This window comes from Lathamus discolor, chromosome 19, assembly GCF_037157495.1.
Source record: "Lathamus discolor isolate bLatDis1 chromosome 19, bLatDis1.hap1, whole genome shotgun sequence".
Taxonomy (NCBI): domain Eukaryota; kingdom Metazoa; phylum Chordata; class Aves; order Psittaciformes; family Psittacidae; genus Lathamus; species Lathamus discolor.
The window spans coordinates 2031837-2283258 of NC_088902.1; the positions used below are offsets into that span (position 1 = coordinate 2031837).

Genomic DNA, 251422 nt, shown 5'->3' on the forward strand with positions numbered 1-251422 from the left:
GGATTTTGGTACATCTCAAACATCCCAGATGAGGAGAGCACTTACTTGTGTGCAGTGTCAGCCCTTCTGTGCTGGGAAGTGATTTCTGTAGTAATCTTTAAGCAGACTAGGGTGTGCTTGCAGTACCACTTACATGGATTGGTCCTGCAGTGGGGAAGTGCTTGTTTTTAGTGGAGTTAGTAAAATAGGAGGTTTTTTTACACTTTTCAGTGCAACGTTTCAGCAAAAAAGGTATTCTTGAGAGGTAAGAATCTAACTTAAAATGAAGCTGACTTTTTTTTGATGGGCACTTCCTCAGAATGCAAATGTTTTTCAGTTTCCTGAGGTTCTTAAATGCAAAAAACCAAGGTGAAGTTGCTCCACTTCCACATTTGTGTAACCCCAGCTGTGAATGGCACTTGGGCTTTCCTTAGTTGGACTGATTCTTCTCACAAAGCAAGTGGTTTATCTGCAGTGGCAACGCCTTGTGACTCTACAACCTGCAGGTTGGCAGCCACTCCATGGTGCGAGGTAAGATGGAGTTGTGTTACCTCATGGCCTTCCTTTTATTAGTGGGACACAACATGCTTTTGGACTCGGGGTAGGAAACTGAGGGGTCGTAATGGTTTGACTCTTAGGCAAGGAGGGCAGCAAGGGGCATTCAGTAGAAAAAGGTGACAGCAACAGAGAATAGAATGTCTGCTTTTACGCTGTTGTCAGTGATACAGTGTACTTTGCAAGGCTTGTAGTGACTAGTACTAGAGGAGGAACTTTGTAGTAGACTCGTACTTCCCTATCTTTACATTTCCACCCCCAAGTTTCAGAAGAAAGTTACTGTTCATTCCTTCTTGGAGAAAGTCTGTGTGGTTTTTTGAAAGTTGCTGCTCATTCTGAAAGTTCACTCACTTCTAACTGCTGCAGAAATAATAATGTGAGTGCTCTAGTTATTAAATATACTCCAATCTTTGAAAGAAAGCAGCCTGTTTATTGGAGTATAACGAACATGCACATGTGCTTGGGAACAAGGTGTTGGGAAGGAGGATTCACACTGAGGTTGCTGGGTTTGTGCCAGTTGAAGATGAAAAATTGATTTAAAACTATTAAAGTGTGAGTTAGAAGAGGGTCACAGGCTTGTTTTCCTCTAGTATATGTGTATAAATATAACTTTTCTCCCTTCCTTTTAGCTTCCCTTACTGTTCATTAGTGTTTGGAGAGAATGGGAGCGAGATCCTCAAAAGTAAATGCAGGTACTTCCTTCTTTGAGGAGTTTTCTTATATGCAGTATCCTTGCCTAAGATGATACCGTCCTGACTCAAAAGAGCTGCTGGGGGGGTGGCTTAGCAGGAGGTGTATGTGTTTGCGGAAGAATCACATTGATGCCAAAGGCCTCTGTGAGACAGTAAGAGTCTAAATAACTCATTTTTTCTGTCTGCTGTTTCCACTTTCAGCCCTCTCTTAGATAAATGTTACAGAAATTATGAGTACTCTGCAGTTCTTGTTGCTTGTAGTGTCACTGGAGAAATTAACACGCTTTAAAGCCAGGTTTTCATTATTGTTCTTTTCACTTCCAGTTACACCAGAACCCATTTCCACCACTGTTACTGTACGTACCACTGTATACACCTCTGCAGCTGACTTCAAAGGTTCGGAAGTCAAATGCAGGCTTGATAAGTAAATGTTCCACCTTTTATTTCCTGTCTTCAAACACAGAGACTGCAGACTCCCTCTGTAAAGGAGGAGTTACATGCAATGTGTCTCATGTCTTGGGGTTTTAAACGGTTGCACAGAATTTCCTAGTCTGTGCAGTGGATATTTAATTCATAGTGATGCTTAATGCAGATATGAATCTTTTAATCTCACGGGGCTGGGATAAATGATATATTACATTCCAGTCTGATGAACTGGGAATTCTGACACTATTTTCTCTGTATCAACAGCCATGAAACACTCTACATATCACTAGCCTTTATCTCTGGCGTCCTGGTGACTGTTCTGGTTTTTGCAGTCATCCACCTCTTCAGAAGAAGTAAGTGGCACAGCAGAGGAAATAACAGCAGCGCGATGATCCAGACCTGATGGCAGAGGAGCGCTTAATATCTTGTGCTGCACATCTCAACACAGATGGTGTGAAGTTTCCACACTCTTTGGGCTGCATCTTGTAGCATCATGGTTTCAAAGTAACTTCTAGGAAAGTTACTTTGGAAGAGGCTCAAATTATGTCTCCCTTGAATAAGTAATGTAGTAGTGAACTGGTCATTCCTGGCTGTAACCTCCCATGAATCATCCCAAGGGCTTTTTACATGGAAGAATTAACTTTTGCACTGATGAGCTGTGGATTTTTGGTGGTGGTAGGTAGTTTTAGGGCGGGGGGGGTTTAGATTGGGTTTTATGGTCGTAACACTGGCTGCACGGAGTGTGTTGTCACCACATCCATCAGTCACTTTTATACCACTTGCAGCAGGCAGGCAGGGGCTCAGGCTGCCAAACTTCACTTTGCAGTGAGTCTGTGATGGGTTTCACAGGCTATGTCTTAAACCACACACTCTGGAGCTGCTCTGTCACCCCACTCTTAAGCCTGTCTTGAACTCTGCAACCAGTGCAGACAGCTGAGACTGGTGTGCTTCTTCTCCTCCCTAGAGTATAAGAGATCCCACCAAACCTTACAAGATCAAGTTTCCCTCCCAGCAGTGACTGAGGAATCTGCTAAAAATGTCCAGGTAAAGATCACAACTATTTCTAATGTTACGTGTGAAGACTTCAGATTCTTGATATATTAACTGGGGGAAGAGAAAAGAGGTTTGCTTTTGCAAGACTTGACTGTTAGTTGACAGTTCTTTTGACAAAGGAAAAGTGTTTTCTGTTGTGCATCCTGTTCAGCCGGTTTATAGTAGTCCAGGGAGTTACCTGAGGAGGTGCCTGGACAGTAAGAGGAAAGATACTCCTCTGTTATCACAGGGCTCAAATGCCATTCTCCCTACATATTTCAAGTATCTGGGGCTTAACTAAATCACTACCTGGGCAGGTCATAGAGTCATAGAATAGCTTTAGTTGGAAAGGACTTTGAGATCATCCAGTTCCAACCCCCCTGCCATGGGCAGGGATGCATCACACTAGACCACGTCACCCAAGGCCATGTCCAACCAACCAGGTCAGGGGGAAATCTTTTCAAAGGCAAGTACTTCTGCAGTTTTCCTCCATGATAATGATTTTTTGGGAGTCCGTAATGCAGAGCTGACCCAGGATGCTGAGCTAGATTAACTGGTCTGATCCAGCATTTTCCCATATGTAGGGACAGACTGACTGCTAGTGGTGTGTAGCATTGAGGACAACTTAAAAGCAGGAAATCCATACTGAGATGCTTGCACACTCTCTAATGTCTGTGGCTTCTTTCACATCCCCAGAGTGAGGTTGCCTACGCCTCTCTGGTCTTCCAGCAGAGTGGGGCACCAACAGCTGTGTGATGATGGAGCTTCTAGTGAAACGAAGACACCTGCACTTTCTGAACATCAGATGCTGCCAGAACATTATATCAAGACCTATAGTGCTCTGGGAAATACCACCACTGCCATATGTCTAACATCAGCTCATTTTATAGTTACGAGGGGAAACTAATGTCTCCTTCTTTTTTGGTTGTGGACAAATTGCTTTTTATACCCTACTTCCCAATCTCTAGAAGTCTCACTGCACTTGTAAAGTTCTCATTTATGTTTTTGCTACTGCTTTGAATGACCAAAAAGGTTTGAAAATGGAAATGTTATTCTGTGTTCATTCATGTCTGTGCCCTTGTGTTTCCCGTTTCTGTCACTGACTACATTTTCCTTGGCTTTTAATTGCCAAGTGAGTTATTTTCTGCTTCCTGAAGTTATGATAACAAAATGTTTGTATGTAAATATCTGCTTCCCAGTTAGGTCATGTAAACAGAAATGCACAATCGCAGTGTGACAGTCTATTTCTGGCAATGTTAATTCATGTGTTATTACCCAGTCTTCTAAATATACTGTAGAAAGTTAAAATTCCCCTTTCATAAACTGGGGAACAAGTTGACACTAGTGACTCAGTTGTAGCAGGGGCACAGAGAAGCTTCTCTGCATGTTCCTGTCCCTGCAGGTGGGAGTTTGTTGTCTAACTACAGTGATCTCCATCAGTTGTTCAATGCTTCTCCTGCAAGGCTGAATCAGAGCGAAGCTTCCTGCTGCCTCAGCCCTGTGAGCTTCAGAAGCTGCCTTGTTTCTGGTCATCAGAGTGTCAGATTCTTGCAGTTATTCCTCTTTTCTGGAAGGGCTATTATGAACCCCTCTCAAGGGGAATTTTTTGGCCAGGACAAGTGCTTTGGGTCCTACTGCCTCCTGTGAAGCAGCAAGCCCGACATATGAGACGCTTCAACCGAGTGAGGCCACCTGATGGCAGCACGAAGCCACGATGGGCAGATGGATTTCTCTCATCGCTTCTTTGGTGTCTTTCCAACAAGCAGTTAAGAGCAACTGCTCCACCTCTGCCCTGCCGGCCTTTGGGGCTGCAGAAGCTGGTGGAAGTGCAGGGGCCCATTGAAACGCAGGTTCACAAGCACCATCACATTCTGAACGCTGGCTTGAGAGGCGTGCTGACCATTCTACAGGACCAGGAGCAGGACTCTGAGCAATTGAGAAGTAAGATGGTCTGAAAATTTACCAGGCTTGCACTAATGTGTCTTCACCACACCAAGAGAAATGCTGCTTTCCTGTTTTAGATGCTGTTAGATCTTGTTAGAAGTGCAAGAAAAGGTGACTTCCTGTTGAGACCAGTTAGCATGTTGGGTTTTTCATGTAGATGTTTCCTCACCATGAACCATACTGACACTTACCACAACCATGTCATGTACTTTGTGACATGGCACCAACCACGGTGCAGCAATTTTGTGTGCCTACCTAGAGCCATTGGAGATGGAGGGTGACAGAGACCTCAGTTTGTTGGGTAGCTGCTAGTGAGTCCCAGATTCACTTCAGAGCATCCTGCTGTCTCTTTCCCATGCCAAGAGCTTTGTCCAGTCTTACACAGCTTTTACCAGTAGCCATCAGCCAACTCTGTTTTATGGGCGGATAGAGGAATTTGGGACATTGGCATCTGCTAATCAGAATAGAGGAGGGTTTATGTGTCCTTTGTTTTGCTATTCAGGCTCAGATTTAGTCTAAATTAACAGAGAAGACAAAGGGTGTAAGAATAGTCAGTGAGGACGTGCCTGGGTTGTGAGTTGCCGCATTACCAACAACAAAGAACATATTTATCCTATTTTTCAGTAGACCAAACTAATCCTTGTGTAACAAAAATCAAAACAACACTGGCAAAACTTCAGTATCTTTTCTGTATTTTGAAACTATTTACTACAAAGACATATATAGACACATCTTTACGTTCATCATTAGTCATCAGATCTGTAACAGGCTGCTACAAAGAGTAACTGCTCTTCAGGTTTACAGAGGAGTCTTGCAGCAAATCACATCAGGTGTCAGCAAACCAGGATTGATTGTAGGAAACATGAGGATATGCTGTGCAGGAAGAATCCCCCAAATAGATGGGGTTTAGTAACCAGTTCTGACAATGTACATGTGATGGGTTTGGAACAGTTGATTCTATCTCTGGTCAGGCAGCTGAGGGAGGAGTGAAGAACTTAAAGATATTATTAGTTTATTTTCTGGCAGTCATCTCCTTCTGGTATGTCCCCAGCACTAAGGAGCAGCTCAGTGTGTTCAGCACTTTGGCTCTTGCCTGGTGCTCTGTGTCTGAGTTAGTTTTGCAGGAGGCTGGGGTGAGCACTGTCTTGCTTTGGAAGCCATGCAAGTGTCCCACTGTTGGGATGTCCTGCAAAGCAGAGGTCCCCAGAATCAGTGCAGCATCTGGCCTTCCTGAGATGCTCAGCAGCGTGACTCACAGCAGCAGGGTTTTACCAGCTGGTGATGGATCCAAGCTGGGGCACTCAGAGCAAAACATCTTCCTTGTTACCAGTTCTTTTGGTCATGGATCTACCAAATCATGGTCAAGTCAATACATAAAACCTGGAGCGTCCTGTTACATGAAGATGCTTGCCTGGAAGCTCAGCAAACACCAAGCAGAATTCTCTGGAGTACACAATGCAGAAGATCATAAATGGTTGCTTTGGGCTTAATGTCAAATGTGCATCAGATTGGGTAAGAGGAGTTTGCCCTTATCATAAAGCAGTTTGTGCAAGAGCGGGAGTGGACAAAACACATCCCCCATTTCCCATCAGTTCCTTCACAAAGTGGTTGTCAATGGTCTGGTATATACTGGCAGGTCAACATTTCTTGATTTATGACTGCTGTTCTGGTGTTTGCTCTGTGTTTTTTTGCACAGAACTGGCTCTGGGTTTTTTGCACAGGATATAGGTCCTTAAAATTAAAAGGTATGTGTTCTTGAACTTCTTTATCTTGCAAGCATAGACAATGGGGTTCATGGCAGAATTGGCATGGGATAACAGGATTCCCAAGTACATCAAAACCTCGGGGATCTCAGACTTGGGGCAAAAATAGGAAACACAGTTCATAATGCACAGGGGCAACCAGGATATTGCAAACAGGAAGAGAACAAGTGCTAGAGATTCGGCTGTCTTGAACTCCCGTCCATAAAACCCTCCTGTCCCTCTCGTGTTGGTTGAACCTTGACTCAGCTTCGTCCGGATGATGTAGAAGATTTCAATGTACAGAGCACACATGATGAGCAGAGGGACAAGGGTCCATGTGAAGAAGATAAGATACACCATGTAATCCATCCTCATCACAGAGATAAACTGACACCTGAGAAACTCCGAGGTTCTTGCTGCTGCCTTGTTCCACCCAAACATGGGGACTAATCCTATGAGCAGGGACAGAAACCAGCACAAACCCAGTGCCCACCAAACTCTTCTCTCTGTAGTGATTATTTTATATCTGTGGAGGAAGAAAACCCAGGTTTGCATTAAACAGAAGTAGTTAAGGTTTTGAGAACTTACATGTTCAAATATTACAGGTTCATGGTCACAAAATGTAGCACTAACCCAAATCTTATTCTGAGACAAGCTTGACTCTCCACTTGTACCAGTTGCTTTGCAGCACCCTTAAGAAGAACTAGGCTCAACTTCTCCTCTTTATAATTGGATGATTTCAGCTATTTCTGGTTTCATTCTGATCCTAATGCCCCTTTTGCCTCAACGTTGCCATTATTAGCAGTTCTGTCTTATTTCTCAGCTTCCTTGGGTGTCCATTACTCTTTACATTTGGTTTATCCCATTTGTAGGACCAAACTGTTCTTTCATCTTTCAGTTTTATAGGTCCTTTCCCCATTGCTGCTACTTTCATGCTTGATGTTACGCTTTGCATTTTTAGCTCGCATGCTTTTCCATTCAAACATGCAAAGTGGATGGCTTCTTGAATCAGCTCTTAAGTCTGTTACTTCTTTTGTATTTTCAGCAAACAGTGAAAGGGATTTTATTTAGGAGACTCAGAAACCCAGTGAAATCTCCAGTGCTCTCAGCATTAACAAAAGAGTTGAAGAATTCAACTGCTCAACCACAGACTCATCCTGTGTGGCCAAATTCAGACCAGCACTAACAGCGAGTTCTCAGCCCTGTACAAGCATCCCCAGGGTCTGTCTGTCCTGTGTTATTAACTGCAGGGAGTGGTTCCTGCTCTAGAAAGTTCATCTCAGGTTGAGCTTTTAGGAACATGGCTTTTCTTCATGCCCAAGCACGCATTTCTAGGGCAAATATTTGGCATTTTGGGGTAAATATTTGGCATTTAGGGTAAATAGTTGTTAGAAAAGTGACAAGTTAAGGAGGAGAGGGGCAGTGGCAGCACTGGGGCAGAGGCTGGGTGTGGGAAAACTTGCAGGAGCATCAGTGGAGGGGCCCATGGTGGTCCAGCACTCACCTGGTTGGTAGCTTCACCCGCAGGTACCTGTCGATGGCAATGGCCAGGAGGGAGAGGATGGATGCGTTACTGAAAGCCACCATCAGGCAGCACATGGCCAGGCAGGTGTAGAAGTGGGCACTGATGCCCAGGCTCACCACAATGGCCAGGGGCATGACGAGGATCCCCATCGCGATATCAGCCAGTGCCAGGGAAACGATGAAGTGCAGAGTTGTGTTCTGAGATGTCGAGTTCCTCCTCACCACCCAGATGACCAGAATGTTTCCCAAAGTGGACAAGACAGCAACCAAGCACTCTGTACCGATGTAAATCCCATGCAGGCTGTTCAGCTGCTGGCTGGTGTGCAGCTCCTGGCTGGTGTTGAGCATGGTGAGTTGTTGGAGATGCTCCCGCCTGGGCTGAGCTACAGAATCATGGATTGGTTTGGGTTGGAAGGAGCCTTAGAGATTATCTTGTTCCATCTAGGAATACCTTCCACTAGAGCAGGTTGCTTCAAGCCCTGTCCAGCCTGGCCTTGAACAATGCCAGGGATGGGGCAACAATGACTATGTGTAGGATTCGTCCTTGGTTTCTGGTGCTCAGTTGTTCCAGTGACTCACCAGTGTGCAAACCCCTTCCAGTATTTCACATCCATGGTACTTGGGCAGCAAATCAGCCATTGCCTTTCTTCGCAGCTGCAAATACCTTAGCATCTAGGGAATGGTCCCTTCTCTGGACCCATCTGAAGCTCAGAGCATCCCTCCAGCAGCCTGGAGTCCAGTACTTTGGAAAGTTAAAAAACCCCCAGACAATAAAGGAAGAGCTTCCACAAGCCTGCTTGCCAGTTGCCTATAACCAAATACTTTGCTTCCTCTTCCAAGTTGCAGTTTTAGAAATGGGAGAACTGTAACCGGAATTGTCTGTGCAAAGCTGGCACTTATCAATGTAGATAATCGCCCTGTGGTCACTATAGGAAATGAGGCAATTCAGGGGACGTTGGGAGGGTGGTTTGTTATATTCCAATACTTGATATAATTCAGGGTTTACCATTCCAGTGAAGGCCCTGAGGTGGCTGAAAAATGCTTTCTCCTTGGAGCTTTCTCAATCTGACAAGAACACTTGCAATGTAGGTGACTTTTTCAGCCCTCGTTTCTGCCTGAAACCAGTATGACAACCCACCGAGTCATGTTCAGAGCGGCACACTTTGCTATGCTCTGTTTATGGAAGATGGAGAAACTGAGGAAAGGTGTGGGAAGTAGCAGGGAGAGGCTGTGAAAGCTGTGATCCGCTTGCTGCGGGTGAGCAAATGCTCATTGATGTGGGTCTGCAGTGAAAGAGCTGCTCCCATTTCAGATGAAACTGAGAAGAGATGCAAACATGAGCTCGGGTCAGCCTGCGAGTCGCAGGAGATCCTGGCTCTTGGGCAAATAGAAACACACACGCTCCAAGAAGGAGTGAATAATGAGTAAAGGATTAGGTGGATGGTGCTGTATCAGTGTAATGAAGCCTTAAGCAAATGTGGGTGGTATTTGGTTTCCTGGACACTGAGTTCTCCACCTCTTCCACCCAGTTTTCTGGCAAAACTGAGGATGGGGAAGTGATATCATCCCGAGGAGGAGATGGAGCCAGAAATACATGAAACTTCTTTATTCTCTGCTGTCAAAGGAGTTGGACAAATCCTGCTTTCCTGGAATCAATGCAAGTGCTTCTTGCTCCCGGCCTGGAGGGTGTTTGGTACATGGTGAGCTCTCCATACAGTCCCAGTCTGTGCTGGTTTTCTAATCAGAGCTGATGCAGCATATCTGTGGGTGCAGGAGACAAATCCCAGGTCACGGCTGGGATGTAGGCAAGGCTTCTGCAAGCTGAAGGAGCTGCTCCTCGGGGAAGGACCTGGGCAAGGGTGGGCAGCCTGCACCGCGCAGCTATGGGCATCCATAGGAAATGACCTGGGTAAGGTGCTCCCCACTTCCTGCCCTCACTGTGCGGCTCCTCTCAGGGCTTTTGGTTTCCGTTCTCTGTCTTCTGTGGCTGCTGCAAGATGCCTCTTGTAGAGACCACTATGTAGGGGCTTGGCTAGGGCCTCTGCTGCCCTGTGCCTGCTGCACGCAGAGCTCCTGGGCACCACAGCTGTGTGGGACCTTAGGGGAGCAGCTTGTGCAACAGTCAGAATGTTCCTCCTTCCATTTGCCCTTTGCTCACCCAAAACCCAGCTGAATGCCTTTGTATTTGCCTTCCCTACCCCTTCCTTGTGGCAAGGGAACAGACAGGGTCACTCCAGGTCCTTTGCCCTGTTTTCTTTGACCTTCACTGCACACCATATAGATGGAGCAGGCTTCAAAGCAGCACAGGGGCAGAGCAATCTAGCCACAATGGAGCTGTGCATTGGCTAATTCATCCTGCGAGGCTGCACAGGGAGGAGATTGTACTTTTCACGGCTAAAATTTAGCAGAATTACCACAAGCCCCTGTGGTTTGTTCAAGGTGCCACGAGACAAGGTTGACTCTTCTACAGAAGCACACATAAACCTCAAGGAGACAGAAAGATGTTGCAGGGTTTTTTACAGGTCTGATAGATGGATGCTCATGGACAAATTTGCTCATCTTTGGAGAGTTGTGTGCAGAGTTCTGAATGAGGAACTTCATGCAGAGCACATCAGGGAGGAGCTGGCTTCTGACCTGGCTGCTGAGGCCGAAAATGAGAGTTCAGCACAGCATTGCTTCACTTTGGATGTAAACAGTCCAAAATGGCAGTGGGCAGCCTGGATGTGATCTATATCACCATGGAGTCTGTCATTGGGACAGCCGCGGTGGTGGGCAATGCCTTGGTGATCTGGGCAGTGAAGTTGAACCCGGCTCTGCAGAAGACCACCTTCTTCTACATCGTTTCCCTGGCCCTCAGTGACATTGCCATGGGGATCCTCGTCATGCCGCTGGCTGTCATAGTGAGCCTGGGAGTTGTCACCCATTTCTACTCCTGCCTCTTCATGTGCTGCCTCATGATGATCTTCTCTCATGCCTCCATCCTGTCTCTCCTGGCCATTGCAGTCGACAGGTACCTGCGAGTGAAGCTGCCGACCAGGTGAGTCTGGGCCAAGGGCCCATCTCATCATCTCTTCCCCATTTCTCTTCTCCCTTATGTTTTCCTTCTCCCTGCACCGCAGAGATTCCCTGGGCATCACTGGTTCTCTGAGGGAAACTCACACAAAGGCTCCCAAATGAGGGCAATGGATTCCCATCAGTGCCTAAGAATCCTCAGCTTCTGAGAGTCAGGGAAGGGATGCTCATACATGGGGGTGTGCTTGAAGCCTGACGAAGGTGGTCTTTAGGTTTTCCCCTCGAGACAGCCGGATGCAGGTCAAAATGAACCAATCTTCCTGAGGGAAGGGTTTGACCCCTTTCTGTGGGTTCTCTTTAAAGGGGGTTGGTCACTGGAGGTTCCCCTGTAGTTCCAAAGCACACTTTAAATGTCAGCAGCTGCGAAGGACCAACTGCACAGAGCTGTGCTTAACTGGGATGAGGCCAACCAGAAACAAGTGCTTAAAAGCCCCTGTTCCTGCAGATGTAGTTCCCCTTTCTGAAGAACCACATCTAACGTGGCTGATGCTTCCTGCCCACCCAGGTACAGGGCAGCCGTCACCAAGAAAAGGATCTGTGTGACCCTGGCACTCTGCTGGCTTGTGTCTGTGCTGGTGGGGCTGGTCCCCATGCTGGGATGGAACCGGCACACGGGCAGTTCCAGCCACATCGAGTGTCACTACCTGGCTGTGATGAGGATGGATTATGTGGTGTATTTCAGCTTCCTCGCCTGGATCCTCCTTCCCTTGCTCGTCATGTGTGCGCTCTATGCCAAGATTTTCTATATCATGTGGGTAAAGCTAAGCCCCGGCTCAAAAAGCGGGGAAACAGTTTGTGGGAAGGAATACGAAATGGCCAAGTATCTGGCCCTCATCCTCTTCTTGTTTGCAGCATCTTGGCTGCCTTTGGGCATCCTGAACTGCGTTTCCTACTTCTGCCCCTCCTGCAGCACCCCGCAGGCTCTGACGTACCTGAGCATCCTGCTGTCCCACTCCAACTCAGCCATGAACCCCATCGTCTATGCCTTCAAAATCCAGAAGTTCAAGGAAACGTACGCTTTCATTCTGAGGAATTACATCCTGCCCCAGAAGGCAGAGTCCGCTCTTTCTAGTGTACAGCAAACAGAGCAGGGAGCGAGCAGCATCTGAGCTCTCCAGGCTGGGTCAACTGATGGGAGCAACCAGAGAGGGGTGGACACGGCCCAGACACCGAGATGCTGCTCAGATCACGCGCTCTGGAGCAATGGTTGTGCGCGTGTTTGTGTTCAGCTATTCGAGCTCCGGGCAGTGCGATGCCAGGTCCAGGTTCCCAGCAAACTCCATAGATAAAGAAGCTTCTTTGTGTTCCCGAGGCAAAAGATGGGAGAGGTTTGGCTTGGAGCTACAGGGGGAAGTGTGGGATGTGGGGGGAGATTGGCACTGCTCGTGCTCACGGGGGTTTTGCTTAGTTAATAAAACGCATCTCTGTGCGCTGCCGCCTGTGCTGGTGAGGTTGCTTTCCTATGGGGGCCCTGTCTCTGTGTAAAAGATGCCCACAAAGCTGCTGGTCCTACCAGGGCACAGGCTGTTGGGTCTCTTTTTGTCCGTCCTGTTTAGCAGTTGTGGAGAGGGCAGATTTCGATCAGGTCTTAGGAAGTTCTTCACCGTGAAGATGCTGAGGCCCTTTGGGTCCTCATCCCCACTGACGCAGCCAAGGGCGATGCCATCAGACCCAGCCGAGCTGCTCCTGCCCTGCCTGGGGCCGAATTGGGGTGTTTCCGTCCAGCACCCCCTGTTCCCACTGTGTTCCTGCAGGGAAGGCACAAGGTGCACTTGTTTTCCCCACTTGCTTCCTCCGCCAGGCAGCATCTGTTTCCTGTCCTAAATACAACAGAACCTGGTTGTGGGGCTGCTGTGACTCCTCTGTCACCAGAGCCTGGGCCTGCCGCTGACAGCCCTGCACCGGGGACACCCCAGGGTGCTGCATCCTCCTCCTGTGGGCTCCCAGCCCTTCTCCCACTGCCACCTTCAGCCCCAGTGTCAGGAAACACTGGGCTCGGGGGGGTTACGGCTTGCAAAGTGATGGAACACTCCCTGCACGCAGGAGCCAAATGGGAGCAGGGAGCGTTTCGCTGTGGAAATCAGCTCTGCCCTCCCCTTCCCACTATTTATCCACGGGCATCCAACCCCACATCCCGACTGAAGGGCTCCCTCCTTTACTTCTCTACCACGCTGCTCTCCCCTAAGCTTGCCCAGTGCTCCTGCTGAGCGGCTTAGTGAAACACATGGCTGAGCTCTGCCCGTCGGTGCTAACAACCCTCCACTTAGTGCTGCTGCTGGCTGTACTCTGCATGTGTATACACAGAAATACTTGCCGCTGTAACAGAGGATCCTCCTGCTAGTTGTGTTGGAGTATTTGGATGCTTGTGCTGCCACACACAGTAATTTGTTTTCTTAACAACAGTTGCGATTTGAAGCCTTGTTCAGGCTGATGGAGCTGGCAGCAAGAGGGGCCGTGAGTAAGAAGGATCAGGCTCAGCTGCATGCGGGTCCAGGATTCGTTTTGCCATCCCTCCATGGCATCAGGTGGGTACCAGCAAAGGCAGAGTCCCTTGGGGAGCCCAGAAGGCTTTGGTTTAGATGGGTTTAGATCACGTTATTCAGCTGATGCGGCAGTGCCTCCAGAGCTGTGTGCAGAAGGAGGCTCGAGGAGGAGCTCCCACGCGGCAGAGCCCAGGGATGTGGTACTTCGATGGGGTTAAACAGTGTTTCGGATCCTGGTCCCCAAGCACTTGATGGATTTGCCATTTAAAGGCTATAGTCAGCTTGTTTCTTGGATGGCTCCAGCGAAAGGCTTCCAGCCATTCCCCCAGGATCCTCCTACATCCTGGTGAGATAAGGATCGGGAAGGGAATGGGCTATCTGCAATCTCAGCTGCGCCTTTGAGCACCGATTCCCTTTTCACATTGGGGGCAGAGGGGAGGAGAAAGGATTTTCCAGAAAAGAAGTATTCAAGTGACACACGGATAAAGGGAAGAAAACCACGCAACAAAGACCTTCTGTGAGGCACAACAGCAGCAGCAGCTTTTGTTCTGCCTGAGCTGGACAATGCTTGCGGGCGGGCACACGCATGGTGCCCGTGTGCCACAGCTGGGCCTCGGCGCTTTGAGGCATCCATGTACTGCACTCTTATTCCTCTTCCCTTCCTCTCCAGCAGCCTCTGCTCTTGTGCCAGCTCTGGAGAAGGGTTCGGTTCGGTTTGGGTTTTATTCTGGGACTTTGAGCCGTGACGTTTGCCCTAAAGGAAAGGGAAAGCAGCAGCTCATGAACCAAGAGGTGGTGAGCGGCGAGTGCTGTCCTGGCGCTTCCCTGCCTTGAAAGGAAGTGAAAGCAAAGCAGAGAGAGGATGTGAATGTGAAGCAGGGTCCCATCTGGTTAAACAGAGAGTGACTGTGGTCTGGTGAATAATGAGCCCGAAGGCAAGGCTGGAGCCTGGTGCTGGTGACCAATGGCATGTCCCTGCTCTGTGCCTCAGTTTCCCCATCCATGGGAAGAGCAGGGTCTTGTCAGAGCACACTGCGAGCCGGGAAGGGCTGGGCAGGAGCAGCGTCCTTTTGGATTCCCTCTGAAACTTCCCATTCGGGCATTGTGTCAGTTGCCCCCTCGGGTATGGAGGCACAGTGATGTTAAAGAGCCACGGTCAGTGTCCAGCCACGGATTGGGAATGCAGCATTGTGAGAGCTCCAGGCTCAGCTCCCATTGACCCAATCCCCGGGAATGGTGCTTTCCAAAGCAGTTCCTGGACCCTGATGTCTTGTGCCTGGGCAGGGAGATGCTGCTCCAGAAGTGAAACCCGTCCTCAGCAAACAGCCACAACCCTTTGGGATGTTTTATGCTCCCTCCATGGACTTGCTCAGCTGGATGACGTGGCTTTGGATGCGAAACCTCCTGAAACCTGGGATGAGGCTTTGTGTTTGCTCTTCTTGCTCAGCTCGTTGGGGAGCCTGTGTAGGAGGCAGATGAGGCTGTCAAACCAGTGCGGCTCAGTGGGCTCGGCTGCAGCCTTGAAACAGCTCCCGGTTGTCAGCCCCTGGAACTCCAAGTACAACCAGAGCAGGAACGCAGGGACAAGGCTTGGATGAATGTGTTCATGTGCTGCAAAGTTAATACCATTTATAACTGGAGGTTTTATGGTTCCCTTTGAGCGTGGCTGTGGAACGGGTGAAGCTGCAGGCAGGGCAGAGAAGGCGCAGGACCCCATTTGATGCTAAACCATGGGCACAGCACTGACCTTTCCCAGCCCAGGAGCAGTGATTCCCCCCTGGTTATCCAGCCCATCCTGCCTGAGGCTGTTCCTTTCTCTCAAAGTCCCTGGGGCCAGCACTGACCTGTATCATGCTGTGCTTTCCTGCTGACCCATTAAGTACAGGCCTAAAGGATTTGGGGACTGCTGCAAAGAGATGAGCCCCATTTGCGCAGTAGAATCACAGAATCCCAGCCTGGTTTGGGTTGGAAGGGACCTTAAAGCTCACCCAGTTCCAACCTCCTGGATAATGCTACCACAGCGCTGCCTTTCCCCGCATCCCAGCCAAGGGCTGCCCCTGCCCAGGCTCCTGTAAATCAGAACATCTCCATATCCCTCTGCACATCCCTGGCATGGGGGCATCCCGCTTATCCCGCAGAACAAACACTTTGAGCTCCTTCTGCTCTTCCAAGCGGCTTTGCAGCACTCGGGAAAACTGGAATGCTTTGTTCCCGGAGGTGCTGCTCTGCCTTGCTGCACAGCGGTAGAGACATCAGCCCTGGAGCTCTGAGCACTCCCCTCCCGTGGAACACGGGAGGAAATCACCTCTCTGTCTGACGATTCAGGTGGCAGCAGGCGCAGGATCCTGCCGCAGGGCAGCACAGCACAGGGCTTCCCATCCTCACTCTCCCTTAGAGATGGTTCCAAAACCCTGTTCAAAATAGCACAGGGAGATGAAAAGGGAGTTTGAGCTGGCAGAAGGCTCTTTAAAGAGGCGCTGTTCATTCAGCTGACATGAGAGAAGCTGTTCTGACACTTCATAAACTCTTCTGTGATGGTTTTACATTAAGTAGGAGAAGGCTGGCAGGGGCGGAATGGGGTGAAACACCACAGACAAGGGCCTGAGCTCTCTCCAAGGTGCAGAATAATAGAACCCCAGCCTGGTTTGGATTGAAGGGACCTTAAAGCTCACCCAGTTCCAGCCCCCTGCCATGGTCAGGGGCACCTTCCACTAGAGCAGCTTGCTCCAGGGCCATTCCAGCCTTGCCAAGCGCTGCACCGTGGCCAGTGTTTGATCTCTTTATCTCATGGAAGTTTAATTTACAGAGGAAATCCTGTCCATGGCATCGCCACGGCCTCGTGCTTTGCTCCGCAGCCATTAAAGCAGGAAGGATCTCCAGGGCAGCCCTGTTACCACCGCCCTGATGAGCACATGGCCGAGGGTCCATGGCAGATAACACCATGGTTGTCTGGTTATGGGTTATGGTTATAGGTTATATAGGTTATAGGTCATATAGGGTTATAGGTTATATGGTTATAGGTTATATAGGTTATAGGTTATATAGGGTTATAGGTTATATGGTTATAGGTTATATAGGTTATAGGTTATATAGGGTTATAGGTTATATGGTTATAGGTTATATAGGTTTATAGGTTGTATGGTTATAGGTTATAGGTTATGGTTGTACGTTATAGGTTATATAGGTTATAGGTTATATAGGGTTATAGGTTATAGGACAAACCGGTGTGTTTGGGCTCCTTGGTTACCCAAGGCAAACACTGTAATCGGCTCTCCAAACAGCGTGGCCATTGACAATCAGGCTGTTTATGGCCCAGCCGGGAGCTGCAGCTGAAAGGCTCTGCCAGTGGAAGGAGCAGAGGCTCAGAGATGTCGCGCAGGGGTCTTTGCTGGACCCAGCTTTGTAGGGATGGGGAGCTCGCTGCCCTGCCTGCCCCCCATGGGTCCAGCCCGGCCGTGCTGTGGAGCATCTCTGAGGGAGTCTTTGTGTTTTAAAGGATGGAGAAGGACCTGCTCTCATGAGCATCCCCAAGGAGCTGCTGGTCCACCCTGTCAAAGGGCTGCATCTGCTATTGTGTGAGTCCTTCTGGATCCAGCTCCGTGCGTATGATGTTCTGCCACCCAAAACCCTCTTGTCCGCGTGGTGCCACTTTCACCTTCGACTCTGAAGCTGCAGTCAGCTCATTTTTAATACCCCTCAGAGCAGCTCCAGTCTTTTCAAGTCTCAACCCACGAGAAGGGTTTCAGGGCAGTCTGCTGGCTCTCCTCTCCCTTGTTTTCACACCCAGTTTGAAGTGTGGACCAGGACCCAGTGCCATCGTCAGTGCTGGGCTCCAGCAGCCGATCCACAGCCAGCTCCTGGTTCTTGCTCACTGGGAAGGAAAGAGCAGCATCATCCCCGTGCATCACTGCACCAGGTCAGGATCAGTTGGCACCAGGCAAGCAGCCATGGGCATTGCTAGGAAGGTTCCTGCAGGCAGTCATCAAACGCCCTCAGTTTGCTCAGAGTCTGGGGGTGCTCCAGACGGGAAGGGTTTGGGAGCTCAGCTGGGAGCAGGCGAGGACGGTGCTGGAGCAGCTGCTGCTGTGTGAGACATGGGAGAGATGAGTCTGAGGGAGCGGCACTCGCCTTGCTCCGGGGTCATGGAGTTCGCTGCTGGTACCGCTCGCTTGCTCACAGCCCAAGCACAACATCCCTGGCCCTGCTGGCACAGCACGGATCCACCGGCACACAGGCAAAGCATCACCACTGCTGCCTTTGGGAAGGACCCGCTCCATCCCTGTGTGCCGGCTCTGCCATGGACCAGGTAAGCGGGAAGCTGCTCTCCTCCTCCTCCTCCTTGTTGGCCAGAAGCAGCACGGCGTCAGGACCAGGAGCTGTGCCACCAGTGCTGAGGAAGCATTGGCTGGGTTTGGAGGAGAAGCAGCTCCGCACCAGAGGCTCCAGGCTGCTTTTCCTCCTAAAAGTCCATCTGTGCACGGCCTCTGTGGCTGGAGTCCAGTGCAGGGAGCATGAGCATCCGGCCCCTGCTCGCACAGCAGAAGAGCCAGGACAGAAAGTTGGTGCTGGGCATCTTCTACACACACAGAGCTCCGCAACGGTGCCACCAGCATTGCTCTCGGTCCAAAAGCATCAGATCTGACTCCGTGACAGGCAGCGCAGAGGCTTGCTCTGCAGGGATCACGGCACAGGTCACTGTGTACAAAGGAGATGTGGTGACACCGGGGGAACCACACCGAGGCTGCTCCTTAGCAATCGCTGGTATCAGTCATTCCCGTTCTGCACCAAACCCCAATGGGAAAACCCCGTGTGCTGGCTGCCAGGTGAAGAAGACTCCTGGTGAAGCATCAGAAGCCACCAAGTCCCAGCAGGGCCAGCACTGAGGAGCTGCTGGTTCCCCGCTCACGTCAAAGCAGCAGCGTGCCCAGAAGATCCCAGCTGGGGACCCTCCGTGGTTCCTGGCCATCCCAGCAGGAAGGCTCCAAGCGCAGGGTCAGTGTGGAGGGGCTGGAGCTTTGAGCTGCCCCTTCGCTCGCTGCTGAGGGATGCGGGGCACCGAGCTGAGCACATCCACTGCTGGCTGGATGGGGATGGGGAGCCCTGGCTCCTCCCTGGGGACATGCCCTGGCAGCAGCACCGGGTGGTGACAGGAGCCATCAGCCAGAACCCGTCAGGCTGGTACGTGGGACCTGGCCACAACACCCAGTGCAGTCAGCGAGACAAGAGATGCCATGGGCTGATAGCGCTGCGGTTTCTGTAACGCTGCGAAGACAAGAGGGGGTTTCTGTTCCAAAGGTAACTCTAAGAACTGGCTCCCGTCACCCCACAAGCTCCAGGCACGTTCTGCTGGATGAAACAGGGCAGCAGCTCCTGGCTGTTGTGAGCTCTCCTGGCTGATAAATACCCTCATCCCCAGTGCTTGTTCCTTGAGGAACTGTGAGTGTTCCCTGCGAGGGTGGTGAGGCGCTGGCACAGGGCGCCCAGAGAATGGATGCTCTGCATCCATCCACCCCCCAGCTCGCTGCATGGAGCCAGCACCTCACACACAGACACTCTCATCCATGCTGAAACAAGCAATTGTGCAGCACTAAGAGCCTGCTTCTGGTGGTGCTGAGTCCCAAGAGGGAGCTGCTGCAGCCCCGGGTGCTGCAATCTGTGCAGGCAGATCACGACAGTGTCCACTCGCTGACACAGGCAGCACAGGCTGGCCTGCTCCTGCCTGCCAGCCCATCTGCTGTGCTTCTCGCATCATATGCAACTGTTTTATCTTTGCTCATTTCTATGGCTAAACACTGGCTGGGGGATGAGCTATTTTCAAACGCATCTGCTGTTATTTATACAAACACTTGCGTTCCAAAGGGCAACAGAGGGAAGCGCTGAAAAGCAAAGCACCCCCAAATGCTTCTAGGATGTAATTGGGCTGCTTCTCTGCTGGCGATGCAGCCGTGCGCGCTGCTCACTAGGGACAGACACAACCATTTTGAAGACTTCACCACTTGCCATCATCTTTAGCTGCAGGTGGGTGCAGCCCAGCCCTGCCCATGGGGGAACACCTCAGTAGGGTTGGAGGATGGCAGACAAGACCTCCAGCCCTTCCTCAGGCACAGTTTCCATCCTCTGAGTCATAAGTGGGGTGGAAATGACTCACGACCTGGTGAGGAGGCAACAGCTCATTGCAGAGGTGGATTCAGGGTCGGATGTGCCCAAAAGGACCGAGGGCTGCTGTACTTGGGAGGGGAACATCCTCTTTACGAGCAGACACGTTTGTGCTCCCTCTTATCCAGTGCTTGCTTTACTGTTAGCATAAAGTAACAGCCTTGCTGTAGGAAAATATCCACTCTCTGCTGAGCAAGAAGCATAGAGCCAGTGTTATTAGCTTGTGTTCAGGAAGCAATCAGACAGCGAAGAATGCTATCACAAGCAAAGTGTTATTGTAATCATAATTACAGTGGAGCAGCTACTATAAAGAGCTGAGAAACAGCTTCTCCTGAAGCAGCTGTTTTAAGGCAAGGTCCCGCTGCCACCTGAAAGCAGGAGTCAGAGATTGCTGGAGCAGCTTTGGGATGAGTAAATGTGCTTTGGAGAGCACTGATTGGAAACACAGAGCTCTTCTCCAGGTACAGGTGAGCTCCCTGTTAACTCACTGGTGTCCTTATAAACCCTGCCCTGCAGCCCTAGGGCCTACCCTGCCTGGCTGCTTGGGAGTGCTGCTGGTGTGGGGCTGGCCAGGGGTGGAAGAAGGGCTGCCATGGCGTGGTACCTGCTATGTGCAATGCTGGTGGTTACCAGGAGTGCCCCTGGAAGGGATCAGGTAAAGAAGAAATCTCATAGATCTTGGGGGTTTCCAGTAGCTTGTAGACAAGTGGCTGGCTTGCTCCTCTTACCTGCTAATTGCACATCACCCCTGGCTGTAACACAGTCATTGTGTGACCACGTTTAAACAAAGCAAGTGCTTAAACCCCATGAAACGCAGGAGCAAGAACCCGCTGAATTCAAGGTTTTCTGTTTCAATGGGTAGGCCCTTTAATCTTGAGGCAATGTTTGCCTCACCTGCCTCCACGGAGCTTGTCAGATGCTGGTGTGCGTTAAGTGATCCCTGGCAAGGACGTGGCAGCCTCTGGAGCGCCGTGCCAGGGAGCTGCAGGGCTGGTGATGGGAGATGAGGTGCCTGCTCAGTGACCCCTGAATCTGGGCTACTGGCTGCGGGAGTTGCTGTCAGCGCAGTGCCAGTGATGTGGGTATGAACTCTTAGCGTAATTAACTCATTATTCCTAATGACACACTCCGATCTCATCTGCGAAGGAAAATATTGTTGTTGGCACTCGAAAAGCTCGCATTGAGCTCTTTGAAATGAGCTTTTTTCCCCCTGATTCTTCCACAACTATGGTTTAAAAGCCTACTGTAAATGTAGAGAGGAGCAGTTCCTTCCTTGTGCAGTTTAACCAGGACTCAATCCTAGAATCACAGAACAGTTAGGGTTGGAAAGGACCTTAAGACCACCTAGTGCCCACCCCGCTGCCACGGGCAGGGACACCTCGCACTAAACCATGTCATTATGCAGTCAGCACCTTTACTTTTGACAGCTAGAGCAATACTAACATGGCATTAGCCTGTACAGCGTCAAATACACTTCCATGTAAACGCGCTGCTGATGTGTGTTACTGAGCTGACTTCTGCTCTCCAGTCCTGTGATTCTATCAGCCAGGAATCCAAGCCCATTATGTGAATGCAGATTGTTTCTGGATATCATCAAATCAGCAATAGGCACTTGATGGATATTTACATCAGCTGCACTTGTGATAACTTACCCAGTTGGGCAGGTTTCCTTCTGGAGTCAGAGAAGGTCCTGAGGGATTCTGATTCACTTCCATTTGTCCGCATAAGTCTCAGTGCAACCCCTGCATCTCAGCTGCAAAACCAGGCAGAGAATTGCAGTCCTACTGCAGATGCCGGGGGTGAGTGTCCTCCCTTCAGTTTCCACAGCTGCAATTACCAGGAAAAGCTGGAATGTTGGTATAATTTAATACCAATGGAATTTAGATTGGAGACTTCAGAAAAGACATTCTTGTGGCAACTTATGATTTATACAAAGGGAAGGGTTGTGATAAATGGCCGTATTTTGTATAAACCTGCAGTGCTAAGGGCCATTGGATATCTTGGGCTGTGTCCAGCACATACAGGTTGTGTCCTGTATGTGGCAGGATGTAGAGACTTCATTCTCTTTGCCTTATAACCTTGTGTTGCTGAGACGGTGTGGAGCAGACATCCATGGTTTGGGGAGGACAGCAGGTTTTACCCACTTCAAGCAGGTGTACGTGGTGACATCAGTAACACTGTAGATGTCCCTGGAATAATGGGATTTGATAGGAACTGGGAAAAGCACAGGGAGAGACAAGGTGTGGATGCAGGACTCAGCGTCCTGTTGACAGATTGAGCAATCCCCCACGGCACAAGAGAGAAGGTGCAGCAGCACAGCAATGACACGGGCTCCAGCACTGTCCATCTGTCTGCAGGGCTGCATCCCTCCTGCTGAAGGGAAGCACCTGGAGCTGGGAGAAAGGAAGATCCAGATTTATTCCCTATTAAACTCGGTAGGAAAAGTCCCTCTGATTGCAGCTGAACTTGGACCCCTTTCTCCTCCTCATTTCACAACTGGGTTCACATTCGTCCAGATCTCATTTCATGCAAAGTCTGACTCAGCAATGAAGTTATCAGCTTCCACTCAAACCTGCAGAAAACTGGGGGGGGGGGGGGGGGGGGAAGTCAATCTTGCCCGAGCTGACACCAAAGAGGTGCTTCGTTTTGCTGAATCAGGCCCTGAGTGTGTCTGGACCCTCATTGTTTTGAGACTCGGATGGTCCACAAGCCATGAAATAGAGAAGGGTTTGATTCACTGGTGCAAGAAGATTCTCCAGTCAGTAGCTGGGTGGGAAAAGCTGCAGATGCGTTGATATTTGGGGCAAAGGTTATAAACCCTTTAATTCTAAAGCAAGCCTTGGGTAAAGCCTTGCGGAGCACTCATATCTTCCCATGTACACTGAGCTGTAAGTCTCTTTGTACTGCTTCTGTTCATAGGAATGAGTTTCATTTTAGTGACTTTGTAGCTTTTAAATCAGAAGTTACAGCTGATTGTTGCCTCTGCGTGTTTCCCACATACAGCCTCATGTTCTTAACACAGAGCTAGGAGCTTCCTACGGCCACAGATGTCACGATGATGCTTGTACTCAAGGGAAACAAGCTACCGCTGCTGTCAAGCATCCTTAAAGGCAGATGATCTTGCCCCGCTGCAGGAGGAGAGACCGAGCTGCGCTGCTGGGGCTGGCAAGGAAAAAGAGAAGGTGGAAATCCCTCTGCCGAGCTTACCTGCCTCCAGCTATACAAATTGAGAAGCAGTGATTCACCCATCGGCTCCCAGCACAGTGGTCCCCAGGGGACGAGATGCCTTCTTGAGCTGTAAAGAACAGGGATTTATGGATCAGCATCAGCAGCCACAAGCTGTGTGTGGGAGCAGAACTCTCGGTGCTGTGTATTTCTACTGCACGCACAGGCTGTGAGCGGAACTAAAGCAGGGTTTTCTCTCGATTAGAGTGAGGGGGGTGAGAGGGGGGACTCTGAGCTGTGTGAGTCTTATGGCCAATGCCTCTTGGTTTGGGATAAGTCATTTAACCTTTGTCTTAGTTTCCTCCTCTGAAGCCAGATGAGTAATGCTTAGCATCCCTGGGGATGGTGGCTGTGGTCCTCGCCCTGTCGCTGGTTATTTAAGGAGGTGATGCTGTGCTTGCAAATACAAGCAGTCCCTTTGCATTTTAAGTGCCATTCATGGAGAGTTAGGCATTCAAATCATAGAAGCCATTACTGCTCCTCACGGGGTGCTTATGCATCTTTAACCAGGGGGAAAAAAGAAAGGCATTGAAATCTATGAACTGTCGACATCAGCTCTTCTTGAGGAGGTGTTTTATAGCTGAGTTACAGTTTCTTAGGGCTAAGGAAGCAACCTAACAGATCAGGAGACCCTGCGCAGTGACTATGGTGAGCTGACCCGATCCTTCACGCGTGGCTGCTGTTACCTGCGAACCCTAAAGGGACGTAACCCCAGTACCGGGACCTGTGCGGGGTGTTTCAGTGCTCCGCCGCTTTCCCATTGATCGCGGGCACGCTCTACCCGGCTGTCACGGCTCTTCACTCTCCACACCCTGTGCCCAGCGGCCTCGCCGAGCCCCATGCACCCGGAGCAGCATCCCCCCGGTCCTGCACCGCCACCGGCACCTTCCCGTCGGTGAGGAGCCGCTCTCGGCCTCCTTGTCCGCACGGCCCCGGCTCCCTTCGCTGTCACCCGGCGCTTGGCCCCTTGCCACGCGGCCTCCGCGGCCTTGGGCGCTGCGTGGCCAAGGGGAGGCCGAGGCCCGGCCGGGTGCCCCTCACCCTGGGGCCCGGCACCTGCTCGGCCCCGCTCCGGCCCCGGCCCCGGCCCCGGCCCCGCGCCCGCCCCGCTGGCTCCTCCCAGGCCGCGGCCGGTGAGGGCGGAGCGGACGCGGCGCCGCCGCCGCGCACAGGAGCCGAGCCCGGAGCCGAGCGGCGGCGGCCGGAGGGGGCCGGAAGGCGGCGGTGAGCGGGGCCGCGGCGTGCGGGGAGCGGGCGCGGTGCGGCCGGGCCGGCGCCGGGCGCTCCCGCTGGGGCCTGGCCGCGGTGAGGCCGCGGGGCCGGGGCGGGAGCGAGCGGGGCGGCCCGGGGCGGGCGGCGGGGGCCCGGGGCGAGGCGGTGCCAGCGGGGCCGGGCCGGGCGCTCCCTCCCCAGGGGCGCGGCGAAGCCCGGTCGGGAGCGAGGGGGAGGCGGCTTCGTCCCCGGCCCTGGCCGCGGCGGGGCGGGCGCTGGGCCCTGGGCGGGGCGGTGCGGGGCTCCCCGCTGCGGGCCGCCCGTCCCGTCCCGTCCCGTCCCGTCCCGTGGCTGCGGGCGGCGGGCGCAGGCTGGACATCCATCTTGTGCGGGCGGCCGGGGCCCAGGCGGGGCGGCTGGCGCTGGGTGGGAGGGAGGCGGCGAGGCTCGGGAAATAACCGGCGTTCTTTCGGTGTTCCGCGCAGTCAGGTGCGCGCCGTGCCCCGAGATGTAACGGGGCGCAGGAGGCTCCCGTGCCGTCCCCGAAGACCGCTTGGAGGTAAACGGCGAGCGGGGGTGGGGGGTACGGGCGGGGGTTTGGGCAGGGGGGATGAGCCGGGCCGAGGGCACGGCTGCGCGCTCCCGAGCAGCCTCCTGAGCCGTGCGGGCAGCGCTGCGCTGTGCCCAGCCTCCGAGCCCAGGGAGCCGTTGTCCCGCAGCCCTTCGGCTCTGGAATGGTCCTTGAGCTTCCTTCAGTCCCTTTAAAGGGACAGACGGTTCTCTGTGCAGGGGAGGCTTGTGTCTGGGTACTTGTGACTTAGGGGCTTTGCTTGCGATGTTGGAGCTGCGGTGGTTGGGGGCTGGACTCACCGAGTCAATCCCAGCTGGAATCGGCTCTTGAGTTTTGCTTTGCTCACAGCTTGGAAAAGGCTGCAAACAGGAAGGGCAACCCTTGAAAACTTTGTTCTCTTTCCTTTCAGTAGCTTAAGAAGGGAGATAATACACTTAAAATAGCTGCTTGACTTGAAAACGCCTCTCTGCCGTCAGGGCATTGGATCAGCGCTCTGTGATTCCCGTTGCCTTTGTGCTTCTCTGTGAGTAGTAGTAGTGCTCCACGCAAAGGGAGACGCAGCGTGTCTGCAGTTAAATGGAGGAAGCCGGCTGTTGCGTGGAGAGCAGCTGTCTGCCGTGGTGGTGGGCTTTATCCTTGTGATCCCGACTGCAAGGGGAGGCTGCAGACTGCCGCTGGTGCCGGCAGGTCCCTCTGGTTCTGAACGGGTTTTAACGTGGGGATTCGGGAGGCAGTGAGGGCTGGAGCTGTGGAGGAACAAAGCAGTGCGTCAGCAGCGGAAGGTCTGTGCCTTTAATGAGAAGTTATCTGAAATGAGGCGACTTAAAGGGAAGTTTTAGATGGAGCCTCTGTGCTGTCTGTGACTTCTCGTAACTGATGGAGGCGGCGCAGTTCACCATGTCCCAAGGATGAACTGCTGGCCGATTAAACTGACATCATTATCATGTTGCTATAGTGACTTCATTGCTCCGGGAATGCCATGTTCACATCCTGTTGCTATGGAAAAGACCAGTGTGATAAATAAAAACATTTAATGTTCTGTTCGTCATTATGGCAGCAAAAAACACCATCGATTTATTGATGCGATTGGCTGAAGGGTGGCAAACAAACTCCAAGAGAAGTTCTTAATGCTGAGTTAGACAATGGGAGGTTGTAGTTCTCTGCACGTTGTCCCTTCGTTCTCTCTGTTGTGGCAGGCAGCAGAAGTTGTGAAATCCTAGTTTTGGGAATGAGGATGCGCACACGCGCATGGTGCAAGGTGGAGTCGACAGGAAGTGCTGTGCTCACATACACGGCTTCTAAAAATAATCTGGTTTAGCACACAGTGTTTTCTATGCACCAGGAGAGGAGCGCTTGGGTTGTGTCAGGCTAAGATCACCCATGGAAAACTGAGTTATGCTTAAAAGCAGGTATTTCTATGGCCTTTGTAGGTGTAGGGTAGGGTGTCCCCAAGGGTGTCAGTGATCAAGGGACCACGTGTGGTGTGAAGGAAACCTTGATGACATTTAGAAGGCCCAGCTGGTGCTGGCAGAGCTGTAACTCTGGGGAGTGGAAGGGAGCTGAGCGGTGTCTGTCATCACGTGTCCTGGCTCTGGTGCGGCCGTTTTTAGGGTAAGTAGCTTTGCTGCAGATTCTGAGAGGACTCCGTGCCAACTGGACTCAATTACTAGCGCAGTGTAATTCCAGCGACACGGTCATGCTTTTCCTTGCAGGCTGATGTTTGCGCAGTTGATCAGAGTGGTTTATGTTTGAAGCCGTAAGCCGCACACACACGGACTGTTTGTGATGCGATTCGTGGCTGTTCATCCAGTCTGAAGACTGTTCTTAAACTGAAATGGAACTGGATAGCAGGAGCATAGGAGACGTACTCTGACATAAAAGTCTTAATTGTGTACTGAATCATAGTCTTGGGCATGAACAACTGTAAACGGTTGTTCGTACTATATACTGCAGGGGTTTTTCGTGTACCACGCGGATGCACAGTGCACTTGGTGGCACTTTGAACTTGTGCTTAGTGTTTGGAGAACACATTGCTTCTGTGCAACTTTACAGAGACTTATAAAAAGTCATCTTAAAGAGGGATCCTAATGTTCTGAGGGCAGGAACGTGTTACCTGTTCATACTAGAGAAAAGGAAGTGAATTTTCCGCGTACACACAAAGTTTGAGTCTTTACTCTTTGTATTTGAACTGGTTTTTACTTGTAGCTGTTTGAAACGGAGAATTCCCCTCGGTTTGGTGTTACTTTCAGCCTTGCTGATGTGAGGTCAGCAGAGCTCTGCGGGGCTCAGGCAGCTGGGTCTGCCTCTGCATCCTCATCAAGACCTTCTATTTTTAGGATAATATGGGAGACTGCCCATTTTGTCGCTTTCTGATGAGCCAGGTTAATGTTAAACATCAAGCACTCCTGATAGCTTTGTGTGTTTAATTCTGCAGAAGCAGACTGAAGAGAGACTGACTTTTAAAGCTCGTTCCGGTGTGTCTGAGTTTGGTTTCAGCCTTGATCTGAGGTGGGTGGTTGTTGGGTTTTCTTAAGAGGGGATGGTGGTTAGAGCCCGGCCTGAATTCACTGTATGCCGAGCTCTGAACTAGTGATTGATTTGCTTTTACTCTTTCGTATTTAAGGAGCGATAGGAAATGAAACAGAATTTTAATGAAAGCATCTTCTTGGAGGAGTGCTCATAAATCCAGGGTCACATTTTCACTGGGGCATTTGTGCTCACACTTTGCAGTAGTTTCTGCTGCTGGAAACGTGACGCCTAATGGCAGAGATAAGTAAGGATGTTAGGAAGTTTGGAAGAGAAGTTTGTCTTGCTGAGCTGTCTCGTTCCATCCAGTCTGCCTCACAGAATCACAGAATCACAGAATCCCAAGGGTTGGAAGGGACCTAAAAAGATCATCTAGTCCAACCCCCCTGCAAGAGCAGGGTAACCTACAGTACATCACACAGGAACTTGTCCAGGCGGGCCTTGAATATCTCCAGTGTAGGAGACTCCACAACCCCCCTGGGCAGCCTGTTCCAGTGCTCTGTCACTCTTACAGTAAAGAAGTTCTTCCTGATGTTAACGTGGAACTTCCTATGCTCCAGTTTACACCCATTGCCCCTTGTCCTATCACTGGATATCACTGAAAAAAGCCTAGCTCCATCATCCTGACACCTACCCTTCACATATTTGTAAACATTGATGAGGTCACCCCTCAGTCTCCTCTTTTGCAAGCTAAAGAGACCCAGCTCCCTCAGCCTCTCCTCATAAGGGAGATGTTCCACTCCCTTAATCATCTTTGTGGCTCTGCGCTGGACTCCTTCAAGCAATTCCCTGTCCTTCTTGAACAGAGGGGCCCAGAACTGGACGCAATATTCCAGATGCGGCCTCACCAAGGCTGAGTAGAGGGGGAGGAGAACCTCTCTTGACCTACTAACCACTCCCTTTCTAATGCACCCTAAGATGCCATTTGCCTTCTTGGCCACAAGAGCACATTGCTGGCTCATGGTCATCCTCCTATCCACCAGGACCCCCAGGTCCCTTTCCCCTTCACTACTTTCCAGCAGGTCACCCCCCAACCTGTACTGGTACATGGGGTTGTTCTTCCCCAGATGCAACTGCCTCATTGAGATGGTCACACTTGCATGAGGTGTTTTATTTGCTGCAGTACTGAAGTGTGGGGGCAGCCAGGATTGGAGATTATTGGGGTTCTCAGGCTGCTCCCTGGGTATAAATGAATGTCCTGAAAAGTCCACCTCTCAAACAGGCTTCTCCTTGGATTACATCCTAGCATCACAAGGACAGAGAGGATAAAGGAGGACCTAGTTTTAATTCATAAAGCCCAGGTTGGAACAAGACTACAGCTGTATTAGCTTATGGCTGCTATTCTGCAGACTGAAAATACAATATACTTCCTGCTATGAGGGTTGCAAATATAATCAAGTTCAATATAGTTCAGTTAATGGCAATGCTCAAATAAAGCCTGAAGTTTTGAAGGTGAATCTATTTCAATTGTACATCTGCAAGTAGGTTGCATTGGTCAGTCTAAGAAGAGAGGCACGATATTTATGGGTAAAACACTTCCCAGAATGGTTAACTATGTTCTTTTTTAGGCAGTACACTTAGTAGTGGGTTATTCATCCTCTGTGCTTGCATTAGAGCTCTTGGGCAAGTGAAAAACTGAGCTCCTTTGCTTTCCCATTGTTGAGCATTCAGGAACACTTGGAAGCAAGAACCAAGTAGGAGTCAAACTGATCCAGTTTAGTGTCTCCAACACCAATATCTGAATGAAAAAACAATTGTTGGTTAAATGAAGAACTGTTGAAATAATGCACTAGAAGGTAAAGGATTAAAAGAAGTATGAAGAAAATACACTTTCATTACTAGCTTCTCGATAAGAAGGATGTAAAGAAAGTTACCTAATGTGAGGTATCGGAGAGTACACTTTCTATATGAATGTGTTGAAATAGAAATAACCTTGGAATTGTCTGTATGTGCACTTGCAAATTACATGTTGATAAAATAATACCTAATGTCATATGACATGAATTCTGTATTTCAGTGTTGCTTTTAGCTTTCTTCCCTAAAAGTCCTAAAGCCCCTAGGAAAGTTACTGCAGGAATGGTATCTTATCTAAATATTATTTGATAGTTGAAACCCAGTGTAGTTGAGATTTGCGTTTGAGACAGGTCTAAGTGTTCTGAGTGACCTGGCGTGAGGTTGGCATGCTGTAGTCTTAGCTTTATGACTGGTTCTGCTCCAAAGCATCCCCTGCTCTGTTGTTTTACTGCCTGTATTTGTGTCTCTGCCTCTGGGCTTTCAGGGAGGACCCCACTGCCAGAGCATGGACCTGTCTCTGTAAGGGGTATCTTCCATGTGTAAAGAAACCCAAGGTTTTTCAGGCTATAGCTGGTATAAAGTGGATGTTTCATGCCTGTTAAGATCAGTTTACTTTGTAGTGTTAGAAGCAGACACAATCGAGAATGTTTGACAGAAGCTGGATGAGCAAGGTAGGTTCTGAAACCTCATGGTGTGGGTTTGGTTTTATCTCAGCATCCACAGGCATATCACCAAGTGGCTGACCCTGCCTGCCTCTTTGAGCCTGCCATGGCAGGGGAAAGGGCAGTGCTGCATGCTGAAAGGGTGAGAGGCCATGGTGACAAGTGGCAGCAAGGGAAATACCAGCTAAAGCATGGACAGGCTGTTCCTGTGGGAGTGGTTAAGCACTGGAGCAGGCTGCCCAGGATCTTTTGGCATCTCTGCCATTGCAGAAATGCAGAACTTGAATGGGCAAGGTCTTGAGTGGCCTGATCTGACTTCGAAAGTAGCCCCACGGGGTTTGTAGCAGAGAAGTTTGGGGACACGTTGCAACCTGAATTACCCTCTGTTTCAGTGAGTTTACGTGGCATGGCTGTGTTACCTGGTAGGGTGGGCAAGACGCGTTGAGTGGCCGGAGCTTCAGGCTGTGGTTTCATGGTCATTAAACACAGTCACACCCCCCAGTGTCTCCCTTGCTGATGCGTGCACTCTCAGATGTTGAGGTAGCTCAGGGAGAAGAAGAAACTGCAGTTCCTACGTCTGACTTAGGGCAGTGTCGTGTCTGTCTTGTGCTTGGACTGTAGCAGGGGTAACGTGGTGGCTATCTGCTTTGCCTGCTGCGTGTGGGAAGAACATGACCTGCAGCTTCTTCTGGGTGGTGGATAAATAGGTGAATATTTGCGCTCTTGTCTTCGGTGGTAACAGCTTATTTGTGAAGAGCAGCCTGCCAGGGTCTTCTGTGCTTGTTCTTCAGTTGGCTTTGCTTGTGGTGTTGGTGACTGTTAAGTTCACTCAACTGTGAGTTGGGTTTATGTATCTGCAGGCTGACTGAAGCCATTTGGAGCTAAATGGCTCATTATTAGGAGCTTCCTGTGCTTTCCTGTCATAGTAATAATGTTATTAATGCCTATTCTCTGAGCTCTCTTCTGAAGGAAGGGTTGTGCAGGGGGAAGCTGTATAGACCTTAGTGACATCAGTGCATTGACCAGGCACAGCATGTACCTGGTATTTACACTGAAATACACTGAAAGCTGTTCTGGTGGTAGACCTACTGATGCCATTTGACTTCCAGGTTTGGTAGGAGACAAGGTTTGATCTCCAAAGCTCTGGGACAGAAGGCAGTTACTGAGAGATTGCTTCTCCCCTTGCAAATACTGCAATAATTAGGGTTGTCTAAAGCAGTCCATTTAATGCTATTAAAATGAAGAGGCTGTGGGAAGATGGGCGGTGTTCAAGGAGGAGGCACTGAGTGTTACATTCCTAATCAGAAATGGTGTGTTTAAAGTCAAATTGCATTCATCTGCTGTGGGAAGATCCTTTAAGGTATGTGTGGGAAGAAGTGGGACACTGGAAACCTTCCCTAATTTTGATCACCAGTCTTTTTGGGGCTTATAACTTCTGTATGCAGATTGCTTTCACAACACTGTAGTAGCCAGTGCATCCAGTTAAAGGTGAGATTTAAGCTGTGTCGTTTCTGTTTCTCCTGTGATAGAAGTCCACAGGGCATGACAAAGGGCTCTTTTCTCCTCATGTCAGCTGGCTGAAGCAGGTAGGGTAACTCTGCAGGAATCTGAATGCGGCCACATGAAGATGATGTTTTGATGTGTGTGTTGCTGATGTTTTGATGTGTGTTACTGCTCCGTGCTGCGAGTGGTCCAGCAGGTATTGGGTGCTGGCTGTTGGGAAATACCTGCTATACCTGAACTGGCACTTCCTCAGTGCAGCTGTACTGGCTTGATGTGAACCCAGGGGAAAGCACGTATTTAGTTCTTGGGACTGAGAAATCCAGATGCTGGCAAAGACAGACCTGGGTATGTTTTGAAAGCTGCTGTTTTCTTTTGATGAACAAAGCCCTTTATCTGGGGGGATAGTCTGACCTTCTACAGGGCTTTTACAGCAGGGAAGGAGCAGGTAACATAGGACAGACAGCAAAAAAGGAAGCTCCAGGGCTGCTTATAGCCCACACCTTACAGGTGGTTGTCTTGGCTTTCTTACCCTTCTCACTTTGTTTCCTGGCTCCCCATATTTTCAGTCAATGGCAGCCCCGTTGAGCAGGTGGCCTGAGTCATTCGGGTTTGTTCTTTCTTTTGAATATTGATAAGATGGAAAGTATTTAAATCCAGCTGAAGCCAGAGGTCTGGGGATGTCCACAGCAGTGGCTGTGTTACGGCTGAGACATCTTTATTAATCGCTTGAAGGAGGCGGTCAAAACTGTGTGCTGCCTTGGTGCTTCACACGCTCATGGAAGGAGCAGGATGAGCATTTCTGTCGTAGGTAATTGTTGCCCTGTCGAAAGTTAACTGCAAAAACCTGCTTTTTGGAAGTGCGCTGCAACTGGTAGCACACTGTCAATCGGTTGCATTGTGTGACTGCTGGTTGCTGGAGCATTACAGAAGAACGCAGTTGCGTTTCACTCGTATGCAGCTAGAACTGCACATTCTGGAACGTCTCGGGGGTTTGTTGAAATATTTTGTCATGTTCTAATACAGACAAAAATGTGACTTTGTCATATTTAAATTAGGGCATTGCGTGTGAGCCCAGAGCTGTGAAGTCTGCTCTTTAGAAGATCTGAGCATCTCTGACTGTAGCTGGCTGCAGTTTGCACTCGCTCGTGGGTGCTGCATGCTTCTAGAAGACTGCTGTTTTGTCCCAGTGAATAATCTGTGTGGAATTGGGCATCTCGCATTTTTAACACGTTAATTGGAAATAGCCCCTTCCTCTGGAAAGCACCGGGTATGTGGGAGGAGCAGTTTGGCTGGATGTATCGGTTGCAGCGCCTTTTATGTTGCTTTTTATGTAATAGTCTTTTCTCTAATGCAAATAAACTTGGAAGTTGTAGGGAGGGGCTGCTGAGAAGAGGGAAACTTTCATTACAGACAGCTGACACGCAGAATAATATCTTTTTATATGCCACCTACCACGTGATGGCTTGAAGTAAATCATAGTTCACTGGGGAAGGTTATTTCTGGCGCAGCTCTGCTTTTTGCGCAAGTACTCTCATTCCAGCACATCTTGCTTTACCCTGAGGTTTGATGTGTTAGTACTGTGCTGGGTAACTCACTGCGTATCAGGCCTGGAGGACAGAGATCGTGATGGATTTATGAAATAAGTACAGCTGAAGAGAAAATAAATTCAGCCAATTGTTGCTTTCTGCTTTGGATTACAACACTAACTGGAGTTGAAAATAACATGAAGATTAAAGATACAGACTGAAATGGTTCCAGACAGCCTATCTCATGAAATATTTATGCACTTAGGGCTTTTTAACTCATCAGAGAGATGAAATAGTCATAGGGATTACAATAGTCTTATGGCTTTGTCTTATTTCATTAATACACTGCATTGGCATATTGACCATTAGAATGCACTCAGGTTTAGAATAAAGCTTTTTTAGGAATCTTATTGGAAATGATCAGACGGATGTTTTAATGCTCCAGGACACTTTCCTCAATGGTGGGATTCTGAAAAAGTGAGTCCTTTCCTTTAATCTCTAACTCCAGTACTTGTAGCCTCTCTGTTAAATGAACTGCTTGCTCTAAGCCCTCATCGCAAATGCAGTATCAGGTCTAAGTCCAGAGAGCACCAACACTTGAGCTGGGCGGTGGAGTAGCTGAGTCTGCCATTAGCAGCTGTCAGAAAAGCTACGTCATGTCTATGAAGCTGAGAGACTGAAACTTCTTTTATTGTCCTTTTCATGCCAAATTCCTGTTAACCGCATCTGTATGGGCAGCAGATTAAATAAACTCCTAAATACAGTGCCTGTAGTGCCCATGGGTTTGTATAGCTGATGGTGTATTTATAGGTTTACTGTAGACAAATACGGCTGAATGGGAGTTTTAACTGTGATGGAAAGGTGTCCTGACCAAAATGGCAAGCACAGACATCGTGGATAGTGGCAGTTAACATTCAAATTCAGTGTAATATATTCTCAGGTCTTGCTCAGAGTGCAGAACTGACTGTCTCCGGGCCGTGTGTTAAACAAATTTGCATACTGATACTTTATTCTTTTACTATTGCCTTACATCTTCTCATTTCCAAGGCAAAAGAAGAGTTTATTTCTGTTCCCGATTGAATACTGTTGGTGAGGTGGAGGGGAAGCCAGTGGTACTCATCTTGTTAGGCTGTGTCCTCCCTTCCTTGTGTGTTAAACATAGTGTCTCCTCTCCTGGGAGCAGGAGTCCAACTGCCCCTGGGGTTGTTTTATTGCTGGTGTTTAAAGACAGCTGTAGAATAATCTATTTTGGTTGTAATCAACCTTGACCTATAAATACTGAAGTGGCTCGTAGAAAACTGATTTAAAGTGTCAGAGCTGTTTCCTTTAGGGGTTAGTTAGAAAATAAAAATACCTTTTTATTTGCCACAAAGGAAATGCCAGGGTAAGTTGTCAAAGGAGTTTGGCCTCTTTTAAGCCTGGTAGGTTCAGGAGGATTTGAAAACTACAGAGAACCCCCAGTGCAGAGATTGGATCTGCCAGTGGTTTGGTCCTCAAACTTCCTGGCTTGAAAATCCCCATCAGGCTTCAGCACTAAAGTGTTAATAACAGTTCTAAATATTCCTTCAGTTAAATCTTCATGTGGAAGGAAATCTGAGTTTTGTTGTAAAAGACAGCTCAGTTTCCCTTTGCCCCCAAATTCCAGGAAGCGGCATTAAGGGACTGAGCTAAATACTGATGGATTAAGTACCACATTAAATAACTTCATTTACTTATGAAAACTAATAAAACCGTTACTTTTTCTTCTATTTACAGTTAATTCTGTACATTAACTTCCTGTTATTCAGACTATTATTAAGCCTTAAAATGAAGACATTTCAAAAGGCACAGTTTTACTTTACAGTACTTAAATACATCCATCGTGAGCTGTGTTTAAGTACTCATTACGTGGATACTCATTACTGGAGGGGTTTTATTTAAACTGATAAACAACGTAGTATTAATAAGTGGCCATATGGTAAGTAGGGCTTTTCATTCAAGAAACTCAGTGTTAAAACAGGCGGTTAATTAGCCACATTGCATGGGACCAGTAGGTGTTTTGGTTGCTTCTGGCTGACACACACGAAACGGCAAAGTGTTTTTGAAGCAGGGAAGATTAGACTGCATATGCAAACCTGACCTTTAGCTGGGTCTGCATGGTCAAATGCAGTGTATACACACAAACTGTTTGTGGCAGTTTTGCCTGTAAGATTTAAAGAATCGTAGTGTTTTCTGGCGCTTGTAAGTCAGCCCAGGCTGCTGAAAAGCCGGGCAGGGGTCCATGCTAACAGGCAGTGTGGTGTTTAGAGGCTTAGAATTTATCGTTGATGGGTAGGAATACACTTGTTTAAACCTGTGCAGTCTTTTACTTTGAGAAGTTTCCAAGAAGATCAGGTTGAAGATGTCCTTGCTCATTGCAGGGGGGTTGGACTAAATGACCTTTGCAGGTCCCTTCCAACCCAAAATACTCTATGATTCTGACCTTAATCACGAGGAAGCTCTGTTGATCTCTCCATCAAAAATTAGATGCTGGAGGCCAAGTAAGGACAAACTGGGTTCCAGCCCCCAGCAGTGCCCAGGGCTTTGGGACCAGTGTCTATTGTGTCTCTTACTGCAGAAATAAAGTGCAAGCTGCAGTTGCAGTGACAATCTGGCTACCTCCTGTCACTTATTTACTGCAATTACATAAACCAGGAAGAACATAGTTAAGAACGTTGCCAAGCTACTATCAGCACAACAAATTATTCTTGCTAAGTCTAATGTAGTTGGTGTTTTGCTGTGGTTGAGCCTTCTAGAGTCTGTCTGGTATTTAATCTGTGTTAAGGAAGGTCACAACATTTTTTCCAGTAAAGAGAATGGATAAAACCACTCTGTAGGTCTTAAAAATCAGTGGTGAGTTGTGACTTTGGTGGACCACAGATGGGGGAACTCCCATGAACAGCTTCTGTGTCTAATGTTCATGCCCTTTAACGTTTACATGTTTTGCCAATGAGGAAGGGCGAAAGGAAGTATTTTTCTTCTCTTAAGAAAAAGCTGTTGAGAGCTCCTCTGAATTGTGTAAAGCCCTTTGCTTTACTCAAGGAGCTCTAGATGAGGAGAAATGGCTGAGTGGATGCTATTGCTTGGGAGGACCTTGGTTCTGCTGGCTCTCTGCTATGCAAGTGTTGGCTGTGTGGTTCATCGGCCGTTTCCATAATGTGGTTGCATAATACTTCCCATTATACTGTTTTATATATATAATTGAGAAAAGTCTATTTTCCTCTAAATCCACCCAGTTCAGGTGGATGTCAGCCTTCCAGTATCTGAAGGGGGCCTAAAAGGATGCCAGAGAGAGACTCTTATCAGGGACTATAGCTTAGGGTTCAAACTTAAGCAGCGGAGATTTAGGTTGGATATAAGGCAGAAGCTCTTCCCTGTGAGGGTGCTGAGGCACTGGCCCAGGGTGCCCAGAGGAGCTGTGGCTGCCCCATCCCTGGCAGTGCTCAAGGCCAGGTTGGACACAGGGGCTTGGAGCAAGCTGCTCTATGGAAGGTGTCCCTGCCCGTGGCAGGGGTTGGGACTGTATGAGCTTTAAGGTCCCTTCCAACCCAAACCATTCTGCAATTCGATGATGCTGTGTCCTTCCTCCTGCTTGCAGAGCAGTGTGCATTAGTAGTAGATCTGCAACAGTGCTGCAGTCTGGTTGGAGTTGCTGCCAGTGACGGTGAGTGATGCAGTGGTTTGTTCTAATCTGGGGACACGGAGTTTGTTGGTCTTTGGGTTTTGCTTCTGGCTTCCTTTCCCCTGCCTTAGCCTAGCACATGTCCCTAGCAACTTTCTGCAAGTGCAGACCAATAGGACAAGAAAGAAATTAGCCATTTCGGCACGGCGAGCTTTGGCTGCCCAAAGTACTTGTTCCTTGCCTGGAGTGCCTCTATAGCAAAGCAATTCGAAATGAGTAAGTAGGCAGTTGCTTCCATAGAAGTTAACATTCTAATACTCAAAATTGCAAGTTCAGCATGAAGCTGGTTGCAGAAGAGATCACAGACTGCAGAAGATCAATCTCTGTTTGGGTATAAAATCACTTTTCCACATTGCGGAATTACCGCTGTTTCCAAGGCAGGTTCTTTCCCTGCCTCTTTTGTGTGTGCTGTAGTTAATTTGCCCAGCGCTCCGGCTCAGCACAACACTGAAGGCAGAAAAGACGACTCTGTTGCTAGAGGACTTTACTCTTAGCCCAGGCTTTTATGGCCTTGGCCCTGCGTCAGTAACCTCCTCAATGCACTGCGGAGGATGTGAAATTGTGCAGAAACGGGCGATTTGGATGCGGTTCAGAGGAGCACACGGCCGGGACTTCAGCTGTGGAGAATGGATGCGTGCAGGATTTGCAGGCTGCTCTCTTGCCTTTTTCCGGTTGAGCACTTCAAATAACATCTCCGAACAGTATCAGGTTTCTCAGATACCTGTTTGCTCGTTTGGCTTATCACTGGCTTGGCTTTTTGCACGTGCTTTTGGCTGTGGTTTTTGGTTTCTAGCTAGTACTTCAAACCAAAAAGAAGTATTTAGCTATCATGATTGATAGAATCATGATAGCCTCTCACTTGGACAAGGTGTGTCATTAAAACGCTGCTGCCTTCTTGTCTGTAAATTGACAAAGAGTTGGTGAAAATTTTCTTTTAGAAATATGAAATGTTACAGTAGTGAAATATTGCCATGCTTTTCACTAATCCCAGTGAATTCAGTTTATTCTTCCTTTATTACAATGCTTTTTAGCACAGATGTGGTTCAGGACTAGATCCAGTTCCCAAGTTTTATTGTAGGGATTTGGAATTCACTTACGAGTTGTTTCAGGTTGCCAGGTTGGATGGGACTCGGAGCAAGCTGCTCTAGTGGAAGGTGTCCCTGCCCGTGGCAGGGGCTTGGAAGTTGATGAACTTTAAGGTCCCTTCCACCCCAAACCATTCTGTGGTTCTGTGGTTCAGTTCTTTGGTGTTCTTAGCCCCCCCTGAGGAGCACGTGTGTTTCTAAATGTCCAAAATACCTGTTTTCTAACACTGAAGTTACAAAATAGGTGGACTAAGACCTAATAATAACTCAGTGTTTCCCCTGCACTGAATTATGGAGAGCAAAAGCTTATAAACCTGGGAGGACTGTATGGATGCTGCAGTCAGTAATGCTCTGCAGTTGGGTAGAGACGTATCCTAGGACATGGTGGTGCTTCTAGTTAGCTACACGCTTGTTGCCTTGAGTTGTAGTTGGTTTGATGCTGAAAGCAGTCAGTGGAAATTCTAAAGTTGTTGCTGTTAAAATTGTATAATTGAGGGTGAGATTCCTGCCATAATGTAGAAGAGATGTATGCTGCTATAATGAAATGTTGATATATAAAGGGCATTTACTTGGGTGTCATATACCACGGTGATAATGAGTAATAAAAGAGGCAGACTCTGAAGATGATGTGAATGGAAGTTTGTCGAATTTACTTTAAAGTCACATTGAAGTCCTGCTTCTTGTCTCTTTTTTGGTCTTTCTTCTTCCCTCTGATTTTTATGATGTTAATGGCATCAGGAGGGGTTATTAAGGAGGTTTTCTGTGTGCCCTAAAGACAGGGACATCACTGCCTTGGAGAAGGGACTTGGCAAGTGAGTCCATGGCCATGATTTTTATTACATAAGTGAATTCTGTGCTAGCTTACAGGGTAAGTCTATGGTGGTGTATGCCTCGCTGCTTTTTATGGGAGGTGTCTGTTAAGTAATTGTGTGATTTGCAGACAAACACCCTTTCATTTGTGATCCACCATCCCTCCTCCCAGCACGTTTCCATAGCTCATGTGTAACAATTGCATAATCGTTGACAGCTTTGATTAATTTTAGGGAAGTATTTAATGTGCTTTTGACTTCATTGAGTAATTTAATATCCAAGAACATCATGTATAACAAATACGTGAGCAGTCAGTGAGTGGAGCTGTCATCTGGCAGTGCCAGAACAGGGCACTTCGTGCCTACAACTTGGCAAGTGCAGGTCCTTGGTGAAGCCAAGGGTAGGGCCCCAGGTCTCGTGTTTCCAGCCTTCATTGCTGCATCGTTCTTTCTGTTTGGTTGGGTTTTCTTATTGTGGAGGGAATCTGTCAGGTTTAATGTGATTTTGATCATCATAAATCTTGCCTTTGCTGAAGTGCCGGCTTTGAGTTTGCTTTGCAAGCATGGCTCTCGGTAATGAAGGGATTTTGGTAGGGTATTGAGCAATGTTTAGTAGACTCTTCAGAAAACCCTACCCCTTTTCATGGCCAAGTTCACAGTAACATAAAATAACTGGCATGAGGAACACTTAGAGCTCAAAATCAGTCTTGTTTAGAGTAGCCACGATTCCGGATGGAAGTGCCAGGGTAAAAAGAACCGCGACACGTGGCTGTAACGTCCCTGGAATCTGCCCCTCTCTCAAGGAACGGGAAAGTGATGGCCACAAGGGTCCAGCCAGCCCCAGACACCTGCATGTTTCTCTCACAGGTCTGTAAAGTGCTGATAGCACGTTTCCCCTTGGAAATGTCAAGTAATTTGGTTTATGCATGTGAAAATGAGCAAGGGAGGTGTGGGTGACAAGCAGGGCAGTGCTCAGGAGGTTCTTCTCTTTTCTTCCTTCCCTAAAGCCGGGTGAATGGTGTTAGCTCCCTCTTCTCTCCCCTCTGTCCCAGGGATATCTTTCCCTATCTTTCTCCATCCAAGTGCATCTCTCCAGAGAACAAGAAGAGAGGAGAATACATGTCAGGTTAACAGCGCACGTGGCTGTAGAAGCTGCGCCTTGAGAGGCCCTTTCACGTTGTCTCTAGGAACTGATGCTTGTGGTTTGGTGTGTGCTCGATTGGTGCCTCGCTCTTTTCTGTTCCCTTTCTCTCACCCTTTTTTAAACTAGGGCTGTGCATCGTGCTTTTTGAGTGAAAATAAGGTCTGCGTTGCTGAGTTGTCATCTCTCTTCAGCCCTGTAGCTGAGACTGGGTCAGCGCTTTCACTAAAAATCCCCGTTTTCAGGTGTGTACAGATCGGAGCCGAGCAGATGCTTGCAGCAGGAACTGCCTGGATGAGCTCTGCTTTGCTGTAGACTCACTTCTTACTATGGTTGGAAAAATATTTGACAAGGATTCCAACAGCTTTGTTACCTGTTTCTAAACCATTTTGATTTCTGCAGCTCTAAGGTGGCATGTGCCCTTGGCTCTGGAGTGCTGGATGCTGAGCTGCTGAAGAGAAATACCTTGGACCCACACTTCCCCCCCCCCCCCAAACCCCAGATTATCTGGTTTTCATTTAAACTTCCTATGAGGCTACCATTAAAAGGGGAACAATTCCTTCTTTTATCCCTTGGAAGCATTTAGAAATGCTCTTGGAAGAGCAGGTAGCCAAGTAAAGCCAGGCTGTCTCATCTGGGGCTTGAGAGGACCACAGCAGCTTTCCAAGCCTTGACCTGCCCTTCTTCTTTACTCAGGCAGCTGAAGCCTGTGAGCCTGGGCTGTTAATGAAAGGCAGCTGCTGCCCCTGTAGATGCTTTTCAAGTAGTGTCACACGTGTGATGTCTGTGCTGGCAGGGCTGGGATGATGGCCTGTCCCTCTCCATCCCACAGTGATGTGTGTCTGAAGGAGGAAACAGGGTCCAGGACATGGCAGAGCTCATGCATGGGCTGGAGAGGCACAGCACAGGATGCTGGATTTATTTCAGAGATGCTCTGATAGCACCAGTGCCTGATGCTTCTGTTTCCTGTGTGCAGTGATATTGTGCCTGGTACTGTTGTGTGGCACAGCCTCCCTGCACACAGAGGTGTGCTGGGACATCATGTCTCTTGGCTGCAGAGGTGCAGCACAGATGCTGTATGCTTCTTATAAGAAAGAAACCTGATGGATTCCATAAAATAGCTTAATTTGTAGGTGTTGCAGCAGTCATGGGGTTTTACCCCAGCGATGCCAATTCTGAGCAGTTAAGTGGTGCTTCCTCCCCTTTAAAATCACTCGCAGTGATTTGAAGCTGAATTACTTTAAATATGAAGCTGGCTTTCTCCTGCATTCTTGATAGTAGAAAGTACTGAGTTTCCATCTCCTAAAACGCATTGCAAACTTGGTGCAACCTCAAACCAGGTTATGCAGCTCTTGGTTTGTCTTTTCGATGTGTTGTCTTCCTTAGAGTGTATTAGGGAGAAAAAGTCTGCAGGAACAAGGTGATTTGACTTAAGCAGCTCCCATCTTTACTGCAGAAGAAAATTGTCTTTTTATTGTGGGAAAAGCAAAATGCAGGAGGGGAGGAAAGAACCTGGAGAGTATGGGAAGCTCCCAAGGGATTGGAGATCCCGTAGCAGCCGGCTTTCAGATGAGGGTTAATGAAATCCAGTTTGTCCGAATGGATGGAGCCTGTTAATCTGTTAAAATGTGGCTCTGTCTGTTTAAACCTACCCGTTGAACATGTGCTCAGTGTGCAGTGGAAGCTCAGCCAGTGCCCTCGGTGGTGTTGCCAGCCCTGCTTCAGCTGCCGTGGCACACTAGTGACTGTCCCAGATGCCCAAGCAGCTTCACCACAGTGAGTGGGAGCTGCAGAGGTGCAGGTTCCTCTCCCTCTGCTCTGCCTCCCCTTGCCTCTCAGTCCAGCCGTGGCTTTCTGACTCATTTGGTACTGAGTCAGGCTTTAAATATCTTTGCTGAGCTGTTTTCTGTAGCCTGTTCTTCACAAACACATTGCCCCGAGTTTCAGGGGTGATGCTTTCCCACAGCGCGCTGCAGGTGCAGAGGCAACGGGGAGGGAGTTCCAAGTAAGTCGAAAGAAGGGATTTGGGAGCCCAGATCCTGCTGACTTTCAGTAGGAGTTGCTCATTGAACTGTTCTTTAAAATTCCCACCCCTGGGTTAGCTGCACAGTGGATGGTCAGAAATGGAGGGAGGCGGTCATCAATATATTTTGGGGGGTTAAATCCATGGTGTTGAGGTGGAAGTGGTGACAGAGGAAAGGGAAAAAGACTTTGGAAATGTGTGTGAACTATTTGCAAGGGCAGTCGTCAGATAACGGGATTGTGGGCAGAAGTGGCAACTTCACATAAAAATCCAGTCAACATTGCTGTCAAGGAATAACAAGCAAGCTATTTAGATGATTAGAGAGGACTTCCCCCTGTGATGGCAATCTTTTCCTACCATGTCTGCAGACTGTATTTTATTGCTATTAAATCTGGTAGATAACGATAAGAAACTTGGAATTTTCATTAAAAACCAAGACAAAATGGCAAGTAACCTGTGCTCCTAAATGGAATCTCAAGCCAGTGAGGTGGCAGAATGAGCCTGAGCTGATGGGAGGTGAGAGGGGATGGAGCAGAGCTGCAAAGGACAGGGATGGGTTTTACTTCTCACTCCCAAAAGCTAGTGCAGTCCTGCACGAAACAGAAATGTGACCTTTACAGTTGTGAGCTTGAGGTTTTAACCTAATGAAGTTCAACTTTGTGTCTCCTTCCTATGGTTTTCCTTAACGGCATCTCCAATTTGTAAAGCAATTTTAATGACCTAATCAAGTGGAAATTGTGTTCTGCCATTGGCTTCTCCCCCCAGTCTTTCCTTGTCCTAGAGGCAAGGTTAAACTGTGCTGGGGTTCTTGTTTCTAAGGCAATTCAATTTGAGTGTTCAGCCATTGCGTAGAGCTCCATTGATAAGGCAAAGGGCAGATTTTGTAACAGGCCTGTTTTGGTCTGAAAGCATCAAGAGATTTGCTGCTTGCATACACTGTCATTTGAAAACTGATTAATTCTTCGTTTCTTTTTCTTTCAGTCCCTTGTCAGGGAGCCTGGAAAAACCTTCAGTAAGGCTGCTAACACTGATGAGAGATCTTTTATGCCAAGGTAGGAGGGGTTTAATATGCTCTGTATATTTCAAATGAAATTTCTAGCTGTGATAACACAGGCTGGGGAACTTTTTGAATGGATAAATAAGGTATAAGGGTTACTTGAATCTGGTTTCCTGTAGTAGGGAAAAGAAACCCTTTGGATGCTTTGTGTTCTGTCTTTCCTGGTGTCCTCTGCTAGAGCTCAAAATACAGATCTGTGATTACAGTCCAGGCTTTTTAAGGCTGAGTCAAGAATGTGCTCTGATTTTTAAGTCTTTTGTTGTCTTCGTGATGGAGATTGTGTCATCAGTTATGGCCAGAGTTTCAAGTTATACAAAACCATCAGCCCATGTGCTCTTACCACTGTCTTCCTCGCACTGAGCAGCATATGTGCACCTCCGGCTACTCATAGCTCTATCAGTGTTTTGGAGAAGGGGAAACTAATACATCCAAACTGCCTCCTTCAGGTGTATTACATTGTTCTTGGGTGTTTGCAGTTCACAGCGTGCACAGTGTGAAGTCCTTGCACCCACTCTCTTCCAGTGCTGTGTTCAGTTATCTTCTTTATGCTTCTCTCGCCCCACCACCCAAATTACAAACTTCTTGATGAGCTGGTGAAACTTCTCTTAACAAGAGAGGCTGATGTTTGCATCAGCTTTATCTCCTGAAAGGCCTCGGCTCCTCTCCCCACACCACCCTCCCCACAACCTCTGCCTGGCTGCTTCCGCTGGTTGGGAAATACCCTGAGAGTTTTGCTTCTTCATCCCCTGATTCAGCCGCTCGGCTGCGACAGGGTGAAAGACGATTTGTGCTGTTAGGAGAGTGTGAGAGTGCTGCCTGGATGAAGATGCAGGTGAGCGGGTGCTCGGAGCTGTGTTTCAGCTTCATCTGTGCTTGCATCCTTCTGCCATCCTGCCTGCATTTCCTTTCCCTTTTGTATATTAAACAAAATATACTGTGTCTTGTCTTCACCTTTCCATCTGTTCGCAGGGTAGGGCCCTTCTTTCTTTCCTCAGGAAGGAGCTGAGCATCTTGGTGCTGATGCTGTGAACAACTGACTGTCTGTTTCTGTTGCTTCCCAGGCAGTGTTGGTGACAGTAGCATCAAAGCGATGCTGCTGGTGCAGAATAAGGAAACGAAGAGATTAATCCTGGCTTTAAGCTGAAATAGGGTTGATTTAGATGAGATATTATAAGAAATTCTTTACTATGAGGGTGAGGAGGCACTGGCAGAAAAACTGTGGCTGCCCCATCCCTGGGGCCAGGTTGGACAGGGCTTGGAGCAACCTGCTCTAGTGGAAGGTGTCCCTGCTCATAGCAGGGGTTGGAAGTAATGAGACCGGTTTCACAACATTTACAACAACACTGAAAGTTGAGGGGTTTTTACACTCCTTAGCGATCATATTTTTTTGACTCTAAAGAAACACTTAACACCCGTAATGCTATTCCCTTTTGAAACGTAGCTGTTGCTTCCCAGCGTGCGACTCCACTACACAGAGCTCTGGATAGAAATGAATGCTACTGTGTCTAACTGTATTTAGGTGGGCATAAGCAGTTGCCAAATGAAAAGTTGGCTAGGATGCAGCATAGTAATTTCTTGAGCACTCTATTCATGTTGTATAAACAGATAACGTACTTGTGAAAGAGCTACAAGATAATTAAGGCGCGCGGGGTTCGCAGTAAGAAGGCTCAGTAATAGGGTTCAGTAATAGGGTTTCAGGATCTTGGCTTCCTGTTGCACCTGAAAAAAAGAAATCAGCAAATACGTTAGAGGAGAAATGAGAAGTTGGTCTTGTACAACTCCCAGCTGAAACTTTCCCACAAGTAGTTTTACTATAAATAAGAAGTGAAAGAGTTCACAGCTAAATTTAACCCTTAGCTTGATCGCTTTCTGGGTTTTCTTAGGTGGACCAGGCTGTGGAAGTGTAGGAAGATGAAGGGGATCAATAACTTGGATTTATACTCTGTAAAAAATGCACTGCCTTTTAATTCCTAAGGCTCATCATAGGGAAAATCATCGCTGATTGGAATTCCCCTCTCCTTCCCATGCAAAATCGTGATTTTTGGAAGGAAGGAAGTGAATGTCACTTCTTGGGGAACTTTTCGAGCAGAAGAGCTTACAGCTGCCAGAATTCTAACCGAATACGTTGCCGGTGTACTAGAGTGCATAGACATCGCTTGCTCTGCTTTCAGATACTCAAAGTTACCATTCCGGAAAATCCCTTTCAGTTTGACTTCATTTCACAGTTTCTATGAAGTTAAGCAGCTGCAGCTTATGTAGGCTACAAGAGTTGAAGAAAAACCACCCCAAGGTGCTTAAAGCTAAGGGCTGCTGCTGATAGCTTTGGCTTTATTCCCCCTCTAAGGCTTGGGTGAGGGAAAGGCAGCTTGGTTACGTGACTGAAGAAAGCCTCAGTGCAGGCAGGTGAGCCCTGTATTTCTGTTCTCCTGACTTAAAAATGAGCTTCACGTTGTGCTGAACGAGCTGCAGAATTTGTATGCCCCTCTCCAGCTACACGGGGATCTTTTTACTTCTCTTTATACGTTTAGACCATAAAACATGCTGTGGTTGAGGAGTGAGAGTTAAAAGGAGGATGTTTGGGCAGGGTCTCCAGTAACGTGTTCAGCAGCTGTGGGTGCGCACGTGGGTTTCCTCTTGACTCTACAGCTTTCCTTTGGGAATTGAAATGATGGGGGGGGGGAAACCAGCCCTGATTTAATGATTATATAAACTTGAGACACAGATCATTAGGGAGTTGTCCAGAAAATACAATCCCTGTTCTTCGCAGGCTGTTGTTAACGATAGTCGACAATTTCTCCATCAAACTACCTCTAGTATGTATTTATTGCTAGAGCAATCCTCACACTGGAGCCAGGGAACCCATAAATCCTGTGGCAACGTTGGTTTGAAATGCCTTTGAGACATGCAGCTTGCCCAGCCTCATAGCACTCATGTTTCTGAAGCCTTACTTGGGAAGAAAGCGCTATCTCGCTGGGGGAAGAGGGGGGAAGATAATTAGCTGCTGAGGTCATTGTTTGCTTGAGCTGGGTTGATAGGGACAGCCCGGCTTGGCTTATACTATAAACATAGTGTAAAATGTTTATCACCGGCTTTGTCATTTGCCTTATTTGTCAGGGAATCTCGAGGAGAATGAGAAGGTTTCTGGTGCTGCGTTGTGAGTTGAGGGAGTTGTGAGATTGCCATAAAAAGGCAGAGTCCCTGCTTGGGCAAGCAGAGAGGTTCTGCCTTGGCAGGCGTGTGTTAGGCCTGACCTTTTCCAGAGAAAAAGTACTGACCTACATCCTTTCCTGCTGGGGGTGGGTGGGAGAACGAAACCTCTCTGCTTGCATCTTTGTGATGTAATTTTCTGGTCTGATACTCTTTGTTTTCTGCTGTAAAATGTGGAGAATGCAGAGGACAGGCAGCTGGGAGCGTGTGTGTGTGTGTGGCTGGGGCTGTGTTTGTGCCATGCTGTATTCATCCTCTTCCTCTCCAAGCCCCAGCAGGCTAACAGGTTCAGCTTTGGGCATCTCATATATGCTTAGGCTGTAAGAGCAGCTATCTAAACTTGTAAAACCCATGTGTAGCTGTTACTAAGGAGCTTTTTGCTCTCAGGAGTACTTGGAGAAGGGGAGCGTGTTGCTACTTTCAGAAGACAATGTCGTAAATTTGTACCCTTTACAAATTTAGGGTAAGCTTTTAACTGTTGGCTCTTTTCCTGCTTTCCAGGTCGTGGCTATTTGAACAGACCACACCATGCGTGAGTACAAGCTAGTGGTCCTTGGTTCAGGAGGTGTGGGCAAGTCCGCTTTGGTGAGTTGTGGGAAGTGGTACACAAACTTCAAGCATTGTCTGCAATGAGATAAGCCCATTGTATTAAATTCATTGGGGTATTTGTGTCCTGACTTCCAGGCAGCTGCTGTTGCACTGCTGTGAATGTGTGTCATGGTTTTGGAGAAGCAGCAGGCAATCACTGTTACAAGAGTTAGCATTTACTTTCTGCTTCCTGCATGGGTATAACACTGTAAATGACTGGATGGTTATGTCTAAGTACTAAAAGCCTAACCCACACTAAAACGGCAAGTGACATGTGGCCATGCATGGCAGTGAGTTAGGGGATAGTTGCAGCCTTGCATACCTTGAAGGCTGTGTGTTTGCCATCCTGGATAGAACCTGAGTGAACAGCCTGGGCTGAAAACAAGAAGTCACCTCCAGTGTGTGCAGTGCAGAGGGCTAAGAACAGGGTGATGCCACTTTGCACTCCTTAAGTACTTGTGTTGTTTCTAGTAAGAGGTTTACATAGCAGAGTTGATAGTAAAGCATTGTAAGAGAGATTTCTGCCACCTATTTATCACCGATCAGTCAAGCAGCTCACTCCAACAAGAAAGCCAAAGAACTGGTCAAGTGTAAAGTTATCTAAAACAAGGAACTGCACTGTGTTCCTTTTCACAGCAGATGATAAGAGCTGACCAGCCCTTTATGTTGTAGACACTGCTTCTTGCACTGTTTGTTCTACTGAAATGAGCTCCTAGTAATCTTGGTATCCAGATTGGTATGCAGAATCCAGATGAACATGAGGAAAGATTATGCAGTTAGCTGTCAAATTTGATGCGCTCTCTCAGAGACCCCTTCCTAATCTTCACAAGATATAGGTGTAAAATTGTTCTTCTAAGCAATCTGTATTGCTTTTTGCACCAGCGTCCCCTTGATTATTGTGCTTTTGTTATGTGATGTTTTACTCACTAGGTAAAATAAGGCGCTTATGCTGTACATAAAAATTACTCAGCATCTGACATACTTGAATTTCGTTACTTGTGATGTGCAGTCTGAGTCAGCATTCATCACTGGCCTTTTCAATAGCTGAAATGCAAATACTCAGTCTGGTAAACAAAAGTTACATTCTTCTTGACAACCTAGGTGCTAAGTAAGCATATATTGTAATTCATATGCAGCATGGATCAATTATGTTTGTAACAGCACACGGTAAGTGCCAATTAGTAGCTAAGAGTGGGTAATATTTAGCTTTCAAGGTGACTGCCTGCTTATTCAAAAGCATTAGCAAGGAGAGGTTGCAAGGTGGGATTTAAAATCTTAGAGAGGTCACTTTAAAATGTCTTTCTTCGAGCTATAGAAGCTAAACTGTCTAACAAAGAGGCTGGTGTTCAGCTCTGTGTTTTCATTGAGAGCGTAGATTACAATATGGTGTTGTTTCACTGCAAATCCTCCTTACTGCTTTAACTCTTCTGTGCCAATATGATGCTGATTGTGCCTTTGGGTAATGATGGCAGGACAGCAGAAAATCCTTCACAGGCATTAAGGCACAGTTGTTTTGCAGTTTGTTTCCTGTATGGTAATTTTCTCTCCATTTCTAATAAGGGTAAATATCTTCTGGAGTGTCAGTGGCTAAACGGTATTGCTGAGAGTATCCAGGTGTCTTACATACAGTTAATAGCGGTATCTTACAGTGATTTTGCTGAGATTTGTTATCTAAAGGGCAGCCTGGGACAACCATTCAGTGTGACAAGTAAATATTGGAGAAGCAAAGGCTTGAATCATTAGAGTGTAAGGTAGGTTTATTTAGTGATGGAGGATGATTTTTAAATGAGGTAGTACTAGAAATCTTTTCTTCTTATGTTAAAAGAAAGCAAACTGTGAGGAACTGCTCAGTTGCCAGCACACAGCGAGATGTTCTGCATGTGTCTGGCATATGCCCCTCTGAAAGCTTGCAAGCACTTGGGTGATAAATGTGAACCCTCTTGCAGAAAAATCTTAGCCTTCTGTCCAAAAACACAGCTCAAACCAGGTAGTGACTTTGCAGGATTTGTACTAAACCCCTTGTTTGTGGTTTTAAAGAGATAGAGTTAAGTGCTGGGATCCTAGCACTTAGTTTTACAGACCACCACCACCTTGTTTTACAACCACCAACCATACCTGGGACACCCATGTGCTGTATTGCCACCTTATTGTAGGTTATTGTAGGTAAGAGGGTGGAGACACGGGGTGAGAAGGAGCAAAAAGCTTTGCCTTGCAGAGGATGAGTAAAGCTGCAGAGTGACAGGAGACAAAGCAGGTCACGTACAGAGCTTGGACATCCAGAGATGGGCCTTGTCCAAATGACAACTTGATGGGGAGTGTTTAGAGTAAATTGGCTTTGAATAATTACAAAGGGGAAGAAAGGCTTCCTCTTAGAAACGAGTGATGTCTCCTCCTTTAATGGGTTAATACAAATTGAGTAGCTGGAGACACTCCAGATTTAACTTGCTGCTCTGAAATATGTCTGTGCTCTGGGCATGTAATCCAGAGTAGCTCCACGGAACTCTACTGTGATTTGCATTGAAACGTGGATTTTCCACAGTGTACAGCTTGCCTGTTCTTCTGATTGAATTGCAAGCCTTCCAAATTTGGTGATTTTTATTCTTCTGAAGTCACAGGCACTAAAAGAAAGGCGTTTTTGAGGGTAGCATCCTTTGTGAACAAGCAAGCAGGCAATTTTTCAGACAACACTATGAAAATGTGCTTGAATAAAGTGATTCTTGAAACAGGAAGTACACGAATCTTATATAAAAGAAATGAAAACTTAGGTCTTTTTCTCTCCTTCTCTCTATTGAATTTTCACAGTGTGGAGTAGTTGTTGTGATGTTACTTTCTTATAAAGCGCTTCTCGGTCAATGTTACTGATTGTGCTCAGTTCACTTAATTCTTTCCTTCTTTCCTTTCTCCCCAGACTGTACAGTTTGTTCAGGGAATATTTGTTGAAAAATATGATCCAACAATAGAAGATTCATACAGAAAGGTAAAATAACAGCATTTGTATTTCTTTCAACTCTCATAGAGCTTGCTCCTTTTTAACAATGCAGCAAAAGCTCATTGGAATGAGGAAGGCTCTTTTCTGAGCACATCTTACGGCTGCACAACATTGCAGCAGGAAAGCGATGTGTAGAAAAGCATCAGCCTTGGAAACGGTTTCATGCAGATAGTTTCCTGCGGCTTTATGGCGTACTTCACTAGCTTAGTTCTATTTATCAGGAGGATTAAATCTCTGTTACTGCATATAACCAAGAGCTTTCACTCTGTCTTTGATGCCTCAAGTTGAGGCAGTTGGAGACTGCAACTCTCCACTCTTTGCTTGTGTCTTCACTTGTACTGGGATGCAAGCTGTATGGGCTGGCAGACAAGTGTACTGGCAATCTCCTGCCAGTGCTGGTTGATGCCTGGGGATAGGAACAGCTCAACCAAACAAGGGGCAGACTGCCACTTGGATCTATTTGCTGTGATTTGACATAGAATTATTAGTTCAAAACATAAAGATACCAATATTTGCGATCTGTAGAAGTTGCTGTAGGAGATCTATACACCATGGCTGCTTTGCCATTTAGTTCAAATGCATTCTGCTTGCTTTGGAGCCGTATAAAATTCTTCGTGGCTGTTTTGGATGCAGGCTTGTAATTGCTGAGCAGAAGTCCTCGTCAGCGTCCCTGACACTGTCACGTTATGCATTTCTATCAACAGAGCTGCTTTCTTCACTCCACTGATGTCAAGTAACCCATTGTTTTACACATTAGCATTAGTGCTACCATAATTAAAGGCACCAAAACATAAAACAAAAACTGGTGACATTTGTGCCTGTGATAATTAAATGTAAATTGTGGTCTGAGTTCAGCTGTTAAATTTATCTGACTTCCCTGGCATTAACCTTGTTGCATCTGAGACGTTGCTCAGTGAGTGGAAGATTTGCTAAGCCAAAACAGTGAGGATCACTAAACTTTCTGCTTTGTCTTTTCTTCCTTACTCCCTTCATCCCAGCAGCAAAGAAAAATGAAAGTTTGAGGTCCTTTGAGTTTTAGGGTGGATTGAGTTGAGATGTTTATGACCTCACTTAAGTTGAGATGTTTACAATGAGTGGCTCTTCTAAGCCTTTATAATCACCAGAGTACTGGAGCATAAGTGAGCTGACCCAAATGCCTGGCTTGGGGTATAACTAATCCTCTAATAGCAGCTCCTCTCTTAGCACTTAGGGGAAGTGCAGGAGGCTGGCTTTGTGGTACAAGTATAAATAAAGCAGAGATTCCTCTTGCCTGTCCTGTTTCAGTTTTAACTGTCTCTTCCCTTTTTTCCCCAGCAAGTGGAAGTAGACTGTCAACAGTGTATGCTTGAAATCCTCGATACAGCAGGGACAGTAAGTACAATTCCTTTTTCTAATTGGTACGGAGTGTTCAAGGCCAGGTTGGACAGGGCTTGGAGCAAGCTGCTCTAGTGGAAGGTGTCCCTGTCTGTGACAGGGGGTTGGAATTGGATAAGCTTTAAGGTCCTTTCCAACCCAAACCAGGCTGGGATTCTATGCAGTAATTTAAATTGAATGATTTTGTTAAATGACCCAAACCCCAGTGTGGTGAGAGCTGCCTGCAGCCCTGCCAGCAGCACAGTGAACCCATTCCCCAGCCGGTGCCTTAGTGCTGGGATATAAGGGTGGTTCCCCTGCCCTTCACCTCTTCACTGCCATCCACCATCATCTCACTATCAGCATACTGACACAGAATCATTTTACATGTTAATTTTGCAAGTGTCCAAAATACAGAGACACATTGAAGCCATTTCCAGGCAATGCATAGGGATTGCCTCCTCAGCCTACATGGAGAGGATTTCAGAATACTCCTTACCATGGTGGCATCTCCCTGTTCTTGTTTTATGCTGCTTGAGGAGGCCAATGGCCTCCCAGCCTGCAGCCAGGGCTGTGCTGCAGCTCCTTTTGCCATACCAGTGTTGTCACCGTGCTAAACAAACAGCCCTGTAATGGTTGAGTGCACATCACAGGGGAGGACATGCTTCCTAAAAGATTTTATTTAGAAAGCTTTGAAAATTACGAACAGCAATGCAAAGGCGTGGAAGCAGAAATCATTGTTACGTGGTTCTGGTAAAGCTTCCTTTGACAAGCTTGAACAAAGGCAGCTCTCAGCTGGTACAGATTTTCCAGCCTGCTCTTCCTTTTCATTGCATTGAACCTTTAAGCCATTTTCATGCTAGGGATGAGTAGCATATAGTTGTGTATGTTCAGAGGTGAGCAGGCAGTGCCTTCCCACCCTGTTGTGCTCACAATTCAATAGTGAGGCTGTGACACCAAGGCCTGTTCCAGTATCGTGCTAGAGCAGGAATTGAATTTCTACTCCATGTCTGTTGCCTGGGGAAATTGGTCTGACGGCAGACTTGTGTTTAACACCATAGCAGAAAATAAATGGAAGAGCACTACAAAATATGTCAGCCAAATCTTAACACCTTGTGTTATGGCTTGGGGCATACAGCAGTCTGTAGAGATGTAGTTTTATTGCCGCTTTTGTTCTTTTTTCCCATTTTTTCAAGGAGCCTGTATCTCTGTTGGGAAGAAGAAAACCAAAGGGAAAGGGATGTGTTAATGCTTTTATTAAATTTGCATGCTGTGGTGGATTTCTGTAAGGGGTAAAATGGAAATGCATACTGTACAGTACTATATTCTTGCCTCCATTACCGTAAAAATATTCCTTTGTAAATGTTCACTGCATTCAGTAGCTAATTGCTTTTAAAACTGTTTGATTACAGGAGCAATTCACAGCAATGAGGGATCTCTATATGAAGAACGGCCAAGGGTTTGCACTAGTATATTCTATAACAGCACAGTCCACGTTTAACGACTTACAGGACCTGCGGGAGCAGATTTTACGGGTTAAGGACACTGAAGATGTAAGTAGAATGTTTTTTCTTCTGTAAATGGTTTAAGTGTGTTTGTAGGAAAACATGCAGGGATTTGTGAGCAGCATTTCCTTCCCAGAATATTCTTTGCTGTACAGTAAAGTTTTATACTGAAGTAAGTTTTCTTAGTGGTGTTGGTTCTTTCCAGTGTTGTTATCTGAGGTCCAGCACCTGCTAAAGGGTATAATGAACCCATATTTTTCTCATTTCCAGACTTTCTGGAAGTCTAAGAGTCTTTGGGAATGGTGGGAGTTGATGGAGAGCAACTTCTCAGCTGTTGACCAAACTCTGCTTTTATGGGATTTTGGATTATTGTATGAAAACACGCGTGTCCCTTTTCTGAAGGAAAGGAGGATGCTGAAGGATTAGTGGCTGTGGTCTGTTGCTCCCATGACAGGCATGTGTGAGCAGGGAGGGTTCAGCTTTGCACTATGGACCCGTATGTCCCTGTGAATGGTGCTGGTGCTCTGCAAACCACCCTCATGGTCCAAGGCTTTTAAACTCTCGGTGTTTTCTTTGTTCCTTCTGCCTCTTGACAGGATCTGTAACCCAAAGAATGAATGAATTAAATCATTAAGAGACTCTGAAAGAGTCTTAGCTACTCATGCAAGGTTGTAGTTTTCATGGAATCTCAGCCTGATTTGGGTTGGAAGGGACCTTAAAGCTCATCCAGCTCCAGCCCCCTGCCATGGGCAGGGACACCTCCCACTGGAGCAGCTTGCTCCAAGCCCCATCTAACCTGGCCTTGAACATTGCCAGGGATGGGGCAGCCATAGCTTCTCTGGGCAACTTTTAAGTAATGGAGAGCAACATTAAGATGGTTTGCATTCAGTCCTGTTTGGCAGAAGAAAACCATTGACTGTATTTCCAGTTTGGGCCCCAGCTCTTGTAACTGGAACTCTTTGGCTTTTAATTTCTGAAGCGTGTGATGTAGCGAGGCTGGAGGGAGCCCTGTGGCTGGTGGAGATGTGTGGGAACTCTCTATATGTAGACTTCCTCCAAAAGAAGTTGAAATTATTTTTGCCTACCAGTTGGTAATGTATTCAAAGGTTTGCCCTGAGGACTGTGGAAAAGAATGCTTGGTTTTTTACACCGAGAGCTTCAAGGTAGCTCTTGCCTTTGACACTGATTGCTTTGGGTTGTGTTGGTGCTCGCCAGAGGGGTTGTAGAAGCCGCAGCATCCTCTTGCTCACAGCCCTTGCCTCTGTGCAGCCCTCCTGCACTGTGAAATAGGCAAACAGGGCAGGGACATGAATTTAGGCCAAATCCTCACTAAGCCATGTGTATTGTATTTAAATAGGCATTCAGGAAAATGCAGTTTGAGCAATGAGCTGAGCGCACCAGGGTGGGATGAACCCAGCCCGCAGCTCCGCTCCTCTGGGGCTGAAGCACCCTCCCCACGCTGCTGCTTTCCCTTGGATCTTCTTTGTCCCGTATCCTGATTACCTTGTTTTGAATGGCTTTGGTTCCCTCCTTCGTTTAACAAGCTGAACCTCTATTTATGCAAAACTGATTTCCATTTAGGTAAGGATTATGCTTGCATAAATCCCTGGTAACACGAGTCCTTTATTAGCCTCCGGTCAGAGCCCAGCACTTGGCTCGGCTGCACTCACCGGAGGGGAATTTGCACCGTAAGCTGGTCAAGTTCATCGGGCAGCAGGGACTTGCTTTCGTTTTTACTGCAGTGATTTAATTATTACAAGGCATTTCTGGTTTGTGTTAGGGGGGATGTTACTTGTTGAATCCAAGCCTGAGAACGCTTCGAACGTTTCAGCTGTGTTCTGCTGAGTTAGGCAAATGCACTCTTTCCTGTAGTTTCAGACCGTGTCTCTTAAAACCTTAGTACTTAAGCCATTAAGTTATGTACATCTAACAAAGTTTAAGTTACAGTCTTCTGCATGAAATGGTAGAGGATCAAAAGCTAGTTGTTCATCAGACTCCGGTTTTGGCTCTCTAATAAACAGTTACTACCTTTTGAGATAACCTTACGCAGTATTTCAGGTCTTTCAAACCTGTCCTGTTTAACCATCTAAATATCACTTTTTTTCTCTTACTATTTCGCGTGTTAACATGTGAAAATAATGTTAACATGTCTATGTTTTGGTGTCAGAGAATTTCTCTTATCTAGGCAACTGTAGAGAATGGGATTAAGTTATAAATATCCCGTTGTTTTCTGATGTGAAATAAGCTGCTTTTGGCTGTGCCTCATCTGTATTGTGACTTCAGGTTTCTGATGTAATAACTAAACCTTATTTTCCCCAAAATAAAAGTGTGGTCATTTTCTAATCAGTACGGCTGTGAGTTTTAAACACAAAAATGGATCTGGAGTGTAGTTGAATCTGGAAGAGACTACAGATATGAACATAGAAGTCGATTAAAAACATACAGCATGTTGTAAATTGCCAGAGGAAGTGGATGATGATTTATTTTCCAGCTGGAAAGTACTCATTTTCTGTTCAAAGAATTAAATGCTTCAGGAAATGGAGCGGGGTGCACACCCATTATCAGCAGTTCTTTTCTACTTCTACATAACATAAGGGAAACAGGATGCTGTTGTGTGCACACAGAGCACCGCAGTGCGTCCTGCTCATCATCTGTGGTCTCCTGCTTCAGAATCCACCTTTGCTCTGCCTGTATCATCCCCTGAGATCTGTGAGATGCAGGTCGTCAAAGCAAGCTCCAAAATCCATACGTAAGCCCCCAGTTGTCAGGCACAGGAAGTGAGAAGGGCAGGTGTTCCTGTGCACAGGGCTATGGGGTTTCTTGGCTGCACAAGAATACTCCTTTTCATTCCCTGTCTAGGGCAGAGCTTTTCAAAGGTGTTTCCATTTATTGTTGTGTGGTTTGACAGCAGGTTGACAAGACAAGTGGAAGGGCTGAAACATCCAATGTGTGTCTTCAGACACGTGCTGTATGTGCTATTGACTGAAATGGGCTAAGCTGGCAGGCAGTTTAGTGTCCTGTGGCATGAAAGTCATGGAACCATAGAATCAAATAGTTTGGAAAAGACTTTTAAGATCATGAAGTCCAACCTTCCTACATGTCAGTACTGTGTTGTTTTTTACTAGAATGATGTTGGATGTAGAGACCTGAAGATAAAACTTTACTGGTTGAAGATTGTGCTGAAATATGCCTGTTGGGTTTTATAGTGTCCCCTATGTGTTTAATTCTTAGTGAACCAGCATGTCAATAGTATGGACTTAGTTCAGCCTTTTCCCAGCAGACATCTAAATTCCACTCTAGGCTGTCAGCTCTCCTGAACCTCTCATTTGTATTGGCATTCATAGTGTCTATATTGCCCTCCTCACATGCCTTTGGAAGCCACAATGTTGTACATGAAATTGCTGATGTATCTCTTGTTCTTGCTTGTCTCCTCTCCAGGTTCCAATGATTCTGGTTGGCAATAAATGTGACCTGGAGGAAGAGCGTGTAGTCGGGAAAGAACAGGGTCAGAACTTAGCAAGACAGTGGTGTAACTGTGCCTTCCTAGAATCATCTGCAAAGTCTAAAATCAACGTTAATGAGGTAACTATAGGCTGTTCCTTTGTCTTTCCTACTTCAGCATGAACGCTGCATTAAATCAGCATGGGATCCTTCATATATTTCTTAATTGGGAAGATTCAGGATGGTTCTGAAGTCTCAGCTTAAGAAAGGCTTGTGATGCAGTGTATTTAGCTACTGCTTTCTGTTTGTTCTAAGGAGATCTGCTCCTTTTTCTCTGTAAAGAGTGAGTGGCTTCTCCAGGTGAGTGATTTTTATGGCTTGCGTCAGGGGACATGAATAGCAGAGGGTCCTGAGCAAGCCCAGTTAACTGGATGACTCTTATCTTAGATGAACTTTGTCTGGAAAGTATACTTTTTCAAGATAGCTGCTGCTGCTATTCAGAACATGGGTTATGCCCCATTGTACTTGTCATGTTGCATGGTGTTGGCTGTTGTTTTTGAAGTATTTGCTTTTCACATTCCTGCTACGTCTGGCTGCTCAGGCAGGCATCCCATCAGAGACCTCCTGTTGCATGCCACTGACTTACTGAGGGTGCGTGCAAGCATCTATCTGTCTAAGCATTTCCCTGTGTCTAAATGAGAAACACCTTTGCAGCTGGTGTGCCTTCAGCTGCTGCTTGGGGTAGCTCAGCTCTGCTAAAGGAGCTCTGCTTGACATCAGGCACCAAGTTTTTATGCTCTGCTCTGAATTATCTGACTGTGACAGAGGCCAGGTTTCCAGCCACAAAAGCTAAGGTGACCCCACTGAGCATAGGAGGTTTGGTGCCAGGAGATAACTGGGACCGTTGAGGAGGCTGTGTGATAAGCAGGAGCAGTAGGATCTTGGACTGGACCCAGCGTTAACTTGGCAGCCGGTGGGACTTGCGCGGCTCTGTATCTGCTCTGTTGAACGGGAAGCGAGCTCCAGGCTGCCTGAATTGCAGCTTCTGTGGCTGGGATTAGCCTTGCTCTAGTGTGCATTAATCTAACCTGGTAAATATAGCTCGCTGAGCTAGACTCCTGCCAGGAGGGATTTCTGTGTCTGAGCTGTAGTAAAACTGAGTGCTAATGAAGAAACTAGCGGCTCAGTCCCCAAACACATTGCTGTGGAGCAGAACAAGCTGATTTATTTGTATTTCCACAGTTTGTGGCAGAGGCTGACCTCCCATTAGCCAAAAGTGCCTTAAAGCCCCTGAGAGCTGTGTGGGAGAAGGGGTTCTCCAGGAGGCAGAACACGGAGCTGTCCTGAGGCAATGCATGCCTGTAGCTTACAGCCATCCCTAATGTGTGAATCCTGTGTCTGTCTGTTTCCCTGTCAGGTCTCTGCCTCCAGTGAGGCTCGGATCAGAAAGAAGGAAATTATTATCTGGAAGATTGGGTTTTGGTTTTATTGTGATCTTAATTTTTTGGTTTTATACCAATTTATATTGTCTAATTATGGAAAAGCATAAAAGCCGAGGAAATCAAAGAGGAGAAACGCCATGAATCAAGCAACTGACTCTGCTGGTTATTCATTTGTTCTGCTGGTTCCTGGGCTGGGGCAGTGTTTTCTATTGTTTCCCTACTTTTGCACTTCTATCTTTGTTAAAATCTAGGTGAAAGGGAGATTTCTGCGTGCATTTGCTGGAAGTGAAGCAAGCCTTTCATCCAGATGCTAAGCTTTTACTACAGAGTTGATCTCAGTAGCAGCACCTCAAATGTCTTTTTGGTGACATATGTGATGCTCTTGCACCACACTGACTCTTCTTAGGGACAGTGGCATTCCTGAAACCTTGTTACAGACTTCTGCACTCCTAGTGCTCGCACTTAAATGATCTAACTTATGTTTTCAGAGGGATTTTTCCACTACTTTAGCCCTTGGAAAGTGAGGAGATTCTACCTCAAAACATTCAAAGGTCTCATCTGCCGGAGCATAGACGGTTGGTGCCTCCAGATAGTGACTCTTCCTGCACATCGTGATCGCATTCAAATCATCTTGGCTCTTGTTTATAAAGGCTTAAATACTGAAAGCTGGTTTATACCAGCAGAGATGCTGCCACTTATTAATAGTTTCTGGAGAAGAAACCTATCTCTTTGTACCTCATCTTTACTGTGTCCGTTGGAGAATACAAACGGCTGTTTTTGCTGATAGAAGAAAGCAGCAGCAGTAAGCTTAGGCAAGGAGCTGTATTTTACATAAGAGCTTGATTAAAGCCACCATCGTTTTCATTTCCTTTGAAACTCTAACTCCGCACCAGTTAAAGTGTGTCAGAAAACCTTGGGTTTCCAGTTGTTGCCATTTCTTCTAAACTATTTCTTTGTCTTCTGAATTTCCTTGGAATCAACAAGTATTTGTGAGCTGTCAGCCACTCCAGGAAGGAAAAAAGTAAACAAGGACAAGGGTGGAGCCTTCTGAAGGTTTAAATGTTTCTCCTCAATACCATGACCTGGCTGCAAGCCTTTTTGCAAAGCTCATTTTGCTATAAATGGGTCGAGTATTGCTGGGAAAACAACTCGCAGCAGAAGGGCTCACAAGAAACTCGTCCCTGCAGCTGAAAGAGGCCCTTGTAAGCATCCCCTTCTGGAAACACCGGAGTTCAGAGCACATGTTTTGCTTCTCCTTGGTAATTTTATTAATAAACCCAAAAGAGCAGGCAAAGAAGTGAGGTGGTTACAGCTCCGATGTGTTTGGCAAAGAGGAAAATGAGCAGTGCATCCTATGCAGCGGGTGAATGAAGACCGTTTTTGAAGGTGGAAGCCAAGGAAGAGGGATGCCTTTCCCTACAGAGAGAACACGCTGCTGGCCTAGCAGCACTCTGCGGAGATGATGATCCTTGAGGATGTTATTCCTGTCTTTTAAAAGACATTTTGTCCTTCCCCAGTTTTTTTCCACTTTTCCAAAGCAAGGGATTTGTTGCCATTCCATTGCTGTCCTCTTCTGAAGCATTTGGTCCTGCACAGCCTGAAGGAGAAAGCTGTGTGCTGCAGGATGTGAGTTTACAGCTCCCTTGCATTCTGCACACTGATGTGAGCTCTGTGCTCTCCTGTTCCATAAAAAAACATGGAAAACCGTGTTTTAGGAAATGTAAGCAGTTTAATGGAATTTCTCCAGCTGCAGCCACCAGGAAGGAGTATCAGCTTCCAGATTTGGACACTTGCATCGTGTTTTATCACTTTGATTTTTCAGTTTGTGTTTTTCATTTTCAGATCTTTTATGACCTGGTCAGACAGATAAATAGGAAAACACCAGTGGAAAAGAAGAAGCCTAAAAAGAAATCATGTCTGCTGCTCTAGACTCCCATCGTGCAGCAGCTCTGAGCCAGGTAAGAGCTGTCTGAGTTCTACCTACAGCTCGGGCAATCAGATGCCAACAGAGAGCGGACTCGCTCCTCTTCCTTCCCTCTGCTGACAGTTGCAAGTTGAAAGGGTGGGACATGGATTTCAACGCACAGAAATAAAAAGCTGCCCACCCAAAAAAATCCAGCCCAAAACGAAACCAAAAAAACCATCCCCAGGTTGGACATGGCTATAAATAATCTTCCTGTGTATCTTGGCAGGGTACTTGGTGTGCTTGCAACTGCTGTTCTGTTGCACTCCTTAAAGAAAACAGCATTTCTGTAGCTTCAGGTCTGGGGGGAAATAACACCTAGGCCTCCCCCATGAGCTGTTAGTGTGTTAGAGCTGAAGTTCATGCTGGACATGGCCATTTCTGTAGCCTAGCTGTGATTGAGTAGGGTAAGTGGAGCTATGCAGTTAACCTGGCTTCTAACGACTTGTGCTTTATTGATTGAGAAGTCTCTCACCCTTGAGCTTTGAATGCCAGAAAATAATAGCTTAGGGTTGTGGGGAATCAATGGCTTTAGGAAAAGAAATTGAAGAGCAGGTCTTAAGAGGCTTTTCCTGTTCTGTAGGTGATAAATCTGAATTTAGTGTTCAGGGCCAGGTTGGACAGGGCTTGGAGCAACCTGCTGTAGTAGAAGGTGTCCCTGCCCGTGGTAGGCATTGGGACTGGATGGGCTTTAAGGTCCCTTCCAACCCAAACCAGTCTGGGATTCTTTGATCTGCTCCACATGGTCAGAATATTTCAGGGTCTCCCTCATCTTTTGTAAATCTCTGCCCCATTCATTGCCTGCTTGTTACAGGCGGAGCAGGGCCCGGGGAGATCTCCAGTTCATTAGATGTTAAGAGCATCTCCTCCATCTAAAAGATGAAAACCCTCTCCCACCAGTTGTGCATCCTTTGCTGAATTCAGACTGCACTTGAAGGCTGTGCCTGATGGATGGGAAGGGCACTTTCATTATCACAGCAGAAAGCCAGGGTGGGGGCTGGCACAGCTCTGCTGCAGCCATGATAAAACAAGAGCTTGTTTTGGGGAGTTAATAGTTTCCAAAGTCTTTTCTAGCTGTACTTGTGAACTCAGAAGGTGGCAGGAGCAAACCCCAGCACTGGGGGAAGATAAGCTCTTCCTGCTGAAATGCTGTGTGGTTTTACTAGCTTGGCTAAAGGCTTCAGGCTTGTATTTGAGCTCATTCATCTCATCCATAGGCTGAGAAACATCCCTCCTCCATCTATGTTTCATACTAGTTTTTCGCTTTCTCTAGATTGCAGGAATGAAGAACTGTTGCCTACATGGAAAGTGCCAGCATTCCCGACTTCAAAACCTTATGGAAATGAATCACATATCTGAAGAAGCTTCTCCTGTTTTTTATATACTATGAGAAGAATTGAGATCTTAACCTGGTTTGCACACAGTCCCTTGGGAAAAGAAATTGCTCTGTGTATATCTCTTGGAAATTTAAGACAATAGTACTCCTCCTTTGCAATAGCAGTTAACAGAAGTGAACATAAATATCATTGACTCTAGTGTCTGATTATACAAAGGAGCATGGATGCATTTCAAATGGTAGATATTGCTTCTATAATTAAAACTTCATATTGACCATTTTCTCGTCATTTCTCCCCATCAAGCACTAAAAATGTCCCACCATTATATTTTATATCTGTAACTATAGATCTCTATTCCCTGAAATTTCCCTTTGCACTCACTGCAACAAATAACTTTTTGAGTCATTGACTTCATTTTATATTTAAAAGTTTCCAGAATATCATTATTTTCATTCTGCCATTATATTCTAATTAAAAATGTTTGTGCATAATGCTTTGGAAAAATGGGTCTTTTATAGGAAAAAAAAGAAAACCCTGGGATAACTGATTTCTATGGCTTTAAAAGCAAAAATATATAATATACTAAACCAACTCTAATATTGCTTCTTGTGTTTTACTGTCACAGATTAAATTACAGCTTTTATGAATGATTAAATTTTAGTACATTTTCATTTGGTTTCTGTGTTTTTGTTGCGGTTTCCAGGCTTTGGGGTTTATCCGTGTGCTGTGAGTTCCTCTTCCCTTCTGGTAGATCCTTTGTCACGACAGGTACCCCCAGTGTGTTGTTAGGCTGATGCCATGTCTTCACGCACCCTCCTTGTTGGATGCATTTCATCCCATCACACGCTCCAGAGGGCTGCTTTTAATGACTTTTGTGTCTTCTTTTGAATGGTTAAAGATGGTATTCAGCTGCAGATGTTCCCTCTGTACTTTTATATGGACAAACTTGGTTTAATCCTGTGTCAAGGTCTGGCTTTGATGATCTTTGGGCTCGCAGGATGCTGGCTTTAGGGATGGAATCCCTGTGTTGACAGTGCCACCTGCCGGGCAGAAGCCCACAATGAACCCTCATGGTGATGCTCTCCTGGTCAGTATCTCCTCATAAAGCTGTGCAGTTGAAAGTTGGTTCTGTCTAAATACGGCTTCATAAAGCAGGTATTTGCTGTGTGGGTTTTAGGCCAAATGGGACCAACGTCCCCTGAGCTGCACGTTCAGCTGAAGGCGCTTTTAGTTTCATTTTGGGTTTGCTTCTTTTCACTACCTGTTGGTTTCATAAAGTTTAAAAGAGCAGGATCTGAAGACACCCATGGGTGCTCAGCCTCCATCCTCCTGTCTATATGCAAGTAAAAGAACTGCCTCTGGGAGCTGTGGGGTCCAAATCCTATCCTCGGTGTGATGAGTTCCTGCAGTGTTGGTGGACTTGCTCCTGCTTCACTTTTGTGTGAGAAGAGAAATGTATCTTCACGGTGGAGAAAACAGGCCGGACTTTGTCCTGGTTGTTGGAATGGGGAATCTAAATGCAAGAGATGGTGAATGGTTGTTGCTGGGTGCGTTGTGTAGCTTTTTACTGGAAACCAGGGGGGAGAAATGTCTATAAATGGGTTTTCCTAAAGCTGTTTGTTCCTGATGCAGCTGAATTACGGAGATTCCAGGCTCGAAGTGCAGCCCAAGCAAGATGGGATGGAAACATTTGAACGACAGTAATGAAAACATCTTCCTACTTACAGGCTACTAGGACAAATGTAGTTACTTATCTGGTTGTCTTCAACCTTCCTAGGCACTTCCTTTTTCAGGAGGAGCGGAACCATGGTATTTACAGGTTGGTTATCTTTACCAAATGTAAGACTATTGTAGTAATAAAGTGATTTTAATGTACATGCGGATTGCTAGAGGTCTCTTTTCCAGCACCAGCTTTCATTCCTGGCACCATAGGCTTAGGAGAAGGGGCTTGATGTTTGCACTTTGGAAGCTGGTTTCTGGGATGCCTGAGAGCACTCCAGTAGACAGATGGAGTTTTAGGGGGTAAAGCAATGGTTGGTTGCTATGTTGGTGGCACCGTTGCGGAGCTCACCATGTGTAGGTGATGTGTAAGTCACTTCTTGTTGCCCTAATTGGAGCAGAGTGTTGAGGTTTGGGGTTCCTTTGCTCCTTAGTTTGTGTAACTTGAAGTATGATGAGCACTGCACAGGTTTGAAGGTATTTTGAGGGGTTGGAAGCATTTTCAGGCTTTGCACTGAGACAGATCTGAGGTGCCACTGTTGAGTCCCTGGTTTCACTATCGCTGCTCCACGTGGGACAGTCATGGTGCAGGAATGTCTGGAATGAGATCAAGGGCCGCTGGTTGGTCACACCTCTTCTGGAGTCATGCTTTGCAGGGCGAGCTTTCAAGTTAGAGAGTTCCAGCCTGTTTTCGGTTGGAAGGGACCTTAAAGCTGGCTTTGCCACAGGTACAAAGGGAAAGTTGCTGCCACGGTGAATAACCGATACCTGCAGAGCAAAGAGAGGTCCTGCTTGGGAAACAGGGCTTTGGTGCTGATGGGTCTGTGGTTTGTGTAATGGATGCAGCTGCACCGGAGCAGCTTTTCCTACCCCGCTGTTGTGTGACACCCAGTGGGAGCTGCTCGCTGCCTGTGGGAGCCGCTGCCCCATTTCCTTCCCCATCACCCGGAGCGGAGGCACTCCAGGAACCAGGAACAGAAAATAGCTGCAGACTGCAGCCCTTTTGCATGCAAAGAGCAGCCTTGGGCTGCGAGTGGTTGGGACACGGGCCCAGCTCTCTCGCAGGGACTTTGTGTTGAGAAGAGACAAAGACCCAGCACCAGGGCCATTTGGATTCAGCACCTTGCCCCCTTCTCATGCAGCCTCCTTGTTCTAGGCTCGCTGTTTGAGGTTCCGGACCTGGTTCAGATGTGAAGTGAAGCCAGGCTTTCGGCACAGGGGAAGCAGGGTGTAAAGATTTCCCGTCTAGAGCCGGAGGGAAGTTCTGCTGGCACCTCTCCATGCTGGAGCTATGGTAACGCGGGTTGGGAGTGCTGGGGATGGATGTGGGAGCGCTGGGCTGCTGTGCTGGTGGGAAACGTGTTATTCTGGTGATAAAAGGCTGTTAAACGTCTGCCTGCAATCTGGGTGTCTGCGTTGTGCTATGGAGCAGCAACCCCAGCAGCAGCATTCTCTGGCACCATCTATCAAATTACAAGCAGTTTACAACCAGACATAAAAAGGATAGGAAGCAATTAGCCTTTTTCTGCTTAGCAGCTCTTTCGCTTGAGGTGCTGACTGGGCTCGGTGCTTGCGCTGGGAAAGATGGGAAGGAGCAAATCCTGCTTGTCCAGCATCACAAAGCACAGGGGTGCGATGGCCGTGGTGTCCCCGTATGGGCAGTCTGTGGGGTAAAGAGCGAGGAGATGACAGCTTACAGGGGACAGTGTCGTCTATTGACAGCCGGGCAGGAGGCACAACGCACGGGTTGCATCTATGGGAGCACAGGGCTCGCCCTGCAGCTGCATTTCGGGCCTGGTTGATGGAGAAGGCTTTTGTCCAGGAGATGGTGCCAGAACCGCACCGCAGCGCAGGGATGCGCAGCCACAACCACCGCGGCCACCAGCCCAGGGCCGCTGCAGAGCCCACGGCCACCCAGCCCCCTGTGGAGGGATGGGCAGAGGTGGGGTGAGCGCAACCACAGCCCCGTTCTGTGACATTCCTGATGCGTGACCCGCGCAGGGATGCTGCTCGGCCGCTGCTGGCTCCCTTGGCAGGGCGGGTGACCCGCAATGGGCTGGGTGTGAGGAGCAGCCGGGGACAGGCGTCCTCCTGACCGCAGCTCGGAGCGTGGCAGGGCCCTGCACTCGCTGTGCCTTTGAGAGCACTGGGGCTGCTCAGCCTGGAGGAGAGAACCTGCGTGGAGACCTCAGAGCAGCTTCCAGTGTCTGAAGGGGGCCTATAGGGATGCTGGAGAGGGGCTCTTAGTCAGCGACTGTAGCGATAGGACAAGGGGTGATGGTTTAATGCACAATAGAAGCAGTTCCATCCCCAGCGCCTGTTTTTGAGTTGCTCTGAGGTGCAGCATCACTGCATGGAGCTGCTTTAAGCACTGAGCATTATTCTTTGCTATGGTTTGGGTGTTGAGCTCCATGGAGGCAGAGCGTTGACAGGAGAAGCACAGCAGGGCCCCTAATCTTGGGGTGCATCACAGCAGCATCGCCCCGGGGCTCCTGTGGTCATTAATCCGGAGGTGATTGATGCTCTATGGATGGGTTCACTGATGGTAACTGATAGCAGTGGTGTGACTGGGGTCAAACCGGGGCAGGTTCTGTGTCAGGCTGTTCCCACCAGGCAAAAAGCCCCGTATTGCAAACCCCAACGCACAATGTCGTTCCGGTGAGCCACGGGAGCCTGTGACCTCCTCAAGTCCGACCCATGGCACGCGTGGGACACAGGATGGAGTGTCTGGAATGCCCAGCCCTGTGGCATCGCTCCCTGCGACACCAGGGTCCCTTCCGATGCTCTGTGATGGGCTCGCTGGGACTCACCGGACGTGTTTTTCTCACCCGGTGTTCAAAGAACCACAGGAAGAGCTTTCCTGAGGCTGCAGGGGAACTGGTTTCCCCGAACCCTGGCAGGGAACTGCTCTGATGTGAGGAATGAGCTCCAGCCGAGCAGAACCAGCCCCTTCCTCCCCACTGTGGGGACCAGCTCCTTCCCTGCCACCTCTGAGGCCTGACCCAGCATCTTCTTGTGCCATGAGAAGCTTTGCCAAGGCGCCGCTGAGGCAGGAGGGCAATTGCCTCCTTCGCAGCCACCCGGACCCCACCTTTCCCCTTAAAAGCCGTTTAATTGAGGGCTAAAGAAGAAGCAGAGAGAAAATACCCACCGGGCAGCTCCGAAAGCGCTGCAGATAATCATCAGGGTGCCCTACATACAGCCTGGGCTTGGCTGCGACATCAGACGGGGCAGCAGAACCTGCCATTGTTTGAAAGGAACAGGAGAGGGAAGTAACAACTCCGTAATTACTCACCCCGAGTTAATGGGTGGTAATTACACCGAGTAGGCAGCGGCGGGAGGAAGCCGTGACGGGCTGAGCCCTGCAGAGTCATGGGGAGAGCTGTGCCCCAGCAGCCCGGCTCGCAGGCAGGGTGTCAGCCCGGCTCCGAGGGGGTTAACTTGATGGGTTTGGTTGGGAATTCTTTCCTTTTCCCTCCCTCCTTGGTTATCCGCAGCGAACAGAGCCCGGGTGGAAGCTCGGAGCGGAGGGGACCCGGAGTGCTTGGGCACATCCCAAGCCGGGTGCTGGCCCCGCTCTGTGCCTGAGCCCCCCCCGTTGCTGTCCCCATGGGGGATGACATCGACTGGCTGGACCTGCCGGGCAGGTGGACCTACGGCGTCTGCGGGGATGGACGCGTCTTCTTCATCAAGTACAGTCCCGGCTGTGGGATGGGGATTGAACTGGGGTGTAAGGGGGGTGCTGGGGGGGATGCAGGGGGTAGGAGGGCTTAGTAGGGATGGGAACAAGGGGTACCCCTTGCTGCAAACCTTTGCACTTGGCTGCTTTCCTATCTCACACTCATCTCTCTTCCACCCCTCTTCTCCTTGGGTCACTGCTGCCCCAGCCTGGTGGATGCTAAAACCTGATCCTTCCATTCCTTTGTCTGGAAAAGTCACCCTTGGTGATGGGAATGGGCTCCCTGGGTGCTGACATCCCCGATCCTTGTCTTCCGCAGCGATGAGACCAAGTCCACAAGCTGGGTGCACCCCAGCACAGGCTACTCCATCCAGAGCGGGCACTTCTCCTGTGCTGGTAAGGGACGGCTCTTGGGTCTTGGTGGGTGCCCTTTGCCTTCCCCAGGCATCAGAAGCTGGAGATGTGGAGTGAAAGCCCCCAGCAATGCAATGGAGACCCCAAAAAGCTGAGCCTTGAACGTGGGGAGGGTTGAGAAGAGTTGAATGATGCGCACGGCCGTGCCCCATCTCCTGGACATGGGGTATCCAGCATGAGAGGGGGTTTTGGGAGGCGCTTTTAAGAGTCTCCTTCAGCAGAGAGACTCTTTTGTGGTCTCAGACCTGTCACTGATGGAGAGGGGACCCAAACTGCTTTAAAAATGCAGTTTGAGCATGTAGGAACCCACCACGGCAGGATGGAGCATCCCCAAAGGGTCGGGAGCATCCCCAAAGGGTCGGGAGCATCCCCAAAGGGTCAGGAGCATCCTGGAGGTCCCTGCCCGTGTTCCTCTGCCCTTCCCTGTGGCTGCTCCCGGTGAAGCAGGACCTTGGTGTGACAGTGGGGAGGGCGATGACTTCATGGGGCGATGAGGGTGACCCTGCTTCTGCCTTCTCCTTCCAGGGCTGCCCCGAGGCTGGGAGGTGGACACCACAGTGCACGGGGGCTTCTACTTCATCAAGTAAGTGAGAAGGGGTCTGGGGGAGAAGCTTCTGCCTCTTGCTCGCACCCTCGGCTGCTCCAAGCCCCTGTGTCCAGCCTGGCCTTGAGCACTGCCAGGGATGGGGCAGCCACAGCTTCTCTGGGCACCCTGTGCCAGCGCCTCAGCACCCTCACAGGGAAGAGCTTCTGCCTAAGAGCTCATCTCAGTCTCCCCTCGGGCAGGTTCAAGCCATTCCCCTTGGCCTGTCCCTGCAGGCCCTTGTCCCAAGCCCCTCTCCAGGTTTCCTGCAGCCCCTTTAGGCACTGGAGCTGCTCTCAGGTCTCCCCTTCAGGAGCCTTCTCTTCTCCAGGCTGCCCCAGCCCAGCTCTCTCAGCCTGGCCCCATGTGCTCTGAGGCCAGGCTGGTGTTACCTGTCCCTGCATGGCCATAGTGGTCCCTGTACATGGTTAAGCAGGGACCAGGCCCTGCTTTGGGCTACATCCTGCACTCAGCTCCTGCCTCTGGCACTGCCGGGACAGGCACAGGAGGCAGCTCCGGTGCCAAGTCACCATTCCAGATGCAAACGTGTGCTCTGAGGGCAATGGGAGCTGCAGGGTGGCGTGGGGCAAGCCAGGCAGCCCCCACCCTGCATCAGCCTGCAGGGAACGGTCCCCTGGAGCCCAGTGAGGGCTTTCTGCATGGCCCTGCAGTCCTGATGCTCTCGGGATGGAGCTCGGGCTCCCCAGGGCAGGCGGTGCAGAGCTGGCTGTGCTGGCTGTGCTGAGCGTAACTCAGTGAGGCTCTGGCCCGAGGTGCTGCTCCAGGAGCACCGGTTCATCCCAGCAGGTTGTTCCCCATTGCCTCTCGCCCCATCCCTGCCTCCAGTGCAGGAGCTGGGACCCTGGCGGGGTGATGCTGGTGTCTAGACACAGAGCTGCAGGGCTGCGAGGCTCCGGGTGCTGCTGGGTGCGGGTGTTCCAGACGGGATCTTTGAGCCCGTTCCTATGTGCAGGTCCCTGTGTGTGCTCAGACAGCCGTAAACCCGGCGAGAGCAAAGATCCCAAGGGCTGCAGAAAGCACCGGGATTATCCGGTCTAATCTGTCGAGCAGAGCCAAGGTGTCCTTGGATCAGCCCCGTGTCGACTCGTGCAGCCAAAACCATCACCACGGTGGGGATCCTCCCCGGGCAGGTTGGAGTTGGTGTCTGCAGCACGTCTGGGATGCTTCTCCATAGCAGGGGATGTCTGTGATTCCCTGTGCCCCATGGTGGCAGGGAATGCTGCCATGGAGCAGGTCTGGGCTGGAGATGGCAGGCTCCTGTCGTGGCCTGAGCTGGTTGCTGTACCCCCAAGGTGGCATTGTGGCTGGTGCATGCCCTGCACCTCGCTGCACACATAGAAACAGACTGGTCTGGGTTGGAAAGGACCTTAAGGTCATGTAGTTCCAACCGCGTGCCACGGCCAGGGATGCCTTACATTGGACAGGACCCAGCTGAGGAGAAGGGAACCTCTGGCTCCATGTGATGCTGGTACCCACCTGGGCCAGCTCAGGATGCAGGAGAGCAGGGAGGGGCTTAGAGCCACCCCCTCAGGTCCCTGCTGCCTGTGGAGCAGGGGACAGTGGCCTTGGAGAGGGGACAATGTGGAGCTTTAGCGATGCTGGGGTCCTTCTGCCAGGGAGGGATGATCCCAGCCAGCGCTGGGGGGGGGGGATCGAGGGGGAGATACAGGATGCAGAGCATCCGGTGAAAGCCAACCCTCTCCCCAGCCCCTGATGCCGGGTGGGTAATGGGGGGATTATAGGATCACTGGGTTTTCCTTCCTGGAGAGCACACATCTCCAGGCTGGTGAAGAGTCCTCCCAGCCCTGCCTGGGCCATTACTGACCCTTTGGCATGGCCCAGGGTGGCCTTCGAGCTCCAGAGAGCGAGCTGTGGTTGTTGGGTGTTTTGCTGCCTGTGCTCTGCCTGCTGTATCCTTTCCCTGGAGAGCAGATACCAGCGATACTGCGTGATCCACTGCAGCGCATCACACAGACCTGCCTGGGGACAAGCGGGCTCCCCTGCCCCGAGAGGTGTAGGATGTGGAGGGAAGTGTGATCATGGTTGATCCCCTGATGCTGGGATGCAAGGGAAAGTATGGCTCTGGCTGTCCCCTGACGCTGGGATGGGTGCAGGGGGAGCAGGGTCCCGGCTGTCCCCTGATGCTGGGATGGATGCAGGGGGAGCAGGGTCCCGGCTGTCCCCTGATGCTGGGATGGATGCAGGGGGAGCAGGGTCCCGGCTGTCCCCTGATGCTGGGATGGTCCCGGGGGGGGGGGGGGACGGACGGGACACGCCATCTCGTCCATTCCGCCTTCCCCGCTGCCGCCGGGGGGGTGCCGGTCCCGTTGTCCGCGCTGCCGGGGGACGGCGCGGGCCCCCCCCCGCGGTGCTCGGTGCCAGCCCGGCGTCACGTGCCGCTCGGTGGCCCCCGAGCATGCCCAGCTCCCGCTCGAGCTGCGGCTCCGGCTCGGGCTCGGGCTCGGGCTGGCCGGGAGGATGCTGCGATCGTAGGCAACGGGGGGGCCCCGGCTGCCGCCCGCCCCGGACGGTGAGTGCCCGCAGCGCGGCTCCCTGCGTCCTCCTCCTCCTCCTCTTCCTCCTCCTCCTCGGCGGAGCGCGGCGCAGAGCATCCCCTCTTCGGGAGCCGGGAGAAGGGGCTGCGAGCGGGTGCTGTCTATGGGGGGGGATCACAGCCCGCCGGGGGTGCTCTGAGCGCACCCCAGGGCCAGGGCAGGGTGTGCGGTGGGGACCAGGCTCCCCCTCACCCCTCCTGCCGCGCTATCGGTGACAAGTGAGGCCCCCCCCCCCCCCCCCCGAGCTGTCCCCGCGGTGTGTTCTTGTGCTGTGTGCTGCTTTGTGCCCCCGAGCCCCCACCACCGGATGGGGTCTCCCAGGCTTGGACTCAAGCTTTGGGAGAAACCCGGCTTTTGGAGCTCAGCACCCCGAAACCCCTATGATCATAACGGGGGGGGGGGGGGGTGGGGAGGAGGGGGGTGCTCGTATGGGTCAGAGCCCCACCAACCGCGCTGTGCCTGGCTGCTTTGCTGAGGTCGCAGCCAGGATGGGATGTGATGGATGGAGCCGGAGATGTGATGGATGGAGCCGGAGATGTCGTCTGGCGCTTCCCGGGGACACAAGTGCCTCCGTGGCCTTCGCGCCTCCCGTCTCGCTGCTGCTGTGAGCAGGGCGCCAGCCTCCTCCTCCTCCTCCTCCTCCTCAGCACAGAGCAAGGGCGAGCCTTGCCTCAGGGATGCGGTTGCCTGTGAGATGCCTCCGTGGCCCCCCCTGCACGGAGGTGTCTGGCGGTGCTGGAGCCGCTGCCCCGCGCCGTCAATCGCAGCTTTGTTGCGCCACGGTTGGATCTGAAGGAGCAGCGTCTGGTTCATCACATGATGGGGCATGTTCCATACGCCGCGAGTCTGTGGAACCCCAGCCGGATGGGTCCCCAGGGACCGTTCTCCCCTATGGCTCTGTGGGGACCCCTGCTCTGGTCCCCCTCCATCACCTCATTGAGGGGTCTGTGATGTGGGGCCATGGTGTGGGAGGGCTGAATGCCGGGTTCGGTCCGTGCTGCCTGGCCCTGCCATCCCACCGTCACGTGTGCCGCGGTCCCTTGGGTGCAGGGGCCCAGCTCCCCCGTCCAGATGGCTGCTGAGCGGCCGCGTAATCCCTCTGTGCAGGGAGGAGAGAGGGAAGCAGCAGCAGGGAAGGGATGCGAGGCCATCCCGGCATGGGGAGAGGTGCCAGAGACCGGGCACGGAAGGAACCCGGGTAGCATTTGCTGGGGGAGAAGACATCTTCCAGGCAGGAGAGGCTGTTTGTGGCGCTGCTCTGCAGCCGGGAATCAGCAGCACCCGTTGGTTTCTCCCACATCTCCACGTCAAGAGCATCTGCATCCCGCTGCTCATCCCACCGTGCATCCCCGGCTGGGAGCTGGGGCTGCTGCACTGTTGCTCCCAGTATGGCTCATCCTGTGGCACACGTGTGTGCATGCACCCGGCTGTGTATGTGTGTGTGGCTGCTTTGGTATCCCTGTATCCCTCCTGAAGGAGAGCTCCTGTCCTGTTCTGATCCGCATCATCCCGCTTGTCCCCTTCACTCAGCTGGGATAGGACGAGGCTTCCCAGCGTGGCCCTAGTGGAGCTGGAGCCTCCTTGCCCAGCTGGGGGACACCAATCCCTGTTGCCGATCCCGATCCAGCTCCCTGGGGAGCCAGAGCTGGGATTAGGAATCCCATGGAGGGGCTGGCCAAGGCGTTGAAAATCACATGAGCAGCAAAGCCTTGGCCAGAGCCTGCTCTGGGGGGAGCAGCCCCGGCACCCCCAGCCCATGCTGGGAGCCCCATGGGCACCCATCCCACTGCAGCATCCTGGCCCTGAGCGCCCCATCACTGTGCCCACATCCCTGCCTGTCCCCTGCCGTGTTTTCCTGCCGAGTTCCCATAGAAACCAGCGGGAGCAGCCGCTGGGCTGGCGGGAACGAGGGAGAGGAGGCAGAAACGGGCAGGAGCAGGCAGGAGCAGGCAGGAGGGTGAGCTCCATGCCTGGATGAGCCGACTGCATTGGGTGCTGATGGCTGCGAGGGTACCGGTGTCCATGCTGCTTCGTGCCGTGGGGATGGTGCATCAGCATCACCCTGTCTGCTGTCCTGGGAAGACTGCATGTGTGTGCATGTGTGTGCACGTGTATGTGCATGCGTGTGCACACCAGGCCTGGCATTGGGCACAAGCACCAACCCAGGTGGGCAGCGTGGGGCTTAACCCCCTCCCAAAGCCACCTGAACCCTCAGCAGCCAGGCAGGGTCTTGGGTTGTTCCTGCTCCATCTTTGCCCCTGGGAATCGGCTGGGATGGGGATTTCTCCCGCCTGCCTTTGCTCGCTGGAGGGGGAAGCAGCTCCATCGCTGCTCCTCTCTCTCATACATTTGTAGTAGCATCCCCCTCTTCTGTTTGCCTTAGCTTGAAACATGATAATCTGCAGCAGGCAGAAATAGTACAGCGAGGGATGTGAGGGATGTGCCATCTCCCCATTATCCTTGTTTCTCTCTGGGATCTGGCAGCTCCATGCAGCCCCTTCCCACTATAGTGTGGTATTGGGCTTCACACATTGCCAGTCTCCAAAACCACCTGGGTTTCCCTGGCATCCTGTGGATGGGACGATGGGCAGGCAGGACTCCTGTTTCCCCCCAGCTCTTCCCACTCCTTTCAGCATCCGAAGGTGGAAAACATGCTGGGAATGGCTTGTTTCTGTGGGGGCAGGTCGGGGCTCTCCTGGTTTCCGGCATTGCTCTGGTTTGGTTGCAGGTTTTATTGCAACGTGGGAGCTGCGGGGTGAGGCTGCTCCGGCCGCGGTATGCAGGGAATCAGGTTGTGCCCTTAATCCATGCATCCACCAAAGCTCTTTAATAAAGATTCAAAGTCACCAAGTTCTCAATTAAGGGATGAGGCAGCTCCTGATCCACGTTTCTGGGTCAGTTGGAGAAAGGCCATTTAGGACCTGGTGGTTGCTTTCCTTTGATGTTTCTAAAGGAGATGTTCCTCTCCTTGGGAACACGGCTGCTCCTGGCCACAGTGCTGGGTGATGCCCCATTCCCTAAGGATGCTCCAGGCACTGCCACCAGCACCACCAGGTCCTGCCACTGCTGTGCTGCTTGGTGGAAGCATCCAGCCCAGCCCAGGGGCTCAGGAGGCAGCACCAGGGTCCCCTGCTCCTTAGTGCATGCCCATGGGTGGTCTGCACCCTGCCAGGCCCCCCCTGCTCTCGAGGGTGCTCCTAACCCTCTGTTTACCTCAACAGCAGCCACTTGCATGGGTGTTAATTGCAGGAGCTGGCAAGGCACTAATTAGGGAATAATGAGATGGCTTTTGTGTGTGGCTGGCACTCCTCACAGCCACCCTAACACAGACACCCTGCTCCATATCCCTGCTCCCGCTGTGCCGTGTCCATGATGTCCCTGTGCCGTGTCCTGCTGCTGTCGTCTCCCTTTGCCAGGTACCACCCTCCTCATCCTCTTTCCCTTGAGAACTGGGGTTGGGGACTGCAGCTGGGATTGTGGCTTGTCCTGAGAGCATCTTCCTGCATCCTCCCGCGTCTCCAACACCCATCTTCCTCCTGTGGCTGCCACCACAGAGCCACTGGTACTTGGTGGGCACTGAGAGGCTGTGGAGCCTCCAAGACCTGGAGCCTCTCACTGTTGCTGGCAGCCAGGTAATGGCCATCCAGTGCCACGTTAGGAGCAGGCGTGTGGCTGCTGCTGGCCTCTGCCACATGGTGGGGACACAGGGGGTGGATGATGCGCTGCGGCTGAACAGCCAGGACCAGTCTGGCAGCCCCGGCACCCGCCAGCCCTGCTCGGCCGGTTCCACACTGCTGGGTGATGCTGCGCAGGGACCCGCACCGCAGGGCCCTGCAGCACAGAGGGGCTTGGCTCTGTCATCATCCCACCCCCCTTGCAGGGTGTTCATCTGCTTGATGAGCTTCCTGCACTGGAACTCCTTTTCTAGCCTTTATTCTTGCAGAGAATTTGACCATGAGGCTGCACCCTCAGGGCCCAGAAAGAGGAAACACATCAGGAGGTAGAAACCTGCTGCTTTCGCCTGTGTTTGATGATTTTAAAGCCAATTGCGTGGTTCCAACCTGCTAAATCTGGGGTGCTGGGGGCACCCTGGGCTGATGCTCCCATCTCCTTTGCCATCCCAGTTTCACCGGCGCCACTGTGTGAGCATGGGGTGTGTTTTCCTTCCCTGTTCCCTTATAAATGCCTGTTTTGTGGATGTGCAAACGCAGTGACCTTTCACAGAGCTCCGGCTCTGGCTGCCGGCTGCTCTCCCTCTTGTCAGGGAGATGAGGATTCCGAGAGCAAACTCCAGGGCCGCTGGGCTCCAACCCTCAGTTGCAATTGCCGTGATGAGTTCCCGGAGGGAAGGAAGAGCTCATTTCCCATCTCTTCCCCTTGTGCCCAGAGATGCCAGGCCCTTCACCAGCCATCAGTGCTGCTGCTTCGCATCCCATCCCATCCTCATCCTCCCCACATCTCCTCCCTGCTAGCTGTGATCTGTTCTTGCTGTGACCTTGTCCTTGCTGCTGTCACAGGAGGCTCCGTATCCCTGCAGTGCCTCAGGGTGATGGGGCAGAGGGTCCAGCTCCTACCTGTCCCCTTCCCCAGTGTCCTTGGGCACAGTGGAGGGGCTGGAGGCCTCTCTGGGATACCCTGTGCTAACCGCCCATGGATAAGGTGGGAGCCAGCAGGGATGTTATTGGCGCAGTTAAAGTTCACCTGATGTTAGGAGCTGGAGTGGGCACATGCTGCAGGGGTTTGGGGTGGCTCAGAGCTCTTGGGGCTCCTCCAGCTTCCAGCAGGATGCTTGTGGACAGCCAAGCAGCACAGACCCCAGCTCCCAATCCCATGGGAATGGGGCTCAGTGGTAACATCCCACTACTGGGGTGAGGAGGGGACGGGGATGTTGGGATGCGGCTGATGGGACGGGGATGGAGGGATGAGGATAGTGGGATGGAGCTGGTGGGACAGGGATGCTCCTCACCAAGACAGAGCCAATGCTGCTGCTTTTGGGGTGCTAAGGGGGCTGCAGGGGAGGGCAGCCAAGCATGGGCTGTATCAATGCCTCTGGGGAGAGGCAGGGAGCTCCCAACAAGTGGGGAAACTGAGGCACGGAGCCAGCACAGTGGGGATTTGCCCCGGTCATCTCTCGCAGGGCAGGTTCCTCCCTCTGATGTGTCCCGTCTCCAGTGTGTGGGGTGCGCCGGAGCACGCGTGCTCTATCTGGCACCCACAGTCCCATTTCCTGATGGGGTTTGGGTGTTACCATCCCGTAATGAGTCTCTAATTGCTCTCTAATGAGGCAGCAATCCCGCGGTAGGGATTGCACTTGGAAGGGCTTCCCCTGATCCCGGCTGCTCCCTGCAGCCCCCCCCCCCCAGCATCACACCCCGACCCCCATCCTCCCCTGCAGGGTGCTGGGGGGGCTCAATGCTGGATCCATGGAGCGGGATGGAGAGATCCAGGGCTGGATGTCCGGACAGAGGGGGCTGCTCTGCACTTGCCCCTCTCCCAGTGCTCCCAGTGGGTGGCACTGGGGGCACTGGGAGGTGGCACGTGCCTGGCAGCCTGCCCCAGCTCCTACCAGTGCTGCCTTTCATTCCCTCCTGGCATCCACCCCGCTGCCTCCAGGGCTCATTGGGGATCTCTTCTCCCTGTCCCACTGGAATGGCCACCACTGACAGGGTCCAGCTTGCCCAACCTCTTGCCCATCATCATTCCCTGCTCCCACGTTGCCCCAGGGGAAGAGCCACCCCATCCTTGCGCAGCATCCCTCAAACCCTGCAGCGCTGTTTCCCTCCGATCCCATTTAAATCCCGCCACCCCGCAGCCGGAACGGAGAGTGCTGGGTATTTATAGCCTGGCACGGATGCTGGGAAGCAAACATGCGTGGAGAGGAGGGGGAGGTTGTTTTGGTCTTTTATTTTTCCCTAATCCTCCTCTTTTAAAGGCCAGGCCGGCTCTGCTGGAGCTGGGGGGTGCCCACACACTGGCAGATCCCGTGTGTAGGATTGGGAATGGGACCACACATTCCAAGCACCCCATCCCCTCCCCTCGCCTTGCCCAGGCGTGGTTGAGTTGGGTGGGAAGGAGGGAGACGGGGCTGAGCCCCCATTGTTTGGGGTGTCCCCAGGAGCTGCTTTTCCCTCCTCGGCGTTGGTTTGCCTTCTCCTGCCTGGGGATGTGGGATGCTGAGCCCAAGGGGGATGCTCAGCCCCTGCTTCCTGGCACCGCAAGCAGGGAGATGAAAGAGGGGCAGCGAGGAGGAGGAGGAGAAGTGCTGCGAGGAAGGCTCAGGTGGGTGCCAGCGCCGGGTGAAGCCCTGTGCCCTGTGCTCAGGGCCTGTGGGGCTGTTTTCCTCGGCAGCAGCAGCTCTCCTTTCAGCTCGGTTGAGCAGCGATCATCAGCAATTCCAGCTTCTATTGCCAGCCTCATGCACTGCGTGCGCCTCTTCCCTCCCCTGCCAGGCTTCCACTGACAAACGATGCTCTGCTGCGAGGTTTGGGGGGGGGGGGGGGGGGATCATGATTATTTCCCTCTCCCACCCCTCCATATCCAGCGGGTTGAGTGATTCATAAACAAGAGGCGATGCTCGGAGTGTGAATGTGATGAATCTTAAAGCCCATCGAGGTGAGAGGCTGCTTGCAGGCTGCTAAGGGGGTGTTTGGGGGTTCAGCACCCCTCAGCCTTGGGGTACAGCGCCGGAGGAAGAGCTTGTGATAGCAGCAAGGCTGCAGGGGGCCTTATCTTATCCCTGGGCTTATCACCAGACATGCTTGTGCTGCTGATAAGCAGGACCTTGGGTTCAGGCGCGGGTTGTTGTTGCTGGGGAGCGATGCTCTGTGTCCTGACGCTGTGGCAGCAGGGATGCAGTGCAGGGCCCAATGCCTTGCTCATGGGGGTGCCACGGGTGTGGGGTCCTCCCCTGTGGCTGCTCTGCTCCATGGGTGGATGGAGGAGGCACCTTTTGGTGCATGGATGGTGCAGAAATCAGGGCTGGGAACAACTTTCGCTCCTCTTTAAGCCAAAGAATGTACAAAACTGCCTGTTTTTTGGCCAAGATGACTGTGGGCTCATCTGGCTGGTTAACTAGAAGTGGTATATTCAAAATACCTGAGTCTATGCCAGCAGGAGCCCTGGGCCTTGCTGCTGGTCTCAGCTTCATTCCCAAGGGATTTATGGTCTCCTGGAAGAAGACTATTTTGGGTGCTGCTAGGCCACATTGGTGTGCACCAGAGGAGCCAGAGAGGGGAGATGTTGGTGCTGCCCAGAGCCAGGGCTGCTTGTAGGGCACAATGGGTGCTGTCCCAGTGGGGCAGGAGGACCTGCTGTGGGACCAAAGTCCCTTGGGATGACCCTGGGGTGGAAATCCCTGCCCGAGGCCATCTCGACCCCATCGCAGCCAGTCAATCCAGGCACTCCAAAGGCAAATTTGCTCTTCCAAAGTACCTTTACAGGATGTTGCATGGGGGATGGACCCCCAGTGCTGGTGCCTGGGAAGGGTCCAGTGCGGCAGCGTTTCGATGGGGTCTATGGGGATGGACTCGTCTCCCACTGTTCCTGCCTGGGATCAGGCAGCGAGCGCTCTGGATGCAGGTGAATGGGGCGCTGCCTGCTCATAAACAGGCTGTTATTGTTTGTGCGCAGCCCGGCAGCGCCCTGGGGCCGCTTGTGCAACCGGGGCGGGGAGCTGGCTCCCAGCGCTGCCACCGCGGCACCCCGGGTGGATGGATGGATGGAAGGGTGGATGGGTGGATGGACGGATGGATGGATGGACGGAAGGATGGACGGATGGGCGGAAGGATGGATGGATAGATGGATGGGTGGATGGATGGATGGATGGGTGGGTGGATGGACGGATGGGTGGGTGGATGGATGGATGCTGGAGCCAGCATGGAGCACCCCAGGCTGCGCTCATGAAGAGCCCCCAGCCATGAGCTGCTGCATGGAGATGCAGCCGCACGATGGAGAGGTCCCCATAGATGTGCCCACCCTCTCCATGCCATGGAGTGGTTTCACCCCTACCCAGCCAAGCAGTTTTGGGGCTCCCTCCGCTTTCCCATGGGCAATGCCTGGGAGCATCCCCGCTCGCCCTGCAGGCTGGAGCAGGGGTGAAGCAAGCACAGCCCAGCCTCACCGATGGTATGTGGCCGCCCCGGTTCTGGGCTGCCGGCGAGCCTGGAGAATGGAGGAAAACAAGGCAGGGTTTTGTGTTCCTGGGTTGTTTCATCCCGCACAAGGAAGTCCCGCTGTGCCACGGTGCAGCCACGCTCTGGCTATCGGCCACCGTGGTGGCCATGGTGAGGCTCAGCAGGGCTGGTGAGCAGCACCCATCACCCTGGGTCACACACCAAGTGCCAGCAGCCATCCCATCGGCCGATCCAGCACGGGGCTGAGTCCCTTTGGGCTGTTTTATGAGGTTAAACATGCACTATTTGCCTTTCCATATTGCTGGGTTAAGCACCAGTGCTGCTCACTGGTGGGTCCCAGCCCCATTCCCAAAGCAGACCCGTCCACAGCATGAAAATCCCATCTGGATCACAGCATCACCCAGTGTCCATTGAGCACACTGGGGGCCAGGACTGGCGTCGGGGGCTCTCGGGCAGTGGTGGCCGGTACCGTGGCTATCACAGCGCAGGGCTGGAAGGTGCCTGGTGTGGCCGGGAGCAGTGGGAATGACGTGAGAGCGGGGTGTGGATGTGTGTGTGTGTGCTCAGCGCCTGTTTATATAGGAAGGAGCCAACCTCCAGCTTCAGGTTTCAGACCTCGCTTATCGGACGTGGCGGCTCTCGGAGGCCACCGGCGCTTCTTCCCCTTCCTCAGCAGCTCCCACCTCGGCACCGAGCCCACTGCCCTCGAGCACCCGGTGAGCAGGGAGGGTGAGCCAGCAGCGGGTGCTGTGGTGGGGGTAAGGAAGGAACGGGGGAGGATGGAGGAAGAGCCCCCAGCGCTGGAGCCAAAGGGATGGAGATGGAGGGGTCTGCACCGTGCCGGGGCACCCAGAGGGCTGGGCTGTGCTGGAGGGCGGCTGCAGAGCCATGGATGGGTAAAGGGTTGTGGGAAGGGTGGTTTTGGTTGTGGATACAGCCCTGGCCATCAGCACGGGGGGGGGGTGATGTTTGCACCGTGGGCAGGGATGGGCAGCGCATCCCACCGGGCACAGGCACGGGAAAGCCCGGCTGCGTTCTCCCAGGGGTTAAACTCCTCTCATGGAGCTCAATGGAAGGTGTGGCAGCGAGATAAGGCTGGCAGAGCCGGGAGTGGGGCAGAGGCACCCGGGGCGTACACACAGCGCCCTGCTGCTTCCAGTGCTGCCAGGGAAGTGGGGATGTGCGCCGGGATCCTGCCCACCCGCTTCAGAGCTGGGATGCTTGGTGCGATCCTGCCCGCCCGCTCCATGGCTGGCAGGGGCTGTGCCTGTGCCCTGTGCTCCGGACTGGCTCTAAAGCCTGGGGGAGCTGCTGTCCCTGCCCTTGGCTGGGAGTAACGCTGCAATCTGCTGCTTAAAGTTGCCTCTCCTCCCAGGGGAGAGACCCAGCTGCTCGCCCGTTTTGTGCTGTTTAAAGGGATGTTTTAGGAAAGGCTTTTTTAAAGCAACCCTCTGCTTACCCTGCTGCGCCTCCTTGGGCTTTCCTGAAGCCTGGAAAAGCCCCTTCCTTCCTAGACCCTCCCACCCGCACTGCTGGGATGGTGGTACCAGTGTCCTGCCAGTGCTGGAGGATGCCCCAGCATCCCTGTCTGGCAGCAGCGTGTGGCTGTTGTAGATCTCCTCTGGTCTGCAGCGTGGGTTCGCTGTGGTTTCCATCCCGCTGCTCCCAGGGATGCGGGGGGAATGGGGTGATCTCCCCGCTGGCAGGGCAGTGGGTTCATGGCTGAGCCTGATCCTGGCACCATCCTGCCTCTTCCTCCCCTCTCCCTCCAGTGACAGTGGGGGAAGCACCAGGCTCTGAGCTGGTCCCCTGCTCCCAGGGGCCTCTCCTTTATGTCCTGCAGGGCCACTCATTAACCCTGTGACAAGGAGGGACCTTCAGCAGCTTCTGGTGATGCCCAGCATGGCACAGAGCAGGGACGTCCCCTCTGCGGGCCCCATGTGGTGCCTGCTCCATCCTGCTGGGGCAGGGAGACGCGTGGAGTGGGAGAGCACACCAGGGCAAGTCAAGGGCATGGCTGGCTTCTTTCCACTCACTGGTTCCCTAAGGAGTTGAGGTTTGTGACCACGTTCCCTTGGCTGTTCCTTTGATTCCCTGTGTCCTCTGGGCTAGACTGAACTGGAGACACCGGTGGATGTGGAACATCCTCCCCTGACCCAAACCCACAGGAAAGCCAGAGCCACTGTGCTGCAGGCGCCTGGCGAAGGGATCTCCCACCTCCCCAGCACCCAACTGCTCTTCCCACACGTATTGCCCCATCTCTGCCTTCTGGAAACTCAGCACAAGCCTCTGGCTCTTTGCAGAGCAGAGCAAACCAGTTTCTGATGAAGGGCAGGCACTGCGCTTGCTCCCCTCAATGAGCATCCTTGAGGGCACACTGCAGGCAGCTGCAAAGGGCTGTGCCACCACCCCAAAGCCATCACCAAGGGACCTTACCAGGCTAGGAACGACCCTACTCCAGCACTGTCAGGCTCAGGAATCCCATTCTCAGCTTCCCTCCGTGGGCAGCACTGTGGATGCAGGGCCAGAGGCAGCGGGGATGGGCTGCGCTGCAGCCGGAGCCTGACGGCTGCATCTCCCCATCGGGATGATGGGATGATACTTGTTTACGTGATGCTGGGGAGAAGGGGGAACTGGCAACAGGCTCATTTGCAAATGGGATTTCTGGGAAGTGGAAGGCTGGCGTGCATTCAGCCTGGGACTGTCCTGGTTTCCAATTGGAAACATCCCATGGTGACTAAACTCCATTCAGGGGAAGGTCTCGTTCTGCTGAGCCGACGGCGCGCTACTGAGCCCTGCTTTTCCCCCAGCAAATTCCTTGCTTTCCCCTTGCAGCTGCCCCTCGGGGCTGTTGTTGGCTTCGTGCACTAATTGGGACGCAGTTGGGAAGCTGGGAACAACCAGTGATTCACTGGGAAGCTGTCCCCGGCTGCCCCGGCCCTGCCACACTAGGGTGTGGTGGGTTGGGGATAGCAATAACAGCGGGGTTGTCCCATCCAAGGGCAGCAAGGGCATCGCTGCACCCATCCTGGCACTGGTGCTTATGGCTGGGTTGAACCTTTAATGGTTGTTGGAGGAGGCGAATGGTGTGATATGGGGAACATGAGCTGCTGGGGGGTACTGGATGTGTCCCTTGGGGGCTGTGTCTCAGGTGGTTGTGCTGGAGACCAGAGCTTCCAGGTCCCCTGGGTTGTGTCCTCCCCAGGTCTGGGGAGGTTCCCACTGTGCTGGTGGCTCTGGGACTGTTGGAGGCACCCATGGGTGCCAAGCTCAGCTCCTGCCCATGGCAGATGCCCACCATTGGCTCTTCACAGGCACTTGGGAGCACTTTTGGGAGCACTTGGGTGCCCCATTGCACCCACACCGTGATCATGGGCTGCTCCTGGGGCTGCGGACCCGAGGGTGGGAGAACCTTAGCCAGCCCCGTGCTCGGCAGCGAATCAGTGCAAGGCACTTGCACAACCGGGGTGCGTGCGCTGTTGCATCACAGCTCGGTTACAAGCTGTTCCGAGGCCTGCGGAGGTACAGGAACAGATCTAAAAATGGGAGAGTTACCCCATATACCTCCATCACACCCGTGCCAACGTAAGGGACGTGTGGCACAGCCCGGGGAAGGCAACTGGGACGAGAGCTGGGGTGCTGGGCAGGATGATGGACTGCCTCCAATGGCAACCCGCTGCCTGGACCAGCTCCACCACGGCACAGGAGGCAGAACCAAGCTGCTCCTGCCCAGGGATAAATCCTCATGGGCACATCAGACCATGAGGGAGCCCTGGGGTGCAGGAGCCATGAGCCATGAGCACGCTGCTGGCACCCTCCCAGCCTCGGCGCTCCGACAGGCGTGGGGCTCCATGCCGGCACCGCGCGGCACAGCCGGCTATGCCAGGAATGTGCCGAATGAGTCGGGACTTGACTGCGGGAGGTCAGGGCGCTGAGCAGCCCAGGAGTTCACCATGAGCTGGGGCAGAGCCAGAGCTGCTGCAAGCCCCTACCCCAGCGCCCCGCTGAACCCCGATGCGGTGGCATTGGTGCTGTGCTGGTGTTGGCCATGTGCCGTGTTGTGCCCCCTGCACCCCAGGGTGCTGCTGTTGCCACTTTTCGGCCCTACGAGCGCATCTGTTTGCTAAAGCACCCCAGTGAGAGCGGAAAATGGGTGATTTGGATAAAAACAGTCAAAAGCCTCCATAGGAGCAGCACAACGGGTGATGGAGCCCAGGCTGAGGCTTGCCCCAAACCCTATCCCGGTGGGCTCAGTGGATGGGAATAGGAGCACCCAGCTCTGCAGAACCCCAAGAGCAGGGGGAAGCTTAACAACAGCACCCAGCATCGCTGCTCCCTGCTCTGGGCCCTGTGCCCTCCACGTGCTCCCAACTCGGGCTGTTTGCTTGTGGCTTCATGTCCTGCATGGATGTGGGGAACGGGAAATCCAGAAGCCGTGGCTGTATCCAAAGGGATCCCTCGCGGGCACGGGGAGCCGAGCCCTCCTGCTGGCAGCGGGTCTGATCAGCCGCCGTGCCTGCAGTTATCCACAGCTCATTCCCATCTGTGGGATTCTTTAGCCATTTGATGGTCTCGTATCATGATTGAAACCATCCCACAGCAGCTCCCTGCTCCCGGCCGCGCGGGGTGGTGCCGTGCAGATGTTTGTCCGAGGTTATTTAGGAGCACTCGCAGCCCGGCCGCTCCCGGGGCCGCAGCTGGGGCTGGAGAAGGCGAAATTCCCTGCGGATCGGTGTCTGAATGCTGCCGTGACAGCGGGGTGTCGTGGGCTGTGAGTACCTCCAGAGCCGGGGAGCCCATGGGAGCTGGGCTGGGGAGGGGGAATGAGCCCCTTCCATGTCCCTCTGCGTTTGCAGGGAGATGCGGGCTGGAATGGGATGTTCCTGGGGCAGTGGGGATGCTGACACCGACTGGGCTTGGGGGGGGGGGGGCGGGATAGGGATTTGCTCCCATTGTACGGGGCTGTGCAGAGGCAGAGCAGGGCTCTGCTGGCTCCAGGCAATGGCACAGCCGGAGGTTAATCATTCAACCCCTCTGTGGGTTGGGTAACACAGCAAAAGGCAGGGGGGTGACGGGGACATCTGTCCCTCCACGTCCCGGACCTCAGGAGTAGGAACAGCCTCTGCTCCTGCTCCATCCCCCTCTCCGTGGGGATGCGCACAGTCCCAGGGGTACCGCAGCATGCAGGGGACCCGGGCATCAGGGTGCTGGCAGCATCGAGTGCCAGCTGAGCAGCAGCCTCGGGAGCCAAGAGCCGCTACTGGGTTGTAAACACGCTTGGATAACGTTACAGCCATTGATATTCCTTGGAAAAGCTGTGTGAGGGAGAGCTCCGAGACCCCTGAGCTGAGGGATCCCAGCTCCAGCACTGAGGCAGGGATGGAGGTGCCTCCTGCCCCACTCCTCAGGGGGCAGAGGGCTGTGGGGCTCAACCCTTGGCATGGATGCTGCTGCTGCCCCGAGGATGGGGAGAGCAGGGTCTCCTGCAGCTCCCACCAGGCTGAGCTCTAGTAGCTTGGCTGGGTGCAGAGGCAGGATACAGTGCATGGGGTATCCCTCCTGGGGTCCATGCTGCCGAGGGAGCAGGTTGGGGTGCATAGAGACCTGATGTGCTGCGGGAATGGGGTCCATGGCGGGGTGTGCGTGGATCCCCGCAGACAGCCCTTGGCATCCCTGCAGTGTCCTGCTGTGCTGCGGTGCTGATACAGGGGCTTTGGGCACAAGCAGAAGATGCTTCCCCGTGCTGGTCCCGCTCGGTGCCGAGGGGGTTAAAGCTGCCGGCAGCCGCCGTGGCTGTTAATGATTGATACCAATGACGGTGTCCATGGGCTCGGAAGGAAGCCATCCACCCCGGCTGCAGCTGCGGGAGAGCCGCGGGCTTGGCCAGCGCCGCGGACCGAGGGGACGCGCGGTGGCACCGGTGAGTGGTTGTGAGCGGCGGCACCGGCCACGGCACGCGTGGGCCATTGTCTGCAGCCACCGGTGGCCCAGAGCAGCCGGGTGCTGGGCACAGCCGCTGGATGCGGAGCACGGGGAAGGCGTCGGGATGCCGCGGGGATTATCGTGGGTGATGGGTTAAGCAGGTGCTGAGGATTTGTTCCAGTAGGATTTCGCCAGCGCCGCTGCCATAATCCCGGCTCCTGACCTGACCTGGCTGGGGCCGGGTTTGTTTTGATGCCAAGCTCCACTGATTGCTTGGGACAGGTATTTCTGCCCGCTGGAAGTGGTTTCTTAAAGAGCTTAGTGGAGGTTTAAAGCAGCCAGGTCTGGGGCCGGCTTGTGGCATGGGGGCTGCGTTAGTGGATCCCCTTTAGTGGGGTATCACAGCTCTCCAGGCACCCCCATACCCTCAGGCTGGGTTTCAGCAGCAGCACTAGCTGGGCCAAGGGAAGGGAGAAGCTCTGCAGCCCCATAGTGGTTCCAGATCAGTGGGAGGCTGTGGAGTGCAGGGGGAGAGGCTGAAGGATCACATCCGGATCTGATAAATGCCCTTGATGTCTTGTGCCAGCTGATGTGGGTCTGTCCCATCCCATGTGGGGCCCGGTGATCCGGTGCACATGGGATTTGGGCTCTGTCCCTCGGGAAAGATGACGGAGCGACACGGTTAAAGCAGGGCCACGGTGCTGCCAGGGCTGTCACCGGCTCTGCCGTGGGTCCTGGGCCACCCCATCGCACGGCTGTGACGCTCCCCAGATGTCACCCCACGCATATGGGATGCTGCTGCGCCTGCCCCAAGCTCTCCACCAACGCGTTTTGGCCGGGGCCTGTGACGGAGCCGGGGTTGCCGGGGAGATAAAACACAAACTCCCGGTGCTTTTTGTGCCTATTCCCAACCCCAGCTGGAGCGGGAGCCGGGAACTCGCCTCCCACCTCCAGCCATGCCGGCTGCCAGCAGCCGCTTTGTTCTCTGGAAATCCCCGGACTTCCCCCTGCTCCCGGCCATCCCGCTCTGGCTGCGTCTCCCATTCTCCCTTGCTATGGACCCCGGCTGGTTGGGATGTCCCTGCTTGGGACACGGTTCCTGGTTGTGTGACGCTGGTGACGTTGCCCATGGGCTGTGGGCGCGCAGGAGCAGCCATCCGCCCTTGCCAAGGACTTTGCCCGGCTGCTTCCCGGCTGGATCCAGCTCAGGGTTTTCTGCCTTCCCTCCTGGCAAGGATCCCATGGGACTCATAGGGTTGATGGAGAGCATTGATGGCAAGTGTTGATGGAGAGCGTGTGCTTGTAGGAGCAGGGGTAAAGCCTGGCCATGGTGCTCACCGCCTGCAGCAGGCAGGCACCGTGGTTTGGGGTGCAGGTGCTGCTTGGCTGTGCTGGGTGCTGGAGCCTGGGTTTGTTAGCACAGAGGGATACACTGGCTCCTGGCCCCATTCCTTATGGCCATGGTGCCGGAAACGCTTGCTCAGCTGGATGGCGGGGCCTGGATTAGGGCAGGGATGAGCTTATGGAGGAGAACCGGCTGCTGGTCCCTGAATGGGGATGGGCTGGAGGAAAAGGGAGCTCTGGTTTTAAAGTGCCCACTTTATTCCCAGAGTGCTGCAGATCTGGCAGGCACTGGGATTCCCAAGGCTGCCGTTGGCTCCAATGAGCCCATGGCAGTGCCCAGCCAGGCACAGGGGGTTCCTTGCCCCTCTTCATCCTGTATTTGCCTCTGGGGATGGAGAGCCGGAGCCGGAGGAGCAGCCTTGCTGCTGGCACATGTCCCCCGGCTGCAGCGGCTCCGCCAGACCCGCTCGTGCTGCGCCTGCAGAATTGAGGCTTTATTCCTTATTTTCTTCCCTATTGCATCTCGAGCACATCCTGCACCAGTCCCATGGGGCTGAGCCGAGCCCCCTGTGCTGCACGGGGCAGCCTCAGGAGTGCAGGGATCTGATTTATTAGTGTATTATAATGCTTTTGTTCCTCGCCGGGCTCCCTTTGCAAGGACTCAGCATTTGCGCTTGCTCACCTGACTGTGAATGCTCCCCTTGCAGGGTGCTGGGGTGACCCCACAGCCCTTCCCATGGGTGCTGAGCGCTGCAGTTAACTGGGAGAAAAGGGGTTTCCAAGGGCTCCGCTCCGAGGAAAGGGATGTGGCTCGGGAGGAGAGGGAGAGGTGAAGAAAGGGATAGAAAAACAGAGGAAGGAGGCCAAGCACAGGGCGTGTTTGGCCGGTGGCCACCAGAGCCCCTTGCTTGGGAGCTGCCTGGATGCTGGCCCTGAGAACAGGGGTAACACCTCCAGATGAGGGGTTTCACTGTTGTTTGGGGGGGGGTTACATAGCTCCTGCTATGGTCCTGGGCTGGCAGAGCCCAACATCCCGGGGTTGGCTTCCCTGTATCCCCCTGTCCGGCTGCTCTGCTCTGGATTTAGGTCTTGGCAGGCCCTGAGCTGCACCTCCCCTCCTCCTGCTCGCAGCCGCCAGATAACAGCCCCGACGCCTCGGGGATGGCCGCGGCGCAGGGATGGTTCCCATTAGCTGATGTCTGTTACACGCCGGCTGGGGGGCTTTGAGGGCTGCTTGGCTGCATCCATCTTACAAGATGGGATCTTGGCTGTCAGCTCCTGGAGAGGAGCCCCCTGAGCTCAGTGGGCTTTTTCCAGCATCCCACTTTCCTCATGAGGATGGGTCAGGATGCAGCCAGCATCCTGCCCAGCAGCAGCACCACTGGCATCACCCACAGGTGCTTTGCTCCACAGCATCCAGGGTGCACCAAGCATCCCTGGTGTTGGGAAATAGCTCCCTGCTTGTCCCCATTTCACCTTCTTCCCAGCTGGGTGGTGTTAATGCTCTCACACCCTCAGCTGCAGGGAGAGCAGATACAAAGCAGCTCAACCTCCTGCACCCAGTGCAGCTCCTGCTCACACTGCAGGGTGATGTGGGTGCATTTATTCCCTTTTCTTGCTCTTTACCTTCATGAAAAAGCAAGAGGAGGTTTAGAGGGTTTGTCTTTGATGTTTTCCCTTTGGAAAAGCACTGTTTTCTCCTCCACAGCCCTCCCGGGAGGTCCAGATGAGCCCCTTCATCCCTGAGCTCAGAGCCCTGCAGCGTGTCTGCTCCATGGGCCGTGGAGGATCCATGTCCCTGCCCTCCCTCTCATACTAATGAGTGTGAAATAGCCCAGCTGGTGCATGGAGAAAGGAGCCTGCTCCAGGCTTTATCCAAGCTGGGATAAAGGCTCCTGGTGCACCCTCCTGTGCCAGTGGAGTGACTGTGCCATTAGAGGTGATGCAGAGGATGCTGCAGCTCCAGAACATCCAGGAGCAGCTTTTCCTGCTCCTGCCACACTGTCCCCAAGGCTGCCATCCCCAAAAGGGGCCACAGCTCTTCGGTTGGCAGCTCCTCTTCCTCCGCGGCGGGTGAGCATCAGCTTTGTCACGGAGCAGAAGGCTGCCACGTGCCTGCGGCCGTTGGGGGACCTTGATCCCCGTCTGCTTCACTGAAGAGGGTGGCGGTGGCTGAGTGAGGAGCGGGTGAGTTGCTGCTGCTGGGACATGGGGACAAGCCAGTGCTGGTGGGTTTGATGGGGTAAACCGAGGCTGGTGCTACCCGGTGTTGTGGTGGGTCCGTGCGTGGCTGGTGGCTAACAGTGTACCTGCAACAAGAGCAGGAATGGCACCGCTCGGCTCCTGTGTGCGTGGAGAGCAGCTCTGGCCCAGGGTGCCCTGAAGGGGTGGATTTAGCTGGTTTGGGAGCAGTGATGCTGTTGGTTGGCACATCCCCCTTTTAGGCACTGGAGCTGCTCTAAGGTGTCCCCGGAGCCTTCTTTTCTTCAGGCTGAACAAGCCCAGCTCTCTCAGCCTGGCTCCATAGGAGAGACCTTAAAGCAGCTCCAGCGCCTAAAGGGGCTGTAGGAAACCTGGAGAGGGGCTTTGGGCAACGGCCTGTAGGGACAGGCCAAGGGGAATGGCTTGAACCTGCCAGAGGGGGAGACTGAGCTGAGCTCTTAGGCAGAAGCTCTTCCCTGTGAGGGTGCTGAGGCGCTGGCACAGGGTGCCCAGAGAAGCTGTGGCTGCCCCATCCCTGGCAGTGCTCAAGGCCAGGTTGGACACAGGGGCTTGGAGCAAGCTGCTCCAGTGGAAGGGGTCCCTGCCCGGGGCAGGGGTTGGAGCTGGAGGAGCTTTACCCTTCAACGCAAACCAGTCTGTGACTCTATGATCCTCTGCCCACGCTGGGGCTGTGATTCCCATCCCTGGCTGCTTTTCACCACCCTCCTGTCAGGGACCATTTGTGCCAGCCGAGGAGCAGTGGGAGCATCCCTGAGCTGGCCACTGGCGCTGGCCCAGCTGACAGACAGGGCCGGTTTCCATGATGCAGTGGCTGGGAGAGGCTGGGCAGCACCGCGGTTGAGCCGTGTCCCAAGGTGGTCCGGGGGTGCTGGTGGAGCAGGGATGTGCTGTGATGGAGCCCAGCTGGCTCTGCGTGCTCCGCTTCCTTCTTTGGAGGTTTCTTTGAATTGTCAGCGCTGCCTTTCCCCCTCCCTCCCTCCTTCCATCCCTCCCTCCTTCCCTCGGCATTATCCTAACAGCCCTGATGTATTTGCATTCGCTTTCCCAAGTGCCGTGCCCATTCGGAGGGTGGGTCACCCCCATCCTGCTCCTCCCCACTCTCATCCTGCCGGGGTGTGAAGGGCTCCCCGGACTTTTGGGGGTGCTGGAGGGGTTGTTGGTGAATACCCTGTGTGGTGCCACCCCCCCTTCTTGTCCGGTGCTTGCTCCCATCCCGCTTCCCGGGATTTTCTCTTGGCGTGACCTGTGGAAGAGGCAGCAACGCGGAAGGGGAGGGGGGGGGGATGAGGATGGTTTGGGGACAGCAGCAGGGGGAAGGGATGCAGGCGGTGAATCCAGGGCAGCGACAGAGCTCATCTCAGCGCGGCTGCCTCAGCGCCGTGACATCCCCCCTCCTGCCGCCCTACGGGGTGGGGGGCCCGGCAGCCCCCCGGTCCTGCCCCATCCATCCCTCCCTCCATCGCTGGCTGCTGCTCCCTGGCTCCGCACCTGAGCTGGGGGAGGCGGCGAGCGCCGCGCTGCCCTTCGCTTCTCCTCTGCGCGGGGACGCGAGCGGGAGCTGCTTGTCCCCATCGCTGCCGCACACCGGGGGCTCCCAGCCCCGGCCGCCCCGGAGCTCCCAGCACCGATGGCACCGGCGCAGGGCTCGAGGGGGGGCACCGGGACAACCGGGAGAGGACAGTGAGACCCTTCGCTCGCTGACAGCATCCCCGTGTGGGGCTGGTGTCCCCATGGCGTGAGCCATCACCTCGGAGCGTGCTGGTGGCACAGTGTGCCCACCGCGGCCATGCCGGGGGCCGGGAGCCGGCGCTGAGCTGGGAGGGCCCTTGGCATCATGCTGAAGTTCCGGGCAGACCGGAGGGTGAGGTAGGAGCGTGGGGGTGCTGTGGGCAGGCGGTGGTGGGGGACCCTCAGCCCCGGGCAGTGGCTGCTGCATTGCAGTGCTTGGGAGGTGATGGGATCTCGGGAGTTTCTGGAGCGGGGTCAGCCCCGGGAGATGTGTTAAGGATGCTTCCCGGCTTGTTCCTGGGGTCTTGCCGTATGTGGGGCTGGAGGGAGGCTTGGGGTGGGTGGCAGGAGCAGCAGCGGGGGGTATGGAGCAGGGGGGGTGTCCAGGGAAAGAGTGGGATTGGAAACCTGCTGCGGTGCAGGGTGATGGAGGGGATATCCCTGGCTGGGGGTCAGGCACGCTGGGGGGTCCTGGCAGCCCCCACTTTCCAGGGCTGGTGTGGTCGGGGTGCTGCTCGCTTGGCATTTGCATGGTCCCTGTGTATAAGCACCGTGCGGGGTGCCGGATCCTGCCCTATACCACTGTGGTGCATCTGTCCAAAGTCACTTGCTGGGGGGAAACGGCTCCAGCCCTGGGTGGCAGAACCCCCCCTTTCTGCTGTGGAGGCATGGATTGGGCAGGCTGTTCCCATAGATAACTCGTGTCCATTGTGGCACTGACTGGTGCTGGGGAGGGGGGGGGGGTTCGGGGTGCGAGTGCTGCCCCTCTTTTCAGGGTGCACACACATTGCCCAGGTTCTTACGGTGACCCCAAGTGACGGGGAGGAGAGCAGCTCCATGCCAGGGTGCAGGATGTGACCTGCGAGGGGGAGCAGCTACCAGCAGGGCTCTTTTGGGTACAAAGCAGTTAACGTCTCCAGAGCCTGGCTGGAGCCCAGGTCGGGGTGAAGCGTGAGTGGATGGGATGGTCTTGGCAGCGGCATTTCCTTGCTCAAACTTCCCTTGTGGTGCTGACAGGGAGCGGATCAGCAGCGTGCCGGGCCGATGGCGCATTGGCTTCATGGGTGGTCAGGAGCACCCATGTCCTGGCATCCTTTGGAATGTCACTGGGTGCAATGCAAACATCCCTGGATGGAGCCGTGAACCCTTTGCTCCTGACACGGCTCCAGCAGCGAGGCCTCAGGAGGGTTTCTTATGCTGGTGCCGGAGTGCCTGGCAATACCGGCTCTGCGGGATGGGGCAGGGACATGGCAAGCGCTGCCAGCCAAGCCCGGAGCCGTGTCGTGCTCCTCCCTGTGATGCTGGAACCACTGGGGAGCCCAGCACCACCGGATACAGCCTCCTTTGGGTGCACCCCAAGTCACCAAAGCAGCACAGGGGCAGAGCTGGGGCTTATCCATCTCGTGGTGGTGGGTCCTAGGCTGATGTGTGGGGTCTGTGGTGCACGGTCTGAAGGAGTTTGGCAAATAGTTCCAAAAGCAGAGAGCCAAAGGGGAGGATGTGGCGATGGGGATGTCGCTGCAGGTACAGCCCAGGGTGGACCATTGCTGCTGCTGCAGTGGCTTCTGAGTGGGGTTTATGGTGATGTGCATGGTGCCCAGAGGGCTTTGCCACCAGAGACCTTGTTTTGGCTTGCTGGGAAGTGCTGATGGGGTGCACTGAGCAGATCTGAAGTGAGGGGTTAGCGGGGGCATGGGAGGGTGATGCTCGGAGCAGAGCGCAGGCAGCCAGCCCTGGTGCTGGTGTGAAGCATTGCTCCCAGTGCAGCCAACGTGGTGCTAAAGGCAAAGCGGGGCACACAGGAACAATAACCACGGCCCCCCCCCCCCCCCCCCCCCGCTGTCTCCGCAGCCACAATGAAAGGCGGAACACGTTCCTGCACCCCGTGACGGGACAGGTCCCCGAGGACACCTCAAGACTTGACCCGCAAAAGTAGGTTGGCTCCAGCTCCTCTGGGTTTAGGGCCTGCGAGTGGGCAGTGATGGGGAACCAAGGTGGGGTGGGCTCTGCTGACTCAGCTCTCCTGTGCCACAGCCCCACCTCGGACATGTCCAGCAAAGCGGGGAGCAAGCGAGCGGCGCCCGTCACCAGCGAGCCCCAAAACCACACCATGGTGGCCGAGGGGCCCCCGGAGCGCCCCGGAGGCCGGGTGGGTGCCCGGGGCCGTGCAGCACGTCAGGGAGCAACAGAGACGGGGAGCAGGGCCCCCCCCCCAGGACTGAGCAGCTCCTCTGCCCCTCTGCAGGCATCGCGCTCCTCCCGCAAGGGCATCGCCTTCGGGAAGCGCTCCAATTCCATGAAGAGGAACCCCAATGCTGCTGTCACCAAAAGCGGGTGGCTCTACAAGCAGGTACCTGAGCCCCGATCCTGCTGGGTGCCCCCCACCCTGCCAAAGCCGTGCCGCCGCTTTCCTGGGCACCCACACTCATTGTGCATCTCTCGCAGGCCAGCTCGGGGGTGAAGCAGTGGAACAAGCGCTGGTTCGTGCTGGTGGATCGCTGCCTCTTCTACTACAAAGGTGCAGCAACGCAGAGCTGGGTGCTTCAGGGCAAAGCTGGGCTGCTGCAGTCTTCCAGTGCCTAAAGGGGCTGCAGGAAACCTGGAGAGGGGCTTGGGACAAGGGCCTGTAGGGACAGGCCAAGGGGAATGGCTTGAACCTGCCCGAGGGGAGACTGAGCTGAGCTCTTAGGCAGAAGCTCTTCCCTGTGAGGGTGCTGAGGCGCTGGCACAGGGTGCCCAGAGAGGCTGTGGCTGCCCCATCCCTGGCAGTGCTCAAGGCCAGGTTGGACACAGGGGCTTGGAGCAAGCTGCTCCAGTGGAAGGGGTCCCTGCCCGTGGCAGGGGTTGGAGCTGGATGGGCTTTAAGGTCCCTTCAACCCAAACCATTCCATGATTCTGTTACTGATACAGGGTTAATGAAGTGTACAATGTATATCAAAATCACTTTGTAAATCGAAAGAACATGGATAGCTCTGTCATAAATAATATAGTAAAAGAATTTACTTACTTTATAGAAAAGGGGGATTGATACAGGGTTAATGAAATGTACAAAGGAAAATACAGGGGGTTGTATAAGAGAGTTAGAAGAATCCCTTGCTTAAACAAAAGTATTGTCTGCTGTACTCCACATATCATTACCAGCCCCAGAGCAGGATGTGCCAGCGTGGGCAAAGGGGTCTGGAAGGCTCAGCAGTGCCCATGCCCAGCACCAATTTGTGCTGGCGTTTGCCACACTGGGGACCAGAGGGGTTAAAGCAGGCGCCTTCCCTGGCTCCCTGTCAGCTCAGCCCTGGCAGCGAAGTGAAGAGGAGGGCGAGCATGAATAATTGAGCAGCCCGTTGTGCGAGAGCCACGGGAGCAACAGGCAGGCAGCGCTTTCCCACAGGTTTTCCCTGCCTGTGTGAAGCAGCGATGGGTCCGTGCCCTCGCAGCAGCTCGTGGGGCTCTGCCGTGGGGTGGACGGGGCCCCCGTCCCCTCCGTGTGTGTAACCCCTGCCTTTGCCCAGCAGACGAGAAGGAGGAGAGCATCCTGGGCAGCATCCCCCTCCTCAGCTTCCGCGTGGCAGCCGTGCAGCCCTCGGACAACATCAGCAGGAAGCACACGTTCAAGGTCAGCGCTGGGTTGTGCTGGGGCTTGCAGGGGATGGGGGTGATGCTCACACGGTCCCCATTGCTCCTTTTCTTGCTTGGTGGTGGGGCATGGGGCAAGCTGGGGAGAGGGTGACTGCAGTAAGCCCAGCGGTACCCTGGGTGCTGTGTGGATGTGCCTTGTGCTGGGGAAACTGAGGCACGCGTGGGGCAAGAGCATCACCTCCCGGGCCTGAGCTGTACCTGGAAGCTGGGTGCTCACCAGCAATGCTCTCACCTCTCTTCCTGCCCCACTTCCCCTTCCGCATCCTGCTGCCAGCCAGCCCGGCACCGCTCCAGAGCCAGACACAGGGAGGTGGCCCCAGCTCTTTTAGCCTGCTTTGAGTGGCATGAGAAGGAAAAGGGAAGATTAATTGCAAAGGAATAGCCCCTAATGAGTCTCTTCCCATCTTCCTGTGCTGTTGGGGGTGTTGGAGAGGAAGCGGAGAGCAGCTGCTGCAGTACCCATCACTCAGAGCAGGGTCTGAGCTTCCCTGGCTCTTGTTGCACCTTCAGCATCACTGTGCACCTTCCCCAGCACAGCTGGTGCCCATGGTCATGGGTGATGCTGGCACTCGCTTGTTGACGGGTCAGTGCTTGGGCTGGCTTGTGCTCATGTACAGTAGTGCAAAAACCTTCCTGCCCACATAGGGGGGTGCAGAGAGAGGGCCCTGGAGGTGCCAAAATGTGTCTCCTTGCCTGAAAGCCAGGTTGGACGGGGCTTGGAGCAGCCAGGTCTAGTGGAAGGTGTCCCTGGTTGGGACTGGATGAGCTTTAAGGTCCTTCCCAACCCAAATCATTCTCTGATCCTATGACATCGGTGGGGAAAGAGCCTTGCGAAGCTGCTGCCCACGAGGCGCTTTCCTGTCTCTCCATCTGCACATGAGGGGTTTGGGATGGTTGTGCCCAGAGGAGGGTCCCGATGGCCGGGGGAGGTCGGTGCCGCAGCACCCACCACGCTGCAGCCTGACCCCGTGTCTGTGTTTCCTCCTCCTCCTCTCTCCGCGGGTGAGGATCCCCGGACAGGAGGTCCCTCTTCGTGCCCGTCCACCACGCCAGCACCCAGCCATCACCTAGGTAGTACCGCGTTGTGTTTCTGATGCATGCGGAGGGCGAGGGACCACAGGCTGCTGCATGCTCCGCTCGCACTAATCCAGGGGGGAATCGCTTCGGATTGGGGCTCTGCTCCGGCTGCAGGGGAGGCTGCATGCTCTGGGGAAGGTGGAACCCGAGGGCTGTGTTTAATCACACCCCCATTTTTGAGTTTTCTTGCATTCTTCTAAGGGATTGAGCTCCTGAAAGGTGTTCAGGGGCAAAACCTCCTGCTGCCTCCTTTTCCTTCCTCCCTTCCCTTTCCAAAAGGGGGAAGGTGGAAGGTTTGATCAGGCCTTAAATAGTCAGACCTGCCTTCCAGCACCTCCCAGGTGCAGGGTGGGCACTGACATCTTGGACCAAAACCAAACCTTTTTCCCCCAAAACTGTTGTCTGGGGGCCAAGAATCCACCTTCCCCCTAACCCTGCATGTCTGACAATGGGACACAGACCCTTCACCTACCCTGAAGGGACCCGCTCAGTGCTGGGGTGCAGCAACCTCTTGGCTATTCCCAAGGGGATCCCCCTGGAAGAGATAAGGGCTGATGCTGGCTCTTCCTCCCATTTGGTGCCACCGAGGATGCACGTGGCTTGGGCAGGGGGGTAGGACCATGGCTTCTCCTGCAAAGCAGGACAGTGCAGGGGTGGAAACGGGGCTCTCACCCTCCTGTGTCTCTCCCCACTTCTCTGCCTCCCTGCAGGTGACGGTGTGCTGGGTGGAGGAGATGCCGGCGAGTAACGGGCAGTCCCTGTCTCCCCAGGCCGAGCACGCTGGCATCCGGACCTACTTCTTCAGCGCCGAGAACACGGAGGAGCAGGAATCCTGGATCCAAGCCATGGGCGAAGCCGCCCGGGTGCAGATCCCCCCGACACAGAGGTCAGCACCTTCCATCTCCCCCTTGTCCCTGTTCCCTGGTACCCCAGTGATGGAGCACCATGGCCGAGGAGCGTGAGGGTCCCTCTGTAGAATGGAGCTGGGGTGGGGACAGGATGCCACTGTGTGGCATGGCAAAGGGGAGGTAACGCTCTCTCCTGCCTTGGCACCCCCAGGCACGAGAAGCCAGACTCTGAGAACATCCCCCCCAGTAAACACCACCACCACCACAACACCTCCCACCGCGAGCACCCCAAAGCCGACCCCGACACCAAGACCCGGGGCGAAGGCGATGGCCGTGGCTCGGAGAAGATGGAGAGGAAGCCGGAAAGGATGGAGAGCAAGAAGGAGCCTTTGGCCAAAGCCAACGGCATCGCGGGGCCGGAGATGCCCTCGGAGCCGGGCAGCCCTTACCCCGAAGGGCCGCGGGTGCCGGCGGAGCGGCCGCCGCAGCCCAATGGCTGGTTGTACCCGTCCCCCAGCCGCCCCGGCAGCACCGCCTTCCCCCCCGGCGATGGGGACAGCGCGGCCCCGCGCCGCAGCATCGCCCCCCGCACCAACCATGAGAAGCTGGCGCAGCGCAAGAGCTCCATGACGCAGCTGCAGCAATGGGTGAACTCGCGCCGTGGGGCTGTGCCCCCCGAGGAGCTGAGGAGGTGAGGGCAGATCCTGGTCCTTTTGTCCCCGGGGATGCTCTGAGGATGGGTTTCCATTTCCCATCTGTTTTCTGAGCCCTCCTTGGGTCAGAAAATCTCCTTTCTGGGCTGGCCCCATGGACAGGTTTGAACTGGGGGGGACACCCCAAAAAGACAAGTAAAGTAGATTTTGGAGGGGTTGTCATCGTGGGGTCCCTGGGAACAGGGATGCCACAGAGTCTCTGTGGAGGGATGCCAGGAGTGGAGGCCACCATGGGGTCCCTTGGAGAAGGGATGCTACCATAGGGTCCCTTGGAGAAGGGATGCTACCATAGGGTCCCTTGGAGAAGGGATGCTGCCACAGGGTCCATGGGAAGAGGTATGATAGGAGGGATGCTACCAAAGGGTTCCTGTGAGGAGGGATGCCAGCCAGCCAGCTCTACAAGTGCTGGCATCACAGCTGCCTGCTCTAAGGCTCTCCTTGCCCACTGGGACCCCCACCTTCAGAGCGAGGAGCCTGACACCAGCCTGTCTCTCACCTCTCTCTTCCCTCCTCCAGCCCCACCAGGTTTTACCCCATGTCTCGCCGGGTACCCGACTACTATTCCCCCTACTCACCCCAGTACCCTGAGGACTACCAGTATTATCCCCCTGGAGTGCGCCCTGACAGCATCTGCTCCATGCCAGCCTATGAGCGGGTGAGCCCGCCCTGGGCACTGGAGGACAAGCGCCATTCCTTCCGCAACGGGGGCACCTACCAGCTCCGCGACTGGAAGGAGCATCCCGGCTTCGGCCGCCAGGATGTCCCGCTCTGGCTGCCCGGGCCTGGGAGGCAGCCGACCTACCTGGATGAGGTGGATGCAGCCTCGGGCTCGCTGCGGCGCATGTCCCTGCAGCCCCGGTCCCACTCCGTGCCCCGCTCGCCCAGCCAGGGCTCCTACGCCCGGGCACGGGTTTACTCCCCGGTGCGCTCACCCAGTGCCCGCTTTGAGCGGCTGCCACCCCGAGGAGAGGAGATTTACGCTGACCCCACCACCTTCATGATGAGGAGATCCATCAGTTCTCCAAAGGTAAATGCCCGTCGGTGCTCGGGATGCATGGGGACCCTGGCTGGCGATGTGAGGGCAGGGATGCTGCAGTACTGCTTGTCCTCTCTGCATGCAGAACAGAGGAAACGGGAAGTTCAGGTTGGATATAAGGAAGAAGCTCTTTACTGTTAGGGTGGTGAGGCACTGGAATGGGTTGCCCAAGGAAGCTGGGAATGCTCCATCCCTGGCGATGTTCAAGGCCAGGTTGGATGGAGTCTTGGGTGACATGGCTCAGAGCAAGGTGTCCCTGCCCATAGCAGGGGGTTGGAACTGGATGATGTTAAGGTCCTTTCCGACCCAAACCATTCCATGATTCTATGCACTGCCTTCCTCAAAATGCCACTAAGTCATAGAATCATGGAATGGTTTGGGAAGGACCTTACGATCATTTGGTTCCAACACCTCTGCCATGGGCAGAGATAAGTCCATGGCTTGAAGCATGGCTTTAGGTGTCCCCTTGGCATCCTGCATCCAGGCTGTGGTTGCTCCCTCCTGGCTGCCCCTGTGAGCCTGCTGGGATGCCCAAGGCCACCACGAGTGACGTGCTCCCAAGGAGGGAGCTCTGGTGTCCCTGTCTCACTGCTCTGTGCCCCAAAGCCAGGCCTGATCCTGCTGCAGGGCTGGGATCTGCCTTTGATTTGCTTTGTGGCCCCTCACACACCTCTCTCACATCTCTGGTTTGGGGGGGGGTCTCCTCTCTCTTCAGTATGACTATCTGGGGGACAGACGGCCCGTCCCAGCGGGAATGTACCCATACCACTACCCAGCATCACCCACCATCCACGACAAGATGGTACGTACGGTGCTGGGGCTGAGCGGCTGGGACCGGGGGGCTCAGGGTCCCTTGGGGATGTGGGGCTGGCTTGGGGGGGTCCTGGCTCAGGTGGCTGAGGAGGAACCGCTCTGCTCCAGGTTGTGGGCAGGTGGGGACCACAGGTCCTTCTGCTGTTGTCTCTGCTCCCTCCCAGCCATACCCAAAGGAAATCCTTACGGAAAGGCCCCGGTTCCTACCCTGCATCCCCCAGGCCATGGGGCATCCCTATATCCCCTGGGCTGCTGGGCCAGGATGGTCCCTGGCTGATGCTGGCGCTCACCCTGCACCTTTCCCCCTCTTCATTCCTCAATTCCGGATACAGCTGCTGCTTTGCGTTGTGTTTTCCCATTGGAGCTGGTGGGGTGAGACCAGGATGTCCCCCCCGCACAGAGCACAGTCCCAAAGCCATGGGGCAGGACAGATTGTTGGAGGAGGGAGAAGCACGAGTTACCATGAGCCACCCATGCTGCCATCCATCCTCACGAGCCAGAGACACAGGGAAAGGGCCGTGCGGGAGGAGAGCGGGTCTCCTGCAGGGCCCATCCACAGGGACACTTCTCTCTTCCCTGGCCAAGAGATCTCCGCATCTCCGTAGCCTTCACCTAACCGCTTTGCTTCTTCTTTTATATGTTTTGTGTGTTGTTTCTTGCCGCATGCCTGCTGGCTCCTGGTAGGATGAACTTTTAGACCTTCAGTTGCAAAGAAACCTAGAGTATTTGGACCAGCAGGTAGGCAGAGCTGGCTGCGAGCCTCACGCTGCTTACGTCCCCGTGTGCCCTGTCCCCAGCGGCATCCCCCTCCCTCCCAGCGCAGCATCTCTTCCCCTAACATCCATCCTCACCCTTCTTGGCATTAAAGCAGCACAAGTTGTCTTTGGTTTGCTTCTTCCATCCCTCCCGTCTGTAGGGTTTGCTCATGGCTTGGTGGAAAACCCCCTTGATGGTGTCTCCTGTGTGGGGTGCTGGAGGCCAGGAGGGGTTTGGGGGGAGCGGTGGCAGGTTCCGACATGGATCTGGGGAGTACAGGGAGAGGCAGCTGCCTCTGAAGCCCCTCCCCTGCACCATGCAGGGCTTGCGGTGGTGCAGGACACCAGTGCACGGTGCTGGATGCTGTGCTCTGGGGCCATGCTGGCCTTGTTCCCCAAGGCCAGGTTGGACACAGGGGCTTGGAGCAAGCTGCTCCAGTGGAAGGGGTCCCTGCCCATGGCAGGGGGCTGGGACTGGATGAGCTTTAAGGTCCCTTCCAACCCAAACTATTCCATGGTTCTGTGATTCCTCCTCAAAGGTGAGAGGTTTGATGCAGGGTGGGTGTGAGACACTCGCTGGGACCGACACCAGAGCAGCAGCTCTCTGGTTTGTGCATGCCAGGGGGTGTTTGGATGAAAGCTGTGAACTGACTTCATCCCAGGAAGCAGGGATGGGAGCGAATCCAGCTGGGGACTGCTGGGGTGGGAGCTGCAGGCACCGGATGAAGTCTAAAGCTGCGGATAGGAGCCATCAGCAGTGCTGCCTGCAAAAGCCAGGCTGTCACTAAGGGAGCCGCTCCAGAGACAATCCCATTAGTCTGCAAATCCCCATCGGTGTGGTAATCGCTGGGATCTGTGTCTGCCGTGGAGCAGAGCCAGGGACAGGCAGGAGCACTCGCCGCAATGAAAGCGCTCTGGTTGTGTCACAGCAGCAAGGCTGGCTCTCCAAGGCTCTTTAAACCACTCCTGATACAGGCTTTGCATCTCCTCCTCCTCCTCCTCTCCTGCTGACCTCTGGGGACACTGATTTGGAGTGACGCTGTCAAGCAGCTCTTTTCAAACAGCTCGCTGCTTTGGTTTCTCTCTCCTTGCTTGTCAAGTCATGGGGATGCTGCTCAGCAGCAGCCACCTTGCTGACCAGTCGAGGTTTTGGTCCCTGAGCTTAAACACCCATCACCAGGACCTCAAGGGGTCCTGGGGTGCGAGGGGCTTCAATCACTGCAGGCAAAGGCAGTGATGCAGCTCCATTGTGCAGCACCGAGGGATGCTGCGGCCGCAGCTCACCTGTGCTTCAAGTGGGATCCTCACAGCCCTGAGCACAGGTCACGGAGCTGTTTGTCAGTGCAGGAGCAGGGCCTGTCTGTTTGTCTGTGTGTTGGGACCACGCTGCACTGCAGGTCTGGTGTCTCTGTGCAAGCTTGTGTCTGTGTGTGCAGATTGCTGCTGCCCAGCTCGGGGCTGGCGTGGCTTTATCTGTGTTTTCCCTTCAACAACGCTTTCAGGGCGTGCAACCAAGCCCAGGCTGTTCTGCAGTGCCCAGAACGGAGCAGCAGCAACCCCGGGGCAGCCACCATCATGTGGCTGAGGCTCTGGGGCATCTCTTGGAGGTGGCATCTTGCCCTGAGGGCTCCCAAACTGAGCCACCTCGCTGCTCCGACAGCACCAGGCGCATCTCTGCTGACCTCTGCTCTTTCCTTCCCTGTCTGCCGCAGATGAGCGAGAGCGAAACCCTCATCAGTATGGTGAACAGGATGGTGGAGACCTCCTCCCCTAGGGCTCAGCTCTACATGCAAGTAAGCCTCCGGCCGCCGGGCCGTGCATGGCAGCCACACGGCCACGCTCCATCCCCGAGGTCACCTCCTGCCATTCCCACTCATGCAGGCTCCAGCATCCATGCGGCTGCGGTACATCACGCTCTTGGGGTACCTGCTGGTCCATCACAGGCTTTGCTAATCCATCCATGAGCCATTAAAAGCTGGTAAATCCTTGTGCTAAGGGCACAAGGTGGGGATGCAGCAGTCCTGAGCTCTCATCCTCGTTTGGACTTGGGTGCTGCGCTCGCCCTCAGTTTGTTGTCGCGTGTGGATAGGGCAGGAAGAGGTGGGATGACTTAAAGACAGGAATCCAAAGCTCTTAAACCAAAGCTGTGTAACTCCTGTAGCAGGAAGAGGAAACAACCTTTTACTTGCTGAGGCTCTGGCTCATTGTATTCCCCAGCCCGGTGAGGGCTGCAGGGATCTTCCTGCTGATGTTGGGCCACAGCTCCAAGGTTGGGAGCACTTGGGAACGTGTTTCTGGGTTGCTGCAATCTGCAGCTCGTGATGCTGCCAGCCCCATGGGGGCAGCCCCACTGTGCTGCCCAGGGCATCTCCTAGATGGGTGACTGCTGGGGTTTTCAGCGTGGGGAAATTGCCTGTTTCCATCTGCTGTGCACAGGGATGCGCTGGAGGGTGAAGCTGGAGATGCTCAGATGCTCTGGCTGGCCCAGCTCCCTGCCTGGAGGCAGCAGATCCCAATCCACCAGGCTCTGCCTCCAGCCCCACTCGGCATTTCCCAGGTTCAGGTCTATTTTCATCATCCTGTAGCTTGGCTCTAAAGCAGTGTCTTGCTTTCTAGCAATAATAACCCCCTTCTTCTACCTTAATGCCTTTCATCTCGAGATCTTGGAGGCATTTCATTGTTGAGGTCCCATTAGTAATTTAGATTTCCAGGAAAGGCAAATGACTCACAGGGAAGCTGGATGGTAAACAGGCCCTGGTGCAGCTGCTGCTTTATTGGTGTTTGCACCCTGCGAGGTGGGATTACAGCTTCACCTCTCTGCCTTTGTTTCCCTGCCTCTGGAATGGTGACGTGTACACACAGGCAGTTAATGGGTCATGAGGCATCTCTAGCTCGACTCTTGGCATCCCATGGGTAGGTTGTCTCTGGCTAATTCCCATTGCTCACTCAGCTGAAGGGTTGGGAAGTGGGAGGGAGGTTGTGTCTTCATCCGAGCATCCCGGCTGGCTCCAGCACCGGCATCCTGCACCGCCTACAGCACCCGCTGCCTCCCGACGGATGCCTCCAGTGGCTTGGCTCCCTATTCTCTCCCTGCCCACAGGGATGGGGAAGCAGGGCTGGGAGCTGCCTCACCCCACTCTCTTCTTGCAGGTGACCCCCTTCCCAGAGGCCTACAGGGAGACAGTGCACACCTACAAGATCAGCGAGCAAGACACCGATGTAAGAGCAAACATCCATCTTCTGCAGCCCCTTCTTCACTCCGTGCTTTTGCCCCTGTCTGCTCTCCCCATAGAGATGCATCCTGGCTGAGCACATCCATTCCCATGGATGCATCCAACAACCGGGCTCTCATCCTCTCCTTCCTTTCTCTATCCCTCCTGGCAGAAGCTGCTGGGGAAGCTCTGTGAGCAGAACAAGGTGCTGCGGGAGCAGGAGAGGCTGGTGCAGCAGCTCCGAGCGGAGAAGGTACGTGATGGGCAAGCTCAAGGGGCCACCTGGGTATGGACCTGGCTGCACGGTGATGGATGTGCCCTGCTGGCACCTTCATGGTGAGGAAGCAACGTGTCCTGGTCACCTGGGGACAGATCAGCTGGGATGTTTCTGAGCTGGGGGAGGTCACAGAACCCCAGCCTGGTTTGGGTTGAAGGGAGCTTAAAGCTCCTCCAGCTCCAACCCCGGCCACGGGCAGGGACCCCTTCCACTGGAGCAGCTTGCTCCAAGCCCCTGTGTCCAACCTGGCCTTGAGCACTGCCAGGGATGGGGCAGCCACAGCTTCTCTGGGCACCCTGTGCCAGCGCCTCAGCACCCTCACAGGGAAGAGCTTCTGCCTAAGAGCTCAGCTCAGTCTCCCCTCGGGCAGGTTCAAGCCATTCCCCCTTGTTCTGTCCCTATAGGCCCTTGCCCAAAGCCCCTCTCCAGGTTTCCTGCAGCCCCTTTAGGCACTGGAGCTGCTCTAAGGTCTCTCCTATGGAGCCAGGCTGAGAGCTGGGCTTGATCAGCCTGGGTCCAATGCCCCAGCCATGCCACAGTCCTGGACTCCCTGTGTGTTAATGCCCTGTTGAGGACAGGACCCGTAGCTCCTGCACCAGCCAGGCTCTGATTGCTGCATCTCCTGTCTATTCCCTGAAGGAGAGCCTGGAGAGTGCCCTGATGGGGACGCACCAGGAGCTGGAGATGTTCGGGAGCCAACCTGCCTACCCGGAGAAGCTGCTGCACAAGAAGGAATCACTCCAGAACCAGCTCATCAATATCCGTGTGGAGCTGTCTCAGGCCAGCACGGTAACAGGCTCCTCCTCTGCTCCATCTCTGGATGTCCCCTACCCGCTACCATCCCTTTTCTCCTCCTTCCCTGCTTGAGGGGTTCCATTGGGTGCAGCATCCTCCTGCTTTCCCCAGTGCTCCCACTCTCAGGGCTGCTGCCAGCCATGGGATAATCCAGCCAAAACCCCTCCCACCAACCCATCTTCCCCCTTCCAGGCCCTGGCAAACAGCACTGCTGAGTACGAGAGCCTGGAGAGCGAGGTGTCCACCCTGCACGATGACCTCTGGGAGCAGCTCAACCTGGACATCCAGGTGAGCGAGTGGTCCCCACACCATCCCCATGGAAGCCCCCTGCTTCCTTCCACTCTCTGCTCCCCATAAGGAGGCAATGTGCAAGCGGCTGCTCCATGCTCAGCCCTTGGGGCCCTGCTTTGGCCAGGGGGGCTGAGGAACCTCTGGGTGCCATCGAGGGGCTGGGGTTAGTGCTCCCCATGCTGCTGGGGAGCAGAACTATGGCTGTGCCTGCACCCATGGGTCCCATGGCCTGGGGCTGGGGGTCTGACAGCATCAGGACCCTCTCTGCCCACTGCCTTTTCACCCCTGCAGAATGAGATGCTGAACCGGCAGATCCAGAAGGAGATCTGGCGGATCCAGGATGTGATGGAGGGGCTGAGGAAGAACAACCCATCCCGCGGCACGGACACGGCCAAGCACAGAGGTGAGCAGGCTCCAGCCCTTGCACAGCCCAAACCCCTCGTGCCGTGATGCAGACGGCAGCATCCGCTTGGCTACATGGAGGCCCTGATGGGATGCCTGTATTCTCCTCCGCAGTGGCCGTGGGCCCCTCAGGAACGTACAGCTCCAACAGCCCCGCCAGCCCCCTGAGCTCCGCCAGTCTCACCAGCCCCCTCAGCCCCTTCTCCCTCGTCTCCGGCTCCCAGGGATCGCCCACGAAGCCAGGACCTGGTGAGGTGAGTGAGAGCGGGTGGCCCGAGGGAGCCCTCGGGTCCTGAGCCCTTGGGTCCTGAGCCCTTGCTCCCGAGGGATGCTCAGGCTCCAGGCAGAGACTGTGTCTGTGTTTCCTTATGGCTCTGCCTGGGGACACCGTTTTGGCCACATGCATGGGCTGTGGTGTCCCCCCAGTGACATCTGGACCCGTGCTCCTTGCAGGGGCTGCGGCTGGGCTTTGCAGCCTTTGGCTTCAGGACCAGCTCCTGCTGCCATCACAGTCCCCTTTCACTGCCCTTGCTCGGGGTTTGGCACCTTCTCACCTTCCTCCATGTGGCGTTTAAGGTGGAATTTGGGGAATTTGGAACATGTGGGGGCTGCCAGCCCCGTGCTCAGGAGCAGGAGATGGGAAGCACGGACCTCCCTGCATGGGGACAGGGAGCACGGAGCCGCCGGAGCTGCTCTCCCTCCTCAGCTCATTGCTTTGCTGTGTGTTGTCTGGATCTTTAACTCTCTCTTCCTCCCCGGCTCTCTCTTCTCTGCTCTCACGCCTCACGCTCCGCTCCACCCCAGGAACCAGGCCCGCCTCGACCTCCCCTCCCCAAGTCCTACGTGCCCCTGGAGTCTCCTCCGAGCATCCCTCCGCTCCCCAGCGAGAGCCGGCTCTGGCCCTACCCCACCTCCCCGTCCTGGCAGCAAGGCGGCGAGGCCAAGAGGGGACAGGTACCGAAACCTCTCCAGAGCAGCGGCCGCATCCTCTTCCTCCCCGAGACATCGGGGCTGGGATGAGGCAGGCGATGGGGATGTCCCCCTCCTGCCCTGGCAGCGGGAAAGGGACAGTGAGGAGGTGACAGTTGGCATGGGGATTGCAGCATGTGGCTGGTACCTGCCCTCTCCAAGGGGAGCGATGGGCAATGGCCCTCCTGCCCCTGCCAGGTCCCCTGCACTCACTGTGCTTGCTCAGGACAGGGATTGGCTCCTCTTGGGTAGCCCCTGGCATCATCCCCTCTGCTTTCCTCACCTCTTTCACTGTCCTTCCGTGGCTCCCCATCAAGCTCTGCCAATGGGGGTGACCCCCCCCCCCAACTCCTGCCCACCCAGGACAAACATCGATCTAGGAATTCCTAACATCAGGATGCATGCACACAGGGACTGGCACCACAAAGCAGTGGCTGTACAGTGTTGGAAATGATTCTGGACCCAACTATGGGTGCAAGGAGCACCTCCAGCAGCCGTGGGGTATCCCGGTCCTGGCTGCACGCTGATCTGTGGGGTGCAAGGGGATGCATCATGCCCACGCAGAGCATGGGGTGGTTGAGGGGGGCACACTGTGCTCCTTGGCCTGGTGCTGGACCCCTCCATCACATTGGTGTTGATGCCTGGGCTCTGGGCAGGACCTTCCCATGGGATGCAAGTAGGGAAGGACCCCAAAACTGGCCTTTTGCTCGCTCTCTTCTGCTGTATGGTGCCAAATCCTGCCCCTGTGAGACCGCATCCCCTCCTGAGGCCATGGATCGTGCTCATGTCTGTGTGTCCATCCACTCCTCGGGGCTGCATGTCACCCCACCGCTGTGGAGAGCAGCGGCTCTGTCCCCAGGCAGGACAGGGGCTCACAGGGCACCCGTTTCCCTCCTGCAGCCCAAGCCAAGCTTCGAGCAGAGCAAGAAGGATGCTCAGCGACCAGCACCCCCCGGTCCCCAGGCCGAGGGGCTCCGGCAGGAGCAGGAGGCGGAGAAGCAGGCAGCTCTCAACAAGGGTACGGCATTGGGAATGGCGCATCCCCACTCCCACCCCGTGTCCTGCTGGGCCCCTGCCCGTGGTCCCGGGGGGGTTCAGCCTGGTGTTTGCTCTGCAGTGGGCATCGTGCCCCCCAGGACCAAGTCTCCAGCAGAGGAGGAGGTGGTGCCAGCGGCTGGAGTGCCACGGAGGAGCAGTGGTGGCATGGCCAACGGGCTCGGCTCCAAGGTAGGGCTCGTGCCCAGGGGCTGGGGCTGGGTGGTGGGGGTGGGACAGCAAAGGGGGGCTCTATTGCAGTCATGGAGCCTGTTACTATGGTTTAGATTGGGCCGAGGAACAATTCCTGCCGCAGAGGGTGCTCAGGCATTGGAACAGGCTGCCCAGGGCAGGGCTGCAGGCACCGGCCCTGCAAGCGTTCACACAGCGTGGAGATGAAGCCTCAGTGCCATGGGTCAGTGGTGGCCTCAGCAGTGCTGGGCAGTGGTTGGACTGGATGAGCTTAAAGGGCTTTTCCAGCCTGGTTGATTCCATGGCTCCACATCTCCCCATCCACCTCCTGGAGACCCTCACACTCTATTTCAGCACCTTCCCCTCTTCTGGGCGCAGCAGCCGGTTGCAGGGGGGGTCGTGGATGGGGATGCGTGACCATGGGGCTGGGCTCCCCGACAGGAGAGACCCAAGAGCGCTGTGTTCGCCACCGAGACGAAGGTGAAGATGAGCGTGGAGGAGCAGATCGACCGCATGAAGCGGCACCAGAGCGGCTCCATGAAGGAGAAGCGGCGCAGCCTGCAGCTCCCTGGCACCCAGCAGCCTGAGCCCCCCAGCACGAAGGCACCCGCTTCATATAAAGTGGTGAGTCCCTGCACCGACCACCTTTGCTCTGCAGCGGTCCGTCATGGAGCAGAGTGGACCCTGGGGATGGGGACGGGGTGATGGTGGCATCCCGGGGTGCTCAGTGGGGCTGGGGTCCCTCGCAGGTGCGCCGGCACCGCAGCATCCATGAAGTGGACATCTCCGACCTGGAGGCAGCGCTGCGCTCCGATGACCCCAGCAAGGTCTATGAGACCCCCCAGGAGGAGATCGCCCGCCTGCGCAAGATGGAGCTGGAGCCACAGCACTACGATGTGGACATCAACAAGGAGGTGAGGAGGGGCTGTCCTGGGGAGCTGCAGCCTGGGCATGGGCATCCCTTGCTGCAGGGTTTGGAATGGTTTGGGTTGGAAGGGAGCTTAAAGCTTCTCCAGCTTCAACCCCTGCCACGGGCAGGGACCCCTTCCACTGGAGCAGCTTGCTCCAAGCCCCTGTGTCCAACCTGCCCTTGAGCACTGCCAGGGATGGGGCAGCCACAGCTTCCCTGGGCACCCTGTGCCAGCGCCTCAGCACCCTCACAGGGAAGAGCTTCTGCCTAAGAGCTCAGCTCAGTCTCCCCTCGGGCAGGTTAAAGCCATTCCCCCTTGTTCTGTCCCTACAGGCCCTTGCCCAAAGCCCCTCTCCAGGTTTCCTGCAGCCCCTTCAGGCACTGGAATACTGTTTAATGCCTCCCATAGATCAGCCCTGTAGTGTCAATCCATCCCGTGTTGGTCAGGGTCCTGGAGACTCTGCTGGTGCCTGGCCAGGGGCTGCCCTTGCCTGTTGGGTGCTGGGAGCTGGGGTCAGTGTGGACACAGGTCCCCAGTGTCCAGCACCCAGCTCATCCCTGCCACTGCCCCCAGCTCTCCACACCGGACAAAGTGCTCATCCCCGAGCGGTACGTGGAGCTGGAGCCGGATATGCCCCTCAGCCCCGAGGAGATGAAGGAGAAGCAGAAGAAGGTGGAAAGGATCAAGACCCTCATTGCCAAATCCAGGTGAGGTTGCTGTGCCCGTGCCCACATCACCCTGGGGCACCCACCACCCACCTGCACCCCCTTCCCTCACCATCCCCATGAGGTCTGTCCCATTGGGTGCATACATGGGTGCTGATGCCGGTGCTGTGTGCAGCCTGCAGAACGTCATCCCCCTGGGCGAGGGGGAGCTGGATGCTCCCCAGGACCCCGAGACCCAGCTGCAGGAGCAGGAGAAGAGGATCGAGATCTCCTGTGCTCTGGCTGCCGAGGCCTCGCGCCGGGGCCGCATGCTCTCGGGTAAGGACCAGGCAGGGGATGGGGGCTGGAGCTGCCAGCCCCATGGCAGGGCAGACCATGGGCAGTGTCGTGGATGCAGGACTGGGGTATGGGCCGCACAAGGCAGCGGGAGAAAGGGGCAATATGGGCAGGAGACCAGGCTGCATCCATCCTGGAGCAGGGGGAGGACCAGCCTGGGGGTGCTGGCAGTGCCTTCCCTGCAGCAGTGCTGAGCACAGGAGGATGGAGCAGCCACTTTGGCTGGGCACAGGTTTCAGCACCAGGTTTCAACCCTGGCAAGGTTGCAGGATGGAGCTCCTGGCCATGCAGCGTGTGGTGGCCACCATATCCAATCCAATGTGGTGGCACCATATCTAATCCAGTGTGGTGATGCCATGTCCAATCCAATGTGGTGGCCACCATGTCCAATCCAATGTGGTGGCCACCATGTCCAATCCAATGTGGGGGCCACCATGTCCAACCCAGTGTGGTGACACCATGTCCAACCCAGTGTGGTGATGCCATATCCAATCCAATGTGGTGGCCACCATACCCAATCCAGTGTGGTGACACCATATCCAGTCCAGGGTGGTGACACCATATCCAGTCCAGGGTGATGACACCATACCCAATCCAGTGCGGTGACACCATACCCAATCCAGTGCGGTGACACCATACCCAATCCAGCGTGGTGACACCATACCCAATCCAGTGCGGTGACACCATACCCAATCCAATGTGGTGACACCATATCCAATCCAGTGCGGTGATGCCATACCCAATCCAGTGCCATGATGCCATATCCAGTCCAGGGTGGTGCGCCCCGTGCCTTGTCCATGAGGAGCCCTGCAGGGAGCTCACGTGTGCGCGCTGCGGCCGGGGGCTGCTCTGGCTGTGTCCCCCATCCCCGCTTGCTTCCCCCCTGCCTTCCTCTCCATTCCCCCCCCCCACCAGCCTCTCCCTGGTCGCCTCCTTCCCCTGGCTGCCACCGGCACCTCGTGCTCTTCAGCCCCTTCTCCCGTTTCTCGTTTCCAGCTCAATGCGCTACCCCCAGCCCTCCCACCTCCCCAGCCTCCCCGACTCCACCGACCAACCCCCTCTCGTCCGAAACATCCCGCGGCGCCGACAACAGCCATTTTATGCGTGTCTGAGCCACGAAGTAAGCACCAATTCTCTCCTATTTCATCCCATCCTCTCTCCATCCCTGGGCGGGGGAAGGTCAGGGGGTGCCTCTTCTGCTCCCGGTGTCCATCCATCGCTGCTTGCTCCAGCTAACGTCTCCCAAGCCACGTCAGCCCCATCTCCTCTCATGGACCAAGTGCAAGTGTCCTCTAAGGTGAAGCCCCTGGGCTGGGTCAGAGACCCCAGCGTGGGCAAGGGGGAGCTCAGCCTGTCCATGCACGGTGCCAAAGGGGGGTGTCACATCCAGGCTCTGGGGTACACCCACCCTGGTACGTCCATGGTGCTGGCTGCAAACTGGGGGTCACAGCATCCCCCTGCTTTCTTGGAGGCTCCCCCCATGGAGCTGGCGGCAGAGACCCAAATCTGCACTAGGTTCTCCTCTGAGCAGGGGAGGAGATGGGTCTATGGGGTGGGCACAGGGGCTGCCCCATCACCGGCCACCCCACACATAGCTGAACCCCACTCTTCTCTCCCTGCAGCTCAAGCCCTGGCTGCTGCCGGCGCCATCAAGTTCCATGGGGCCACGTTTTAGCCCCCGACACGACACCAAATCTCTCGCCATCGTCTTCGGTTCTCCTGGACCCCCCTTTCCCTCCCATGGATGGCGAGTGGGAAGATGCATCACCGACAGCACCGGCTGCTCTGCCCTGTCCTGGAGGAGACGTGTGGGGTTTTGGGGGTGTCCACTGCAGAGCGTGGTCCCCAAGGAGCCCCTGGGCTGCCATCCACAGTGTCCTGGGGGTCAGGCTTGTGTGGATGCCCAAGCAGGAGCATCTGCTGTGCCGCTGAGCCGCCAGCTCCCCGTACTGATGTGTTGGTCTCCCAAAGGTTTATGAAGGGGTTCTCCTGCATGGAGACCGGCCTGCAGCCACCATGGATGGTGCTTCCACCATACACTGGACATGGATGCTCCATCTCTGCTCCTCGGGCACATCTTCCCTTCCCTGTGCCCTGAACTTGCTTTGAGCATCCTTCCGGCTGGCAGAGCCTGGCCTGTCCCACCGCGCTGGTGGCTCAGCAGGAGGATAAGGAGCTGTATCAGGAACAGGATGGAGGGAGGTGGGACTGGGGATGACACGGAGGTGCCTGGGGGAGCGCTGTGCTTGGGCTCAGGGGGGTAAGGGGCTGCCTGGGGCACTGGTGCACCGCTGGCACGGAGCAGAAGGTCTGGGCAGGGATGGGGATGTTGCATGGGATTGGGAGGTGTGAGATGGGACAGTGATGCCACAGGCTCAGCAGGGATCCCTCTGTGGTGAATGGGATGGTGAGGGAAGGGGAAGGGGCTTGGGGCCAGGCAGTACCTCTGTCCCAACCCACCAGGTCTTACCCCAAGACGTGGCCATTGTGCTCCAGAGCCTTCGACTTGTCTGGGTTCCCTGTAGCAAGTTTCCCCTTTTCCTTAGCTTTCTGGAGGGAGGTAAAAAAGGCTGGTTCTGCCTGGAAAAATGGAATTCCACACCAGGTCGTGTGTATGGCAGGGCTGGCACGGGCAAGGCGGATGGTGTGAGGAGCTGGAAACCCTCCATCCTGCAGCTCTTTCCTTTCTGGCCTGATTCTGACCCCATCCCCCTGCTGCATCCCCATCACCCCCATCTCAGCAATACCGGTAGGATCCCAGGCGCCCCAAATCCCGCTCCGCTCCCGAGCTTCCCGCAGCCCTCTTAGCTCATAAAGCTGGCCCTTTATTTTGCTATTACATGCCTTAATATATGTTTTATGGAAATTATACATTTATAATATATATCTATATTTGGGTTTCTCTTCTTTTCGGGAGGTACTGTGTTGTGCTGAGCTCTGTCTCTGCAGGGTGGTTGGCACCAGCCCTGCCCATGAGTTCCAAAAGCAGTTTCTTTGCCAATTTATCGGGGGGGGGGGGGGAGGGCAAAAAACCCCACAACTATTTAAAAATATCTATTTTTTCTGCTTTTATTAAAAGCAAATTTATTTAAAAATAAAGTATAAAGAGACTGTAAGTTTTAAGAGATGATGCATTTATTGCCCTGGCCGGGGTGGGCTCCCCAGTTTGTGTAACTGGGGGAGCCCCCTGCCTTACACAGGCTGTGGGGACACCATTGGGGACCACGCATGGTGCATGGCTGCATCCCAGCTCCATCAGGGAGCCGAGAGGGCTCACAGCCCCATAGGCATCAATTCTCACCTCCGAGGACCAGAGAGGAAGGATGCATCCGAGCCTTCCCCAAGGCCCTGCCCTGGTGTGGAACCCCCGTGGTTGTCATTTTGGGTTTGTTTTGTTGGTTTGTTTGTCAGAGAACTCGATTCTTCGTTTTATTTTGGTTATTATTTTTCATAACACTTCATATACCAGTGACTTGTAACCGAGAAAGGATTTGCATCGGGAGGAAATCTATTTATGCACTGGGGAGGGTGGGAGGGAGGCATTTGTTTTCGGGGGGTTTTGCTAGTGTTAGAGAAATAAAAGTATCTAAGAAACAGGAAGGTGTCGGAGTCTTTTGTCTGGAGGTGACCTCAGGTAACAATATTAGCATGGAGGCATGGAATGGTTTGGGTTGGAAGGGACCTCAAAGCTCCTCCAGCTCCAGCCCCTGCCACGGGCAGGGACCCCTTCCACTGGAGCAGCTTGCTCCAAGCCCCTGTGTCCAACCTGGCCTTGAGCACTGCCAGGGATGGGGCAGCCACAGCTTCTCTGGGCACCCTGTGCCAGCGCCTCAGCACCCTCACAGGGAAGAGCTTCTGCCTAAGAGCTCAGCTCAGTCTCCCCTCGGGCAGGTTAAAGCCATTCCCCCTTGTTCTGTCCCTACAGGCCCTTGCCCAAAGCCCCTCTCCAGGTTTCCTGTAGGCACTGGGAGCTGCTCATCCCCGTTTCAGGGGTTGCTCCAAGTACACCCAAGGAGGATGCTCAGGGAGGACAGGACCAGGCAGGGGACCAGCACCGGTGCTCACCCCGCAGCGATGCCCAACCACCACATCCCGCTCCGGAGGTGCCACAGGCAGTTCCAGGCTGTTAATGATTTCCAGGATGACGTGGGGATTAAAGGCCTTTCCAAGGGTCACTGCTGGGGGAGGGCAGGTGGAAGCCGTGGCCCAGCCCCGTTGCCAAGATGGTGTCTCTGACCGACTTCCAGCGTAAGCAGATGTGGGGTGGCTGTGTCCTGGAGGTGATGCCCATTCCCGTGGGACCAGGGCACAGTTTTGGGATGGTGGTTGGGGCAGGGAGAAGGGACAATGGCAAGTCAGGTTGGGGGGATGCAGTGGGAGCATGGCCGGGATGTGGGGACCAGTGTGTAAGGACCAGCACTGGGGTCCTGCAGGATGGGGTTTGTCTCCATCATCTGCCCAAGGTCTGCATCGGGAGCAGCCACCCTGGCTCATCCAGAGAGCATTCCCAGCCTCTCCCACCAGCTGCCAGCACTGACACCCTCATGCCACTGTTCAGAAAGATGCTGGAAACTGCCTTCCCATGGGCAGGCAGAAAGGCTGTTTCTAAGCTTCGGAGACAAATTCAAAGCACATTCCTGGAGGGAATGGGCCAAGAGATGCTGAAGAGCACCCGTAAGGTGGGACCTGAGCTGTGAGCTCCAGCCTCAGCCCTCCATCGCACACAGGGATCGGCGTGGGACTGGTGGGCTTTGGGATCTTCTTCGTCCTTTTTGGGGTGCTCTTGTACTTCGACTCAGTGCTCCTGGCCTTTGGGAACGTGAGTACAATGGGACTGGGGCTCCCAATCCCACCCCGCAGCAGGCACCGATGCCCAGGATGGAGCAAAGGGTTGGGCTGGGTTTTCCTGACCTGCATCACTCCCCTGCATCCTCCTAGATCCTCTTCCTCTCCGGCTTGGTCTTCATCATCGGCTTCAGGAGGACCTTCACCTTCTTCTTCCAGCGGCCAAAGCTGAAGGGCACCAGCTTCTTCCTCGGGGGGGTCATCATTGTCCTCATGCGGTGGCCAATTCTGGGCATGCTGCTGGAGGCTTACGGCTTCATCACCCTCTTCAGGTCCGCGCCATGCACCCAGCCACGGTGGGCTGCGGAGCGGGAGCTCCTCATGCCCTGCAGTGGCTCTTAACAGAGCCTTTTGGTTTGATACAGGAGCTTCTTCCCTGTGGCTTTTGGGTTTTTTGGCTCGCTGGTGAACATCCCGGTGCTGAGCAAGGTGAGCGGGGCGCTGGGCATGGTTCACTCGGGCTGATGTGGCTCCATGGCTGGAGGTGGCACAGGGACCAACATGGCCATCATTGGAGGTGGCTGATCAGACTCTGCCCCTGTTGCAGCTCCTGCAGAAGGTGGGGGAAAGCAGCTCCATGGTGTGACCTGCAAGAAGGACCCAATCACTGGAAACGGGATGGAGCAAGCCCTGGATCCAGCTCTCCCATCGGGAGCTGTTGCCTCTCTCAGCCCCAGGACCCTTGGCACTGGCCGGAGCCACCCTGTGATGGGGATGGTGCCTTCAGGAGCAGCTCCTGAGGAGGCTCCAGCACCAGACGCTGTTCCAGACGGGCTCTGGGAATATTTTGTGTTATTTTATGCCTTTTTGTCTTCCCTTGTTGAAAGACTCCATTAAAACGTGTGTCTGAGACCAATGACTGGAGGTGGCACAGGGATCTTCCCGTTGGCATGGCTGGAAAAGGCACAGGGATCTTCCCATCAGCATGGTTGGAGATGGCACAGGAGCCTCCCCATGGCCACCAATGGAGGCGGCACATGGACATTCGCATTCATGTGACTGGAGATGGCACAGGGACCTTTCATGAGCCCCATTCAGCTTGGGCAGCCCTGCTTGCACTGGCACTGCCTTCCCATGGATCCCATGGGAATGTGGGCTACGGAGGGGGGCGAGGGGGGGTTAGGAAAACACCCATTAAACCACATTAACCTGCCATGACCTGATCCAAGGAGGATAAATCACCCCGGTCCCATTCAGTGACCAAGAAAAAGCAAATGACGTGGGGTTATGAATTCATTGAGGTGCTGGGCTGGGAGAGTTACAGTGCTGGGATCTCTGAGTGTTACAGGCCAGGACTTACGTTTCCCATAGACCCCTTTCCTGTGGGATGAGGCCAAGATGGAGCGGAGCCGGGATGAGCATCCCTTGGTGCACGGGGCCGGCTGCTCACAGGCAGAGCATCACAGCAGGCAGGGACCTGAGCACAGTGCGGAGCTCTCCCAGCTCCACATCAGATGATTCCAAAGGAGCTGTTTTGTTCCTCCTCTCCCCAGGAGCGCTCCTGGAGAACTGGTTGGCGAGCTCAGCGGGTCTGTGCCATCAGACACAAGCGGAGTGGATGCGAGCCAGGTTCCTATGAGCACTTGGGAAGCTGGGTGCAAACAGGAGTTTAATTAAACCAAGGCAATCACATCAAAGCTGGTCCCTGTGTGGATGCCCCTCTTAACTGGCAGGGATTAATTAAGGAGTTGGAGTTAAACCTGTTTCCTCTCGATGGAACTGGTGGCTCTGCCTGTGGCACTTCACAGCTCCTGCAGCAGGTTTGGACCAGGTCAAAGCAGAGCTGGGATCTGCTCTGGCTGCTCAGCTGCGGTGGGAGAACTCATTTGGGCTCCTAAACCCAGCCCCAGCAATCAGGATGAGCCCTGGGATCCAATGGATGAGCAGGTATAAATCAGGGCAACTCTTTGAGCTCGGTATGGCTGTGCTGTATCCGTAGGAGGTCTGGCTTAGGGGAAGCTGTACCTGGTTTTGGGGTCTCTGCCTTTACTTTGAGTGCAGATTGCAGCAGAAGGTGCTTGAGAAGGGTTAAAGGGAGCTTCCTGGCATCAGCCTGGCTGTGAGCAGGAGGAAGGTAGAGTTGGGTTCAGCTTCCCTGGTGTCAGGGAAAGCTCTGATGACAAAGCAGAAGGATTTGGAGCACAGCGAGAGCTGCTTGTTGAGGAGGGATGGGAGAGGAAGCTTGTGCCTGGATATCAGAGGTAAGAGAGGGCTTCAGCATCCCTAAAGCCCCTCTGTCATTCCTGCCTTGGTTTCACCCCAGCTGATAGCTTGTACTTGGGCTGCAGAGCAACTGCATGCTCTTGGTTCACCCTGCTGGGAAAACCAAGCCAGGCTGGAACATTATGGAATGGTTTGGGTTGGAAGGGAGCTTAAAACCCATCCAGCTCCAACCCCTGCCACGGGCAGGGACCCCTTCCACTGGAGCAGCTTGCTCCAAGCCCCTGTGTCCAACCTGGCCTTGAGCGCTGCCAGGGATGGGGCAGCCACAGCTTCTCTGGGCACCCTGTGCCAGCGCCTCAGCACCCTCACAGGGAAGAGCTTCTGCCTAAGAGCTCAGCTCAGTCTCCCCTCGGGCAGGTTCAAGCCATTCCCCTTGGCCTGTCCCTACAGGCCCTTGTCCCAAGCCCCTCTCCAGGTTCCCTGCAGCCCCTTCAGGCACTGGAGCTGCTCTCAGGTCTCCCCTTCAGGAGCCTTCTCTTCTCCAGGCTGCCCCAGCCCAGCTCCCTCATCCTGGCTCCAGAGCAGAGCTGCTCCAGCCCTCGCAGCATCTCCATGGCCTCCTCTGGCCTCGCTCCAGCAGCTCCACGTCCCTCTTGTGCTGCTGCCCCAGCGCCGGTTCAGGGCTGCAGGAGCGGTCCCATGGGAGCAGAGGAGCAGAATCCCCATCCTGGCTGGCAGTGGGGGACGCTCCAGGCCCAGGGCATGGTTTATTGCAGGGGAACCTTTCCCTCTGGTTCAGTGAACTGCCCTTTCTATGAGCCTTGCCAGAGCAGTTCTGGTTTGCTTGACGTCAGTGGCCCAATCCCCCTGGTGCTGGTGCCAGCCGGAGCCTCCTCTAAGTCCTCCCCAAAAGCTGCTTCTATGCTTGAGCTTTTCAGTCATCTGGAACCGAGGCCCTTTGGAAGCCTCCTGTGTTTTTACTAGCAACAAACTCATGGACTGGAGATGAGTGTGGGGAGCCCAGAACCGTGCCTACCTTCTCGTGCTGCTTTACAAGCTCCCTTAAGGACCAGGTTGCTCAGCAAAGCTGCCTGATGAGCCCCATTTAGAGAGGGAACGACTGAATATTTCAGGTTTCATTTTAAGAAATGTGCTTGTTCAGCCCGGCACGGACAGAACCCATTTATCCTGCAGGAAAGCATTCCTCTCCCTCTGGAAAGCATTATCCCTGGGTTCACTCCTGCCTTGATCATTTGGCTCCTTGAAAGCAGGCAAGGAAATAAGTGAAGAGCTTTCCCCCTGCTATTTCCAGATGAGCTGCTCCTTATAGGGCATGTAAGAATAGGAGCCCCCAGCCCTTTGCAGCAGGTTCCCCATAGCAGTGCACAGATTGAGGTTGCAGCCTTGCCTGGTGGCCTGTTACCTTCAGTAATCGCCAGCTCGGGTTTAAGTGATGCTTTGAGGCTGTCTGGGAAGAGTTGAGCTTCTTCCCTGTGCTCTGGGTCTCCTGAAGGGCTGGGGATCAAATTGATGTGGTCCAGAGCTTGTTAAGTCCCAGTGCTCCTTCCCCTGGGCACTGCCTGGCCCTCGGGCTCCTTCCTTCCTCTAACCCTGTGCACAAAACCACCCTTTGCAGGTTATTCAAGCCCCATATCAAGTCTTCCCCATGCACCAGCTGCTCATCCCTGCTGCAAAGGCGACTGGAAAATGCCTTGAGGTACCCTGTGCTGAGGAGCATCCTCAGCCCTGGTGCTGCCACAAGGCAGGTCAACATCAGGGCTTCCGGCCACTATAAAGCAACAATGGGCTTGGGTAAGGTGTTTTTGCCTGTTTATGCCTTGTTTTCCCTTCCAAGAGAAGGGCTTGTGGTGCTATTCCTGTGTCAGGGAAGAGTTGTTTTCCTGCTGGACTGGAGCAGGCTGGTGCTGCCTTTGCCCTGGTACCCACTGCATCCTGCTCTGGCTGCCCCATGGAGAGGAGTGCATATGTCCATCCTAGGAGAAAGCCATGTCCAGAGAACTGAATGCTCCCCAGGGCACCTGCAGATGTGTCTCTTTTGGCCCTGTGTCCACCTTCACTTGGCTGATGTGGCCCCTTTCCTTTGCAGTCACACTCAGGCCTGGCCTCTCCCTTGGGGAATGATGCTCGGCGCAGCAGGCAGAGCCCCATGGGATGCCCGGGAAGTGGATTTATGTCTGTGGCTCCCCACCATGTTTTAGCTGCTGACCCCTGCACCTCGCTGCAACCTGTGCCAGGGCATGAGGGTCCCCTGAGTGACGCAGCACCGGGACCCAGCGTGGGAAAGGACGTCAAGGCCGGGGGGAGCGGGGCTGCAATCCATGGGGCAGCGCCTGCCGAGGTCAGCCTTGCCCTGGCTCCAAGTGCCCCAGCCAGAATCCCATGGGGAAAGGAGATGCTAAAGCCCTGGTTTGGGGGAGAAGTTGTCTGTAGCTTGTGGGGTGTCCCCTTCAACCCCAGCACCATCATAAGGGTGACAGCAGCGCCTTAAACCCCGTCCTCACCAGGAGCACCCCTCTGTGATTGTGTAACTGGGGTTTGAGGCAGGGGCAAGTCATCAGGTTCCTTCCAGGAACATTTTTATTGCCTTCGCAGTCATTTCCCACTGAGGATCCCTGAGGTCAAGCACTGGGCTGGGAGCCACAGGGCCTGATCCAGCGCCCATCACCCTGCGCTGCCGCATGCGAACAGGGGACCAGCGATGTGCCTGGTACAAGGAGTTCCTGCAGCCCACGCTGAGGTTTTTGGGCAGCGTCTCCCTTCCAAATCACAGCGCAGGGCTGGGCACAGCAGCTCAGGCACCCAGAGCCACACTGGGCTCCTCTGCACCCTGCTTGTGCAGGATGGAGAGTGGGGAAAGGGCTGTTCCCCCTGGCTGTGATGTGGCCTGGCCAGGCTGTGGACACTTGGACCGATGTGGCTTGGAGCAAGCTGCTCTAGTGGAAGGTGTCCCTGCCTGTGGCAGGGGGTTGGAACTGGGTGAGTTTTAAGCTCCCTTCCAAACCACTCCATGATGATTCTATGAGCTGTGATGAGTTTAGCTGCATTAAAGCAACCTCAGGGGGCAGGTTCCCACCCACCGTGCTCAGAGCAGCCCCATGAGGGCAGTGGGGTCTGGTAGGCCTGCCACTGGTGTCCGCATGGCCAAGGTGGGGTGGGGGGGGGGCTGTGCTGAGTGCTCTTGGCTGTTTCCATCCCAGAGCTTTGGGGAAAGCCTCATTCTTCTGGAGCATGGCGCTCGGGGATATCTCCTTGGCCACTATCAGCACCTGCATCAGCATCGCCCACCAGCTCCCCTAATTGATACTAGAGCCATTAGTGCCCTGATGCACCAGGGGCTGCTGGGCGCTGGTGTGTACCAGTGCTATTAACTACTGGGTTTGCAGCTCCCAGGTATTCACAGCTCCCTTTGCCAGGCACAGGGCTATCCTGAGCACGCCACCCTCCACAGGGACTGTCACCATCGGCACCCAGCCAAGGGATCCCCAGCCCTCCCCCGGCCAGCAGGGAGGGGAAACCCACACGGATGCAGAAACCCGGCTATAAAAGCATCCTCCCCGTTGGGATGTGACAGCGCTGCTGGCACAGGAGGTGGCTGCCCAGGGAGAGCGCGATGCCGGCAGGACACAGCAGGAGGGTGCAGCAGTATCTGGTGGTCCTGGCCGTGACCTGGGGTGCCACCATCTTCCCCCCAACAGCCCAGGCTTTGCAGAGGTACCAGGCGTGTGTGTTGCACAGGGTGCCGGGTTTCTCTGCCTCCTCTTGCTTCTGGGTGCTGAGGACCAAAGGGTTCTCCTGCTGCATCCTTTCTGGGAAAACCCTTCCTCCTTTTCTGCTCTAGCACCCCTGTTCTTCCTCGCTCCTCTTCCTCTCTCCAGTTGAGCACCGCATGCGTTGCCAGTATCCCTGTCTCCCAAACCATCAAGGAGGCCAAGAAGAAGGGATGGGCTCGCAAAGTGAACAAGCCAAGCCTGGGGCTGGTTGATGCTCTGGTGCATCCCCCCATGGGTCCGGGAGCTCACCGGGGCCGCGCTGGCAGCCCCACGGTGCTGCGGGTTGCTGCTGCCATCTAGAGCCGCCCGGCTGGCTTGGTTGGAGCGATGGGGTGGGAATGGCCGGGATGCGGGGATGCTCGCGGCCCCCCAGCCGTGTCCTGCCCCACAGGATCGCGCTGCGGAGGATGCCGTCCATCCGGCAGACGCTGCAGGAGATGGGGGTGAAGGTGTCCGAGGTCTTCCCCGAGCTGAGGCACAGCAGAAGCGGCAGCGCGGCCGGTCCCAAGAACGGGACTGCTCCCACCCTCCTCACCAACTACCTGGATGTGAGTCCCACCCCGATGCAGCCCCCCGGTCCCCCCCGCAGGGTGTTTGCTGCTGGGGCTTCGGGGCTGCGTGAGCCTTCCCCCATCCTGAGCTGGGTCCCCAGCGATGCCCCGCGTTGTGGCTCTTCCAGACGCAGTACTTTGGTGAGATCAGCATCGGGACCCCTGCACAGACCTTCAAGGTGGTTTTTGACACGGGCTCGGCCAACCTGTGGGTGCCGTCCTACAAGTGCTCCCCCCTCTACAGCGCCTGCAGTGAGTACAGGGGCTCGGGGGTGATCCGAGCTCAGTGAACGGGGACACCTCCCTCCATCCCAAGAGATCCCAGCTCAGAGGGGATCTGCCCTTGCACAGGGGGTCTCTGTTGGTGTCTGGTCCCTTGGCGCTGGGGCGGGGGGGGGGTTCATCACCCCACAGGGGTTGGGGGAACAGAGCTGGTGCTGTCATCGCCACCTCCATCGCTTTCCCTGCTGCCCCTTTTCCTTCTGCCCAGTTTCCCACAGCCGCTACGACTCCTCCAAGTCACGGACGTACATAGCCAACGGCACGGGCTTTGCTATCCGCTATGGCACAGGGAGTGTCAAAGGCTTCCTCAGCCAGGACGTCGTCATGGTGAGCGTGTCCCCTCAGCAAGGAGATGCCCACGTGTGGCTCTGCTCCCCTATATAAGCATTCCCGATTACCCAAGAGTAAGGAGGCTCTTTGGGGTATTAACCCCCTGTGCTGCCACAGAACAATCCTGCCCTTCCCAGGTATCAGACATCCCCATCATCCAGGTCTTTGCTGAGGCCACGGTGCTGCCCGCCTTCCCCTTCATCTTCGCCAGGTTCGATGGGGTCCTGGGGATGGGCTACCCCAGCCAGGCCATCGATGGCATCACCCCTGTCTTCGACCGGATCCTTTCCCAGCAGATCCTCAAGGAGGACGTGTTCTCAGTCTACTACAGCCGGTGGGTCTTGTGGGGAGCAGGGGGAAGTGGGATTTTGCAGGGCATGGGCATTGCAACCATGGGTTTGCATCTCCGGACTGGGATAACGCTATAGCTGGGGCTGTAGGATCTGGGGTGAGATGGAGGACACGAGCACAGGGAGGGTACCTCGAGGAGCTGGGCTGGAATGAGGCAGCACAAGAAGCAGATCCATGTGGATGCTTCTTTGGAGCTGCCAGGGCTGGGAGCAGCTGCTCCACGCTCATTTGTCACTGTCAGATTCAGGGTCACCAGCTCTGCTGGAGGAGCTGGAGCAATAACAGCCAGGATGGATTTAGTGTCTCACCTTTAGGAAGAATGAAAAAAAAAATCAAAATCTGCTGCAGAAACACCTGCATCAGCAACCAAACATTTCATTTCTTGCCCCAAACTGTTGTGCCTCAGCATCCCCCCCTCCCAGCAGCACCAACCCCTGCAGGAACAGTGGGAGGGCTGGACCTGGCATGGGTACCAGTGACAACCAGACCCACAACCCCATGCTTAGAGCAGGCTCAGTAGCTCTTTACCTCTACTAAAGGTGGATCCATCAATAGCAAACAAAGCCTAACAGTGCTGGCTGCAACTGCAGCCTTGTCTGGGTGCTGCACCCCAGTGATGCAGCCACCCTCAGATCACAAGCTTATGGAGCATCCCTCTCTTTGCAGAGCTTCAAAGTAAGAAGATGAAAAGCATGAGCACTCTTGGGACAGCACCCACTAACAGTCACCAGGCAGCAGATCCCATTCCTGCTGAGCCCAAGGGTCCATAGGAGCTTGCACACTGCAGGAGCCAGCTCTGACCTGCTCCGAGACCTCAGCATGTGGCACCCCCTCTCTTTGCACCCCTATGAACTAACTCGGGGCTCCTTCTGCTCCAGCTTGCTCTCCACCACTGTTCTCCGGGTCAGGCTGGTCCCTTCTCCCCGTGTTTTGGGGAGCAGCAGCCAAGGGGAATCACTCCGCTGCACTTTGCATCCTAGGAATGCTGCCCTGAAACCCGGAGGTGAAATCATCCTCGGAGGCAGCGACCCAGCTTACTACACTGGGGACTTCCACTACCTGAACGTCAGCAAGAGCGGCTACTGGCAGATCAGCATGAAGGGGTGAGCACAGGGAATGCCTTTGCACAGCACCGGGCCTCATCCTGCAGTCATCCATGGGCTGGGAAAGGGCTCCTGGATGCTTGGGAAGGTGGTCCATGGGGATGTGTTTTCCTAGTGGATGCTTTTCCCTCTGGAGGGGAGCGGGGTTGGTTCCTCCAGCACCCAGCTGCATCTCAGTGCTCAGCCAGGAGCTGGGGAATGCAGAGGGGGTGGCACCGTGAGCTGATCCCACTTGGAAGCTGCAGTGGGAGAGTTTAACCCCCATTAGTCCTGCAGGAGGAGTGTGAGGCACTGAAACAATTCCGCTTTGTTGAATCCAACCAAATGAAAGCCACTCGTGATGAAGCTGAGCTTCCACATCCGAGAAGCTTGCAGGGAGGGTTCCCAATGCCCCTGCAGGCTGTGCTTTGGGAGCAGCATGAGCTCTGCCTGCCAGCATTCCCTGGACAAAGATGGGGCACATTCAGCCGTGGTCCTGGCAACCAAGCTGTGGTCACCAGGGGAGGCTCAGGATCACCATGGGAAGCTCAGGGTTGCTCCTCTCCTCTTTCCTGCCCCAGGGTGTCTGTGGGGGCTGAAACGCTGTTCTGCAAGGATGGCTGCTCAGCTGCTGTTGACACAGGAGCATCCTACATCACCGGTCCTGCTGGCCCCATCTCTGTGCTGATGAAAGCCATTGGGGCAGCAGAAATGGCTGAAGGAGGAGTGAGTATCCCCCTAACACCCCACTCCATATCCCCACTGCCTGTACCCTCAGCTGCTTGTACCCCAGCCCATCCCAACCCCATCACATGAGCTCGGCACTGTCTCCTCCTCCTGCAGTACGTGGTGGATTGTGACCAAGTCCCCCAGCTGCCCAACATCTCCTTCCACCTGGGTGGGAAGGCCTTTGGGCTCAGCGGCTCAGCCTACATCCTTCGGGTAAGCTGCATCCCTCGGTGTGTATCAGAGCTGCACCCTCCTGGCTCCCCCCCCAAGATGAACCGCAGGACGATGCTGCTTGGTTTCCCCCAAACCAACTTGTTGCTGCTTCCTTGGGTGGTTTCAGGGCAAGCAGGGGTGACACAGGCAGGGATTCTCCTTCCTGGAGGAAGGAATGTCGAGGCCAGGCTGAGGCGGTTGAGCTGGGGACCACAGAGATCTCCCTTCTGGCACCTCCATCACTGTGTGCGTCTCCTCTTTGCAGCAATCCCAGTATGGGGAGGACATCTGCGTGGTGGCTTTCTCAGGGCTGGACATCCCACCCCCGGCTGGTCCTCTCTGGATCCTGGGCGCCAGCTTCATTGGGCACTACTACACCAAGTTCGACCGGCGCAACAACCGCATCGGCTTTGCCACAGCTCGCTGATGGCCAGGGATGGTGAGGGGGACCAGGACCAGCGAGGAGGCAAGAGCATCACCACAGGGAAGAAAGGATTTGAAGTGCAAACTGGGTTTCCTCTCTTTGTTGAAGCAACAGCACAACCTCCCCTTCTCCTGCTCCTAAATCCCTGCTCTGCTTCCCAAGATTCTCTGCTGATGGGAAGAACGGAGCCTTAAACACATCCTCAAATGTCTGGGAATCAAAGCGGGATGCTGTGGCCAGAGCTGCACCTCCAGGGACTCCCAGGCTGATGTGCAACCGTACAAGTGGCACACAGGGAGCTGCTGCTGGCATGGAGATGCTTGCAGGCTGCAGACGGAGGAGGGATGATTGGTTACTGTTCATGTTATTCTTTACATGGGAGAAAGATAACCTGGCTGTTTAATAAGAGTTTTAGCTGGTGTTAGCCTGGCCCCTCACCATGGCTTTAGTATTAAACAGTCTTAGAGCAAGAGGACACTGAGTCAATGCTTACACTTGCAGAGGGGAGAGATCAGACACATGCAGTAAGAGAACAGGACAAGTGTTCCCCTGCTTGGATCCACCGCTGCATTTACGTCCCCTGAGCTCTTAGGCAGAAGCTCTTCCCTGTGAGGGTGCTGAGGCGCTGGCACAGGGTGCCCAGAGAAGCTGTGGCTGCCCCATCCCTGGCAGTGCTCAAGGCCAGGTTGGACACAGGGGCTTGGAGCAAGCTGCTCCAGTGGAAGGGGTCCCTGCCCGTGGTAGGCGTTGGAGCTGGAGGAGCTTTAAGGTCCCTTCAACCCAAACCAGGCTGGGATTCCATGAAATCAGGGTCTTTTCAAACAGTGAACGCGCTCTTTCTGCAGAAGATGGGATACCCAGGCTTTGCCTGGCTTTCCCAGTGGAGGTCAGGACCATGGGGAGGGGAAGGTCCCTATGGGTCTGATGGGGTTGGCTGAATCCGTCCCTTCCCCTGGGTCTGTTTTCCTCCCCGTTGGCTCCAGCTCACAACCAGAGGCTTGTCTCTGTCCTGGCCGGGTGCAGCGATGCTCAGCGGGAGCACGCTGGTGCTGCCAGCCCCGTGCCAGCTGGAAGGGCAGAGCAGTGCTCCCGGCTGGGGGCTGACATTTCCAGTTCCGCAGGAGAGCTGTGGTGCTTCCAGCTCCAGCCCAGCTCCCCCGTGCCGAGCCCTCTGCAGCACTCATAGAACTGAACCCACAAGGTTGGAAAAGCCCTTTAAGCTCCTCCAGTCCAACCGTTCCCCAGCAGTGCCAAGGCCACCCCTAACCCATGGCACTGAGGCCTCGTCTCCACGCTGTGTGAACGCTTGCAGGGCCGGTGCCTGCAGCCCTGCCCTGGGCAGCCTGTTCCAATGCCTGAGCACCCTCTGGGGCAGGAATTGCTCCTCAGCTCCATCTAAACCTGCCCTGGGGCAGCTTGAGGCCGGTTCCTCTTGTCCCATCCCTTGTTCCTTGGGAGCAGAGCCCAGCCCCTCCTGGCTCCATCCTCCTGTCAGGCACCTGTAGGGAGCCATCAGGTCCCCCCTGAGCCTTCTCTTCTCCAGACTGAACCCCCCAGGTCCCTCAGCTGTTCCCCATCACACTTGGGCTCCAGACCCTGCACCAGCCCCATTGCCCTTCTCTGGCCCTGCTCCAGCACCTCAATGTCTCTCTTGGAGTGAGGGGCCCAGACCTAAACCATGATGTGAGGTGTGCTCATCTCCAGTGTCACCAGCCCAGGTGCTGTGGTCCACATCCAAGCCCTGTGCTGGTAAACGCGCTGGTGCAGCAGAGCACAGCACTTTCTGGAGCAGAGCCTGGAGCAGGCCACTGATCTTGCAGGATCATTTCATCCTGGTGTTCTGCAGCCAGCACTGACTGCTGATGGATTCCCTGCACTGCCCCAAGCGCAGGCTGACACCGGCTGCCTCTCACAGGGATGGGTGGGATGCTCTTGCCAGCATCCAGGGAAACTCGACTTAGAATTAACCAAGCCTTCTGTGTCCTACCCTATACCACAAAGGCTCTGGTCTGGAGAAGAATCAAATGGATGTGAACCTGCAACAAGCGACTTAAGGCCCCATGATGGCTTCTGCCTATAGCGGAAAACGGTCAGGTTGGCCTAAAATGGGGGGGGGGGGGGGGGGGGGGGTTGGTGGTTCCAGGTCCGTTCCTGTTCCTTGTTTTCAAGCAGTGGGAGGGAAATCGGCCTGGGCTGCTGGCGGTGCTGCTCCGGGGCCCCTTAAGCCAGGCCATTAACACCTCTCATCGCCTGCCAGGGCAATTTCCTTGCGGCTGCAAACCCAAACCCGCAACCTCCCCTCGCATTAACACGGGTCTTGATTATGGGCGAGCAATTAGGCCAGGCTCAGCCCAGCAAAGCGGCGGCAGCAATTAACGCCCATCCGATCCAAGCTGACAGCGCTCGCTCTGTATTCAAAACCACGGGGAATTGGCCGGGTTCATTTTAGTCCCCCCTCCCCACGTCTCCAGGATCCATTTAGCTGGTTTCAGCTGTGACATCTGGGGGGGGGCACTCACTGTTCCAGCTACTTGAGGTTGTTATTTCCTCTGATAATAAAGCCTGGCTGGAGTGGGGTCAGCGGGGGGGGAAGACACAGACCGTGCTCCATCCGTAATTGAGGATCTTACTCCCCCCCCAGCCCATTTCTAATCCCCCCAGGGGGTTCAGCGCTCGGTGGGTGACACTCAGCGGCGCCGGAGTGGCTGGTCCAGGGGCTACGCAGCTCTCCGGGAGCTCAGGATGCTCCCAGCGCATCCCTGGTGCAGCATCTCCGTCCCTTTATCCCAGACCCCAAACGGATGTGGGGCTATGCGGAGCCCCCCGGGATGGCTCCGGGGATGAAGTGGGGGAGTGGGGTGGGGGGGGAAGTATCCAGGTGGGGGTCATGGGTGCGGATCCCGGATGCAGATCCCGGGGTACGTGTCCGGGTACGGATCCTGGAATGCGGGTTCCCGGGTGCGGATTCCTGGTGCTGATCCTGGTGCGGGTTTCCCGGCTGCAGGATCCCGGTGCTTATCTCCCGGTGCGGATTCCAGGGTGCGGGTTCCCGGTTTCGGATCCCGGTGCGGGTTTCCAGGGAGCAGGATCCCGGTTGCGTGTCCCGGTGCGGGGCTCCCGGTGCGGGTCCCGCTGACCTCACAATGCGGGCGGGCGCTGCCGCGGGGGGCGGGCCGGTGACTCATGGCTTCCCAACGGCGACCGGCTCCTCCCCGCGGCCGCTGGCCCCGCCGCAGTCACCGGCACATGGGCCGCGGCTCCGGGAGCGCGGAGCTGGGTATGGCCGAGCCGCCCGGCCGCTGCCCCGAGTGCCTGGGACCGGAGCGGGGCGGCGGCAGCGGGGGGGCTCCGGCCGTGCCCCACCTCGGCATCGCGGTGGACGAGGGCGACGTCGTGCCCGGGGCTCTGCGGCTGGTCCGGGAGCTCAGACCCGGCTGGGAGCCGGCCAGGGTGAAGACCAAGGTAAACCCCGCCGGGGGGGGGGGGGCAGAGCGGAGACCCCCGCTCCAGCCTCCCCATCCCGGGGATCATCCAGAGGGGGGTGCAGGGACCACCCGAGGGCGGTTGTGGGGCTCCCCTCCTGGTGCTATGGGGGCAGCTGGGGGGGGCACGAGGTCCACATGAGGGTGGGTGTAGGACCCCGCGTGGGGGGCTATAGGAGGTGCCAAGGAGGGTACGACGTCCTGTCCCCCATGCCCAGTTCTCCCTTCCACTCTTGGATGTGCAGAGGTGCGATGCTACCGACCCGCACCCCCGCGGCAGGTTTTGGGGACCCCCTCAGCAGTCACTGAATGCAAGTGTGTCCCCATAGGGGGACATGGGTGGGTGAAGGCTGGGGGGCTGCATCGCTGGTCCCTCCGCATTCACCTGCAGGTGCTGTACCCCTACCTGCGCCCAGCGCTGCTCGCAGGAGTAGCTGCTCCAGGGAGCAGGTTGTGCCTGGGTTACTTGTTGGCTTCCACCTTTGCCAGGTTATGCGGGCTTGAGCATGGATCCGGAAGGGAGCTGGGATTTGGAGCTGGGATTCAACGCCAGGCTCCTTGCATGGGACAGGGTTTGGCTGTCCAGAGCTGGCAGGGATGGGGAGAGGGGCTTGAAGCTGCTTGACACGGGAATCCCTTTCCCCCTCATCTCTGCCCAGCAGTGGGAGCACAAGGCTGGTGGTGCCTGTGCTCTCACCACGCTCTGGCAATGGGAATGTGGAGGTGGGTGCACATAAACACACACACGTGTGTGTGCGTGTCCTCCGGCGTGCCTGGAGTGTCATTAAAACCCCATTAATAGCCCCGTGTAATTAAATACAAGAGGCTGCAGGAAAACACATACGAAAGGGCAGATGGCAATGGGCAGGAAGCTGGGAGCTGGAGGTCCTCAGAGTGGAGTTGTAGGGGCAGGAAATCGGGCTCTGTGCAGCCCCGAGCACAGACCTCAGTGGCAATGGTTGCTTGGGAAGGACCCAGCTCTGGTATCCAGGCTGTCTCCGGGCATCAGAGGGGGTCAGTGTTCAACAGCAACTTGTGTGTGCGTGCGGGTGCTTTTAATTACAGGGAAAGGGCAAAAAAATCCCTTAGGAGATGGGGGGGGGGAACCCTCCGGTTTGGTTTCCCTTTGCCGCTCTTGTAAGAGCTGTTCGGGAGGGGATTGGAGCGGTGCTCTGGTCCTCAGCTGGTTCCTATTAGTGTCCCCTTCACTCTCCTCCTCACCCTGGAGCTATGCCCAGCTCACACCACCTCCTTGCCTGGTGCTGGTGCTCGGCTGCTGGCAGGGGCTGTGCCAGGGACATGGAAAACCCTCCCGGTGCTTGGTGCAGGGGATGGGAGATGGGGAAGAGGATGCGGTGCAGCCCTTGCAGCCCCCAGTGCTCCAGGTTGTGTCCGCTTCCCAGGGCTCCTGCTCGTCATCCTTGGAGCTCTGTCCTAGGCAGAAACACCTCCACAGGGATAAAGCACAGGCAAATCCATGAGTCAGCCAGGCATGCTCCCTGGGAAGCACACACTCCTCCATCCCTCATCCAGCAGCAGTGACCTGGAGCCAACCCCCTGTGAGGATTCCAGTGTGACTGCACTGGTTTTAGCCTGGCTTTGGCAACGAGGTGCCCTGCGCTCCTGTTCCCCCTTTCCTGCTGCTCCACAGCTGTAGAGGGGAAGGATTCGGGCTGGTGGCAGCGGCCCTGCTCACAGCTGACTGTGCTTTGGAGCTTTGGATGCATTAAGGAATAGCACGGGGCATCTCCCAAGAGGCGTGTTCATTCCTTGGAATAAACCAGGCGAGCCCCTGCGTGCTGTGTGCAGGGTGCTGGCAAACCACGTGTGAGTCTCCAGAGTGAGTGGCCTGGAATTCAGGGGGGGATAAGGCTCAGTAATCCCATTAAACCTGCGGGAAGGGGCTGAGCAGCAAAACAAAGCAGCACAAGGGCTTTGCAGGCAAAGCAGCACCGAGTGTCTTGACGTGGAGCCATTCACCTGCAGCTTGATGGACACCAGCCTCGGGGTGCATGGATGGGCTGTGACATCTCCTGCTTGCCGGATTTCTGGCCTCTGGGGACAGGATAAGGAGAGGAGAGAGCCAAGCGCGGCACCGTGATGGAAACAGATTATCTGCCCTGGGAAAAGCAGCTTGAGAAGGTCCAAGGAATCCCACACCAGCGGAGGGGCATCAGCGCCGTCTCCCTTTGGGTGTTCTCATTCCACTGCTTTGAGTTTCGAGTACACCCTATATATAGGCACCCTATAGAGGAAGGAGCGCGAGCTGCCGAGTGGGATGTCTAAAATTATCCATCCCACTCCCAAGCAATGCTGCTGCTGCTGCAGCATGTGCCCTCGCCCCCCTCCTGCTCCACCACATCACACCCGCTGCCAGATGGGATCAAGACAGCACTGTCATGGGGCGCAGCTTGGCCTCGGTGCCGCGTGGGGCTGAGCATCCTGCACGAGGGTGACGGGGCAGCGGTTTCCTATGGGCTGACAGAGCCTGGACCCTTCAGTGCACTGGAGGCAGCTGAAATCAGCAGGATGGGGCCAGGAGCTGGGTGCAGGCAGCAGGGGTGGCAGCAGCCCCTGCATGTGCGCGGGCAGGAGGCCAAGCCGGGGTGACGGGAGAACAAAACTCCCTTTCCATCTGTGAGGAGCCATCAGAGCGATGACAGGAGACGTCCCCAGCAGAGACATCCCTGCCTATCAGCGCCCCGGCCCCGCGGGGAGGGTCGGGAGGAGGAGATGGGGATGTGTTTGCTCCGTGGTGTTTGCTGTTGTGGTTTTGTTCCCTTTCATTCGGTGCCAAAAGATTGACGCCGATGTTTTGGGAGTGATTCCCGGGGCTGCGCGGGTGCCAAGCGTGCTGGATGCACATCTGGCCCGAGCTATTCCTGAGCTCCCAGGTGGAAAACGGCAGGATTTCCTCCCAGAGCACCAGCTTGGTGCAGTTGCTTCATGCTTCCTTTTACCCATTCCCTGTTTCTGCCTTTCCCCATGGGGTCTGCTTGTGGGGAGGTTCCCCCCACACCTTGCTGACACAGCAGGGATGTACAGGCATCGCCTCTGCCACCCTTCTGCCCCGCAGCTCTTCACCGATGGCATCACCAACAAGCTCGTGGCCTGCTACACGGATGAAGGGATGGTGGACGCGGTGCTGGTCCGCGTCTACGGCAGGAAGACGGAGCTGTTTGTGGACAGGGACACGGAGCTGAGGAACTTCCAGGTGCTGCGTGCCCATGGCTGTGCCCCCGACCTCTACTGCGCCTTCCAGAATGGGCTCTGCTACCAGTTCCTGCCGGGAATCGCGCTGGGGCCCGACCACGTGCGGGACCCCCGCATCTTCAGGTGGGCAGGGACCCCGTGTCCTCGGGTGTGCGGGGCCTGGGATGAGCCATGGGACGGGGAACTGGTGCTTCTCCACACGGAGGGGCTTGCTCCGTGCTTCCAGCTCTCCCCCTTGCTGCCTTTGTTCCGGACATCACCCGTGTGTTCATACCTGGGCGCGCTGGGTGATAAAGGAACCAAAGCACAGCTGGGTTTAACTCCACGTTGGAACTGGATGAGCTTTAAGGTTCCCTCCCACCCGCCCATGGTTCTACGGTGCAGGGCCACCTCTCACCCGCACGTCTGTGTTTCCCTCCAGGCTGGTGGCGCAGGAGATGGCCCGGGTACACGCCATCCACGCCAATGGGAGCCTCCCCAAGCCCATCCTCTGGCAGAAGCTGCACAAATACCTCACCCTCGTGAAGACGGATCTCAGCCCAAAGGTATCCAACCCCAGGTAAAGGCAGAGGGATCCCAAAGAGCCAGGCTCTGGCGTGGGCATCCGCTGCCCACCCATCCTTAAGTCTTCCAAGCACAGAACCAGGGGGAAGAGCCCTGGGTCCCAGGTAATGGTTTGTGCCGAAAGGGACCTTAAAGCTCATCCAGCTCCAACCCCTGCCATGTTCAGGGACACCTTCCCCTGGAGCAGCTTGCTCCAAGCCCCTGTGTCCAAGCTGGCCTTGAAAGGGTCATGGATCCAGCCACGCAGCCAGATCTGGATCAGGATTACTCCATGAGCTAACTCAGGGCCAAGCTGCAAGAGCTGGTGGGATGGAGGTGTCTCCATGCACCCTCCAGTGCCCTTCCTCCTGCCGGTTTGGGGGTGACCTGTGCTGTGCTAGAGCAGAGATAGCTCTCATCTGTGCATAAACAGCACCCAAGCAGGATCTGGCCTGAGCCAGAGACCTGCTCTAATAATCATCCTCTAAGAAGGGTTCTATTCTAAGAAGGGGTTTAAGCCCTTCCTAGAATAAGTTCAAGCTCAAGCCCTTCTTACGGTGGGGATCTGAGCAGCAAGGCTGAGCTGATGGAAGAGATGCTAGAAAACCAGTATAGATTAGAGCAGCCAGTATGGATTAAAGCAGCCAGTATAGATTAGAGCAACCAGTTCCCACTTCAGACCAGTTCATCCCATTGCTGGGTGCCTTGGGTTCACACCGGGTGACTGCTGGGGTGTCTGGAAAGGGTTCGGGCAGCCCCAGGAGGTTGTGGAGGTTGAATGAACCCGATGGCAAGCGAATAATTAACCTGTCCCCGGAGCAGGACACAGCAGGTATCTTTGCTGCAGCCTTTACCCAAGTCAAGTAGGTGATCATTAACCAGCTCCCTTCCTGGAACTGGAACTTGGGAGAGAGTACGTGCCCTGGTAGAGCACAACGCATTCCCAATGCCTGGGGGTTAGTTGGGTGCTTTGGGAGTTCTGGGGCCTTGTGGCTGGATGCAGATGTTAGGGGGGAGAAGGGAAGGGAGCTGCCCTGTGGCATCTCCCTGGGTACCACGCAGCCAAACCTGCCTTCCCCGCCAAAAACAGCCTCATTTGCCCTGCTTTGTGTCACTGATGAGGGAAGCAGGGAGGTTCCCCGTGAGCAGAAGTGATTCCACCCCATCCCTTTCCCCAGCCTCCAGCAGGATGTGCCCAGCCTGGAGGTGCTGGAACAGGAGCTGGCCTGGATGAAGGGAACTCTCCCTCAGCTGGGGTCCCCCGTTGTGCTTTGCCACAATGACCTCCTCTGCAAGAACATCATCTATGATGGGACACGAGGTTTGTGGCGGTGCTGGAGGGGTCTGTCCTTCACCCACCTCCCCAGGGCCGGCAGCTCCATCTTCAGCCCCTCTCACATCCCCTGCCTTTGCCTCCACAGGGCACGTTCGCTTCATAGACTATGAATACACCGGCTACAACTATCAGGCTTTCGACATCGGAAACCACTTCAATGAGTTTGCAGGTGGGCTGAGCTCATCTCCATGGCACTGAAGGTGCCCCATAGGTCTTGCATGGGGAGAGCCCATTGGTTTGCCCTGGGGAAAGGCCCTCTTTGTGCCCCCGGAGCATCACTGATGCTGCTCCCCTCGTAGGTGTGAAGGAGGTGGATTACAGCCTCTACCCCAGCAAGGACACCCAGCTCCAGTGGCTGCGCTCCTACCTGCAGGCCTACAAGCAGCTCACCCAGGGTGACCAAGGGGTGTCCGAGGAGGAGCTGGAGGCTCTCTACGTGCAAGTGAACAAGTTTTCATTGGTGAGTGGTGGAGATGGGAAGGAGCCGGCATCGCTTGAGGGCTGCCCATGGGATGGGTTCCTCTGCAGCTCAGCTGGTGAGGGTGGAGATGCAGGAGTCGGCTTGGGGGCACAAGGCTGCCCCAAAGAGCCTGGAGGCACCTCAGAGGCGCTGAGACCATGGGGTGGGTCAAAGATAGCACTGGGTGCCTGCCATCCCACTGACACGTGGTGAGGGACCGTGTGTTTCTGATAGCTGCGGCCTTGGGCATCCCTTCAGAGAGGCCAGGCAGAGCCACGCATGAGGAAGCCCTCTTTGGCTCTATCTGCCCATGGAATTTGCCAGTCTTCTGGAAACTTGGGGTGTAACACCGGCTGGTTTCCTGGCTGGAGCTGCAGACGCAGAGGCTGGTACCCTGAGCACGCTGTGCAGCTCTTCAGCATCCTTCCCGCTGCATCCCTCTCCCTGGCTGGGATCAGCCTCCGGAGGGTATCAAACCAAACACATGGGCCATACCCAGCTGGCTGCCACCCCATGTCCTGTCATCACAGCCATGGGGCTTCTGGGATCTGGCCAGGAGGAGCATGAGCAGCTCATCCCGCAGGCAAGGATGCTCCAGTGCCCATTCCTGATCCTTGTTTTGTCTGTTGCAGGCATCCCATTTCCTCTGGGCATGCTGGGGCCTGATCCAGGATAAGTACTCTACCATAGACTTTAACTTCTTAAGGTGAGTCTGTCAGGGCTGGGGGTGCATTGACTCACAGTGCAGGTCAATGTTAAACGACAGGAGCAAGAGGATCCCAATGGTCCCTCTGTGCTGGAGGGATCCTCCGTGGCCAGCGGCTTCATGGGCATCCCTCTCTCCTCTCGGCAGATATGCAAAGCTAAGGTTTAAACAGTACTTCAAGATGAAGCCGGTGGTCACAGCCCTGCAGGTCTCTAAATAGCACCTCCAGCCTCTGAGACCCTGAGCTATTTTGTCCTTGCTGCATCCACAGCCCTCGCATCCCCCTCGCCCCATTCCCAGCCCGGCCGGGGCGCGAGGGCAGGTCCGGATGGTGGGAAGGGGGAAGAGAGGAGAGCTCTGCCCCAGCCACCGATGAAAGGAGACCCTGGACATTGCCGAGACTGGACCATGAGATGCTAAGAGAGGACCATGGCCTCGGAGAGGCCCCTGTCTACGTGAGGAAGCCTTTACCATCGCCTTAACGTCGAGCCCCGGTGCCCGGCAGGTCCGTGCCTTGCTGGCACCGCTGCTGCTCTGCCTGGCACCCGGTTTGCTCCCTCTGTGCTGACCCCGAGGGGGGAAACGGGTCCCCCCCATCTGCTCAGGAGTCCTTGGAGCTGCCCAGTTGCTTTTGCTGCCCAATGCACTCGCTTTGCCTTCGCTGCTCCCCTTGTCCCCATTGCCCTGCCTGCTCGATGCCACTGGGGCTCCCAGCCCCTCTGCTGGGTCAAACTGATCCTGGCCTTGGGGCTGTCTCTGAGCGTAGGACCCTTTATCATAGCCCCAGCCATGAGCTACATGGGCTTGGGACCAACCAGTGTGATTTTGCTGGTGGGTGCCTGCACCCTCTGTTGTGCTCTGCTTTTGCTCCCAGACTGCCATCAGCTTCATGGCTTCCCTTGTAGCATCCCAGCTCCGCTTTCCCCATCCTGCCCCTCACATGTGCATCATCCCTGTGGTGCCCATGTGAGGGGCAGGAGGTTGAACAGAGCTCATCCATTCCATGAGCTGGGCACTTCATCCCCTCTCAGTACCATTGTGGGCGATCCTGGCCTGCTGAGCCCTGTCCGGCTCATGTCAGTGGTTGTGCATCAGCTGGGGGAGTGGGATTGGACCTCTCTGCCCCTACCTTGGCTGCTCAGCAAGTGGTATGGGGACAAGGAGCCAGTCCCCTCCATGCAGGCACCTACCCCAGCAAGAACCAGGACTCTTGTTGCATCCGGTGTTTTGTCTTGGTGCAAAATAAAAGCTGCTGGTAGCTGGAAATGGGGCTTGGCCGATCCGTGGGGACTGGTGCCGGAGCAGGGGGAGCATCCCTGAGGGTGCAACTGGACCTTTGTAGCTGGAGTGAGCATGGTGGGGACAGAGGCTGAACCCCAAACTTGCTGCCATGAGAGAAGGGGGAGCAGCCTGGGGTGCATCCTGGATGGATGGATGGATGGAGGGAGGGAGGGATGGATGGAGGGATGGATGGATGGGTGGAGGGATGGATGGATGGATGGACGGACAGATGGACAGGGCAGGATAAAGAGCTGAGCAACAGCACGAGTGCAAAGCAGGTAGGGAGCCCTGTAGGAGAGGGCTGTGCTAGAAGAGGGGCAGGGAAGGGGGGAAACAAGCACCCCCATCTGCCTGGGCTGAGAGCTCCCATCCAGCCCTTGGAAAACTCCCCAAAAGCCCAGACCCAGCTCTCTGCTCCAAAAAGTCATCTTTATTGTGGCAAGGGGTGGGGGAGACAGCTGTAAACAAGTATGTGAAATATACAGGTTAAGTTACTCGTGGTCTTATTAACAAAATAAAGCTCTATCTATATTTACAATCTTAAAAAAAAAGGGAAAAAATCAACAGAAGAACAAAAAATACCCAAAGAGAACCAGAGAGAAGAAGAGCTGCATCTTCATTGGGCACATCTGCTTCCAGCCCCCTTTGCAGCAGAGCGCATCCCACTCTTGGAGCTGGTACCCTTGCCCCAGGGACCCCAGCCCCAGAGCAGCACAGGAATGGGGAATAAATAAAGCACTGACGAATGGCAGGAGAGGAGCAAGGTGTTTCCGGGCTGGGTGAGGAGGCAGGATGCTCCCTTGGATGAGCCATATCCCGATGGCAGCCCCATGGGATGCAGGGGAGCAGCGCTGGGGCCTGGATGCTGCAGAGCTGCTTCTCTGGACCCCCCACTATGGGGCTGAGGATGTGGGTCTGCCGCAAAGCCCCCAGTGCAGGGCTCATCCCCCTGCTACAGCTCCTTCTGCATCCCAACAAGGGATCCATGCAGTGCGGGGCTGCAGCCGGAGCTGCGGTGCCTGTTCCTTGCTGTTGCCACAGGGCGGTGCAAGGGCTCTGCACACAACCGGACACTGCATGGAATGCCGGACACTGCATGGAATGCTGGACACTGCCTGCACAGCCGGGCGCTGCATGGAACACCGGACACTGCATGCACGCATGTTGGGCTGCACCCGAACCCCTCCAGGCTGGGCTCTGCCTGCAGCAAGGTGGGGGCTCTGAAGGTATCTTTTAATGGATGCTTTTTTCTCTCCCTTTTGGGGGTTTTTGCACTGCAGAGCACAGGCAGAGCCTGAGACTCAGGGAGCTGGGGGGCAGGAAATGCCCAGGGATGGATGGGACACGAACCCACCGCTGCAGCCAGGGAACAGGCACCCGCTTGGTGTGCAAAGTGGGCCGGAGCTGTCGGGAGCATAAAGGGCTCCTTGGAGCCCTTGGCTGGTGCTCGGGCCAGGAGGGAGCTAAAAATGGCTCCATGGGAATTTGCTGGCAGGCTCTAAAGACCAAGTGGGAAACACAGCAGGGAGGTCAGAGCAGGGCTGGGTGAGCGTGTCCCCATCCAGTGTCCCCATCCAGTGTCCCCATCCCATGTCCCCATCCAGTGTCCCCATCCCATGTCCCAGGGCTGGCAGCTACTGCAGGTAAGGAAGGGTCTGTGCAGAAGACCCCTGGGTGATGCTCTGGAGGTTTCCCCACACTCGGATACCCTCAGGTCCCTCCCAGCGTGACCGCTCAGCAGCCGTGGTACCCACATCCCATGTGGCCTCAGCTGCCCATGCCCCTGCTGATGAGCCAGCCCTCCCCAGCTTGCCCATGGTGGGCACATCCCGGCCATGCAGCACATCCCTGCTCATCACCTCCCCCTGGGAAGCACCTACCCAAAATGCTGGGTGCCCACCTCTGTAGGACCTATCTGCAGGCAGGCAGCGGGGACTCCAGTGCAGCCCTTCAGCCAAGCCCCATCACATCAGGGGGATGCTGCGGCCTCCTCTTTGGTGGCAACCGGCCCTCCTGCATCCCCCCTGGCCCCGCTCAGTCCGTCAGCACCACCAGCTCTCCATCACTCTTGTCCTCACCCTCCGAGTCCTCCTCCTCGCTGTAGCGAAACATCTCAGCATCGGGCACCGAGTGCCCGTCCTCCCCTGCATCCCCTTCCTTGAGGCTGCGGGTGTTGACGATGACGGGCATGCTGGGCTCCATGCTGCGGGGCAGGTAGTGCTCCATCAGCTGCATGCCCACCGGCCGAGGGTATAGCACATCCGAGGAGCTGGGGGGCATTTGGCTGCCCTGGGGCCTGTGGGATACGGGAATGCAATCAGTACCCAGGGAGGATGCTCCTTACCCTGCTCCCGCTCGGATGGGAGGACGGGATGCGTTACCCGAGCACATAGCCCTGCCGGGCATCCTGCCTCCGGTTCCTCATCAATGCCTTGTACTCGCCCACCCGCAGCCGCTTCCCCTCCACGATGCAGGTGCGTTTGGGTCGGGGCTTGTACTTGTAGTCGGGGTATTTCTCCAGGTGCTGCCGGCTCAGCCGGGCCTGCTCCTCATAGTAGGGCTGCTTCTCCTGGTTCGTCATGGATTTCCAGCGGGATCCTGTATGGATGGGAGCAGTGGGGCAACGCTGACACCCTGCCTGCTGGTGGAGAGATGGGATTCATCCCCTGGGGGCTGCCGCTGGCCCAGTGTGCGGTTTAGGGGAGAGGAAGACAAGCTGGATGTGCTTGGAGATCCTCAGCATTCCTGGTGATGCTCAACAGTCAATAGGACACATCCCTGAGCATCCTGATGGGATTATGGAGTTGTCCAGGCTCGGAGCAGGGCTTTGGGCTGGGGACCTCCAGAGACATCCCCCCATCACCTAAATCCTCCTGTGAGCCCCTGCGTGCCCCTTGCCTGGTGCCCTTCACCCTCTAGCATGGCCCAGCCTCCCCAAGGAGCTCCTGCCCCACAAGCAGGGAGGCCCAGGTAAACTGAGGCACAGCAATGGGCAAGCCCATGGTGCCTGGGTGGCCTCCACCAGCTCCTTGCCCTTGCACTCATCCATCTGCAGGTATCCCCCCTGCTCAATGTGCAGCTCCAGCTACTTAAAGCCATGGACGAGGTGCAACGAGCAGCTCAGCACCCATTGTGCCCAGCACGGGGATGAGGATGACAGCCCCGCACCGCCATCCCCAGCACTCACTCACCCAGGATCTTGCTGATGCTGGAGTTGTGCATGTCTGGGAAGGCCTGCAAGATCTTCCTCCTCTCATCCTTTGCCCACACCATGAAGGCGTTCATGGGCCGCTTGATGTGGTTGTTGTTCCTGGATTCCGGAAAGTGCCGGGAGCCTGCGAGGGAAACCGGAGGATGCCAGAGGACGGAGCAAGCACCGGGTCACACCGTGGTGCTCCCAGCCATCCTCACCATCCATCTCACAGCTCAAGAGGGCCTCGTCCAGCCGGTGGGCAGGGGTCTCCTCCATCCGCTCCTTCACCGGGGAAGAATCAATCCCACCGTGGTCCTGCAGGAGAGCAGAGTCAGGAAGCGGCTCCAAGCCCACGGATGGAGACCTGGGTCTGGTCTGCGGATGGTGAGGTCGGGAAGGGGGACGGTGACCGTCACCTTGCGGTAGGGGTTGCTCAATGATCCATCCATGGCTCCGCTGTGCCCGTGCAGCAGCTGCCGCGCGTCCTGGATGGCTTTGGTGATGGCATCGCCTTCACCCAGGAAGCCTGGTGAGACACTGGCACCATCAACATCAGCATCCAACACCCCCATTCCACCCCAGCAACCACCATGAGGGAGCCCACCCACCCCAGGGAGAAGGGATCCCAAGGTCCCCTGTCCCTGGGAGGTGGCATGGGACCATCCATCAGTGCAGGCAGTGGGGAACCCACCCAGGGGCAGGTTGGAGGGGCTGCTCTGCAGGTCCCTGGTGGCCCCATGGCTCGGTGTGAGGGACTGGCAGCCGCTCATCTTCAAACTGGGCGAGCTGGAGGCACCGGGGAGGTCGGATCCTTTGGGTTTAGCTGTCAGGTTCAGCGGCTGCGAGGTCTCCTGTGGCAGAGGGGATGAGGGGGGGTGATGCGCAGCCCCTGCAGCATCCCAGCCCCGGTGATGGAGGGGGTTTGGGGCTGTACCTGCATCTGGAGGTGGCCCGAGCCGGCGGGTCTCTTCAGCGCAGGAGGAGGAGGGCTGTGCAGTAACTGCACCGGGTAATCCACTGCTGGGGACAGAGCAAGAGGGGTTGTGGGGACAGGGACACCGCGAGGGGCTGGCGCAGCGATGGGGACCCCACTCACCTGGTTTGCAGGGGATGGGCTGGATCGGGAGCGCCAGCTGGGAGTCGGGAGTGACAGGGAGAGGCTGGTGGCTGGGGGTGAAGGCAGGAATCATGACATAGGGCATGTTGACCTGCTGGAGGGAGAGGGGACGGGAGCAGAGAGAGCGCTGTGGGACCCTGCGGCGGGGGCCATCCCGGTGCCAGGAGGCTGCAGTCACCCTTGCGATGGGAATGGGGACTCACAGAGGGGAGTCCCCCACCTTTACCTGGATCTGTTGCTGCAGGAGGTTGATTTTGTGCTGCTGCTGGATGAGCTGCTGCTGCTGCTTGGCGATCTGGCAGAGGGGGGACAGCGGGGCTCAGCCCAGCATCCCCATGAGGGCTATGGGGAGGGCCTTGAGCTGCCCCTGAGCCCCTTTGATGGGCAAAAGAAACAGGCTGGGAGGGACAGTGTCATCCCCACCCAGGGTATGTCCCCTGCCCTTAGCACCGTATGGGCCACCAGAGAGGGGAAAAAGGTGTTCAGAAAGCAGAGAGCAGGAAGAACCCAGTGTGGTTTTATTATGTTAAAGAGTGCAGTTCCTGGGAGCACCAGGGAGTGAGATGGGGAATATTTGGGATGAGGGTTTCCGGACAGAGAAGTGATGCTGCCCCCGACACCAAAGCCACCACCACTGCCAGGGGACCCTGCCCTGGTCCTTGCACCCACAGCCAGCAGATCCCAAAGGGATCCCAAAGGGGTGGATGGCTCCCAGGCTGCCCATAGGCCCTCACCTGCTCCTGCTGCTGCCGCGCCAGCTCCATCTGCTGCTGCTGCTTCTCGAAGAGCATCGTGGCCATGTTCTTCTGCTCCGAGTGGGCCGTCAGGAGCTGGTCCCGCAGCGTGGAGAGCTGGTTGATCATAACAAGCAACTGCAGCTCCTTCTCTGCCAGGCTCTCCTGGGTTCCTGTAGGAAACCAAGAGCTCAGGGGCTTGGGGAGGGTGAGCAGCACCGTGCTACCGGGTGATGCTGCAGGTCATCATCTGCACCAGCCTGGGGAAGAGAAGGCTCCTGAAGGGGAGACCTTATAACAGCCTAAAGGGGCTGCAATAAACCTGGAGAGGGGCTTGGGACAAGGGCCTGTAGGGACAGGCCAAGGGGAATGGCTTGAACCTGCCCGAGGGGAGACTGAGCTGAGCTCTTAGGCAGAAGCTCTTCCCTGTGAGGGTGCTGAGGCGCTGGCACAGGGTGCCCAGAGAAGCTGTGGCTGCCCCATCCCTGGCAGTGCTCAAGGCCAGGTTGGACACAGGGGCTTGGAGCAAGCTGCTCCAGTGGAAGGGGTCCCTGCCCGTGGCAGGGGTTGGAGCTGGAGGAGCTTTAAGCTCCCTTCAACACAAAGCAGGCTGGGGTTCTGTGATCATCACCACTATTGGGTGCTGGTGGGTGATGCATGGCCAGGGAATGGCTAACGCTTGGGGAGGTATAAGGAGGTGCTCATCAGGGATGCTCACCCCCAAAAACATCAACTTAATGTTGACCTCACCTTTCACTTCCTTGGACTCAGCAGTGGTCCTGCCCAGCAGCCGCTCCTTCCAGTCACTGGACAGTAACTTCTCAATGGTTGGCATCACTGTCCACGCCGCAGGGACGGGGATCAGCAGAGCAGGGAGAGGACAAGTGAGGCTCTGCACCACGGTATGGGATGGTTCTTCCCATCCCGCAATGGGTATTTTTCCCATTTTTGGGAAAACACCAAGGGGCACAAAGGGAGAGGTCCCAAAGGGACCTTTCTTACCCTCCTTCAAGTTCCTGTTGAAGTCCAGCTTGTCCTGGCTGCTGACCGCCGGCTCAAAGGCAGAGCGCCTGGGCTCCAGCGCATCACCAGCGGGCAAGGGGGACTCCTGCCACACACAGTGTTATTGATGGGGATGTCCCCAGGCAAGGTGGGATGCCCCAAGCCCTGCCCAGTGACTGCTGGACCAGGCACATTACCCCCAGCCTGGCTTGAGAGCATCTCTGCTCTTCATGCTGCAAAGACTTGGATAGGGCTTGGAGCAAGCTGCTCCAGTGGAAGGTGTCCCTGAACATGGCAGGGGTTGGAGCTGGAGGAGCTTTAAGGTCCCTTCAACCCAAACCAGGCTGGGATTCTGACTGTTTCCTGGAGGTTCCTGCTGTTTCAGACTGCTCAGCTCTGAGCTCTGATCCCCACACTGGGAGGCAGCACAGGGAGGGCTGAGGCCGCTGCTCAGGGGGAGAGAACACCCAAAAGCAATGCAAAAGGGAGGCCGAAGGGATGGAGCATGTGTGGAGGTGACAGGGATGCCCCGAGAGCATCGACCACAGCCAGAAAGCCGTGGGGGGAGCCACAGGATGGGGAATAAACCAACCCCCCCCTGTGCCAGGAGCCCATTGGGACCACGATGCCCATTGGGACCACGATGCCCATTGGGAACCCATCCCGGTCTGTGTGTGTCTCACAGACCCACCTGTGGCAGGGCTTGGGGGTCGCTGCTGTCCTTCGGTGGGGGCCCCGGTGGGTCAGAGGGATGGGGCTCGGTGCTGGGGGCAGCCCCCGGGGGGGTCTCGCAGCTGCCCTCCTTCTTCTCCTCCGTCTTGATGGTGCAGTTCACCATGCTGCCCGCGCCATCGAGCTCCAGCGGCGGAGAAACGGGGCTCCTCATGGACATCCTGCGGGACACGAGGGGCCTCAGCACAGGCACCCCTTTATCCAGCCTGTCCCCGTAGCGGGTGTCCTGTGCTGATGGTTTTCCAATGGCATCAGACTTAGTTTTTGCCATGAGCTCTTATTCCTGGCTTCCCTAGCTCGGATTTGCAGGGATTTCAGGGGTTCAGATGGCAGAAGCCCCAGGGAAACAGACCTGTCATACATTGGGCTGTGAAGGGAATGGAGCAACAAAGTCCTAACGGAAGTGACCTAGAGATGGGATTTAAGGCAAATCCTGGTCCTGCTGCAGCTTCTCTGGGCAACCTGTGCCAGGGCCTCATCATTGCCCTCTCCATGCGTTTCTTCCTTACGTCTTCCAGGCCCGTTTAGGCACTGGAGCAGCTCTAAGGTCTCCCCATAAGGAGCCTTCCCTTCTCCAGTCTGCCCCAGCCCAGCTCTCTGAGCCTGGCTCCAGAGCAGAGCTGAGAACATCCCCATGGCCCCCCCTCAAGCAAGGAGGGATAAAGGGAAACGGAGGCCATTAGGGCAGCGTTTTACCCCCACCACTACCAGGATCCAGGGGTGGGACGGGGAGAGCATCCTCCTCATCACCAGGACCCCCACGCTCTGCTCCATCCCACACCTTGCCCGGTCATCGCCCCCCCCCCAAAATGAGTGCTGTGGGGTGGAGGGGCCAAGCCAAGGGGGCAGCAATTACCCAACAAACAAAGCCCAGCTCAAGCTGCGAATTAATCAAACTGCTGAAAATAAAACCTTCCTCTCAGGAACTTCAAACAAAAGAAACGAAAACAACAAGGCCGGCTGGGTAATGAAAAGCCAGGGCTGTGAATAGGGGACAAAAGGAAGTGGAACAATGGGGTGTTGGACAAAAGCAATAAAGTAAAGGGAAGTGTGACAGCTCCACAATAGGGCACTGTGCGCGCCAGCCTTTCTGATCTTAGCGGGGCCTTGTTTAATCTCGGTTCCCTTGCCCTGTGCTGAACAAACCAGCGCTCCCCAGCCCCGCAGCTTCCTCCCATCATCGGCATCACCCTGTATCCTGCACCGGCCCTTCCTGCCCTGCATCACCTTGGCCAGGCCGTGGTGGGGTGGCTGATCCAGGCCCATCACCTGCCTCAGCCAAGGAGGAAGCTGTGCCCATGGCTCTGTTGGCTCCAAAAGGTGGGGTTTGCCCTGCCCCGCAGCCCGTGCTACAGGTGGGGAAACTGAGGCACGGATGCATGGTGCCTGCAGCACCGTGCCCTGGGTGCTTCCCTACGTCAGGAGCCAAGGATGCATAAATGCTTCCTCCTTCCACTCTTTTGGGGGTTTTAAGGGCAAAAAAAAACCCTTCCTCAATGCATCCTGCAGGTCTGCCCTGCAATGGGATGCTGCCCATGTGCCCGTTCTATGCTGCAGCACAGAGTGATGCCTCTGGTGCCTTCAGTTTGACAGGCACAAAAGCAGCATCCCAACTCCTCCGGCAGGTCACATTCCCATTGTCCTGAACCTCCCGGTGCCACTGGAAGTTTACTCTTAAAATGGGGCCGGTACTTTAATAGGCTCTTTGAAAGGGGCCTCATTGTGGCTTTATCACACGCTCTGCCAAACAAAAAAGGGAAGAAAAAGGAGAAACCGGCTCTGTTATCTTTTACAGGGCTGGTGCTGGGGCTCAGGTGCTGAGCTCAGGGGCTGCCTGTGGCAGACAATAGGGATGGAACAATTGCCTTGGCACTGGGAGCATAACAGATCTATGCCTTTAACGTTCCCCATTTAACGCAGGGCCGAGGGGGAGGCAGGGAATGGACCAAGGACCAAACCGCACCCATGAGTCCTTGGTGAGGACCTTTTGGGGAGCACAAGAGGGACTCAACCCCACAAGCACCAAAACCCTAAAGCGCCCGTGCCCTGCGGGCTCCCTGTGCCTCCAAACCCCATCCCAGCAAGTCCAAGGGCCGGGATATCTCGGCATGGCAACAGCTTTCCTTCCTCCATGCGTACCCGCGAACGGCACGTCCTGCCATTCTCCGGGTGGCCGTGCCACCCTTCCTGCCTGCCAGCAGATCCTATCTGCCCCTCTGTGCTGCTGCACAACGGCTTAAAAACCCAGGGAATGGGGGTAAGGTGCTGGCAAACCCCCACCCTGCCCGGCACCAGTGTGATGCTGAGGTCCCTCCAGGACCCAGAGCCTCTTCCCAATGGATTGGGTAGCGCTGGCTTTGAAGAGGGCATCTGCCTGTGTCTGCCTCTGTCTGCCCACGGCTTGGGCAGGGATGAAGCAGGAGCAGAGGTTTCTGAAACCCAAGCTCTTTGCAAAAGCATCAGCACAGGAGGCCAGAGAGCCACAAATACACTGAGCCTCCTGTACTGCGACGTGGGGAAGAGTGGGGGGGCATCAGCACAGCCACCTTCATCAGCCCCATAGTGTAGGAATGGTCCCACACCCTGCCCCATACCCCGGCACTCCCCCCTTGGGCTGATCCCACCCCAAGGAATAGCAAAGGGCTCCCACAGAAGGGCACTAATGGGGGGGGGGGGTTGGCTGGGGGAGCCCCAACCTGCCCATCAGGTTGACCAGGGCACAGAGGAGGTTTTCAGGGCTTTCTCCTTCCTCTTTCTCCTCAGTCCCAGTGGAAATCTTATCAGCTGATAGATACATACATACATAAATACACAGGTACATAGAGATATGGATGGATAGATAGATCAATAGATACATACATACATACATACATAGGTAGGTAGATAGATCAATAGATAGATAGATACCTATATACATACATACATAAATACATAGGTACATAGAGATATGGATGGATAGATAGATACATACATACATAGGTAGATAGATCGATAGATAGATAGATCGATAGATAGACAGATACCTATATACATACATAAATACATAGGTAGGTAGATAGATTAGATAGATAGATAGATAGATAGATAGATAGATAGATAGATAGATACCTATATACATACATACATACATAAATACATTGATAGATAGATAGATAGATAGATAGATAGATAGATAGATAGATAGATAGATAGATAGATAGATAGACAGACAGATGCTCAGTCTGTGTTACAGCAGACTCTTCCCTTCAGCATCCCAGTGTGGTACCCAGTTATCCCAAAACAAATCCACCCATCCCATGGCTGCATCCCGCCACCACGGCCTAGGTGACGAACCCAGAGACATGCAGGGCACAAACCCAAAGGGGAACAACCACGTGAACAATCAGAGCGATGCCAACGAGCCAGCGCCGTGCAACACCATCACGGAGCACACCCATCCACGTGCAGCGCTCACAGCCCCCGGCACCCCCGAGACAGGGAGGGCAGAGGGAAAAACAAGGCACACACAGACGCTGGCTTCTTCCAAGCAGGGCCCGAGGAATCCCGGCCGGCCACCGGCACAGACAATAGCCCATCTCCTGCCAGACGAGCGGGGCCGCTTTCCTGCCAGACTTGGAATGTCCTTTCCAAGCCGTTTCCAAGCGTTTCCGCCCGGCGTGCCTTCGCACATAAAAGAATGGATGGCTTCCTCCAGCGTGCCCGGGCAGGGATGGCCAGGGACAGCCGAGGAGAGTGGCCCCGGCTGCGGGAAGTTCATGGGGCTGCCATTCCCTCCCTGGGGATCCAGAGCATCCCGCCACGGTGAGTTATTCCTTAGGAAGGTGAAAGCAGGGATGCGGGCTCTGCCTCCCGCAGGGATGGATGGGGATCAGCAGCACGCCGGCGAAACAGGTCAGAAAGTGCCAGACCGGGTTTAGTGCTGCTGAAAAAGCAGGTTTGAAACCCAGAATGTGCCTGGATGCTGAACGCACTCAGCCCCAGCAATGCTGCCCTATGTGAGAGCCGCAGCTCCACGTGTCCCCCATGGGCAGCAGCGCCCGAGGGACACGTGTCACCCACCCGGGCGCTGCCGCAGCGGAAGCTCTATGTGATGTGATGCTTTCTGCACCCTCGGGTTGCTCTCAGCAGCTCACCTGGGTGCGGTGGGAGCGCGGAAAGCCGCAACCTCCATCTGCAGAGAGGCCGCTGCGAGCTCGGGGTGCCGGAAAAGCTGCAGAAGCAACGCCAAGGAGGGAGATCTTTGGTGGCAAGGGGGGGTCTGGGGACAGGAATGCCCCAGGGAGGCAGGAGAATAGAGCAAGAGGCTGGGACCTGAGTGCTAAGCCCTGCCTCAGTGCCCATGTGAGCTGCCAGGCATGTCCTACCCAGCAGTAACCATCCCAAAGGGACCCCGACTGCCCCTTCTCCATCCTGGCAGGACCTGGGATCCTGTGGGAAAAGCTCTGGTGCCAGACCGGTCTTTGTGCGACCTCCATCCACCATCAGCTCCCTGAAGGCAACTTCTCTCCCCCCGAAGGATAACATCCGGAAACATCCCTATGGGGACAGAGCAAAGCGATGATGCTACAGTGGGAGCATCAGCATCACGGAAACCCCCCGGTGCAGGAAAGAGCAGGGGGTCACCCCTTACATGTGCTACCCAGAGCATTCAGGCCCCCTCTGTCCCCTCCTCAACCCCATAAGTGATGTCTCCTTCACCCTTGGAAGAGCTCCTGTTGCCTCTCTTTGAAGAGAGGGGGGCATCAATTCTCCATCTACTCAGCTGAAAAGCAGGAACACAGGTCTCCTATTACCGCACAGAGCTTGGAAGCTTGAACCCTGAAGGAATTACAACCAGCTAGCACAGCATTTACTAATTCTATCCCCTGAAAAAACCCAACCTGCCTTCCTCAAAGGCCTCCGGGCCATAGCCAGGACTGCAAATGAAATGCATATCTGCCTGATGCATGCCAGCAGAGGTTCGGGGGGAAATGGAATCAATCCCATTCTTCAAAACTTGAGGGGAGAGAGAAAACAACCCCTATTAATCACTAAATTCACTTAAGGGAGCACTTGCAGGATAGGGAGAAAGAGGTGAATTCAAAGGTTGCGGCAAGGGGAAGAAGAGGCTCTCGGATGCTCGTCCCCATCGCATGGGAGGTCCCAGCTCTGTGTTGGTTGTTCCAGGGCACCGATGGCTCATCATCACCAAGCAGATGGAGTCCTTCAAGAGCAGCTCTGCCCCCAGAGCCTCATCTCCTGCTTTTCTGTGACTCCTGGAATAATCCCCCTCGCACCTGACCCCCTCAGTGTCGTGGGTCAGAGGGACCGGCCAGACCTGAGGTGATGGAGACCAGGATGCTCCAGGTGGGAATCCCCCCTCAATGACACCAATGAGACAAGCACAAGACATTGCCTGTGGGCACATTGGGCCATTTGGTGGTTTAACTGGGCCACGTCTCACCCTCTTACTCACAGTTTCCACCTTGCTGCTAACGCTGGTTTCTCGGCACCTTGTGCTGGCTTCTCATGAAGTAGCAGAGGGACACTCAGTGCTGCTAAGCGCCTTCCTGTCCTACCATAAGGGATTACTCAGCTGCTCCCTGTTAACCCCAGCAACCCAAACCCCACGGATGCCCCATGGACAGAAACCAGCCACAGAATGAGATCGAATACCAAGAGGCAGCCGGATCCTTCCTTCCCCGGGTGTAAACTGGCTCAGGTCCTCACAGCCGCGACCCAGACACATTTTTCCTTGAGAGGGATGGTTTCAAGGGGGGGGGGGGGAATTAAACTGAATCTCAGGTGGAACTTCCTGGCTGTGAGATTTATTGGACAGGGAATGAGCTCATCAGGGAAGCGGAGGAAACTCCATCGCGCTGGAATTACTCAAACCCATGCAAAGCACAGAGGAAGAAGGCGCAGGAATGATCCCACGTGATGGCAGGGGACCGCTCCGGTCATCCCTGCTTCCTGGCCTCAAGACCACACAGTCTGCAGGGTGCATTGGGGTTCCTCCTTCTGCTCGATGAGGGTATTTTACCCCTGCAGGCGGGTGGGCTTCTCGTCCAGGAAAGGTTTTAAGGTTAAAAGCATCTTTAAGAACAGACCTGGGGGTGCTGGGCAGGGATGGATGGGGCAAAGTGCTGAGAGAAGAAACCCCCCTTCCCTATGGGTCTAAACAGGGAAAACCCCAAACCTTAACATTATCAGAGACCCCCCCCACCTTCTTATTGCATCCTTCTCCTCCACCCTTCCTACCATTCCCTGTGTATAAGCCAGGGAAACATCGAAGCATCACATCAAACTAACGATTGATAGCACAGAGAAGAATGGGGATTTACCCCGAAGAGCAGGTATTTACTCTGAAAAACAGGTATTTTCCCTGAAGAGCCCAGATTTACGCTTTCTCCCCTTTTTTCCCCACATCAGAAATCACTTCTAAAACAAGTTTCCTTTGGATGCAAAGCAAGGCAGCAAATCCTGCCCGCCTCGGGGGTCCCTTTACACCGGGGTGGCTGGATGAGGCCCTACTGTTGCCAGCACCCCCCAAGTGGGGTGGTGGGTACTTGGGGGAGCTCCTTGGGGCTGCTCCCAAACCCCTTCCCATCACCCCAGCTCATTCCATCTCCGCGCTCCCCGGTTTAACCCATCCGCACCAAACCATCTGCGATGGGGAAGGAGTTGGAGAAGATCCGCAAACCCAAAGGGAATGAAGCGGGATTCGGGAGGCGAAGGACGGGGCCAACTCACCCTGGTACCCGAATGCCGTTAGCACCTCGTCTCCCTCCTTGCCTTGGCAGTTTCTGCCCTCCCCTCACCCGAAGCAGCCCCGGGCCTTATCGGGGCCAAAATCGGTGTCGGTTTTGGTGTGATTTCCCTCACTCAGCGTTTCCAGGCAGAGCCCGGGGCACGTTTGACTCGGCTGCTCGGTAAACAACGCTTCCCTATCGCCTGAGGAGGGGCGAACCCCACGGACCTTGTTCCTCCCCTGCTTCGAAGGGAAGAAGCCCAGGGGGGCTCAGCCTTTCCCCCCGCAGGCACCACGCCAAGGAGGACCCACGGGTGAGCTCTGTGCCATGCAGGACCCTAGGTGCTGTTTGGGTCCGTTCCATGGTATCCTATGGCATCAGCGGCATCCGTCACCCCCCTACCCCTGCTGAGCTTCCCGGTGTATTTTACACCTTCCGCTGTTTTCCCAGCTGCCCCCAAGCTTTGGGAATGCTCGCGTTATCCCATCTTGGTTGCGCTTGTGTTTCTCTAAGTGAGCCAGGCACCAAAAGGATGCTTGGAGCCAGCCCCGGTGCCTCTCACGTGGCAAATAAGCCCATGGAAGCAGCCACAAACCATGGGACACAGTGCCCAGAACCATTTGGGATCCCTCTGGATGGGATCCTGAGCTGCAGCAAACAGATCCTTGTGCCTGAACTGGCACGTGTTGGGCTTGATGATCTTAAAGGTTCTTTTCCAACCGAGCTGGCTCTATGATTGACTCTATGCCTGGACACAGGGGGGGGCAAAGGAGCCACTTAGCCCTCCCCAGCTGCTGCCCACATTCAGTGGGGAGGCTCCAGCTGCTGGGGCCATTTGACATCTCAGCAACAGCTTTTTATGCTGGTGCAATGGGAGCTGCCCCACGAGGCACCGGGGCCATCATCACCCTCCCCTCTGGAAGCAAAGGCAGCCTGAAGGATGGGTCTGAAGGATCTGCCCCACAGCATCACATCCCCACACTGATGGCAGCCCTGGCTCTGCTCCCGCTGTGCTGCAGCTCATGGCTGGCTGAGTCTGGATGGAGACCCCCAAGGAAAATGCTTTGGGGCTCATTTCTCCCCTTCATTAGTGCGAGCTGCGGTCGCTGTGCTAGGGTTACCCATGGTTTAAAGTGTGGATTCAGGCTCGGGAGGCAGCTCATCCCCACAGTGCTGCCCCGAGCTGAGCATCCTGCAGCAGCAACGGGGCTCGCAGCCGGCATCAGTGGTCCCAAGGGATGCAGCCACAGCGACCCTTCAAACTACGACCTCAGGTTCACACCTCATCCCTCCTCTCCCCTCTCATAAAGCCCATGGAACCCTGGTTGTGCAGCCAGGCTCCTCTCCTCTATGGGAGCAGAGACTGGGAACGAGTTTCTACTGCTCCACCAGCATTGCTTTCATCTCACAATAAGAACACAGCGAGAAGCTGCAGCCCTCCCCGTTAGCACGGGGGTATCCAACTGCCCCACGAGCGCACAAGGGGCTCTTTGTGCCCGATGGCACCTGTGTCACGTCTCCCCCCTTCCCTGTTGTATCCCATGTATCCCGATTTCCCCTGGGGCTCCCAAGCCTGGGGCTTTGGCAGCTCCTGCCTCCACGTGCTGTGTCCTAGCGCGCTCCCGTATGGCTTAGCAGAGCTGTGGGCAGGAACAGTTGCTCTGCCCGCACAGGCAGGAACAGGCAGGAACAGGCAGGAACATGCTCACCACAGTGCTGTGGTGTGGGTCTCGGGCAGCATGGGGAGGACAAGGGGGACCAGAGGTGTTTGATGCCACCCTGAAGCCCCAAATCACAACCTCCGAGAGAGGCAAACACCGCTCAGCCTCTGCCCGCGCTGCAGGTACGGGGGGGGTTCTCCAGCCTGCAGCCCTGGGGACCAGCCCCGCATTAACGCAGCGGCTCCTGAAATCCCTGCGTCACAGCAACAAAAAGCAGCAGGAAAGGTCCCAGAGAGCCCCTTGTTGGGGACTGAGCTCCCCATGGGCGGCAGCACCCACACAGGGTCACGCAGCACAGGCTCTCCCTGCCCATACCCACTCGTGTGCAAGCCTCTGCCCCAGGGGACCCGCTTTCCGGCTGGGCGGGCAAGGTAGAACAATAGGGCCGAGCCCTCTATTGTTCCAGACAAAAGATAAGCCGGGCTTTGGCATTCCCTACGCCCTCGTGGGCAGCAGCAGGCAGGCAGGGCTGGCAGCCAGGGCACAGCCTTTCCTACACCCACATCAGCTCACTTTGAGGAGGTGAAGCAGAGGGGATGGTGCTGGGGGGAGCTAACACGCACCCTCCTCATCCTGTCCTGCAGCTTTGTCCCCTGGGTCCCATTTTGGCCCCAGTGTCCCCATGGCCCCAGTGTCAGGACACCAGGGTGCCTGCCCAAGCCTCTCCATAGACTCCGGTCCTGTCATCTCCACACACCGAGACGCTTCTCCTCTCTGCATCCCGCAGGGATACAGTGGGGACATGCCAAAGGATGGTGGGAGGAAGGATATGGGTTGCACAGCACTGGAGCAGCCGTGCTCTGCCACCCAGCACATCACCAGCCTGCAAACCAGTAGCAACACACAGACAGAGCTAGAGAGGAAGACTGGGGCACGATGAGGGCTGCTCACTGCAAACCCACATCCATGCAGGCACCCAAGAGCTGTGCTGGGTGACGTTGCTGCGATGGGTGCCGAGTACAGCACACGGCCACACTGAACTCAACGGGTTCACTTTGACGTCCAAAGAGTTTCTGTTGCTGGCTCTCACCCAGCAGCAGTGGAAGGTGCAGCCCCAGCACTGTGGTGGCGGCAGAAGCTGCTGCTGGGTGATAGCGATGCCATCGGGTACCTGCTTCTCCATCGTCTCGTGGTAGCCCCATTTTACAAGTGACAGGCCAAGGGGAATGGCTTGAACCTGCCCGAGGGGAGACTGAGATGAGCTCTTAGGCAGAAGCTCTTCCCTGTGAGGGTGCTGAGGCGCTGGCACAGGGTGCCCAGAGAAGCTGTGGCTGCCCCATCCCTGGCAGTGCTCAAGGCCAGGTTGGACACAGGGGCTTGGAGCAAGCTGCTCCAGTGGAAGGGGTCCCTGCCCGTGGCAGGGGTTGGAGCTGGAGGAGCTTTAAGGTCCCTTCCAACCCAGACCAGGCTGGGATTCTCCGATTCATTTTACATGGGAAAAGAGGCTCAAATGCCCCCACCGGGCTCGCTGCTGCCCCACTTGCTTTTCATTTGCTTTATACCCTTATCCTCTCTCCTCCCTAACACACAAGGAAGCGCCCCAAGCTGCCTCCATTGAGCACAATTAAACCACCGCAGATTTGGGCCTGGGCTCGTGGGTGCTCACAGGGGTCTTGAGGAGGCTTTAATGATGAGCCACGTTATCTCCTTCCCCTGTGATAAGCCACCAGGAGCCACCAGACCACATCTTCCCTAATGGTCACATGCCTGGAGCAGGCCTGGGTGGTAATGGAGCATTAAATGATGGAGAGGCAGAATTCCAGCTATCTCCCAGCCATCGCCCAATTTGCATTCCTCCGCTGCAGGGCTGCAATGGCAGGGAAGGGAGCTTCCCTCCGGTAGCACGTTCATATAAGTAGCTTTCCCTTTGGAAAACTCCACATTGGAGCTAACAGCAGCTGCAGAGACATTTGGGGTGCATGGGGGCAATGGGGATGAGGCTTTTTCAGCAGCTCCCTCCACCCCACCAAGCTCCAGTGCACTCATACGGATGCTTTGTAGAGGCAGATTGAGCCTCCGCATCCCCTGCTCTGATACTGCACTGACCCATGCACACAGCTGGGGTGCTCCACGCAATGAGCCAGGGTCCTGCATGGCCCCTGCACCGAGCTGGGCAGACCAAGGGCCCTTGTTTGGGGCTGGAGTGGTTCCAGCTTGGGACATGTGGCCTTGGAGCAGGTGGAAGCAGAGTGGGAGGAAGGGAGGAGGAGGAGGCAGCGCTTCCAAATAGCAACGAAATACCCCAAAGCTGGTGCCTTGGACCCCGGCAGCGGCGATGCCAAGGAGCCCATGCACACACAGCACCCGCAGTGAGAAGCCTCCATCCACAGGAGCAGAGCACTCCTAAAGTTACCCCCAAAAGGCACCGGATGAGGGGTAAAGCACAAAAAGATCTTTTCCAACAGACCCGTCATAAACTGCGCTCGCCGAGTTCCCTTTGACGTGTTCTCGACCGGGTTAAAACGTGGTGGAAACTCGGTGCTGCATCGCGCAAAATCCCCAGTGACCCAAATCTGCCTCGATGCAGCGAACCCAAAACCTCCACCGAGTTTGGGAAGAACAAAGCAGCAAAAGCGCTGGAGAGCCCAGCCCTGCCCTGTCAGGGGTGGCTGCGATGCTGGAATGGACCTGAGCTGGAAACACCCAACTCTGGGGCTGCCCCTGGTCCAGAGCTCTCCCTCCGGCAGAGGGGGCTTTGACCCATCAGGGAGGGATAAGGAGGTGATGGACTTGATCCTGTGTTAATGGTTGGGCTCAAAGACCTCAAACCTCTTTTCCAGCCTCAGGACTCCCTGGTTCTATGAAATGAAAGTGTTTCATCACTGGTCCTCGGCTTGTCAGAGCAGCGCGGCCGCAGGAGAGAACAAAAGAGGCCGCCCGCTTTCCCCAGCGCATCACTCGCGATGCTCTGCCCGGAGTGGGGTTATTCCTGCTTTAAACAAACCCATTTCTGGAGGAAAAGCAGCAGTTTGTGCTGCATCAGCCTGGAGGGGAACTTCCCGGCTGCCAAACCGGAGCGGAGCTGCGCTGACAGCGCATCCCTCGCAGCCGTCTGGGAAAGGCTGGCTGTGTCCTCGGGAGCAGCCCCTGATCCCTGCACCTCCACGTGCTCGCACAAAGCCGGCCCGGCACCGGCCCACAGTGAGTGTTTGCAACGGGATAAAGCTGGAGTATTCGGAACGCAGTATTTGGGCAGGCAAAGCGGGGCTTGGGCAGGATGGGCTGTCCCCGACCCTGCCAGTCTGCAATGGGACCCCCAAAAGCAGAGCTACCAGCACTGCTGCAGTGCCAGAGCCCCACCAAAACCCTTCCAAGTTTGTCTGGGTTTGCTGTATCCCAGGGAAAGCGAAGGATTCCCCGCAGAGCCTATGGGATGGCTGGGGGCAGCAGAGGTGATCCCAGCTTCCCCTGGCAGGCAGCAAAGCATCCCATGCACAGCCCATCGGATCCCATAGGGATTTGCTCCACCACCCCATCCACTCACCAGAGGATGACTCCAGCACCCCAAAGGATGCTCCAGCCAGCAGCCACCACATCGCTCCAACAGCCAGCATGAGCCCTGCCATGTCCCCAGCCATGTCACAGAGCACCAGGTCCCCAAAACACCCCTCAGCCCATGCCTGGACCTGCTCCAGTGGGTTCCAGGAAGGGAATGGGCAGTGAGAGCAGGGACAAGTGCCCCGGGGAGCCCAGGAGTGTAAAAATAAACCCACTGCAAGGCTGGATCGAGGGAAGAACCCATCCCCTGCATCCCGGAGCGCAACCAAACCCCCTCCGGCACATAGCAAGTTTACGATGTGCTCCATCTCCCCTCATCCCAGCGTGCCAGGGCACGGCTCCCCCGGCACCCCTTCAGAAAATGGATGTGTGGGCAGGGAGACAAGAAGTCCAGCAATTCCCCCCCCAGGACATGCTGGAACACAATTGGATGTCAGAAGGACTTTCAGGGAGGGATGATTTGGGTGCTCTGATTCGGACGGGGTGAAAACAGCCACGGGTGGAGCTGAGCTGCCCCATGGCAGCAAGAGGAAAACAGTCGGTAAAGATTTGGGATCTCTGCTCCTCTTGCCCTGCTCCAAAGGGATTTCACCCCGACATGAGGCACCAGATCAGATGCAAGCCCCCTGCCCATCCCGAAGGAAACAAATACACACCAAGGGAGATGCTGGTGAGAATGTGTTTCTCCCCAAATGATATAGAAACCGCCTTGAGTTGCCCATGTTTTCTAAAGGACAATGGCTATTTTTAACACAAAGCCTCCAAAATCGCAGGCTTTCGAATAAAAAGTACTGTATCAGTGTCAACAGAATGGATTCTGTACCAAATTAAATTGAACTAAAAGGAAATTGCATGAATTACAAACACGAGTTATTGGCTCAATAGGAGAGTAACTGAGTGATATTATCTGCTCTGTGCTACGGAGGAAATCACATTAGCTGAGCTAATGGTCCTTTTTCACTCCTCAAATCTATTACTCCAGCTTTGCTTTGGAAGTCAAGTGTTTTCCATGCTCAGGGTACTTCACAAGATGTAACCCAGACTCAATACGCAACCACGGTCTGCGACGTGTCCTGGGCATCATCCCCCCACTGGCACCGACCCCCCTGCACGGAACACTGGGAATCAGGAGGTGGGAAGCGGCAAAGCTTTGTGTTTAGTTGCGCATTCCATAGGGAATGCTCTCCCCGAGCCACGATGCAGCTCCCGATGGGCTCGCACTCTTCCCACCGCTAACTTTGTCCATGTGGAACTGCGGAGGGCCCTGGGGCCGTGCTCCATCTCCCACCCCGCTGCTCCCCAAACCCCTGCACGCTCGATGGCTGTGGGACCCCTTAGTGCAAACCCGACGGCTTCAGCCCACCCCATTCCCAAACCTGGCCAGCATGGGTCGGACACACGACTCCAAGGCACGGGCAGGACCCACCGTGGCTGCTGGGGAAGGTGGAACCTCAGCGCCAAGGCTCATCTGCTTTTAGGTGCCAGCATTTAGTGCTGACCCCCGGTCTCTATTGCTGCTGCCTGCTACAACAACCCCCGACAAACACCCGGCAAGTTTGGCTGGAGCAACACCGTCACAACAGGCAGAGCTCGCTTCTCCCCAACAAACATGCCTTGGAAAGGTGACAGGGGCTGCACGACGAGACAGGGGTGTCCCATGTGTGCCATGGTGTGGCCGCGGATGAGGGATGGGGACAAGATATGGATGGGGACGAGATACGGGGACCCAGAGCACCGCAGGGTCCCGACACCCGCACACAGCCCCAAGCCCCAGGGATACACTCGGTGGCCAGGCCCTGGGTGCCCGCCTGTGCCGGCACAGCGTGCTCTGACCCCCAGAGCCCTGCCGGGGGGGACGGGGGACGGGGATGGGACAGCCTTGTGCCCCGCATCCCCCATCCCCAGCACCCAGGAGGGACCCTGGCAGGGGGCAGGCAGGACCCACCGAGACCCACAGCGAGCAGCGGGAAGGGGCAAGAAACCTTAGGATGGGGGTGCCAGGGAGGGGGCTTCGGGGAGCAACCCCCAGCAGCAGGGCCAAAGCCCATGGTTTAACCCCTTACCTGCCGACCCTCTGCCCCCGACGGGGGGTTGCCCATGGCTTAAGCCTTTGCCTGCAGCGCTCCCTGCACTGCTGCGGGGCCGGGGGGGGGGGGCTCTCGGAGGAGAGTTCGCAGCCCCTAACTTTGCAGCGGGGACGGGGCTGTCGAGGACGGGTCCTGCACACCCCCCCCCCCTTCTCCTGTTTAAGCAAAGGCGCTTTGGGGGGGTCCTGCCACGCTCCCCCTCAGCCCCGCTCCGCCGGGACCCAGGAGGATGCTCGCTGCGCCGCTGCCCCACAAGCAACGCCTGTGCCCCCCCCCCGCCCCTCGCCGTGCCCCCCACCCCGTGCCGTGCCCTCGGCCGCACTCACGGCTCCGCAGCGCTGCTCCCCGCTCGCCGCTGCCGGTGTCGCCGCTGCCGCCGGTGCCGGTGCGGGCTCCGCCGCCGCAGCCGCCTCGCCCGGTTCAGCTCCGCTCCATGTCCCCAGCGCCTCCGGTGGGAGCTGCCCCGGCGCCGGGCGGAGAGAGGGAGCGAGGAGGAGGAGGAGGAGGAGGAGGTGAAGGGAAGCAGGAGGAGGAGGAGGAGGGGAGGAGGAAGAGGAGGAGGGACGCGGGTCCAGCCAGCCAGGAGCCGGCTCCGGGGCGGCCCCTCTGCCCCGTCCCTCCCCTCGGGACCCCAGCCCCGCCGGGGGACCCTCGAGTGACAGCGCCGGGAGCCCCCGCGCTGCGCCCATCCCCTCCCTGGGGTGCTGCGGAGGGGCCGGACACCCCCAAGGGCTGAGGGACAACGGGGGGGGAAGCACCGCAGGACCCCCGGGCCCCCCCGCCCCATCCCAGCTGCTCGCAGCGAGGGGCTGGAACAAAGCCTGGCTTGCAGAGAGCCCCGGTACCGCAAGAGAGACCCCAAAGCCTCGTCCCAAGTCCACAGCACCCCCAAGTTGTGCTCAGACCACGACGGCCACAATGGGGCTGGGACGCAAGGGTGCCACGGAGCAGGGAGAGCAGTGGGCAATGGATGTACAGGCTTATGCTGGATAACCCAGCTGGAACATCTACAGTGAAACATATACAGGGGCCTTGGGTGAGGAGCTCACCCCACACACCCCATATCCCACCAGTGGCTGAGATGGGAATGCCATCACCCGCCTTCCCAAAGGCAAAGAGCCCACTTCACTGGGAGCAAAGCGGTGCCGCAGCTGGAGAGGAGGAGGTCGGTTTGGCCAAACGAATGTTGACAAAGTCTCTTCTGTATGAGGACATCTCCATCACGTTACATCAACATGGAAAGAGAACTGTTTATGTGCTACCAGCGGGGAAAATTCCCATTGACTCCAAGCAGTTTCCTTCCCCGCACCAACACAGCAGCGTTGGGAAACCCAAGGCAGCACCCCGAGACCCAAAACCATCAAGGAGCTCAGGGATACACGTTCCTATTTCACTGATGGAGAAACTGAGGCCCAGAGAGGACACAGCATTCCCTGGGCTGTGCAGCAAGCACCACACACGCAGCAGGGCAGGATGAAGGCAGCTCCCCCTGCACCAGCCAACACCCCCCCTCTCCGCTTTGGGGTCCTGGCTGCCCCCAGTGCCACCCCGTGCCCCAAAAGTCCCAGGAGGGAGATGGTTATCATTGGGTGAACGCACAAATGAGCCCATGGCGACCCCCGAGCTGCTCCAGGGGCAGCAGGAGGTGGGGATCGCATCCTTGGAGGGAAACAACCCACAAAGGGGCTGAGGACCAGCACAAGGGAGCCAAAAAAGGGGGAGCAGGAGCTTTGTTCGTGTTGCCATAGCAACAGCCCGGCCGGATGGACTTTCACTTTCCTTTCCTTCCTCCCCATCCCCAGTGGCCCTGGTGGCATTCACAGAGCCTGGAATGTCCCCCCGCCCCGGTCCAGCATCACCTTCCAGACTGGAGCTTCCATGGGTCCTGTCCCCATCCTCGCTCTGCTCTTCCCCACGTCCAACTTCCAGCCACACCACCTCCACCCCCAGCTCCAGCTCCATGTGAGGCATTCCCAGGACCCATGGGGCATTCCCAAGCTGTCCAGGGCATCCCCCAGGACCTGCTGGGCACCCCAAGGACCTTCCAGGCAGCCCCAGGACCACAAGAGATCAGGATGGATGCGATGGGACAGTCCCCATCCTTTCAGACAGGGCCTCCAGGGGCTCACTCAGCTCCTGCTCCATCCCTCTCTACCTGGATGCTCCAAGCAACGCTGCTCCCACTCCGCATTCCCTCCCTGAGCTTTCTGCTTCCCTCAGCACAAGGAAGCTGGGACAATGGGTGGAGGGACCAGGAAAGCTGATGGGGGCAAAGATCCAGCGCAGGGGGCACAGAGGGGAAAGGCACATCCAGCGCTCCCCTTCCTTTTCCCAAGCCCCCCACCCTGGTCCAGGGCCGGAGCCCATGGAGCCGGGCCTCCTGCTTTGTGCTGGCCGCGAATCCCGGCCTCCCGATCGCAGGATACTGGTGACTGAGTCATGGAAATGGTTCAGACAATGGCTTGGCCCCTTCAGAACTGGCCGGAGGGGGCAAAGCAGGGAGAATAAATCCGACCTTGCTTCCTGCACGGAAACGGGGGCCCATTGTTTGGGAATGGGCATGTGCTTCGCTCCTCACCAGCCTGGGAAAGCTGCGGAGCGATTGCTAATGGGGAGCAATGTGGGTGCTGCCAGGCAGATCCCCCCCGCCCCACCTTCGGCTCCCCTATAAGAATCCAGGGATGCTGAAGGTGCTGATGTTCTCCTTGAGGTCCCTGCCATGGTGCCATCACCCCTACAGCCACCAGCTCAGCTCCTCACCACACCACAGCGATTGGGCTCAATGGGTCCCTCTCCTGCCTCCCATCAGAGCCCACCCCTCACAGCACCCGGTGGAAGAGGGGGATCTCACAACCCCCCCTGAGCACGATGTTATCCTTGGGGTAACCCCTAGAGCATCCCAAGAAGCAGCGCCAAGGCTCTGGGCAAGCAGCAGCACAAGCAGGGCCAGGGGAAGGAGAGGAGCAATACAGGAGCCTCGGCCATGCACTGCTGGGGGGATGACGGGGTCCAAATCTTCCTCACATTCCAACTCCTTGTGCATCCCATGATCCCCCCATGCATGCGGGATGATGGCATCTCCAGACTGTCCCCATCTGCAGCAAGGGGACGTGCTGCTCTTCTCAGCAAGGAAGAGCTGTGCTGGAACAGGGGGGGACACAAAAGCTCCCCTGCAATCAGCAGACCCAGTGATGAGTCCCCAGACAGAGGCTCTGAGCCTGGATGCTCCTGATAGGACCAGCACCGTGTCCCCAGCTGCAGGCACAGGGAGCCCACACTGTGGTCTCGCATGGACAGACAGACAGACGTCTGCAGCCCATTAAACCCGAGCTGATACGACAATACCCAAACCCTCTGGAACCACAGCGGCTCTGAGACTGCCCTCAGTTCACCCCATTGTATCCGGCTCCGTAGTCCATAGGGATGCGCGCACCAAGGACCTGTCTCCCTGGTGATGGGCAGCTTGTCACGATGGGCTTGTACCTGCTCCATGCATCCCAAGCGCTGCCTTTCCCTGCATCAACCTCCCTGGCAGAGCTCCTACGGCCCCCCTGGTTCCACGGGCTCAAAGCAGGAATACACTGGGCCACATACGCAGCGCATCCCAAACCATCCCCAAGCTCGCAGCATCTCCCTCATGGGCTCCTAGCAGGGTGGTGGGGGAGCTCCAAGGAATTAACCTAGGAATGATTTGCACCCAAACACCGCGATTTATCCTGGCCACTTCAGAGGCATTCCCAGCAGCTGGAAGCTCCGTGCTGCCTTCTTTCCCCAGCACTGGAAGCGCCCGGCTACTGCAGGGAGTCGGGGCTGAGCAAACGAGTCCGCCCACAGCACAACAGGCTCTAATCTGGTCATAATAAAACCAAGATGTTCCAGGATTGCTCTATGGGGAGCGCACTTGGAGCAGCTCAGTTCTAAGCCAATGCTCAGAGAGAGCTCGTCCAGAAAGCAAAGTAAGATCGAGCAGGTCCTGATGGTGCAGGAGAGCAGAGCTGGAATCACAGCCCCTGCATGAGCAGCGATACCTGGGCGGAATGTTTAGGAATGACGGGAACGGTCCCTGCAGCACAGCCCATGATGCTGTGGCTGGAAGTGCTCACACACCGTGGTGAAACCCTGCACAAACCCTGCTAAAACACTGCCCTGGCCCCGTCCCTGCACGTTGCTGCAGGTGATGTGCTGCTGGAGGAGGGTGGCTTTGGCCAGGGCAGGTGATGGAGAACAGAGCAGGGACCGCATTTTGGGTCTGGAAGGGGGATTTTCACTGCCAGGTTGACACTGAAGTCAGCGGCCACTCCAAAACCATCACAGCTACAAGCACCCCAGCTCCAGTGGGGCTCCTATTCACCATCACCATCCTCACCCCATGCCAGCCACCCAACCCTGGGGTACCCACCACATCCCCCTGCAAGGCAGCACACGTAACCCAGCCAGACCAACAACCCGACTGGGGACTTTCAGCTCCAAACAGGGATTTGACAGGAATAGGAGACAAAGCAGCATCGCATCTTTGCAACTCTCCCTATTCCCAACCTGAATGCTGCTGTTATTCCTAATCCAGGCGATGGGAACTGCGCCTAATTAATATTGTAATAATATAAAATTCATTTAATAATTAATATTAATAATTACTCGCCTATGTTACAGATCCCCGCAGCCCAGCAGGCTGGACCAGGCCAGCCACACACACAGCGCCGGCCCACGGCTCCTCTCCTATGGGAAAGCCACAGGCTGGGAGGATGCAGCCGCCCGGGAGCCTCCTGGGAGCATCCCCATCCATTCCCATGCCTTGGGGCTGGGGCAGCCCATGGGGCAGGGAGGGTTTGGTAGAGGGCACAGGGGGGTGATGCTGAGAAGGCTGTGCCGGAGACACACATGGGGAGGGATGGGATGGCCGGACCACCCAGCGGGATGCAGGGAGCCGTCAATGGGGGGGCCGAGCCCATTGCCTCCAGTTCAAAGGCGATGCTGGGCTCCAGCACCCTCCGCCAGCCCGGCTCCAGCCGGGACCCGCAGCACCACCCAGGGACCCTCCAGCTCAGCCCCACAGAGGGGCTTTTCTTGTCCCCTGCCTTTGTTTTCTATTTAGTGCTTTTGTTCTCCCCTCTTTGGTCCTTTGTTCCAGCTTGTCCTTTGTTCCGACGCCTTTGGTTTCTCTTCCCTTTGATGCTTTGTCACTCCCTTCATCTTGGTGCTTTTCTTTGCCCGGGTTTTGAAGCTGCCGGTTGTTTTCTCTGGCCGCGCTGTGCTTGGCATTTTTATCCTTTCTCCCTCTTGGTCCACTCCTCAGGTCACACAGGCCCGGATTGTCTCCAAATCCCCATTTGTCTTGGTTTGGTGCCTGGATTTCCCTGCCTTTATGTCCTTTCTTAAGAGACTCTCAGTGATTTCTTCTTCCTCAGCGAGGGAAGTAGAAGGGGGAGGTCGGGGCTTAATTAATTAGCGAGTGTAATCTTCAGACGGGTGGCACGGCAGGATGCGCAGAGCATCATTACTGTTGTCATTAGGACGTTAAGGGTTAGCAAGGGTTTAAACAGCAGCAAATTGCAGCCAAGAGCTCCAACTTCACCAGATTGAGTCAGAAAGAGACAGAGAGAAATCCCCAACACGGGCAGAGCGTGAGCAGAGGCAGCTCCAGGCCCGAGGTCTGGGTGATGGCCACAAAGGGCTGCCCAGAGCAAGATGTGTGCTCACCTCTCATAGACCAAAGAGCATCATCCTGTGCCTAAGAGTCCATCTCGGTCTCCCCTCTGGCGGGTTAAAGCCATTCCCCTTGTCCTGCCCTTACATCCCTTGTCCAAAGCCCCTCTCCAGGTTTCCTGTAGGCACTGGAGCTGCTCTCAGGTCTCCTCTTAGGGAGCCTTCTCTTCTCCATTCTTAACCTGCTGCTCACACTCCGCGGATGCAGCCCCCCGTAAGGGTGGGTTTGGGCTGCAAACACCCACTCTGGGTCATGGGAGCTTGCTCTACCATGGCCAAACAAAGCCCAGGATCCACTTTTGGGAGCAGTGAGGCCCCCCCATCACACAGCATCCCCATGGTGCAGGGTGAGAGCAGCTGTGGCTGCACAAACAGCTGTTGAAGGGAGGAAGCAGCCAAACTTAGCAACAGGATGTACCCTCAGATAACGTGATCGATATCAGGAGATGCAGCTCTTCAAAGCCCGAGCGGAGCCCATCTGCTCACACTGGGTGTCTGGGGAGATCGGCACTGATATGGGGGTGTCTTTGGCTCCATCTTCAAGGCACCCTCGTTTCTCCTCTCCCAAGTCACTCATGGTACCTGGGTGACGTCCCCATGGTTTGGGGTATGGTGGGATGGGGAAGGAGGGATGGGTTTTCGAGTATGGGACCAGAGGGGGAAATGGCATGAGCATGGGATGAGTGCTGTGTGGGAATATCGCTCCAGATCCCAGTGCATCACAAAGCGTCTGGGTGCTGCAGATGGGGGGCTTTGATAACACCCTGCAATAACAACCTCTCATAACCACACGAGCACGACCCTGGGCTCACAACGCAGCCAGACAGGACCAGACGTTGGGATACAACTGGGAAGGCCCTGAAGAAAGGTTTTCCAGGAAGAGCTGGACACAACACGCCCCAGTGTTCCAGATGAACTCTCCATCACGGGCCGGGAAAGCCTAGCTGATAGGAGCAGCCACACACCAGCTCCCATGGCACATCCCAAGAGGCTGCTGAGGTTGCGGGATGCTTCAGAAGGCAATTGATGGGCAACCTGCCCGAGGAGGAGGCGAGCCCCCTCCTTGCTGTTCTCATCCCAGAGGGCACCGAAGAGGTTAAAAGCTTGGAACAAAAGCCGTCTGGAAAAGCCATCTTTCTGGTCTGCCCGGTTCTGAGCTCAGCAGCCGGCCAAAAGCAAAGCTTGGCGCTGGCTGTGAGTCACCCAAGGCACCACCCTGCTCACACCGGCTGCCACAGGGGCCCAGCCTGCCCCTCGCAGGAGGTGGTACCAACCCATGCTCATCCATCCGAGCACCGACGGGTCCCTGCCCAGCCACCCCTTGGCTCTGCCCCGCTCTCCCAAGGGCTGAACCTGGGTTTATTACAGAGCTGGCACCGGGAAGGCAAAAAGAAAGAGAGGGAGAGAATGACCCAAACCCCCCTCATCCCTATCTGCAGCCATGCAAGGAACATTGTTCAGCGCCGCACAAAAGCATCCCTGAAAATAGAAGCGCCAGGGCCAGGCCTGCCAGTGGCTGTGTGAGATAACGTCTACTCGCAAACACTGTGCCTTTGTGCCGCTGTCACTGTCCCCATTGTTCAGGAGCCTATTGCCTCGGGGATATTGTTCCCTTCTTTTGTCTCAGCCCGGCTCCTTTTTGTTTGACTTTACTTCCCATTTCATTCCTCTCCTTTGTGCTGGGCTTCGGGGCTTTTGTCTCTCCCTCTCCCCCTTTTCTCGCTGTGATTTGTATTTAGCAATTGTTCCCGTTGGAAGCACAATGCGCTCCGGGCGCTTTCCTCTCCTCCATTCCTTACCTATTCAGGTGGGCTGCTTTGGCCATAGGTAACTGGAGCTCCCGGCGAGGGCAGGAGGAGGCTGGTGGTGGCCTTTGGGGACACCAGGGTCCCCTGGCCCCAGTCCAGGCACTGGGATCCCCTCTTCCCTCCTGGCAAAGGAGCACTGGGAAAAGGGCACATCGGACCCCAACTCAGTGCTGACACAGCGCCAGGGAAGCAGAGGCATGGATCGGTGCAGGCCAGGCCCTGGTTAACACAACCTCGGCTCTTCCCTATCCCTGCTTTTCGGGCACCAGCGAAGGGCTGAGAGCACCCAATGGCAGCATTCTCACTGCCCAGAGCCCCCCCCAGCATCTCCCCTACGCTGCACAGTGACTGGGTGCCCTCCAGGAGGGCTGCAGACCCACAGGGATGCAAGGAACAGCTCAAGGTTATCCTTGGGGATAGGAAGATGCAGCCAGGGAACAGAGCTTGAGGAAAGCAGCCCTACAGCTGGTGCTGGGGACCCCCTCTACCCCATCTCTGCCTGCTTCCCCCCCAGCCTGGTGGGCTCCCTCTGCACCCCATCCCCTCCTGCCTCTTCCCTATGCTCCTGCGGAGCATTTGGGAGTGCCCAGCCCTTGAGGAAGAGGAGGAGGATCCACCAGGAAACCTTATGGGAATGCCGTGACGGCCGGAGCTGACAAGTGGCCATCCTGGGAGACAACAAAGCGCCGCTGTTCTCCGGGACAGAGCCCTCGTGATCCAACAGGACTTTCCCAACCCTTCTCGCTGCCGGATCAAAGCCTGCAAGAAACCTCCTCCTCCTCCTCCTCCTCTCAGGGTGGGGATGCCACGAGGAACCCCAAAGCTCAGCCTGGGATGGGGTGGGATGGGAGTGATGCAGTGGGATGAGGGTCCTTGGGGATGCTGTGAGCCCCTGGGGCTGCAGGATAGGGCTGGGGGGGGGGATGCCTGGGAATAAAAGGAGTAGACTGCGGTCCATTGTTTCATTGTTCTGGCTTCAAAGGACAATGGGGCATTGTTGTCTCTGGGGATCCCATTGTTTGCTTTCCCTGCAGATCCCAGCCCCGCAGTGGATGGAGGCTTCCCGAGGGCCAGCCCGGCGCTGTGTGTGGGACACTAAATAATGAGCTTCCATGTTTCCTGCCCCACCACCCTGCTGGGCCATGGGAGCATGCAGAGACCCCCCCCCCCCCGCGCCCCACAGAGATGGGGTGAGAGCAGGGAGGGTTTTCTCCCTGCAGCCTCCCCAGCAAGCCAGGGTGAGGGGGATAAACCCACCCTGCTTTCACGATGGGAGCTGAAGGCACATCTGCTGCCAGGATGGAGCTGCTGCTGGATGGGGCTTTGGTTGCTGTTCCCCTCTCTGGATCCATAGGAGCTGCCCCACGGCCACTTGGCACCATTCCTACGTTTTCCTTTCCTCCTCTCGCCACCCAGCATCCCCTCAGGACTGACATTCCCCAGGCACACAGGACAAGGAAAGCTCCATAGCAAAGCCCCACTTCTCCATCAGTACCAAGGAAAAGGGACTTGGTACCATTGATGGCACAGCCCTAGGGTCCTCCCTTTGCTGTTTGTGCAGCACCCCAAGCCCAGGAGCTTATTTTGCACAGCTCCTTCCTATGTAAAATCAATGTGGGTGCTATGCAAAGGCTGGGGGAGGGAGAAGGAGCCGGGAGCCATTCCCAGCCCACAGCTGAGCCCTCCGGTGCCGGAGGTGGGCTGGGAGATTGATGGAGCAGGGAAGAGATACCCTCTCCCCAGGGATGCTCTTCCAGCATGAGGCTGCTCACAGCAGCTGGGAAGGGGAGGAAGCCTCCACTGCCCCAGCCAATGCACCTCAGTGTTCCCTGGGTACCTTCCAAGGGGGAAAAGCCCATCTCAGGCTTTGGTAGCCTCAGACCAAGCTCAGCTTTGCAAGAGCAAACACCAGGCTTGGGGCTTTCAAAGAGAGAGAAGAACTGCAGCTGATAAAGGTGTAACTTCAGCCTGGGCCTGTTTGGTTGCGCTTTAACGCTGGGAATTCCCACTGCTTCTAATCAGAAGATGAGGATGGACCTTGCCTCGCAAATGCATCCAAGGTTAATTTCCAGACAAAGCACCGAGGGGTTTGTTTGGGGATCGATGGAAGCTGTTTGGGAATACGAGAAGGTGAGATAAGAGATGCTGGGTCACGGCACTGCAGCACCGCCTGCCCTGACCGGTCATGGAGCAAGGGGATGCCTCCTCCCTTGAGGAGCCTGCACCAAGGGCACCCATCCCCTGGAGACTGCACCCCCTCACTCTAGGAGCTGCTTTGGCTCCTTCTCCAGGATCCCTGGATCCCTGGGGACCCCTCGAGCCTCCAGCCCCAGCCTGGGTGCGCACGGGAAGCTCGTCCCGCTCCGGGGGCACTTTCATGCTCCTGGCAAGCGCCCTGTGCACACACACACGCAGAGGCACACGCGGACCCGGCCCCCCCTTGAACAGTGCCGTTTCCTCTCAGATAAAGCGCTCCTACCGCAGCCCCCCTTTCCCACTCCCCCCCAGACTTGCGCTTGTCTCACGCACCCCTTTCGGAGCCCACCTTGGGCTCGGATCTTATCTCACTTCCTCGATGTGAATATTGGCTCTGTTGTTGATGTACGATAAAGGGATGGGCTCCGAACCCAGCTCACAACAAAGCCCTCTCGAGAGCGGATGCTGGTACCTGCTGCACGAACCCGGCTCCACCAAAGCGCGGCTCCCGTTGGCGCTGCTCCTGTCCCCCCAACACCTGCACGGGGCAGAGGGGCCCCAAGAGCAGCCCAGGGCTGCTGGTGCTGACACAAAGCATGGCCAGGGCAAAGCTCCCCTTGATGCTGCAGCATCTTCTTGTATAAAACAGAGCCAAGCAACCCTTTAACCATCCCTCTCCTGGACCTGGCTCCCTCTTAGCTCAGTTTATGAAGCGAAAAGCAGCCTCCTAAAGAGTGTCCTCAACTCTTAACCCCCTCAACAGGGAGCAGAAGAGAAGCATCCCTAGAAAACTCAGCTTTATGGATGGACCAGATTGCTGGCAGCAGGAGCGGCAGGGAGGCAGCACGCAGCGCTGTTCCACTCAGCTGAGGGCATCACACCACGCCATCAGCCATCACCCCCCAGGGGATTATTAGATATTGCTCCTATTTCACAGACAGGAGGCTGGAGAATGGCAGATAAGGCAAAGCAGCAGCCGGGATCAGGGCTGGATGCACAGGAAAGGGCAGTCTGCTTTGGAAGCTCTGGTCCTTGCAGGAAGGCAAAGCCTTCAGACACCTATTCTAGTGAGGCAGGCACATCCTAGAACAGGACCTGAGCATCCTGGTTCTTAATACTCACATCTAGTCAAACAAGCTGTCCAAACCTGGAGCTACCTCGTGGCTGTGTCCCAGCCCATCCAGACCCCAGACCCTGCCCCACAGAGCAGAGCTGTAAGCACCAATCTCTATTTCCCACTGCAGACAGACCGGTATCATTCAGGACAAGCCCAGAAAACTGTGCTGGGTACAAAGGCATCCCAAAGACAAGTGTGGGGGAAATCAGGCTTAAACATCACAGCTGGAGGCACAGGAGGGAGGAAAACCACCAGGAACAGGGTTGTCCTTGGGGTGATGGGGTCGATGCGACACCTCGGAAATGCATGGGAAATAGGGGAAAAAAGCCCAGGTTAGGGTGAGGGACATGGAAAGAGGCAGCGAGGCCGGTCCAGCTCCACACTGAAGGCCCTGGTATGCGAGGCAGCGGCGCGGGGGGTAGGCTGAGCTGCGAGTGTGGCAGCGTCCCTGCCGAGGGCAGGCACAGCGCCCGGCGCTCCGTTTTTCCAAGCGATGTTCCAAACAATAGCAATGATGCCCCTGGTGGGTCTGAATGTGAAAAGGCCCCACGGGGGGGGGGGGGGGGGGGGGGGCTGCCATGCTGGGCACCTTGTGTGTGGGCTGCCAATGGAGACGGGACTGGGGCATTGCCACCAACAGAACCTGCTGGAGCCAGTTCGTGGCGACAGCCCCTCTGCTCCTGGCATCCCGCTGCTCCTGGTACCACCCCGCTCACAGCCAAAGCAGGGATCTGCTTTATTGCCCGTGGAAATGGTGAAAACAATCCCAAACGGCTCCATTGCCGGCATAAGAACAGGCAGGGAATAGAGGAAAGCAGCACAGTGCATCCCGGCTCCTGCCTCTGCACTCCACACGGGTTTTCTATGTTCCGATGCTGCCCTAAGGGGACAGCTTCTAAACCATTCGAGCCCTTGACCTTCCACTGTTGTCTGTTTGATGCTATTATTTTTAGGCACACAAGCCTTAAAACACACCAGCACTTCAAAGAAATTCCCTGATGAAGTGCACTAAAGCAGGAGGTGGTGAGAAGGGCTCAAGGAGGGTGGCAGGGCACGGGAAAGGTGATTTTCCCCTTGTACAGCCACACATCCCACCTTATTCCACAGACACTCACAGGTCACAGGCCTGCAAACACACTAAATGCTGATGGTAGCCCAAGCTCAGCAAGTGGCCATGGACACAAGGTGTCCGCTCCTGTTTGTGATGCTCCTGCCAGCACAGGCCATGTCCTGCATCCCTGAGCAAAGGTGCAGCGATGCCTTTGAAGAGCCAGGAAAGGCACCAACCTGCGGGCAGGCGGCTGGCTCTGGGATCTAGGTTCAAACCGAACTTCAAACACACATAAAACCATCCCATAAATCACGATATCCTACAAAAGAACCACAGAGACGCTGCTCCCCTCCAGAAAGGCAGGACCACTGCGCCTGCTCCTCAGGGGACTCTTTCACAAGCATGGAGAAGGACTGGGCTGGGCCAGGACAAGCAATTCCCAGTGCAGAAGGGAAGAACTGCAGCCTTTTTTCCCAGAACCCCACAGCCACAGGCAGGGAAAAGGCACAAACATTTACTCAAAGCATCTTCCAGGGCGGGTTAAAGGTGGGATCACCTCTAAAGGAGAAAACTCAGACACTGCAGAGCCCCAGCTGGACGTGAGCGCGCTCTCGCCTGCCCCAGCCAGCGCAATGGTCTCCAACTGGAGCACCAGCTCTGTCTTACGCACCCTGTGCCAGCGTTGGCACAGAAGCAGGTCTCAATCACTTGTTTTTAACAAAGAGAGAGCTCTGCTCCTACCAAACAGCCATTTGGGGTGCAGTGGGATGCGATCCGAGCTGGATTTGGGGAGCTGACAGATCCCCCCAAGTGCTGGCAGGGTTTGAGGAACCTTTCTCCTCCAAACCTAGAGATGCACTGGGGCACTCCTCATAATCCCACCTCAAGGCATCTTCAAAAGGAGCCTTGAGCCCACCACCCCCCCTGCACAGAGGGCAAGGACCAAGGATCATCTGCAAAAGCAACCACCAAGGCAGCAGCAAAGCCAAGCAAGGGGAGATCTCCAAGCACGGAGCCCAGCTGTAAGCACTCACTCTACCTTGCTCCTCCTCAATGCCAAAACCAGAACCTTCTACTCCTCATCCCCTTCCGCAGCAGGAAGCCCAGGAGCTCCGGGCACCCCGTCACCCATCGGAGGGCAGCCCCGCACCGCTCTGCTTCTCTTCCAGGTTGTTTGGGAGCCAGGAAAGCTGCTCGAATGCTGCGGGAACTCGGTGCTCTTGTGACACTCGGCTGGAGGGGCAGGGAGGTGGCCGAGGCCGCAGCACCCTCTTCTGTCTACCGCACTCTTCTGCAGGGAGCTTTGGAGTCTCTCTGGCACTGCACAGCTCCAAGCAGCTCCCTCCAGACGTTACCTTCCTGCTCCCCGCAGCTTGGAAACACTCAGGAAGCTGGAAGGATTCGGGGTTAAAAACAAATCAGCAAGCGTTTAGATGAGTCAGTGGTGTGGTTTTATGAGGACAGACAAGTGCTTCTTGGGAAGCCAGTTTGGAATTGTTTTTGTGGCCCGTCGCTGGGCTGGTAATGCCTGGAAGCTGTGTTCTTGGACCACAGCACTCGAGTGCCAAGAGCTCCTCAAACAATGGGGCTGTGTTTCCTCCTGGACTCTCCTGCAGGCTCTGTGCCGTTTTCATGGCTTCCTGCTGGGGAGCTTCTCCTTCTGCAACTCCCCCACGCACGTAATTACAGCCCATTTTGGTACCTTATCGTGAGATGCTTCAGGGCTGATTACCCCTGAGCTTCCTTCCTCCCATCATCAACCTCCTCCAATATAGATGTTCACTGGCGCTAATTCGATGCTATCACGGAGCAGAGGAGCTTTAGGAGGCATTACGGTGACTCCAAGTGCACAATTTGGAGCTGGCAGCAGCGCTGCTGATAAGAACCAGGTTTTGCTCCTTACATCCAGCCCTTCTCCAAGGAGCAGCCGCTCGCCAGCCACGTGTGAGGCAGAAGGAGGACGGAGCCGCGCAGGCTCTGAGCCAGTGTTATTCCAGTGGCCCTGGATTAAAAGTGGAGCCAAGTGACATGATGCAACACAGCCCATTAAACAAACTAAACATACACTGTTTGTAAAGTTACATTTGGAAAGAGAAATAATTACTTCAAAGGACAGGGCTGAGAAAGCTGGGCTGGTTCAGCTGGAGAAGGCTCCTTAAGGGGAGACCTTAGAGCAGCTCCAGTGCTTAAAGGGGCTCCAGGAAAACTGGAGAAGGGCTTTGGACAAGGGCCTGTAGGGACGGGACAAGGGGAATGGCTTTAACCTGCCAGAGGGGAGACTGAGATGAGCTCTTAGGCAGAAGCTCTTCCCTGTGAGGGTGCTGAGGCGCTGGCACAGGGTGCCCAGAGAAGCTGTGGCTGCCCCATCCCTGGCAGTGTTCTGTTTTCAGGCTTCAGCTGATCCACAAATTAAAGTTTTGGAATACCAAAAGCTTATTATATGGTACCTGGTGCAGCCTCTGTGGCAGGATTAATGTATCGCAACCCCAGCCACCTTAGTCCCTGAGGAACAACTACAGCCAAACTCTTCCTTTTCTCTCTTTCCATCAGAAAAGCAGTAGAGGGGCCAACAGTCCCACATAAGTGAGAGAACATCGCTTTGTTCCATGTGATAAGCAATTCAGCTCTTGTGGGGCCTTAAATAGAACCACCAGATCCTCAAGCGGGTGATGAAAATAAACCAACATGATAAAACCCAACCGATACGTCTGATATCCCAATTTACTTAATCAAGAGAGTGCCCAAAAAAGCAAGAGAGATTTAATCCAAAGCAGCTGCCCTGACTTGCAGACACAAGTGATTTTAGGAGCCTTCCTACCAGTGAAGTTTAGAAATGCTGCATCCCTACAGCCCAGCCCCAAGCCCCTCACTAGAGCTATGCGAGCTGCAGGACCACACATCACTTATGGAGGAGCCCACCTTGTTCCAACACAGCTGGAACATCCCAGAACACACAAACATCTATCACAGATCCATAGTGAAACACCACCCTGAGTACGTTTCTCCCCCTTCTCTCCTCAGGGGAGGGCCTGAGGCAGAAAACCACCACATTTCCCTTTACATTTACTGTGAAAAACGTTTATTTGTGACGCACATCATCACTGTTTCAAACTACAAAACCCAAAATCACTGACACAAGGGAAGGGGCAGGTTTCAGCCCTGCCAGTGACCCCAGCTATACAGAACGCCCTCTCTATGAGCTGGTCCTGCTCCCACCAGCTCTTTATTCCCTCTGAAGCACTGGAACCGTTGTTCTAAGTGAAGAACAACACATCCTAGTTAGAAACGCTTTGCAGCAGGGTGATATTGTCCCCTTTCAACATGATCCGACCTGCAACACAGAGAAAGGAAATGAGACAAACTCTGCCAATAACCTCATACCTTCCAAAAACCATTTCACACCAGCCAAGGGGACTGCGAGAGGTCACCTCCACGACAAGAGACCAGGTGCTGATCAGAAACAGAGCCCCACACGGCTGCACTGCTAGGTGTGAGCAACCCCACAGACCCAATTCACACTGTAACACATCAGACACAACCTCCCCTCCTGCACCGGGTGCCTGAGCAGCAGCTCTGTCCCCACCAAGAGCCTGGACTTGCTGCTCATCCCACACTACTGCTTGTGCTCGTCAGGGAGGGTTAAATACCAGCACTCTGGTGGTTCTCAGCTTTGATTTGGTGACACCACAGCAAGCGCCCGAGGTGCTGAGAGCTGCCTATGCAGCCCCAATGCTGTCACTTTGGAAAGACAAAAGCAAGTCTGGGGCAGAGACAGGCTCTCAACCAAAACCACCAGCCCAGGAACCAAGACCTGGCCACTGTCTGCTCCCTGTACCCTAAACTCAACCTCGCAAATGTGTGTTTTGTGCTCTGAAGTGTGGCTGAAGGGAAGCTCAGGCTCCAGGTCACCCCCACAGGCTTACCCAGCTGCTTCCTTGACTTTGTTTTGGAGTGAATCTCCTCCGCATCGTCCAGCACCAAGTTCATGTATTCATCAAAACCCTAAAAATGAGGGATAAAACAGGCAGGGAGCTGAGGCCCCTGGTCTAAACTTCAACAACAAGGATACAAACCATTACCTGTGCTGACCTGACCACTAAGACTATTCACTGGAGAGACACGAAGCGTTTCCGCCCCTCCAGCACTAGTTTTTCCTGACACAGTTTGATGAACGTGAAAAGAAAGATATAACCCCCACTCTATGCAAGCCCACGAGGACATCAGGATACTCACAATGATGCAGCCTTCAATCCGCATGTTCACCTGCTCATAAAGCCAGACCTGGATCCTGGACCTCTGCAAAGCGATGGAGGAGGAAGGGAACAAAAGGGATCACATCATGATCACACCAAACAGTTCTGTTCTATGCATTAAGCGATTCTGACCCCCAAGAGGCACCGCAGCGCTCGGCGCTGGGTCTCTCACACGGTTTTTAAGGCGTGACACCCGTTTGGAACCCAGCACCGGAGAACAGCACCAGGATCAAACGCCTTGTTCCACCTTAACTCAGCTTCGTGTGAGCCTGAGCCCGGAACGAGCGGCTCTGCTCCCGCACCCAAACGGGAGCGCCCGGGTCCCCTCCCGGACCCCACCTAACAACGGACCCCGCCTCGGCCCCGCTCCCGACCGTCCCCTCACACAGGCCCCGGTACTCACGTTCTGCAGGTAGCGGAAGATGAGGTTCTGCAGCGGGGCGTTAAGGACTCGGCACTGCCACAATAACCCCCCCCCACTCCCCGCCGCCCTCCCGTCCCCCCCACCGGCCGCAGGAAGGATACGATGGGCTGCACCATCACCTTCTGCACCTTCTGGCCCTGCCCGCGGTACGCCATGGCTGCTCCCCGGGCCGCCACACGCTGCCGCCACAGGAAGCCGCCGCGCACGGAACTGTGGGATGCTGGAGGACCCGGCCGCTCTAGGAAGGCGGGAGGACTGCCGTCTCTACTGCTCCGGATAAGGGGTGGCTCCCTTGCCACCCCCATATCCACCCCTCTATAGCTCCCTTGGCACCCCCTCATCCCCACCGTAGCCCCTTATCACCCCCACCGACCTACCCCCTCCCTAGCGTCTTTGGGCCCCATGAGCACTCAGGGACACAGCTCCTATGGCAGGTTTATTAAAAACACTGTTAACTGCTGTTGCGTGGAACAGTGCAAGGGGGGTGGAGGCGGCGGGGCATTCACTGCCTTAAATACAATACAAATATAAAAGGGGAGAATAAAATATTTACACAGAGCATGGTGTACATCAACCCGCACCTCCGGGGCCAGACCCTTCCTCACCCAGCGCTCGTGCTCTTCCTCGCTGCAGCCCCTCTGTCCTTCAGCAGGGGAAGGGATGGGTGAACGCTTGCAGAGCCTCAACAGCAGGTTCCTGGAGTTTGGTTTCCAACCTTTTTCCTCCTCTCGGAACAAAGACGTCACAGTGGATTATCAAAGCACACAAGCGTTTTCTTCCAAAGAGAAAGTATCTACAACTGGGTGCAGTGAACACCTGAGGGCCCCGACAGCTTCATGGGAGAGCAGGAAGAGAGTGAAGTCCTTCAAAAACTCAAGGTAATAACTGAAAAATCTATGTGCCACAGAAAGTGAGCACTGGGGGGGCACAGACCCCGGTCTCAGCTATTGTCTTAGGGGTCACAAAGGGAGATTCAAACCCCCTGTCCTGGCTCCAGTTCCTGTATCGACCCGGAGCGCAAGCCTTGGTGGTGGAGCAGGGGCTGAGGGAGGATCCCTGGGACATTCCCAGGCAGCAGCAATGTGGTTGTGGTCCCACAGCAGTACCAGCTTCCAAGGAGGATGCTCCCCTATAAGTTGGTGCCACAGCAGTGCTTCAACACGCGTCCGAGCAGCCGCCACCTCCCAGATGATCCAGCAGTTCAGGGGAGTGATTCTTGGAACAGAGAGGCACTTAAACCAATCCTTCCTTCATCAGTTTCCTGCAGAGGAATCCCGACAACCCATCCCAAAATCCTACCAGGATTCACATCAGCAAAATGCACTGTCCCCCCCCCAGCTTTGGTACAGTATAACAAAGCAGGAGGGGGGTGTGGAGCTGTGCTGCAGAGCTGCTGCTTTTCACACTGGTGTCGTTATCATCCCTGAGGATGGACTGCGCCCAACCACCGCCCCTGGCAGCACATTTGGTCCAAACCACTTCATTATCCTGCTCCCTCCCACCTCGCTATTTGCATTAAGTTACCCTAACAGATTAAAGTCCAAATGATAACATACATAAATAAAACTCAAGAGTTGACATAGTAACTCCAGGCTTTAGATAGCAATTGTCCAAGAAATGAGACTACCAAGGCTTTGAAACGTGCTGAACGTTGAGGTTTGTCAAGGAGGAGGGGGGAAAGAAGGAAGGAAGAAGCTTTAGGTTTAAGCCTTCAGAGAATCACTGCACCAGTACATCAGTCACAACCACCAGAGTCTGCAGCTGGGGAGCTCTCTGTCCCAGAAGAAACAAGTGCTTTGTCCTCCGAATGTCAACAGCAGCCACTGACAGTCACAGAATGGATGCACAGGACCTTGACTCTGACCAGCAGGGAAATGTAGGACAACTGAGTGCAGATACTGCCCATTTCTACCAGTTCAACTGTGCTTTAAGACTCATTGCAAAGCCTCAGCTACAAAAAGGATCATCACCTCTGGGTATCCAGCAGAAAAATAGAGTTTTAATTTCTTAGTTTCTTTTTTTTTGTGTTTGTTTTAATGTTAAGATCCTGCAGTTCAGCTGTCAATCATCTCTGACAGTTCCAAGAGGAGGTCATCCTCATCCTTCCCTGGGTCCAGATCAATTTCTGCTTCCAGTTTGCCTCCTGAGATTTCCCAAATCAGCTTCTCAAAGTCATCTTCTACAGACAAAGGTGCTTTCCCAGCCCCAGTGGAGCTCAGCCGGCGCGTCTTCACTGCCACTTGGGACGAAGTTGAAGTTGAAGTTGAGCTTGAGAGCTCTGACTGAGCCCCAGAGCCTGCCTGGCTTCCCATGTGCAGCTCAGGGCTTGAAGAACAAGAGAGAGTGAATCAGTGTATGGCATTACTTAACCAGAGAGATGGTTTCTGCAAACCAGCTCTTTAAACTTCATTAATCCCTCCCCTACACCTCAACTTTACACATGGTTACACCATTAATCTAAGGCTACTTTTAGGGCTGACGGTATCAGCAGGTACATCTTTCTGTCTGGGGATCTCTCCATGAAGACAGAACCTGGCAAAGAATGTTCCATTTTGTGGCCAGAGACCTTTACTAATTTGACTGTAAAAAAGTTAAGAAGTTGACCTCTGGAGGCATTCAGAAACCCCACAAACTCACTGAAAGGCTGTCCCAACCTCCAGCATTGGAAGAAAAGAATCTAAGTATTTCTGCTGGCTGCTAGACAATTGTTGCAGATTAGTTGCTCCTTTGGATTCCTTATCTCAAACCTCCGCTTTTTCCACATGTGAAAAAAACCCTTATGTTTCATGTGAAAGACACAATGATCAAGAAAAAGAACAAGTGGTGGTTGTTACCTGGGTTGGGGTTTTTCTCCCCTTGGTATGGAGCTGAGGCTGTCCTCTGGCAAAGCAGGAACAATGGCCTAGGAAGAAGCAAGACAGTTCTTATGATACACAGGTAAAAGACTGCTTTGTAGATTCCTCCTCTGCTGCTTCTCCCTTGGCACTGCTGAACCAAAGCACTCCTGAAGTTAGGATTCACTCAATATACATCATGAACACTGGCATGGGGTGCCCAGAGAAGCTGTGGCTGCCCCATCCCTGGCATTGCTCAAAGCCAGGCTGGACGGGGCTTGGAGCAAGCTGCTCTAGTGGAAGGTGTCCCTGCCCACGGCAGAGGGTTGGAACCAGATGTGCTTTAAAGTCCCTTCCAACACAAACCATTCCACAATTCTATGATAAGCTCAAGTTTACTAATGACTGTGTGTCTTTAAGAACACAGCATTAATGGACAAAATCCTTCTCACCACAGAGAATCCCAGCAGAGTATTAATGGAAGCACTGCTATTCACCCAATAAAAAGCAGGATGGCAATACAGCCATCTGACAGAGTACTTTGGGATATCAAAGGGAACAGAGACCTGTAAAACATTGCGATCTTGCATTTATTCTCCAAGAGGATGGTAAAACTTGGGCATACATTTTAGCAGGGATACACTACTGCTTCAGACACTGTCCTTACCACAGCTGCTTTTCTAGCTGGAGGCTCCTTTGTGTCACCACCAGTGGTACTCAAGGGCTTCACAGCTGCCACAGCAGAGGGATGACTCTCGGCTGCCTTACGCTTCAGGGCATGCTTTGTGGGAGAGGTGGTTTTCCCATCCGGAGCCTTCAGGCACGCCTTGGATTTGGCTAGAGGAAAAAGAAGAACATCATCAGCCTTGCTCTGCCTCTGGAGAAGAAAAATAACCAAGAAGTTCTCTCCTATCAGTTCCATCATCCTTCTAGTTAAACAGATTTGGCCACTACATTATACTGTCATTGCCCAGATTTTCAGCAGTACTTTCCACACAGTAAACCCTTATTTACCAGCAAGTCATAAAAAGGATCAGAGAAGTTACAGAAAGGAGTCAGTTACAACATGAAAACTGCCATCTTCTTTCAAAACAAGACCTAAAGGAACTCTTTAACACAGTCTCAACACCTACTCTTAGCTTTCCGTTCCTGGAGTGGAGCTGCCTGTTTCCCTGGTGATACAGCAGCTTCTTTCCCTGGGCTTTCAACCCCATCTTCCAGAGGTTTCACCAATGTCTTCTTCACAAGGTGATGCGCTGGCCCTGAAGCTTCAGGGCTCCCTGATGGTGGGGTTTTGTCCTTGATGGGTTTTTCAACAGAAGGCGGCACAGAAGCTGCTTCCTTCTGAAGCTTCTCTTCTTGGTGGTGTTTCAGTTGCCGCTTCTCCCTCATTATCTCTTCAAGGTTCTTCACTTGAACTTTAGAATTAGTTGTGTTCTGATCAGAGAGCTGGAAAGAAACAAAAGCAATGGACTAATAAAACAAAAAGAAAACGTGAGTGGCAATCCCTCTGAAATGGCTCCATGTGGAACAGCGCATGTTACGACCATTCAGATCTGACCTTTTTTCCATACCATGCGCCTGTAACAAGATCCATGCTGCTTTGCTATGGGAATACAAAAACCTGCAACTCCCAACACAGCAAGCTGCTTTAATAGAGCAGAAGGCTCTAGCTGTAATTTATTATATTCTTTTTAAGTGAGAGAAACTTGAACAAAACCATTCCCTCCACATTAACCTCACAGATTTTATCTGCTCTTAACTGGGTTTCTTATGCACTGTCAGGTGCAAGCAGATTAATTCAAAGCTTGAAGATCTCAGTGTTGTCTGGAAACACTATGAAAGCAACAGACGGCTTCACTGCAGCACTTACCAAACGTGGGAAGAGCAGAGCATGCAGTGAGGTGCAAACAAAATGTAACAAAACTTACCAGAAATGGTATGAATATATGTATGTCTTCACAAAGGACTCACCTCTGCAGGTGTAGAGACAGCTTTGGGAGAAGCCCTGCTCAATTCCACCACCTTCTTTTCTTCTCTTCCAGGTGCTTTAAAACAAGAACAAAACAGTAATGATTTTAGCAACAAAAGAAGTAAAGCAACCTGGCTCCCTTTGCCTCCCTGGCGTGTTTGTTTCTCCCTGGCTAATAATGGGACAAAGAGAGAGGCTACAGCAAACAATCCCAGCAGCACTGGACCTCTCTTCCTCTCTATCACATTATCTCTTTACATGGGTTATATCATCTTAACAATGAGATCTTTAATGCTTTGTCATTTTGGACAAAAAAAATACGGCCCTCACATTATGTTGATATGTGCTCACAAACACACACATCAGGAAGTTAACACATGCCAAAGAGGAAGGTAAACGTGGATTCAGCACAGGGAAGATCTCATATAACAGCAGAAAAAAAACCCAGAAGAGAGGAATTCAATTACAAAGCTCCTCAATGAACAAAGTCTCCAGTGAGAAATCCAGAAAACTTATGCAATTCATGGGAAATATTAGGGTTGGATATTTCGGTACTTTTTTTACCTTTGTAGCCTTAACTCTTTTATCCTTTAGTATACACAGAGGGAAAAAACAACAAGAATCCTAAGCAAACTGGATTTGCTTAACAGGGAAAGCAGGTACCAAACCATTACCTATCAGCTTGGTGATCCGTAGCAATCTCCTCCCTGTCGGGGCAGGTTCAGGTTGTGCTGGTGGAGCTGGCACATTTTCTCCACTCTGCTGCAGCCGCAGAGCTTTCTCCTGCTTGATTTCCTCCAAGGTTTTAATACGCACTTCCCCTGGCTTGGCTTTCCCCGCTGGCTCTGCCAGAGGCACTCTGCTGGGCACAGAGGGAGCCAGCACACTCTGCTTCCTGGGCTCTCCCTCAGCTTTTGTCTTGGGAGGAAGCTCTTCTGGTTTTTGCTTCTCTTCTTCCAATCGCTTCTGGTTTTTTTCAGCCAGAGCTCCTGAGAAAGTTTTGATGCGAACTGCAGGGGAAGGTTTTGCCCCCAAGTTGGGATCTTCTGCTTTACAACGTCCTTCAGCCTGGGCTTTAGCTGGAGGTTCTCCTCGTCGCTGAGAAGCTCTCTCAAGGCGAATTTCTTCCAGTGTTTTCACGTGGAACTCTCCTGCCGGCTTAGCAGCCTTCTCTGGCATCATCAAAGAAAAGCATCCAGATTTCAAGAGAGTCCAACAAGATGTAAAGCCCCCCACATTTGTTACAGTACTAAGGAAAAACAGGTTTGGGTGTTCCCAAGAATGCACTTTTAAGACAGTATCATTCTGCGTAACCTTCTCCTCCTTTAAGCCACCTGTATTTTTGCAAACCAGTGCTATCCAGAGATAGCCCCATCAGTGTATTTTACTTTGTTACTTTCTCAGGCTGTCTTTCTCTGTCAGCATCTCAAACCCCTGCCCCTGGCAGTGGTTCTATTCCACTTGTGCTTAAGCATCCTGCAGCTTCTGATGGCTCGCAGCAGGAACATGAAACCTTGAGGCACAAGTGGAAAGCACACACAGAGCCAGAGACAGATCTCTGACATCAGCCAGCAGGGCAGGTTCAGCTCTCGAGCAAGAGGAATCAATCAGGCAGATCACTTAAATTCACTTTTAGGGCTGTCTGGAAGTTCATGGGAAGAGAAAAGGAGAAGGCCTATTTAATACCCAGTTATTACCTGTCTCTGTGCTGGTCTGTTCAGAGGGCAATCCTAGCCTCTCCTTCAGAGACTTGGGGACTTGAACTACAAGACAGAAAAGAAAGAGTCAGGGAGACTGCATAAACCTCGATTTTGTGTTCACACTTTGAAATGAGACAGGACATCACTGGGATTCCAAGTTACCTCAAGCCCTCAACCAAGACACACAAAGAACCATTAGAAGAAAAGACAAACAGAAAACCTAATCCAGACAATCTGCGCATCAAATCCAGATGTCAGGTTAGTGGCTGTACCTCTCTTGGGGGCTTTGTCAGCATTCTCCAGCATGTCTATCTTCTTCCCCAGCCTTTCAGCAAGGTTGCGCTTCAGTGGAATGACACTTTTAGCAGCTTCAAAGAGACAGGAAACAAGAAATACTTTAAGAACATTTATCTGGAGGAGGATTTGAGAACACTCAGCCACAAATTTCAGTTCTTCCAGGTACATTTTCTTGTATTTGCCTCTCAGTTGCTAAAACAATTTGACGTTTCTGCAGCCAGTACAGATCTCTTCCAAATGTATTTTCCTGCTTCATACAGCAAATAAAACCCCTCAAACCCAGTCACATTTAGATAAGGGCACCCAAACCACAACTTGCAAAAAGCTCTTACCTGTGGAGGCTTTCCGTTTGCCCAGTCTCTCACCAATGTTGAGCTGAATCACAGGCTCCTCCCCTAAAACAAAGGGTAATCTCTAGCACACAGAAACCAGAAGCCAGTAAAAGCATTGTCTTTCTAGCCCATGTCCCCAAAAGACATGTCTTTGGCTTCTTGTAGCCAAAACAACATAAATGAATGGCTACCAGTAGCAGTTCTACACCTTTTTGCCTTTAAAAGGTATTTGTGTGGATTTAAACACTACCATTTATATCACTCATATCCCTACTGTATGCAACTGCCACTGTCAGCCTCTTCAACGTTTCAGAAACTGGCTACCTGTATAACACCATCTTCTAGAGGTCTTCCCTTTCCGTTTGTCCCCAGTTATCCCTTCATTTGCACACTGACACTTGTTTTGACATCAACTTCTCTCTCTGCACTTAACCCCAGCACCAATCCTGTCACACGCTGTCAACACATGCACTCATTCACAAATCTCACTCAACTTCTCAACTGAAGTCAAATTAAGCACGTTTGAGTAGGATGGTGCTAATGCATGATTAGCTATGGCTTGAAGTCAGGTTGTTAAAAACACTTCTTGGTCTTTTACTGCAGCACAACTGAGCACCTACAAATGCTAAGTCTTTTCCTTTAAGGACAAAAGCATGGTTTTAATGAGAAAAATTCAACCAGCAGGCTAACGTGTCTGAATTAGACTCGTTACTAGTTAAACTTTTGGTTTAGGAGCCATGAAATGACAATAAGAGTATTCACTGTTACCTTGCTTTGCAGACAGTGTCACAGTTCTCACTACTGTCCGTACATTCTCCTTTTCTGGCACAGGAATAGTCCGAGACTGGAGAGGATGAACAGAAATTCCCGAAGGACCTTCTGGATCAGAGCAAGCAAACAGAAGGATGTTTAGGAAAAGAATCCAACCAAACAGAACTATCACAAAGACCACAGCCATTAGTTATTCACTCCTGTCAAACGCACAATGACCAGTGCACTTTGCCTCCGATTTGCCCTTGGACTTCCAACCTAGAATACCAGCTCTCTGAGCTTAAGAAAACAGGCTGCATGCCAAAGTAGCTCAAGGCCTCCAGCTAAACATGGAATTCTGGCCCTCAAGCAACTCTCAGCTGCAATCATCTCCCATCCTGGCCCCAACACCGCAAAGGGTTGTATTCCCCACTGCACAGCCAACTAACTATCCAGGGAATATCAAAAGGATAAGAAAAGGCAGAAGTGAAGGAAATAGGGGCTATGAACTCACCACCTTGTTTTTTTGTTTTCTCCTTTAGTTTCTTCAATTTGATTTCTTCAAGCGTTTTTATTCCAAAATTCAAATTATCATCTGAAAACACAAACCAGGCTCTGAGAAACTGAGGCTGAAAGGCACACACAGAGCCTCCGGCTTCTACCAGCTCAGAACCTTCCCAGAGTGTTTTGAATAAACCCTGCCAACACTCCTCTCAAGTAAAAAAAAAAAGCCATACAACAGATGGCACTTTGGTAAGGAATTGGCACCTATCTCCTCCCACCTTACAGGGTAAAACCTACAGTTTGCAATATTTTAATCCATCTACATTAGATTCCCCTGTCATTAGATATGGCGTTCTACTGCTTGGAAGGACACATTTGCAGGCTTTTCAACTCCACTCTGTGGCTCTATTTTGTTCTGTAGAAGTAAACAAGAAGGAGTTTACTTGTCTGAGCAAGGTACGTGTGACATCATTAGACAGGAATGAGCTCACGGGAATACCTGACTGCTGACCCTGTGTTCTAATGTAGTTTTAGAACATACTTTTGAGTTCATTGTGAAATTCTCCTTCCAATCCCCCCTATTAGAGCTGTTGGGATACCTTGCTTGGAATTAGCACTGGATTTCCTAGTAGAAATTATCCGCAATCCATTATGGGTTTCTGTTGTTGGCTGCTGGATGGCCATTTTAATGTCATCCCCTTCTTCAGAAAGCTGGTCTGAAAAGCAAAAATAAACCTATTCATTTGCAGAATATGGATTAGATAGGATTTCTCATGCTTATGCAGCTCACCCGACGACATTTCACTCCATGATCCACTACACAATTCAGGTATTCTGTGATTTACACATTCACTTAAGAGAAAAAATGCTCACCATCATCATCTTCATCATCATCTGCAGCATTGATTACAACTGGGGGATGTGTAGGACTTGGGACATTTTCAGAGTTTTCCACTTTCATCACCCCCCTCAGTTGGGGAGAGGGATTTGACTGAACAGAAAGTTTGTTTTGCTGCAGTGACATCTGAGGCATTTTAGCATCATCTTCCACAGACTCAGGTGGACTTGGAAGTGTAGCTAGAGGAAGAGGAAGAGCAGCTCTTATGCAGCCATTTAGAACTTTGACCCCAATGTTGCACTCACTGTGTAGATACGGCAGATAATCCACCTGACTACTGAATTCAGAGTTTCCTATTCCCCAACCCAGGTTACACTATGAGCAATGTTTCCCTTCATGCACAGATCTCAAGCCCCACCACCCAGAAAGGATTAAATGAGGGGAAAGCAACCTGAAAGGCAAAGATCCCACAAAGCACAGAGAAGCTGAGCATGAAAGAAAAGATTAAATACCAGAATGACATGCTGTTTAGCTAAGCACCTGACTGCAGCCTTCTCCTTGCACTCATAAACTAGAAGTTCCTTTATGTGTTCTATGGCATTGCACCCACTCATAAACAATACTCAAGATTAACTACTTAGTCTTTCAAGAAGAAAGACCCAAGAAACTCACTTTTGCTCGGAGGTAAGAAGAGTCCATCAACGTAACGTCCTTTGGTGTGATGAAAAGCGCAGTTGGATTTTTGGCAGCCCACTGGCTGGTTCTCCCAGTAGCAAGGAATCTCACTGCGTTTCTTCTGAGGACAAAAAGAAAGCAAAGCTCATGGTGACACTCACCTTGATTTGCAAAGAGACATTTCCCACCACAAGTGGACCAGAGACAGGCTGTGCAGTGCTGAAACATCACTTCAAAGGTCAATTTATCACTAGAAGTATTTTAGCTATAACAATTTAGCCTTAGCTAAGCTTAGCTGTACCAACAACATATTGCCTACCTTTCCTACCCAGTTTGAGCAGACAGGCACTCTCACACATCAATTCACATGGGATAAACTGATACAACGTGTGAAATACTGGGATTATTCAGAAGGAAAAATGTCTTCAATTGCCCAGTTAAATCTACCAAAGTTTATCTTCAGAGCCTTGGTTCCTTCCCATGTTTTCTCTCCCTACCCTGTACTACCCCAAGAGGTTAGAATGGCATCAGATGAAATCCAGGGGCCACTATGAAGCCCAGCCCTCAGGAGATGAGTGCAGGCTGCTTGCTACCACCCTGCTCTACTACATTTAAGCAGTCAGATCAATGTAGTTGCTGTTTCATCTTAAGAGCATAATGTCAGCACCTAATACAATAGTTTTGTGCTGTGATATGTGTAAGAAATTGATCTTTTCCTTTCCCAACTTCCTCCTGCCCCCAGCATCATTTTAAAGCAATGTAAAAGCACATTCAGTCCACCTACAGCAATCGAAAACTGCTTTCAGCGATTTATTTTGAGAACATATCTTTAGGCAAACACTCACATCGATTTCCATGTGTCTGAACCTGCAGATATTCCTGAAACAGCGACCCTCTTGCCAGAGTGTGCAGACTGTTTCATTTCCCAGAGCAGCTTCGCAGTGGCGGAAGGAGCAGCTGTCTCCCTGGAGGCAAAAGGGAATCAAAAAGGTAAATGAAACAGTACAGCCTAAAAAAGATGCCCATGATCTCAGAACTGGCAGCCAAGACTAACTGCTTATTAAGTTAAAAGGTGTCTGTGGGTTTCTTCCCACTCCTCTCTTAAAACTACAAAGAGAAAAGAAATCGAGCCCAAAGCAAAAGAAACCCAAACATACCTTGTTACACGTGGAATAGAAATAGAAGTAGCAGTCATCTCCTTGGTTAGACATAATGGATAAAGCCTTAGTATAGTTCTACAGGTTCACTCAATAGGGACTTCCTCCAGTCTTCCAGTCTGAAGCTGGCTTCACTTTCTTGGACTGAAATCTTCTACTGGCTTGATCAGTGAAATCTTCTTTTTAAAAGTAACCCTAAAGGAAGGCATAAGTAAAAAATAATGGAGGAATGAGCATTCTTCCAGCGGCTTCTGGTTAACCAAATTAGTCTCTTAGAAGGGGACAACATCTTGAAATCAGCTGGTTACAAAACTATCCCAATACTATAGGAAGCTGCATGGGTTTTGTCAGCAAGCATTTTCTTCCATGTCCTTAGCAATAGTTACATGCCTTAGAGCACAAGACACTACTGCTGGAAGCCCAAGTCTTAAAAATGTGGTCATACATTTGAGTTATCAGTCAATGGTTAACTAGTAATTCTTATAAAATATAACTGACACAGTAAGCTTTCTATTCCCATCCCCACAGATCTCCCTGTTCACATACCTGGCCAACTTCAGCAAAGATACTGATCTTCAAAGACTTCCAGTTAACTTCTCCTGTAGGCCGAACCAACACTGAATCCGTGAATTAATAATAAAGGGGTAGAAAGACTTTTCCTCCTCACATTGCCAAGGGAACCTCTCATCCACAATTCAAACATAGGATGTGTTTTTAAACATCTTACAACTAATGGAGGAAGCAAGTCCATTGGAATGCTGTCAGACTGGAGACAGCCAGGGTTAGTTAGCTCTTCAAAACAGGAAAAAACCAAAAAAAAGAGGAAAAAAAAAAAAACAAAAAAAAACAAAAAAAAAAAAACAACCCAGGGCATTTAAAGATGAACTTGTGATTCAAAGTGGCTGCAAAAATGAGGCTCCATCTTCCACAGCCGGGCAATTGCCATTTTAATTTGGTTTGGTTTTTAATTTAAAATGCAGTAAAGTTGCAATTTCTGGTCTTCAAGATTTCTTCACCTATTAAGAAAACACAAAAATCTTCCCCCATCTTTATGACCTGTACAGCAAAAAACAGACTTTGTGTGTATAAATCCACAAATATGTATATCCATACACATCCGTGTTTATACACACAGCAAGAGTGAGGGGTAACAAAGTTAGGAAAGGTGAGAGGAAAAATGTGAATCTGGGGCTATCTGCCACAGAGGAATGCAAACAAAGTCTCTCATTTGGAGGGAACTGGCAAAAATCAAAGATCTACAGAATATTTTGATGACTACGCCTTTGAGGCTGATGCTTTTTATAGAAAGAAATATGGAACAGGAGTGATCTGAGGCCAGCACACAAAGATGCATAGGTCTGTACATGCATACAGTGGAAACACACACACACACATGCACAGTACATGTCGTATGATATCCGAGTGGAGAACAGCTCTGAGTCCCCATCAGCCACGTCGAGCTGCAATCAATCACCAGCAGGAAGGCAGCAGGTCAGGGTATGACAAGCTTTGAGAAGCAGGGAAATGTTCACTTGGCCAGTGGCATGGCTGCATGATACTAACAATTTGGAATTCCTTTGGTTTTAGGAAAGAGTTTGTTTTCTTTTCACAGCAGAGCAAACACTATGAATTTGCCATCATATGCTGTTCCCTAATCCATATATCCATCATTAGCCACTGGTGTAAGATAATGGGAGGCTTGGAACAATGGCTTAGGTCCAATTTAACAGGGATGAATTTTTGGTGCCACCAGAGCTGAACTAATTTTATTTAGCTATAAGCAATTTGGGTTTTTTTTCATATGAAGTCAGAAGCTGTGATTCTTATTTAAGATACTAAATGCCATAAAACCTGCAACCAGACCAGATAAAGTTCAATTTTAAGTGATTCTGACCCCTTTCACTAAAATGCTGCACATTTCTGTACAGTGTTTCCAAGTCTTTTGGACAAAACTGAATGAAATAGTTCTTACAAATTAAGAATAAAAGGTTGGAACCTTTTTACTCACACAAACACTAGTGAATTTCCCAGGATATGGTTTTTTTTTTTTTGGCAGGGAATTTTCCCAAATCTAAAATAAAGAGAGCAAAAGTTGGGTTCTCATATTAGTTACTGGGTTTTGACCGCTTGACAGAGGGAATAAGAGCAGTGGTTAAGTGCAAGGGCTTCTCCCCTTCCTCAGTAACGATGGGACTATTTGCTTTTGACCTTTAGCACCTTCCAAAACAGACTTGGTGTCATACAGATCCCTGTGCATCTACTGCTAAAAATTACTGGTGCTCCTTCACGGAGAGCCTTGCCAAGAAGCCTTTCTCCAAACGTGTTCCAAATACCATTGATAGTTCAATGAGATTTCAAGCACGACTCTCAAGTCTGCACAAGCCAACAAGGAAATAGATGGCAATTGAGGACCACTGCTTTGCTGAGCAGAGCCATTCAAACACAAATGGGAAGGAATTCACAGTCTAGAAGCATTTCTTTTCCCTAGGAAGTGAGAGACACCTGTACAATGCAACATTACTTTATCCACCACCATGGGGGAGAAAAGAAATCCCCTTGGAGCAGCTCAGCACTTTGCTTGCTGCCTTCTATATTCCTGAGCAGACTTCAAGAGCTGTTCAGAATGTGAATGGATCTTGTTTAAGGAATGGGAAAAAAGCAAAACTTTAAAAGAAACACAAGAGAAAACCACCAAATTTCCCACCCCCACCCCCACACACACAAAAATCAAAAAATAATCCTTTCATTTAAAAAAAGGTTAACTTAAAACCTCTTTTGGTTTCTTTTTTCAATCTTGGAGCAGTTAACACACAACCTGAGCACTAAGCAGAGATCAACTGAACTAACCCCTGAAACTCTGAGTAAAAATGAGTAACTCTGGAGCACTCAGCAGGTCTCTCATGGAAGCTGATGAGAATTTTAAACCCTTTTATTTTTACCCCTCCAGAAATCTATCAAAGATTTTGTTTGAAGAGATTTTGAATTCCTTTAGGAAAAATAAAAGAACTACAGATGCAGTAGGGGTGGGGGTCAGGATTTTATAAAGTCTACCTTTGACCAAGGGAAGATAAATGTACAAGGAGAGTCTGTAGTTTGTTTTACAAGCTTGTCATTCTTGGAACTGAAGAAACAGCCCTACTTCCTGGTCTGACCCTCTAGCTTGCTGCCCTGCCTTTGTCCTGGATCAAGGAGCAAGAAGGGAACAGGATGGTTTTGCACTCCAACAAATGCATGAGGGAAGTATTACTGCATCTACCTATGGGCACTTTCTGGTTATAAGGCAGGAAGTATTTCACTTGGACAGTCTCTCTTGCTGCTCTACCTTGTGCCCTAAACCTCTTAAAAGATAATAAAGATGCTTAACAAGAGTGTTTGCTGGAAAAGTTGGATGACAAGGAAGGAGAAGCACAAGGAACTGCAGTGCAGAACAACCTCTTGCTAAAACATCTCACTCTCTCTGTAAATCTAAAAGCTTGTTTGTCCAAAACAGAAGCAGAATACTCAACATTCCTACTCTTTACATTTCTTCTAGTCAACTCTAGCTGTTAAATGCTGCCTAAACATGGATTGCAGGCATGTGCTGAGTGAGGGTGACAGCACTCAAGAGCCTTGCAGAGCAAAGATCACAAGGCTGCCAGCCAAAAAAGCAAAGGTGAAAGCAGATGGATTGGCCCAGCTTCCTCTGCCACTGAGTCAGGATCATCTTTCATAGTGATCTCTGAAAGTCAGAGCCATGAGTTGTGGTGTGAGTTACTACTACCGGGAGGGCACAGCTGCCCTTCACTAGAGCAATTCTGTTTGAAGATGTGCCACTTCAGGGATCTGATTGAGGATATTCTTCCTTAAAAGAGGCAAATCAGTCTGCTCCTGAAAGAGCAGACTGGCTGTCAAAGAATAACCCTGAACTGAATACAGATGCAGAAGGAATTATTCAAAGCAGGGATCTAGTGATGTGGCCAAGACAAAGCATTCAGATCTGAGCTCTGTAAAAAATCAGTTTCACCCATCTCCCAGTCTAAGAGTGACAATAATACCTTCGAGCTGAAAGTTTCTACATTCTCTGCAAAGCCAGAAGGACTGATGGCAGCAGTTGATTAAGAACTACAGTTCTCCACTGGCCTCCACCTGCAGGCCAAGAATCCTGCACCCGACACTTAGGACTACTGGAATAAACTGAGATTAGCCCCATTCTCCCTCGGGGCAGGATGCTGCTCCACCTTCTGCTGGTTTAAAGTCACTTTAACACATAAAAGGTAATGAAAGGTTCACTGAACAGCAATTTCCTGCTTCAAGTGATCCTGTGGAAGATGGTTTGAACACTGGAGTCCCTGAAGAATTTGATGTGCCTTTGCAGCACCTCGTAAGTGCCCCCCTAACCTGTTCTCAGCTCTCCTGTGCTCAAAGTCCTAAATCATTAGTTTTAGCCTAGCACTGCATGCACAAGCTCAGTGGCGTTGTCAGGAGCTGGAAAGCCAGTGAGCGATTAAGGGAAAGCCACACATGAATTTGGTAACTTGGTTCTTGTAGGACACTTCCTACTGCACAAGTTTTAGTAAAGCCAGGGGGAAGGAGCTGCTTTCTAAAAAAGGACTTATGGTAGTGCAGTGTATCCAAAGATCTCCAGTGGGCCATCACCGTCAGGTTGTCCACGGTTGGTTCAGGGTCCGCATATCAACAGTTAAATGTGTATTTTTGTGTTATGCTTTCTCCAAAGCCATGGAAAATGGTTCTTCTTGTCCTGACTGCTACTGCTGAACCCAGGACACTTCTACAATGCCATATGGTCACATTAGAAATAGAACTGACAGTCTAGTGCTACAATCTGTATGAACTTCTAATAAGTTGGCCTTCAAAAAGAGTATCTTCAATAATGCGTTTTATAATAGTTCTTTTTAGCTGTTATTTAAGTGCATTTTTGTATCTGAGCTCCTTCAGAGCAGCATGAGGTTGAGAGTCTTGAGTCCCATGGCCAAGATTCATGTCTTTTCTCCTACAAGGCACACACTCAGTAGGCAAAGATGGAACAGGAACAACCACGCCTGGAGATGTTAAAGCACAACTAAGCCTATCTTAGCTCAATACATCACCTTCACAGAGCAAAAATTCACATGGAACAGTAGAAAAATCCAGAAGTGCTTCCCAAGCTTCAGGTTACCAGCAGCACCATCACAAAGGTCCACGACATATGGTCTGCAAGTGTTGCTGAAGTGCTGAGGCAAGTCCCTGCTCAACACTGCAAGGTGTGTGCCAGGTATGCTGGGGGTCAACTGAGAAGTTCCACACAACAGATGCATTTGTCCTAATTTCTGGCACCAAAAGGCTTTTGGCAGTATTGCTTTCATGAAGTAAACCCCCTCTATCTTCTCTAGATGCTCCAGAATCCACCACTGCTGCAACTTCAATGGCTGTGCCAGTATGAGCCATATACATGGCCAATCTCTTTGATAGTTCCCGTTTCCCCAGGCACATTTGCAGTCCACTCATCACCTCTTCCAGCTGAAACACCAGCCCACTGGCTCTGCCACAGCATCACTGCCAACATGAGAGCTGTGAACACACATCAACCTTCCGCTGCTAACACCACTGTTAGCACATCACCAGGGAGATGGCCGACACACTCTGCATGGAGATGTCACCAAGGAGTCAGTGTCCCCAGACAAGTACCTGGCTTGTCCTGGATCGTTTGGGGTCTTTTTGTGCCCCACAACTGAAGTTTTTCTCTTCTTCCAGGCAACCGTGGGTGCTTTAATAGACTATGGTCCATAAGGAAGCTCCTTCCACCCTGCTCAGACACCAGGCATGACAGCAGCACACGCAGGTGTAACAGTACCTGCAGGTCCAAAATCCCTAACTGATTTTTATATAGCACCAATTTTTAATGTGGTGGCTTTCCCTTAATGCATAATCTCTTCTAATATATTTTTAGTGGGTGGTTCTCTATTATTCTCTCTGTCCATCAGCTTTTCCTCCTAGTTGTCCTAATGGCCATCAGGAATCAATTCCAAACTAAGGAGACTGCTAAAGCTGCTACAGCTGCTCCTGGGTGAGACTGGGATACTCAGAGAAGGAACAAGGGTCTTTTAGCTGAAACCAACACTAGGCCCTGGCAGCAATTTACTGTGATGATTCATCTCCCTCCCCAAGTGTTGAATTAAAGCTCAAAAAGAACCAATTTCCCCTGGAAGCAGCCATTTGGAAAGGTGCCATTTGAGCTGAGAAGCGGCAGCAAGAGGAAGTTTTCTCCAGACTGGCTTTCCTCCTGGAACACCTTACTATCCAGCAAGAAATCCAGCCTATCTGTTCAGCTTGAGCACTTTCAGGTGTGTCCAAATTCACCTGTGTGCCACAGTGGTGTTTCTGATACCCTTTCAAAACCCCCTGTCCTCAGGAGATCTTCTTTCAACAACCAAATAACACAGTGGTTTATATTAGAAGCACAGATGGCCCAGAGCTCCATCTCAGCATGCACCCCAGAGCACCAGCTCTGGGAACACTCCATGAGCTCCCAACACTGGTCCCTGCAACAGCAAAAATCACTTTTCACTTGCATTATGAACACCAACGTAAGAAAACAGAAACCTCTTGGATCCAATTCTTAACAAACAACAACAAATGTCACCCAATTGGGTTCTTTTAAGCAACCTAAAGGAGAAATTAAGATGACAACCGGGTGCATCCAGAGTTAGTCAGATCCTGAAGGCAATTAGTTCCTTTAGGAAACGGAGGCGCAATTTGTCAGATGACTACATTACAGCACGCCCCTTATACGCATTGCTACAGAAGGAAGGCACAAGGGTTTAACTGGAAAAAGCGGACATTTGTAAAGCACCTACACACGGATCTTCAATTCGAACAACCGAACCCCACCGGCGCTGCCCAAGCATTCCGTTTCCCCGGAGACCACCGGAACGGGGCGGAGGGGGCACACCCAGGCCCTACAGAAGGGCTGACGGCGGAGGGGAGGGCCGGGGTAGGGAACAGGAGAGCTGCGGCCCTGTAATGGGGGAGCGGGGCCTGGGGCCTACCTCGAGCACAGGGGAAGCACTCCCCGTCCCTAAAGTCCCGCGGAGCCGAGGCCGGGGAGAACGCTTCCTCCCCCCTCCCGCTGTCTACGGAGAACCCGAACCGCCCCAGCACCCCCGTTCCACTGCCTGCAGACACCCCGTTGTGGAGGGCTCAGGGCCGCGGCCTGGGCCGCCCGCCCCGCCGGGCCCGGGGGCCGCGGCCTGCTTCCTCTGAGGGGAGCGCAGAGGACCCGGTGCTGGTGAGAGGCCATTCCCCAGCCCCTGCGGTCTACGAACGGCTCTAGTTACCGGCGAGCGGGGACTTTACCGAACCCCAGGGGACAGCCTCCGCCGCCGTCGCCGCCGCGTCACCTCGATCCGCCGGAGCCGCCGCTCGGGCTCTTGCCTTCCCCGCTGCCAGCCTCAAAGATGGCGCCGGGCGTACGGGCAACCTCAGGCACCCGCTGCCAAGATGGCGGGCGGAGCGGCTTCACGCCCGCCACTTCCGGCCGCTGGAGCCGGCTGGGGCGGAGCTCCGCCCACTGGGGAGGCACAGAGGGGCGGGCGGCGCCGATAAACAAGGCGGGCGGGCAGGAAGCGTAAACAAATAAGCGGGCGGGCGGGTTTTTTGCCGTTTTCTCCTCCGACGAATCCCAAGTTTCCTTTAGCTCCAGACAAATCCCTTCTCCACGGTGGGAATGGGATAATTTTCCCCCTTCCCCTCCCTCTCTAGCCCGGCTGCTGTGCCCTGCACCCAGCTTCCAGCCAGGGTGTGCGCCCTGCCCATCATGGCGCCGGGCTGGGGTGTCTGAGGGAGCCATCTCCTTCCTGGTGGCAATGCCTCACCTCGGAGCTGCTCTTTCCAAGCTGGACTCTCTGTTATGTTTTAAGCCTGTTTTCCCAGTGCTCGCCCTGGGGACACCTCTGAAGTCCTGGCAAAGGAGAGAGGTGCATGGGAGGCTCCATGGTGGACCATAGACCTCAACCTGCCTCCCTCAGCTTCCCTCCATCGTGGTGTCCCGGGTGGTACAAGATGGCACGGGCACTGTCCATAAAAGCAGGGCTGAGGCTGCACAGTGAAGCTTTTCCACCTTGTTTGTGTCACCCAGCTCCAAGGGTCAGTGTGGGCAAGGTTTGGATTGAACCCCATCCCTTCAGCCTCCCCCAGCTCCATCTTCTCCTCATGGCTTGGCCTTGCTGTTACTAAAGACCCAGAGGAGCAACCAGCCCTCCATTGAAAGCAGGGGGTCAAGCAGCTCCAGTGCGATCAATACACTTGGGAATCGAGTATTTCAGGGGGGTTATTTCCCGTTGTCCTTATCCGGGCCTCTATGGAGGCACAACAGTCCCAGCACAGAGGGAGGACATGGCTTAAAGCCGGTCCCTAAGAGCTGGGGATCACAACTTCCACCATGCAGCACCTCAGAGGTGCCAGCAGGGAAGGGGACAAGGGAGGATCTTTGCTCCAGGGCTGCTCAGTGCATAGCCCAGCCACGCTGGTTTGGATGTCACTTGACAGCCAGTGCTGGCCTTTGCACAGGGATGGGATGCGTTTGATCCCCATCCCTCTTCCCACCCCGCAGGCCCCACTTCCACGCTCCAGCTTGCTCCGACGGGAAGCCCGAGCATCCTAGGAGAGGATGCGGGATGGATTTCACAAGCTGGTGGACACACATCAGGTACATGTGGGCACATTTTATTCTCTGGATGCACTTTGCGCGGTGTTTCTGCTCAACAGCCAAAGCTTTATTGATTCCAAACCAGGACCCTTCTCCCCCTGCAGATTTCTATGTACCCCCTTTTCCCACCCCTCAACCACTCTTTTGCTTCCACTTGGATTATTATCCTTGCTTGGAGTCTGTTGTCTCAGAAGCCACCAACTGACAATTCATTCAAGTTTGGTTTTTCTCCCCGAGAACCATATAAATTACATGCAAAACACTGTACATAGAGATTAATATCAAAATGCATTACAGATCAGGTGCACTTGAAGCTGGACTCTAGGATATGGCAAACACACCAGGGTACATATTGCTTTGAAACCACCATTGTTTTTTTGTTTTAATGTCATGCATACCACATAATAGTCTTTTGTTTTGTATTTTGGGGGTTTTTGTACAAAAATACCAGTGCTTATTATACTTAGTTACTGGAAAAGAAGAAAAGAAACTCAGGTCTGCGTGCCCTCTTCAAAAGAAAGGTTTGTTGTGAGAGCATTGGATAAATATATATACACACACATAAATGTTGATTTAATACTGTATATATATATATATTTATTTAAGGGGAGGAAATAAACTAAAGGCAGTTTTAGCCATGGGCTTTGCTGAAGGAAAACTCCATTCTGTTTGTTGAGCAGGAGGATAACAGAGGCAGAGCCAGAGAGCAGCCCGGCTTGGTGGCAGGGTAACAGAGAGATGCTGGAGAGGAACAGCCAGGCATTGCCCTGCAGGTAGGAGAGTGGTCCCCCCACATCACCGAGCCCCATTGGGAAGAGCTGGGATGCAGGAGGATGGTTTATGGGTTGCGTGCTCCATGGGTTGATAAACTTGAAGGAGCTGGACCAAGCAGCTAGAAGCGATGGCAGACAGGTACATCTGTCCTGCGCCAAGAGGTACAAAGCTTGCAGGGACTCTTCTTTGAGGTGCTTGGTCCCCATAGGAGGGCAACAGCATCCCTGGAGCTGGGATGGGGCTTTTCCTTCACCCCAATGTCGTGTCACCCCAATGTCGTGTCACCCCCAAGAAGCATTTCTGAAGGGGCTGAACACTACAGGATGGCTACTCCGTGACTGGGGAAAGCCAGAGGCTGCCCATGCTAAAAGTTGGTTTAGTTTTTTTCCTTCTTGAGATTGTTTCAAAATTTTCCTCCAAGCTTATTGCACAAAAACCTTTGAAAATGAAGTAAAACCCCTGTGCGAATCAAAGGAAACCTCACCGCAGAATGCAAATGCCTAAAAATGCTGGTTCAGCAACGCACACAGGACATGGTGTAATGTCTTTGGTACCAATCTGCCAATTTATTTCACATTAAAACCACCACCACCACCACCAGCAACCCTACTGTTATTAAGAACTGGATGCAAACGTATGTTCAGAGTGTTTTAATAACAAAGCATTCCAAGGCAAGTTAACACGGAGCACAGGGTATGACTTCGGTTCCTGTTGGGCATGGCACTCTCCCCCTGTGCACACTCGTGGCAGTTCAAACAAAGCAGAAAATAATAATATATATATATATATATACTTCCCCCTTTTCAAGGCATGTTGCAGAGAGTCCCCACAAGTTCATGCTGCTTGACCATGCCTTTCAACGTAGAGCACCAATCTCCCCCAACTCTTTTGTAACATCCTCAATAACTTAACCCAATCTGCTGCCAGTATATCACAGAAACTAAATAGAAAACATACTTTACAGGGAAAAAAACAAAAGAAGGATGTATGCACAATAAAAGTTGATACTTTAAGCAACCAGCCATACCAACATAATTTATATATATATATATAAAAACCCCATTTCTGTCATCCAACTAACATCTAGTATAAAGATGGCTGCTTGGAGAAAAGGAAGCTGACTGGCATCCGCCTGTGAACTGCTGTCACACAGCCACGCGACTCAAGGCTTAGTTAGATTTTTGTCTTTTAAACAAAATACATATGGCTGACGTAAAAATATCCGTTTCTGAGCTAAAGAAAACTATATTTTTTATATTTTTGTTGGTTTTTTTTTTTTGCATAATATTTATATAGAATTATTCTTTCTCTCCCCCCCCCCTTCCTAACGTGTAAACTAGAACAACAAAAATAGATCAACTCAGGAACAACCAGACCCTTGTGGCAACCAGTGACTTTGAGAGCCTCCAAAGTTGGCTTTTTCTTGTCGGTTTAAGTCTTTGCAACAGGTCTGAGGTATTAAAAAAAATATCAAAAGAAAGAAAATCGGTGCATTCCCCCTCCCAAGTATTTAATAAATATTTCTGTGTAAGAACACCATTATTTTCACTTTTTTTTTTCTTTTTTCTCATATATTTAACATAGAAAAAAAGTGATCTTTGAAGCAATGTCACCTTTAGTACAGCCCCAAACCCCACAACCACCCCTTTTGGCTCTCCTGTCACCACTTGTGAGTAACCCCCCCTGCCCTGCCCAGGGTAGGTCTCAGCTCGTGTATGGAAGGAACAGGGAGGGCAGGGGGCTTGACATTGAATTTGCAATTGATATGGGCAGTGGTGGCAATTTCTTCTTGCTGTTGGCAGTGTAGAGCCCAGCCTTCACCCCCTTTGCCAGCACCGAGGCGGAACACCTGGGAGAAGGACCTTTCCTCTGGGCAGGAATGGGGTGAGCTCGTCCTTCCCTCCTCCCACCCCAAGGAAGGGACGAGTCGGTGCTGGGCTGGCAACAAAACAAAGACACTTGGTTTGTGTTGGTGGTTAAGGAACACTTATTTCTTGGCAAAGTACTGGGCCCTCGCGTGGCAGGTGGTGCTGCAGGCAGTGCTTGGAGAAGGCACGGGAGATTCTGCTGTGCGTTCAAGAACGGAAAGGAAAGAAGAAACCAGCCAACCCCCCTCTCGCTCAAAGCTCTCTGCTTCCAGGGATGGAGGCTAGGCAAACACAATGATGTTGTACAGCCAGTTACAACCACATTCTCTCTGCTTCCAACCAAGCCAAGCAGGATGAAGGAGAGAAGGCAGCAGAGCTTCCTCCAGCCCTGCCTGCTTGGGGCCAGTAACCAGGGGTGCACCAGCAAGGGGAAGAAACTAAACCCAAGCAAAGCAAACTGCTGCCTCTTACTCAGTCCCATGGCTTCACAAGAGGGTCATGTTCAGAGGACACTGAGGGCCTCTGGTCCACTAAAACAGGACTCCTGCCAAATAGTTACAAGAGACCAAGGTGAGGCAGGATGCAGGGTGAAGAGATGACCTTCAAGAAAGTAGGAAGCAAGGCAAAGCCTCCATGCAGCACCTTCGCTGGAAGACCTGCAGCCAACCAACCAACCTGCACCTTGGGCAAATCAAGGGTCCTGCCATGGGTGCTAGAGCCTCCTCCCCTTCCACTGCCTAAAGTCTGAACCTGACTTACCCCCTTCCACAATCGAGAGGTTGACCCACTGGAGGGTCAATAACCTGATGCTTGTTCTCCACTCAGCCTGCTAATGCTTGGGCAGCAATACACAGAGCTGGTGGGCATGGCTGGAGCATCCTCTGGGGTTCCTTGGCAGTTAACCAGAGCTTGTACTCCAAGGCAAAAGGATTATTTAACCCAACAGCACAGACATACCAGAATGGGCAGAAGTTCCTTTGCTCTTGCTGGCAGGAGCTGTTCAACCTTTGCAAGGCTCTCCCCTTCACAGCTCTTCAAAAGCAGAAGAGGTGAATCTCTAAGACTCCCCAGGAAGGAGCCCTTCTCACAACCATGGGCTTTTTCTTCACCATCCTTCCACTGCCAGTTCACCTCCACCTTGCTTTGTAGAGAAACCAGAAGCTTTTACATCCAGCACGGTTACAGCCAAGTCACCTTCATTCCTTATCTACCAATGACTGCTTTGGAAACAGAGAGAGGAGTGTAGGCTCACACACATGGAGGAGGAACTGCAAAGGCTAGGTACCATTTTCAAGGTGGAAGACTGGTGTATACATCCCTGTATCTGTCAAACCTGTAAGTAAACACCTTCCCCTGGCTGGGTTGGTTTTTCATTTATTTGTCATTTCTCCCCCACTTCCCACTGTGGAGTTCTTGGGGGCAAATCCCACAAGCAAAGAACAAACCCCAGCATTAGAAGAAAACCCTAAAAACCACAAGTGGAGAAAAAAAAAAAAAAAACCCTAAAAGAAGAAATAAAAATCAAAGTCACAAATGCTGCCAGCCCTGAGGCTGAGCACGTGCGTGTAAGACTACAAGAACTTGAACTTCCTTTGAACATGCATTTTGCAACGTGAACAACCCCCCCGCCCCCCAACAACAGACACATGGAGCCCAACTCTTGGAGAGGAAATAACCTGGCTGCTTCACTTGGGCGAGTACCACTGAAAATGAGGGATGGAGATGCACAAGTTTGGCTTCGCCTCTCTCCCAATACCCAGCATCGTGGTACTCTGGTTCCCACTGCTAAATAATGGTAAAAAAAAAAAAAAAAAAAAAAAGGAAACAACAACAACAAAAAAAGCCCCAAATCAGAACAAAACCCCCCCAAAATGAAACACCAAAATGATATACGTATGAGCAGTTTGACACGAAGTGACCGCAGTGTGTGATCAGTTACTGGTGCCGGTGTCACACAGGGCGAGGGGCGAAGGTGGAGGAGGAGAGGGGGTTCAAAGTTCTAAGGTCAAACTGATGTCTCCAAGCTGTGTAAGGGGCTTTCGGGCTCCGGGACGGTGAGCTCAGCTTGATCGCTGTCCACTGCATTGTTATTTCTGTTGAGGGGTGTAGATCCACCCAGGATACCCCCACCTCGCTTTTTGAGTCCGTCAGTCTCAGGGTCGTCTTCAGCGCCATCAAGGAATGGTGTTCGAGGCTCGTCTTCCTCCAGGATGAACTCTGGGTGAGTCATGAAGTTATGGATGGAGCTTCTGGATTCGGGTTTCTCGAGGCCTTCGTACAAGGAGCTACGGAACGCATTCACCACTTTGATCTGCCGGAGGCGAGGAGCATGGGGGATAAACAGAAGAGGGGTTAGTACCTGCTATGAGGGGCCAGAGCTCCCAGGAGAAAGGCAAAATAACTCATAAAGACACAAGAAAACAAAAAGCACAACAACAACAACAACAAGAACCACCACTGAGCAGACAGCTAAGTCGAAATGAAACATCTATGGTGAACTAGGAGGGCCAACATGGATCAGACTCAGGCACTAGGTGTGTGATGGGGAATCAACCGAGTATGGGGCGACTTCAGAAGCTGCAAGAAAAGACACAAAACAACTCAAAACCCACAGCCAACCCCCAGATCACTTCCAATGAACAGAAGCCAAAATGCATTAGTTGTCATTATGGGTGCGCACGCGTATCTGTGTGTACAAACGAGGACAAGTGGAACTACGACTCAAAAAAGAGGTGGGTTAGACAAACAGCAAAAAAAAAACTACTGTGGGAGCCGTGTGTGTGTGTGTTCTAGTTTGGGTTTAGACCTATAGAAAGGAATGGGCTTCAAAAAGGTGTCACAAACTTTTCAAGCCCATGTGAAGCAGCAGGTCCAAGTGGATGCCATGAGCACTAAAACTGGACCCAGCTAAACATGCAAGAAGGAAGCCAGATCTGTGCGAGTCTGCCCACACGGCTGCCACCTGGATCCTGGGCCGGAGCTCTGGATCCTTCCCTACGTGCTGAAGAAGATCCAGCAGTTTCCAAAGGCCGTTGTTCTTTTGGATGCTCTGCATGAAAAACAATCTCAAACTCTGCTACAAAGCCTGGCCACACATCCACAGGCTGCCAGCCCTGCCGCAAACCAGACTCAATGTGTTCCAAGCAGACCCAGAGCCCGGTTTGGACAACCGGGGTATGGCTCTGCTACCTCCATAGCACTGGAAGGGAGAGGTCTGGAAACAAGCAAGTGGCAGATTCACTGATGCCTCCATTTCCTCTGGAAATCCAGCCTTGGGGCCTCCAGCTCTCACCCTCCCTTGCAGCCAAGTCACAGTTTGGATGGATGGGCGACAAGCATCAGACCCAGTGAACAGAGGGGCAGGAGGTGGCTGCACTGGGGCTGCAGCAGAACTCTCTGCCCCAGTGCAGCCACCGGCATGCATGAGCCAATGACCTGTGCTTCCCAAGTGCAGCAGAGCTCCAGCTGTCCTGGGTGAACTGGGGCTATAATCACTCCAGAAGATGTCAGAAGGCATCAACTGCAGGAGAGCGATGCAGTATGTGGGGTTCTGAAGCAGAGCTAACAAACCGAGCAGCTCAGGGTCTCCCAAGGGAACAACTGGGACATCTCCTGCCTTTCTAGAGGAGGAAGCTACTGACAACATTGTCAGCAAGCACGAAGCATCCTGCACAAGCTCTCATGTGTCTTATGACAGCAAGAGAAGTCTTTACTCTGTTAAGCAGAGGTCATCTGGGACTAGGAGATCTGCTCCACTTCTCCTCTGGGAAGGAAATGCCTCCAGAACACTGGGAGACTTTGTTCAGCATCACTGGGCACAGCAGGTGCAGTAGCAGTGTCAGTCATCCTTCTCTATCTCCTGCCCCGTGGAAGCAGCAGGAGCTACCTTCATCTGCTCTCAACACTCAAGGAACCCAGTCCCCACCATTTTCCCTGCGTGGCATCCCTGGGGACTGAAGCTGGGGCACAAAAAGGAGGAGATCACACATCCCACAAGAGGTGTGCTCCTCCGCAGCATCCCTAAGCTACATCTTGAGAACCTCCCCATCACCCAGCCACTGCCCAAGGAGTGCAGAGCTGCTGGAGGGAGACTGATTCAGATATCCCCTTGCAAGCTGATGAGGCAAATGAAGATGTTTGTTCTGCTACTTCTTTGTGAATGGGCTGCAGATCTGCTGGGTGAACAGAGATGACACCCTTCTTCCTGGTGAGATGAGCTGGGTTAATGTCCACCTCGGTCTGGTACACAGGCAGGATAGGAGGGAAGTCATCAACCAGCACAGCCAGCGAGAGAGCCTCCTGGAGATCTTTGGTATCAGCACAAACAGCATTGACAAAACCAGACCAGAGAGGTAACCCAAAGAAGAGTCTCATGCCTGGATCCCTGGAGGTTTTACCTGGGAGATGCTCCAGGGCTCCCCTCTCGGGAGGGCTGAATCCATTCTCCATCTGGCTCAGAGATGGTGCTGCCCTACCTGGGGCAGCAACATGGAACCCCCAGGCACAGGCTCAGCACATCCCAGCTGGAAACAAACACACCAGCTCTGCACACACCAATGGAGCTGCACACACACACATGAGCTGGATGACAGGCACTCATGAGGAGATGAGTGTGGGCCAGGTACCCCCTGGGATGCTGGAGCACCAGCTGGCCTGCAAAAGTGAAGGTTTATGTAGCTGGGAACAGAGATCCAGAGCTGTGTTTGCTGCACTAACCCGCACAGTCAGATCCTGGATAAATTCAGTGTTTAGTGTGAATGCACAGCACAAAGGAGACCACCAAGCAGGCCACCTTCAACCAAGAACCTGTCGCATCATCCACACCTTAACAACAGCAACTGCAAGCACTCATAAAAGCCCCTGCCCCTACAATGCAGTGTGCAAACTCAACTGAACCAACCACAACCAAGAGAGCCCAACTGAATTGGGCAGCCTGGTACAAGCTTAGAGTCAGGAGTAGCTTCACAGAAGCTCTTCCTACCCCACCGCCTCAAGCACTGGTGAGTCCAGACCCCATCCCTGCCTTCAATAAACTTCATCACTGCTCTACCAATAAACTTCAGCCACAGCTTTCCTCAAGCTTTTCTTACTTTGATTTAACCACCTCTGTCAGCAACTGCTGTGAAATTAATTCAGCTGTTCCCTTGTCAAAGGAACCCAACAGTAAGGAACTGCCTTCTGAAAGAGCAAAACCAAAACCAAAATCCTCCCCACCGAGCCAACATCCCACCTCCCTCCTTTCCACCCACAACCTGCACAGCCTCCATCCTTCTCATTTCACACCAGCGCTGCAGCACCACAACGTGCTGGGCAAATCCCACTGCTCACATGGAGATGGGAATGACATCTTCTGTGGGAAGCCAGCAGCAGCTCCACCACTGACCCTGACTTGCTTTGCCCAGCTCCCTCAAAGCAGGGCAAAACCCCCATGGGAGACCAGCTCAGCCCTGCAAACCATCTCCTGAGGGTCATTCCTGAGATTCCTTCTCCAGCACTCCAGAGGGACACATCCCTCAGAAATGCAGTGGAAGGCAGAGGGACACTGTTAATGTGTATGGAGGGAAGTGGAGCTTTGAGAGAGAGAGGAGAGGGAAGCAGCAGAGGGAAATAGAGAGGAGTCTAGGCAGGAAACAGAGGGAAGACTTAGCAACCTGGGTTAGCTTCTCATCAAGCTGTTTGCTGCCTGGGAAGGCACAAGCTGTCCAAGTTATCTAGCCCCTTGCTTCATATCAGGGAGAACATTCATTCACAGACTGCAAAAAACCCATGGTTTGGTCTCACCCACCCAAGCCCACTACCCTGAGACCCCTCTCTAAGCAGGTTTTCTTCCCATTAGGAAGTCTCGGTGGTGCACGGATGCAGTCAGGAACAGAAGGCAGCTGCGCTGCTTCAGAAACACTGGGGTTAAACAGAATCAACTTCAAGCATCAGCATCAGCTAAATAGAGAGAAAACAAAATGATCAGGAATTCTCTCTTCTCTCCCACAGTGCATAAACAGTGGAGACTGAAAGCTATTCCAAAAGTCACCAAGGGTCTTTCTTCAATAAGAGGAGAACACAGAAAATGACTGTGCAATAAAAAAAGCCAATTATCCAGGAAAGAAACACTACCTACGGCCAGCCTGGCACAGCCCTGCAGAGAGAATCCACGCTCATGTGCTCACAAGCCCATATATACAGATCACAATGAACATGGAGAGGGGCACTGCACCAGAGAGGGCTTTTCGTTGGACTGGAAGCCCACAGCTAGATCCAGGCTCCAGCTTTCCCACTGGTGTTCAGCAGGGCCACGTTTTCCATCTCCATTTGCATGCAGAGAGTCGTGTGTGTCTGGTCTGCACACGCTGGTTCTCAGTGTGTGCAGAACAAGCTGGGCACCGGTGGAGCCCGGTGCTGTCCCCGCCGAGCACCAGGGCTCACTCAGCCCCATCTCACACAGCATGCAAGCTCACAGGCAGGATGGGGATGCTGCTTGCTTACAAGCCAGCTCTGAAACAGCAGGTTGAACTGCAAGGCTCCGGCCAGCTCGGATGCATCACCATGGGCCGGCTGAGCCGCGGTAACCGGCTGCTCTCCCAACTGAGGAGCAAACGGCCCTTCTCACAGCCATGCAAGAGGCAGGGAGCACACAGGCAGCCCCTTACCACAGCTCAGCCCATCCCAGTAGCACACTGACCGCTGTGGGAAGGTCCGAGTGGCCACTCTGCCTCCAAACAGCTTTGGTAAAGCAGCGTCTCTGCCCATCCCTGCCCTCCTGGGGCATCCCAGGGCTGGGCAGAGCCGCATGAGAAGGCAGTGACACCTTTTGGGTGCAGTGTGCCCTTTTCACAGCAATGCTTTTTAGTTGCTCGTGAACACAAAGGTTCTCTGAACTAGAACCACCAATTTTGGCACCCCTCAGGAGGGTGGACTCAAACGTCAGTCCTGCAAAGGAGGAGAAGAGGTAAAACTGGAGGAAGCAACAAGGGATGGGGTGGGGGGAAAGGACCAGGGTTAAAGATGCAACTGCACAAAAACTATTCCTTTTTCAAAATGCTCTCCCGCCCCATCCTTCATTTGGGAAATGAGTGTGAGTCAAGGTTTAGAGGGAGAAAGAACAGGCTGGGTTAGGTTGGTGCAGGTGCTCTCTGTGGTTATTAGAAGTCATGCATTGTAATAGACTATCACTCACTGCCCGCAGGAGGAGATGCAGCAGCAGCAGCAACAGCAGAAGTGGTGGGAGTGGAATTGACGGAGGAAAGAGCTACATGGGTTGGGCTAGAAACATTTTTTACATCGTGGTGCTGGCTCACGATGGAAGGCTGTCTCCTGAGGGCTCCCTGCAAAGAGGAGGCGCCGGTCTGGAATGTGTAAACTACGTCCATCTGCAAAGAACCAGAGAGTGAGATAGCGTCGCCCCGGCCAGAGACAGGGAGAGGGGATGGGGATGGAAGGGAGCAGGGAGGTTGGGCAGACACACAGGGACAGGAAGGAAGAAGGAGGATGGAGAGGTGGGGAGGAGGGAGCCCCCCACCCCGCACTCCCATAAACCCACACCGGGTTTGTGGCTGGCATTTCTGGGAGCAGAGGAGAGGTGCCACGCTCACAGGGACAGGGTTTATCCCACCACCAAGAAGGAGACTGTGGTGGGAGGGAGCGACAGAGGAAACACCTTGGGTTATCCTGACAATCTGCAGGAGGAGCAGAGAAAGAGAGGATGGGCAGAGGTGCGAGCTGGCAGCCGGTGGTCCGGAAAACTGCACTGGGAAAGGGTTTCTGGGCCCTCAGCCCCATGGGATGCGCGGGGGGGGCTGAATCCTGGGACACACGATGCTCCATGGCAGCCGGCTATGCTGGGAGATGTTCCAGCCTCTCCCCCAGGCTCACACTCTGCACAGGACTCGCAGGGATGCAGCAAGGAAGCACCCTCAGTGGATGAGCCACAGTTGCTCTGTCACTGCGCACAAAGGCCAGAGGAACCCAGCAGCATCCAGGTACCACTGTGGCTTCCAGCCCCATCCTGACCAGAGCACAGCCTCGGCTGCACAGCTCCTTAGGGAGGGACACCTCCTCCAGCCCCACGAGCTCACCCTGGGGGTGTTTTACACACTGCTTCACTCCTCCAGGCTGATCCCCCTCCACAGAGAGACCTCTCTTCCTGAGTGCACAGGAGTCCTGCAGGGAAGAGCCCTGTGCTCTCCTCCAACATGCTCCGAGTCAGGACAGAAGCCCCAGGATGCTTGGGTTGACCTGCTTGCTGCTCTGCTCCATGGCAGAGGAAGGAGCTGCTAAAGAGGCTCCAGGACATGCCAGCATCCAGGAACGTTCTTCATATTGCAAGAGCTCATTTCAGCCCAGGTCCATCACGGCTGAGGGAGATACCTGTGAGGCTCAGCCTCAGCGTCACACGTGGCCACTGGTACTGCGGCTGTTCATATGTAACTGGACCCTTCCAAAGCAGACCAGTGCTCCCAGCACAGCTCTCATGTGAATGAGCCACACAGAGCTGTCAGCTCAGCCCCATGCACTGCCCTGGGCTGCAGAAAAGCCCATCTGCCCCTCACAATGGGCAGGAAATCGAGGCTGACCCTCACCATGAAAGCATCAAGGCAAGAGCTCACAGAGAAGCAAAGTTAACACAGCACAAAACGGCTGCTGTGCTTGCTCCATGTCTGGGCCACTTTGGTGACCTCCATCTGTTGGAGGGGCAGAGGATGAACAGAAGGTTCACAGCAGCCCTGCGTGCCAGTGGACATGGGGGACCTACAGCTTTCCTCCATGGGGCAGCTCTGCCCTGGTGTCGAGGAAAGACAAGAGACAGTGATCCACTGCAGGGAGCTCTCCCTGCCCTGCCCAGCAGCATTCCAGGGTTAAAAAAAAAACACCCTTTCAGGAAAAACTGAGTCAGGGAGAAAGAGCTGATGTAGAAAACCACATTAACAGATTGATTCTCCTCCCTTTCTGTGCTGTGGGGCCAAGAGCTCCAGGCCAGGAGACTGCAGACTGGCAGGGAGGGGTGGCAAGAGCCCTTGGCCAAAGAGCTGTCAGGAAGGACAGCAGAGGAGTGAGACCAGCGAGGGTCTCATGCAGGCAGATTCCTCTTGGGCACATTCCCCATTGGGAGCAGCATCCCCACAGTGACCAGGAGCAGCTTCAGAGCTGACAACTCCAAGAGCCCTGGAGGCTCTATGCCCTGACCCCACAGCTTCTGAGCACCCTCCTGTGCTGCATGAGGTGCCCGTCAGCAGCACATCCAGCCTCAGGCTGCAGGACACTGTGTTCCACAGGGGAACAGGCTTGTGCCTCCCCTGGCCCAAACCCAGGCTGTCCTGCTTCCCCAACCAGAAAGGCACGGGTGGTGGGAGAAGTCTAGCCCAGGAGGTGATGGCATCCTCTGAGCAGCAGCCTCTTTCCAGGCAGAGCCCCTGAAGAGAAAGAAGGAAAGAGAGAAGGAAGACCCCCCCCCCATCCCCACTGCCCCACAGTACCTGTGTCTGTATCCTATTGAGACCCCTGAACCACAGGATCTGCCCGCGCCGCAGCTCCATCTCAGCGTGGTCGATCTCATCCACGTCTTCAGGCAGCTCCTCCTCTGGGATCTCCTCCTTGGTGATGCCATGCCCAGCTTCCTTCAGGAACTTCAGGTGGCTGGTTGGGACAGTGCAGATGAGCTGCGAAGAGGCAGGGAGAGAGCAGCTCCTTAGCTTGCAGGCTGGGACAGCGTGGAGCCCACCACCAAAGGCAAGCAACGAACTGCCAGGACTTGGCTGGGACACTCGGGTACCACTGCTTGGAAGCAGGGTGGGAAGAAGGAGCAGAGGAACAACCTCCCCTCCTCACTGCTGGGATGGAGTTGGGATGGAGCATCCACCCCTTGCAAAGCTGCCTTGAATAAACACCAGGGAGGATGAGGAGGGGAAGGCAGGCTGGGCTGCAAGCACATGGTGTGTTCTTCAGGCTGGCTCTTACCTGGCCCCAGAGGAGCTCTCCCACTCCGATAAAAATACACCAGAACCATTGGCTGAGGGTGAGCCCGGAGCAGCTGAACGGCTTCCCCCCAAACTCCACAATGAGGATCTACAGCACAGGAGAGAACAAGTCACACACTGCAGAGCTGCAGGGGCTGCACAGTGCAGCCACGGGACCATCAGGTCCCCTAAAGGCCATACATCTCTTCCCTCCTGCCACGGATCACAAGAGGAGCCAAGGACCTGAAACAGGACAAGGGTGATGGGTTTAAACTGTAACAGGGAAGTTCAGTTTGGAGATAAGGAAGAAGCTCTTTGCTGTGAGGGTGCTGAGGCGCTGGCACAGGGTGCCCAAAGAAGTGGTGACTGCTCCATCCCTGACAGTGTTCAAGGCCAGGTTGGACAAAGCCTTGGGCAACATGTGTGAGCCACCCCTGCCAATGGCAGGGGTAGGAACTGGATGAACTTCAAAACCACTCAATGATCTATGACCTATGCTATTAACTCCACAGGACACCAGAGACGCACTGACCGGCCCTGGCACCTCCCAACACACTCCAGACCCCAATAACCAGGCTTTGTGTCACCAAGAAAGCTGCTGGAGCAGAATAAAAGGGCCAGAACAGAGCTGAGGGCAGTGACTGCAGCAGACACCGGTCCTCCTGCGGCATGGTCCCTTCCCAGCCCCACCATTCATTCCCAAAGCTTCACCTGAGCTGCAAACGTGCCCAGCACCACAGAGCAGAAGATGGGGTTGCGGTAAATGGACTCGAAGACGTTCCTCTCGCCGTGGATCTTGCGGGCGTTGATCTCATTGAACAACTGCATCATGACAAAGGTGTTGAAGACGATGGTGTAGTGCTCGGTGGGTGGGGAGTGCAGCGGGGCATTGCGGCCACTGTCGATGTCAAAAAACCTCTCCCCTAAGCAGAGAAATGGGATTAGGGAGGGGATGGGGAAGGACAGGGAAGAGAGAAAGTGAGAACCTGGCTCCTCACTTCTGCTTCGCACTGCGGGAGGTTGAATTAGGATCCCGGGCTCTTGCTGACGATCCCTTGACTGTTGGAGTCCCCACGTGCTAGCTCCAATGAATGCTTAAAGATGTTGAAAAGCTGCTTCCCTGGCTCTAGAACTAAAACCCCTCTTCCTTATTACCCTCCCGCTTCCCATCTGTTATTATTAAATCTTTTAGTACCTAAAGGGGCTACAAAAAACCTCGAGAGGAGCTTTAGACAAGGGCCTGTAGGGACAGGCCAAGGGGAATGGCTTGAACCTGCCTGAGGGGAGACTGAGATGAGCTCTTAGGCAGAAGCTCTTCCCTGGAAGGGTGCTGAGGCGCTGGCACAGGGTGCCCAGAGAAGCTGTGGCTGCCCCATCCCTGGCAGTGCTCAAGGCCAGGTTGGACGCAGGGGCTTGGAGCAAGCTGCTCCAGTGGAAGGGGTCCCTGCCTGTGGCAGGGGATTGGGGCTGGATGAGCTTTAAGCTCCCTTCCAGCTCAAACCATTCCATGGTTCTATGATTAAATAAGCTCTGTCCTGGCCAACACAAGTTCACTGAGTGACAACGAAGAACAAGGGACGCAGGGCTGGGACTTCTGCCCCTTTCTCACCATCATCCTGTTTGCTGGGGTCTCAAAGCTCACCTGCAAAGAGCAGTGTGAAGATGATGGCGAGCTGGTACACGGCGTGCCCCAGGATGTTCTTCATCATGGTGCGGGAGATGAGCGGCTTGTTGCGGCCATAGGGCTTGCGCAGCAGCAGGGACTCACATGGAGGCTCAGTGGCCAGGGCTAAGGACGCAAAGGTGTCCATGATCAGGTTCACCCACAGCATCTGGACAGCCTTCAGGGGCGAGTCCTGCAGAGAGAGGGGGGAAGAACACATCACACCACCAAAACCACCCTCTTCCCCCTCCTTGTGTTGCAGGAGCCTCCACTCTCCTCCCACCAAGCCCAGCACCCCCTTACCTGCGTGATGCAGGCCCCCGTGAAGGCCACGATAACGGCCACCACGTTCACAGTCAGCTGGAACTGCAAGAACTTGGAGATGCTGTCGTAGACATTGCGGCCCCACATCACCGCCTTGACGATGCTGGTGAAGTTGTCATCCGTCAGGATGATGTCCGAAGCCTCCTTCGCCACGTCCGTGCCTGCGATGCCCTTGAGGAGCAGGGAGAAAGCAACACAGTGAGTCATGGAGCAAGCTCCATGCTTGGCATCTGCCTGGCTCCGCTTCTTCCCAAGAGAGAAATCCACCAGAGCCCGAGCCCATCCTGTGTTTGACAGTGAGTTCTACCACAGCACCCGGGCGTGCAGAGGCTCTGTAGCAGTGAAGCCTTCAAGAACAGACATGGGCTCTGGGTCAGGGCTGCTTTTCAGCCCCACACTGGCCACGTTTGTTCTGCGGGAGCTGAGCTCGCTGCTTTTCTCCCCGCTGGCACACAGAGGCGCTCGCTTTGCAGTGATTGAATGCACTGCGGCTCATAAGGAGCCTGTTCTGTCTCAGACAGGGACACCCAAGCTGCTGCTGCAGGGTGTGAGCTTCAGATGCAGCTGGACAGAGCTGCCCCATGTCCCCTCTGCTCCCGATTCTCTGGAGGTCCAGTACTTTGCCCCCAGCAAAGCCCAGTGCCTGGCCCCATGGCAGGGCTGCTCTTGCACATGAGGAGCCTGGGTGAAGAACTGCAGGGATCAACCAGGATGAACTGCAGGGATCAACGAGGATGAACTGCAGGGATGAACCAGGATGAACTGCAGGGATCAACCATGTCATGGTGACTTACTGGGTGAGTTACTGACCCCACAGCTCAGCCATCAGGGCCAGGCAGGTCCCTGCGAGTGCCAGGGCACCTTTAGCTTGATGTGGTCCCTGCAGCTGGGACAGAGGAGCCCAGCCGTAAGGCAGCATCCCACTGATTGCTTCCCATCAATCTTTTGCTATGAATTTAATGAGAATTGAACCAAACCTCCACATCAAGTTTCACTAATCCAGAAATATGAGAATAACCAAGCGGGCCATTAGTTCTGCACCCAAAGAGAGTGGGAAACCCACTGCCCATCCGTACCATAGCAAACCCAACATCAGCTTTCTTCAGAGCTGGGCCATCGTTGGTCCCGTCCCCGGTCACAGCCACCACCTGCCTCTGGTCACCAATGGTGCTGTCGATGATGCCTGGAACAGAGACAAGCAGCTGAGAGGAAACTAAGCCCCAAGGGCAGGGTCCAGGCTGCAAAAGCCCCCGTGCAGAGCAGGATGAGACACTGGGAGGCAGCAGCTCACCTTTCACCAGCGTGTGCTTATCTGTTGGGGAGGAGCGAGCCAGCACACGCAGCTTGGGCCAGATCTTGTCCAACTGCTCCTGTTCCACCTGCAGGACAAAGCACGTGTGAGAAAGGGCAGGAGCCCCCTCCGTGGAACCTTCTGCCCCACTTAGAGCACTGTGTGCAGTTCTGGTGTCCTCATGGAAGGACATGGAGCTGTTGGAGCGAGTCCAGAGGAGGCCATAAGGATGGACCTCAGAGCAGCCTCCAGTGTCTGAAAGGGGCTACAAGGATGCTGGAGAGGGACTCTTCATCAGGGACTGTAGTGATAGGACCAAGGGGTGATGGGTTCAAACTGAAACAGGGGAAGTTCAGGTTGGAGATAAGGAAGAAGTTCTTTCCCTGTGGGGGTGGAGAGGCCCTGGCACAGGCTACCCAAAGAAGTGGTAAATGCTTCATCCCTGGCAGCGTTCAAGGCCAGGCTGGACAGAGCCTTGGGTGACATGGCCTAGTGTGAGGTGACCCTGCCCATGGCAGGGGGCTGGAACTGGATGATCTTGAGGTCCTTTCCAGCCCAAACCATTCTATGATGCTACAAGAGAGCCTCCATCTCCAAGCACGTGTCCGGTGCAGCTGCACTGGGTACAGATCCCAGCAAGCAGAGGGACCAGCTGCATTTATCCGTAGGTAAGAGGAAAACTGAACCCCCCCCCCCCACCTCAGAGCAGGCCCCGGGGCTGCTCTCCTACCTCTCCCTTCTCGTTGCGGATGAGGCGGTTGAATTCCTTCCCCTCCAGGCACAAGAAGTCCTCCCCCGGCAGCAGGATGCCACACTTGGTGGCGATGGCACGGGCGGTGTTGATGTTGTCCCCAGTCACCATCCGGACAGTGATGCCGGCACGCTGGCACTTCAGGATGGCATCTGGCACCTGGGGGACAAGGACAGATGGGTCTGGATGCTCGAGGTATCCGCAGAAATAGGCAGCTCCTCTCCCATCCTCCCTAAAAGGATCTGGAAAGGGCCCTGGTGGGGTCAGGAACCTGCCTCCACCCGGTGCTCAGTGCTCACACTGGGGATGAGATGCTGAACCAACAAATCCCCCTCCAGCACCAGCACCAGCACCAGCGTCAAGGGAAAGCCACCAGGGACTGGAGAAGATGCCTGCCCTGCTCCCAGCCTCATGTGCATGTCCAGAGCAGCTCCTCCAGCGCAGACAACATGAGAACTTCCAGCCCCAAGGGGAAGGCAACCTCGCTGCCTCCCCCACATCACGCTGCGGTGCTGGGCGCCAGGGCTTGGCCAGGCGATCCATCAAAACGGGGCCACTTGAGCCACCCCGCTCCAGCAGCACTAATGGGTTTAGCCATTACAGAGCGGTGGGGGAAGAGGATATTAGTGAGAAATTAGCAAATTGAATCAGTGGCCTCCAGAGCCGGTGCAGACGGGGCATCTGTAATGCAATTCCCAGCCCCAGATACTTGAACATCTAATCAGGAAAGATGCAAGCAAGGCGGGAGCGTGGGGGCAAGCTCCAAAATGTAATCAGGAGGCAGGTATTGGAGGGCTTATTGCATTAGTCCAGCTGCCTGCCCCGGCAGAGGCAGAGCTGTGAGGGAGGAACCAGCTGCATCAGCCCTGTCCCCCTCCAAAATCCCCCTCAGCCCTGCATGGTGCCTTTCTGCACCTTTCAACTGATGTAGAACCCTAATGCACAGACCCCTGTTAACAACTGGGGGGAAAGAGTGGGCAGAAACACCCTGCCACCAGGTCATTCTGTGCAGGAAGGGGACAGAAACACCTGAAGGATGGAGCTGGTAGCGTGGGGTACTTCAGAGATGGATGCAGAGGAGCCAGGGCAGAGGGGGGTTCGGTACCTCTGGCCGCACAGGGTCCTCTATCCCCACCACAGCAATGCAGGTGAGGTCGGACAGGATCTCATTCTCGCTGTCCCAGTCGGGCTCGGTGTCGGCAGGGAAGTCCCGGAACGCCAGGCAGATGGTGCGCAGCCCGTGGCAGGCCATGGGCTCAATCACCTTCTTCACCATCTCATCCCGGTCCTTCACCTTGAACACCCGGGGGTCACCGTTCTTGTCCAGGATCTTGGTGCACCTAATGCAGGAGCGGGATGGAGGGTGAGGGAGGAGCACATGCTGCCAGCATCTGCTCCCCCGGTCACCCAGGTTCCCCATCCCTTTACCAAAGTCACCCTAAAAGAGTTAAACACATAGCACAGCAGCACCTCCCTGCTCCAGAACTGGGCACCCTTCACCCTGCAGCCCCCCCAGACAGCTCCATGGTGCATCTCAGCCTAAAGCCCATGGGATGGGGAGAGGACCAGCGTACTGAAGGAGGATGGTTACTTGCGGAGGATGATCTCGGAGGCTCCTTTGCTGTACATGCGGAAGCCGCCGTTGCTGTTCTTCAGGACCGTGCTCATGGACTTGCGCACCGAGTTGAAGGTGTAGACCTTGTACAGCTTCTCCTCTGGCACCTCGTTCCGCACAGCCTGGTAATCCTGCTTCAGGTCCAGCACGAAACCCAGCAGGGCACATTCCGTCTTGTTCCCCACTTGCCGGGGTAGCCCCCCTTCCTTCTCAGGTGGCTGGAGGGGAGAAAGGAAAGGAAACGCAATGCCAAACCTGGATACAGCAGGATGGGAGCTGCAGGTGGGAAGACCAGCATGCAAGGTTGCAGTTCTCCAACTCACCAGGATTTTGGATGTGTAAGCTGAGTTGATGGAGACACCGTTGACAATGAGGTCCAGGATCTTGGGCAGGATGGCTTCGGGATCAGGAATCTGGCGGTAGTGGGTATCCCCCACATAAGCCTGCACCACCGTCATGCGGTTCATGGTGAGCGTGCCCGTCTTGTCCGAGCAGATGGCGGTGGCATTGCCCATGGTCTCACACGCATCCAAGTGCCTCACCAGGTTGTTGTCCTTCATCATTTTCTGCAACAGGCGCCACAACCAGGCAAGTCAGAGCCCAAAGCCTTGAATTCCCTCATCATACCCATGGCAAACGCATTGCACTGCAGTCTCACCTTCACAGAGTAGGCCAAGGAGATGGTGACTGCCAACGGGAGCCCTTCAGGCACAGCCACCACCAACACGGTGACACCGATGATGAAGAACTTGACGAAGTACTGGATGTAAATGGGGGTGCACTCTGCCAGCCAGGGCCGCCGCTGCACCCCAAACGTGTCGATCACAAAGTACAGCACCAAGATGATGACCGTGATGGCTGACATGATCAGCCCTGGGGGAAGAAGAGGCAGAGCAGGAGGTGAGGGGATGCCAGGCAAGGGGACCGCAAGGGGACAGCCCATGGAGGGCCACTTACCCGCCTTCCCAATCTGGACTGCCAGGCGTGTGAGCTTCCCTTGCAGCACAGACTTCTCTTTCTTAGGCACCTTCACCTTCTTCTTCTCCTTCTCCTCATTTTCCACCCCTTCCTGGCTCTTCAGGGGCTGGATCTCTAAGGCCACACCATCCTGAGTTTTAGCTACAGCCCAGGTAAAACAAGACACCACGTGTGAATAGGAGAGAGACCAGGAAAACCTCTGGGACACCACTGAGAAAGATGGTGGTGAGAGAGAGAAAACCCAGAACAAGAACCATTCCCGACGACACACGCATCCGAGCACATGGAAACCTCCTGTCCTGGGGCCCTGCCTCTTCCCCATGGGGCAGTTTTCTGTTATCTACCCCAGCCCTATGGATAAAGGATCCTCAGAGCTGACACTGGCACCGGTCACACCTCTAAGGCAGCACTGCAAGGAACCCTCTGGCCAGGGTCTGGGGTGGAAGCAGGTCTCTTCTAGCCTCCCCTATGGCTGCTTTGCACCCTGCAGCAGATGGGGAGCCTTTTGGGCTGACCCCAGAGAGCCTTCAGTGCTCCCAGTCTCCTGATGAGCATCCCCAGTCCCTCCCAGTGCCACCTGTGCAGTGCCCTGTGGGCAGCTCAGCAGGAATCGCCTGCCAGGGGAGTGACGGAGGGGGTGAGATGGAGGGGGACGGTTAGCCATTGGGATGGAGATTGAAGAGGAGGGAGCCAGCTCCTTGGATCCCAGCCCTGAGCCATCCATCACGTCTTTAGGACCCGGGACAGCCTGGCTTTCAGTGGCTATCACGGCCTGGTCCAGCTGGAGGCCTGCACCAGGAGACCCAGCTCAGCTGGAAGTTTTGGAGAGGGATGGGAAGAGGGTGGGAACCCCCCCACAAAAAGCTGCCTGCAGGCCCCCCAGGACCTGTCCCCTCCTGGCTGCTGCTGCTGCTGGAGACAGCCCGGGAGCTCCCAGCAGCTCCACATCGGACACCTCCACGGTTACAACAGACCCGACACGGACAGAACAAGCACCCGGACACAGTCTGACGGGAAGGAGGGAAACTCAAACTGCTGAGAGGAGAGAGGAAGAAAGAGAGAGGTGGAGAGAGAGGTGCAGGGATGGGCTTCCTCCACAGCCTGCAAAGAACAGTGTGAGAAACACTGGCGAGGAGACGCTCACGGAGTCGAGGCCATGGGAGGAGAGGGTACAACCGTCACGTTGGCCGGGCCCCATGGGACATCACCCCACAAACAGCAGCAGGGGACCCATATCTCTGCCCCAAACACAAGCCCTGCAAAGGGACAGCCTCCAAGGGGCACTGTCAGGCTCATGTCGACATGGATAATAAAGGGATGCTCTGTCGGTGGTCCAGGCTGCTGGAAGAGCCCTGTCCTTCCTGCACAAGAGCTTTGCCCTGTGCAGGGCAACGTGGCCATGGGGAAAGCTGACCAGCCCCATCCCAGCTACACACAGCCCTGTGGTGGGTACCAGAGGGCACCGTGCTGGGGCCACCGGCCACGGGACCACTGCACCCTCTCCCAGGACAACGAGGCGAGAGTCCCGCCGGAGCAGCAAAGAGCACAGACTGATGAGAAGAAAGAAGGAAGGAAGGAAGGAGGAATGCTCAGTAGTTAGTGTGGTGCTGGTTCAAAGGATGGAGAGGCTGGTTACCTTTGTTGCGATTTTCGGGGGCTCCGCTTTTTTTACCTGTTCAAAGAGAGAAAGGGTGGAGGGCTCAGCACATGGACCCACGGCCCTCATCCGGCTGCTGGGACAGCCCAGGGCCAGCCCTGCTCCGAGGGGCCACACACGCTCCGGTGGGATCCATACACAGGGCTCAGCTCTCTGCTGGCACCACACTCGGTCCATAGCTCGCGGCACCGGCAAGGCTCCGGAGCGCCCTGTGCTCCCTTAGGCACCCCATCCCTAAGGCTTCAGGCTTCCCCACCTGCAAAGCACCTCCTGCAACCCTCGGCAGTGCTTCCAAGGGTGCCCAGGGGTGTCTCAGACCTTCGGGAGAAGGAACCACGCAGCAGAGCTTGTTCTGTATGCAGCCATGTGCCAGGCACTGTGCTCCCTACCTCCTGTCGCTGTGGGTGCAAGCGGATCCACAAAGGAGGCACAGACTTGTCCGCTGCCATGGACAGCACTACACTCCTAGTGAGGGGCTTTGCCCCACACATGTGTGAGGGCAAGGGGGTCCCCCGTGTGCCTCTATACAACATGGGGCTGCTGCAGTTGAAGCAAGCCTGGAGTGACAAGGGGTTCAGCACCTTCTCCCCATCATCCCTTGGCACCATGAAGGGGACAAGCTGGTGAAGCCCCTTCGCTCCCCAGTGGCACCATTCCCACATCTCATCCCTTACTCCCACCTCCAAGCTGGCAGCTAAACCCCAAGAGCTCCTCAGCTCCCAGTGCCAGCGATGGGAGGCAGCTGCCCGGCCTGGGCGAGCAGAGCTGCAGGAACCCAGCACAGACACAGCCTGGAGCGGATCCGGATGCTTCCCCCCCACCTGGCATCCCCTCCCAGGAAGGGCTCCCTGATGCTGCCGCCAGCAGCTCCCTCCTGCCAGCTCCCTGCACCTCACCGCTGCTCCCAATGAGCACAGTGACACGGGGGAGAGCAGGAGCTTCCCAAGCCTGGCTTGTGCCCATGCTGGCTTTGAAGCTGGCGCAGAGCAGGGGAATAAGCAGCGAGATGTGAGCGCCGAGGCATCGAGCCCCAGCACAGTGAGGAGCACCTCAGCCTGCCGGGCTGCTCCCCAACCCTCCTTCCCCTCTTGCCTCCATCACCAGGGAGCTCCGGGATGCCAGCAGAGATCGTCCCATGGTTCTGGATGGGTTTCTATCACCCTATGGACAGCCAGGACTCACCTTCCCACCAAGGCTGCGCAATGAGTGCCGTGGGGCATCGCTCTCGGCCACTTCTCCCTCTGAGCATTGATGCCTCCCCCCCACATCCCACAGCTCCAGGCTGCGGCTGCTGGAGGAGAGACAGCTGGAGCCGTGTCCAAAGGAGCCAAGAGCCAAGGTCTGGGTGCTCGGAAGCTTTCCTCAGGGAGCAGGGAGGGATCTCCCCCCGCACCTCCAGAGCTCACTGTACCTGCCTGGGCCATGGGCACTAACACGCACCCCACACAGGTGGGGGCAGCCTGACACACAGCAGTGGATGCTTCCCAGGAAAGGGAGAAAGGCAGAAGGAGGGAAAAGGCAGCTTCAATGGATCTCCTTACCTTTCTTCACCTTCTTCTCCTCATCTCCTTCTCCTGCACCCAGAAGAGTGAAGATGATTCCTGTCTGGGAGTTGATACCCACGGCAGTCACCACCATCCTGCCAGAGCCCTCCATCACATGGGTACCTGGCACAGAAGGGAGGCCACGGTGAGACAGGACACCAGCACCACATCCCATCTCCTCCCCAGCCCAGCACAAACCCCTCACAGCTCCTCACCTGAGAGCAGCATGGGGTCTTTTTCCAGGGATTTCTTGACTTGGTCTGACTCCCCCGTCAGGGAGCTCTCATCTATTTTCAGGTCATTGCCCTGGATCAGGATCCCATCCGCTGGCAAGAGATCACCTAGGACAGAAGCAGAGAGGGGGTCAGCACAGCTCACCCTGCCCACCCCAGTGTGGGAAGGATGCTCTGTGTATCAGCAAAAGGACTCAGAATTCAATCTCAGATTGAATCTAGAGAGGGGAGAAGCAGCAGATGGGTATTCTAAGACAGATGGCTATTATAAGATGATATCCAGTAGGTCCAAAATCTTCCCTGATGTAGGAAAGCATTTGTTGGGAGGACTTCTGTTCAATCAGTGTTTCTCCCGTCTGGTTTGACTGAGTCAACAGCCCAAAGCCTCCCAATACACCCAAACTGGTACACATTACACCAGCCAAGGAAGGCAAAAGGGAAAAGCTCTGTGTGAAAACGAAGACTGTGTTGGACCAATCTTCCTGCCAGGAGCTGCATGGGATGAGCATTCCCCCGGTAAACAAGGAGCAGGACCTAGTTTAGCCCAAGGGCTACATCTCCTTCCTAAGGAATGGTTCACCAGCAAGGACAGGAATCCCTTCTGAGTCCAACAGGTCACACTAAAGCAACCCAAGGTTGTGTGCAGAGCCTGGCTGAGCTCCAGCAAGGCGAGCAAAGCTCCATCACCTCCCCAGGAGCGTCTCCCATTGCTCCTGGCCGTGGGATGCTGCAGAATAGAACCACTGGAGGAGGCACCGCTTCCCCTCAAGGCAAAAGGGCTGGCAAAGCAGAGAGGAGGAAGCCCCAGGCTCCGAAGCAGAGGGGCAGCCCCCGGGCATCCCCACTCACCGTACTTAATCTGTGCGATGTCTCCCACCACGATCTCTGCCACCGGGATCTGGATCACCTGCCCCTTGCGAATGACCGTGAACTTCTGCTCCTGCTCGATGCGGCTCTGGAGGCCCCGGAACTGCTTCTCCTTGCTCCAGTCATTGAAAGCGGTCACCAGCACCACGATGATGACGGAGAACAGGATCGCTGCCCCCTCGATCCAGCCGGCCTGCGACTCGCCCTCGTCCTCCACGCCACCCGCAGACTGGCCACACACTGCAGGCGGAGGAGAAGCCCTGTTAGTACCCGCTCCCCACTGAGTTAACACATGAATAGAGACAGTTACTCCTCCCTGAGCTGCTCCAAGGGCTTCCCCTGCTCCCAGCTGAGGGATTTTACATCCCTGGAGGCATTTGATTCCTTTCAGTTTTCTCCTCTTCTTTCTACTCCTCATTTTTGGCAGAGGTTGGGCTGAAAGAGCCAGGACAACCGGCTTCCATTCCCAGCTGGAGCACCCAGGCCTCCCTCTGCTCCCTGACCCTTGAGTGAGTCATCATCTCCCTGCACCTCCAGATCCCTGCTCCTGCTTGGCTCCTCCAGCACCAGGAAGGAGAAACTTATCCAACACCATTGCCCAACCACATGTGGGGTGTCGCAGCTGGAGCTACCAGGGGACAGCCAGCGTGGTCCCTCCACGTCCAAAGCAAAAGAGAAGCCCCATGGATGTGGGAAGCCACCAGACCAGATGGGCTCTTGCTCTTTCAGCATCTTCTGGGAGAGCAGCAAGGAATAGCTCTGAGCTGTGCCATGGTGCTGGCTGTGCCCAGACACATCCATCAATGCAGGTGGCCTGGATGGGACCATGCCAAGGATCCCAAGGATGAGCAGAAGTAGCTCCCAGCTCCATCTGCACTACAGTGACTCACATGGTGGCCTTCCAGAAACAGCATCCATCCCAAAGCCCTGCTCCTGCACGGGAGTTGAAGCAGGTCCCCCACCAGTCCCACCACCATCACCAGCACAGGGGACTCACGTTCATTGTCACCACCGGGCGGGTGGTAGAAGGACAGCCCCAAGGAGACTATGGCTGCGATTTCCAAGATGATGAGCGTGACATCCTGGAGCGCTTCCCACACTAACTGCAGGAACGTCTTGGCCTTTTTGGGAGGAATGAAGTTCTGCCCGAAGACCTGCCGCCTCTTCTCCAGGTCGGTCGGGTTCCCAGACAAGCCTGGAGAGGGGAGAGATGGAGATGGGAACAAACCCCCCCCTGCAAGGAGCAGCTCCCTGCCTGCACGGGGGCATGGGGAGCAGGCAGAGGGGATGCAGAGCTTGGCTCCTGTCCCCCCATGGGGCATGGAGCACACAGAGACCGGGGCGGGCAGGATGAGCCGCCTCTCCCCGGTGCTGCAGCCGCACCAAGAGCCCGAGTGCCAGTTAATGCCAGTTGGCATTGCCCGGCTTGTTTACGGGCGGCATCAAATTAGCCGTAAATCTGGCACGGCGAGCGGCGCTCGGAGCCGCCGGAGCCACCTGATCCCTCTTCTCCTGCCAGCTCCGAGCAGCCACCGCTCCAGAGACCGGCCCGGCACAGCGGGAGAGTCTCCGAGCTCATCCCAGCCCCATGGACATGGGAAAGGGGGGCAAAAGGGGGGCAAAGCAGCCTTCACTCTTTTCCTGCCAGCTCCAAGGAGCAGCCACTCTGGGGACTGACCTGATGCAATGGGAGAGTCTCTGAGCTCAGCCAAGCACTATGGACATGGTCCAAGAGGGGGGCAAAAAGGGGGGCACAGGAGCTTTCCCATCCCAGGGCATGGACCAGCAATTGGAGACAGTTTGTCCTGGTCATCCGCTGCATTTAAAAGCCATTAAAAAGCCGATGGGGTCCCAGGTGAGAACAGCCCCCCCCTTGCCCAGCACCACCTTAACCAAGCCCTGCACCAAGCCCCCCCAGCCCTCTCCACCTTAAGATGGCCCATGGGGCTGCTGCCAGCTCCCGAGATGCACCGGGCAGGCGGCCACAAGACGGGCCCTGGATGCATCCCTGTGCCTGGAGCAGCCTGGCAGCGATGCCCTCCCGGGAGGACCAATTCCTCTTGCTTGGGACAAAGCCATCCCATCCAGAAGGAAGCATCGGGATGAATCCCTTTCCTCTTCCATGCACCCCTCTATCTGCTGCGACTACACCCTGGCTGCAGGGAGGGGATGCACTGGAGCAGTGCCCAGTCCCCACCCAGCCGTGACGAGGCAGCAGGATCCTGGGATCTCCCAGCCCCGATTCCCACCCATCCCAATGTCTGCAGCGGGATGGATGGAAAATGTGGCTAACTGCTGTGGGTTGACTCATGCCGGGGCTGGGGAGACACTGCATGTGTCAGGCACACACATGCTCCCGCACGAGGATGCGGGATGCTGCTACAGGGCATGGAAGGCTGCACACGTGGCTCCTTCCAAAGCCTATGTCCCATCCATGGGCATGACCCCAGAGCTCAAATAACCTCCTGGGGTAATCTGGGAGGTGTTGGGGTTTCCAGTTCACCTATTGCAAAGAGCAGATGCCATGGGCACCATGGCCCCCGGTTGCCAGCAAATCCCTCCCAACCGGGGCCACTGCTGGGGCGGGGGGGCCCGGTTACTGGGGAGGCGGATGGGAAGCTTTGGATGGAGGCCACAAGGGACAGCAGGAGAACACCCCCCTGCATCAGAGACCCTGCAGGCTGGGAAAGCTGCTTTTGGGTGGCAAAACCTTCACCCTTCACTGGCACAGGGTGCCCAGGGAAGCTGTGGCTGCCCCATCCCTGGCAGTGCTCAAGGCCAGGTTGGACACAGGGGCTTGGAGCAAGCTGCTCCAGTGGAAGGGGTCCCTGCCTGTGGGACTGGATGAGCTCTAAGGTCCCTTCCAATCCAATCCAAACCATTCCATGGTTCTCTGATTCTATGACTTCCCAGGGGGAATTCACACACAGATCCCACACCGCATATGCCAAGATGTGGCTGGTGTTCCCCACATTCCATATCTTCCTCTAAACCCCAGCTGGGGCATCCCACCTGCACACACACCCCAAGCTCTCCAGATGCCACTCCCTATCTCCCCAGGGATCCATCGAGGCACAGCTGCAGCTTCCAACCTTGCTGGGGTTTCCCTGGGTGTCACACCACAGAAACACAGCTGGAGCCGAACACATCGCTCCAATGGGATCAGACGGAGGTGACCCAGGCCAAAAAATCCCCTCCTAAAAATCCCAGCTTACAGGAAATCACCTTCCGTTGCTCTCAGGGCTCAACAGGACGGCGTTTGGGACACACAGCAAAGCTCCAGAGGCAGGGATGCGCTGGGGGCACCGCACACAGCGACACCCATCAGTGCCTGGAAGCAGCGCCCGGATCCAGGAGCAGCCCTGCCACAGGGCCATGGCCGAGCCTTTTGGGTCCTCTCCCTTCCCTCCCCTGTCCTCCCAATCCCAAGGATCCCGCTCCCACTTTGGCAAGGCCAAGCACATTGTTTTGTGACCTGGACTTGGTATTTCCACCGGGACTCCCCCCCCCTTCTCTAATGACATCCCGATATTGTCTCTCCTTCCCGGTCCCGCTCACAGCTGGGAAACACGCTAATCCCCAGCTTACAGCACTAAGAATAACACCGAGTTCTCAGCTCCGAGGCACAGCCACAGCCCCCAGCCCACACAGCACCCTGGGGCCGCATCCTGTTTCCAAGCCCAGGTAAGCAGGGGCTCTCTCCCCCTCTTCTGATGCCAAGGAAGGGGTGCAAAGACACCCACAGCCACCCAGTGCCTGCCCTTGCTCACTGGTAAGGGACGATGGGATCCACACAGCCCTTCCTACATTCACACTCTCCTTCACCCCCACCACACACAGCCCTCCGTTAGCACTAAGTCATTATACAGGGGAAGGGCTGGTACTGACCTGGGGGGCAGCAGCAGAGAGGAGCTCCCACACATCCCTCTTGTGCCCCATCAGCTCCTCACCCCTGCCTGCATCCCACCTCTGCCCCATGCTCCCAGGGGATGCAGGGCTCCAGGCTACGCCTCAGGGGATCCCTAGGGAAGATGCTTCTGTTCTTTTACCTCCTTCTCTACTTTAAGTGGTCATTCCATTCAGATGCAGGGAGCCACCTCCCGCAAGGCTCGGGATGGGACCACGCTGTTTGAGCCACCAGCTCCATCCCAGAGGCACGCAAGCAAGTGGTCCCCTGGCACAGGGCAGCCACTTACCTTCAACCGGCGACGTCTTCAACCTCTTGCAGACGTTCTGCACACTGCCATAGGAGTCATTGAGCCGGGCGACCGCCTCGGCGCTCCTCAGCTCCATGAGGTTCCTGAGCTCCACCATGGAGCAACCAAAGTCCCCCTCATGGTTGCCTTCAGCAACCGAGTTCCCGGGGTGGTGGTCGGCCACGTTGTTCGTCATCTTGCGGCTGGTGGCTCCTGCAGCACCTTCCTTCGAGGCTCTGTTGAGGGGATGCTCGGGATGACCCCTTCCCTGGGGGCTGCCCGGGTGAAGCGGGTGCCTCTATCCGAGCCCAACTTCTCCGGATAAAGGTGTAAACAGGATGTGCATGTTACCGCGGAGGCGACCTTAGCAACGACCAGCGTGCATCTCCTGCAGAAGGAGGAGGGCTCCCTGGATACCACAGCAACTGGAGCTGCAAAAACAATGATGGGAAACAAAAATATCAGCATTGGAAGGCCTCCTCATAAACACACGGGATGGAGCGGTACCCAAGGACGGGCACCCACCAGGAGGAACGTGGTTTAGAGGCACCTTTACGCTCATCCAGCCCCGGGGGTCACCATAGAACCTGGATGAGCAGGAGCTGGGCTGGGAGAGAGCCGGGATAGGCTCGGCATGGGCTGTGTGGGGTGTTTGAGTGCAGGGAAAACCATCGGCAGCGCGGGGGCCGGGCAGGAAGAGCTCCCAGGTGGTTCTTCACTCAAGCCCGGCCGCCCGGCACACAGAAAGGCTCCCATTCACCGGGGGTTAAAAATACACCTCGGCAGTGGAAAACAGCTGCTTCCTGCATGGGCTGCTGGCCCGGGAGCACCGGATCACCGCAGTGCTGGCAGGTAGGAGAGAGCATCCCGAGAGACGGCATCGACAGGATGGGGCTCGCAGCACCCAGACCTTCCATCAGTGGAATCATTCGGCAGGAAGCTGGGAAGCTGCTAACACCTGCTGGGTTAATGGTGGGACCCAATGGTTTTATGGGGTCTTTTCCATAAAGGGTTTTACGATAGGAATTTTAGGATGTGGAGATGTTGGAGCGAGGGCAGAGGAGGCCATGGAGATGCTGCGAGGGCTGGAGCAGCTCTGCTCTGGAGCCAGGCTCAGAGAGCTGGGCTGGGGCAGCCTGGAGAAGAGAAGGCTCCTGAAGGGGAGACCTGAGAGCAGCTCCAGTGCCTAAAGGGGCTGCAGGGAACCTGGAGAGGGGCTTGGGACAAGGGCCTGTAGGGACAGGCCAAGGGGAATGGCTTGAACCTGCCCGAGGGGAGACTGAGCTGAGCTCTTAGGCAGAAGCTCTTCCCTGTGAGGGTGCTGAGGCGCTGGCACAGGGTGCCCAGAGAAGCTGTGGCTGCCCCATCCCTGGCAGTGCTCAAGGCCAGGTTGGACACAGGGGGCTCGGAGCAAGCTGCTCCAGTGGAAGGGGTCCACTTGGAGGGGGGAGCTGCTTTGGTCAGAGGGGGAAAGAAAAGGCTTTCTCTGACACAAGCTCAGATGGCAGCAGGGATGCTCCCAGGCACCTCTGCAGCACTACAGAGGCAAAGACCCTGCAAGGGAGGCTCTTTATGGAGAGAAAATGAAACCTTTCCTAGAGCGATATAAATGAACAACAAAAGGGGAACGGTCACTGAGGCAGCATCAGCACTGAGGCAGGATGAGACGCAACAGAGCAAGCGGACAGAGAGGATGGGAAGGAGGAGGGAAAACGTCTGTTGCTGCTTCCCAGGAGCACAGGGGATGCGCCAGCCATCCCAAACTCACCAGACAAGCACCAGACCATCATGGGACCATCCCTACAGCACCCTGCAACAAATGCCTCCAATTGCAGCCCTGATCACACCAGCTTGGCACCCCCCTCCCTGCACACCCTGGTCCCTGGGAGCTCCAACCCCACCAGCAGCACCCAGGGCGGCTCTTGGTGTTATCAGGAGGCAACAGGCACCAACGGAACCTCAGGGACATCACTGCAGGAGGGCCCTGTCCACTAACTGCAGGCAGCAGAGGGATGGCGAGCACAGGGACATCCTCCCCTCAGTGCACTGCAGCTCCTGGGGCACCCAAACGTGCACTCTTGGCCAGAGCATCCCTGCTGCCCCATAAAGCAGAGCTCACCAGCATCCCCGACCATGCCCACCCCAGTCATCCTCATGGAGCTGAGCTCATCTATGTTTTAGAGGCATGAAGCTGCTGGCAGCGGGGGGCAGGAGATGACAGGTCCAATTAAAGAGACTCCTGCTGATTAAGAGTAAAAAGCTAATTCCCCCCACCTCAACACGCTCATTTTCCCCCTCTTTCATAGCAACCAAGAACTTCTGATGAGAGCTGAGAGGCTAAGACAGTTAATTAACACCGTACAGCCTAGTCCATAATTACCCCTGGAGGAGCTGAGGGGCACCGGCCATCACCAGCCCATGCCCAGCCCCTCCAGCAGTGCCAGCCCCAGGGGCTTGCTCTAATGACAGGAGGGACCATGGTGGAGGAAAGCTCCTGTTGCCTGCTCTGAGCATCCTCCTCCAGCCCCGTTTGGGGTCAGAGCATCAACCTGCTCCTGATCCACAGGGCAGGCTGGAAGCGTCCATCCCAGGCAATCAGGGCGCTGCACTCAGCCCTCCCTAACAGCCAACGCTCCAACGAGCTCCTAATGACTCCAGCAGCATCCAGCAACCTGGCCCCAACTCCAGTAACTCATTCCCAGAGCCCCCAGGCACTGGAGAGGCAGAAGGGTCCCCTCTGAGGGTCCCCTGACTGCCCTGTGTGGGAATGGCTGCATGGGACCCCCAAGTGATGCATTATCACCCCCCAAAGAGCATCCCTGAGCAGGACAAGGGTGGCTGCAGACCAGGAGCAGTTTGGAGGCAGCAGCATGAAGGACACGGATGCTTCTGATCAATGGGCCGGGGCAGGAGCAGGAACGCTCCGGGAAGGAGCAGCGGCTGGCGAGGAGCGGAGCCGATGTGGTGCTGCAGACAAACCTGCCCGGAATAATAAACAGCCACATTAGACCTTGTCCTGGCTGGGAACGCGGCCACGGGCTGGCACCGGAGCCGCCCTCGGAGCAGGACGCAAGGAGGAAGCACAAAGGAGAGGAAAGCGTGATGCTCGGAGGGACATGGGGTACCTAAACCATGCCACGTGTGACACCTTCAGCCATGCCAGGCTGCGTAGTACAGCCCATGGCGGGTGGCACAGCCCATGGCACCAGCACCCAGCACCCACCAGGCTGTAGATGCTGCCTGAGCACTGGGGCCGGTAGGAAAGGGCACGCATCCTCGTGGCTCAGCACACTCGGACCCACGGTGAACACCATCCTGCCCACCCCAGCACAGCACCAGCGATGGAGCAAGCCCTGAGCAAGCTCTGCTGGGTTTTACACCCATGGAGGAGAGGGAAATTCACACCTCAGCTCCTCCTGCATCTCGCTCCAGCCTGGACATCTCCCACCATCCAGGGCAGAAAGCACCGTGCTGAGGAAGAGCAACAGCAGCCACCACATCCCCTGCGCAGAGCCACAAATCCCACCCGCTCGCCAGGCAGGATCAGGCCCATTGAGCAACACTCAGGCCGTGTGGAGCACAGTTTATCCCATTCCTCAAGCATGTGCCTGGCTGCAGCAGTACAAGAGGCCACCCCATTCACTATCCGTCACTCCCGGCCCCTCAGCAGCACCCACCAGGGCTCATCTCCTCTCCCACTTCAGGGATGGGGCATTGGAAACGCTGGGCTGCTGTAGGTTGCCATGGTAAACTCGATGTAAAGCTGTCAGGGATGCAGCTCATGTTGCCAAGCAGAGAGGGGAAAAATAACACCCAAACCCCCAAAATTCCCCATTCCTGGCCTGGGTTTAAGATCTTTCCCTTTGGAAATGGAAAGCTCCAACGGAGAGGCTGTGCTTCCACCAGTGCTCGCTCGCATCCAAGGAGGAGGCGCAGGACCACGGATGCCAGAGCAGGTCGTGGGGTGGGAACCTGCACCTTCCACACTGACACCATGGAGCGGGGCCGTGCCCCAAGCAGGGGAGGGTGGAAGAGGCAAAGCCAGGCTGGAACACCCCAAACAGAGCACTCAGAGCATCCTGCACCAGCAGCACCAGGGAGCCGGATCTGAGCCCCTTCTCCCTGCAACACAAGCATCCTCCTCCTGTGCTCCTTCCTGCAGGCCCTGGGTACCGAGACCAGAGACCAGACATGGCCCAGCCCCGGGCAGGCACCTGCATCACCTACAGGACCCTACCTCCTGCAGCATCCGCTTCCTCCATCCCAGCGCTGGCCTGGGGCTGCCCCAGGGGCATTTCCCTTCGCAATGGGGCCACCCCAGCACCCACCAGTGGGGAAACCCCCCCAGTGACACCAACCATAGGATGCTCCATGGGTGCGGGAGAACCTTGGGATGGGGGAGACCCCAGTGACAGCAACACCCTAGGATCCCAGACTGGTTTGAGATGGAAGGGACCTTAAAGCTCCTCCAGCTCCAACCCCTGCCACGGGCAGGGACCCCTTCCACTGGAGCAGCTTGCTCCAAGCCCCTGTGTCCAACCTGGCCTTGAGCCCTGCCAGGGATGGGGCAGCCACAGCTTCTCTGGGCATCTCCCTTCCATTCTCTGAGCAATCCTTGCAGTGAAGGGGAAGAATCTCTCAGCCTTCACCTTCCAAGACTGGGGGGGACTAAACACGCACTGGAGGTGGTAAAGGAACCGGAAACACCCAGGAAGCGCTGGTGGCGAGCCAGGGGTAACCAAGTCACAGAGCACAGCGCAGGGCTGATGCTGCACCCACAAACACCAACCCCAGTGCAAACCTGCTGCAGGGCCAGGAGCAGCGCAAGGCTGCTCCCACTCTAACCCAAGGGGAAAGGCAACATCACCTCCTCCTGCATCTGTATGGGGGATGAACCCACCATCCCCTCGGGCACAATCGTGAGTCCCAATCCCCAGCTGAGTCCTACGCACCCTCAGCGAGTGGGGACACACAGAGCCCACCCCATTCCTGCAGGCAATGGGTGATGCCATCACACACAGTGGCAGGCTTGGAGCTGCTGGCCCCGATGGCACCGTCACCACAATGCACAGAGCTGGAGGTCTCCTACACCTTGTGCCGAGGAACACGCTTCCTGCAGATGGGAGCGAACACCAGGGCTGCGTGGCACAAAGAGACATGGGCAAGGGGACGAATCAGCCCTCATGTCCCCAGGAAGCCGTCACCTCGCTGGGATGGGTTTGGTTGTCACCAAGCATGAACACCAGCACTAGGGTGACAGGGTAAGAGAGCTGCGGGGCTCAGCCTGGAGAAGAGAAGGCTCTGGGGAGACCTTAGGGCAGAACCTGCTCTAGTGGAAGGTGCCCCTGCCCATGGCAGGGGTTGGAACTGGAGGAGCTTTAAGTTCCCTTCCAACCCAAACCATTGCGTGATTCTGTGGATGAGGAAGAAACCAGAGCATCACCCTGCCCAAGCAGCACTACACCATCCTCCTCTGTCACCAAGGTCTGGGGACCAAAAGGCAGCTCTGAGCCATGCACTGGGGACCAAGGCTTTGTGGAAAGCACCAGTAAAAGGCAAGCAAAGGCGACCTTCTCCGAGAGAGCATCCCTCCTTGCAGGCCACTCCGCAGGGAACACGAGCAGCTGCCATCAGCCCACTAATTACAGCTCCATTTTCCCTGGTATTTAACGAAGGTAGGAAAACTGTTGGGGCAGCAATTAGCTGTTGTGAGAGGCAGGGAAGGGGCTGGAGGCAGGAGAACACAGGGCAAGCTGCAGGGGCACGGAGCATGCAGCGCTCCATGACGCGGTCCCCCAAAACCCACTGCATCCCAATGCATCTTTTAGCATCCACATGGAAAAGCCACCAGCTGCCAGAGCCTTGGTGGGTGCCGGGGGCTCAGGAATCTGCCCTCAGCCTTGGGGCTTCCCTGAGCCAGAGGCTGCAGCAGCCCAGGAATTCCAGGGAGGTGGAAAAAGAAAGGCAAAGGAGGGAGTCTCCAGGCAAGCTGTCAAGGGGAATGTTTCCATCTAAGGCCTTGGTATTTCTCTCGCGGCGCCTGCACTAAATCAGCCCCGCTCCTCTCATTATCCTTTTGTGCTTTACAAGGTAGCACAGGCGGTGGAGGAATGCAGCAGCACACAGAGAGCAAACCCCAACCAGCACATACCTGCTGCCCTCCATCCCTTGGAGGGGCAAAGCATCCCCACTGCGCAGCACCAGGGGCTGCGACGGACCCTGGTACCAGGCTTCATTCATCCCTTCTCCCTCTCACAGCACCGCGAAACAGGCTCCTCACACCCCAGCCGGGAGCACGGGGGGTACCGGGCAATGAGGCATCACATTGGGCAACTCTTTCACTCTTTCCTTTCCCTTCAATGTGTTTTGCAATGCCCCACTGCGGAGGTGTGCAGGGCAAGGAGCTCCCACCAGCTTCCCCCATGGAACACATCAGCCCCACCACAGACACGTCCTTGGCTTGTCTTTGTGCTGGGTTTACAACCTAGAGCAAGTGAGCAAGACCAAAGGAACAGAGGGAACGGGTTGGGATTTAGGCAACTTCAAGGCTGCAGAGCAGGACTTGATGATAGGATAGATAGGGATGATGATAGATAAGGCAGCAAACCAGGCCTGGGACTCCGCCTCTCAAACTCCTCTTGCAGCACCACTGACCTAATGGGTGTTGAGCAACCGTCACATCCCAGCCCCACGCTCCGACCAACCTGCATCCTCCCAGTTCATGGCACACCCGGATGCTCGCTGGTCTCAGCACCCTGCTGCAGGAGGGGGATGACGCCGATGATCCCTTGGGATGGGCAGTTGGGATCCCATCCCCCTGCAGATGCTCCATCCGCACGCAGCTTCTCCTGGCTCCCACCATCAGATGGGGCAGCCCAGCACCGGATGCAGATGCTCTCCAACGGGACTCATGTCCCCACGCATCCCTCCTCCTTACACACATGGGGCAGCACCGCACTGAGCACAGCATCAGCGCTCTGCCAGCCCTGAGCAGGGAGGAGATCCCGGCAATCCCAACTCCCACCTTTCTCCATCCTGTTCAGCTTGAACCCCAGTGAAAACCAGCAGGCAAGAACCGACCCAGAGAGCACCAGGAGCCTCCCCAGCAAACAGCACCCAGGCAGGACGCATGGGTACAGGGGTATTTATAGCAGTATTACACAGGGACAGGGGATTCCTACCCCAAAGATCCCCGGGGGCTTAAAATAGGCCCAGTCACTTCCTCCCAGCAGCAGCTCAGAGGAGCATCAGCTTCTGGAAGCTGGAGGAGAGGCTGAGCCCTTGGGTCTTCGGGCACCCCAAGACACCTGGAGGAGCACAGCACCAACCTCAATGGGAGCACTGCAATGAGCTGCTCCTGCCTAGCTTGGTAGAGAGGAAAAACCCCAATGCAGAACCCCAAACAGCAGCAATAACGATGAAATACCCTCTTGTTCCAACAGGGAAACTGAGGCAGGGGGAGCAGAGCTTGTTTGACACCCCATGGACCATGAGTGGCTTAGCACAGCGGTGAGCAGGGGTCCCCCAAAGCTGGGATGCTCTACAGGGGAACCCCATGGAGTTCAGCCACCCCATAGCAGCCAGCACAGGGTTGACCAGCTCAGATCCCAACCATGAGGACAAGGCAAAGGGCTGGGGACGGAAGCATCCCTCCAGCCGCCCTCATCACACAAGGAAGGGGGACGGGATGGGTGCCCCCAGATCCAGCACCCACAGCTCCCAACCAACCCAGCTCCAAGGGCTCCCTCGCAGTCCTGCTCTGGATCACATCCCGGATGGATGGCGTGCTGGGCACTGGATAACTTCCCCCATGATCCCGGCTAGGAGGTATCCATGGCGCTGGACCGCAAATCCATGCTTTCCCATTCAAAAGTCCAAGCAGAGAGGGGAATTCCAGGGGAAGGGGATGAATCAGTGACCGGGGAGGGGAGGGTTGTGGGCACCCTCCCTGCTCCAAAGGGTTAAGGAATAGAGCCGGGAAAAGCGTGTCTGCGATAGGAAAAACACACGAGCTCCCAGGGAGAGCGCGCCGGCTGCTCCCGTTTCCCTTCCCGACATGCCCCGCTCCTGGGAAAGTGTAGGCTGTTTTCCATATATAACTGCAAACTGTTCCATGCAGTAAGAAGTCTAATTAAAGGGAGGGAGGGAGAGCGGGAGAGACGCAGAAGGACCGAAAGGCAGTATTTATCCGAGGGAAGGAAGCCTGCATCCCGGGCACCAAATTAGACCCTTGCAAAGCAAAAGCCCCGCGGTATCATCGGGAGATCAAATCCGGGCCGAGCACAAGAGGGAAATCACAGCCTGGAAAAATCCGTACCAATAAGTAAGAGGAAAGAGCCAGATGGGCCAGGAGAGCACGGGGAGGGGCAGGGGAAGGAAGGAGAAGCTCATCCCAGGCAGTTGCCGGGATAAGGCAGAGCGGTGCAGGAGGGCAAAAGCACCCATCCCACATCAGCACACGTGTCCTGTGCCTGGAGACCTGGTTACTGATGTCAACAGCAGGGATCTGCTTGAGAAACGGGTACCAAAGTGAAGCTGCACACACAAGGTGTGAAATGCCAAGGAGGAGAACAGGAGCCAGCAGGCGAAGGGACACCCATCCCACTCAGCCGCTCCAGCGCTGGCTCTCCCACCCATCCACGGCTGCATCCCACTGCATGGATGCTTTGGGGGATACCCAGGAGGGGACGTGCCCAGGTGGATGGGGAGCACACGCACCGGATCCGCTCGTCAAAGCCTCTTTGTTAGAGCTGCGCTTCCCAGAAGTGCCAGCCACAGCCCCAAGGTAATCCAGAGCCAGCCAACACATTCCCGGTGTTATCCAGCCCTCTGCCTCCGCAAGGTGTCAATGCATTTTAACACTGCTCCCCTGTTTAATTAAGTGCCAATACATTTAAAGGTCGCCCTATGGAGGCTGAGCCCTGGCCAAGAGGTGTTTGCTGCAGTGCTCCGTGCCGACAACACCAGCATCCTCATGGACACTGCACATCCGCTCCCAACGACTGGGGACAATGCCCACTGCACCCCCAAAACAGGACCCAACCCAACGCTATGGATGCGGCTATGGAGCCGTGCTGTGCTGGGCACCGTCATTCCCAGCATCGCCATTGCAGCCCTGTCCCACCTCCATGCAGGCACACACCCTTGTGCCGCAGGCACCCAGCGCCATCCTGACCTGCCACCCTGTTTATGCAGCGTCTCCAACCCCACGCACTCCCTCCCGGCTTCAGGCAACGCCCCAGAGGCTCCCAACTGCGCCAGGAACCCTGGAAAACTGGGATATCCCTTTCCTCAAGTGCCAGCGCTGGTGACGTTCCCACCTCCTGCATCCCTCCGAGTGGGATGGTGCCTCCTACCCCTTCCAGCTCATCCTTTGTGCCCATAAATCCCACCTCACCCTGCTGGGAGAGGACAGCCTGGAGGCTGTGCCCCTCTAAAACATCCCCCCTGAGGTCGAACCTGTGACGATGCCGAGATCCCCAAGCTTGGATTGAGCCCGGCTTCAAGCAGAATCCCTTCCTTAAGAGCTGGGACAAGGACACCCCAACTGCACGGTGCGGCTCAGAGCCCAGCAATGCCCCCGCTAGCACAGAGCCAGGCCCACAGCTTCCGAGCGATAGGAGCAAAGCAGCCCTGCACGGCATAGGCCGGGGTCACCCGAGGTGAGAGCCGGCCACCGGCTACCGCGCTGGATCCGGAGCTGTGCAAAGCTTTCCACAGCCCCTGGCCAGCACTTGGAGGGGTGGGTATCCAAGCCCCAGCGCTAATCTGGGGATAAATGGCAGCTTTAGCAGCGATAGGGCAGAGATTACTGCTGCAATCCGGGTGTTAGGGGCGCTGTGCTGGCAGCCAGCAGCGCGGGGAGGGATGGAGCAAGGCGATCCGCAGGGAATACAGCGAGCGGCTCACACCACAGCCAGCACAGGGATGGTGCCAGGGTAGAGGAGGCAGCCGCGCTGCCTGCAATGAGCCTGCATCCCCTTGTGGGATCCATCATCATCCTCCCCCATCGGCCTCTTGCACCATCCTCTGACCCCAGGCAGGGGCAGAGCGAGTGCTTTCAGTCCCTGCAGTACAAGAGCAATGGAACGCAGCAACCAAGTCTCACTGCCAGGGAAGCCTGCTCGGATCAGGGTCCCCCAGCACCAGCCGGGGTCCCCCAGCACCACGTACACCACACACTGGGGAGGCCCCTCCATTCCCTGCTCTTCTGGGTCCCTTCTCAGCAATGCTCTGCCCAAAGCCATCACCTCAATGAGCTGGAGCCGGTCTGTGCAGGCAGCTGCGTGTGGGGGGAGCGGGAGGAGGAAGGGAGGATCCCTCATTGTCCTTTCCAAAGGGAAAAGGGACAGTCCCGCGAACAGCAGTGCCCGGCAGGGCAGGAAACACCTCCAGCCTCCTCGCTGCAGGCTGCATGTGCCCATGGAGAGCAGAGGACACCTGCACACAGCACAGGTCTCCCCCCGCCCCGGTGCTGCAGCAGCACAAACTGCAGCATCCTGCAAGGATTTGATGCATTTCACGTTCAACTGCAGGAGGGAGAGGATCCCCCGGCTGCTGCCCTGCAGAGAAACACCCAGATGCTAAAGGGAAGGGAAGGAGGAAGAGGAAGGGCCATTCCCAGGTAAAGGAGGGGCGGGATGCCCAAGCTGCCACCCAGCCAGGCGAGACCAGGCGCACGGAAGATGAGCACAGCCACAGAGAGGAGGCACAGACAGGGAGAGATGGAAAGAGTGGGAAAAACAGCGCCAAGAAGGGAAGCAATGAATGGAAAGAGATGAAAGGCAGCGGGGTCAGGAGTTAGCACAACAGGGTTTAAAGGCGGATATGGAGCCGGAGCACGCTGCGGAAGGATTTTGGCCCACAAGAGCATGGCCCATGGCTGCATTGAGGGGCCCTTGAGCATCCAACTGGGTACCCAGAGAGCCACCCCCAAAACAGGCACCTACAGAGCAACATCAGCTCCCTGACCCACGGCTCCAGCAGGCAAAGCAGCCGCCTCCCCCCAAGGAGCTACCACCCCATCGGCTGCATTTGGTACCCAGCACGCGCCAAGGAATTCAAACCGCCCCTGGGAAGAGCAGCCCATGGGTTTAATACTCCATGGAGCAGCCATGCGGGAGGCACCCAGGGATGCAGCGTACCCCGGGGATGCTGAAGCAGGTAGCGGGATGAGGATATGCAGCTGGTTGTGCCCCCATGGGGAGGTGAACGGGTCTTGGCTGCTTGCTTCCTCCTTTCCCCATGAGGAAAAGGCTTGGGAAACACCCCCAGGTACTCCCTGAAGCTCTCCAAGAGGAATCACCGCCTGGACACACTGAGCTGTTCTGGTCCTTCCCTTCATGTGCTTTGGACAGTCCCTTTGGGGGCAGGCTCCGGAGCAATTCGTCACTTGGGAAATAACACCACTGGAGGCCTCCTCCCTCAAATAAACCTCAAAAAACATCATTGAGACAAGCTTCATTTGGACAACTAAAAATAGGCAGCACCAGTCACACTGGAAAATGCAGGCTGGGCAGCTTCACACTGTCACAGCTCTATGGGACACTGCCTGTAGGAAGGGTCCCCCCACCTGCAGATGTGTCCCTGGGTGATGAGCGCAGCCCTGCTCCTACAAGGAACAAGTGATCACCAAAAGACCCTTCCTGGATGCTCGGATGGGAGCTGTGGGTCCCTGCGCTTTCCCAAGCAGGATGCGGTGACTCAGAGCCACGTCCGCACCGGGACACCCCGGAATGATCCAGCCACGCTCCCAGCTTCTCCACAGCCAAGCCAAGCTTCTGGTCCCAGCTCCCTGCAGCTGATTCACCCCGCGCTTCCTTCCCCCAGCATCCCCAGGCACTCGCAGCCCGGCCTCGCTGCCAGCTCTGCCCGCACACGGGATAAGCCCCCGGCACTGAGTAATGCGGAGAGGTGGGATGGTGCTGAGCTCCCTCCCTGCGCTCCAGCAGCGGCGCCGGCACAAGGGATGCGACCCTCCCAAGGCACAATTCAAACCTTGCTACAGCCCCATGGCAAACCCCACCGGCAACTTGGGCTCCTCCACTGCCAGCCTGGTGGTACCAGATGCCAGCATCAGCCACAGGCCCAGCCTGCCCTTGATCCATAGAACCGTGGAATGGTTGGGGTTGGAAGGGACCTTAAAGCCCATCCAGCTCCAACCCCTGCCACGGGCAGGGACCCCTTCCACTGGAGCAGCTTGCTCCAAGCCCCTGTGTCCAACCTGGCCTTGAGCACTGCCAGGGATGGGGCAGCCACAGCTTCTCTGGGCACCCTGTGCCAGCGCCTCAGCACCCTCACAGGGAAGAGCTTCTGCCTAAGAGCTCAGCTCAGTCTCCCCTCGGGCAGGTTCAAGCCATTCCCCTTGGCCTGTCCCTACAGGCCCTTGTCCCAAGCCCCTCTCCAGGTTTCCTGCAGCCCCTTTAGGCACTGGAGCTGCTCTAAGCTCTCCCCTGATGTCTCTCTGCAAACCCCTTCCTCCCTCCAGCCAACCTCTCCCTTCCCCATAGGCAGCACTAATATTTAACCAGGTTCCTTCCCACTGGAGCACAAGCTCCTTCCCAGGCTGGGTCACCCCAGGGCTGCCTCCATCCCAGAGGCCACACCGGATCCCTGCTCTCAGCTCAGCCACGTGCCCACGGGGCTGCCCCTCCAGAGCAGGCTGGGAATGCCGGGGAAGCTCGGCACCACGCGCTGCCGGCTGGCAGCTGCAGCGGGATGGCACGGCAGGGCTCGCATGCAGCCGGCACCGCCGCGGCTCTGCCCAGGTGCCACGCTCATGGGAGCATCACGCAGCGAACACCCGAATGCCACAGCCGGAGCCTTTGCTCTCCCATAGGGCAGCGATGAGCTGGGAGGGGGGGGTTAACCCTGCAGAAAGGGGGTGAGGTGGGAAGATGCTCGAGGACCGAGCCATCTTCTCCCTCCTCCTCATGCCCCTCGGCTGCCTGCAGCAGCAACAGCCTCGGAGCTGCAAGTGACAAAGCAGCTTTCCCACCAGCACTCGCACAGCATCGCGCAGCCAAGTGCTCCAGCAACCCCGGGGTTACTTTCAAGTAGCTGGTGATAAGGTGGGAAGAGATGAAGAAGAGCTGGCGCACCGCGATGCCGTGCCACTGGACCCCGGCGAGGGTTGAAGCACAGCGAGATGGAGCAGCAGCATCTCCAAGAGTGAGAAAAGCCAAGGGCACACCATGGGGCTGCTCAGGGCTATCAGCACCCTGTGGGCCAGCGAGGGCTGGGGAAGGAACAGTAAAGCTCTATCTGCTGCAGCAGGGTCCTGAATTAGCATCTCGAGAGACCAGGCTGAAACTCAGACACCTTCTGTCCGAAACACGAGCCTGGACCTGAAAATCCCATCACTGGATCCGATGCTCAAAGAGCAAAGGGCACGGCCAGCCCCAGGCAGGCCCTGACACCACGGGGCAGGGCTGGTCCCCTGCACCCCCCCGCCCCGGGCAGAGGCAGCTCCAGGAGGGCCAGAAGCTTATTTTTAGCCTGGGGAAGGCAGGATCCCGGGAGCAGCGATCCCGGCTCTTGCCCTTGGCGCAGGGCGCGCTGCTCCTGCCACTGCTGCAGCGAGCGCCTCGGGCCTCAGTGACTGCCCCCCCCGCCCCGGCTCCGCAGCGCTGGAGTCAGCCCCCGGCTGGCATCGCCAACCGGCCCGGTCCCTGCTCTGCCCAAGGAGGAGGATGCTGGGATCAGCCCAGGAGCCTGAAGGATCCGGATTATTTACGGCTCCGGAGCGGACCGCGGCGAGTTCGGCAGCGCTGACCTTTCCGTGCCGGAGACAAAGAGGAGATGCCAAGAGCCTTGGAGGAGTCACCGGATCCGTGTCGGGGGGCTCTCCCGTGCCAGCCGGGAAGGAGCAAGAGGCCGGAGCCACGCAGGGGGCTCGGGAGCTGGCGGGGGGCACGGAAAGCCAAGCGCGCTGGGATCCCAGCCTGGGAAAAGGAGGGATCGGATTCCTCCCTCCCCGTCCCCACCGGACAAACTCTTCCGGGTAGGGACTCCTACGCGCCGCGCTCTGCCCAGGCACGGCAGCAGCTCCCGCAGCAGCACGAAAACACGGGAATACGGCATAAAACAGGCGGAAAAGGGGCGATGGAGCCCGGCCCCTGCAGCCGCAGCAGCGCCCGGCTCCTCTGGCTGCCGTCGCCGCGGCTCAGCCCAGCTGCCGACTCATCCCTGCCATGGAAGCGGAGAAGGAAAAGTTTCCCCGTCAGCAGAAAACAGGGACAAGTGGCCAAGGCTTGGCTCCTGCCGCCCTGCTGAGGAGTCCCCGTAGTGGGGAGCAGCGCGGCCCCATGGGCTCCCCCATGGACCCTCGCCAGTGCAAAGAGCCAGCCCTTGTCACTGCCCAGCGGGGTGATCCTCCCCATGCCCATTCCCTTGTTCCGAAGCGAGTTAGTGACAGGATTTAGGGAGAGGACCACAAGCAGGGCCACTGTCAGCGATGCGCAGTGTCCCCTCGGTCCATACAGTGTTTAGGATGATGCCACGATGGAGAAGCACCCAGCATCCACGTTGGACAGGGCTTGGAGCAAGCTGCTCCAGTGGAAGGTGTCCCTGCCCGTGGCAGGGGGTTGCAACTGGATGAGCTTTAAGCTCCCTTCATCCCGAACCATTCCATGATGCTACAATCCCACGTTACCACCGTCCCCACATCCCTCACCCTCCTGCCCAGGTGGTGCAGGTAGAGGGATGCTCCCAGCCAGGACTCCCGCATCCCTTGGGGCACACCGCTGTGCATCAGCTCCCCGCGTTTAAACCCAAGACCCCTCCCAGAAGCTCACAAATCCAGGAGGACACGGAACTCATGGGTTACTCACAGAGAGCTCTCCCAGGATCTACATTGCTTAATTACTACTTTTAAAGAGTCACCATCCAGGGGGGTGACACACCAGCGCTCCGCACGTCTCAGGCATCTGCTTTCTTCCTTTCTCTATCCAGGGTGAGCTTGCCTGGGACTCTTCCCCCCCCCCCCAATTCCTCTTTCTAATGAACAAATAGAGGGGCAGGTTTTATAAGTCCATGGAAACTCTATTATCCCTCTGCATTAAAGCCAAAAGCAAGTAATTAAAACATCAAAGTCAGATGTTTTCATTAGCTCGGCCTCGCAAAGTGCTGGCAGGAGGTGGCAGGAACGTGGCTCCTGTGGCCGGCTGCACCCAGGGACCCCGAGGCTGGACCCGCAGTCCAAAACACGGTCCCTGTCCCAGTGTCACTGGGAAACCCAGTGGGAAGCTCTGCGCTGTCACCTGCCTGTCCCTCTCCTCCATCCCATCCGTGCTCAGTGCTGGAGGCCTCTGCATGCCCTGGTTTTGAGAGCAGGAAGGCACCAACCACCCTCTCCCTATCCCTCAGGAGCATCTCCATCACCAGCAACGCAGGACGGGTCCTTATCCCCCCCCCGACCCAGGCACAGCATGAAGGCAAGAGTGATGGGCTCATATTCTCAGCTCACTCGCAGATCTATTTCCTCCTCTGCACACCACATCTCCTCACATACAGAATCATGATGGAGAGGACATCTCTGCCTCCATCCATCCTGATCAAGAGAGCTCCAGGCAGCCCACACGCATCACACAGCATCCCTCACCCTGCCTGGATCCGCTCCCAGATGCCCCCAGCGCAACACAGGAGCTGGGGAACACCAAGGAGGTGGTACCCATTTGTGCTGCAGCAGCCATCTCCCCCACCCCATAGCCACGGCCACTCTGAGCTGCTCCACAAGCCTGGTCCCTGCCACAGAGCAGCAGCAAAGAGGCATCGGCAGCAAGTCCCCACTGCAGAGCTGCTGCTCAGCACCAGGCTCCTTCCAGCGCTGCTGCAACAGGCACAAGCGACCACTGCGGGCAAGCCCTGCTCGTGGCCTAACAGCGAGGGAAAAACAACAGGAAAAGGTGGAAAACAATCCCAAAGAGCCCAATAGAGGAGCAGGAAGCAGGCAGGGAAACCGCAGCCCCTGCAAGGTGCAGGCAGGGAAGGAAGGAGCAGGCTCATGTCCCTGCACAGGCAGCCGGGGAAGGCCTTGGGGAAGACGAGGGAACTCCAGGCACAGCTCCACCCCGGTGCTTCTGCTGCAGAGCAACAGTGGAGAGGAGCAGCGGGGCCCTCCCTGCCCAAGGACCCGGGGGCGGGGGGGGCTCCAGCACGGCACATCCCAAGCTCCTTGCTCACAAGGCTCCGTGATGCTCCAGCCAAAGAGATCCCGACCAGGCACAGAGCGCGCCGCGAGAGCCGGATCCACAGCAGGGAATTCCCTCCGTCACCGGCTCAACCGACAACACCCAACAACACCCTGCACCCCCTCAAGCCTGTACCTGCAGCGCTCGCCCCACCTCGCCTGCAGCTACAGAGCCCAGGCTCTGCAGAGGACCCTGCACATCACCCACGGCGCTGCCACCAGCGAGGGTGCGACAAGGATGGAGCCCGCACCCCGAGGGGCAAGGGCAAGGACAAGGAATGGGGAAGCTCTGCCTCAACGCCCTGGGTGCTTCCCAGCTCCATTTGCAGCTCAGCACCAACACCACCATCCCGGGCATCCCTTGGGCCGTGCCGGTGCGGCACCCGCCTTGGCACGGGGCACAGAATCCACATCTCCGGGTGAACGGCTCCCAACGGGCTTTAGGGAATCAAAGGGGTTGGGAGGCCTCCAAGAGCACCACGAAGGCTCTCTCCATCCAGCCCCTTCCCTACCTGCGGGCACCTCCAGCCCCCTTGATCCCAAGGGTGGGATTTCCTTGGGGGGTGACCCAGGCGGACACACGCATGGAGCAGGGAAGGGAAGCCCGTGCTGCTGCGAGGTGGGGCTGGCGGGGACGTCAGCTCCTCTTGCTCATGATTAAATAATGTGGGTGCGTTTGAGCGCTCAAGGAAGCGAAAGATTCGAGGGCACAAACCCGCCTGCCCTTATTCGGGGTTGGGGGGGCACCCCCTTTGCACCCCACCTCGGGCACAAACAGGCTGCGCTGGTTTGAGCTCTGCAATCCAAGCCCCCACCCAAGCCCAGGTCTCCAGAGATAAGAGCACAATAACCTATTGTCCCTCCTCCATTCCTTCCCCTCGCCACATCTCCACTCCCCTCCGGCCAGGCAGGGAAGGGAACACCCAAAACATCACCCCCCACCCCAGGGTGCTCTTTGGACCCGGAGCGATGCTCCGAGGCTTGGGATGCAGGCAAAGGATAAAGGGGGTGCGGAGGAAGGCTCCTGCCTGCCGGCCATGTGGGCAGGGTTCGCCTTTAGCTCTTGATTTCCCTTTTCCTCCCCTTTTTTTCCCCTCCCCTTTACTCCTCCTGGTCCCTATCAGCCGGGTGGGTGCAGGCAAAGTGTGTGTGTGGGGGAAACCACAGGCAAACACCACTCACCCCCCCCCCCCAACCTCCTTCGTGCCCCATGGATGCGGAAAGACCCCCACACACCCCCTTCTGTTGCCGCAACCCCCCACCGCCTTTCCCTATGGGAATTATGGAGCCATCAACCCCACATCACCGCATCCCCCCCCTGCCCCAATTCCATCCAGTACCACGCTGCCCCCCCCCCACCATCAAAGGGCAGGCAACAAGTTGAATGGAGCTTACACCACCCTATATGCTAAAAGAGTGGGGGGGGGTCCGAAGGCGTGATTCCCACTGGGAAGCAACGGGATGGGGGAAAGCAACGTACCCATCGCCCCACCCGCGGCGGGGGCCCCCGCCGCGGGTGGGGCGATGGGCACGTTGCTTTCCCCCTCCCTAAAACACCCTAAAACCACCCGAAATCACCCCAAAACCCACTCACCTCGATCCCTGCGGTGCCCGATTGGCAACGGAGCCCCTTCGGCTGGCCATAGGAAGAAGGGAACGGGAAAAGGGGGGGGGATATAAAGGGAACGGACCCGGAGCTAGCGGGAGAAAATGCTTGTCATGGCAACCCGTGCCGAGCCGAGCCGAGAAGGGCTCGCCCCAGCCCGCCGGAGGAGGGGCTCTCTTAAGGTGGCGGCCCGCCCCGTCGGGCCGCTTTAAGGGGGAAGGAAGGGGATGGTGTAATCCTATGGGAGAGTGGGGATATCCCCCCCCTCCCAAGGCAAGCACCGTATACACCCCCCCCGCAGCCCCCCCAAGTAATGTAGGGACCCCCGAGCAATGGGGGACCCCGTCTTTGGCAGCATGGAGACACCCCCCCCCCTTAGTGGGCACCTCCAAGGCAGCGTGCGGGTCCCCCGCCGGGCAAGCATCATTAATGCACCCCCAAGCAGTACAGGGGTACCCCAAGAAGTGAGGGTATCCTAATGCACGCAGAGCTCTCCGCTCCGGGTAACGGGGTGGGGGGGGGGGGGCAGATCCCTATAGCACCATGAGCAGAACTGGGGTTCCTCATAGGCACTGTGGGTTTAGGGCTCCCCATAGGCACTGCGGGTTCGGGGTTCCTCATATGGACGCTGGGGTTTGGGGCTCGCCATGGGTTGAGCACCAGGACCTGCCGTGTGCCCGTGGCGGTGCGCTGAGCCCCGCAAACCGTGCGGCACAGCCCTAGGACACCCCTTTGGGTGCCAGCGTCCCCCAGCACCCCATGTGCTGCAGGGGGGCTGAGCTGATCCCAACCCTTTCCCTTCTCCAGCAGGAAACGGGGAAGGAAGCACGTGCGAATCCCTGCAGCCGCAGCGCTGGGTGTAGGCAACCTTAAATCAGCGCTAATCCTGCCGGTATCCCCACGTTTGGGCACGCAACCCGGTTCAAGTTAAACCAGTGGAACATCTGTGCACGCACAAGCCCTCATTAGTGTTTGTAACGCTTTTTTCCCCCCCTCGAGGGCCTGCACCTCGATAATTCTGCATTCCTGAGCAGTCCCAAGGCAACAGCGGGTCATGGCGCTGAGCACAGAGCCCCACAAGACACTTGGAGCCCTTTGCTTGGGGAGGAAAGGGGGGGGGGGGAATTCCTCCCCAAGGGCTTGAGGAGCCACAGCCCAAACCGTGTGCTGGTGGAATTCCTTCCATTCGGCTCATAGGGAGGGGATGCGGCCGCTCCGGTGAGCCCAGTGCGGGGTGGTTTCGAGGGCACGGGAGGTTGTTTGGAGCCAAGTGAATGAGTGCGATGTTGTAGGGTGTAATAAAGCGTCTCCATCAGCAGCACAAAGCAGTGACCTGCTCCTGTGCTTTGCAGCAGGGGATGGGGAAAGCTTCGCTATGGGGACAGGAGGAGAGAGCTGGACTGGAGAAGGCTCCTTAAGGGGAGACCTTAGAGCAGTTCCAATGCCTAAAGGGGCTACAGGAACCCTGGAGCTTTGGACAAGGGCAGGGGACACTCATCACTTCTCTCTCAGAAAGCAACCTGAGGCATCTTCCATTTCGTAGCTCCATGGATGGAAAGTGGGCAGAAACACACAGCGTTCAGCTGGTGCCCAGCTCGCCCTCCAGCAACAGAGAAGCAGACGGCCCTGAGCACGTCAAGTCCCCAACCAGCTTGAGGAATAGATGGTGATGCAGGCAGCAGTGCTTCCAGTGGGCTGGGAGGCACAACGGCCACTGAGACATAATGGCCTTTAAAACAGGTTTTCTGAGCTTGGGAGGGATCTCTGACCATCCGGATTGGGACTCCTGAAAGGAAATCGGTTTTCCTGCCTCCAGGAAGCGGTTGTTAACAGGGCAATTGGTGCTCGGGCTGTGGCTGGGGGGGGTAAGGGAGGTTGTGCTCGCTAAAGTAGCCCAAATGCGTTTGGAAACCCTCCTTCCCATGCAGGGGCAGCCTGCAGTTACCGAGCTCAGCAGCTCCTGCCTGGTGTGTTTCCATTACAGCGAGCGCAACCATAAACACTGCGCTGAAAGCCCCTTCCATTCCACATTTAAGGAAAAGCACATGGAGGAAGAGCCAGGAGCCTGCTCGCACCCATGCATCCCCACATCCCGCCAGGGAAAAGTTCCTTCGTGGAGTATTTTGGGGTCATACGTGGAAGATGCGGATCTAAACCCGCTCCGAAGGGCTCTTCCTGCCCCTGCTTCCCAGGATTCCCTCCTGCTCCTTCCTGTTCAGTCCCAGGGCCGCCCGCTCTCCTCCTGCTGGGACACACAAGGCTTTGCTACCCCTGGAGAGGTGATGGAAGGTGAAGGAGAGGGAGAAGGCAGCAAGCCTCGAGCCACAGCGTTCCACACTCCTCTTGATTATCCAGGAGCATCCAGAGCTGCGGCTGCTGAGGCACCAGGAAGCACATTGGCTTCCATGGCAGGGATGCAGGCAGGGGAGGGATGCAGAGGCTGGTGGTCCTCAACGCTCTCCCCCTCTTAGCAGAGCCCCACCGTGACCGAGCAGCATCAGAGCCCAGGAGCAGGGACCTAAACCCTGCTGCGCTGGGAACCTCAGCTCTAATCCAGATTTTGGCACCTCTTTCCTATTCCAAATGCTTTCCTGCTGGGTGCTCTGTAAGCAAAGCAGGCAGCAGGCCCTGGCCTGAGCAGGGGCTGGCCTAAAAGAGCCCAGCAGCAACATGAAATAAATAAGCCCAAAATAGAAGAAGCTGAGCCCGCAGGGTTCTTGTGTAAAAACCAGGCTTAACTGATGGTTTCCCTTCAAAACCAGTATGGAACTCGGTCATAATTTGCCTTTAATGTCTCCCAGGCTGGGAACTTGGAGGTGGAGTCTCAGCACAGAATGAATTGAATCAGCCAAGTTGTATCAGCCAAGTTACAAACCCATCAAAACCCGAGGCCAGATCCTGATCTCATCCCCGCGGGGATAAATCCAGCAGCGGGGAAGGGTTTTGTCATGGTGCCGGAGAGCAGGATTGGACCCGCAGGGTTTCTAATGGAAACACTGACTGACTCCTGAGCACAAGGCAGTCGGGCATCTGTAAAATCTCTCTCCATTCAAGGGCTAAATATAGGGAGAGCGATTTCACTTGGGATAAATAAACCCCGGAGCGCTGCTGCGGGAGAGGCTTTGTTGGGAATGCCGGGGGGTCCCGTGGCTCTGAGGTCCCTGGGGATCTCAGGGCTATCCGAGGTGCTCCCAGCGATGCTGCAACCGCACGGGTGCTGGTGCAAAAGGGGTTTCAGGTTTCCTCCCTCCCTCCGCATCCTCTTTTCCCTCTCCATGAGCACTGCAGAGCTTCAGCACCCACAGATGCCTGTTGGCAAGGCTCAGGCTCCTGCCTATGTGCTGGGCATGGAAGGGTCCCATCACATCACAGCCCTTTCCTGCTCTGCTCCCCTTGTTTCTGGGCTTTCCCCTTGCTCCAAGGCTTTGCAGCCCCAGAAAAAGCCCCCGGCCATGGCGTTGCCAATACACCCATTGCCGTGCTATTGCTAATAAGCCTCTCCCAGAGCGTTTTTGCTCTAACAGACCTGTTAATTTCTAATTAAGCAGCTGTTTCATTAGGGGGGAGTGGGGGGGGGGGGGGCTGCGAAAACAGAAGAGGAGGGATTTGGGCCCAGTTTTGCTTTCTGGGTGTAATTAGGCGACAAACCTGTTTGCTCACCTAAGGAATCCATCACGGAGCTGACAGCCACGCTGTGTTTTCCCTGGGAGCCCTGTGACTGACGGCGCTTTCCCTTTCCCCACCCCTGCACTCGGAGCTGGAGCCACCACAGGCTCTACTTCTATTAGCGCTTGTTATTAAACCCGGAGTATCTTCAGCAGGAGCCTCTGAGCTGCTGCTTCCCAAGCACATGTGGGCAGGGGGGGGGGGATGCGCCGTGGCGCAGGGATGCGATGAAGCCTCACCAGCGCATTGGAGCTCATTCCTTCTCCATGGAGCACCCTGTGCACGTGCCCCCACCTTGGGATGTGGGGGTCCCCTCCTGAGCAAGGGAAGCAGCAGCATCCCCGGCTCCCTCTCAAAATGAACATTTTTCCCTTCAGTTCTGACCTCGTTTCGTTCCTCACATCGAAGGAGGAACCTTGCACTTGGTGTTTGCATCGCGCTAACAGCTCCGGGGCCTTAGTGGGCCTGAGGAGAGTCCCTGCTGCCAGGAGTGACAAGGCGGTGGGTAGTGCTGAAAGGGAGGAGAGAGAAGTGACAGCGCGGGAGAGCCGCTCCATCGCTCGCAAGCTGTCAGCCCCGGAGCTGGGGAGCTGGAGGAGCACCCAGGCTCCTGAGCCCTACTTTGGGGCCTTCCCTCCAGAGCCAAGGGAAAAGCCGGGCTGGTGCCAGGGGATGCTGTTGGTCCCAGCCTAGGCACTGTGGTACCCAGCACAGCGATGCTGCGGAGCCCATATGGGGCCAATGGCACAGGGATGCAGCAGGGATGGGGACAGCAGGGCAGTGGCAGGGTTAAGCCCAGCCAGTCCATTTTGGGGCGGGGGGGGGAGCGTTTTTGCCTTCTTGTTGCCCCTTCCTAATGCTCTGGGGTCAGGAGCAGTGCTCCAAGAGGGTACTGCCCTCATCCTACTGCTCCCAAAATCCTGCCTTTGCAGCCCAAAGAACCCCACATGGGGACACAGAATTGTTGGAGCGAGTGCAGAGGAGGCCGTGGAGATGCTGGAGAAGGCTGTAGCAAGGCAGGATCCATCTCTTCTCCCAGATATCAGGCAATAGGGTAAGATAAAACAGCCTCAAGCTGCACTAGGGAGGATGAGACTGTTAAAGATTCCTTCACCCAAAGGGTTGTCCAAACAGGCTGCGCAGGGCAGTGGTGGAGTCACCATCCCTGGGGGGATTCAAAAGCCATGTATATGTGGTGCTCTGGGACATGGGTTAGCGATAGACTTGGCGGCGCTGACCCCAATGATATTAAGAGTCTTTTCCAACCTGAACGATTCGATGATTCCAACTGCATCCCCAGGAAGACAAAAAGAAAGGACTGCTTTATTTGAATAATAAGCATCAATAATACATCGCTAAGGAGCTGCAGATGACTGCAATTAAAAAAAGCATCGCATTCCCTGAGCAAAGCCCAAATTATCCCTCACAGCTTCTTCTCTTGCTGAGTTATATTAAAATGAAGCGGCTCCTGGTGCGGAGCGGCTCGGGGAGCCCGGCTGGAAGGCAGAGGAGAAGAAGAAAGGCAAAGAGAGAGAAGAAGAGCCCTAATGTAGGGGGTTATAAATATTTTAGAGCCGAGGAGGAGTGGGGAGCCATGGCTATAGATGGGATTGCGGGCGGCCGTGGTGGGAGCAAGGCATTAATCACAGAAATGGGGGAGAAGCTTTCCTCAAGGAGCATCATGCCCACACTCGCAGCCAGAGCGGCTCCAGAGGGTCCCTAAGTGCTGGGACAGGCAGTTTGGGGTTAGTAAGTGAGGCTTGGGGGTGATGATCAATCTCTGCCATGGGGAGTGTTCCTGGTCCTGGATGAGCATCAGTTCCTTGGAAACAGTGCAGATGTGTGACAGGCCAAGGGGAATGGCTTTAACCTGCCCGAGGGGAGACTGAGCTGAGCTCTTAGGCAGAAGCTCTTCCCTGTGAGGGTGCTGAGGCGCTGGCACAGGGTGCCCAGAGAAGCTGTGGCTGCCCCAGTGCTCAAGGCCAGGTTGGACACAGGGGCTTGGAGCAACCTCCGGCTGCTGTTGCAGCGCTGGGAGCGGGATAACAGCGCTGCACCTCGCACCCTGACATGCACAGAGCAAACACAGCCGGCAACCCCTCCTATCGCTATCCAAACAGCAGCGCCGCTATCCAAACAGGCCGGAGCTCGGCATCCCTCCAGCAAACGTCACCCTTCACGGACACAAACCCAGCACCCTCCATGCACACAGACTCAGCACCCTCCATGCACACAGACCCAGCACCCTCCATGCACACAGACCCAGCACCCTCCATGCACACAGACCCAGCACCCTCCATGCACACAAACCCAGCACCTGCCATGCACACAGACTCAGCACCCTCCATGCACACAATCCCATCACCTTCCATGGCAGAAGGCAAACACTTTCCCTGCAGCAGCTCCATCCCTCCTCTGGAGCAGAGAGAGGTGAAGGCCGTTTGTGCAGCCGGAGCCATTCCCACCTTCCACAAACAGCTCGTCCCTGGAGCTGGCTGAAGCCAGCGCTGGTGGCTGTGGGTTATCACAGGCTGCAGGGCCAAGGGAACCCTCCCGAGGCCCCGGTGCTTTCTTTCCTTCTCAGCTCCTGCTTCCCAGCAGTGAGGACATCCCCATCCGCTCTGCATCCTTCCCCTGCGGGCTGGGCAATGGGACCCCATTCTCAGTTCCTTTGGCCATGTATCTTATCACAGCGTGGTCTTGGGAGTGATGGCAGTGGTGCTGAGGGCCACCAGGCTCAGCCATGCCTCCTCCTGTATCCCCATCCATGGTGATGGGAAAAGCTCCACAGCACCTGATGGGAGCCTCTGCAGGTATTAAACCCTGTGCACCCAAGACAGCCTCTTTAAAAATTAAAGCCTCACTGAGAAAGAAATGAGTCATGATGGGGAGAGATGAAGCTCACGCCATCTGTAAATCACACAGGGAAGGAGAGCCAGCAGCAGGGCCAGGGCTGGCTGCAGCCCGCACTCTTGGATGCACCGGGTGGAAGGATGGAGATGCAATGGAAAGCAGCCAAGCACTGGACACTGGGTGCTTGCCTTGGTCTTGTGCATCCCCGCCAAGCTGAGAGCAGAGCTTTTCCCTGCAGACACCAAGCCCTGGCTCAGCATCCAGGCACACCAGCCTCGGAAAGGCAGATCCCTGCCTCCTTTGGAAGGGCAACAGGGGCCTCCCAGCAGCCTGTCACAGCAGGCACTGACACATGGCACTGGTGGTGGTCAGGCTCTCAATGCCCTGGATCCCGACCAGCCGCCCTCGCCTGACACCGGGCTCCATTCCCAGGCATCCATGTGCAGGAGCAGCGCGGTCGGGGTGTCACCACTGCAGTAACACCGGGGCTCCCAAAGGATGAGCACGCCGACAGCTCTGCATCCCCAAAACCACCCCCAGCCTCCCGTGGGACAAAGGGCTGCGAATTACCTGGAATCCCCAATGCCAACAAACCCTAATGCTAACACAGGGGCTGGAATAGCTGTTGCTGCAAAGACAGCGCAGATGCATCTCCTCTGTGAGACGTGTCTCACATCAGCGGTGACGCCAGCAACTTATTTCCCCGCTGACTGCTGAGGCAGCTGATCCGCTCCTCGCTCTGACGTGGGAGCCTGCCCTTCATTTCCAGTGGCACCAATTCGTTTTCTCTCTTCCCTTTTCCCCTCTCTGCCAGCCCCAGTTTGCTCCATGTAGGACACAACAGTGATGGAGCGCCCTGAGCGATGCTGGGAGGCCCAAATGCTGGCACATCCACTGCTCCCAAGGAGGAATTAACTAACGGAGGCCAAGGGCTGCGCTGGCAGCTCCTGTGAACCCGGGTCACGCCTGACACATCTCATACATGCAGGATGTGAATGTACGAGTTTAGAGCAGAGATCCAACAGGAAAAGAAGGCATTTGCTTTGGGGAGGGAAGCAACAGGGTGTGGAGGCAAGAGGGTGAGTGAGCATCCCTGCGCCACAGCCAAGGGGATGCTGCAGCAGGCAGGACATAGGAGGATGCGTCTCTGTGTATTTAAGGCTCCGTATACCCAGGCCAGGACACTTGTGAGCTGCGCTGGCGAGTGCAGCGTGGTCAGGGCTGTGTGGTCTGGCAGGCAGCGAGCTTTGTACGTGTGTTTGTAAATAGGCTAAGCCCATGGTTTGCAGAGGAAGACGTGAGCCAAGCGCCTGCGATGGCCTGCACGGGAGCACAGCCTTTGGGGAGAGGAGCCCTGGTGCTCTTTACTGAGCTCAACAGGAATTGTTCTGCTCTGTTGAGGTGGAACCAGGCTGCAGATACCGATACCCAGGCACTGGGTCTAAGGGACTCTCCTTTCAGTCTTGTGGGTGACACCATGGGCAGGCAATGGGGAAGAGGGAAAGTACAGATGTGGTCCCTCGGGTCCACCACGGTGCGGGTCTGAGCTTAGCTCTCCCCATGGTGCAGGAGGAAACAAGGCAAAGATGCCTGTGTGCCACCAAGGAGAGCTGGGGAAGCTTGAACCCTCCAGCCCCATCGCTCCCCCTCTGACTTAAAGCCTCCCATTCGTCCTGCTCTGCTGCTTCCATCCCTGCGATCAGCCCTTTCCTCCCTCAGTGGACATGAGCAGGGATTGGGAATGGGGCTTTCAACCCACACCCTAAAGCAAACCAAGCGGAGCCGGAGCAGCCGCAGGAGCGGGCTGACTCCCTGTGGCAGCGCAGGAGATGAGTGTCCAGCTCTTGGGCAGATCAGATGCTGTTTGTCATTCATCGCCAGCTGATGAGCGCTCCGCAGCAGCGTAATTCAGGCAATGCCTTTAAAGGGAAAGGGCTGGAGGCAGCCGGAGGGGCCCGCAGGATCTGCCCATGATGACTAAGTCGCTCCCTCACACACCCTCTGCGCCCGGGGGCCGCAGCAGGAACCTCTATCAGAAAGCAGAAGCTGGTTCCTTCCCTCTTGCTCCCCACTAAGATTTTCCAGTGACCGATGGTTCTGCCAACGGAAACTTGCCCCATCTCCAGGGTGTTTGTTTGGGGTGGGTTTGTGTTTCCAGCTCTCTCTTAGCATCGTCTGTCCTGCACCAGCATCATCTCTGGCGCTGATCTATTGCCTCCGAGCAGGGGACTCGCTTGGTTTGGCTCCGAGCAAGTCCAAGTGCCTCATTCTCCTGTACCCAGCTCCAGCGTGGGTCACTGGGGGTCTCCAGCAAAGGGAACCAGCCCTGGGCACAGCGTGATACAAAACACAACCCACCGCAACTACCAGGCATGGGTCTGCTGAGGACAGGCTCCAGCGATGCGGCATGAGAGCAGAGAGGGAGATGGATGCAGGAAGCTCCCTTTCCCTGCCATTCCTTTCCCTTTCTTTCCCTGGGATTTGTTAGGATGAGCCAGGAGCTGCAGAGGGGAAGAAGCTGCTTCCCAAGGGGATGGAGAGCCCTGGTTCCCCATCCCAGGAAATTCAGACATTGGGCACATTTTGGGAGTGTGGGAAGCAGATGGCAAAAGCCTCACACCCAATGGAGCTGGACCTGCCCCACAGCTCACAGCCACCCTCACACCTCCTTCCGGCAGCAAAAGAACGCCCAGCCAGGCTGGATCTATCCCAACTCCTCAGCCAACACCGTCTCCATCAAGCACAGCAGCATCTCCAGCTCCACAGCTCACCCAGGCCGCTTCCTCCAGCACCAACTCAGCCTTAATCGAGTCCTTTATTAACTAACAAGCCCTCCAGGCTCTAATCCCCAGCCCAGGTTCAGCTGGAGGCAACCAAAGAGCTCTCTTAGTGCTCGCTCCTTAAATCTGATCCTAATTAGGAGGGGATTTACCCCTACAATTAATTGCCAGAGTCATTCATTAGTGACTGGATAGCACAGATGAGGAGAGCATCAGCACTGATGGGGAGAGGGTTGGAATGGAGGGAAAGCCTCTGTCCATGGCTGGGGACAATGGAGGGCTCCCTGGCTTGGGGATAAGTGGATTTGGGGCTGTTTTCATGCTGCAGAGATGCTGCTGTGGGTGCTGCCAGGCCCAGGGGCTATCACTGCATCCCAAGGTCTCCCGTGCCTCAGTTTCCCTGGCTCCAGCCATGCTTCTGCCCTGCGCAAGGCTCAGGAAGGCTGTTGGCTGCAGTCACTGGGTGCTATTATTGGCTTTAAGGGAAGTGAAAGTGTTTCTGTGCCCCAGCACTTCATTTTCCTTCCAAACACAGCCTGCACGGAGAGAAACGGACCCAGAACCACCCAGGACATCACCAGCTGCAGGGGGAAAAGCCCCAGGGCCATTCCTCAATGGGGAGCAGCAGCTTGAGGCTCCCAGAGCGGGTCAAGGATGCAGGAATGGCTCTTTCCCTGCAGCTTGACCATCATCAGGTTGTTTTGGTGGTGCAGGGGTGCTCCCCCCCTCCCTGCTGCCAGCAAAGTTAACTGAGCCTCTCAAATGAAGATCCTCAAGGAAAGAGGAACGCGATGACAGGAGCTGCATCCTGGGCTAATGGCTGGGGAAATTACATTAAAAAATGGAGCAAAGCAAACCCTTGAAGGCAACCGAATGTAAACAGCGAGAAAAACTGGGACGCAACTTCCAAGCAGGAATAGCTGCGGATCGCTGGGTGATGGGGGAAGGCTGGGAGGGCTCATGGATACGGACAGGTTCCACCTCTCCAAGGGATGGGTTCAGCTCAGGGCTGAGTGAGCAATGACCCTGTGATGGGCTCTGTGGCAAGGACCCGGTGGCTTTCAGCCCTGCTCTTAGTGGGGATGGGTTTCCATGTAAAGCAGCGGCTCCAAGCCTCACAGAGCTGCAGCTCATGGACATCCACATGGTCCTGTCCAGTCACCAGGATGGGGCTGAGCCGGTTGCCTGGGTGTAGCTGGGCTTTTGCATCCATCACCAAGTGTTCAGGACAGACCCGAGGAAGGGTTATTGGCTGCTTCTCTCTGGAAGCTGAGGATACCCTGGATGAGGCTAGGAGAGCACTTGGACAGGGAAAAAGCATCCCCTAAACATCCCCTTCAGCCCTAAGCCAGCACCAGGGCAGGCGAATGGTGGGCGAGGGATCCAGATAATGAGATGCCGCGAGGAAAACGATGAATAGTGAAGACAGTTGGGCATAAACCAGACGGAAATGGGCAAAGTGATGGATGTGGAGAGACAGAGGCACAAGTGCACAGCCAGAGAGACGGCTGCGTGGCCAGAGAGCTACAGGGGCTGTGGGTACCCTGAGGATGGAGGGGAGAGGATGAGCAGAGGCAGTGTCCATGGTGCGCGCATCCTACTTGTGCTACCTGTGGAGGGAAGGTCTGCCCTTCCCTGGCCCTGTGCCTCAGCCGGCTCCAAGGCCCCCAGGACATTAAGCTGCTTTCTTACCAGTGTAGCCAGCTTTTAGTTATCCTGCGCTTCCCAGCATCCCCAGGGCCCCTTTGGGAAGATCCAGATGCTGGCAGAGATTGAACCCCAGCGAGGGCAGTGTCGGGACCAGGGCTCTCCATGTCCTTTGCCACCCCTTGTCCCCCTTCAGAGGACACCCTCCCACAAGTGCTGCCTCCCCGGTGCTCGTGTCGGAGCCGAACTGCGAGGCAGCCTGGTGCGTTTCCCAGGTTGGAAATGGGGAATTCTCTTCCCTTTCCTCCGCTCCAATCTGCGGTCGTGAAGCTCCGCTCCTCCTAGAAGCAGCAGATCCCTGGGAGACGGGAGTTGAAGCCAAGCCAAGGCATGGTCCCTGCTGACACAGAGCATCCCTCCACCGAGCCCTGCTGCAAGCAGTGCCTCTCGGGGAACTTGGCAGCAGGTGCCTGCTCCTCAGCAGCTAATCCTGCTCGCTGCCACCCGCCAAGGGCTGCCAGGAATAAACACATCCACGAGCCGCTCGGGACGTGCCTTTCCATAAGGGGAGCGAACCTGCGGGCGCTGGCGGAGGTGCCGCGCTCCCGGCGCGCTTCCAGGCCAGCGGGTCACGGGGAGCCAGGCAGGGATTAGGAACCCGGTGCTCCTGGTGTGTGCCGGGTACCCCTGCAGGGTGCTGGGGGGGGGAGAGCCCACCCATAGCCCCATGGGCACAAAGCATCCCCACTCCCAGCAGCGCATCACCTGCGATCAGTGCAGCATCTCAGGGACCAGCAGCAAGGACCAGGCTGGGGGTCACTGCCCTATGTGAGCTGAATGCAAAGAGGCCATTAAGTCCATTAATTAATGAGAGTGTTAATTAGAGATGAGGAGCCTCTGGGAGAGCAGGTGGGAGGGAGGGGACCTGGCTGGCCCGTGCAGCCCCAGCAAAAGGGTAGCACTGTCTGGGGGATGCTCTTATGGGCTGCCCTTGCTGTGCTGGGGACGCAGCGGTGGGTGAATGGACCCCCCACCCCAGTGCCACTTCACCCATTCCCAGGGATGCCCCTGCAAAGACAGTGCTCCAAGCACCACTTCCAAACCCTGCCTGTTTTCCCTCCTACCATGGAGACGTCTCCTTACGTAAGCCCTGTTAAGTAGGACGGCCTTTTATATCCCCTCCTGCCATTGCTGTTGGTGGCTGTGGAGGCTCCAGGCCTTCCAGCCATCCCCCTGCCTGCTTGGCACCCAAGGAGCAAAGCAATGAGTGCAGGCAGCTGGGCTCGTGTCCATCCCTGTGCCATGGCTATGCCAGCACAGAAGGGACTGCCCCCAGGCTATGCACTGGCCACCAGTGTTGGCCCTGGGATGCTTTGAGTCAGGAACAAGGGACTGGGATCCAGTTGAAGGGGCTGAGTCCATGCAATGCCCTCCCCGGGGCAGGGGGTGCTGGAGCAGAGCAGATGAAGCGGCTGCCTCTTGCCAGAGCATCTCTTTCTTGTTGCCTGCTCCATGCCTCCCGCTGCCTTGCCCGCAGCCCTGCCAGACATGTGGAATGACAGCTTTAACGTGGCTAAATCTTTGATGAACAAGCTATTAAATATTTGTGGCTGTTGCATGAGCTTTCAATTATTCAGCTCCAAAGTGCAGGCAAGGTGCAGGCAGCACTGGCAGCAGTGTCCTGGGCTGCCGCGCTCTCCCCCTGTGGCAGTGAAGGATGCAGTGTCCGCATGGGATGTGGATGGCTGGGGAAGAGCCTGTTAGAGACCCTGCAGGGGAAAACCGCTGGGGACAAAGCCATTTTCCTGGCAAAATCCCTTTAATTCCTATGGAAACTCTCCCAAGGAGCCAGAGGCCACTGGAACCTCAATGGGACAGGAGCAATCTTGCTGCAAACTTGAATTCACTGCCTGGTTTCCACACTCACGTTTTCCACTGCTCCTTGGATTTGCTGCTTTGGCAATGGGGTTGTTCCCATGGCTCACAGGGTGTCCTCACCCCCAAGGCTTGGTGTGGGTGGGATCCAGGAGCCCCAGTCCCCACATCCCTTGCTGCAGCCTGTGGTCCTATGGAGTCCTGCTGCTGTCGGGCTCCATCAGGATGCTGGTTCCTGAGTGCAGGGGCAGCACCCAAATCTGCACCCTATGGAACTCAGGTGCCTGCTCTCAGTGTCGCAAGTCCTGGAGCATACCTGGGGGAAGCAGCCAAGAGGCATAAAATCCCTGCTGAGCCCCTGCCAGGCAGAGGAGCAGCAATTAAACCTCAATGAGTAATTACAAACAGCGAGCGGCTGTAAACCTTTCCAGTAATAGGAGTGAGAGGGGGATAAGCAGCTTGGGAGCTGAAGAGGCTATAGCAGGGCAGCAGCACTGCGATTCCAGCAGGGACTGGGAGACAAGCGCTGCTCCCAGCAAGGAGATGGATGGTCCCTGGTTGCTCCCAAAGTGATGAGTGAATTCGTTTTTGGCTTCAGAGAGAGCTCAGCTGCTTGGCTGGAGGTATCCCCTTGGCCAGGAGATGGTGATGCTTGCAGGCCTGGATGCTCTTCACTATGGTAGCCATGACATTGCCATCTGCTTGTGCTGGGATTGCTCTCTTCTGGCTGGGGTGAGGGGGAAGGACAAGGGCAGGAATTGCCCAGGGTCTGGTTTCCACCAACAGCATCTGCTCAAGCAGGGTCTATCTTGCATTGCCTTTCCCCAAGCATCACTTTGGCTGCATCCGCTCACATGCCACATCCCAGGGGAGCATCCAGAGCTCAACCCTGGTTCCGCACCCATCATCCCAACCCATGATGAAGGCAGGGATGGGGACAGGGGTGTCATGCAACTGAATGACTGGTGATCACAAAGAGCAGGACTGGCCTTGCAACCCCATGGAGCTGCATCACTCACCACAACAAGGCAGTGAGAGCAGAAATGAAGTGCTCTCACTTCCTTGGCATGGATCCGGTGTGCATTTACTCCAGTGTGTATGTGTATATGTATGTGCATGTATGTATGTGTATGTGCATGTTTATGTATGTGTATGTGTCTGTGTATGTGTGTGCAGGCATCCCAACGGGTGCCCACAGCTCCGGTCAGGTCTGCAAACTTTCTTCCCTTTGAAGAAAGGAAACCCAAGGCTTAACCAGGCTCTTTCATTGCCATGACAACCCCAAAACATCCATCAGAGAGAGCTGCTGAGAGGCCGGATCCTGATCTACTCCAGGCACAACGTTACAGCAGGTTGGGTCCAACCTGCATCCTCCGCACATTGCCATCCTGGTGCATCCAGGCTGGAAGCTGCAGGACATTGTCCCTGACACCCTCCTATGCCCAGGAGGTGCTAAGAGGACCAGGCAGGGCTCCTAAGAGGCGGGATGCTCCTTCCATTTTCCACACTAGCTCCATACAAGTGGCATTTATTCCTCCAAGAGCCTGCGCACAGCAATGGAGCTGCATCACCAAGGGGGGAAGGAGAATTCATTTCCAACACTTTATTATTCTTATTAATAATAAGAAAATGACTGAAAACGGTGGTGCTGACCTTGGCACAAAGCATGTGCTGGGCCCCAGCACCGGCTGGGGTAAATGGGATTTCTGGATCTATCCCAAGTCATTAACTCCTCCCAACCAGTCATTAATCCCCAGGAAATGCCCTGCAACTTGGATCATTGCTGCTTAATTAATACAAGCTCCCATTCCTGGGAGCCCAGGGCCAAAGCCTAAAGTCATTCTGTGCAAAGCTTCCCCTTGGCTGCTGGAGCTGCTTCCCAAGCCCAAGCGAGGACCAAACTGATGCTGAGGGATGCGGGATGCTGCGGGATGCTGCAGGATGCTGCGGGATGCTGCGGGATGCTGCGGGATGCAGGTGCTGGTGGGACTAGGGGAAAATCACCCACAGAGTGGAGCCAGGAATAGCATTTAGTGGTGGATTTGATCACCAAGCACCATGCCATTGCCAGGACAACGTCCCCAAGGCGCGACACTGTTCTAATGGAGCAGAGTCATAGCTAATCACAGAGGCTTGTGTTCCTCCATCCCCAGCAAGGATACGCAGCAAACACTTGGTTCTTTCCCTTTCTCTTGCAACAGCTCTCATGCAATTAGCTCTATCCCCCTTAACTTGTCAGAAATAGCAAATGCAACACCTCCTCTTCCCTGCTCTCCCCTGCCCTGGTCTCTCCTGATCCCTCTTCTTAGAAGAGAAATAAAACCCCATTCATCACAATAACGATTTTTATTTCCAAGTGTTGCTGGTGATTTATGGACCTGCTTCCCAAAGCTGCTCTCTCCTGCGGCAGAAATAGATGAATGTGTTACGGGGTGGGCTGGAGGGGGGGTTGGAAGTGAGGGAATGTGGAGGGAGACACGGAGACACCACGGGCGAGCACGTGCCAGCGAGTCCCATGGAGCACGAGAAAGAGCTTAAAATAGAAGATAGGAAAGGGAGGTGTTACCCATCGACAGCCTGAAAGGAGCCCCTGGTGCCACATGGATGCAGGAGCACTGTGGGATGCAGGAGCAGCATGGGATGCAGGAGCACAATAGGGTGCAGGAGCATCGTGAAATGCAGGAACACCATGGGATGCAGGAGCACCGTGGGATGCAGGAGCACCACGGGATACAGGAGCATCACAAAACACAGGAGCACCACAAAATGCAGGAGCACAATAGGATGCAGGAGCACCACGAAATGCAGGAACACCAAGGGATGCAGGAGAACCAAGGGATGCAGGAGAACCATGGGATGCAGGAGAACCACGGGATGCAGGAGAACCACGGGATGCAGGAGCACCATGGGATGCAGGAGCATCATGAAATGCAGGAACACCAAGGGATGCAGGAGCACCATGGGATGCAGGCGCATCACAAAATGCAGGAGCACAATAGGATGCAGGAGCATCACGGGGCAGCCTGCTCCATCCTGACGGTGTCCTGCAGCAAGTGGCACAGCCTGGGCAGTGTCACCGGACCCTGCTGGCATTGGAGGTGATGGTGACGAACAGGCTTGTAAAACCTGAGCGATGTGAGCCCTTAAATCCCCTGCACAAATCCAGGCAGCAGCTGGGCAGAGCTCCCTGGGGTCTCCCTCCATGGTGATTCCTATGGCAGAGGGGATGCGGGGCTTAACCACCAGTCAGGGAGTGGCAAAACCTCACCAGCCGCATCCCTCAGGCAGTGCCACAACTGGTCCTTAGCCCCTTGGGTCACTGGAAGCCTGCTGAGAAGCCCCTTTCCCAGCCCCATTGCAGATGCCTCCCTTCAAGAACCTCTCGTTGCTTTGCAGCTTTCGCCTATTTATTCGCGCTGCGTTTCTTTGCCTGCATTTCTTTCCCTTTCTTTTCCCATTTGTCTCGAGCCGTGGCTCCGTTTCAGGAGTTAAAGAAAACTCAGTTTATAAATAGTTTGCTCAAGGCTCCGCTTTCCAGCAACGACAGCACCAGCTCGCAGCGAGCGCTGCTTCTCCCTAAGGGGGGTCACAGCCAGGGGAAGGGGGATTTTCATCTTTCCCACATCAGCTTTTGCAAGCAGCATCCACAGAGCCGCAGGGAGC

At 54.8% G+C, this 251422-nt stretch overlaps 11 protein-coding genes and 1 long non-coding RNA gene across 45 annotated transcripts; 7 read left to right on the forward strand and 5 right to left on the reverse strand.

The window, feature by feature from the left end:
* Positions 1-5311: 5311 nt before the first annotated feature.
* On the reverse strand, positions 5312-8681 carry LOC136023802 (adenosine receptor A3-like). Its single transcript, XM_065698704.1, has 2 exons — positions 7875-8681; positions 5312-6896 (listed from the first exon to the last, which is right to left on the reverse strand). The coding sequence occupies exons 1-2, from the start codon at positions 8240-8242 to the stop codon at positions 6281-6283; spliced, it is 984 nt and encodes a 327-aa protein (XP_065554776.1). The 5' UTR covers positions 8243-8681; the 3' UTR covers positions 5312-6280.
* A 796-nt stretch (positions 8682-9477) lies between these two features.
* On the forward strand, positions 9478-12358 carry LOC136023739 (adenosine receptor A3-like). Of its 3 annotated transcripts, none has more exons than XM_065698522.1 (3): positions 9478-9803; positions 10334-10931; positions 11472-12358. In XM_065698522.1, exons 2-3 carry the CDS (start codon positions 10597-10599, stop codon positions 12073-12075), a joined length of 939 nt encoding a protein of 312 aa, XP_065554594.1. In that variant the 5' UTR covers positions 9478-9803; positions 10334-10596; the 3' UTR covers positions 12076-12358. The 3 variants fall into 3 exon arrangements, with proteins under 3 accessions (XP_065554594.1, XP_065554593.1, XP_065554595.1); XM_065698521.1 differs by having other exon boundaries at positions 9478-9594; XM_065698523.1 differs by lacking the exon at positions 9478-9803 and having other exon boundaries at positions 10142-10931; positions 11472-11717; positions 11819-12358.
* An 11590-nt stretch (positions 12359-23948) lies between these two features.
* On the forward strand, positions 23949-60935 carry RAP1A (RAP1A, member of RAS oncogene family). Of its 4 annotated transcripts, none has more exons than XM_065698705.1 (10): positions 23950-24054; positions 24528-24601; positions 42364-42434; positions 46148-46231; positions 49143-49211; positions 50538-50594; positions 51989-52129; positions 55520-55663; positions 58807-58922; positions 60201-60935. In XM_065698705.1, exons 4-9 carry the CDS (start codon positions 46175-46177, stop codon positions 58891-58893), a joined length of 555 nt encoding a protein of 184 aa, XP_065554777.1. In that variant the 5' UTR covers positions 23950-24054; positions 24528-24601; positions 42364-42434; positions 46148-46174; the 3' UTR covers positions 58894-58922; positions 60201-60935. The 4 variants fall into 4 exon arrangements, with proteins under 4 accessions (XP_065554779.1, XP_065554777.1, XP_065554778.1 ...); XM_065698706.1 differs by lacking the exon at positions 23950-24054 and adding an exon at positions 24081-24135; XM_065698707.1 differs by lacking the exon at positions 42364-42434 and having other exon boundaries at positions 23949-24054.
* A 4574-nt stretch (positions 60936-65509) lies between these two features.
* On the forward strand, positions 65510-66659 carry LOC136023552 (uncharacterized). Its single transcript, XR_010616636.1, has 3 exons — positions 65510-65675; positions 65982-66058; positions 66602-66659. It is a non-coding gene; the product is annotated as an uncharacterized LOC136023552 (long non-coding RNA).
* Positions 66660-69186: 2527 nt separating this feature from the next.
* On the forward strand, positions 69187-109565 carry PLEKHA6 (pleckstrin homology domain containing A6). 13 transcript variants are annotated; one of them, XM_065698075.1, is made up of 27 exons: positions 82040-82138; positions 90436-90516; positions 90619-90733; positions 90830-90934; positions 91030-91102; positions 92094-92194; positions 94005-94180; positions 94354-94833; positions 95372-95882; positions 96607-96693; positions 97389-97442; positions 99172-99252; positions 100610-100678; positions 100844-100924; positions 101588-101737; positions 101936-102031; positions 102326-102437; positions 102551-102690; positions 103241-103390; positions 104306-104423; positions 104523-104632; positions 105074-105256; positions 105382-105546; positions 106117-106250; positions 106384-106526; positions 107541-107664; positions 108167-109565. In XM_065698075.1, the coding sequence occupies exons 3-26, from the start codon at positions 90632-90634 to the stop codon at positions 107654-107656; spliced, it is 3537 nt and encodes a 1178-aa protein (XP_065554147.1). In that variant the 5' UTR covers positions 82040-82138; positions 90436-90516; positions 90619-90631; the 3' UTR covers positions 107657-107664; positions 108167-109565. The 13 variants fall into 13 exon arrangements, with proteins under 13 accessions (XP_065554153.1, XP_065554151.1, XP_065554145.1 ...); XM_065698078.1 differs by having other exon boundaries at positions 94065-94180; XM_065698081.1 differs by lacking the exon at positions 82040-82138 and adding an exon at positions 69187-69210 and having other exon boundaries at positions 90619-90934.
* A 1161-nt stretch (positions 109566-110726) lies between these two features.
* GOLT1A (golgi transport 1A) lies at positions 110727-112241 on the forward strand. Its single transcript, XM_065698315.1, has 5 exons — positions 110727-110792; positions 111272-111363; positions 111483-111661; positions 111755-111818; positions 111937-112241. Exons 1-5 carry the CDS (start codon positions 110768-110770, stop codon positions 111973-111975), a joined length of 399 nt encoding a protein of 132 aa, XP_065554387.1. The 5' UTR covers positions 110727-110767; the 3' UTR covers positions 111976-112241.
* A 4873-nt stretch (positions 112242-117114) lies between these two features.
* Positions 117115-121780, forward strand: REN (renin). The gene is made up of 9 exons (XM_065698164.1): positions 117115-117284; positions 117735-117891; positions 118023-118146; positions 118385-118503; positions 118644-118840; positions 119838-119960; positions 120521-120665; positions 120783-120881; positions 121147-121780. The coding sequence occupies exons 1-9, from the start codon at positions 117184-117186 to the stop codon at positions 121306-121308; spliced, it is 1227 nt and encodes a 408-aa protein (XP_065554236.1). The 5' UTR covers positions 117115-117183; the 3' UTR covers positions 121309-121780.
* A 2708-nt stretch (positions 121781-124488) lies between these two features.
* On the forward strand, positions 124489-132311 carry ETNK2 (ethanolamine kinase 2). 3 transcript variants are annotated; one of them, XM_065698467.1, is made up of 8 exons: positions 124489-124767; positions 127864-128123; positions 128422-128559; positions 129722-129864; positions 129965-130048; positions 130179-130339; positions 130972-131045; positions 131193-132311. In XM_065698467.1, exons 1-8 carry the CDS (start codon positions 124489-124491, stop codon positions 131263-131265), a joined length of 1212 nt encoding a protein of 403 aa, XP_065554539.1. In that variant the 3' UTR covers positions 131266-132311. The 3 variants fall into 3 exon arrangements, with proteins under 3 accessions (XP_065554539.1, XP_065554537.1, XP_065554536.1); XM_065698465.1 differs by having other exon boundaries at positions 124701-124767; positions 126774-128123; XM_065698464.1 differs by lacking the exon at positions 124489-124767 and having other exon boundaries at positions 126270-128123.
* Positions 132312-132736: 425 nt separating this feature from the next.
* SOX13 (SRY-box transcription factor 13) lies at positions 132737-166387 on the reverse strand. Of its 4 annotated transcripts, none has more exons than XM_065698484.1 (14): positions 166056-166387; positions 139064-139265; positions 138373-138478; positions 138121-138207; positions 137371-137543; positions 136863-136931; positions 136616-136730; positions 136454-136539; positions 136211-136370; positions 135936-136045; positions 135738-135834; positions 135518-135661; positions 134708-134924; positions 132737-134622 (listed from the first exon to the last, which is right to left on the reverse strand). In XM_065698484.1, the coding sequence occupies exons 2-14, from the start codon at positions 139262-139264 to the stop codon at positions 134361-134363; spliced, it is 1827 nt and encodes a 608-aa protein (XP_065554556.1). In that variant the 5' UTR covers position 139265; positions 166056-166387; the 3' UTR covers positions 132737-134360. The 4 variants fall into 4 exon arrangements, with proteins under 4 accessions (XP_065554556.1, XP_065554558.1, XP_065554555.1 ...); XM_065698486.1 differs by lacking the exon at positions 166056-166387 and adding an exon at positions 153468-153660 and having other exon boundaries at positions 136616-136727; XM_065698483.1 differs by lacking the exon at positions 166056-166387 and adding an exon at positions 153468-153659.
* Positions 166388-168078: 1691 nt separating this feature from the next.
* SNRPE (small nuclear ribonucleoprotein polypeptide E) lies at positions 168079-170388 on the reverse strand. 2 transcript variants are annotated; one of them, XM_065698032.1, is made up of 6 exons: positions 170299-170388; positions 169795-169931; positions 169673-169699; positions 169250-169312; positions 168940-169018; positions 168079-168347 (listed from the first exon to the last, which is right to left on the reverse strand). In XM_065698032.1, exons 2-6 carry the CDS (start codon positions 169846-169848, stop codon positions 168292-168294), a joined length of 279 nt encoding a protein of 92 aa, XP_065554104.1. In that variant the 5' UTR covers positions 169849-169931; positions 170299-170388; the 3' UTR covers positions 168079-168291. The 2 variants fall into 2 exon arrangements, with proteins under 2 accessions (XP_065554104.1, XP_065554105.1); XM_065698033.1 differs by lacking the exon at positions 169673-169699 and having other exon boundaries at positions 169813-169931.
* On the reverse strand, positions 170117-188231 carry ZC3H11A (zinc finger CCCH-type containing 11A). 5 transcript variants are annotated; one of them, XM_065698028.1, is made up of 19 exons: positions 188066-188231; positions 182761-182823; positions 181299-181351; positions 180753-180947; positions 180441-180560; positions 179593-179716; positions 178956-179159; positions 178682-178798; positions 178093-178173; positions 177597-177707; positions 176829-176891; positions 176472-176567; positions 176197-176262; positions 175174-175671; positions 174502-174575; positions 173661-173976; positions 173195-173364; positions 172528-172595; positions 170117-172018 (listed from the first exon to the last, which is right to left on the reverse strand). In XM_065698028.1, exons 4-19 carry the CDS (start codon positions 180804-180806, stop codon positions 171748-171750), a joined length of 2433 nt encoding a protein of 810 aa, XP_065554100.1. In that variant the 5' UTR covers positions 180807-180947; positions 181299-181351; positions 182761-182823; positions 188066-188231; the 3' UTR covers positions 170117-171747. The 5 variants fall into 5 exon arrangements, with proteins under 5 accessions (XP_065554100.1, XP_065554102.1, XP_065554099.1 ...); XM_065698030.1 differs by lacking the exon at positions 182761-182823 and having other exon boundaries at positions 188085-188231; XM_065698027.1 differs by lacking the exon at positions 182761-182823.
* A 2613-nt stretch (positions 188232-190844) lies between these two features.
* Positions 190845-235076, reverse strand: ATP2B4 (ATPase plasma membrane Ca2+ transporting 4). Of its 7 annotated transcripts, none has more exons than XM_065698794.1 (22): positions 234927-235076; positions 217144-217574; positions 213945-214142; positions 212930-213187; positions 212063-212188; positions 211845-211970; positions 210283-210318; positions 208626-208787; positions 208327-208541; positions 207992-208234; positions 207645-207886; positions 207159-207393; positions 206033-206212; positions 205303-205390; positions 205088-205194; positions 203991-204182; positions 203667-203880; positions 202736-202947; positions 202026-202133; positions 201545-201727; positions 199352-199441; positions 190845-194388 (listed from the first exon to the last, which is right to left on the reverse strand). In XM_065698794.1, exons 2-22 carry the CDS (start codon positions 217337-217339, stop codon positions 194083-194085), a joined length of 3717 nt encoding a protein of 1238 aa, XP_065554866.1. In that variant the 5' UTR covers positions 217340-217574; positions 234927-235076; the 3' UTR covers positions 190845-194082. The 7 variants fall into 7 exon arrangements, with proteins under 7 accessions (XP_065554866.1, XP_065554867.1, XP_065554868.1 ...); XM_065698796.1 differs by having other exon boundaries at positions 194262-194388; positions 199249-199441; XM_065698793.1 differs by lacking the exon at positions 190845-194388 and adding an exon at positions 196646-199001 and having other exon boundaries at positions 199249-199441; positions 208626-208760.
* Between the last annotated feature and the right edge of the window lie 16346 nt (positions 235077-251422).

Coding starts and splice junctions, on each gene's coding strand:
- GOLT1A (XM_065698315.1), top strand. CDS start 110,768: ATGGTGTCTCTGACCGACTTCCAGC. Junction 111,364..111,482: donor TGCTCCTGGCCTTTGGGAAC/GTGAGTACAATG, acceptor GCATCCTCCTAG/ATCCTCTTCCTCTCCGGCTT. Junction 111,662..111,754: donor GGCTTCATCACCCTCTTCAG/GTCCGCGCCATG, acceptor GGTTTGATACAG/GAGCTTCTTCCCTGTGGCTT.
- ZC3H11A (XM_065698030.1), bottom strand. CDS start 180,806: ATGTCTAACCAAGGAGATGACTGCTACTTCTATTTCTATTCCACGTGT. Junction 177,708..178,092: donor GAAAACAAAAAAACAAGGTG/GTGAGTTCATAG, acceptor GCTCTGATCCAG/AAGGTCCTTCGGGAATTTCT. Junction 176,568..176,828: donor CAAACGGAAAGCCTCCACAG/GTAAGAGCTTTT, acceptor GTCTCTTTGAAG/CTGCTAAAAGTGTCATTCCA.
- LOC136023802 (XM_065698704.1), bottom strand. CDS start 8,242: ATGCTCAACACCAGCCAGGAGCTGCACACCAGCCAGCAGCTGAACAGC. Junction 6,897..7,874: donor CGGGTGAAGCTACCAACCAG/GTGAGTGCTGGA, acceptor CTTCCTCCACAG/ATATAAAATAATCACTACAG.
- LOC136023739 (XM_065698522.1), top strand. CDS start 10,597: ATGGCAGTGGGCAGCCTGGATGTGATCTATATCACCATGGAGTCTGTC. Junction 10,932..11,471: donor CGAGTGAAGCTGCCGACCAG/GTGAGTCTGGGC, acceptor CTGCCCACCCAG/GTACAGGGCAGCCGTCACCA.
- ETNK2 (XM_065698465.1), top strand. CDS start 127,444: ATGACAGGAGACGTCCCCAGCAGAGACATCCCTGCCTATCAGCGCCCC. Junction 128,124..128,421: donor CGGGACCCCCGCATCTTCAG/GTGGGCAGGGAC, acceptor GTTTCCCTCCAG/GCTGGTGGCGCAGGAGATGG. Junction 131,046..131,192: donor ATAGACTTTAACTTCTTAAG/GTGAGTCTGTCA, acceptor TCCTCTCGGCAG/ATATGCAAAGCTAAGGTTTA.
- REN (XM_065698164.1), top strand. CDS start 117,184: ATGCCGGCAGGACACAGCAGGAGGGTGCAGCAGTATCTGGTGGTCCTG. Junction 118,147..118,384: donor CCCCCTCTACAGCGCCTGCA/GTGAGTACAGGG, acceptor CCTTCTGCCCAG/TTTCCCACAGCCGCTACGAC. Junction 118,504..118,643: donor TCAGCCAGGACGTCGTCATG/GTGAGCGTGTCC, acceptor TGCCCTTCCCAG/GTATCAGACATCCCCATCAT.
- ATP2B4 (XM_065698791.1), bottom strand. CDS start 217,339: ATGACGAACAACGTGGCCGACCACCACCCCGGGAACTCGGTTGCTGAA. Junction 214,143..217,143: donor GAAGACGTCGCCGGTTGAAG/GTAAGTGGCTGC, acceptor TCCCCTCTCCAG/GCTTGTCTGGGAACCCGACC. Junction 212,189..212,929: donor CATCGCACAGATTAAGTACG/GTGAGTGGGGAT, acceptor CTTCTGTCCTAG/GTGATCTCTTGCCAGCGGAT.
- SOX13 (XM_065698484.1), bottom strand. CDS start 139,264: ATGTCCATGAGGAGCCCCGTTTCTCCGCCGCTGGAGCTCGATGGCGCG. Junction 138,208..138,372: donor CAACAGGAACTTGAAGGAGG/GTAAGAAAGGTC, acceptor CGGCGTGGACAG/TGATGCCAACCATTGAGAAG. Junction 136,540..136,615: donor GCCCATCCCCTGCAAACCAG/GTGAGTGGGGTC, acceptor CTCTGTCCCCAG/CAGTGGATTACCCGGTGCAG.
- PLEKHA6 (XM_065698081.1), top strand. CDS start 90,632: ATGTCCAGCAAAGCGGGGAGCAAGCGAGCGGCGCCCGTCACCAGCGAG. Junction 92,195..94,004: donor GCAGGAAGCACACGTTCAAG/GTCAGCGCTGGG, acceptor GCCTCCCTGCAG/GTGACGGTGTGCTGGGTGGA. Junction 102,438..102,550: donor GGACACGGCCAAGCACAGAG/GTGAGCAGGCTC, acceptor TCTCCTCCGCAG/TGGCCGTGGGCCCCTCAGGA.
- SNRPE (XM_065698032.1), bottom strand. CDS start 169,848: ATGGCGTACCGCGGGCAGGGCCAGAAGGTGCAGAAGGTGATGGTGCAG. Junction 169,700..169,794: donor AGGTGATGGTGCAGCCCATC/GTATCCTTCCTG, acceptor GCCCCGCTGCAG/AACCTCATCTTCCGCTACCT. Junction 169,019..169,249: donor GGATTGAAGGCTGCATCATT/GTGAGTATCCTG, acceptor CCTCATTTTTAG/GGTTTTGATGAATACATGAA.
- RAP1A (XM_065698707.1), top strand. CDS start 46,175: ATGCGTGAGTACAAGCTAGTGGTCCTTGGTTCAGGAGGTGTGGGCAAG. Junction 50,595..51,988: donor TCCTCGATACAGCAGGGACA/GTAAGTACAATT, acceptor GTTTGATTACAG/GAGCAATTCACAGCAATGAG. Junction 55,664..58,806: donor CTAAAATCAACGTTAATGAG/GTAACTATAGGC, acceptor TTTCATTTTCAG/ATCTTTTATGACCTGGTCAG.